General features: G+C 39.9%; 1 protein-coding gene and 1 long non-coding RNA gene across 9 annotated transcripts; one reads left to right on the top strand and one right to left on the bottom strand.

Annotated features, from left to right (window-relative positions):
• Positions 1-33,044: 33,044 nt before the first annotated feature.
• On the bottom strand, positions 33,045-254,818 carry cadm2a (cell adhesion molecule 2a). 7 transcript variants are annotated; one of them, XM_020639821.3, is made up of 11 exons: positions 254,297-254,817; positions 100,225-100,251; positions 88,648-88,797; positions 75,264-75,416; positions 70,878-71,015; positions 59,167-59,328; positions 58,375-58,465; positions 58,081-58,259; positions 54,337-54,450; positions 40,767-40,889; positions 33,045-39,741 (listed from the first exon to the last, which is right to left on the bottom strand). In XM_020639821.3, exons 1-11 carry the CDS (start codon positions 254,355-254,357, stop codon positions 39,623-39,625), a joined length of 1,317 nt encoding a protein of 438 aa, XP_020495477.1. In that variant the 5' UTR covers positions 254,358-254,817; the 3' UTR covers positions 33,045-39,622. The 7 variants fall into 7 exon arrangements, with proteins under 7 accessions (XP_020495477.1, XP_020495479.1, XP_020495478.1 ...); XM_020639823.3 differs by lacking the exon at positions 54,337-54,450 and having other exon boundaries at positions 254,297-254,816; XM_020639822.3 differs by lacking the exon at positions 100,225-100,251 and having other exon boundaries at positions 254,297-254,815.
• On the top strand, positions 70,933-86,570 carry LOC136182387 (uncharacterized). 2 transcript variants are annotated; one of them, XR_010668640.1, is made up of 4 exons: positions 70,933-71,070; positions 77,938-80,255; positions 80,574-85,757; positions 86,272-86,570. It is a non-coding gene; the product is annotated as an uncharacterized lncRNA (long non-coding RNA). The 2 variants fall into 2 exon arrangements; XR_010668639.1 differs by lacking the exon at positions 86,272-86,570 and having other exon boundaries at positions 80,574-86,218.
• Positions 254,819-270,334: the final 15,516 nt, after the last annotated feature.

Raw genomic sequence — 270,334 nt, 5'->3', positions numbered from 1 at the left:
ATGCATATTTAAATCTTGCATACAAACCTTTACTCTTTGATCATTTAGCTACTGGTGTATTGTTATGCTCAAGACCAAGTAGATTCCTTTGCTAAAGCTGTCCTCTTATTATGACGATCACTTTCTGGACTATTGCAGGTTACTGCGTTTAAGAACAAGATCTAATCTAATAATGACTTTCTGATCTGAAGATGCTCAAAGCTGTAAGAGAATTAAGACGAAACATGTGGTTAGAGATTTAATTCCAACTGTGACCAGCTCCCCCGCTCTTCTTAAAATGAACAAGTTGCACAGGTATATAGGTCATTAAGTGTGACATTTATGATCTGCCCTCACAAACTGTATTCAAAGTCAGCTAATGAAGCCCAATTGCCTCTGTGAACTGTGATGTTAGCCTGAGCCTCAAATTACAGTTTGAAGGTATTTCCATATCACTGTTACTGTAAGTTAACCTGTGCTGGTTTCCAAGAAAAGACTGTAATTAGCCTCAGCCTGTGACCGCTGGCACCAGCCCCCCACGCTCATTTATCTCAGGTCCACCTCCTCCTGATGTTGAATAATTTATCTGTTTAATGGAGGCTCGCTCTCATCACACTTGTTCCTATGGAATTCATTATGACAGATTAAGCATGATCAATGAATGAATCCCTATCATTTGGTCTGTCGTGTGTATGCATTTGTAATTCATTACTGCGGTCAGAATTGATCAATACATACAGCCAGTATCCATCATCATCTGCCCTTGACCTTTTTAATAGCCATTGATCTGTTTGCCAGGCATAAATATTTATATTGAAATCCCCGTCTCTCACAGGTTTTGACACACAAACACTCACACGGACAGCACCGAATCTTATTGCTCATTATCTGCTTGATTAAGCAGTGGGGCAAACGTTATGAACTACAGTAGAGTCGACTCTCTTTTCAAAATAAAGGTCACCCGTCACCAGAAGATGGCAGCATGAGCTCAAGACACAGGACGCAGGACTACAAGATGTGAATGAATCTGACAGAAAGGAGGATCTGGACTGTTTTTGGGAGATTAAATTACCTGCAAAAAGCAAACTTGTACTGCTACACTTTCTGCCGTGTGTTGTAGATCAGACAAATAACTTTCATAATTAATGGGTAACTTTAAAAATGGAATTAATGAAGGCTCTCACAGGGATTATTAATGTGCCATCTTTAATTACTCTAATGAATTTGATGAATAAATTCTCTCACAGTGCTGGAACCTATCTGACATGACAGACGGAGACCCCGGTTGAATGTTGCTAAACAACTTCAGTATGAGGATATAAATAGTTTTCTGGGGACGGGTGCCAGTCGAGGTGAAAAACAAATACTTCAATCATTCTAAAAAGCACCTGAAAAAATGAATTAATATCAAACATGTTATATGATCTTTGGAATTTAGCGACTGAAACTTTCTTTGAACAGGCTCTTTTGCTTTTAAGAGACTTTTAGGGTTGTTAACAAAAGAAATGTAAAACAGATGTCAAATACCGATTTATTTTGAGTAACTGGCGGGGGTCATAGGTTCAGTTTCTACAAGTTCTCGAGATACAATCGATCAATAGGCCATTCTTCACTGACCCGTATGCATTACACTGCTGTATTGCACTATATAATTGGCAGCCAGTCTGTCAACAACCAGTCCTTTCTCGACTTCAGATCTGATTGGTAGATGCTTGGTTAACTCATAATTAGCCCGGCCTGCATAGCTCTCATTTAACTCTCCCTGACCCATTTGTGAGCCGATTAGCATTCTCCTCCATTTGTAGGAGGCTGGTCCCATCTCTGAAAGCAACTGCTCGGCTCTGGGAGCGGCTTCCAGTTAGTCTGTGTGTATTTGCATAATACATGTGTTTTGGGCGTGTGCATATCAGTATGACTCTGCCGATATTAGCGCTTTTGAATTGTATTTCACGGAGTTCTTTTATTTGCTTCTGTGTAGCATTAGTCTCCCTATCTCCCTCTCTGTGCCTCTCTGCTGTGTTCCCCATCATAAAGCAGACTGTATCAAATCACAGTCAGCATACAGTCGATTTCTGAGTGTGTTTGATGTAATCCCAGGGATTTATCAGTGACATTATCACTTAACTAAAGCAGGGAACTTTACATTTCCATCTCAGGGATTTCCCTCAACCACACTCAAAGGGAAATGATCAATTTATGAACATTTTCCATTTTCACATAATGAATGCAGTAAACAATGATTATTGACCCCAATCTATAGGCTCCAAGACATGCATTTGTCCTAGTCATTATGTCTGGGAGAGGCTGCCTGCTCTGCCACAGTTTAAATCTACTGTTATTACTCTGTCATCAGGCACAGGCCTTTTATGGTTTTCTATTACCGCTGCCATGTTATAGCAGCAGTGGAGGACACCGAAGAGCAGGTGGCTGAGTGTGCTCTTTTTTAAAGGACTGTGAGGCAGAACCGAAGCGACAAGATTTAGAGAAAATTTTATATTTTGAGACCACAGAAATATAAAACCACAAGGTTATAAAGAACATGCATGCAATATCGATTTCTTGCTGAATTTGTGGCAATAGATAAAGAATTGCAAGTTCTTGTCTACTTTCAACTCAGAGGAGAAATAGAGTCACAATTCATGTGAGATATTGTGATAAAGTAAACAGGCTTATTATTTTCTATTATGAAACATTTCATCATGGAGGCAAGAATCCACCCACAACCTTTGCATCCCTACCAAACACTTTCAAAAGTGCATTTTAAGCCCAATTGACCTAACTACTTCCCACTGATGAAACTTATCAGCCCAAGGGGCAATGCATAGCAGAGGACTACTTAAGTATTCTACAGCTCTGCCTTAGTTCACAGTCAAGCACCAGAAGCACAAGTCTGCCTACAAATAACACTGCCTGTGTTCTTTTTCGCCCTACAAAAAAATACTTCAGTGTATATAGCTTCAGTGAGCCAACCCCAAAGCCGGGGCCTTAGTCTACATGGAAATAACAGCACACACGAAGAGTAAAAATGAATTTGAGCACGACCAAATCCCTTTTAAATGCAACTAGGACAAACACGTGAGTGGTACTTCCTGAATATTTTAGGTTATATGTGTGTTAGCTCCTGCACATGAGTTAAATAAGGGAAAGGAAATTGGCACAGTAAGTGTTCACCTCCTGTGATAGCTGCCCCTGAGTTCATTCTGCAGTGCTATTGTTGTATAAAGTAGCAGTGCTGGATATACAGCTCCCGTTATGACTCACAGTGCAGAGGTAGCAATTAGGTACCTCAGGAGTTCACATTAGACAGACCTCCATCACGCGCCATTCCCTAAATTTAGAGAAACCCTCAGGCATGTCCATACATTGTACAAATGCTCTTTAAATTTACGATTCAGGCTACGAAAATGGACTTCTGTACCCGGTGGCAAAATGTGATTTACTGTCCTATTTAAATGGCCACACTGTTTCTGAGAGGTTGGTGTTTCCATAGCTAACCCTGAGGCTGTTTAGACACATCATGCTGTAAAGTAAGCAGACATTTAACATCGACCATAGAAAGCTCGCTGTGGAGAGGAAAACAATGCACTTAGGTTCCAAGAATTGTCATTTGCATTGAAACACATGATCTTGTTTCTGTTTTGATAGTTTTCTTTAAATTCGAAAATTAAGAAAAACCTCTACCAGCTATAATTCTAGCCATGTAGCTCTAGGGAGAAATGCCAGTTTGTCAGTCCACCACTTTGGTGTACATTTTATGAAGCAGATTCACGTTTGGCATTATTAGCCTTAACTGTCTGTGCTAATTAGCAATGTTCACAAGGTACCATGCTAAGCTAAGACGGAAGTCAATTATCTGTGATATAGGTTAGGTTTTTGACATTGCCATTATAGTGTAACAGTGTTGATGATTTTTCACTTGTCATCACTTGCAATATTTTGCTCTCTTGTCATGATCTGCCAATCTCAATTGTGTGAATGCTATTTATATTGTATTCTTTTGAAAAAGTACTTTTTTAAATAAGTTTGATAAGGATTTAGACGTACTCTGTTAGCATCATTATTGATCTCTGTGGTCTTGCTTGCAAACAGTTACTGCTACATTATCTGTTTCTGTGTTTTAGTAAATGCCTGATGACCAAAACGATGAGAACGAGATAAAACACAACATATAGACGTAAAGGAGAAAGTAAGCCTTCGTTTAAAAATCTACATTTTCTTCTGAATTATGATAAATTAGTGAAAAGATACAGTCTCCAATCGATTTGGCCTTAAGTTGTAAACTTTCAGGGGAAAAAAAATCCACTTATGAGGTTTTGAATACCACAACAGAGTAGCTTTCATATGGATTTCATATGGAAAACTGTACAAATATCTCCATTTAAAGTTTTAATAAGGAAATAAATGAAGTGTCCTGCCCTTCCTGTTGCTCTTACTTTAAGTTGCAGAGTTTTAAATATTTAAAAAATGTCAGTTCAATCATGAGAATGCATCGGATGAAAAACAAGTATTTATTGTTATTTCACTCAAACTGACAAAAACTATTTGAGCAGGAATCAAGTTTTACACAATTAGGTTAATCTTAATTGGCAATTACTTTGATTTGTAATCCTAAAGTTATTTAATGAGCTCATTTAATGGTGCCATGGAGCATGATAGAATATGGTAATTGGTTTTCATAAGAAGCGTAAAAATCAAGGTGTGCATGTGAGGTGGGTGGTGCCACATAGTCACCAACCCATTATGGGGCATTAAGAAAAAGTTTTCCGCAAATAATCAAGTCCAGGACAGAATGCTTAAAGCCAAGCTATATTCCTTTGGATGAAAATAGATACACATGGAGTTGTGAAGTGAGAAGTTTTGGCGCTGGCAGCTCCTTACTTAATGATCATCCTCTGATGATGATGTGTTTATGTACATCCATCTTCAAGGGTAAAACTAAATGGTAAAAAAGAGGTGCCCTTGCAGCTTTCACTGCTGTGGAAAGTGGACGTCTCACTTTGGTTCTAACAAGGTCGGAGCTGACAGGATCTAATACACTCAGGCCAGAAGGAAGAGCAATCCCTCATACACACAGCAGACGGGGGAAGAGAGAGAGAGAGAGAGAGAGAGAGAGAGAGAGAGGGGAGGGGAGGAAGAGTTTGAGAAAAAGAATGGAGATGGGTGAGCAGGAGGGGAGACAGGGAGATTAAGACGAGCCAGACAGAAGAAACAGAGAGGAGAGGCGAGGAGATAATGGAGAAGTGGAGCACAGATGTGGGGACAAAGAGCGGAGAGGAAGAAAGAACGAAAAGATGGCTGCCCTTCCCTTTAGCGGTGTTGATATGAAAGTTGACGGAGGCCAAATCTGAGGCCAACTCATCGCACTGATAAATGCCTCAGGCGCCACAAACTTTCACACTGAGGGAGGCACGCACACTGTTTCCGTCTCTCTCTCTAACTTCTCACATCAGTTCTAGATACATTAGAACAGTGCTGTGATTATATATTCCATACAAAAGGACATTATTATAAGCTGATTGGAACCATAATTCATTCCCATGCTGTGTTTGTCTTTATCTCGTGTCATTAGCGCTTTGCTAGCACGACTCAGCAGCACTTATGTGCGTTCACGTGCCCTGCTTATCATCTTTTTGTTGGATTGGATGTATTCAGCTAATGGCTAATAAATAAACCTAATTAAGCGTATGATAATGGAGTGATAACTCGACATCACTCACTCACCGCACAAATAGGACACTTTGCTGTTTCACTGAGTCAGAAGCCCAAAGAGGGGGCAGGAAGAGAGGAAGAGAGATACCTGAAACAACTGCTGCCACATGGCTAATACTCACATTATGTCTACATTATCTCACTGTGCAATGAAGCCATATCAAGGCTAGCTAAATAACAAGGTAATCAATTAAGTTAACCATGCAATTAAGTTAATTAATTGCTTGTATGCCAGGTAGTTTCCTGGGGCTCGTGCTGTGGACCACATTACAACACTGTCCAGTGATTAGATTACAGCGTTAGTTATGCCGTTTGAAGCTCAAGTGTGTGAGTCGCAAAGTGGAGTCCCACTGGTTGATATCTTCAAATGAAGAGTATAATGCAGCCCACCGCATCAGCAGCATACACAAGGAAGCTGTTTGTAGGGATACACGTTCCAGAGGATTGGGATATTTCTGTAAGCCAATCTATTATAGAGCTTAATCTATTTTGATAGATTTTGTTATTCAAACAAAGATTGCATCACTGCAGTGGTTTATGTTTCTTTGTTGAGGGTGTGGAAAATCCAAAATTGCTTCGGCGTCTTGCAAACAGATGTTCAAGTAGATAAAAAAAAGCTAGTGGAAATAACACAGCAGACTTTCAAAAATCATACAGGCACATGAAGAAATGTCAGTGTTGAGCTGTCAACACTGACCATTAAAGGTAATGGTCACAATCTCTTAACAATCAGAATCATAATTGTATAGTTACAAATCACAAGAACACTGACCCCCAAGGTGAAGAAAATGCACAATGTAGAATGAGTCAAAACTGTGTACTTTAAAATGTTGCATTGCAGACACTAGAAAGGTAGGAAAAAACTAAATGCATTCATCACTTAGGGAGTCACCTTACACCAGATTTTGTCTCCATTTATAAATTTGGTTTCAGAAAACATCTGTTGGGAGATGACACAATTGTCTGTGAAGAAACTTGAATAAGTGAATCAGTCTACAATCCTTTTTCAATCGCTTTAGTTGATATTTCTGAACTAGTATCTCCATGCCAGCTCACCATCAATGTGCGTCATATCCTTTATCCAACTCCATTCTCGCTTCTGAAGTTGCTTGTTGGACTTGGTAGTAGTAGAGAGGAAGTCATTGCCATTCTTAACCGCTCCATACCTGAAACCCCAGAAGAATCACTTCTATTCCAAAAGTCACCTTCAAACCCATGAACTATCATTGTCATACATTACTCAGCCAAACTTCTACTTTTGCTACTAGTCCATGTTTTAACAAAGATGGATGTTGCGGCATTTGGACCAAAATGTCTAGTGCCATATATAACAGCTATGACACCCTCTAAAGCAACATCATTCAAAAATATGTGTTCCCTCTTGTTGTTATGAAGTAAATTCTCTGCCACTTTGATTTATTTAGAGGTGTGGAAAATACAAGACAAGAACAAGTGACATTAAAACGGCTTAGCTCCCAAACTGATTTAATAGAAAAAGAAACATTAATCTTTTGCCATTTTTTAAAACATTGAGTTGATTTATCAAAACATTGGATATCTAAAAAGCACGACATGTATTGAAGTTTTAAATGAAAAAAAAGGCTTTGGTGACAAGCAGCAGACTCTTTCACATTGCTAAGTTGGGCCCTAAGTAACTTTCAATTCACTGCAAATCCTTTTGTCTGCACATTTACCAGAGTATATTTTCCCTCGCAGCATTCAAATGTTTGAAATCAAGGCGTACAAAACACAAACACACAATGACACGTAGTCATTCACATCACATTTGCTTCAACACCGTACATCTGGGTCGGATTTTAACAGAACAGAACATGTCCTTCTCTCTCCTCCGTTCTCTCTTGTATCATAATGAACACGCTGACAGACAAATTAGCACGGTGTCACTGTGGTAGCATGCTTCAGTGACATGACTGCACATCTGTCCAACTGTGATAGCACTGCACGCACTGTTTAAGGAGCATAGTACAGCCAGAGAAACATGTGCCATGTTGTGTCGTGTCGATAACTGAATGTACCTGTATTTGGACGCTGTTGTTCCTTTTATAACATTGAATTCAGTTTTTAAGACTCTTTTTGAGAGCTTCTTGTCAATAGAAGAGTTAAGCATTTCAGCCATCTTTATATGTTTTCATAGCCTAAGGAACACTTAATATGCCTTGTACAGGCTTTACAGGAATATCCAAAGGGATGATATTTGAAATGACCATACAGGATTGAAAGGGTCTGTTTCAATGCAGGCAACACCATGTTATGCAATATGGCTTATCAATGACGCATTTCCTACACAGGAATTCAAGTTATTTGCACAGTAGACGGAGTCCAGTCCCTTCCCTGGGTATTACGCACACACGCACACACACACACACACACACACGCACACCTTGTACTTCAGGTGAGGGGAGTAAAAAAAACAAACTACTTTAAATGGAGTCTCCCGACTAAGCTGCCGAAGCTCACCCATAACTTTAACACATGGCTCCTAATTTTAAACACACACACACTGAAGAGACCTTCTATTTAATAGGCTCCCCCGGGTTATATTGTTGTTGTTGATTTCTCTGCAGAAGACACAAAGATGTACATAATCAAATTCACATGTGAGCATGCATACTGACACACTCTGCACACATGCATGAATGCATGAGCACTGACAGAAGCACAAAAACATCCTCCCTGCGCCTTCACTCAGGCATACACGCATGCATACTTAAACTCATTGTTGGTTTTGTGAAATTATTTCTGTAAACATGGATATAAACAATCCACTTTCATTGTGTTTGTGTGAATTTTATTGTACGAGGTAAGTCTGTCTATAAAAAGGAAAAGAAGTAAACATTTACTGTGTTAATCTCTTTCGTTTAATCAGTTAATAAAGTGCTTTAATGTAAACAGTCTTTTTTTCTGCACTCTATCTCGTCCAATCAGCACACACTTAGTGAGGCAATAAAAGGCAGGTTTATGTTTATTGTCGTCTTTCTCCCCATTGAGTTATTGGGAGACACATTTTTAGAGGAACATCGCAGCTGTGCTTGTTCAAAGTTAAATAAATTAGGTTTATGGGTTAAATATCATAAACGTACCTTTAGTAATATTCTAAATCTTCAGCATTTCAGTGGTATTGTGCATAAATGCACTTTACCTTTTTTTTTTGTAATGCCTTGTGGTTGACATTATGTCAATCACAAAAAGTCCATAATGATGACTGAGAGCATTCCTGACAATATTGTCCTAAAAGCAAAGCCTACAAATACATGTCTGCATATCACAAAATGTCAGGAGGACCAACTTTGATCATTTTTGAAACCGGGATTGCTATTTCAAAATAAAGAAGTTCAATGAGAAGCTACATTGTTGCTTGATCAAGAATAACCCAAATAATCTGTTCAAGAAATCTAGAAGAGAAACAAAAATACTCAAATGCCAAAATACATTCAGTTTTGTGCTTATGTTCTGGGTCCCATGAACAGGAGCACAGCAACAAAAATGAATCCTGCCAAATACAGGAAAAGTGCTGCAGCAAGAGCATTCGGTTTGCATTCCAGGTTGCATCTGAGGTGTGGGCGGAAGTGTTCCCCTGAAACAACCCTGAACAACTGCTCTGTTGCTGACAGTACATACGTGTGTAATGAAACTAAATTTCATAATGATCATTAATGTCCATAGGCTTGTATTAGTAGCTAAAACATACCATTGTACCAATTAAATCCAAAATCAACACAAAAGTGGTCACACATTTCTGGGTGTGCAACACCCTCACAATGCAAAGGTTTATAACCATTAGTACCAGTTAATGCCTCGAAACACATTTTAGGCCTACCAAGCACTAGTGACCAATTTTTGCCTAAACAAAAATTTTAAAAAATTTGCACATCAAATATATTATATGTTTACATTAATGTAAACATATAACACGTGCATCAGACCAGGAATACATGTCATGACTCAGCCTCAAATCACAGAAAGTAAGAGCATGAATGGCGGACTACAGTTGGATCAATGTGCACTTCAACTGGATCAAATGCTTAGTCGGCTCATTCTGCTGTAATACATCCCATTGATCAAAGTCACAAAGTCCCTCTTGAAAAGAGGTGTGTTTTGTGTCACTGATTTTATCACAAATATTGGAAAGACAGTGAAGTATGATCACAGACTTGAGAGCAGCAGGAGTTTTATTTGTTATTCTGACTCTTTTATTAGTTTGTTGTGAAACGTTTTCATTGTCATTGCTTACCCTCGCTTTGAAAGCACTTTCTACAACACTTTATTCAGTCTGTTTTTCTCTTTTAAAATCAGTCTGGGGTATTTTAAAAGGCACTTCTTAAAAGAAATGATGCTTTTATATTTTTTAAGGTATAGAGAAACGATACTTTTGTACTCATTTTATGTACAAGACGCACCTTCCATCATGCAGTATTCAAAATACATTTTAGTGTTTTATTATCTTTCAGCTTCAACTCAAATCTCCTCCATTATGCTCACAGATTAGTGATTAGTGTGTTTACAAACAGTGAAAGAACCCAAACAAAAACCCGACCAGCAACAGAGCCCAAACATCATGAGAATTTAGGCAACATAATAACTCCTAATAACTCAGGCCAAGGATGTAAGAGGGATTGAAACAATAAAAAAGTGGCTCGCAGCTATAAAAAGAGACCTGAGAAATATTGAAGAAGATAAAAAATTAGATACAAATGAGAAGAGGGGGGTATAAGCTATAAATTCAAATTAACAATAACATATCTAATGCATTCAATAGATTTTAGTCAGTGAAAACACCAAAGCAATAGAAGCAATTAAAAAGAACTGGACTCAATAAAAAAAGATTAAAGCAGTAAATTGAGAAAGGCAACAACACAAATAAAAACAATCAAAATGAATAGAACAATGAAATGAATTGAGGAATTTGGGGAAAATAAAGAAACGCATAGAATAAAAGTAATAAGATGGGTTAGACGACATCAAGTAAAAGCAAGTCTTTTAAAAGAAGTTACTGATTCTGCTCGCCTCATCTCCTCGGGCGTGGTCACTTTTAGATTCAAGTCTCGACTTTTGGAACGATGGCTATAGATCATTGATGGACAACACTTAGAGAAGAATGTTGATCAGAGTCGACAAAAAGTGTTTACTGTGTGACAACATTTGTTAACAAATATGTGTGTACTCTGTTCCAGTGTCTTAATATAGGTAAGTGAACCATTAGGCCTTTTTGGTGGATGTTATTTCCTCTATAACAACGGGTTAACACACATTTAAAAGCCTTTAAAGTACAGACTAAAGCATGACTCATCCCTGTGTTGGGTTTGATCCTGCACTATGCTTTTCGCAGACAATTAGCTGTAGATACTTTTATAGACATGCAGAGGCCAATTTCCTTTTCTTCATTATTGTACAATATCTTTGAACCCCCCCCCCCCCCCCCCCCCCCCCCCCCCCCCCCCAACCTGCGACCTTGCCACGACCTTTTCTGATTTGCATGTCCCTCAGACAGATGGGGTAATCATTTTTCTCCTCAGCTTCTTTTACAGGCATAGGGAGGGCTATAAAACACGTCTTAGACTTTAGTGCAGACCTGTCATTAGTATTCATCCAGCTGAAAGATTAAAACAAGTTTGGATCGAACAATAAAACTACCTCAAAGACATTTTGAAGAGACAGTGTCTGGAGAAAAGGAGACCACTACTTGGTCTGGAGCGTGACACATGACACTGCATACATTTATGGCAATTCTTTAATCTCATAGTTGTAATGAAAAGTCTAAAATAGGGACAATTTGATGTTGAAGATTTATCAGAAAGCATGTTTTTCCACATAGGGTGCTTATATGCTTGAACTTTATATTATGACATTTTGAACACGGTTGCTTCTTGTCCTCTGGAGCTGTTTAAAGAAGAATTTAAAGAATAGGGTAGAAACACATTGACTCTGTATACAAAGGATTTGTGGGGGAAAAAGCAACAGAAGTGACTATATATGTTGTTTTAATGTCCATAGTTATTACAATTACCAATTGTTTTATATTGTTTCATATCACTGGTCGCTTGTTTCTTAATGAGAGTAAAGAAGAACATGTTGTACCATTTCCCCTCTTTAATGCCAGACCATGTGGGTAAACTGTGTTGTCAACAAATCAGTGCTGCTGATGTTATTCTCTCCAAATCTGACTAAAAGTAGCCGATGTGATGTTTGGATAATAACTTCAAGCTCACTTCGATAGATTTATTCTGGGGCTTTTTTTTATTTAATAAAACAGTGAATAGAGTAGGAAGACAGTAGAGAGAGAGAGAGAGAGAGAGAGAGAGAGAGAGAGAGGGAGATGAAATGCTGACTCAAACCCAAGCCGACCCTTGGAGGACTACATGCTCTGTACATGTGGCATAACCTAACCACCAGGCCACTCGGCCCCTTTGATTTGATTTTACCCATTCATTGACCCAATGCCAGATTTCCAGCAGTGTGCCAAACATCCTATTTCAACCATAATGGCAGTTGGAAAACTCGTGCACCACAAATGTACATTTCAGTAAGTTCAAGTTGCACAGCGGATAGGATATGGCAACACTACTTTGCATGCACATCTGAACCTCACCCTTGCTTACTTGAACTGAAACATATTTGATGATTTGCACTTTTGATCTCTATTGATTTTAAGTGGTGCTCTATGCTTTCTGATTTGCATTAAGCTTTAAATCTGGTTGCACTGACACATTTTGATATATTCCCTGCACTTTGAATAAATATGCTTATTGATGGGAGGATTACTGAAAATAATATATATGGTACTTTGACATGCTTGAACTATCCTGCAAAAAGAGTTGAAAGTTTACTGTCCATGAAGCTGCTGTAGCTTTTACTACTTCACGTCTCCTCCTCTTTAGAGTGAACATGACATCATTACTTCCAAAAGTAAACAGTTTTTAAAGAAGTCTATACAAGCTAATCAGAGCAAATATGACCTTAGGCAGATAGGCTACAAACACACTTACACAAGTGCACAGACAAAGGTGCACTGGTGCACTGAAACACACAGGCTTCACTTTGGCAGTTGATCCTAAGTGGGCCAGGCAAGGCCTCGGAGGAAGAGGGAAGGAAGCAGGACAGAACGTACAGACGCCAAATGGAGAGGTGGAGCGACCAGAGGGCTGATGTGACCTGAGGAAAGGTGAGAAAGAGAAGGAAGGGAGGAGTAATGAGAAGGAAAGACAGGAAAGGGCTATGTTTTTCAAGCCCTTAAAAAGACAATAACCATAAAGGTGTCTTCCTCACCTCACTTCCTTTAAAAACATTTTCCTGTAAAATCCATCTATGACATAGTCAACCAGTATTTAATTTAAAAGTTAGGATTCTCTTAAAGTTATTATTTAAAAGGCGTCAGTGATAAAGTCACATGGGACTTATTCTTGTTACTCTCAGCTTCCTGTTATGATCGTTATGTTTTTCCTGGTAACGCTTGGGGATTCGACTATACTTGAAAAAATAAATCATTATCATATCTTAAGTTTCCAAGGAGAAGAAAACATAATTCCCTACTCCAGTAGATAGAACTGATCAAAGCTGACATGGTCGTTCTGACTCAGGAAATGAGCTTTGAATGAGTAGGCTGGCAAGATTCAATGTCAATAACATTGCCTTAAAGTTGCATAAAGTAAATATCTTAATATGGTACCAAATGAAACTACCTAGCTAACTATCCAAACTAAGACTTGTGTAAATCAGTGTAGTGATACAACAGAAAACTCAAAGTACTTGGTCTTTTTCGATTCTCTGATTTTTTTTTTGTTGTTGTCAATTTTGTTTAGTCAAAATTCCCTCACAGATCTTAACAATGACATCATCAAAAGTTGAACTCAAACCATGTCAGCCCTGTGTGAGGGCGCCTCAGTGAAGGCTGAGGAACTACACTGTGCCAGACCCCCCCGGCCTGTTCAATGGCCACGTCTGGCCCATGTATTTGAAACACAAGAACAAATCTGGTTTTGTTCCCAAACCAGATTTCAGATTAAAGGCTCAAATTGATGCGTCATGTTTAATGTTGGCTGCCTTCTTTCTGTTTATTTTTTATATTTCTAGGTGTCCAGGAATTGATTGACACACTTGCAGCCAATGAGAATGAAGCATTCACCCAGACCATTGTATATATCAAAATATGTATCCCGTTCACATTTCCAAAACCATAATTAATTTTCCAAACAAGTTTTCACCTTTATTCTCCAACCACTTGTTTAACCTTTAAATCGCACATCGTTTTGTCTTCTCACATGTCTTTGAGTTTGAAATGTAGACACAGGCATGACTGCACATAAAGCTGACCAGCTGTACTAATGTCCCTCTGCCTTCTGATGCCAGAGCATGTCTGCTCTCTAACAGAGCCTCCATTTTGGATTCAAAACTAGCAGTGTATTACAGAAGTCAAACAAAAGGTGTTTGCTTAGGGTCCAGTGCTGGGTCCTTTCTGGACTATCTTAATGGCACATCTTGAATAAATATTTATAGGGGGCTCTGGGGGATATTATAAAAACATGACATGCTAAGATGGCTTTATTCCCATGAAGATAGAGATCTGTGTAAAGGAAGGAGAGGAAGAAAGGTGGAAGGATGAAGGTGAGGTGGTCATTTGTTTGGTGGTGCAGATGACTTTGGCAAGGACGGGTTTGATAGACGTGGGTTGCAAAGTCTGTGTAGTCAATGACTGCAACCACAGTAAGGGAAGTACAAGAGCTTATGGAAGAGTATTGTAAAGGACAAAGTGTAAGAATGTTTGCTTTTAATACAGACCTATATATTTTTTCCACATGTATGCATTCGTAAAAGTTTTGGTTGATAGTTCTTAAACATCAGGAGTCAGAGTCACATAGACAATACTCCAATTTATAGAAAGATGTGCTCAAATATTTTCTGAGTCATGCTGTGGAGAAAAAATGAAATACCTCATTGTTCAAATTTTAAAGCAAGAAAAATACAGTCAACACCTCTTGATACAGCAAGCGTTAGGGGTCAGTCCATCTCTACTGAAATGTCTCTCAAAGGACTTAAACATGAAGATCTGACAAAGACAAAGGTTACATTTTGCAGTGCGGAGATTCAAAATGTAGCAGAACAAATCTCGTCTTCATATGGAGTCCACAAAAATTCTATCAGAGCCCTTTACATACAGAAAGTCTGAGATGTACGATCAATAGCTCCAGTTATAATAGAAAACAAGAAAATAGCAAATACATTATTGAGTTTATTGATAACTTGGAAAGATGAATTTCATTTAATCACTGAGGGAAAGAGCATGAATTTTCATACCACCCTTGTTTTCGTCTTTTGAGAATTGAAAGTGAAAATCGAAGTAAAAAAAAAAAAAAAAAGTTGTCTTCAAGATTCAGCACTTCGAGTTACATTTCAATCATGTTAACAGTTGTTACATTTGAGCATGGCAGCAATAACAAAGATTTACATGAATAAAAGGTGTTGAGCTGAAGCTTTTATTCACAATATCTTACAATTAGTGCATCAACATGGCTGTTACCTAAAATGGCAAAAATCCTGACATCAATGTCTTCCTATGAGCTGACTGCCTCAAGTAGTTTAATAAGTGAAGAAGAAGAACAGTAGGTGATGAAGAAGGATTTTTAAAATCGGGTCTGAAAAACTGACAAAAACTCAAGATACAGTTACTCTTCATTTGTGATTACGTCAATATTTTTTATTCTTTACAATCAATAATCACAGTTCAGTCTCTCAACGTCAGGTCAGGGTCGAGTTCATTTGGTGCAGGTAGCAAAAACAATCCTTGGCATGATTATTCCCACCATCAACTGTTGGATTGAGTCATTGTAATATCACTCTCTCTCCATGTGCACACTGCTACTCCCATATCTCAAACATGGATGTGTCAGTAAATAGGATTTGAGTGAAATGTTGGTATTACCTTACCACCAAACCATCTTCTCCGATGAGAGTTATTGAAGAAACGCCTATCTGTTCTTTGACCTAACCACAACACAGCCTTTCTTTGCCATGACTTTTGATAATGGACATTTTGATTGATTTATTTTACAGATGAAGGAGGGAGGAAGTTGTGTTTTTACTTCTCTGGGAACTCAGTTTATACAAATGATCAAGTTTCTCGGGAATCGTTTAAGAGTTTCATGCACTTCCCCCCTGTAGAAACCTTTTAAAGCTCTGATGATTATCGACATCTCACTTTGCTTAGAAAAACACTTTCACTTAGTTCTTACATCATGTTTCCCACAATCACAATGCTACTTAGTAAACCATAATCAGCTGAGGACATGGTTACTTTATTTTTTTAATGGAGAAATGTTGAGATACTTCACTAAGCATCTGTATATAGAGCACCATCGTGTGAAACAGAATTTACAACTTAAGGATATCTTGTATTTTATGAAATAGCAAATTAAGTTGGTCAATGCTATTTGCTAAATTTTAAATAAACCTCTAAAAAGACAGTAAAACATCATCTGTCAGTTATATTCCTGTTTATCACTAGCAAACACATGAATCATACTGAACAACAAATAAAATGATGATTGATTTTGTTTTAAATTCATGATTAAATCTGCAAATGGTAAGGAGTATGCTCCATTTATTTGCTGTAACAGCTCATCAGTATGTCCTTCATTCCAGTGTGTGCATGCATGTACGCATGTGTGTTTGTGTCCGCGTGCTCATGTTTTCTTTGTGGGGACAAATATAATTTCAAAACTTATCGGTACTCTTCTCTGTTTTCGATGTGGTAACTCTCAAACTTTAGCCTCAAGAATTGCTTTGAGGCTAATATTCATGGTTAGGCATTTTGTGTATGTCAATGCAAGGTCCTCCTAAATGATAGTAAGTGCTTATGGTGTATCCACCCTGGAGAGACAAGGAGAGGACAAAAACAGTGAACTGTACACCCTTTAAAATGTTCCAGTTGTCAGGAATAGTTTGGGTTTTTAATTTGAAAGCAGCCGAGGGACATGGTGTTTGTGCTGACGATGGTATGGACTTCAGCGTCAGACTTCCACAAACAAACAAAATGTGTCGATGCAGCAGCTTTCCCAAGAACATGATCATAACTGCAGTTACACGCCAAACCTGATGTCAAATCACACCTTTAATGAGACACTTAACGTGCAGAGCAGAGCAGAGTGTAACTTTAATGATGTTTTGGTCCTTTGCCATCCGCCTACCGTAGACAACCTTGACTCAAGACCCACAGTTGTATTGTGCGCTTTATTTTCTGCTCTTTGCACAAATGTCATCTCTGCATGAGCTAGAAATAAACTAACATTGGGCTGTTATTAATTTATTTCATAATAATGCAAAACCTTGAACTTTTGCACATTCTGCAAAAAAACGTGCAGCTCTTTCATTTGAAACAGTCGTATTCCTTAAATGTCATTTTCTCTTTCTTCGTCTTTTCTTTTTTTATTTCCTGGCTTGCAGAACTTGATGTAATTAATTTTTTTTTTTTACATTTATTTAACATATTTTAAGTTATGCACAAATTGACAAACTCCATGAGAATTCTGAATTTAGACAAATATTGCACACTTTCAGTAGATGTCTAAAAACATTTTCATTTACAGAAAATAATTGTAATTTACTTTTACTAAAGAATAAAGGGCATGCAGAAAATATAGTTTGGGTAAATTCCTACACATTTGAATGTTTCTGCAGGAGAGGGTACATTTTATTCTTGAGTATTACAACATTTGTACAGATCCATCAAATTGTCTGGATCCCTGGTAAGAACGGGTCCAGTAGGAGGGATTCTGACCTGCTGATTTGTTGAAATAAAGTGTCTGATCCCCTGCTGTATCTTACCCTTCAAAACAACCCCCCCTCCCAATACCCATTTGGTTTATGCACTCCATATTGTCACAATAATCGGAGCCAGCTACTGGAATGGTTTTCAGACTTTGTGACGCCGTGTGGTATTTAATGGCACTTATAATGACCCTGCAGGATTCATTAAAATTAAGATGCAACTCTGATTATGTTTAACATCTGCTTCATATTAAAAAATGCGCTCCCAGGTCACAAAACCCAGGAGATATTCTCTCCCTTGAAGCTTAGAAGACATTTGACCATTAGATATGGATTAATTAAGGTCTTTGCTCCACAACATCCAGGTTTAAATAAAATCTAATTTTCATAATTAAGGATTTTAATATCCTGTCTGCTGTTCAGTGCTGACAGGTGAAGTCCCTAGGCTCCCCCCCTAGAGTTCTATTATATCTCCTCTACTATTTTCCTTTTCTCTGGGGCCTATTTTTTTATGTAGCATGTGTCTGCGGGTGAACAGCCAATCACAATTTACGATACTTTTCTCCCATTTCGTCTCTCTTTATGCTGATGATACTTTGATTTTTATCACTAAAAACATATTGCATACTCTCCATTAGGAGCTATACTGAGTCTAGTATGCAGTATGTTTGTAGTACAGCAGGCATGAATTGACTCAATATGCTTTGTCTTGCGGCCCCCTCAGACCCTTGGTATATGAGGGTACTGATTGACAGAAGCAGCCGTTTAGTATTTGATCTCAGGTCTTCTGAGGAGAATTTCCCTCCCCGATAGATTCCCTCTTGTAGTGGCCGTCTCGACTTGGCCATTAATCAAGTCATATCAGTGAAATGTCTCAAACGTTTGCTGAAGCTAAATGCAACTCATCCATCACATTGCTGAAAGGCTTCATATGTAAGTGATGTAGACATTTTTCTTCTCTTTCCGTTGTCAGTGAGGGATATGATCTATATGCAAAGTCAGGTTCTCCACATACTTGATTAGTTTGTGAGGTCCTCCAGGAAGATAGCAGAGGGTGAAAGACACAGGGTAGAAAAAACATTGAAAGGTACAACTGAAATAAAGAGCAGAGGTAGGTAGAGAAGCAGAGACGAGGGAAGGGTGAATATAGGAAGGGAGAGAGACAGAAGGGAAGACAGATGGAAGGGTAAGGGAGCGATTGGGTTACTTGCAGATAACATCGCTGTGTGATAGATTCTTGTGGTGACTAAATTGGGCTCCTGGGCTGAGAGGGAATCAGTCTAAGTCCTGAGTGACAGGCAAAGAGAACGTTTATCAATGACTAGCAAGGGGAAATTGGACACCTCCTGAATGGCCTCATGATAAAGCTGCTCATTTGTGTGCATTTCTTGAATGGTACACAGCCAAGTAATCGATATTTCTTTAACATCAATTCAAAATGCACCATTTCATTCTTTTGTCTAATCCGTAGTTAGGCTGACATAGATATTAGTCTGACCATTATAGCTGCACTTACAAAAATGAACAGCCCCACACAGACACATGGAGCCTAAGGGTATAATGCCTTGTCTTGTCTTGAAGATGAGCTCAAGAAACTTAGCCCAACATCACATAACTTGGACTACCGACTTAATTCTGTCATAGGGGGTGTTTAAACCCAAATGTAGCACACGGGAGACACAACGTTCAGTGATAATAATTTTTACTGATAACTTCTGCAGGTTCAGGCAAGAGGTGACAACAGAGTTCAGGTTAATATATGCAAGAGCTGTTAAAGCCTTTCAATTGAGTCGGGAATAGCAGAAGGTAGGTTGGGAAAGCAGCAGGTACAATCCGGAGACCCACACAGTGTCAAACAGCAAGAGTCTTTGAGTAACAGAAATCCGCAGATAAAGACAGGAGAACTCACACTGAAGCAGCTGATGCAGGGGAAAGCCAAACAGCCCAGGGGGAGAGGCAGACAAGAACCAGGAGGGCAGAGACAGAACTCGTGGTCGAGGATGGAAGGCTGAGGATTATTACAAAGGCTGGCTAGTCATATGCAAACAGGGTTGGTAACGGGTAATCAATCAAAGTGAAAGTGTTGGAAAGTCTTGCACCAAGATAAGAACGATCTGGCGATGTGTGGGTGAAAAGGAGAAGCCTTTATACATGTGGCTTGATCACAGATGAGGAGCAGCTGTGTGCACAGGTGAGCAGAGTTGAACTTGATGATGTGGGAGTGGCTGGCAAGCAGAGTGGGAAGAGGCAGGGGGTGCGTTCGAATTGTCCCTCCTATCTCCTTTCACTATCCACTTTACCTTAACCTCGCGAAAACGTCATGAGGTCAAGGAAAGATGTTAGGAGAATTCATAAAGGACTTAGGGAAAGGCGATCGCGTTGCTCTGACAATCCGACCACATTTTCCACTAGGCGATGTCATTAAATGCGACGGGCCGGCGGAGGTTAATGACGTGGGTCTGCCGTGTTGAAACTACAATGTTCCGACCATGGACTACAAAAAACGCATCTAAAAAACTTTCCCCTGTGCCTTCTTACCGGTGAAATAATCCTAATTACCACAAGGTTGGGATTGAAATAAAAGCAATATAGACTACCAGGCTACAAGTAACAAAAGTGAAATCATCAGCTTCCTGTCCACTCAGAAATCAACATCAAACTAAGTATGATTGTATGAAATTAATTGTTAAATTTCTGCAAGATATAGCCTACACATAATGTTTTAAGCATACAAATGTACAACTGCACAGCATTCTTAAGTGAATGAAATATGTTGAATAAAACATCATCTGATAAAAACGTCTCTTATCTTTTATCCCTTACATGATCTGTGTCACTTTACGGTCATCGTTAATGTTCGTGAACGGTCGGATGCACGACTCGCTTTAAATGTTGCGGCCGCAAGGAATTGTGGGGCGGCATATCTCATCTCCTTTCGTAAAGGATGGTCCAGTGTATCCTATGCTAAAGGAGGTTATAAAGGAAGCATTGACCCACCTTTCCTTAACTTTTAGAGAATTCGAATGGCTCTTATCATGGCCGCCACTTAAATGCTTCCGGGGTTAAGGTAAAGTGGATAGTGAAAGGAGATAGGAGGGACAATTCGAACGCACCCAGGGAGATTGGTAAAAGTACCGAGTGCTAGCAGTTACCTATAGCAGTAAGAAAGACTTCATCGACATACACATGCAACCAAAAATGGGTACAAATTATTTATGATGTTTGAGTGTATAATGAACATCCACACTACCAGTTTACTAAGCAACATGTAAGAGATTTCAGAAAGTAACAGCGTTAAACAAACAATATATCAGACTTTAAGCTCTATGTGCTAAAAGACACTTTTGAAACTTTTAATTTGGACATCTTGTTAGCTGTTTCCTCTGTTCCAGTCTTTGTGCAGAGTGAAGCTACTGATGGCTCCAGCAATAAACCAACATGAGAAAGGCGTCTTGTTTCTTATTCAACTCTCGGAAGAAAAAGCAAACAAACATAGCCTTGATATCTTAATGGGTAACCATTTGCAGTTTGATGGCTCAGTGCAGCACCGTGGCCGTGGTCCTGTTTCAAATCCTAGCTCATTAAACCCACCAGCTAGCATTTTTTATGTTTATGCTACTGCGTGTTGGGGCACTTCCTGAAGGCCACAGATGTATAGGCGTATAGGCTAGACCACTTTGTCGTAGACATCGCCAACTGGTTTTGTGAATTTCTGTTTTGAAGCCTTAAATTTGGCATTACAGCCATTGCTATCTTTTTTTTTTGGAGAGCTAGAGGTTACCATATGTGGCTGAGTTGGGTTTTCTTTTTTGTTCCCTTTAAAGAGCATATATGATGCTGAACAAGCAACTGTGACCTTACCCCAAGTGTCTTCATCAAATCATCTAAATCGTGTTTTGGTTTTTTTGTAGACAGAAATGGCCATATATGGATAATAGAGCGGAGAATTAGAGAGAGAGATTGGTGATCAGTGGCTGTATGATATGCAGTTTTGAATGTAATGCTTCTGCTCAAGAGTTCTTCCTTTGGGTTTCATACTATTGAAGTCCATATTGCAATCTGTGGAGCCGCCCCCTACAGGCCGTAAGACGTAACACATGTTTCAGGTACATCTGCTTTAACTATTAAGATTTATTTTGGGGCTTTTTGCCTTCATCATAGGCACAGTGGATGGAGTCAGAAACTTAGGCGAGAGAGTGGGGAATGACATGTGGGAAAGGAGCCACAGGTCTGACTTGAACCTGGGCTGTCCGCTTAAAGGACTACAGCCCTTGTACATAAGGGTGCGACTTAACCGCTAAGCCATCTGCGCCTATAACTCATTTTCTAACTCTGAGTAGCTAGTCTACTTTTCTATAGTCTTTGGCCAAAGCTGTGGAACAGACCCGAGTGTTTGTCAAATTTCCCTTCAGAGATTCATAAGGAACCTTCAAAAGGTGTTCTGATGTTAATGACAAGGTGGCCAGAAAGTCATGATTCTTCTTCTTTGTCTCTGTTCAGTTAAAAGCACTTGTCCCCATTTTCACCTTGCTCCTCCTCTCTGTCTCTTTCTGTCTGAGCTCACTGTCCTACTAAACTGGCTTTAAGAGCTCCCACCAGATGGCTCAAGAAAATGAATGGCTCTGCCGGTGTATATGTGTTTGAAGAAGTGTGTGTGCGCTCGTGGTGACACATTCAGGGTTAAGAGGGACATTAGCGAAAAGTGATTTTGACAACCCATCAGGGAAAGAAATTTCTTAGTCCTTCACCTCGTTCATTCATCTCGATCTCTATGTCTCTCCTTCACTTATTCAATCTTGCCTTTGCTCTCTATATTTTGCATGAGCATCTATTTAGTCCTCAAACAGGGTTATTTTAAAATGCTGTCTGGCATGTCTTAGTGCTGTTAAGTAAAATCAGCACTGGGGAGAGGATAAAGGACATAAACACCTTCTTTGAAAGACTGAAAGGAGGAGAAATGTGCCGCATTCATTTGGAGTAAATGCGTTGTGCGTGGAGTTATTTAAATCAATTGAAACAAAATGTGATTGTATAGATCCTCCCCGTAGCTAAATATGCTCTCATTCTCCAATCTTCAAAGAAACTTACTGAGTGTTTGCGACCCTGGCTCAGGGGAAGAAACATAAAGGGGTCAAACACATAGGATCAGCAAAAAAATCATCTTTAACAAGATTAAACAAAAATTCAGAGGAAGGGAGAAATGGTGGCTGAGGCCATGCTTCTGGTCCTGGCTGCAGATTGAGAGAGAGAGGGGGAGGAGCTTGACTCTGGGTTTTGTAGTCAGCCCGCAGGAGCAGCAGATCAGGAGTTAAGGAATGTATGGCGGTCAGGTGGTGCCTCTAAAGAAACCAAACAATGTTGAACATGCACATAACATTGCACATTTTAAATATCTTACATGCACACCATCTTTGTCCTCAATTGTTATTAAATGGACCCTTCAAACTGTATCACATATCAAACTGCATTTGGAAAAATCATTATGAAGGTCTTCTTTAAAACCTGTAGGTATACCAGTTTATGTTTTCAGCAGCATTAATGTGGATATCCATGCATAGTTTTATACAAAGGAGGACTAGAAGCCCTAATGGGCATTGATTTATTATGTTGTACAAATATATAGCACAGATAAATGATAAAGAGGATGCATAGTGCATATTTTTCCAGAGGGAATTCACTTCACTTCTATGACACAGACTTATTAATCACCTCCAGGAGGAAGAGTGACAGAATGATGGTTTCATGGATTAATAAAGCTCTTGCTATACAACAAAGCCTTCCGGTTAATCCAAATAAGGTCATAACTCAGTTGCATTTCTTTGCGAGGAGTCACCAGCTCTACACACTACACATACACACACACATATAGAGACACACAAACAGAGAGGAATCTACTACGTCTCCATCGCCGCGTTTCCAGAGAGGGGATGCACAGAGTTAATACTTATTATTCAGAAACAGTGGGGTGGTGTCTAGCTCAGCAGTCTGCCCATTTTTTAATAAACAGCACACTGCTGAGCTAAATCATATCATAGGGACTGAGTGTGTGTGTGTGTGTGTGTGTCTATCAGAGCTGTGTGTTGGTATGAAAGAAGCACACCAAACGCAGGAAAACGCAGCAAAGTGAGAACAATAAGAATCTGTGTTTTTATAATTAGACGTAAAACAATTAAATTGCCATGATTGGATTCACGTCCTGTCTTGTAGTGGATTGAAAAACAAAACCATTAACATGAGTTTAGTTTTAAACTGTGAACACTGTGAACTTTTGAGTGCAGAGTTGTTTTTTTTTTGGTTACATGGGAAGAAAAAGCAAGAACCCAATAATGATGAAATTCTTCATTTGCAATAGTTCCCACAGACAGAAACATTGAGATGCACGCTGCAAGGGGAGGGAGCGTGAAATTCTCAACCAGTTCAACCGCAGACTTAAAAGTGTACTTTGAAAGGACAAGGCCACATTTGGACAACTATCATTACTTTCTCATCAAGTGTTTTCAGTGGAATTTGTGAGTGTGTGAAAGTCAATGCTGAACCATGATTAAACAACAACAAACTAATCAATCAAGAACTTACAATGATTTTGTGAACATGTTTATGGGTCAACATGGTGACTTTTTCTGCCTGGGTTGGTGGAACTTGGCCACTGACCTCTGCAACGGTGGTTTTGTGATCTCGACCAATCATATCTACTAAAAAGTGCTGAAAAAGAAGACGTTTGTCCAAAGTCACAATGTGAAACACTTACAAAAGGACATTTTCCACATTGAAATGACAGAAAGCTACTAGCAGCCAGTTAACACACAGCCCAAATAGTTGATGTAAATTTAAGTCTTGACTCTGACAAGGCAAATAGCTATCCATAGGTCAGGGGTTTTGATGTCGCAACTGGGGTGGCCAATCAGAATTTCTGGGTTGGCTCTGGCCTCCCCTGGCCATCCTCTTGCTCTGCCCCTGCATTCAATGTGTTCATGCTGAGATAACTCGATCAAGTCAAAACATATTTAGATGTCTTGTTCATTCTACTGTTATTTCCAACTCCTACAAGCTGTTTTAACAAAATAACTTCTAAAATAGACAAACCAATGACTTTAAAGTCCTCCATCTATGCAGTTTCCCAAAATTCTTATTTAATGAAAGACCTGTGTCCCAGGAGACAGAATTCCTATGATTTATTCAGTGTTTGGTATTAACAAGGAGATAAGGACACCTGCACATCTGCCCCATCATTCTGTGTAGAAACTACTGATTTGCTTGTAAATATCAACAGGAATTCAAGGCACATCCTCCTATGGTGGGAGGCAAACACATTAGTGTAAGGCTTTCATAAGGTCAGACACGCAGGGTCTTAAGTTATGGATGAAAAGTCAAAATGTGGAGATGTTTGTCGTTTTTTAACGAGTACGTCGCGATGTTTCCAAACATGACGTGCGGGAGGGTTTTCCAGTTCTTCAGTGAAAGACACAATTATGTTGCCTTGGCAGATAAATAGGTCATCAGTGTGTCACTATTTTTAAAGCTTATAATTACTGTTTCTTTACTTAATAACTTTCTTCCGGATAAATGCATCTTTTCAGACAGGATTTTAATGATAAGGTTATATGGTATCAGCCGTCAGCATTCACATTCAAGCCTGTACAGTAACTGCTCATTTATATTGAATATGATAAGCGATACATGTGATGGGGAAAATGTTCGCATTAATTGACTGCAGTACATCATTGAAGAGGCACACTGCTGTTCTGTTTTCACTGGGGACACTTTACATCAATTTAAGAAGATGCCAATCGTCCAATTTAACCAAGATTACAGTGATTCTATAGTTTGACACTGGAGTTTAACATCCACTGTTATGCCTCCATTGAAGCAGTGAAATGTACGAGTGAGAAAGCACTTCAGTCGCAGCTTAATGAGCAGACATTTGCAAAAATATTATCTGCTGGAAAGAGCAAGCCCCTCTAAATAACAGATTAATACATACGATTATGTGCATGAGTTTGTTATTACCCTTACAGCAAACTGAGTTGGTACTTGTGTTTTTGGGTTAAAGTTCTTTTTTCTCTTAGGATTAATAAAAGATGGTCGGTAGCGAAATGACAGCAGAAGTTCCAGAAAGCTCTTTTCAGGGTCCCATGTGGCTCCTCACAATATGAAACATTAGCAATGATTTCTTAGCAACACTACAGCAACAGCATAAAAGCTGGACCCCTGCTATCTTCCTCCCAGGCAGGGGGTCTCCTGACAGAGATGGCAGCATTTAGTCAGCTCAAAGAAGATGTGACACGCTAATCCCCGCTGGTTTGCAGCATCTGCTCAATACTGACCCGTGTCCCGACGCACGGCGGTGGCCTCTGCCATAACATCTGTTTAAAGGTGACCCTGACCCCTGTGCGGTACCTCAGTGTAAATTCCTACACTTCTCTCGACATAGATCATTACCTCTGGCTGAGCCGCGGGGGGGCCAGTGTGTGTGAGTTGAGAAACATGTGGAGTCAGAGCTCAGTGAAAAACATCTGGTTCATCGTGACCCTTTTGCCCCCGACCTCTGTTAGACATACAACTTTTTCATTCTTACAGCTGGATGGTGTCTGCCCGTGAGGAGCAATTTATACACAATATATGATAGCAAAGTTAGTCAGCAATATGTTGTGTTGTTGCTTGTAAAAAAAAAAGAAAATCTCTGAATGAGATACTAAATGAATGAAAAAAAAATTTGACCTACAAAAAGTAAAGAGAAGAAAAAAACTTGAAGGAGCACAAAATATAAAAACCTCAGTTTGGCACAAATCAATCATATGAATAAAGAAAAAAACAGATGGTCTAAGTTTACATTGTTCTGCATTAAGACATGTTGTTGTATAGAATGTCCCATAATGCATCACAATTTCAGGGATTTGTGTCAGTTGTGTGATTTACAGTGGGACAGTGAACAAAAAAAAGGAGGGATTGTTTCAAGAGCAGAACAGGGATGAAATGTCTTGAGTCGTTGAACACAAGGTAAAGTTTTTGTAAAGTTTGAAGAAAGAAAGGTATACTTGTCAGAACATTTGGAAGGAAAACAAACAGAGAATGTAGTTTTTGGAGAATGCAGGACGTGAAAGTTAGCTCCTAACTCTGGTTAAACAATGAACCTCTAAAGTAGAAACTTTTTTTTTACAGCACACCGTTACTTGAATGTAACATTACTTAGATCAAACCACAACAATAGGGAGTAACTGATAATAAAGTTATTTGTTCAGCAGCAGCATACCAAATTTAAATACAGTGAGTAAGGATGTCTCATGTTTGTCCGACAAAAGAGTTGTTTTGTCTGTACAGCAATTACTCAACACAAGCTGTCAGCTCTAATAGCAACGTATGTGTGTTTCTATGTGAACAGTACATTTGAACATGAAATAAAGACAAAAATACAAAGAGAGTGTTATCTGTTCTGATAAACCATCAAAACTCTTCAGCTATTTAATGAGGCGGCGCCATTCAGACCGAAAAGACCACACACATCCTAACTGGCACCAAACTCTCATTTAACACTGCAGCTTCCTCATCATTTGGAGCAGAGCCCTAAAAGGCAGCGTCTGGAATGGACAAACCTCAGGCCTTTTATATCCTCCATTAGTTGTGCAGCAGATATAAATTAGCAGGATCGCGACCACGGCAGCATCCATGCCAAAGGCCGACTAATGCTTTGTGAGCCTCCGTGAAGCTCACATTGCAGCATGATACACTCCTGCTAAACTGGTGTCTCACATAAAATGAGCTTCAGACACACTGGGACAGACATACAGTGATCTTTTGGCTCTGTGTTGTTATTACTTTAGATGTGAAACAGCACAGCTGCTATTAGTTTCATGTCCACACGGTCAGCTTTAATGGATGTGTTCTCCCACATGAAATGAGCGGTGCAAACTTCTGCCACATTTTGTCAACTTTGTACCCAGTGCCAACAGACCAAACACTGTGCAGATTATAATGATTAAATACTCAAATGACAGGATAATAATATTACACAGTGTTACGCCTGGAGAACAATTGGTTTGCTTTAATCTCTTGTAATTTTTCTAATATCTATTTCTGAAGACTTTAAAAGGTTGTTTGCCTTTATATGATAGCAGAACCATGTAGAGATCTATAGAGGAAGAACGGAAACACAATTAGAGTTGGGGTGATGTCACGTATCAGGCTTTCCAGGCTGCAGTGCAAGTACAGACATAACTGTTACACAAACCAATAACCACCAGAATGTCATTTGCTAAGACTCAGATCTTTGACATTTTTCCGGGTAAAAGAAACAAAATTGAAGAAAATTAAACTAAAGACACAAGTAAATAGAGAGATGACTAGATCGATGTACTTGTATTCAACATGTATTTTAACACATTATTTTGTTTAACTATTCATTTATTGTTTAATTCACTTCCTTTATTCATGTTCAGGATCTGTCTCAATGGAATCTTGCCCCAACAAGCTGTCTTTAACTACTACAATCTCATTTGTTGGCCATTGAGGAGTCCAAACCCCCTCTGCTGTGTAGTGAGGAACTTACTTAGTTACACAAAGTACATTAACTGGAAAACAAAACAAAAAAAACACTTAAAGTTGTACCATTTTTCCTCACAGATATGGACTCATAGTCATTAATCTTCCTCTTTTTCTTGTTTTCATCACATTTCATCTGAGGGTTGGACTATAGGGCAGGGCCATTCACCCAGATCGTTATTGCGATTTAAGCGTTTGAGATCGGCACATCACCAAAGTCTAAATTTATCGCGATAAGTAATTTTTATGTGAACAAACAATGCTTTCTCCCTCATACATTTACTGCTTCAATGGATGCCCGTCTATCGTGGCCAGTGGCTTCACACCATTCTGATGCAGTCAGATAAAGCTCGTCCGTCACCAACAGGGAAAAAGGAGCCAATTCGGTCGTGAATAAAGCTGCTTTTTGAGTAAGCTTTGGATTCAGGAGAAACAGGTATTTTGTCAATACACATATAATACACATATCGTTATCAAATAACCCAAAGTACACCTGACAGGTATTTTATGATGTTCAGGCTTCACTTTCTCATGTTGCCATCTCTTGCATTAGTTGCTGATGTGCCCTAAATGCATCAAAGCTATTTTACGGGACGATACTGGTTTGAATGAATTAGACTCCAAAACTTGAGACATCTATATATCTTGGTGTTCTTTCATTTTGTTCAAATGTGTCTGCACGTTGGTCTGACATTGGGGTGACCATGTCTGTTAAACATCTTAACAGTAGGTCACCTGTTAGCTCACCTCTAGTCTTTAGACTTTTGAAGAGTCAAAGAGGTGTTGCTTGGGGGATCTCTGTGTGTTCACGGACTCATGTAGGGACAATTCCTTTAAAGGAAAAGTTCAGAGACATCAAAGCCTCGTTTTCTGCTCAAATTCTCCCTGATGGCATCTCGAAGCGCAGCAAACAGGGTTACACACACCGGTGTGTGTCTGTGGCTAAGAGGTCAGCACAATTACCAGACATCAAAAGCTACTAACATCTCGGCTGTCCTGCCACGATCCCTCCAAAAGTGAGTCACCCGGCAAAGTAATCTGAAATCTCGCTACACAGGATGCTGCAGAGAAGGAGGGGTGAAGAAGAAAGAGGAAGATGACTCAAGGGGGCCGTGTCGAGGGCAGGTGAAATGGAGGAGGAAAGCGATTAAGGGGAAGCTTGGGATTGATAGGAGGATGGAACGAAGTCGCTTCGACTGAAGGCCTGAAAGGAAGCGACCAGAGATGGTGAACATAAAGAAGAAGAAGAAGAAGAGGAGCAGAGTATTTGCATATGGAGCGGATGATACCTTCGAGACAGCTCCGGCTCTCACAGCTGGCAGACTGACAGCACTGGGCAGGTGTGAGACTCGGCACCGTGGCACATTCAGATAGTGGCACTTCACGGGTGTGTGGGTGTGTGTGTCAGTGCGTATGCATGTGTGTGTGTGTGTGTGGAGGGGGCTCCATTCATCTTAAACAGCCCTTTGTGCAGCAGCCTTCAAAAATAGAGACATACTGTATCAGCTCTCTCTTTCCCCCCCTACACATCCATCTGTGTCTTTCTAATTGCGGCTCCCTTCTCTACGTTTCTCTTCTTCCTCTCTGAAATTGAACTCTGGAGGCAGGAGAGTACTTTATCGACTGAAAAATAAACATTCATGCTTTACATTATAGAAAAAGCACAAGTATGTGTCTGTAGTAGGTTGAAAACGCAACATATAAAGTTTTTGTTTTTTTGCAATATTTTATGAGCTAGTTTCATCAGAAGAGGCGTTGCCATCTGTGAGGAGGTCAGCAAGAGCAATGAAAGGCAATAAAGGCTGTGAGTGTTGAAGAGTTCCGTTTTTGTCTGTTCATGATTTCTTTTTCTTGTTGAAAGGCCGACTTTTTTTGCGCTGTAGGCGTTGAGCGACTGTGGACAGAGTCAGGCTCCTTAAAGATTCTGCACTTCATTTATTCAATAGAGATTCATTTAGTATCTCCTCCAGAGATTTGAGGCTTCATGCCTTACATTGCATGTGAATGCTCACTGCTGACTATGGCAATGAAAACAAATTGTTGTATCTCACCAATCATTGACCAATTGAAACAAATTATTCTCTTATGATACGCTCTTATAAGTCTTTAATATCTGTTCTTATTAAAGTTGCTTTCAGTCTCGTTCATTTTTTCTCAACCCAACTGGTCAAGGCAGACGGCTGTCCACCATGAGTATGACCTTCTTCCTGATAAAAGGAACATTTTTCTTACCACTGTTAACCTGTAAGTGGTTGCTGATTGTTGGATTGATGTTGGGTTTCTGGAAATAATGTAAAAGATTATGTTCTAGTCCTGCTCTCTGTTTTAAACTGTTATAACAACTTTTGTTGTGATATATATCCTAGGATTGGGGCTAGCAACATGTCTATGTTCTGAACATTTATTTTCACCATGACTCTTGGGAAGCTTATTTTGACTCTAAACTTTGAGTTAATCTGTTTTTTTCCCCATCTCAAGCCAAATTTCCAGACACTTTCACTTGCTCTGTGGCCAAGAGGTGGACTATTCTTCATTCTGAAACACTCTTGCACTGACAAACCTAAATGAATGCATCAATCAATATTCCCCCTCTTTGCTTTCCACGCTGCTTTATTCCCTTGTCATTTCACTCTTGGCGACAAGCAGCAAATCTTAAACAGGCAGCACAAACTGGCAAGTTAAAGGAAGTATATTTTTCCTCAATTGAATACAATACTTCTGTGTCCTTATTTGCCACGGGGCTTTGTGAACATCTGTGAAATCTGTCTTGTTAGCAAATCAATTTGTAGGCAGACAAACCGGAGGTCATTCACGAGTGTTGCAAACAAAACAAATCATCATTTTTGTTCCTTTCCTGAAGAGAATACAGAACAATATGCCTTTGGATGAAAGCTTTCAGAGAAACAACATTGTCCACTATTCACAGAGAACTGTATTGACAAATTAAGTTATTTATTCCAGCTTGTAGCTTGTATTTTCATTCAAACTCTAGCTGTAAGGCTCCTGGATGATAAATTTGAAGTACTTAATTGATGATGCGTTCATGATAAGAACATATACGCTTTCACAGTTGCAGAAGACTTCTGAAAAACTCCAGATATTTGCAGGAGGAGCTGTATGTATGAACGCAAACAGCCACATTTTTCACTCTGACTTCACTTGCAGTTTCTCCTGCCAGTCCCCTGGTATTTTTTTGCAGCAATTCCGAAAGAGCTAATGTAAGAACGTAGCAGGTTATAATGCAGAGAGTAAGAGAGGGTGGTGATGTTTATATACTGTATTACTGCTGCATGGTGCATAGACTGTATGCTAGCTACGATCCCCGTGCATGTAATTAAACGGCTGCATTATATTTTCTGTTCATCAGTGTGTTCTCCATTCTTTTATTTATAGTGGTATTCTATTGGACTACATGTTGCATTGATATAAAGGTAAATATTCTCAATAATAGCGTCGTATGGCGGACTCTGTGAAAACATCTACTGTGTAATATATCTGTGAAATTTCACTTTAACATTACATTTGGTGTGTGATTGGCCGTGAAGTAGAATGTTGACAGGGTGTTGAATTGAGGCGTTGAAAAAAAAAAAAAAAAAAAAAAAGCATAGCTGGTTTGTGTTTTGTGACAGATCAGTGGACTATGATGAATTATTTTCATTCATTATAAGGCTTCAAATCCATTGTTGCCTATCATCACACCTGTCTCTCCCATCTGTCCTGTCCTGTTTTTTTCCCCCGTCACGTCTAACACAAACTGGAGTATTTTAACAAAAAGAAAAAAAACTTTTAGCAAATTTGTGTTCAATTGTTCCAGGGAATAATGACGCTGGACACATTTAAGGCTGCAAAGTCTGCTTGAGAATAAAGAAAGATGAGAGAAAACATCAGTTTATGAAAAATTTTTGGCATGAGAAGCTTTATTTTTCAAGGTTTTTCCTCAACCCACTCTGATTGATTGAGTTGTAATTGAGTCTTTCACTGACCCTCACTTTGGATCAGGTAAAGCATCACACCTGAGCTGCAGAAACACAACTCTGCTCTGGCAGCTTTTACTCCTGACAGGTGGGCTTATTGCAGTTGCTTTCTTCACTCTAACATGACATTTTATTGCCGTTACTTAATTCCCCCCTCAGTCATCATCCTCTGACTAACGGAAAACAGGCGGATACCTCTCCCGCCCGTCCGTCAGGCTCAGTCACAGCCGCACTTTTCTGACTCTCTTCCCTGTTAAGGCTCTTACATCCCTTTTTATGCGCTCCATCTTTCTGTACATTTATGCAAAGTTTTTACTCTCCTGATGCTGCTGAGGCAGAAATGGTCAAGATTTAAAGGATTTTCACTTTACCACCTCTACATCCTGAGCCAATACCCTAAATCTGAAGTACTTTAACAAGAGGATACATACAGATCTTTCACACTTATTGGACTATAACACGACGCATGCTCAAGAGTGTCAGTTTAAGGGAAACATTTCAGAAATATAAAGCTGTAAGAAAACTTGTAGAAACTACACTCATTATAGAGCTCTATTATTTTGGCATATATTAACCTTAACGTTGTCATTGGTTTGAGTAGGTCACTGTGGATATTAGTGGGCTTTCATTCATGAAGTGACCTTGCAGAGAAACCATAGTTTTGTCTCTCTTAGTGTCTCCACAGTCTCTCCACAAAGACATGGACTGTAATCTTCAAAATAAATCACTTTTTTTTCTCGTTCTTCTCCATTTCTTTTCCCATTCACAGGGACTCCTTTCTACTTCTTTTGAGGAGTATTAAAGCTTTTTGTAAACTGTCAGTTCACTCAAAAAAAAAAGCCCCGACAACTGACAGAAGAAATTCATGAACATGTGTCTACAAGTGTTTTTTCATCAGGTTTGTGTGTGTGCATAGATCGTTGAGTGAATACATTCAGCTTTTTCCAAAGCAGGAGTATTAATAGTGTATCATCAGTGCTTATCTCTCAGCTCAGATACCCTGACAGGCCTCCAGAAGGAGAGCCATGATTGTAAGGAGAGAAGAAAAGACTGAATCAGACTTGTACAGATGTTTTGGCAACTATTTATTCAACAGTTTAAATTTCATACTGTACATGAGAACGGACCTCTTAAATCAAAAATAAGAAATCCCAAAGACAATGGGAGAACTACACCTCAGTGACGGTGCTAAATATGTGGAATCAAGCTCCCAGTACAGCTCGATTTGAAACTCATTTTACAAAAGTACATCAGAAGCTGAACTAGAGTGTGACTAGCTTTGAATCTTTACCTTACTGTGGATATTTCGTGTTTGGTGGGCGATCCCTTCATTTTAAGTCTGATACATGAAGATGTTTGTTGCTACCATAGACTGTAAAAAAAAAAAAAGAAAAGATGGACGGCACAACCGCTCCTCGAAAGTGAAGCCAAAATATTTGGAGCTCCCCCCTGCTGAATGGCTGCAGTATAGGTCACAAGCTCCGCCTCCTCCATGTTAACAGACAGGTCATAGGTCAAACTATAAAATTAAAATACAAATCATATTCATTTTTTCTCACACACGGTCTCTGTCGCCATAGTTAGTTCTTATCATGCGTATCTATGTCCAAGTGTAGGCGTTTAGTTTTAATGAGTCATTTCACGCTAAAATGAGCAGATGTAACATCATGTTGAGGAACGCAGCTGCAGCAGCGTTCCTTATACCAGAATAGCAGAGTACAGGAGGAATTGTGAGAGGGGTAGGATACAGAGACTCACACAAGAGTCACTGAGATTTCCATAACTGTAAATGTGTGTGCTCAAACTGACACAATAATCTTTAATGTTAAGGACGGGCTCTTCTCTGTTTTATCTGTTAGTTAAACGTGTATTTTGTTTAACCAAAGAGGCTGTAAGTAAATTCTGTGTCTAAACCAAATCAGATCCCTTCTGCACATATCTTGGCTCTGAATGTCGTCGCCAGCTCATTATGACAGGACCCTTCACATGGTGGTACTTTGGCTTCATTTTTGTACAAGGGAGGAGATGGAGACGTGTTGTCCATCTTGTCAATGGTTGCTACAATGGTGACATAATGGTCAAAAACACTGAACTGCTCACACACCATAAGCTTAAATTATAACAGCGTGTATAAACACAACTTCTATCACTCTTGAAACTGTTGGTTATTTGCAGCATATTTCTAAATTGCAGTATTTCAGTCAGTAGCAATTCTGATATATATCAAAGACAGCAAGATGACAGAATTACTGAAGAATCACTGAATAATTTTTATTAACATTGTGATAATCTGAAACTCAACAAAATACATGGTGTCAGCATTCAGGGACAAAGCAGAGTGAGAGGTGCTCACATGTCCCTGCTTCAAGACAGAAAACAAACAAGAAAATCACACACAAAAAAAAAAAATCTCGAGATGAAACATATTCCTGAGATGCAAAACAAAAGATATCAAGAAAGAAATATCAGCACTAAGTGTGATTGGGTCACATGTAGCTGTCATCGTCGGGACAATGTGGAGATTGGGCTGTTTGATTCTGGTGTCAATATTGCAGAGGGGGGGGGGTCAGAGGAGGCCTGATAGGACTGAACCGAGCCATGTCATGCTATCATCACTGCAGTGGGGAACGAAAGCCAGTACATGTAAAAAAAAGAAAAAAAGGAAATAAACACTGTTAAACAAAGAAGATATTTCTAGTTGATCGGGGCCTCTAATTTCCTGATAATGGAGGCCATCACCATGAGTTTGGGGCCAAACGCATACGCTTCTGTATGCCAAACTTTCTATATAGTACAGTGCGCTGTGGTGAATAAGGTTGTAGCTGTAGCAGTTTGGAAAATCTTCTATAATCACCAATCTAATCCTCTTAACCCCTTTCAAAAAGAAGCCGACTGTATGGAGGAGGGAAGGAGCAAACAGGAGCTGCAGAGTCACAAGGCACAAATGAAAAGCTTCAAAATATTTATTCCCATACGTTCTGATATGCCTTTTTTTTAAATCAGAATTGTCCCTTCCAGATAACTCTTTAGTCATGTGACATGATGTCGTTTTAGAAGAATGGATATGGGATCACTTAGCCTGCTGTTGTGATAAGTATGATTTCTGCTGCTGATGTCTGCAGATTTGGTTAACTCAATCACTAAGCAGTTCATTAAAAGTTGAATTTGATATGCGAAATAAAGTAATCGACCAGTGTTGGAAAAAGGAAAAAGTATGGAAGCTGAGAATGGCCATACTTTGAACATTTTTTAATGCTGTTTTTTTCAATATCCCAAGTTTATGATGGTATATCAAGACAATAAAGATAGAGAGAAAACAAATTTACTGAGATAACAACTTCATGAAGACAAAAAAATGACCTCAGAACAGAATTTATTCATTTAGAGTGAGTCAAGGCATGCATTTGTGTTTTTGTTGTTGAAGTTACTTCACTGGAGAAATTCATCTGACATCTATCTCTTACGCTTAGCAAAGTAAATGAGCCTTTTTGAATAGGCTGTCTATTCTGATAGACATTGAAATTAAAAAGGGGAGAAAAATTGTTTTGTCGTTGTTTTGTGATGATTACAGCTGGATTAGCTTCAGATAACAAAGGATGATTTCTCAAGATGACAATGTGATTAACGTTGATCTCCAGACCACTGTCTCTTCCTTTAGTATAAAACCTAAAAATACATCGCTATTTGTGTGGATTTTGTAAAGGGCCTTTGTGTGCCAACATCAATTTGAAATAATTAACAAATCTGAGCGTAGTAACTTGCTAAAATCACTGCCTCATCTGTCTTTGTTTAACTTCAGCTGCACCTTCAAAGTGGGTTTGTTCAGACTGAAAAGACATCAGACTAAAAAAAAGTGGACTCCTGATACTCCATCCACGTCAGAGCTAATGTACTGTTTTTCAACCATGATGAAATTAGAGGCCTGTGATGTTATGGAAATCAACCAAACAGATGCGTGTTGGTGAGCAAAGAGGCAACAAGTTTAAAGCTTAGTTTCAACCATCGAAAAACAAAACGTACAAGAACGACTGATAATAACTGACCCCAAGCTGTCACAGAGCCACAGACTATCATTGTCAAATAGTGCATGATGGTATGAGCCAGGCTGTTAGAACAAGAAATAAAATAAAAAAGGTTCAGGTTTGGTCTAACAATCATACAAAGCCATTTGCAGCAAATTAGCTCATTACTGTTATGTCAGAACAGATATTTACATGTGGTTTTTAGAAAGATTAAAAAAAAAGAAGACATTTCACCATTTAATAAGGAATATCCATCAAATTAATCAGAGTGCATAATTCAGTAAATGGCACGTGTTTCATTTCTAACATGAACCCCGACTCATCAGCGCAACCTGGTTATTAATGAGTGTTCATCTGATGCCAAACAGAAAACAGCCCACTTCTCTGACTTCAGAATCAACAATGGGATTGGACCAATTGCCTTTTTTTTCTAAGATGGATACATACAAACAAACAAACAAACAAATAAAATAGATACCTTCGCTGAGTTAAGACACAATGAAAAGAACTAGATAGAAAAGTAAAAAGACATTACAACATTTTCATTTATGCATCTATACACACGTGTGATACAGAAGGTTTCAAAAGACCAGAGCCAGACTAGAACCCTTTAGTCTGGATCTACTGAAGGTTTGCAGTGAGAATTAAACCAGTTAATAGTGCCCTAATGATTGAAGCGCACTAGAATGGTTAAAAATGGAAACTGTGGCAAAGCGTCTGAATTTTAAAGCAAATAACTTCCTATGTGAACTGTGATACACAACAACCTAAAGTCTACATCAGAGGTGACAGGTCTAAACTGACGCGATCGATTTTATGATTCCCAAACTCACTCAGGCAGTCATTGAGTTACGACGCAGAGAGAGACCTTACTCGCTGACCTTATTTGCATAATGTTGTAAATTGGCCGTCGAATTGGAGACAGCTGGGCCCACTATTTTATTGCCCTTGGTAATAATTTGCTCCCTCTTAGCAGATTAGTGCCTTGCTTTAAGTCTTTAGTTCCAGAGGCCACAGTGTTCATCGCTCGTTCACCGGAGAGGAAATCAAACACATTTCAGCAAAATGATAGAGGACGAACAGCGGGGGAAACATGAAAAGAAACAGAAATTCTAAATGTGGATATGTTTTGTGTTCTTTAGTGTGTATTCATATTTCATTTCATTACTTGTTTAAATGTGTTTTATTTCCAATTTGTATTTTAAGAATTAGGTGACACGAGATTCTTCATTTTCTTTTATGTTTTGTCTCTTTTTTTCTTAGATATATAAATATTCTACAACCGAAATCCTTCTGATCTGTAGCACCAAACAGCACGCCAAAAACACAATATTCCTCCCAAATAAGTTCCAAATAGACTTCCTTTGTGGCCTCTTAAGAGTTCTTCAATTCCAATAAATTAAACATGAAAAAGAACCAAACAAAACATGCTAATGTGTATTTCCAAAGTTTAGTTTTCACTCATTATATACATGCCTTGTGCCAAAACAAAATACATTGGTTTAAAAGTTTCCTAATAAGAATGATGCAATGAAAAATGATTTAAAAAAAACAACAACTAAATAGAAATTGGCTAATATACAAATTTGAAGAGATCCAGAATTGAACAGCAAATTGTCACAATCAACCACATTTTAGCAGACACAAAATACAGCAGGGAGCTTAGAACCATTAAAACCAAAAATATTAGAAACATTTCTTTTTTATATAAAAACATGATTTAACTTACATTTTCATGGAGATGCGCTCTATTTTTCTTTTATCTAGAAGTGAATAAAAGACTTGTCGTCTTGTCCTTGTCGTCTCCTCCACTACCAGTGTGAATAAAAATAACCTTCTCAAGGCGATCTGGTTGTTGGCAAAGGAGCACAGATACTCAATCCGACATGTTTGTGCTTCTCTTTTTTTTGTCATCAGTTTGAAGTTGTTTTTGGGAAAGGAGACCCCTGCAGATCTATGACCCAGAACTAACACCTTATTTCCCTTGTTTGTTTTGGATTTGCTAAGAACCCCATGAAATGGAAATCAGAGTCCAGTTCATGGAGATTGGAAAAATGGAGAAAAACAATGAGCAGTTACTGTATGTAGATTCCAAGATGGGACTTAACCTCATGTTGGCCGCATCAACAGTTTAAATAAACTACAAGATTCTGGTTGAATTGGAGGTGGCAATAACAACAGAAAATGTGATTTAAGGTCACACTGATTTGTATTACTGTTTCCATTAAGTAATATTATGATTGGATGCAAATGTATAGGCCAGGGAATGAACAGAAATGTGGTCATAAACTGCTGTAGAAAGCTGCCTGGACCTCAAACATACAAGAGGTTTCAATCAAACGTACATTATTGAAATAATTAAAATTAATTTAACAGCAAATTTCCAATACATACTGAGTACCTTTTGTATCCCGTTTTTACTCCTTACTGTACATGTTGTTGGGTCCTTAAGCCTTAAAATGATCCCAATGTGATATAAACAAAAGCAAAATGATCCAAAGTGAAAAGCTAAACTCATTTCAATACAATTTGTACAACTTTAAGAGCGAGGAGAGCGACTCTTCCTGTACACCTGAACCCTTGATGTGAATCACAACCTAGTGTTCGCTGAAGGTGGTGGTGTTTTGCTAAACTGCAGCCTGGACAGTGCAGGAATATACAGACAAAAGTACATCATGACAGCAGGTTTAGCAAATGGTTTTTATACTTGATTGAGTTTATTTGATGGATCTAAGCATCTGTGTGTGTGTATATGTGTGTGTGTGTGTGTGTGTGTGTTCTCTGCTCTAAACAATACCACACAACCCTTAATTACCTCTACCCTAAAAGTAAGAAAAAAAAAATCATATTATACACTTATCTGACAAACCTTGCTACAGTGTTACACAAAACCTTCTCCTTATCTTACAAGGGTCATTAATTACAAGTCTATTTAGAGAGGGGCCGGGGGGAAGTGAAGCATCTAAAAGTACCGTATTCAGTGTGATAGACATGTATAAGGCGTAAACAGCAAAGATTCTCATTCAAATAAAAAAAGACGTAATCAAAAGCCGTGAGCTAAGCGATGAGACGATGGTTCGGTTAACCATCTTAGAAGAAGCATTTACATTGCAACCATACATGAAGGCATTGACAGGAGTTCAAAACTGTGTTTTTTAGGCACCGTGTTGATGTGAGATATGATATGTGTTTGTGGTCGTGTGTGAACAAAGGGGGGTTTTGTACGTGTCTGGGTGTCGGAAAGAGGGTCTCATGTAAGAAGCAGACAGGGTAGATTTACAGACTTCCAGGCATTCACGTCGAAGATGAAGGAAAAAATATAAGGAAGTGTGGGGGGGGGGGGGATTTCAAGCTGCCTGTGATCACCGGCTGCCAAGAAAACACAAAAGAAATAAAGATGTAAACGATAGAAATGGGCGAAACAAAAACAAAAAAAAAAAGAGGTAAAACCAGGAAAAACACTCGGGGACCCTCTCCATCTGTGGACTGCCTGCAGATCCCTCGTTGACCAGCGGGGGCAGTGTCGAGAGGTGTAGAGAAAAACAGGGGGAGACGGAGAGAGAAAAATAGATACAGAGATTGAAAGAAGGGGAGGAGAGAGCTGGGCAGCACTCCCCCTGCAGTCTAAATGAAGTATTCTTTCTTTTCCTCTGCGTGTGCGTGGTTGCCCTCGGCGTTGATGATGGCTGTGTCGGCGTCGGGTGCATCGTCCGCTCCTTTGGCCTCGTTTGTCAAGTATGTTCCTGAGGAAGCAAGAAGAAAAAAAAAAACTTGCATCAAGGAAAACAAATACGGAGCAGCACTGCATGGTGTTCTTAGCCTGCGGCGTAAAACACGTCTGAAGACAACATCAGTAATGCTGCATAATTCATATATAGAGTGATGAGGAGCGAGGATGGTGCGGGATATGTAAATACAGCAGAGAGTAGATGTGTAAAACTCTCAACAAACAGATTTATTGTTCTCAACAGTGTCAGACAAGGCTTTGAGTTGCGCTTCCAAATAACGCAATGCAGCCCTGAATTTTAACTCTTTTTTTTCTCGCGTTCGTGTCGGAAAACGACTATTAACTTTGAACCCCAGGAGATACTTTTTGACGTTTCTCTTTTCTTTGGTCCCTCTCCTCTTTCTCTCTCCCGCCTTGTATTACCGATATCGAGGCATGACATATTTAAAAAGAGGGTTGCACAAACATGGAATCCTGCTGGATGCAAGCCATACTATTAATGCCGTAGGACAGTTTCTCTGCAATAACATGTGGAATAGTAAACAGGAGGTTAAAGCAGCCATTTACTCAGTAAGCTGAAACTTTTCTAGCCTGAGATGTGTTAGCCATCTGGCAAATGGCATTTTCATAAGCATGTCCATGGCAGAAACTAATCAATATGACAATTGTAGAAACCCATTTAATCTTTTATTAAGTTTTTGGATATCTCCACATTGTACATAAAAAGGTCATGTTTGTTTCCTACATACAGTTTCACACATCAAGGCTCTCTCTCTCTAAATCAAATATTGATTTCAAAATACAATATTTCATTCTTACATTTAAAAAAGAAAATAAACTAAAAACCCTTTTACACATTTTGTTTGTATACCATATGTGCAGGACTTGAGCCAATATTTGTTTCCTCCACTGCAGGTATGTTGTACTGTACTGTAACTTGGGAATTATGGAGGAGCTGTTAGGTCTAACTGTACAAGAAGGACATGCTCCACTCGTTCCAAAAGCATTGAAAGACTCAGGTCTGGTCCTCTGTGGTTTTACCTTTATGCCTGGCCAGGTATCTTCCCAAGACGATGATTAAACACAAGGTGACAAAGACCACTACAGCCACCACTCCTCCGATCAAGGCATGGTCAGTACCGTGCTGCCCCACAGCATTTGGATCTGTGGAAAGAGAGACAGACAGAGCGAGAGACAAAGAGAGCAGATGAAAGTGCCGTTTGGTGAGGTGAGGGAGCGAGGGCAGAGGGACAGCAAAAGAACGGACAAAAAAATAAACACAAAACAGAGCATGGAGGAAAAAGCAGATTATTTCCAGCTCGTTCCTGCTCTAATGAGCTGCTGTCATTCCTCCCTCTTTTCACATCGTGCAGTTAGAGCATAGCTGCCTCGCTCTCTGAGAATAATAAAATGCAGAGAGAGAGAGAGAAAGAGAAAGAGTAAAGGACATCACATTGACACAAAGAGTGGCCAAAGGCAGACACACATAGGGCCTGCAAAATGAGGTATAAAGAGAATGAAAGTGGGGGAAAAAAGTGAATAATTCAGGATCACCCCTGTGGTGCTCCAGGAGTCCCAAAAATGCAAACCAGGGAGACAGAGGAAGAGAAGTGCACAGTAAAAAAAAAACTTATAGAAAATAAAAAGAACAGATCCATGTTTTTCTTTTTCTTTTTTGATAGGAATCATTGTTGTCAGGAAAAAACAAACAAATTGGGTGTAAGAGAGATGCTACAGGTTTCCTGGCTGTTCCTAGCAGTCAGAGTGATAGGGGAGTCATGAAAGAGTGAAGAATCTGCATAATGAGGCCGTTCACGCTTCATGCAAAGACCCATCAAAGGTTTCCTCTGACTTCAACAATAGCTTATATCCTTTATTCACCCATATTTCTCCTTTTCATAAAGTCTGGCTTGCAGGCTATTCAAGGTAAGAGTGGAGACCTGACACAAACCGAGCCCAATGGGATGGATAGAAAAAAAGTGCAGCGGTAGATGGGTAACAGAATAGTGTCTATTATTCATATCAGTCCCTGACACCTGAGAAATTAGCGCTCATGTCATTATCCTCCTCCAAGTGTCATATACAACCCTGCCTGTGTGTGTGTGTGTGTGTGTGTAAGTATATGTGTGTCTAACATTAATCCTACACATTTGACTCTTTACATGACAATAGCAATCATCATCAGGATTTTCTATCAGTGCTCACTGAACCATGTCTTAGAATTTCAAACACCATAATCCTGTACAAATAATAATACATCATTCTATGTTTACTACCATACACCAGAAATACCTAGACAAATTCTTTGTATGTGTTAGCCAATGACTGTATATAAAAGATGGACAACGCGTCTCCTCTTCTCCTTGTTGTACTAAGTGAAGCCTAAATTGCTGGGCTGGTGTTACCATTTGGAGCCAGAGTCTGGACATTAGAGATATGCTGGTTTAGCTGTAGTATTGAAGACTTGCCTCCACAGACTCTAAAGCAGAACTTCTTGTTTTCACCCACAGCAGGCAATCATTGTTATTGAAAGTTTAGAAACTTTGAAATTGGCTATGTCACCTGTTGCCGTTTCTGCTCTACTATGTTGTTCCTGTACAGAACAATGCATTTGTTTACATAGCTGTAAATCATGAAGTTATAACCTCTTTTTATACCATCAAGTAACTCATTAGAACCATTAAGGAAAATCTACACACAGACACAAATCATCATGATAAGGAAATACTATAATAAGATTAATGTATTAGACCTGTATTTTGATTTTATAGGTTGGCCGATGTTACATCTGGGAACATGGAGGAGACAGAGCTTGTGACCTATACTGCAGCCGGTCACTAGGGGGCAATCAAGCTGTATTGGCTTCACTTTTGGGGAGCTGTCATGTGGTCCTTCTATTTATACTGTCTGTAGTAGAAACCCTGATTCTTACTTTAAATCTAAAGTGGCCTCATGATACTTCAAATATGGCAAAGTCAGAGCAGGGTTAGCATTGATAAAAGGCAGGTTTAGACATGCAGCACACATCGTATTTCGACTCTGTTTCTCTTCAGCTTTCTTCTTTTTCTTTCTGCGTCCGCCCATGTGGCCAAATTGAACAGCTGGCCTGCTCTCGCTCCATAACTCTCCATGGTCTGAGTGACCGGGCCGTCACACTCCACTGCCTCCCGGTGGACAGACACACACTCATACAGACACACATGCTCATACACAGAGACGTTTGAGCATGGTTTTACTGTGCTGCAGTTCTGCTTGGTCAGTGGAGCAGAGAGTAGAGGAATGTTCCCTCGGCACAGCCCAGCAGGGCGAGGACTCGGGCGTTTAGTTACACACATGGCTGTGTCTCTTCACCTCTATCTGTCAGGACAGGGAGTGTTTTCTACCATCATACACACTCTCTGTCCTGCTACTACTGCACTTCAGTCTGGCTGCTACAGCCCAGTGCAGGCACAAACAAGCCATGACCAGAAAGTCGCATGTCTTTCTATAGAGCATGACACGCTTTGGCTGTGCAATATGCTGGTGTCATGTTGAAATCGTTGGGCTACAACTCAGACCTCTTTCACACTCTCAGAAAATGTCTGCTGCTACGGCATCACTTCCTCAGAAATAGATACCCCAAAATCTGACTTCTGTAGGGAAATGAAAAGCTGCTTTTACTAATAGAGGGTAATTTGTGCTAAAGAAAGTTGTTGAAAAATAATTTGTTGGAAGCTAAACTGAGGCTGATACATTAACTGCTAAGGTCTTGTCACAGCTTTGCATGGTGATTTCACAAAGTAGCAATTCTTTGCCACGTACTACACATATCCATCTGGGTAAGTTGAGGATTTTCTAAGGACTTCTAATGCTTGTTTTTGTTTTTTTACATGACTCTACACAACAATGTTTTAGCTACTTATAGGCTAACAACAAGTATTACTGCGCTAGCTAAACATTTTACTGGAAACTTGATTAATTGGACGTTTGAAGAGGGTTATATGTGAGAAAGTCGAAAAAAGGGTACATAGAGTTACAAAGTCTGATAAATTGTCGAGCAGGAAGTCCCTTGAGTCAGTGTCGGTAAAAATAAAATAAAATAAATAAATAAATAGGCTAGCAACTTGAGGCTACATTCGCTGCTCCTAGCATCTGACAGCCATGTTGGTGGTTGAGCTGCATTGTTGGTAATTTAGGCCAGATTTTGACAAGGAACATTAATGTGTGGATTATGAAGATGGAGCTATGGGTCTGAAATAAAGTATAAAGTTAAGTAAAGACATCTTGTCACTAAATCTTTTTTTGATTGTTTCAATCTCTCCATCGTCATGAGTCTGTTACGTGATACAATTGCAATGCTAAATCAGATCAGTAGCACTCATTTAAGTCTTCTAAAATCGGTTGAGGTTTTGATAACCAAGATCAGACATTCAGAAGTGGCTTCCACTAACTCATGAAGTCACTAACGGCATGTGAATACTTTTCATGGGGGCACTTTAAAAACATGGTCAATCTTCTGTGTTCTTTTGTATTCTGTTCTAGTTCGCTGCTGCTCACGGAGGGAGAAAAATACAGCAGGGGCGTCAGAAGAAACACTGACAAAGGAAATGAAAACATAGAGATTGATGGACAGGAAAAAAAAAGGTGAAATTTCAGTTGGAGCGAAACAGGGGGGTAAAGACGACAAGGAGGAGAGGGATCTAGAGAAGAGGGTAATACATTTTTATAGGTCCAAAACAGATTATCTTTTAATAAGGGCACATACATTCTTCTCTGTGTGATTTAATATGAGAGCGTGGCAGAGCAAACTCCTCTTTTAATATTTATAACACTCTTCTTGTCGCCTGGCCTGGTGAGTTGGGCTTCTTTAATAAATTAAAGGGGTTCAGGGTTTCTGTGAGCCTCTTCTTCGCTGGACTGAAGTAAAAGTGTTGCTCTTGAACTGGCCCACTAACTCCTCATCTGATCTGTTTCACTGAAGCTGGTCCCATATGGACTAATGTGGAAAGGACATGTTAAAGGGACATCTCAGAAGGATGTGTTCAGGCTGGAAATGAAAAAAAAAAATTAATGTCCTATCTTATCTGTTCAGATTAAATGACATGACTCATTATGTCCCATTTCTCAAAAGAATGAGAATCCGAATAACCTTCAAAATAAAAGCACCTGTTTTTTGTAAGTAAAGCTTTGAGAACGCTTGAGTCTTCAAGATGAAAATGTGACTAAACTTAACCATCTGCTCATTGGTTCTAAAAGAATAAAAAGCAGATTTGAAGAGGAGCTATATAATAGTCCAAGTGAAAGCTCAAATATTCCATCAAGGGCTAAGCTGGAGGCAAATGATGAGCCGACAAGAAAAGTCTGCCCCAGGCTTCAATCGGGTCATCACCTCCGCTTTAAAGCGGCCTGATCCGAATGTAACGTCGGCAAAATTGTACATTAACACTGAACTCTGGTTTCATCATCTCTGCATAAAAAAGTGAAAGAGAAATCTATTAAATATCTAAGAGGGGTTGCTAACTGGAGTGCCAGAGCAGTCTGAAGACCACGGGTGTTGAAATAGCTGGTTTGGTAAATTAAAGATTAGTGGAACTACAAAGAAAAAAGGAGAAGATGTTTCTGATGGGAAATTAATTCAATATAAAGAAAGTTGCTCTTATAGTGTGAGAATTTATAACTTGCAGCTCTGACATCTGCTCCACTAAGAGTCTGTTTAAACTCATTACTAATGCACATTTTCCAGATTGTTTTAAGCTGCAGTAAGCAAATATTGAAAAAGTCTTCACTCTTCCTCCATGGCAAATAAAAATATATTTTTGGGCTAGTCAGAACTGCATGACTCTAAACTGATGGCATAAAACACATTCTCATTCAATATCTTCTGTATTATGATCTGCCTATTTATTGCTAAAGGATCTCAAGTTAGTGCAAAACTATTTATTTACAGTCATTGCACACAGCTGGCAGGATATATATGCAGTTCTAAGATAGTTTACACCTTCCTGAGAGAGTGCTTCAAATTGTTTGCTCAATCCACAGATAACAAACAGAAAATAGTTCTTCATTTAAGATGCCTATGGTGAATCACTTTGTCACTGAGTGTTTGTTTAACAGGTCATTTACTAAATGTCTCCATGTAACATGTCTTGATCTCACTCTACCATGTAGTTTATTGTCACAACATCTTACAGGCCGGGCCTTTAACATTTTCTGCACTGTATTCTAAGTCATCTTCTCAATAAACAATCTTAAAAAGAATCATTTGCAGTTTCCTTCACTTCATTATATTAGGATGCAACTCAAAGCTTTCCATAGATTTACTCATCTCCATTTCTCCTTCTTCCCCTTGGTATTAGATTTATACATCTTAAAATTCATTCCCTACATGCATCTTTTTATTCTCTTGGATTAGACTTTCCCCTTCCTCTATTTTAGATATAGCTCTGTGACGCAATGGTTTCAGTTGCTCAGATCAATAAGGCAGCTGCTTGCTTAAGCATTGGCTTACAGAGCTGCAGTGTCCTTGTGTCTGTGCTGTGGGTCATGGACTCTTTGTGTGTAGGAGTGTGAGCACATCAATGGCTGAAACAGATAATATAAGTTTGTGTTAAAAGGAAAATTGGAAGCCCTAGTATGGTTCTATATATATATATATATATATATATATATATATATATATATATATATATATTTTAGACACAAGATACAGCCTGGGACAACCTGTTACAGAAAATAAGAAACCAAATAAACGATAAAGCATTCACCTTGCAGGTAGTTGTTTCCCTAGTATTTGAAAAAACCCTGCACATATCATCCTTAAATGGGAAACATAAGGGGACACATTACTCTGCATTTATTCTGCTGCAGTGAAAGTTAGAGACATAAAGCAGAGATCGACTGCAAACAGAGAGAAAGTAAAGAAGATAAAGTGGTGAAAAGTGCCTGCAGACTTTACTCGTTCAATGACTCAATTATGTCCAACTTTTTTGGCTTAGACTGGAAATTCAACCAATCTGCATCTAATGCTCACACTACTGCCAAGATGAAAGAGTCCCTGGAGGCTGCAGCCGAGGACCTGCACACACATTTGTGCGCACTTTCAAATGCATGCACCCATGCATGTGAAAGAGTTTGAAAGAAAGACAGAAAAGTGGAGAAGTGACTGAGAAACATGCACATGTGTGTGTGTTTTTGTGTGTGTGTGGATGTCCTTGCACATTATTGCTTGCTGGGTCAGAATAGATTAATGAGATTCTGAAAACAAATTACTTCTGCTAATCATTCAATAAAGACCACACATGGACTTGGACACTATTTTGCATATTCAACAAGCTTTTTCTCTCTTTGCGAGATGAAAAGAAATTGTGGTCAGCAGGGTAACAGCATGAAGTTATAAGCAAAGGAAATCAATCAATCACGAATTCATTAAGTGGCTTGTATGAATCGATCTATCAAAGCTGCTCAATGCTCTGCCAAATCCATAATGTCTTCAAAACAGCAATATAATACAACAAAGGTGGCTCACACTGACGTCAAACCTTTGGCTACTGCAGCCTCTATGTTGCTGCTGCTTTTTCTTTCATGAAATGTACTGTGCAGCTTTTATTGGAAGAGTTGCATTATGGGAGCAGAAACAGAAGCCCACACAGAAATGAATGATCTCAATGGAAGCAAGTTGCTCTAACAAGCCTTACAATCCCCCAAAGGAGACCGAGAAAAATGAATGAAGGACCGAATGGAACTCAATGTCAACAAATGAAAATTAGACTGCCTCAACAGTGATCGTTTGTGTGTGTGTGTGTGTGTGTGTGTGTGTGTGTGTGTGTGTGTATGCCTCTTCAAGATTGCTGAAAGTGTCCCCTGCCATTGAGATTTAATGAATAGAAGGGCTATTACACGTAATTCATAACACTAGCCCCAGGATCTAATGATTTCTCTTTTTTTTCCTGTTCTACACTTTATTCCAAATTGTCACAATAATTCTTCGCCAATGCGAGCTAATGTGACAGGTCATCAATAATAATTGCCTCGCAATAAGTGGAAAGACCTTTGCATTATGTTTTAATTCCTCCCATGCTCCTCAGCGTTATGTTGGAGAGTGGGAAAGAAAATGAGGAGAAGATGGTCAGTTCTGTCCGTCCCCCCCCACCCTCCCCTCCCCTGCAGGGATGCTTCAACCCAAACTTAAACACAGCAACCAATCAGGTGCCCTGGACACTTGCCCTCGAGAAAATATGTCTTTTCTGCAGCCTAACCTGTGCCCCTCACTTGGAAACAAGATCGATAGCAATGGAATAAAGCAGTTACGAGTCCCTCCGAGGAATGAAAATCATCCCTTTCATTATTGAGTTTTCACAAAAGGTTCGTCCTCGCTCTAAAGCAGCTTGAACAGGTGAATGTAAGTTTAAGGGCTTTGTTGCATGTCATGCCCACTCTCCCCTCCCCATGTTGTCTTTCTCTCCTGACCTTTCGTATTAATTAAAGAAATGCTGAAAAAAATATTCATTTAAAAGAACCAAAAAAAAAACCAAATAGTTTTCATTTTCTCTCAATTTCATGTGGTGATTTGCCTGCAGACTTTAAACAGAGAGATAAACAAATACACACTGTAATGTATGCTACATTTCTCTAAGTATTGGTTCAACTGTTTGAAGTGGTTTGTCATTTAAGCGTGTAAATTAGCATTTGAATCACAAATACTACAAAAAGGAACATAATAATACATTTTATTCATAACGCGCTTCACATTTAAAACACATAAAAGGACTAAGCGACATATCTAAGCTATATGGCATTATTTTAAACCGTTTCTTTTTCAACTCGCACCTCTGTCAGAACCTAACCCTGGCAAATGCGTATCCTAAATCGATAATCTTTACTTAAATGATGGATTATTCATGTTCCAATGTGTTCTAATTCTATCTAATTCAGAGGAAAACCCCAAGTCAATTTACATGTTTTTTTTTCACAGCAGAAATATGATTTCAGACCCTCAGAAGGAAACCCTCTGGCAATGTTATTACAGTTTTAGTTATTTAAGACTGATAGATTCATAGTAGATCAGATGACTAAATTCTTATAAGCCATAAAGGGTAAGACTGGTCTTATTTAAAGGTATCACATGTGCAGCCTTTTGGCCAAAACTCAGTGGAATAGGGGGAAGGCTCAGACTAATCCCAACTCTTGAACCCTGACCAATCCCTTCCCTCTGCTCCTGAAGTCTCCTCCGACACTGCTATCACCTTCAAGAGGAGAGTAAAGATTCGTTGTGTTTTGCTTTAGAGTCCTGACCATAAAATCCATGACGGCTGTGGATTACCATGGCAACCTCTACTGGTCCCCACTGAGGGTCAAAACCTCAGGGAAGCATCCGCCTTATTTAAGCATTTTAGCATTATCTTCGCAGATGTGATGTACACGGTGGATACAAGTCTCAAGGTTGTTGGTGCCTTTTCTTTTTCACATATTATTCTGCTCATCTCTGGGGAACAACTCGCAGACAAAAGTGAAGAGAACTTTTATTCTGCAAGAAGCGAGATGGGTATTATTTTAAGGTTTTCCGTCTTCACCACAAGCTGAGACTCGAGGCATGAATAATTGCCGTCCTCTCAGCAGTGGGCTCGTTTTTCTGCGGCACTATCAGGCCAGAGGCTTGGGTTGGCCACACGAATGCTGATTATGAAAATAGTAAATATTTTAAACGCCAAAGAAAACCTGTGTGCTGTATTCAACCTTTCAGCCTTGCAAGGTCAAAGCTAATTTGCAAGCCATGAAAGAAGCATTTGGCAAATTTGAGAGAACTCAGTGGCGGTGGTTTAGTGGGGGGCTCATGTGTGTGTGTTTGGGAAAGGGGGGTCTGATGACATTGCATAGACCTCTGATACTTAGTGAAAGAGTTATTATAGCCATTAAGGCTGGCTGGGCTATTGAAGCAGTGTGGGTGTTCTGCATACCTGCCAGCACTTCATTAATAAAGTGAATCACAGACTGCAAGTATGCATTAGTCTCATCATTCCACACTATGAATAAAAAAATAAAGGATTCAGATTTTTATTTTGCACACCTTTGCACCAGCTACACTCCAAAGGTCAACAACAGTTAGAATTAAAGGCATGGGTTACTTTGAAATTTACATTCCCTCAAACATTCGCTGACTCTACAATATGAAATATTCAGTCAGTAATAACCATAGACTCTCTGCCTCGAGTAAAAGCTCCCATTAAATGGAACATTATTGTATCGGCTGCTAATACTTTCTGTCACTGTGTCAGCAAAAGACAACATAAAGTAAGAGATGAGAGCAGCTTATTGCTATGTGCATAGAGAAAGATGGGTGCTGGGTTTTTTTTCCAACTCTGTGGCCAATTTACACCGGTCATGCAAATGCTGTTTCTCTTTCACTCTTGGACCGTGAGGGAAGATTTCTTGTGGGTGAATTAAAGTCTAGTTTGTCGCATCTAAAAATCACAAAAATACCACACCTATCTGGAACAAAACGTTCAACTAAAACATGTTTCAGAAAGAACATTTTACAGCTGTTTTAAGATTACCAGTAGTGCACTAACAATTTCTGATGTCCAGTATGGGGCTTAATATGGCTGGAGTCATCATTAACCATTTTACAATGAGAAATAAAGATTATGTTATAATGATACACCTGGGTTTCTTCCCAAACTAATTGTAAGGTTATTTTAGTCAGACAACTCACGTTTGTATCGTATAAAATATTTACTGCAGCAGAACGTAGTTTGTGCTTGGTGTGGTGGGGTGATGGTGATGGGACGATATCTGGAACCCTCCAGTCGGAGCTTACAGATGGATGCTGGGGTGGTGGTGGCCTGAGCATGAGTAGTAGTGGCAGTACTGGTACAGGTCAGGGTTGGCAATGAAAGAGCCCGGGGATCTTGCTGCTTAAATAGACCACTAATTGGAAGGAGGTGTTGTCAGGTGATTGATGAGAATCAGGCATGTCAAGTGTGAAATCAGTGCAGCTCCGGTTGACTGCCTGAACTAGCTTGCAAGTGTCGCCTCAAATTATACCATACGACTTACTCTAAAAGTCAAAGTAGACCCATCATATCGCATCGTTTCATATCGTATCACAGAATAAACTAACAAATAATTGATATCAAATGCCACTTATATACAAACATGTGATTTTCTTGATTTACTAATCGCTTAAATGACTTTATGCACTGATGTCAAAAATAACAACAATTAAGGCATTTTTGTTATATCAAAATTTATTCAAAAGCGTTATTTTAATGGCATCAACACATTAATTTCCACACAGATGTATAAAAGCATTCTCTAAAATCATTGCTCTATTATAATTATTTGCCATTATTAACGTTGTATAATACTATACATAAAGACGACTTTATTAAAAAGGCGAAACATCATAGGGCTGGTTCAGCTCCACAGTTGTTTGCTTTTATCCACAGTCTGTGAAAAGACCTGGTAATAAATCAAGCAGACACATGAAAGCAGATAGTGTAGTATCCTGTGACTGGGGACGCAGTGAAGGAGTCTGATATTTAGATTCCATGAAGATACACCGAGAGGCCTCGCTCCTCTTGTGTCTCTACACTACACAAACAGACATCAGAGAAGAATTGAGACACACTGATGAGGAATATGCAACAACGTGTGGAAGCCCGTTATCTAAAAGGGTCTTCAGAGGGATGTGAGGGGAGAAGAGAACGAGCGGGTGACGGGAAATTGAAACAAAAGCTTTGACGGCAGCAGAGGAGAGGTAGAAGGAAAGTCAAGACTCCTGAAGGACTTAAAAGATGGTAATTTCGAGAAAGTAGCTGTGATGAGAGGACATTATTCTGAATGAATGGGATTGTGAAGCAGCATGAAGCTGAGGGGAATGGAGAGAGGAAATAAAAAGCAGAGACAGAGTGTAAGCTGTGTATACCAACTGAATAGACACAAATGGAAAAAAAAGGAAAAAATCTGCTGAAAATTGGAGGGATTATTCAAAGATTTTAGGATAAAGAGAAGAGAATAAAGAGAAGAGACTTGAATCTTTCATATTAAAATCACTTTTTGTCTAGTTTTTTTTAATGACTGGACAGTTTTAATGAGTCTAACTTGAGTAAAAAATATACAAGAAACTGTTGTCTTGAAAAGGTTTAATTTATATACGTATTACAACTTTGAGAAACTATGATAACAATGATATATGAGTGAGAAAAACTATTTTGCATATACAGCATATCACAGCACAATAGTTTTAAATTGGCATGCCACTCAAAAACTTTGATTGACATATCGCTTTACTGTAGCAGACATTGAGTTATGTCGGCAATATTGTTTAAGTGTCAGCATGCCAGAAGGGGGTATCACTAGAGAAACTTCAACCCAACTAAAGAATGGTAGTTTTGGCTAAATCGATTTTAACTTTTTTTTTGCTAACTAATCAAGTCTTTGTGTGGAATGTTTGCATCCCTCTTCAAGGCTTTAAAAAAGTACATTTTACAGATATCCTTTGGATACATATAGGCTAGGTGGGCCCCCTTTTCAGGTGAAATGCATTAAATCTATCTGTTTTACTTTCCCTTATCTGGGTCAAAGTGAAGCTAAAAGATCCTTTCCCCAAGTTGTTTCCTTCTTAATGATCCTATGGCTCTAAAAAGTCAGGTGGGGTATGGCATCCCTCTAGCGTGTTGATGTGCCAAAGAGCCTCCATAGAGAGGCTACCAGTAGGCATCTTGGTCAGATTCCTAACACAACTCAGCAGGCTTCTTTAAATATGGAGCCAGCTCAGTTGGACATCTTGGAACACTTGTCTTAGGAAGGATTCCTCTAAGAAGCTAAATGCATTCCTTTTGATGCAACATAGACTCCACAAATGATGATCAAATCTGCCAATTAAGGAGATGGAAATGGTGACCATTGAGGATAGTTTGAGGAAATCAGATCAGTAAATGGAATGCAATGTTTTACTTAGAACAACAGATCTATAGAATTGGTTACCAAACCTGACACTGCAATTATTCAAAAAGAACTGGTGACAAACATTTGCACAAACAAGTTCACATTGATAGTGTGCTAAAAATAGTAAAGACAACAGTGACAACTTTCAATTCAACTATAAAAGACTGGATTACTAAAAACGATGACATACCCACTCATGGTAACACCCAAACAGAATTAGACGCTGACTGCTCTTAGACTTTTCAAACACAAAAATGTCCATGCATGGCTGGATGTTTGTTATTCTAAGAACTCTTCCTTTTTAAGGTAAGAAAACAATAAAAGCTGCATTGGTCCTCTTGGTTAATTTAAGTTTTGTAGAGTCTTCTGTTCAGGACACTGGCGCAAGTTCTACTGGGTATCTTATCAATACCCTCATAAAAAGTTGGAAATAGCACATTGGGGCAACAGTGGCTCAGTCAGTAGGGACTTGGGTTGGGAACTTATGATTGCCTGTAAAGTCCTGGTGTGGACCAAGTCTGGAAATTGGCCTGGTATCTGGTGTGGTGACACCAAAAATGATCTACAACAGAAGTAAGGGCAAGGCTTCTCTTTCATTTAAGTCTTCTGCCTCTACTGTGTTGGCAGGATTCACAAATTCCTCAGAGTGTTCATTTTATCACCCAGCAATACCCTCATTAAAGTCAGCAGTACCTCTACCCTTTTGAGAACATCTTTCTTGGGACAAACAGTAGGTTCTTGGGTTGCTGCCATGACAGGCACCAGTGACCTTCTGGGTACAACTACCTGAAGGAATGGCCCAAATGTTAAAATACCAACCCTGAGGAATGGCATGTCAAAATGTCATTTTTTTTGCAGGGAAAATTAACATTACTGTTAGGCAGGTAGTACCCAGACAAATAGCATTGAGTGGCTGGCATTAGCCTTGGACGCCCAAATGAGACTGATTATAAAATAGAAATTCTTGGCTGTAGTTCTTCTCATGCTGTAAGCCTCTGTGGAAATGTGAGAAAATCTAAGCATTTTATGCCTCCATAACTTTTATTTTATCAAACGGTAGATGACACAGTATTCATATTTAATATCATAATGCTATAAAGGATTATATCAACGGTAGTCATACTCCTCAGAAATAGGTCCTCTAAGAACACCAAAAATGCTATGTTAACCCTCTAAAAAGGAGCTTTTCAAGTCAGAATTCTCTAAGATTTCATGCAGCATTAGGAGTCATGATGGTACGTCTCCAGTGGCCAGACATTTTCAGTTGGACATGACATTTGCTTCTTTGAGGTTTCAAGGCACAGAAGTACTGAAGTCTTTGAAATGCCAAGGGTACAGTGGACGGAGTATTTGAACAGCAAGGCTCGTTTTGAATAAAATAACCAAGATTGTCTTAGAGGCTCTGGAAATCTGAGTTACGTCCTTCATGGAAATATAATGGCATAGTCCATTGGAAAGTGAAAACAGTTTATGTTTAGAGTCCTGAAAGAGTAGGAAGAAATTAAAAGATAGATCAAGGAAAGTATCAGAAAAAATGAAGAATTTTGTCAGAGGAACAAGAGACACGAATCCTGAAGCTTGAGACAGTGAAATAGCTGAGAGGGAAGTAATAGGACAGAGGGAAGTAAGAGGGAATATACAGTAGCCTGCTGAGGGGGCTGTGGAGATGTGTGGGTTGGTACTGTACCTCTGTTGCCAGTGACTGTGGGGTCTGAGTCGTGGGTGCCTAATAGAGCGGTAGGTTCTGGAGGGATGGGATGTAAGTGGGGAGTGGTGGATGGAGGTAGGGTTGTGGGGACGTCTGGTGGAAGGGACAGACAAACAGACACATATGCACAAAAAAATACAACAACACAATGGTCAAAACATGATAAAGTGATGTTAAAAGAAAAAAAGGAATATTATGACATGGATGAAACCATTAACACAAAATTGTCAATGGTGTTCTACAATGAAATTATGAATTGCTGTTAATGCAAAATAATGCATATTGTGTAATATGCATTAATTCAAGCACTGCTAAACCTTTTTCTGGGTCACTAGTGCAATAATTATAATTTAAAGGATAAGGACCTTTGTCCACTAATGGTGCTTTTTGTGCTGGCAGCACCCACAACCTCAGTTTCAGAGTGCTTCTCATCGGCAATTATTGTTGCTAGGGTACAAAAGTTGTCTTCTGCTTCCCTCAGTAGTGTCCATTAGGTTTGTTTAAAATATCTCCATGTTCTTAATATTTATTATTATTTTATTAAACATAAAACAAGGTAATGGAATCCTGTCCAGACCTGTAAACTGTACCCTGAAAAAGAACTTCCAGATGAGTTTCTCCACCGCCATTGTTGTTGACAAAGTTGTTATCAGAAGTCACGCTCCTTTAACCTTTTTATTTTGATTTGTTGGTGAATGAGAGGTGACATTGACGGGTGCGGCAGTGTTTCAGAAGTCTTAACTATTTTCAACAGTGAACACTTGGACAAAAACTGGCCTGTTTCTCCTTTCCTGCATTTGATCCCCCACTCTCTCACCTGGTTTCCTACTCTGTCTGCTGTCCTATCCAATAAAGGTAAGAAGACCACAAATAAATCTTGAAGAAAGCTGATGGTGAGGGAATTTTTGGGCTAAGGAGGCTGAGCCCTGAAAATGCTGGACAACTTTGGTTTTGTATGAAAAATGGGACTAGCCGTCAATGGACACTCCTAACTCATACATATTCAGTTTTTTTTTTTATTGTAAAGTAAATGTTTGAATTAATTTACTTTGAAATCATCAACTCTAATTGGTGTTCATCATTTTTAATTGTGTAGCTGCGTAGTTATGGTCTCGCATATGACTGACTTAACTGATTCTCTTTGGGTCATTTTTCAGAGGAATCATGGGAAGAGACACAATTTTTACTAAGCTAAATTTGTAACACATCTTCTGTATTAAACCCTTAAGCATTGATTCCTAAGAACAATAGAGCTCCATTTCAATAATAAGTTCATTAGGGAAAATAAAGAATTAGATGTTGACTATTTTTCACATGGGTGAGAGTAGCCAGCAGCTATATCTTGAGCAAAGTAAATTTGTTCTTTTATGTGTTAAAATTGTAAGAGTGAAAAAGTGGACTTCCTTACATTGAAACAAGAGTCTTATTGCTCTGTATTTCCCTTAACATTATGATTTAAGATGTTCTGCTTCTGAATGTGAGAATCATTATTGTAGTAAGAGAAGATGGTTAACCTCAGTTATTACTGGTCGATGTCTGCAAAGAGTTCTTGCACAATAGGAACCTTTTAACCCCCCAAAAAATTGTGAAAAAAAAGTTGGATCAAAAAAAAAGAATTAGGACAAATTATGTGTTCTAATTATTCATGTTAGCTAGGTCTGTCCTAAACTTCTGAAAGGCTACGTTTCTGACTGTCACATGTTAGAGGCACAGAAAAATGGGAATGAAACATTGTGTGACAAAGTTAATGAGGTTACACAACCACCTCCGCTGTAATGTTCAGTCACGCTGGTTTTTACAGTGAGCTAGAGGCTTTTAATTGGCCGTGGTACTCCTTCTCAGGGCCGGTCGTCTTGGTGACATTTCAGCCTCTGCGTGAATTACTAAGCAGCTAAGTACATGTCTTCAGGAAAGAGGAGAGGGGAAAATGTCTCGCCGTCTGTGGAGAGCCATTTAAAAGGTATTTTACGGCCGCAATTGTATAAAGGTAAAAGGTGTGCTAATCACTAATGAAGGGTGGGAACAGACTGAGTGCCATTTCAAAAGAACAAGTAATGAATCTGGATGGGGTTCTTTGACCCTCAAATACCCAATTGCCATTTTGTGGCAAAGAATTTGTCAGTTTAATAACATCACCCTCATTTAGATCATTGGTTATTCTTGTGGGAACATTCAGCTGGCATTTGAAGGAATTTTTGGTGCACACACTGCAGCATCGGGGGAAAGTTAAGCGAGGTGATGATAACAATAAAAATAGCTCTATTTATGTAACCCTTTTCAAAAACAAGATACAGAGTGCTCTACGGTGTAGACCAGGTAAAACTAAAAGCAAGTGTTTTATCTGGAGTGTCTAGATGTGAGCAAGGCACCCATATCTCATTAAATAATCAAATATTACTTCCTGTAGGCTTTCCTTCCACTAATGGTAAATGCATTTCCTCCGATAGCATTCGTAGCATGTCCTTCACTCTAGAGTTTTCCATGTGCTGGCCTGGACTTCGATAAGCAGAAAGCACTTCATGAACTATTGATAGTAACCTTGGTCGCATCCTTCATCAGCTCCACATCTGGTTATTACTGTAGACCCACCAAGGACAGTCAAGAACATACTAGAAATCACTCCAGCTCTGCTAAACCAAAGCCATCGGCACCTGAGAGCTTTATTCTCTAATGTTTTTCAACCGCTGTTTAAAACGGGACCCCTCAGGTGCATGTAGTAATAATAATGTCATATTCTATTGATCCACTTAGGGGAATTTTCCTTTGCCTTCAGTCGTATGGCCTCTCCAGCCAAAAAAAAAACTACCTTCCTTTTCATCCCTCATCACATGCTAACTTAGTTCCTAGAATAGAGGGGGAAGGAGACGTGTCACTGCTCATTTTTTAAAGCTCTATTACTTAATGCCAAAAGACAAATGACATTGGAGACACTATCTGTTTTCCTTCACACTGAGTCCCTTTATGCTCCACCTCCTCTGGCGTTGCTAGGAATTACTTATCCTTCCTGGTGATACTCCTGACAACGCAGCACTAAATTCTGCCTCCCTCACACATTTCTTCTCTGCAGTGTGCTTGTGTGTGCGTTTGTGTTCATGTGTGTAGGAACTGGGACGCAGGTTTATTTAAGGAAAGGCGTTGGTGGCATTTGTGTCACCTGAGGCTCTTATTCTCTCTGTGATAGACGCTACCACTAATCACTCTAAGCATTGATGCACTATGCAGATCTGGAGGTATTGTAATCCTTGTTTGGGCTGAGGAATGAAGAATAATACTCTGTGTATTTGTGTAGCATTATTTGAGACATCGTATTACAGCTTAGTTTTCCTGCTACAGGTCCTCTATTCAGGTGCTTGTCCAGGGTTTGGCATGGGCTTGCATTGGCCCCCCTCCATATGATTGGCCAATCCAGTTGTCAACCCATTAACTTAATCTCTAATAGTATTACTGCCCGGGCAGAGGCGGTACCTAAATTCAGATTAACATACTGGTCTGTGTTGAAATATCCAGCCAGTAGCTTTTTTGTTTTTTCAGGGTAGCACATTTAATTTGAGTTGTATACTGTGACTTTCGGAGATACAACCTCTTTTTGAGAAATTCAAAATCAAGCCTAAAAGATGTACAGTATATATTTTCCACTCAGCGTGCTGCCCTTATCTTTAGCCATTATCACAAGACACATGAAACATGTAATTAACTTTACATCAGCCTGTCCTCTGAACTCACCATAGACGTAGAGTACATATTCAGCACTGCTGGTCCCTAGGTGGTTGCCGGCTTCACAGCGGTAGGTGCCATTGTCTGTCTTGTTGAGTGAAGTAAAGGTGAGCTCCCTCCCCTCTACAATCATCCTGTCCAGGTCAGGAAGTTCAGCCCCGTCCTTTGTCCACTTCACAGGATCCGGCCTGGCAGGACAAAGGATTTGAAAGAGAAACAAGTTATACAACATGCTTCTGTCTGAAGCGTTATAAAAAAAAAAAATAGGCTGACATGTACTGATAGAGAATTAGAGTGACTTACGAAGGGTTTCCTTTGGAGACACACTCCAGCTTTAAGTACTGACCCTCCTGAGGGACAGCAAGAGAGTTGACGATCTCCACACGAGGAGCATCTAGGACAGATAAAAGGACATGGAGTACTTCATACTGAATACGTTTACATGAGTAGAATCCCATGAGGACCTTGAGCCAGTATTCACAATCAAATTGTTCAATAGACACAAGACATGAATGTGTTCATCATATTGAATGTTCCTTGACCTATTTATATTTTAGAAAATGTAAAGAAAGGAACACTTCCTTGACTCATGAAAGATTTAATTTGACCTGCCTTTTGGATAGGAATACATCTAGACATCAGATTACACACAAAAAACACTTTTTAAATGGTTTGTTGACAAGTCATGGTCATGAAAGACCTTAAAACAAACTGAGCAGTTTCAGCACTTAGTCGAGGAGTTTTTGCTAGACTCCTTTAGCTTCATGCTTAAATACATCCGTTTGTGCTTTTTTAGATCAGAGTCATACTGTACGTCAGAGAGATCCTTGGTGTTTTTTGAGATATAATTCAAGTCTCAGTGTATTAAAAAACTGTCAAATATGGAGTAATGGAGACTCTAGAATAGAATAAAGGTCTTATTAAGCTGATTAGCTGATATGTTGATTCTGAAGCCATACTTTAAAAAGCTCATACAGGAACTTCCTATATGTATACATCCTTCCCCCTCATGTCCACGTGTAAAATCCACGTGTACATGTCTGAGAGTGTGCATTTCTTTGTGTGTGTGTGTGTGTGTGTGTGTGTGACACTCACAGTGGACCTCCAGTACTTCAGTGGCCTGCTGCGGTGTCTGTGTGAGAGCCACATGGTCCACTTTGCAGGTGTAGGCCACTCCATCATCATTTCTGTCCACGTGCAGCTGCAGAGAGCTCCGTACCGTGAATGTCTTCCCACTTGCATTCACCTCTTTGGCACCTTTGGAGAGAGTTGCATACTGTCACGGATAAGGCACAGTCATCTTGCAAGGTGGGCTGGCTATACACCAATGTGTAACATTTCAGGTAAGCCCTGCTTTACAGCTACAGCCAGACTCAGTCAGGGTATTGCACCCGTATAGACAAGGGTTATAATGCAATGCATAAAGCACTGGAATGGAAATTTCACTGTATCTTTACACTGGTAAAATCTTCATTATAAGGTCTTGGACATTTTGGAGACATTTAACAAACAATCGTCCTTGCATGACTCCTGGACTGAAAAAGGGTTTGTTAAAAGAGAAACAAATTAATGATCAAATGGGCTCCGATCATGCATCTCCCTGGACACTCCTTTGGCATTTCAACGAAAAAACACACCTGTCTGCACTATATAGTCTTTTAATGTAATGTGTATATTTACACCACAGATCATTTTAACTACTTCTGGCCACATCTCCCACCTCTGCTGATCTCACCTTTATTGCATTTCACTTTCAGCTCTTCTAACTGATAGCAATTTCCAGCCTCATTGGGACAAAAAACCAACGTTTGGCAACAACTTCAATCAGCCTTGTTGCAAAGTATGATTATGCACAGTTCTCTCCATCTGTACAACCTGTTCTCAGAGCTCTCCCTGCAACACCTGCCTTGTATTACCAAGAAAACAGCTGAACCACCTCTCTTTTCACATCGACATCCTGATCAGTGCCAACGTATCGGACGACACTGCTTCTGCAAATTATCTTCATGATGTCCTGAAATCTGGCCCACTCCTTGATCACACCATTTTGCTTTTTGCATCACTTGCTTCCCTAGTGATACAGGCAAAGTGTGCTTGATTTCAGTTTCATGGCCAGCCCTCAGGACACCAAGCTTTAACCACAAAAAAGTGCTGTTAAAATAGTATGGGTTTGTAGCAAGTCATCAAACCTGAAATTATTGACACAGGATAAACATACCCTGCTAAATAGAGCTGTTCTGATACAATATCGGTATCAGTATTGGCCTCTGATGCCCAAAATGGTATATAGTGGATTTCTTTGAGTCAGATCTTAAACATTGACCAATTATACCCCACACCCCCAAAATATCCAGTCGCTTGAGGTTCATTACTTTAAAGGCTTACTCAGATCAAAACAATGCCCTCTAAAGTCCCTGACACACCAAAGAGATCGTCTGTCCTAGTTGGACCATCGGTGAGCGGTCGTCGCCCTAGTTTTTCGCTACCCATCGGCCTTTTTTTGGCCGATTCCACATGTTGTAGCGAAATTTGCTGTTTGCTTGGTGTGTCAGGGCCTTGGGACACACCTCCTTCAACCCCCCCCCCCCCTCCTTTCTCCACACAATCAATCACCCCCTCTCCTCCCATCCTGTTCACTTGCAGGGTTCTCTAAGGCAAAGACAGCAGCAGACACGGGCTAAGAAACACCTAAAAACAAGATTCTGCAATCCATTTCAAGTAAAGATCTGCTTCCCAAAGTTTGACCTGGTTTTGGAAAGTCTGTCGGTTTTCCTTGCGATCAGTTAAACTCCTGCAATGACAATCCGTTACAGTGCATCTAAAAACAACTTCCTGAGTGGGCGGGGCCACTGGTTTCTAACCAAAAGGCCAGAAAGTTGACTTCCTGAAGACTAATTTCCTCTAGCTCTTTGAAACTGAGTCACAAGAGCTGGACACACTGTTCCTGGTCTTTGAACTGTCCTAATGACCAGTTTCAACTACAAGCAGAATGGCAGAACAAGTGCTACTCTTTGCATATCTTAGAACAGCTTATTCTTACAGTTCAACTCACTCCTGCTTGTTTTAAGCCGCCTGCTAATCATAAAAGTCACAGAAAACTTGAGCTACCTCTTCGTCCTCCTGAGCAAAAAAATCACACTGAATTATTCAGGAACAGAGAGCAGATGAGATTTTGATAATATCTGCCAACTTATGAAAAGAAAACCTAGCCTACGCATTTGACATGAATGTTCTCCCATATTTAGTCGCTGCAAATTATGCATTATGAAATAGAAACTGCCCATCCTCTCCAAGACTCCAAGACAACACAATTGAATTTGAGCCGGCAGTCACAATGCACCACTGCTTTTAACTGCATGCTGTTTCATAATGTAACTGCTTATATCTATCCATCATCAAGCACGCTTCTTTCACATCTGTTCAACACATCTTTTGGTGTTGGTTTGTCTGCTTACATTACGCCAGCAACCACTGTCCTGTTCTGTACAATCGTGTCCCTTTTTATTTTCTGAACTGAATATTCAGGAAAACATCAGTCCATGCACAGCCTCTCTCTCTCTCTCTCTCTCTCTCTCTCATGCAGGCGGTCTTTGTTTGTTCCTCCTAAAGAGACTGTTTACGCTCCATATCCTCCTCTGCTCTGCGCTCATCTGCTCCACTTTCCAAGTATTCCACCCCACTGTCTCCTCTCCCTCTCCATCCTGCCAATCAACTATTCCGCTCAGTGACTTCCCCCAAACCGCTGCAATGAGCCCGCCTCCCCTAGAGATGAATGACTGACAGGTCTGCAGCGTTAGCAACATCCATCCTGACAACAGGAGAAAGGGAAAATGGCTGGGTTTTCTACACAAGAAAGAAATTGCAGGGGACAAAAGGAAGGGGAAAAAAGGAGCAGAGGGCTGGAGAGGATATTGAATATCTAATATCATGACATGCTTTAGGAGTCCCAATTTTTTATTAGTTATTCCACGTCCTCATAGACTGCTTCTTTCTGCATCAGTTTAACTTGTCTCTCTCCTGCATGGCACCCCTCTCTCTCCTTGTACCTGTTCCCTCTATTTTCAGTTTAATATTTTTGATGTTTTAGAATACATTACATAGATTCAGTCCAGCTGATACTTTGAGATGAAACTCGTTTCACTGATTGTCTCCTGTCTTTGTCCTTACTGTCTTCTAGTAATGTTTACTACACTGACCCTACATCATTAACTGTTGTTTAGGTCAGTGGTTCTCAACTGGTTGAGCCTCAGGACCCACAAACACTCAGGTGCAGAGGACCGTCACACATTCATAAGATTATGAGGGTGTTAAACTGAAGTCTTGAATGACACTAGCAGGGTCTGAATCAGCCGTTTCTTGATTTGAGGATGGATTTTTAAACTTTTTAAATTTTATTTCAAACATTCTTCACCTGCTTCTAGGTTGATATGTGGCAAACACATTTTTAAAAACATTTTTTCAATCAATCTGATTCATTTAAAGACAAAATTGTTCAATTTGGACCTCAGACGGTACAAAGAGTGAAAGCAAAAACAAAGAAACTGAATGAAACAAACTTGTTTAAAAAAGCACTTCATAGACTCTTTGACAGCATTTTTCTTCCAGACACACATTTGCAACCCAATTTGAGGTCCCAAACCACCTGTTGAGAACCACTGGTTAAGTTTATTTTTCATATAGTCCCTTGTACATTTCTTATTGAGCTTTATGTGTGTTACAAGTCCATCTAGGGAAAGTCAATGCTAATAAGCTTAGTCTATGAATGTTATTGTGTATAGCATTGGTTTTTGTGCTATATGCACTTAGCAATTAACAAATATTTTTAAAAAGCTTTGAAAAGAGGAACATCATTTCCAGTTTTTCAAATATTGCAACTTCTTGAACCAAAAAACTGAATGAATCATCCCCCAATTGTGAGCGTTTGATTGCTCTTGTGTGTTGGGTGTTCAAGATTTGAATCAAAGTACTTCAATCAATGTGAAATGCACTCAGCAATGGCAGCTAACTGAATGTTCTGCCTGTACTTAAGCTCCTTTATTTGTTATTGTAGGTTGGCTCACAAGATTTCTTCCCTTGGTAAATTCATAATATATATTTAAGAGGTTCTTGATTGTTAATATGCTCTGCAGTGAAACAAAGTAGATTGAGAAAGTCATTTTATACTTCCACGTCCTGTTAGACTGGATTGATTCTGATTGCCTCTGTGTGATGCAGGACAAAAGTACTACAGACACTTGTATGCTTGCTCATAGTTTAAGTCCATTAACTTCATCACTTGGTCCAAACTGTCCTAAGATCTACTTTAAGAACATAATAACACTTGTCTTACTGAAAGTTATACCTCATCCTAAAAGTGAGTCAGTCTGCATCCGCTCTGATGGCTTCTGCACCTACATGTGTGCAAAAGTGTGGGTGTGAGAAGGTATAATTGGTCTATAAATATCTTATCACATTTTAAGTGCAGCTTAAAGTAGCAGCTGAAATCGAGCGGCCATTAAACTCAGGCTTGTCAATTAAGATACTCATCTAGCTGGGCTCATAACACACAAACACTTCCTTATTTTAGGGATCGATCAAAATGATGGGGAACCTTATGTCTTATATATCTGCTACTGAGTGATTGTAAGCTGCAACTGGCAACTTCTGGTTGCTTTCATTGTTGAGCTGAGATTGATGTTTCTGGCAAAACCCGGATCCAGGATCCAGCCTATGTTGGGGAATCATTCCATTAGTTTGGTACATACAGCAGAAATAACATATCCAAGTTTAGATTCTCTTTCATTTATTTTCATTTCAACTGGCAAGCAAACTTAAGATAAATCTTCTGGGGGATCATGAGCTTATTATTATGAATACAGCAGCTCGCAGCAACCCCGGTGTTTTGTCCAAAACTGCCCTCTCACATTTTCTCTTGGCTCTCTTACACAGATCTTTCTAAGTCTAATAATAGAATGCCCAAAGACAGAAACAAATACCCTGTCATCCATCGTCTAAGCCTGATCTCAACTATTTCTGCTCCTGTGTTTGACTCTAAAAAGCTGAAAAAAAGGGCTTGTAAGCTTAATCTTTCTTAGTGAGGGAAAAGAGTTAGGCCAGTATCATTTCTTTATAAGTTTAGTTTGTTAGTTGGTAGGATTGGAAACTCACTTAGAAAACATGGATGCATTTAGTCATATTTTGAATACTGCCTAGTGGAGTGCTTGCTTGGCCAGAATGTGTATTATAGCAAACACTAATTGAAATGAGCTTTAAGTATATTCTTTCATTCATACACACAGTGGATACATGATATCCACTATTCAAAGGAAATTGGGTTCTTTAATGAAAATTACTTTTATTTTTTTAGGGTAAACAGTGCAGCTTTTTATTTGGAATTATTTAATTTGAGTGGTAGTCAGCTAAAAAATTATAAGAGCAGGACATTTAATGGATGCAAGATTTTTTCTGCATTGCAAATGTTGGTCTTTACTCCTATTGGATGTTCAACTATTGCACTTTTCTATTACTAACTCAAATCTGGTCAAAGAGCTTATTTAATTAAAATGCCCAAACATTTAAAAACGGACAGTTATGCAAAAAAATACACAACTGATGTACACTGAAAATAGGTTTTAATTCAATACATTTGATACGTCACATTAAACTGTGGGTGGACGCTTGGAGCGCTGCATCACTGGTGAGAGCCAACAGTGAGCCTTGAAGGATAAGAATGGGAGAAAAGACCCTTTTATGCCATTTCAAAAGAAAAAGGGACAACAGAAAAAGAAAGAACGATGAAGGGACAGAGGAGGAAGACTGGCGAGAACTGTATAGGTGGGGGAAGCGACAGAGCTGATTAATCCTGGCAGTGAAGGTCTGAGGGATGACTCAACATAACCTGAACTGTGTCCCATATGAGATCTAAAACAATTTTCTTAGGCAAGGACAAGGGAATATCCACTGTGGGTGAGGGTGACGGTAATCTAAATTTGTTATCAGATAGGAGGGGCAGACTTCTACCACTGGGTCCCAGCCACCAACCTCTTCTGAGGCCCACTGAGTCTATTTCTGCTTAAGGTTTCCGCCTGCTTAAAGGCCGTTTTGCTGCCAATACTTACGCCTCATTGGTTGATAAATGTTGAGTTTCCGTACAAAATATTGCAAAGAGTAAGCTCTAGACACTCTATGTCAAGTGTCATGAGGTACTCTTTGTTGTGATTTGGCGCTGTTAAAATAAAAAATTGAACGCTTGAGAGAGTTTACTCGTTTGGCTCCATTGATCGCCCGTCCAATCAGCTGCATGACAATAAGTTAGAACAAGAGCACTGATACACAGCCAGCTCCAGCTCCACTGAGGTGCACAGATGATATATAGTCCCCTCAACCATCTTCTCACTTAGTCTGGCAACTGTTCAGAGTCCACAGTCCAGGGAGGTGTTGGGATCTGTTGGCAGCCTGTAAGCATCCTCTCACCTGTCTCACCAGTGTGCTACCAGGGAGCATTGTTAAATGATCGGAGAGTTTCTATCAGTTGCATAATGTCTTTTTCTCACATGAAACTCCCCCAGCTTTCACATCTAAGAGGTGTCCGCAGTGAGTCCATAAAGACCTTTTTTTTTTTCTTAACCTGACCTCAAAAGAAGAGCTCTGGCCTTGGCTTTTAAAACCGGACAGCTGCTCCACCTCTACGATGTTGCTGTAAATGGCTGTAGACAGTGGGTGTAGCAATCTGATCTCCTCGACTTTCGCCACAAGTCAAAGTCTGTTAACCTGATCAAAAACTCATATAATGCCAGAGACAGAGGCTAAGTGAAGTTCACTGCGACTTAGGCATATTTAATCAAAGTGAAACAGGTTTAAAGACAAAAAGGCAGTGTATGAAACATCATGAATTTTCTGCTTTTAAGCTATTTTTTTTTTGAGTAGATTCCCAAAAAAGAAAGACGAAGGTGCTACAAGAAAAAAAAGATAATCTAACAGATAATACAAATCTTACAGATTCGACACATCTCATGTTGGACGTGAGCTTGTATAAAATGTGTGCTTGAGCAGAAGTGGGCTTCACATACCCAAAGAATAGAGAGGGCTTATATGCATTTTCTGTGTGTGACTGAGGCATCTTTTATTCATGGCAATGTGACTTGCAGGAGCCATCTTGAAATTACATTTTTAATGGCCATTGATCCACTGCACTCCTGGGAGCTTGATCATATAAATGTAGTCCCAACACAGACTTCTGAAGTAGCATTCAGGGCTGTCTAACGCGGCTGGAAATTTACTTTCTTGTAGCGAGAAAAACTTCTTGGAATTCCTGAAGTTAATTCTTATTTTACTTTCACAATGCCAGTCGCAGTCTCGACCATTTCAGCTATTCAAAATGAGCTCCAGGAGCTATTCACTATATTCACTTTACCTCAAAAGCACTTTCCAGAGAAAACCTCGGAATAATGACGGACGCCTTATTCTGTTCTCACTCACAGTCGTCAAGGACAATTACCCACAAATGAAGAAATAGGCGACACTATTTCGAAAGGTTGTTCAGTCACTCTTGGAACCGGCAGACTTGAGTGATAGCGCGCGGAAAAGTCAGCAGACAGCGACCTACCTAAAACAGTGGCAGGAAGATCTGCAGTAATAGTTCCTTGTCCTTGACTAACAAGTTTGACAACAGAATAGGGGCCTGCGACTGCCAGTGAATTTGAATCAAATCTCTGTGTTTTTCCCCCTTAAGCCCCCTTGGAATAGAGTTATCGCGTAACATGATGAAGCAATAACCTCCGCAGTTTAGGTCAGAGAGTGTGATAATACCAGCCCGATAGCGAACATCCCCACCCCTCATTCGAAATAAATATTCATTTCATCTCTGCCTTTGCTCGGTCCGCACACAGCTCCCCCTGGTTCAGTGGTGTGTAAACAAGTGCTACATGTGGTGATATTGGCAAAGGTCTCCCTGGGTTACGGTGTGTAACTGAGATAGAAATATATCATTACTGGGTGGGGACTGAGGGGATCTGAGGGACAAAGAGACTGAGAAATATGAATATTGGATTCCGCGTCACACACACACACATAAACACACACACACACACACACACACACACACAGACATAAAAGCGTATGTCCTTACATGCAGGCTGTCTGCTCCATCTGTCTGTTTTGCTCACACACAAATACGCACTCGCACACACTTAGCATAGGTTGTCCGTTAAATGCATGCGAACGGGTGATGGACTGCTCCAGTGGCTCTGCCGGTAATATAATCTTCTCTATTCCCCCAGATCCCAAACCAATATGTCACAATTGTCATTTATTCCCAGCATGGTCGCCCACAATCACATGGCTTTTTAAAAAAAATTTTTTTTACATTGAACACACCCTGATCCTGTCAGGATGATGAACACTTCAAGTGCACTCCTGCACAGCTACACTCACGTGAATACATTAGTATAAACATGTGTTGCCCTTTGCGTTCATGTTTATTTATTTTAGTTTGTTTTAAATATGGACATAAAATCAGACCTCCAGGGAGTTGTTTTTCCCACTTTCTTTTCTTTTCACAGTTCAATTACACACAAATAACCTCTCACATATGACAAGTCACACTGCCTGTGTCTAGTTTATATTGCCCACCTTTTTATTACTATGAGAAAGCCAAACAATTAGTGGCATAAAAACATCAGGAAGAAGAATAAATGTGCAAAAGTTTCATCATAATCTCAAGAATTTACTTTCTCTTTTTACTTAAACATTTTCCTGAATTAAATGAACTGCTAATTAAAAACAGACACCTACTTTTCAGGATATACAGGTGTTAAACAAGCAAGCAATGTTTGGAAACCCACATGAGTTTCAGCATGTATAAATGACAGAGAGAGAGCTAAAAAAGTTCTTAGATTTTGTTTGATTAGATGTAACCTTTTGTGGTGTTAAAGAAAAACCTGTCCCCACGTCTCTATCACATAAAGGGATGTTCTTCTAAAGGAAGTGTGAATAAACCTGACTGACATATAGATCCAATATCATCTCCACACTGCAGTTAATCAAATGCAAACGTCCTGTGATATCTGCTTAAAAACTGTGAGGGGAGGATACCAGCATCGATAGGGACTTATCTGACTTGCTTATCTGGACCCTGGGAAACCCTGATGCCAGATAGCAGTCTGAGCTGTCTGAGCTCGGGTAGAATTAGAGTGGCGCAGCAGACACAGAGGGTTTTTTCCTCTCGCTTGTTAATTTGTTCAGGGCCAAAACATCACCGTTGATCGAAATTATTGTGCAGTCCAAAAAGCAGATCTGACAAGAATCTTTTTAATCTGACATTTGTACAAAATCTCAAGGATCTGCTTTCTGTTCTGGGACAATGTGACCAGGCTTTATAAAAGAGACAGGAATGACCACACATGTTCTTCTCCTTTCTCTACGTCAATCATTCCTTTTAAAACGGCCCTCTTTGAGTTACAAGAGGAAGGGGAATTCATTTCTACGTGCAGAAGTGCAACCACTTTCCACAGTGAATAACATGCTGATATGAAATTACACAAGGCTCAAATTGTAGACAGTTGGTGCCATATTGAAGAGAGAATTATAGGCTCTGACCTGAGTGAGAAAGCATATTTTCCCCTGAGGTCTAGATTGCTCTACCTGTTAACTGTCTATGGTAAATTAAAAGAACATTTTGTCCTGGGAGAGCTTTCCTCTGTAGTGGGCCATGGGGAGAAGAAATAATCACCAGTACAGACACTTTAAGCCTGAAAGGAGGACAACAAAAAAAAACACCTCTCTGCGCTAATTAGTGAATATTCTCTTTCTATACGGTTCATGTTCCTCTGAAGAGCTTCAAGAGGAAGTGTAAAGAAAAGCGAAACAATAGTATCATGCACTGCAAAAGAACATGATGGTTAGCTAGATAAAAACAAAAACCCGTTAGCATTCATCTTGGGGATTGCTAAGTAAATTGAGCATGTAATACATGAGCAAATGCAAAGATTGTTGTTTGTGGTGAAAGTAATCAACCTTACCATTTTTGTAAGGTGTTTTTTTTCCCTCCTCCTCCTTTCTTCCTCTCCTACTACCGCGTAATGGTCATGTTGTTATATCATAGTTGTTACTGTTATAATTATCATAGTTGCTTATCTTTATTATTATTATTATCACTTTGGTATTTTTATTTCATTTGTTCTAGTTAATATTTTCTTTGCCCTTTTACTCTCATCGAAACTGAACTCGACAACTCAAGGACACGTATCACCCCTTCCGAAGAACACTTATTTAGTTAGCATTGTAATTACTTATTCCTCCCTCTAGTATTTTTCATTACCTTTCTTTTCTTTAATCTTCCCAAAATCTCTGCTCCTAGATCAAATCTCTGAGAGTCTCCACATCTAGATAAATCCTTTCGCATCTACTACTCATTGTATCATCGTGACCTTTGAGTCTTAGTGCATGTTGTTTCCTTGTAATGTCACTTTTTTCTCTTGTCATGTTGTATCATCAAAATTCCAATTAATTTAGAGTAATATTTTCCAATTAAAAGAGTGAGATTGGTACAAAGAGCATCCGGGTTAAGAGGGACATGCTAACCGCTAATATTTGGCACTTAATCATGTTGGTTCAGGACTGGAACCAGTTGATTTTGTAAGTGTTTTAATTGTGTTGGAATGACCATTGTAGGATTTGAACATTAAAAAAAATCATTGAACACATTTTACATTAATTGGAAAAGAAGAATAAATGTGTCCATGAAGATGGACCTCGTTAATGCTGTGAGTGATAACAGAGAAGTCAAGAAAAAGAAGCTGACAGCCGAAAGAGAAAGCATTAATATGCATGAGTTAATAAGCAAAAATCATGCATGCTTTGGCAGAAATTATTTTTGTGCTTTATTAATCCTTTGTATGTGCAGGGAAATGAGCATTGTGAAATGTCTGTGTGCTTTGCATCCAAATTGTGCCTTTTACTTTAAATTCTAGGATATTTAATTGCACATTTACGGTGTGCAACAATTGCCTGCTTAATATTCTAAAAACCGATCTGTAAGAGTTTTACATGTGCTTCTTATTTTCTTCAAGTTGTAAAGAACTGTGGTTCTCAATCTTATCTATCTTGTCTCTATTTGCAGTCACTGAAATTAGAAGAACATTTGATTTGTGTTTTGTTCTCTGCCTTTAATCTGCTGTGAAATAACACAAAACTATTAATAAAGTTCTGCAACTGTGTTATTGATCTGTGACAGTCAGTGGCCCTGATTTCTACATTTCATCTGATACAGAAGCATTTCATTTTCTCTGTTTCTCAAAAACCTCATTTCCTCATTTCAAGTCCCTCGCTCACTTCCCCCCCCCCAGTATTCGCACAGCCTCTCTCTCCCTCTCTCTCTCTCTTTCTCTCTGCGGCTCTCCTGTTCAAACAGTTACAAAACGGATGGTTCATCAAGTAGAACAGAGCAGGAGCAGGTTGGAAATGAGGTGTGTAGTCCAGCCAGTGTGATTTAGAACAGCCCTCTGATAACAAGGGAGGTTAATGTACCGGTCTCATGCCAGAGGACACGTGCTGAGTCCGCTCTATTAGAAACAACTTGTTCTGTACAGAAAATACACTGTTAACACATCCAAGAAGAAGACTTTCTCCCCTTATATTGAATAGTTTAAAAAAAGGTTTGTTTTGTCCAATCTTCTCACAATTTTCCACTGATATATGTTTTCAGTTCTGGCCCCATTATCCAGTAACCCATACTGTCTGTATGAAATAACAGCACTACCCTTCCTTTCTCAGTCTGTGCAGCCGTTGCAGTAAAACAGATGTAGATTGAGTAAACATGCGCTGTGTACCTTTGATCTCTTTCTCGTTCCTGAACCAGCGCAGGTCGGCAGCGGGCTTGCTGCCCTGAGTCATGCAGGTCAGAGTGATGTGGTCTCCCTCCATGGCGGGCTTCGTCAGGCCGTCGATCTCTGGCTTCTCTGGCACACCTGAAGGATGGAACGAAAAAGAAACCACAGGGATGGAATCAATTCACGCACAGCGGTATGACATTATGCAACAATAATATTATCATGCCTTATTGTAAATTCTCCTCCAGCTCGCCCTCCTGCAGGGAGATTAGAGCGAGAGAGAGAGAGAGAGAGAGAGAGAGAGAGAGAGAGAGAGAGAGAGAGAGAGAGAGAGAGAAGGAATACACAGCAGCAGCCCTGAGCAGTGTCCTTCTCTAGAACTCATCAGGGAGGATTCTTGCTGCCTCTCTAACCACTGGGCCATTCCTTTCTTTAAGGTTCAGTTCAACAAAATTTCAAAGAAACATTTCTTCACAAGTTGATTTGCCTGAACTCTTTTAAACTGAACTGTTCCTTCTAGACATCAATCTGATACCTAGGCCTTATGATGGTCAATACCGAGCACCCCTCTGATATAAGTGCATTCTAATCTACATAATACTGGTAGAATACAATGATGGCTGACATTGTGCTAGCTCTGACCTACTTTACGCTCTCTCATTGCACCATGCTGTTGTTGTTGATAATTTACCACAAACCAGTTGATTTCTTTTGGGTTTATTGGTTATGGTATCTGAGGGGTACATTTACTGACATACTTGTCGATAACAAATACTGCATTTCACGCAGCACAAAATGCCGATAATGAAACAGCAATCGGTTTCTGCATTGGTACCTGTTTTGTTACCGGTATAGGTATTAGTATTGAACCTGTACTGATACAATACCTCTATTGGCATTTGTACCTGTTATGATATAGATACAGGTTTTGGTATCCACATTGGTACCAGTTACCGATACAGACAGGTATCTGTATTTGCATTGGTTCCTGTATTGCTATAACGAAAAAAACAGAATTGTTTTTTTTTTTAAGGTTTGCCATGGTGAGCAGCTTTCTGTGGGGGAAAAAAAAATCGTACAAATGTTTTTGATGTACGTTGCCTTGGACAAACGCATCTCTGCTAAATACATTGCAGAATTGTAGAAAAAATTGATAAGAATATAAAAAAAAAACACTTCTTGGCATCTGTAAACACTACAAAGTATAAGTGGAAAACATGCAGAATGTTTTGTGTGTGTGTGTGTGTGTGTGTGTGTGTGTGTGTGTGTACATGTGGGTTAACAGACAAGGTCAAGAGGCTGTACTGAAAATGTTCATTACTGGCCTTTCCTGTAATCAGTGTGTTAAATGTGTGGAGTCTGGCCTTCTAATGTCGATGAGCAATAAGTCTACCTAAGGCTGAGTGACTGAAAGGTCTGTCAGTCAATGCCATTGACTGACTCTGGCCTTGTCCGTCTCACCATCTCCCGTAAGGTTTATTACAAGGCTTTAAGGTCTTTTCCTTTTCCTGTGTACCGTCCTTAAGAGGGAACTAACAGCAAACACAATCCGAAACAATAGATATCATAGCTTGATTTATTTTTTTTAACGTGCATTTTCTCCTGTTAAAGGTGTGGTTTTGAAGCTAGTAAAGAGCAAGTGTCACTATGTTGAAGTACTGTGCATGTGTTGCTGTGTGAATGACTAAGTGTGGCTTGACTCAGAGAAGTGTTAGATGATTTTTCTTCCAGACTGAACGAGAGCAGATCAAATACAATGTTCATCTTATTCAGTCACGTTCCGTTTGGGTGGCTGGAGGCTGCAGAGCTTTAATCTTTCTCTGCGTTTGTGTGTGTGTGTGTGTGTGTGTGTGTGTGTGTGTGTGTGCACGTGGACCAGAGCAGAGGATTGTGTGTGGTGTGTGTGTGTTTCACTGCTCAGCTGTGCGTCATGGATTTGTCTGCGCTGTGGTGTGTTGATGTGTGTATGCACGACTGGCGTAACCAAAAAACGTTTTCAAGACATGAAAAAGAAATGAGAGCTCGATTTTTCTGATGCATGGTGGAAAAAGAAGAATAATGGATTTCACAGATAATTCCTTTTGTCAGTGTGATCAAACCCCTTTCTGCTAATGTACACATTTATTCAATATGAATTTGATTATGAAGTTATTTTGAACAAAAATCAAAGTCAGTCATTCTCTGGAACCTTTATGTTTATTTGCCATTTAACTCACTTAACTGAATGCTTACCATCTCACAGCTGAAGACCCCAAACTGTGGTCCACACTACAGTATGTATTTGAAGGATTAACTTGTGGTTTTAACAGGTATTCCTGATCCCTATTGGACAAAAAAAATCCCCTGACATTTTGTGTGTCACCATTTGTGGTTTTAAGAAAAATATCTCAGCAACTTATATTGTGTGTCATATCATAATCCACACATTCATACATCAGATTCAAGTGCATTAACTGAAGTATTGAAAAAAATATTTGTCCACTTCTTTGTGAAAAAAAAATAAAAATACACTACTGCCATACGAAGGCAAAAGACCTTTACTCACCAGAGTGAAGAACTGAGAACAATGACTTTAAAGTAGTTTTGTTGTCCAGCCAAATGAGTTGCAATTCTTGGTCTCTTTAATGAGGTTATTCATCTACATAAAAATCTTGAGCTCAAACTTGACCTTTGACCCTTATTTGGAAGCTAAGGTACTCTGCCTTTGCATTGCCTGTACAATAATAAGAGGTCATTCCAAGGCAAAAGGCATTAACTTCCATTTGATAGAGCACTTGGTTGCTGATCACTATATAACATCAGTATAAGATAATAATGATAACAGATACATGAAATCTAGTGATCATGGCACAATTACGCTTAACAAAATTACAAAAATGACAATAACTCATTTTCAAAAAGAATGAAGTTAACACCTTTTGGGTTTGTAGGGCAGACTACACAAACTAAATTAAAGAAAGAGATTCTTAAAAAGGTACACTTAGTGTTCCTTAAAGTCGGATTTTGTAGAGGTGTTTCCTGAATGGATTGCCATTGCTTGATGTCTCCTGTCTTAGATCGATGAAAATCAAGGAGACACTACTATTTTAGTTAGTAAAATGATTCAAATAAACATTTGTTGTCGTATGTAACTAGAATAGAGTAGAGCAGTGAACTTAGAAAACAAACCTTGTTTTTATACGGCGCCAATTGGCAAACATTAGTGGCTATTATTAATAAAATGGTAAACCTAGCTTACATTAAACCTTCTAAAAACACCATGTCATCCTCAGCAAGTGAGCATACTGTCATTAGCTCTTACTTTAAACCAACACTGTGTCCACATATATCCTAATGAAGTAGCCCAGAATGTTACCCTAATAGTTAGACAAGAACATTTACCGAAACCACATTTGTAAATTCCTAAAAATAGACTGTCTTAATAAGCAAGCTTGTGTTTGTATTTATTCACATGAATATTTGGAGATGTGTTGACTGTGTGGCTCATTTATTTAACAGTTGACTATTTTGTCTGACCATTTGTCATCCTTGTTCTCATTCCCAGCACACATTGTTCTGGATCTGTGGCAGATAAACAGGCCATTCCCAGGCCACGCTGCATGTTGATTAAATCTCCCTCTCTCTTTCCTGGCAAGCTCCATTAACTATTGTTCAATATTGCAAAATAATTTTCTACATATCCTTATTGAGCAATAGCTTTTAATGTCTCTAATTCACTGAATGCTTGTTAACGCAGAAAGCTAGTTAATGGTCCTGGAGTGCACTAGCACATCCATTAACATTAGTAAAAGGTAATTGGCGGGATAATAAGCCTAGTGGCAGGAAATGAGACAATGTTTGTGTGTAGTGGGGGGGGGGGGGGGGGGGGGGGTGATCATAACACACATATTACCAGAAGGCACAACAGGATGTTTTTATTCTATACTGATATAGAAACACAGGCAATTTGTTTATTCATATTTGTCTTATAAGAAAAAACTCCAATAACCTATCATTTGAACACACGTAGTTATAGAATAAACACACTTATCTCACAATGTTAAATGATTGTTTTCTGAACCTTCGAACAAAGATGGACACAGATATTTGCTCGCTTTACAACATGTTCTCCCTAACTTAAAGCAAAAAAGACTTACAAAACCTTTATGGACACAATTGCAAGTCTGATAGGACATTTAGTGTGTTTAATCTTTGATACGATATAACACAACAGGACAGGATTGGATGGGATGGGAAATGTACGATAAGATACCATACAATAGGATAGGATCGAAAGGATAGGATGGGATAGGATAAGATAGATAGGATATATAGTAATCCTGCTTAAGGAAAGACAAAATATTCCTTTCAATTGACATTACGTTTATTCTCAGAGCCTGTACTTACCCAGAACTGTCAGGTAGGCTTTGGCTGTTCTCACTGGCATGGTGAAGAGGGAACACGTGTACATGCCTTCATCAGACAGCATGACATCACTGATACTGATGGTCAGCTCCGACGACGACGCACGCACCAGCTCGATCCTGTTGTCTCTTAAAGCTGCACAAAGAGACAGAGAGAAAGATAAACAGAGAGTTAGAGCGTCAACACACGCCATGACATCATGCATACAGTCATTTGATTTGATACAGTTTATTATTTAGAAATAAATCACTTGGGTTGCCAGTGGCCTAGTGGCTAGTTTGAATGCCCCATGTGCTATACTGTAGTGACTCAAGCGGACGTCCCAGGTTCAAATCCGGCCTGTGGTTCCTGCAGGTCATTCCCCACTCTCTCTCTCAGGTGAACAATGTATGTACTAATAGATTTAAATAAAAAAAACTACATTGATCAAGAGTTGTCCCAAAGTTTGGCTGTAAAACAGAACTTTCTGAATGAATCCATCAGTTCACCTCTTCAGTAACCGCACTCATGCAGACTCCTCTGGTGAAAACCTTGCAGACATTTAACTTATATGAAAATGTAATCTTCCAAAAGACATAACGGGGATGGAAATCAATACAGCAATAAGAGGATTTGAGTGAGATGCCTAATGAGAATTTGGCAAGATGTGAGGTTTTGAAATAGATCTGCTGAAAATGCAAGGCTTGTTGAAAGATACTTCATTGTCTTTAAAGTGGACTATACTTCATATCTGTGATACAGTGCAGACAGGCAATCACATCTCAGATTGGGACCTTGGGATTGGCTGGATTCTAAGGGGTTATTTTTGTAAATTTCAAGAAGACGATGCAGATTGTTGATGTGCAAATATATTTCTGTCAGTTTGGGTGGCCTTTGCTGCTCAATAATTTCATACAGCCTTTCCTTTAGTAAAAACAACTGCTTTCTACAAACCTTATCAAATAAGAACAGTCAAGGAAACTTTGCTTTCACTCTCCATCAAAATGACTCAGAGCACACCTTGTTCAAAGTGCAGTGCCCGCTCGTGTGTGTGTGTGTGTGTGTGTGTGTGTGTGTGTGTGTGTGTGTGTGTGTGTGTGTCTTTGTGTATGGAGTGGAAAAAAAGCATCATTATAGGTGTGCAGGTGTTTATATTTTCTTTCATGTAAGGCCACATGAAAGAATACTCCAACCTTATCAGTAAGAAATCATATATATAAAGAAGAGCAGCCTGCTTTTGTAACCTCTCTGCAGAGATCTGACGAGTGAAGGCCATTAGACAGTCTGTTTGTAGAGCACTTTAAAGAGTGACCGGCTGAACACTGAGAAACTCTACCTGAGGTATGCTTCATACTGAAACTGTGTTTTAACATCCTAAAGTCTTTTCCCTTTTTTTAATGATTCATCTTCCCCACCCAAGAATTCATCTAGTTCTTCTGAAACTTTAAGAAAAGATATTCTTACTCTAAATAAAAAAAAATAATCAAAAGTTAAGTATGACAAATCTTAAATCTGCTTCTTTAACATGGACATAAATTATGGAAACAGACAATTAGCCTATTGAAAGATTTTTTTTGTGTACATGTTCGGAGAAAATACCCTTTATAGGGCGAGGAACTATATTTGGTAACTTCAAAACACCAACAACTCCCGCTTCCCTGTGCCTCTCAGTGAGGTCTAAAAGCCTGGTTTTACCCAGCCAATCAGCGAAGATCCCTCTACGTCACTGTACGTGCCATCATTGCATTTGACCGCATTTGATTGCATTGATTTCCAATTTCCTATTTCTCCAACATCGGAAAAAGATGCTCTTGCGGCTCGGCCCATAATTATGGTGGTAACATCAAAACTAACCATGATAAGTTGACGAAACACACACATTTTATGGTTGAATAGTCGTGAAAAGTGATGAAATATGTGTTATTTGGGGAGGACTTTGTGAAATGAGTGAAATTACGGCATGAAAAATTAAGGCACCATATTTGATCATACCCCTGTTCACTAGAATTATATGGTATGTCTATTTTTAGACATCTGCCCAATGCGTCTAGTAAGCCATACTTAGCGCACAATCTTTACAAATAAGACAACAATTGAATAACATTTGCAGTCTCAAAAGCTTCATTTTCTCTAATGATGTTAATATGTGATGAAATGAAAAGAATCATTAATTCAAGTTTTCAAGTATTAAAACTTTTGAAACTTTTAAAGAGTTGAAATCTGTTACCTGTTTTAACATTTTATAGATGATAGAAAGGCGTTTATTTTATTTTAATTTATTTTATTCATGTCTAATTGTTTTGTAAAAAACAATCGAGATGATCTTAATCAGTCATCTGAGATCAATTGCTCATGTCTTTACCCACATACAGCTCCTGAAAAAAATCAAGAGATCACTGAAACCTTCTCAAATAAAGTTTCTCATTTAGGTCTTTTATTTTCAGAAAATGTCGTCTGGTGAAGAAATAAAAAAGATGCAGTAATTTTCATAAGTTGGATGCTAAAAAAATCACTTCTACGTTAACTTAGGAAGAGTTCAGAAACCAGTGTGGGAATCATTTTGAAGCGGTCTCTTAAGAAATTAGGAGCCCACTCCAAATTGTCCTTAAATCAGCATCTCTACATACACAGAAGGCATTCTTTTCTAATTCATAAATTCTTTTCAATTTCATCGAAGGTACAACTCCCTCTACTGGATGAGGAACGGATTTCATTTGATCTCCTGACAAGCCATCGAACAAAGCCGAGCTGCTGGATGTTTTTTCATCAAGAGCGGCACAATGCCACCCATCAGAAGTGGCGGTGGAGGGCATGCCAAGACACAGGAAGGCTGTAGTTTAGCCTCACAGTTTTTGCTACGTCCGTGTTCGGACACAGCCCCAAGGTGCCCTGTAAAGCCCACCCAGGGGTGCTTGAGTGGTGAAATCCAACCACAGTCATTACAGTTCAATTTTAGAGTAATTTGATAAGATAAGTTAAGAATTAAGTCTGAGAGAGATTCAATGAATATTGTTGTAGCTGGAAAAAGGGTGTGTCACGTCTGCTCTCAGATTTCATGTCTGAGTGTTTATGTTTAAATTGTTAAATATATATTTAAAAAAACACACATAATCTCATTTTCCTTTTTTCCAAACTCGTATATGATGAATTCACTTCTGCATTATCCGCTGTGTTTTACCCGCTTTCTGCTTTAATGTGTCAGTGACTGGTAAATGTCTAGCCCTTTAGGTTTCGGTGAAAAGAGGTGTTAGGCACATGAGCTGCATTATGTTCACACCTTCTGTTCATGCATTGCTGTAATGATATCACATAGCTGACAAACGTATAGAAATATCAGCAAGTGCTCCCACTATCTCATGTCACCGCATGTGCCAGAAGAAGGATAGCTTTGCTTTGCAGCTTTTCAGCCTCAACACCTACAGTCATGTGTAGCACGGTTGTAATCAGTATTGGCTAAACGACAGCCGCTCTCTCTCTCTCTCTCTTTCTATCTCTCTCTCTCTCTCATACGTATTATTGCATTTGTTCTGTGCCTTCCCCATCCCTAGGAACACTGGTTATCTCCACATGCTGTGTACGGCGCGTGAGCAGGCGTGACACGTTGATATGCGCACATGACATATCTTTAGACTGAGCTCCAGTGACAGAACATTCCTGTTCCTGGGTGAAAAGCAAGACCACCGAATTAGATTCACGCACTGCCAGTTCAGTTGATGGTTGGACCTGTCCTGCAGAGATAGTTCTTGCAGTGCGTGTACACAAAAAATCTGTACACATTGTCTCATCAAAGAATGAAGCGAGACAAAGAATAGATTTATTTGCTTTGATTGGAGGCAAAGAATCGGTTCTATTTGCCTCTGCATATCGTCCTGTCTTTCTTCCTGTCAGTCTCTCAGTTTTTCACCGTCCTCCTACCTCCACAGACCTCAATCTGTCGACTCAGGCAGCTCCAATAACCAGCACATGTGCACAAGTTTAAAACATCTCTCTTTTCTACTGGTGACTTATTTGCTTTGGGCAGGGGAGTAGGAGAAGACAAATGTCAGAAAATAAATGTAGTGTTGCAGGTTCTCTTGCAGTGGAAATGAAAGTTCTTTAAAAGGTAAATCATATATTCAGAATTTTTGGACAACTAAAGCGAGGTAAAGAATAAAAGAAACTTAAAATGCTGTGATATTTTTGCATTTATAATGAGTGTCTCATGACTGGGCTGAAATAATTTGCATAAATAACTGGTGATATGAAAACATCCTGTCAATAAATCACCTGCATGACACAGCAGACTTGCAGGACTTCAATGGATTTAGATTATTTTTGTCTGTGAAGATCTTTTCGATTATAATCTAGTAATCCAATCATGCTTAAAGTGTTATTCTGCATTCTTTCGGTGGTTACAGGCGGGGATCAAGAGAGTTTAGGTCTAGATGCCAGAAAGCAGGATCATCCTGATCCCCCTGGAGGGCTGGATTTAAAAACATGAAAGGTGTCGTATAAAAACCATGAAATCATGATATAACTGGTCGGGATACTTTATTTTTTATAGCTAATTTGTCTCACTTTGTTTAAGTTGGACATGTGAATTTCAATAAACATGAATTTATTTATAACAAAAAAAAAAGAGATCTTTTTCAATTAACACATTTGAGACATTTAGCAAGTATGGAAGTTTAAGCTGCGTGATGTTGGAGAGCCTTAAGACCCTCAGTGCTCAATAATAAAGGTGTGAACACGAGCACATCATAGCCTGTAAGGAGCCCATCTGGCACATTTTTCAAGCATTAAGTACCAAATCTTTCATCTTTTTTCTAAGCTTTTTCATCTTTTAACTTGTGTGTCTCATTCTCGGCTCAGTGAAAAAGGTTGGACGTCCACAGAGGTAACAGAGAAGAGGAATGTAACCTTTGCTGCAGCTGCTATCATCCATTAGAGACCATTAGTGCCAACAGTCCTGAATCAAGTCCTGCAGGACGGCGTTGTTGACAACATCAAAGAGAGGTACATTTTCATGCCACAATAAATGTACAACCTTCATTTTTTCACATTTAGCCTAATTCTGCATCTCCTCAGACGTGTAGAAAGAGAGACAGAAATCAAAGCTGCCCTCAGCGTTATGCTCTTTTATTTATTCAAAAAATCACCTCTTTATACAAATGTTTATGTCTGCTTTGTAAATACACAGAGCTTATTGTACACTTGTGTGTTTACTGACTTCATCTCAGAAGAACTAGCATAGAGATACCACCAGACTGACAATCTAAGTTTGTTAAAGCAGATGTGGTTTAATATTTAGAAAGATTCCTCGTCTGATTACAGGTACTGATGACTGGGGGCTCAGAGGACACGTTTCCCCGATTGCATACATGACCACTCAGGTAACCGAGCGTAATCGGACACAGAGACTCTTTGTTCCAAAACTGTAAACTCAGTACTAGGGGAAAAAAAGCAGGAAATGTTAGGGATTTTTATTTCAAAGGATGAGAGGAAATGTGCGTCTTTGAAAATGAGTTCTTAGACTAAGAGAGACAGCGCTCAGAGAGAGAAGGTCAAATGTGTCTTATTTCCATTTTTATACTAAGAAAAGACATTCAGTCATACTTCCTTCAATCTGATAAAACATTGAATTATATTCTTGGAACTGTTAAGTTAATAGCAGGTTAATAAAAACTAATCATACATGGCAATTTCCATCATTCGACTTTCTTTCACTTTTTCTTTCCTCTCAACACAGTTTTTTTCACTCACTTTTTTCCTCTTGGCATGAGGATATATTTTTTCCCATTTTAATTCAGTGTTGAAAAACTAAACTAATGTGGGAATGCAAAAGAGACTGCAGTTCCCCAAGTGTCCACTTGAGGTGGGCTCAAGTAGCCATGAAACCCCATTCCCCAATAAAGCCTGTATTAAAATTGTTTTCATCAGACACACAAAAAAACCGTTTTGTTCTCTATCTTATTTCTTTATTCATAGTTATTGAAAGAGATATATATTTTTTCTTTATAGCTAACCTGTTTGGAAAAGACTACTCCTGAGGGTGGTTATGTATCAATCTGCATTAATCGGGGCAGTTCTGAACAGACTGACAGTCCGGCACATTGTTGCTGTTTGTATATCTAATTGCCACACTAACGTTTCGAGCATAACGCCCTTCTTCAGCGTGAAGCAGGCAATTTTTTCTATTTACAATTTTGGAGAGCTGTCCTAATCGTTTTTTCTTGTTTAACATTTTTCGGGATTCAGTTGTTTCACGTTGAAAGGGAGTTGAGCGTGTTTTTGTCTATAATTTCTGCTGCGTTGTTGCTGTTTGCCGGGAGGCTTAAGACGCTCCTCAGCTCCACCTCTTTGACTGTTTCTAGACTGACAGAAAGTTTGTCGTAGTCTGCATTAACAATATGGAGTCCATGATCGTTGGATTTCATAACGCTGACTCAAAACTACAGCTACTGTCCTTTACATTGAAAGAAGTAGGTAAGAAAACACACGTGTGTGTATAAGAGGTAATCATATTTGTACACTGAGAATACATTTATTGTAAAGGCATACAGAGTGCATGAATAAGCAAACAGCCTTGACTCTAAATGCATTCTCTTTCAGCCCACATCATGTTTGCACCTGTCAATTCAATCCTTTATTTCCTTTTTCTATTTCCCCCTCCTGGCTTTTGCTCTCCCATCCCCCAGCCTCTCCTCCTCCCTGTCCCTTCATCTACCTGGAGACAGTGTGTATGAGTACAGAACCTTGGCAGGTGTTTGCTCATTCAGGTGACACAGTTTTATAATGAGAAAAGTGCAAATTTCAGAATATACATTCAGCTGCCTGTGTCCGGATGTGACTGTTCTCTTTTTCTTGTCAACAACCCATCAGGGGACTCCAGTTTGTCTGCGTGCTTGTGTGTGTGTCTTCGTGTGTGTGTGTGTGTGTGTGTGTGTGTGTGTGTGTGTGTGTGTGTGTGAGTGAGTGAGTGTTGGAGACCGATAGAGAGAGAGAGAGAGAGCAACAGAATGCAATGTTTACTGAACAGCTAAATGTATATTCTGTATCTCCGCCATCCCTCAACCTCCATTACCTGTTCTACGTATCCGAGGCAACAGTGGCCTTTTAAAATGTAAAATGTGCCACACTCCATACAGTAATTGGGTTGTGGAGATTTTTCCTTGTGACAGAAACGATTTCCTTTCATCGGTTTCTAGCTGCCATGCCGAGTTCAGTGGGACACCTCCGTCGGCCCTACTTCATTAAGTCCTTGTGAGAAGCAGGTCAGCGAGGAGAAAGCTCTCGCCTCCACACCCTATTGTATTTTGCATAGGGATACTTTTACACACCCCCCCCCCCCCTCCAGCTCAGGAGGAGAAGAACAGGTGCCGGGGTCTATAAGGAGTCTCATGTTTTTCTAGGGTATCCTTCAAAACGACTTTGAAAGCTTTTTGAAAAGAAAGTGTACAAAGTTTAAAGGGGCTGAATATCTGAATATTTCTTGTTTTATGATAATCTGAAGACGAAAAAAACTCAAAATTCTTCATCTTCACTCCTCTAAAAAAAAAAATTCTCTCCTTCAAAACGTCCTCCCAGAAAAAGAAAAGAATAAGGCTGCCACTAAGTGAGAGCTAATTATTCCCCTTTGCCTCGGGTATTTCTCTCTACACCTCACATATGATAAGTGGCCCTGCTAATAATGGCAGTAATAACTAGATCTATTGCTTCATTAGACACTGAAGTTTCTTTCTAACACAGAAACTTGTTTGCAGCTGCACCACATAAAGAAACAAAGCAGGATTTTGCCTGACATTGTTTGCTCTGATCCAGAGGCAACACATGCCAACAAAAACAGACATATGTCTTTAACTATTTTACCTGACAGGAAAGAAGAATTCTCAAGGTCAAAGAAAAGTTTGCCCGTGTCTTTCAGAGGTGATAACCGCATCCAAAAGCGCTCATAAAATGCCTCCTTAATTCCTCTCCTTTATCCCACCAAGGCCTACTTTTCCCGTCTCCCTTTTCCGCTTTTTTCTTCTCTTCATGTTTTATGGTCCTTGTCTCAGAGAGAGGGGACTTGTTAGGGATCTTTGGAGATTTACAGTCAAGTTTTTTCTATCAGAGAGAACACCGTACCAATCTTCAGACCGATATGAAGGGATGTTTCATAGAGGCACTCTTCCAAGAAATACAAAAAAAAAAAAAAAGACAGCTGTCTCAAAAGTTAAACTTTCTTGCTAAGATTAAGTTTGGAGAGAAAGTTCTGTTATCTGTTAAATAAAAAGTCTGTCAGGCATTTCTTATTTTGTTATTTACTTTGGAAAACTTTTAAAAGCCTATCCCCTAAATTGCTCAGGCACAGATATTCTGGATGCATCAAAGCTTTCATAGTTGTATACTGGGGAGTTGGAATGCTTGACATTCCTCATGCACACACGTATATGTGCACTTACAAACGCGCGCACACACACACACACACACACTTACACAGCCAGCAAATTGATTCCGACAGCTGAATATTTGACATCTGAGGACCCGAATAGATTCATATTCAGCAGCTCTGAGGCCTAAAAAATGAGCAGTTGGCCCTCAGCTGTTCACCCAGAACACTAATCTTAATGTTTAAACACATTCAATCAATCTGCAGATGGTACAGCATAGGCAGAGATGTTCACAGGTACAGTATGCACATTGGCAATTTAGCAAACAACATCAACATATTAGAGCTTGAATTCCAGAATTCTGCAAATGCTCTATTTATTGGTTTCCCATGACTATAACCCAATACCAACCTCCATCCAACCATTACCTATACGACCCCCATTCGGGGTTGTGAACGGGACAGGAACAGGCCTGGAGTCGATCCCAGCTTTCATTGGACAAGATGCAGGAACACCGTGGACTGGTTGTGTTTCAATCACAGAGCTGACACACAGAAACAGACAAACATTCATGCTCACACTCACACCTAGAAGCTAGGTAATCTAGATTTTAGGCTGATATCCAATTAACCTTACTATGGACTGTTGGTAGACTGGACCTGGAGAGAACCCAAGCATGAATGTGGAGACTTACCAAAAACAGCGGCTGCTCAACGAGACCTGAACCAGGAACCTTCTTGCTGCGAGGCAACAGCGCTTACCACTGCACCACCATGCAGCCCAGATAACAGATACATGAAAATGGCCTCAAAACTTTAATATATCTTCCAACATCCAAACTGTCTATCATGCGTCTTATCAGAAGTTGTGAAAAAAGGGCATAACTTCAATTATATTCATTGCTTTTGGATAATTTCAATATCAGATTTTCAAAATCAGGAGTATAGAAAGAAGTGTCATCAGCGTAACAGCTTGTTATTGGTGGAAAAACCTTGTTTCAAATGATTATGATTATGCACATTATTTAGAGTCTTGTAGGATAAATGTTAGTTAAAGATTACATTTGGAGATTGAAGAATTTAATGAAAAAGCTATAAGCACATACTAAAAATATCAAATCAAAAGAAAAATTATATTAGCAAATGAAAACAAAAGGTACAATTACAGGGTCAAAACAATTATTTAATGTTGTATATGTTGATGAAACAGAAGTAATTATTCACAACTTCTGAAATAATGCCAAAATAAACCCTGCTTATTAAAATATGACCTCTAAAAGAAAAGTATTTCACTACCATGAAGAAAGCATTAGCTGTTTTATCCTGCCCAGCACCCAGATGAGATTTGCCTTGCTATTAAAAAAGGACTGCTGGTTAAGTCATATTTAACACCTTTGCCAATTTCATATAACAGCATCTTTAGCTTCCATACATTTCCAAATGTATAATCAAGCTTGAATGTATTCAGGTCTACCAAATGTGTTCTGTAAAATTCTTCATGATCCTTTGAAGGCCAGGTAAATACAATCCTGGCAAACTCCAAGGCAAGGCGGACAGATAATTCCAGGCAAGCACAAGGGATCAAGTAAGGACTTTAGAGATGAAAATACAGGTGTGGGTGTTGGAAAAGAAATGGGATGAAAAGAGGTTGGCAAATTACAGTAACCATGTTGAATAAATTATCTAAATGTCATACTTTAGCCAGTGCTCACACATGACGATTCCACTTAATAGGGCTGGAAATCTCACCAGGAAAGTAATTACACATGGGTTCTTTCTAGTACAAAAATAACTAAGAAATTGTCATTATGCCTCATTGCAAATTTTCTCCATTCAGGAAATAACATTACTATCAAGTCTTGAATTACACGAAACCAAAAGAGCAATTTGTAAGACGATATTAGCCTCTTTTGAATCATATAAAAGGGAGAATCCCTCTTGCCCAGTGCTCATCTCTCTCTCTCTCTCTCTCTCTCTGTTGAATCACAGCTTAACTCCCTCAGTGAAAGTGATGGAAAGGATGAAATTGGCTACATTCGGGGACAAAAACTTATTCGAAATTCAGACAACTCTTCAAAGCCATTGGAGCGCCTTTGAGAGGACGGAAGACAAGAGGAGTCTCTTTCATCCGACTAAACGTCTTCGAGGTGAGCCTCAGATCCGACATTAAACAACAACAGCCGCAGAACTGGCACCATTCAGAGGGCTTTAATGGAGTCCGCCGCTGCATTTGTCTTTGAGAAACCAATATGTTTATGCTAATGCTCTGTGGCTGACTTTAATAGAGGATTCAAGTGAAACGGACAGACAGATATAGCTGCCTTCATAGATAGAATTCTGTATTATAAATCTGCTCTGTAAGAGTATATATATATATATATATATATACACTCTTATATATATGTTTCTTATTAGAGTGGAATCTATAAGTTAAATTAACCAATTATTCCCTACATTAACATACTTTTTAATCAGCTAAAACTTTTTCTTCCCTTGCCGACTCAACCTGCGAACTGAAAAAAAAAAGTTAGATTTGAAAAAGTTCTTCTATGATGGAATAAAGAAAAATACTATGCTTTTCAACTGATTGCAATAGTATAAAAAAAAGTTGGTTAGTTTGAGGTTTGTTTGCCCTAATCCCCATCTTCTTCTTCCCAACAGGCAGCAAGGAAAATTAATCTGAAACCTACTGTGCTCAAAGGCGTTTGCAGCTGAGACATCTCTCCTTTCTCTCACTGCCAGTGGCACTTTGGAAACACTCACCATCTCAGTGCTCCCATCTGCATGTGTGTCTGAATCTGCCACGTTCAGCAAGACAACTCCCAATGCACACACACACACACACACACACACACACACACACACACACACACACACACACACACACACACACACACACACACACACACACACACACACACACACACACACACACACACACACACACACACACACACACACAGACACAAACCTACCGAAAACAGCACTGCAATACTGAGGCCGAAGTAGTATCCCTTTGCTTTTTCTGATAATAAAAGAGTCCTTGGCTGCTTTTTCATTTCCAATCTTGGTGCTCTGCAGTGAAAATGCCATGAAATAGACCCCCAAGTCCGACCCCTGGTGTGATATGGAATAACCTGCAGAGAACATCAACTGCTGAATTTGATGTTCAATGCAGCTTTTTACTGCCTCTCTTCCAGGAAAAAGGGGGTAGGTAAGTGAAAATGTGAATGGTTGCATATTGAGACGCTTGGCACATTCATGCCTTCAAAAATGTGTGTTTGCAAAAATACATGCAAACACACACACGCACACACGTTCATACATGAACACACACACTGTGTTCGGAAGAAGTCTGTGTAAATCCCATATGTGCTTAATCCAGACACTTACAAGAGAGCGTGATTCATCCTCTATTACACTCGACTAATACAGCTGAGAGATGCATAGGGTGCAATCATTTCAGCAGGCGGGAAGCAACAAAATAACACCCATGAATCCTCTTTATGGGGGACTTCACTGAAGAGGGTGTGAAAGGTCAGGAATAAGCGCTTTGTACTTATTAGCCATTAAAACTTGGTGTCCTTTTGCAGTATCCACAATTTGTGTGCTTGTAATTGTTGTGGGTTTCTTTATGAGTGTGCATTACTGTGTCTGTGAATGTGTGCAAAGATAACAGAGGTTTGCATCCGGTTTATGGGAAACATTTCACTGTGGGTTCTTACAGGTCTCAGGCTTATAAACTGTTTATTATGCAGAGCTTACAGTCTTTTCTGCAGATCACATTAGTCTCAGGCTAGTTTCTTTCAGATAGTGGGGCTTGAGGGCGATGATAGTTGAAAGTCCTGTTTTAAAAATCTTCATTCTTAAAGGTATATTGCCTAGAGAAATGTATCCCACTGGTTATCGCTGCAGGATTCAATTTCAAAAAGAATTCCAAGTGGAGTCAGTATCGATGCCCTGTTAGGGTCTTGTTTTGTGTGTGTGTATTTCTTTAACCATACTATATTCAACACTTACCATTGATGCCATTTTCACTGTTTCTGTTACCAAAATGTGCTGGTGTGCTACATTACTATGCATTTCCCTCATTTTGATTTGTAAACCTACCATAATGAACATTTTCACCAATGAAAAGGTAATTAGGTGCAAAGCAAGGTGCAGTCTGTTGCCAATTACTGTGAAAAGTGCTTCTCTGATTTGTAGGTACAAACTTTATGTTGGGTGCGATTATGCTGTACTACTCAAGGCTCATATAATCAGGTGTGTTTTCTAACAGCTGAAATTACTGTACTGTATGAGCTGGAGGCAGTTAGCTAAGAACCACAGCAAGGTTATTTGCACGGCAGGAGGTGGAGGGGTGACTTTCAAAGTATGATTATATGAAACACCAGCTTCTAACAATGAAGTATAACAAATCTAATCAAATCCACCACTCCATGTCTAGGGGATGCAGTAAAACATATTCAAGGTTTGCACCGACCGCTTTGAGATTACGAGAGATCAACTACAACAAAAATGAAATTTACTACATACAAACAGAGTAGCATACTCCTCCTGAAATGTAGGCTGATTTTTGAAGCTGTTTCTACTTTCAACTACTTCTACTTTGTGTGTGTGTGTGTGTGTGTGTGTGTGTGTGTGCGTGTTGAGGGGTGAGGTACATAGTAATTAACAATAGGAGCCATATACTATTCATCCAAAGCCTTAAAAGTGTGTATCATCCTCTGTGTACTGTGAATGCACTTGCTGTAAAAACACACACACACACACACACACACATAGAAAGTGGGAAAGGTGCGCTGACATCACAAAGACAGCAGCTTATTCAAGTGACAAACACAGGGGAGTAAGGAGGGAGCTTTCAGGTTGCTCTCCAAACTAAAATATACAAAAATAAAAACCTTCCCATCTTTGTGTGTTTTGTGCATTTCGTCAAGCCCACTGCAAACCTAAAACAGGGAATACTTTGTAAGACTGCATCTGTTGTGTGGCTTCTGCTGTCTGTCAGTCAGTCAGTCTGTCTGTCTGTCTTACCTTTCTTGTCCCCAAAAAAGAGGGTCTGCTGTGCTGGGTTTGACCACTGGAGGGAGGTGTTGTCATTGTACGCTACACGGCAGGTCATGTTCGCCGTCCCACCCTCTGTCACCGTCATATTCTGAACCAGGGGGTACTGACCGCTGACACCTGCAACGTGACACACACAGGAAATACATGTTAGAGGAGATGAGGCTGTATCGGGAGGTGGGGAAGAGAGAGAAGGATAGCAGAGAAAGCGAGGGAGACAGATGGCACTTTTTGGATTGCTTGATTTGTTAATTAAATTCACTTTATTAATTTTAAAATCCAGTAAAAAAAAAAAAAAGGATGGTTTAAAACTATAACTATGAAGGCGGGCTACAGAAATGATATTTTCTGCCGGCTGGTTATAACGTATGTGACATATAGGCTATAATTTAAAGGCTCAAATCAGCACTTCACCACAAAAATATCACATTTTCATCTCTGTACAAAATGTAACATCTCAATTAAAAACTAATGTTCAGGAAGGATGTATAGCCATAACTCCATGCTAAATTATTCCCCAATAAAGACCACACAGGGGGGGACTTAGCTGACAGTTCTCTGAACCTCAGTGACAAAGGGAAGACCAATTAAAACACATTCATCCCCAATGGACTGTGCATGTGTGGATGAATGTACGTGTCATGCCTTCATCCGCTGAGAGAAACAAGAAAAAGACAAAGTTATATTATTCCGTGTTGTCCAGCAGAGCTAGTTTTCAGCACCACGGACAGCTCCTCAGTAGCTGCCAGCCTGTTTTCAGTACCCTGGACAGCTCTAACTGTTATGGTTTTATGTGTGTTTGCTTTAATGTGTGTGAGAGAAGCTGTAAGCAAGTAAAAAAATAATAACCATAAATCTATCTCTGTCCTCATCCCCAGAGGAAAGGTTTTAAAGACTGTGTAAATAAAGGCTTAGGTAAGAAAGATTATTCATCCACAGCTAACTCTCTCATCTTAAACCACCACCACCCCCCTCAGGACAGGATCATAAACTGAAAAAAAAGAAAGAAAGAGAGAAAGCAAATAAAGAAAAGAAGGAATATTTAGAAATAAGGAGTCCATAAATTCTGTGTGATTCATTTGACACCTTCACGCTAATGCGTTTGATCATATTCAGTAGGCAATTTGGTGTTTTCCTTTCCCCCAGTTAATGACTGCACAGGTAAGATAAACAAACGCTCAAACAGCAGCTTGTCTGCAGGGTGAGCAGGTGAGGCAAGCCACATCACTCACAGCGCCGCGGTGAAGGACGTGTTGAGAGGAGAGAGGATGAGGTGAAGGAGGGGAAGGAGAGGTGCAGAGAGGTAAGTCAAGGAGCACGGGTCATTTCCAGTGTTGATTAAGGCCTCCCGAGGTTAATCATGCGTGCGAGAGATAGAGAGGGAAAGAGGAGGGAAACAGAAGAAAAAATGGATCCCAGCAACGGGAGGCTTGGAATATGTTTTATTCATGAGAGTTTTGCATGAGGCATGATCTGCCAACGATTTACCGTTCTCCTGTGCCCGCCCTCCCTTGCTTTATCACTTCCTCTCTTTAAATCACTTACATTTTCTCATTTTTCCTGCTCACGCAGTCGGGTGACACGCAACCACACTGTGATACATTTCACTTTTTGTGGGCGGCCACAAAGAGAAGTTAATGGTTAACTGCCAAGCCGAAACAGTGGCGATGATTTTTTTTGTGAGTGAAGTTCTGCACAGAGTGACGATATGAGAGTATAATTTCAGTTCATTACTGCAGTAAGATGTGTCACTCTCGAGGGAAATGCTCACTTGTTGTCAGTTCTAAACTCATCCCTGGCAACATAATCTGCTAGTTTGTTCTCCAAATGATATGCTTCTGACGAATGAGAAAACATGACATTTGTGATGGGCAACGTGTCCCTTTGGGGAACATGGATGCTTCTACAATGCATAACCCATCCTGATTTTCACTCAGGGCTATGATACATGAACACAAGACAATGCAATCACATTTAAGTTATAGCACATAAATAAAAAATTTAGTACAAATGTATTTTGAGAAATGTTTCTTATAGTTCTACAATGTCTAAGATTTAAGAAATGAATTGGTGCTATGCAGCAAATCAGGCAGAGCCGATACGAACGCTGATCCAGATCCAGATTCTCTCCAGTACTGTTTCCTCCAATATTACTGTAAATGATGGTACAAATTGGATGATCTGAACTCTGTTCTTCTGTGCAACTCCAACACAGCAAGCAGCTGTAGTGCTAGCAATACCTGTAATGTTACTCATAGCTTCCGTTAAGCAGTTTCATCTTGTTTGTTTTAGGTCGTATTCTCCTTTTAGAATAGCATTCTTCTCTTCTGTTTGTCATTACTGAGTTTTGAAACAGGAGACAATTAGGAGGTTCCCCTACTCTCAAAATCAAACTGACCCATTTTTTTTTACACTGGTAATAAATCACGGAATGAAGCAGCTTTTCTTTGAAATCTGTGTCTTTCCAACGCTCTTAAGCATACACAAAGTGAGAGACGTGTGGAAAATATTTTCCTTAAGGAATTTCTATTTATTTCTAGATCTGTTTATATTAATAAAATTCAGGAGTTGTGTCAGAATGTCTTTAAAATCAACAATTTCACTGTTAAAAGTTTATCACAAAGCACATCTGGGGGGGGACTTTTCATGAATTTGCTTTAAAGTTTACGAAACAGTACACAGACGCTTCACGATATCAAAGCTTCATTTTGCCTTTCTTTTCTCCTCTCTCCAGCGGAATTAGCGCCTACACAGAGTTACAATAGTCCGGGGATCCCTCTTCTTGAACCCTGCGTCAGTGGCTGCTGCTACAAGTCCAGGGGGACTGATAGGGCCGAAGGGGCCACAATGATGGTTCTATTAGAACAGTGCAGAGCTCTGTGCGCCTAATTGGCCGGTAGAGTAGGTTCTCCCCTCTGGCCACCCAGACCTGATTTTAATGTATCTCTTGAGGGAAGGAGGCAGCTGTTCTCTTCTGATTTCCATGTCTATATTTAGGTTCCTTCCCTCACTTCAACTCCTACTTTCTTGCTCCAGCTTTTCCAGTTCACATCCAATCCACTCAATCCCCCACCCCCCTCTCTCCTTCCGTCATATTTCCTCCTCGGGTTGATCCCTGAAGGGTGGCATTTCTACTCTCTTTGTCTCTCATTTTCATATTCTCTCTGTGCTTCTCACTCTTTATCTTGATCCTACCTCCTCTATTGCGCTCAATTGTGCTCTATATCTCATGGAGAGCCGGGTCACTTTAATTGCCCTCTACTTTGACTGACAAGCCAAGGCTAAGCCAGGTCAACAACATCCTCATCTGCACGCCATTACGATATAATGACATAATGAAATTAGCTTTGCTTGATTTAGCCTGAATTGGATAATATATATGTCACCGTAAATGGCTTATTCTATAGGGACTTGATTCATTCGGGATGGTGCAATGTGGTTTACAGCTGCGTCTAAACAAATAGCAAATCATTATTTCCTCTAGAGACACTGAACCAGAGCACATTCTCATACTCTCCTCTCTGCACAGCTGTCTCCCTAGATGAGCTGAATCTTAAGTTTTAATGGGACCACTCCACAGCCTCCCTCCACCAGTGTATGCATCAGCTAATAATCAAGCTGGCTGCAAAGGTTCCCTACAATTATTTGGACTTGTGCCTGTGAACACACAATGTGCTGCATCCAATTAAAAGGAAAAAAAAACAAAACCTAAATATTACATGAAATATGAAGAAATGCGTGCCAGAGTGGACAGTAGAGATATTCAAAATAACACCTTCAAACACACAGTACCAGTTTCCAGAGCTAACTACCACACAAATAACGCAGATAAGACCATCCTGGATGCTCTGTGTCTGCTCTCCGACATGACCTTTCAAGAAAGAGCAGCTGAGTCTACTAACCTTTCTTATTTAGGCATTCAAGGAGCGGAGAAAAAGAGGGAGATGCAGGCAGACAGACGGACAGCCTGGAGCTACTGACCTTTACACCAGGACTGGAGCTCTACTGAGCTCAAGAGCTGTGATGTATGGTCAGGAATACAAGATTACAAAAACAGATAGAGGGAGGCCACAACTCTGATTAGCCGATTCACCTTTTAAGCCAGGTGGGCATTCTTTATGAATGCAGACTGGGGATTTCATTACCATTCATTAAATTTATAGATTTGTTTTCACACTGCAATAATTTCTATGAGTTATGAAATCACCAAAGGAAGAGTGTGCTAAAACAGCTAACCTAAAAGACAGTGTAATGTTGGTAATTATGTACCATTGCTAGTAGGTTTGTGCTTTTTTTCTCTGTTTTATCTCTGTTTATTTCTCCCTATCTTAACTGGTTTCCTTTCAAAAGCCTCCTGTGGACAGGTGTTGAGAACTAGCATGCTTGCTAAAACACTTAAACAATACAGCTGGTTCGTCTAATGTATCTGTGATGTCCATGCCAAATAAAGTCTATTATTATTTAACTTAGGCAAGTAGATGATTTCAATATTAAAACAAAAAGAACGAACACAGACTGATGTGACAAATTGACATCATACTCTAGTTAGCCTTCATTTTGTCTAACAAATAAATTAGGCTAACCTCCTTTGTTTAGCAGTAGCAGTGCTACAGTAAAAGTAGCAGAGCAGTCCATGTAAATACTTGCTGTTGAGTTTATACAAGTGTCAGTAAAAAAACAATCCTAAGCACTAGCACCCTCAAAGACCCTGACACAGAATACAGCAGGAGCTCATGAGGAGGTGTAGAAGATTACATAGGAAGTGACAGCTTTGCCATGACCAGTTAGTGTCTGCTAGGTTACCCAGGTGGATACACAGTTAGACACACAAGCTCCTCATACTGAGTGATTCTTAGTGATTGTCAAGCAGCAAGGAGAGACCGCACAAGGTCAAGAGTTCGATCATCTCAATCACAACTCATCAAGTTGCCATCAATGAACTCTGGCAGAGGGTCCTTGGGCAAAACAAATGTACCAGTTTAAGAGCCCACGCACAAGGTTAAAACTGCCAATGAAAATAGTCAGAGCTACTGTTACTTTCAGGCAGGGATGATTATATTCTTCTGGGTAACAACCCACTTTAGCAGATCATATGGATCACAAAATGTTGTGTTAGCAGCGTTTTGGAGCAGAAGCTACCAAATAAGACGAGTGCATCATTGCTGCACTGCTCTCTCTGAGACTCTCCCTCCCACTGTTACAATTTTCACACAGATTACTCTCTGTTTTTTTCCCCCAGATCATGACAGATATGTCTTCTGCAAGTCAGAGTATTTTGTACTAAAGAAAAAAATGGCATGCATTTTGGAGTTATTGCAGTTGGAATAGGGAGAATATTTTATTCATGTTGCCGACTGTAAAATAAGGGAATATACTGAGAGTTGATTTACCATGTCCTGAGGAAAGATACATATCTAACAAGCTTTGTAGGGGCACTTTTTTTAACTTAAATCTGTTATTTGGGTCAATCTGTACCATGTTTCTTCTTTTCTGTTTTTAAACCTAAAAATTTCACATTTCTACATTTCAAAGATTTTTGTCTTTCTTTTCTTTTCGGATAACATTTCTCCACTCCAAATTGCATTTTGAAACCGACGGATACAAACAGGCATTTATGTAGACTTGCATGTGTTATATATTTCATTTATTGATAGTACTACTCTGCTGGCAGAATAGTTAATAATGCTCGCTTTAATATTTATTTAGTGACCTTTTCAAAGCCAAACTCCATGAGTTAGAATGAAATATATAAATCACATTATTATAATACAAATAGCACAGTGATGGAGATTTCTACATTTCTGCTTCATTCTGTTTGTTTCTCTGAGTGAACTCAATGTTAATTTATGTGTGTGTGTGTGTGTGTGTGTGTGTGTGTGTGTGTGTGTGTGTGTGTGTGTGTGTGTGTGTGTGCGTGCGTGCGTGCATGCGTGCACATTTCCAATCTAAACTTCCCCTTTTGACAGTGATAAGATTCCCGCTGTGAGCAAATTGAATACAACCCCTGCAGAGGGTGGAGCTACCTTTGTATTCAGCTCTGGTGTACAAGCACCTCAGGACAGACATTTCTGATCTGCAGATATGAAATTAATTACCCAGCACCAGAGAGGCTTGCTATGGCAGTGCTGTTGTCATTTACATACAGTAATTAGACTGGGCAGCTGTTGGTGCTGCCATCCCAAACTTGACGCCCAACTTGACCCTTGGAGTCGGATCAACACACCATCACCTCCGTCTACGAGGTGTTGTTTAAGCGTGGAGTGGAGTGACAGAGGGAGGACAAATCATGAGACCCTCAGAGGGAAAAGCGGAAGCATCTTTTTCTCTTGCCGCATCTGGAGGTGTGAACCTTGTCAAAGTAGTGAAAAAACAACCGGGAGAGTTTCTCCTCTGATAGCACCGTCTTTCATGTACAAAGTGTTACAAGACACAAACATGCCAGAGCACACAGCAGTTTCTCCTTCTCAGTTTTGTAGCCGAGGAAAAGCAGCGCAGTAACGGATGAACTTTTTTCTAACGAAGAGCAACTTCTATATAACATCATTTCTAAAGACCCACACACTGACTTCAAATTGGGGACCCAGACAGTGATATCGTTTGCCCAGTATTCCTGCCCTTGATTCAGCCACATCAGTCTAAAGGGCAAAGATGTAAACCTCTGCCCGGTCTCTGTGTGTAAGCTGCCCAAGATCAGACACGCTTGGTCCAGAATGTTCAGCCATCTCGTTTTCCTTTCTGAGCCAAGGGCAGGCAGCTCACGGTTTTTATGTTAGAGGTAAAGCCGGCTTCATAAATACATCATACATCTCTTTCTTCCAGCTGGCAAAAAGCAAGCAGAAGGAGCCGAGAGAAGGGCTGAGTTTTGTACAAATAGGAGTACATATTTTGACACATAAGTGAAAGAAAGAAATAAGGGTGAGAAAACACAACTTGAGCAAGCACAGAAAAAAAAGTGTGTACAGTCAAAGACATTTCCTTTTCTCATTGATTTTCTGAGCAGGCATCATTTAAATAATGCTGCCCTGATTTTTGCATCAAAATTGAGCTAAGTGCATTTCTCTGTGTTCTTCTTTGTGTGTTTTTTTTCCGTGCAGGTGTTGATTGTGGATAGCGCACTGCTTGAGAATGAGCATTGCGATATGCACTTAATGTCATTTTCAGTTAACCCTTTTTAGAATTAGTAAAAACTGAGTGTCGTCTGTTCCAGTTTCAGCTCTACAAGGACACAGAAGGCAAAGCTTTGGCTACGTATCCAGCAGCCCCAAAATATTCCACTCTATTCCCTCTTTCAATATAAGGCCAAGCAATAGCAAAGCAATATTAGAAGTCAGTCACGCTGGCTGGCTTAGTAGGTTTTGTAAATTAAATGTCATAAAAAGCACAAGGTCAGGGAATTCAAAGTTGATGCTATTCAAATTCCAACATTTTCTCAAGCAGAAACGTGCTTAATTTCTCCTTTTTATCCTGCTGCTTTCATCTGCAGTTCATTTCTAATGCTTTCATACAGGGCGAGGGCAGGATGATCCCAGGCAAGGGTGTCATCCATTGGAGAAATCAGACTAATCACAGCTGCCACCAAAAACTCCCTCGCTCCCCGAACCAACATGCCACAGTGTGATTTTTCTAATCTGTGGTGATGTGTTGTCGTATACTTCTCAGTAAAGAGTGAGCTGGGGAAACGCCTCACGCCCCAGGGAGCAGCGGAAAGATTCACTAAGCAAAAATAAAAAAAGAGCTGGTTTTTAAAAAACAGCGCTTAACATTTGGCTTCAGTGTCAGACTTGCCCTTCTTCAAGGATCTTCTACCACAAGTCCCAATCAGGATCCCACAGTGGCAGGACTGACACTAAAGATCTCATCTCAAAGAAACACTAATACTGGTCTAACTCAGCGTGTGAGCATTTTAGGACATTTTTTTAGGAATCTAGATATCTCTTTCTTCCATTTTTATGAGAAGTTTGTTTGTTTTATAACGTGCTCTTTGCAAAAAAAGTGAACAATATTTGCTAAATAAATACATTAATAGATACATTGTGTCTTTCACAATCTTAAACTGCTTATTTACCTTCCCTGAGGCATAGTGGGAACTGTTGATGTACATGGTACTCATTTTCCAAAATGTGAAGTATTATTATCATAAAAAAGTTAAGTCCCTACTATATCAAAGAAAGCTTACACTTCTTTTTTAACCTCCCCCCAAAGCATTATGGGAACAGTAGTTAAAAAAATCACCGAGCAATATAAGACCAGTAATCAAAACAAAACCAACAGGTGTTACTGCGATGGAAGCGGGCATGTGAACTGGTTCAGATATAACTGATTCCAATTTTTCTAATAAACTCCACGACCAGAAACGTGGTAAAGAATACGATACATTTTGAAAAAAGGAGCAGAAAAAAAATCATGAAAAAAAAAATTATGGATAAAAACTGGAAATTCATATTAGTTCAAAGGGCACAGGTTACAGGTGACTTCATACCGTGTGTTCTGCATACACAAACATGTTGTTCAGGTACCGTCTCTTGTGTTTAATGAGGTCTTTTAATCATTTATTTTCAGTTTATTTGTCAGGGAAGATATATGTAGGCATTGTTACATCTAATTAAGTGCAATGGACGTATATAGGACTACTAGCCAAGAATAATTTGCAGCCCTTGTCTCTTTTTGATGCTGATTTGCATTCCACATATGACGGCATAATGTTGTGACATTATCTAATAATAGCTCACACATTGAATCATCCATCAATGTAAAAAAAAAAAAAACAGTAGACGGGAAATTCACCTTTGCTGTTGTTTCCCCCAAAAGAATTATACAAAAAGAGCCCTTAAACAGACACTCAGTACATCAGTCAAAGACATGTTTTTCCCCCTTTTATTTGCACTCACGCTGGTTAGCCGGTGCTTTGAGGTGAACCGAGCCTTTATCTGCCCACTGATCAGCATGAATCTTATCTGGCTTGTTATGTTTTCCTACCAATCGCCTCATTATAACGCTAAGAGGCAGAGGGGAGACATGTGCTTGACTCTGATCTCCACATCCTCTGCTCCAGCCATTAATGTTGGGATGGATTTTCTATACTGTCACAGGGAGATAGAAAAGGATGATAGTCAGGTTGTGACTGCCTTTCAAGCGAGGAGGGGGTCAAGAGTGGATGAGTGGAGATCTAACAATCAAACAAAAGCAGCTGGATGGATGTTGGCCGTGCGGCGTGGCGTTTTAATTGAAATATCACATTCAGACTCAGTAGGAAAAACATCATGAGGTGCAGGGAGGAGAAACATGTGATGTTGATGCTATGACTCCTGCTGAGGAGGAATAGAATAAGAAAGAGAAGGAGGCAGAAAGGGATTTGAAGTATTTAAAGAGGTAGGAACGTTTTGACATGAGCATTATACCCAATCACTCCAAAACAAGCAGCTTTGAAAATGATGAAATTGGCTTCAAGCGCTTGGAATACACTATGGTTGGTGTGCTGCTTAATGTCCAAGCAGCAGTTTTCTCAGAGCAGACCACTGCATTTTCTGCCAGGCAGACAATGATGACAAAAATCACTGAGAAAAGAGTCTCATTTTAAAATCCAGGGCCCTTAAAGAAAGGATAGCCCAGATTCAAAAGTGCTCTTGAACATACAAACAAAAGAAAGAAAGAAATGAAAATGTAAGAGAGTGAGGTGCATATTCCTTGACTTCACTTGGATCAGCTTGTTCAGAGAAACTATAGATTTTCTGGAAACAGAAAGGAAATGAAAAGAGCATTTTCACCTGTTTCATCAGTTGATTAGATTTGTTCTTCTTTGTCTGGATAAGCCGATCTAATGCAATCAAGTCCGTCATAAAGAGTTTTGATTTACGTCTGGGATTAATGGTGAAATATTTAGTCTGCATGTAAAACAGAGGGAAGTACATTTTCATGTCGGTCCTTTCTGCCAGTTGATAAAAGCAGCTTTTAGTTTCTCTCGTTTTGGGCCTGACAAAGCTGTGCATGTTTTCTCTTTGAGTTTTTGTTGAATTTTTCTAAAAAGAAATATGTTACATATGGCTATTTTGGTGTGCATGCTAAAATTGGAATTCCAATGGATTTCAAAGAACAAATCTAGATATTGGTAATTATCTAAGGCCACAGATTATCTTGCTTGTCACAGAGTGTGTCTACATGGACTTGAGTATTCAGGTTAGGAGCCTTATCCTGGTTTTGATCACAATATTCAGGATATGGCGTTTACATGTGCTCAGACAAACCCGGTTATTCATATTCCTGTATATATAATACTAGTACCAAGGTTTCTAATAGCTGCATCTTATTACATTTTACACAAACCATGCCAATTTTGAAATGGGAGAAAAATTAGACTTTATCTTATTGCGGGCATAGCACTATTCAATGCAGCTGTCACAAACCGACGTAAGGCGTATACATTCCATAGTATCTGGTTACCTTTCGGAGTTCTCCAGGTAGTAAAATGGGGGTTTCCCAAAATTGGGATATAATGATTACACACAAAAACAGGATACCTAAAAACCCTGGTCAAAACCGGAATAACCAAGTCCATGTAAACACACTCATAGAGACATCAGTATTAAATGAAGGCTGTTTTATATCCAATAGAAGATCTTGATAGCCTTTATAAATACCTTTTATAACAAAAACTAATAAAGACTTTAAAGCTATCGTTAGACCAATGTTGCATTTTAACAATAACAGAATTCAATATGTGTAAATGCAAATGTTGTCTTCAATCTTATGTCCACCCTTTTTTGACTTATCACATCTGTTCAGGATGTGACTGCATATTGAAAATCTGTGCTTTTGCAATAAGAGATGGTAAACAGAATGAGATTACAGTCGTTGTTGACAAGATTCTTGATTTTGAGCACGTGGCTGAAAGAAAATCATGTTATCTCCTCTCAGAAAAGCACTCTGCCTCTTCTTTCAAAACTCTCTCTGATCTCAAATCTGTCCTCTCTTCCATCCTGCAGACAGAGAATGACGGGGAAGATTTCTATCATTGTAATTTACTGCCACCTTTGCGGAGTCTGGCAGTGGTAAAGGGCAATATAACACAATCAAATCCTTCATTATTAATCTTACGACCTCGGACCGTCCTCTTCAGTGTTTATGACCTGGAATAATTCACTAGCAAAAAAAAAAAAAAAAAAAAAAAAAAATGGCACTAAGATGAGCTTTATGCTGCAGCATTCTCATTTGATAACACAAAGACATTCTGATTGCAAGCAAACCATATTGTCTGTATTGACAAACGAAGCATAATGTGTTTGCTAAAACACACTGAAAAATCTATCAAATCAAAAAAAGAATATCTGAAAAGACGGGATGACGTTGGAAATTGCCGCATGACAAAACCTTTAAAAAACTACTGCACAACAAGGACTATTTAGAACTAAGCCAAGCACAACAAAACAAAACTAAGAGAATAAAAGCAAACAAACTGAAACATCAGTTTTCTTTTTCTTCTAATAAAAAATCTGTTGTTTCAGATGTTAGCTTTTGTCAGGCTGAGCTAAAGGCACAGCAGCCATGACTCACCTCGTGCTTTGCCTTTTGACGCCATCACTGGAGTCCACAAGAAGACAAGAGGGGTGGGATGGACAGCAAGAGAGGCAGAAGCCAGAAAAAAAGAGAGAGAAAAGAACAAAGACAAAAGACAGAGCAACTGATTAGATAACTATAGGAAGACAACCGTATGCCCGGATCTGCGTCAATGCAGAAACGGCAGGGTCTTTATCTTGGACGTCAATCACGAGTGCTGAAACCTGGCAGCGTACGTTCGGGCCTGAAAGAGAATGTCCTGATTTAGCTCATCAGCAGATTGAGACTTTACAACGTAGCATCTTTTAATTAGCCACGTCACATCATCTGGATGATGTGAGGAGGCATGTTGCTTTCTAATGAGCCTACAAGATCCATCAGGACATGGGCCTACTGTACAGATCAAGTTATTGGGCAGGAAATAGCTACAACTATTATTATTATACATTATGATCATCATTATTTGTTATTGCTATTATAAGTTATATCTAATATTATTATTGGTAATGCTTCTATAAGTCTGTAATATCTGTTTTTACTGTGTGTCTGTCTGTCTGTGTGTGTGTGTGTGTGTGTGTGTGTGTGTTTGACAGTCTTTCTTAATCCCTGACTGTCACCATGTCTGTCTGTCTCAGACTCTGACTGGCTGTATCCCCCCCCTCGGTGTCTTTATTCTGTCTGTCTGTCTGTCTGTCTGTCTATGTCTGTCTCTCTTTCATCCTCCATGTCTTTTTCACTGTCATTCTGTTTCTCCCTGACATTGACTTTTTGAATGTCTCCCTCCCTCTGCCAGAGCGAGCATCCCATGGCAAAGGCAAGAGGCCCTTACTCTGTATGTGTGTCTGCAATCCCTTCCTTTCTGTCTGTCTGTCTGTCTGTCTGTATGTTTCCCTGTCTGCCTGTCTGTCTGTCTGCCTCCATCTCCCATACTTTGTCTGTCCGTCCACCTGTCTGATTGTTTTGTCTTCAATACTGTACTTTTTCTTTTTTCTCTGGCTCACCTTGATTTAACTTCTCTGCACATTTGCTTTTGGCAGATGGCTGTCCACAATGAGTTTGGTTCTGCTCAGGGTTTCTGTTTCTCTAATTATTCCAAAGAGAAAGGTCCAGACATTCTCTCAAAGTAACATATCATAAGGTTACTTATAATATGATTCTGCAAAAAAATTAAAAATAAATAAAATATTGATTACTTGTTGGAATAGTGTGCTATTTTTTGACTTCTAGTGGAAATTAAAGATTTTAAAAACAGCTTAAGATTATTAAAAGTTTTTTTTAGGTTGTACATATTCAGCTTTGTTGTTGTTGTTGTTGTCGTCAGTGTCTTTAGGTTGTGTATGTTTAGGACAGACTGCTGTCATGAGTACGCGCATGAATGCATGCGAGCATCATATTAGCCTTTGACTGACAGCACTGTAATCAACGAGGAGGAGCACAGACAGGACTGTTTTCTGTCAGAGTTGTATACCATGATATGTGAAGGTTCAGTGCACAGCTCGGTGAAATCTATACAGGCCTTACTGTATGTATCCTGGTCTGAAAACAAAGGGAGACACAATACAGAGACGCAAACAACAAGAGCATCACCTCTGAGACATCCTGCCAGTTAAAATCAGCACAGAGCCAAATAAACAACATAGATTCTCTATTATCAAGCATGTGTGTCTATGTGTTTGCACGTGTATCCCCAGGGAATGACTCTTATGCTTCACACATACTGCTTTGCCAAATTGATGGATCTATTGGAATGCCTCCAGTGAGCCTGAAAACCTGAACAGCTCTAGAGACAAAGCCTGAAAAATGAACGAGAGGGAAAGAACAAAGAGAATGTAACCGCAGGTGCCGCGTCCGCAACTTATGAAGATTATTGTGCTATCTTTTCGATTATGGATTAATAATTCACTCCCATCCCTGTACACAAGGAATGTAGAATATGAAAACAGATTCATTGCGAGTGCTGCGAGAGATGCACGCCAGCTGCTGATGAGTCCAGCCAAACTTCCAGCTCTCACAAACAGATTTGTTTATTTTATATCCGAGTGTCATCAAATCCTGATAGCCAATTTTCACCGGCTGATAGAGACGATTATGTTTTGTTACCACAATTCACAGCTTGTTCAAAGGTGCAAGATATATACAGTGTGGAAGAGTGAAAGGGAAGAAAGGAAACTGATTATTTTCTTGCATGTTTTTGTGAATTTCCGACTTCATTTTCTACCACCCCGTATGCGCTGAATGAGGAACAAAAAGCAGGAACAGTAAAAAGTATGATTCTCATGAACACAAAGCAACACTATTCGTCACTGTAACACATACAGCAGGTGAAAACTTCGCACCGTGCTGCTGTGTAACTGGTCAGGAGGGAGATGGACCGACAGAGGAACAGGGCAGCGAGTGTCACGTCTCCTCCGACGCTTCTTTCTACATGAGACTGATGGCTTTGTGAAAGATTCCCCCAGCCAAGTCTGACCTCACCCTACAGTATACTCCTGCCTTTCATCCCACTTGTCAAGGTACCAGTTTCCTGTCACAACTGTGGCTCTGTGATCTTTCTCAGCCAGTGTGAAAAAATAAAATAAAAGGAGGAACCTGGAGACGAAAGATGGAAAAACAGTCTATATTTCAACAGCAGGAGTCGTATGCAGCTACAGAGATAAAGAGAAAAAGAAAGGAAAGAGAAAAATGGTGGGAGACATATTCACTATACTCTCTCCCTCTGCACTTGTATTTCTGTATTACAGTTACCAGGCAACCAACACAACAGTTTTCTAAGTCCTGGCAAGCATAAATTGAATAAAACGCTTTTCATACCACTCTCTCATTCCCCCATTTTACCGTGCCATGAGCAGAGTATTCCCAATCCATGACACAATGGCCACCTCTCACATGCTCTCAGAACTCCTGATTGAACTGAATACAGTAAAGAACCCAAAAAAACAGGAGCCTGAATGGGATCCAATTGGCCTATTTCTCCCTTACAAAGGGCTAGCTTGACCTAATTTGCTCCTATTTGATTTCTCTTTTTCTTCCATTGTGTCAAATCTGGTAGATTTTAAAATTTAAAAAAAGAACATATTTGAAAATAAGCAATGTAAGCTTAACGATAATCTCCTGTGAGCAAGCAATGTGTTTTTTTAAAGTGAAATATATGGCATAAACTGGAAGGCATTTTACACATCTGATGATGATGTTGGTGGTGTAACTCTTGTTGTTCTTTTCTCTAGTATAGATATTATAAATCTTAAAAATAATTCTATCACTCTAGTTAAGAACACTTACTGTACCCTTACTTTCATTTTTGGTTATATAAGAGTTAAAGTAATATCGAGAATCTTTCACAATGAAGTGAGTTGAGAAGATTTTACCTTAAAGGAAGAATGTGCTACATTTTACACGCAAATATAGCAGCAATCAAGTGACATCGGAGAACTCAGGTTCAGCTAAATAGCATTATGTCTATACATGTACCAATCAAGATATATATTTCCAACAGACTATGACACATACCAGGTGATACCTTACTTTTTAAATAATTTGTAAATGTTTTGTTTCAAATTTCAAGTACAGAAATTGCTGTAATCCAAACATGAAGCATCTTATTTCATAACCTTAGCCTGACGACTGGGGCTATTGGTCTAAGGAGAACTGTGTGTATGCAAACACAGTGTATCTGAGAGAATGAAATGTGACTGAGTGAATGGTGGTGGAAGTGACGAGCTCAGAGTTGTAAGAAGCTTGTTCTTTCTTTCTGTGACTTTCAGCGGGGAGCCATCATAAATAAACTGTGTGATAGTTCATACAGACACCACCTACCGTGACACAAACACACACGCACACACACATAGCAGTGATCATGGTATTCCCTTAGGCTATAAGTCTCCTGGGAAGACGTGTACAATTGCAACATCCTTCCTGTTTTCCTCTTTTTTCCCCCCCCTTCCCTCTTATCCTCCCTTCAAGTTCTCCTCATTCAGGTGTCTCATCCGCCTTTTTTTAAAATTCATTCTGCATCCTCATTAACCCTTTCCTTACCCGCACAGCTCCTCTTCTTTTTTCCCTTCCCCCCCTCGGGCTACCTTTTTCACAGTGCCAGATTTATTCAGAGTCTGACATCCACTGAAAAGCCTATGGAGATGGATGTGTGTAGCGCGGCTCTCACTGCTGTCACATAGCATGATGGAGAGTTTAGCTTATCTTTCGTACGGCAGCAGCTGTTTTGCCGTATGTTTGATGTACTCCAGGCCCTTGGAATGCAACCAACACGCCACCGGTGAGCAGATTGCTGTAAAACCTTTACACACTCTTTGTCACCTTATGACTTGGCCGTACATGGAGCCATCAATCCAAGAGAGCATGCACAAGAGCATCAAAAAAAATCAAAAAAATCAAGGAAAAATAGACACAAACAAAGAGCGAGCTCTGCAGACATTTGTGTGAATTTTGATTTCAAGAGGATTATTGGCATAAAAAAGAACTCTGCATGAACGCAAACACATGTATTTAAGTCTTGTTTGATTAAGCTGTAGATGTATTTTAATGTTGTTTGATTTCACACAGCTTTCTCTTAAGGCTCTTAATTCATCTTAAGGTAATGACGGTGTGGTTAAAAGTGTTAATGGATGAAATCAAGCCTACATAACTCAGCTTATTGCAACCATACCGCCTGCTTTATTAGATCTGTCTACCTCGTCCTTGTTTTCTCTCATTACACAGAGACACACACATCTGTTTATTTTGTCATTGAATCAGCCATATTTGATTTCCCCGTCTTAACTCGATTACACAAGCATACCCTGTCCACCGCAAAGTCACACCGATAAAACACACACAGAAGACACACGTGCACATTTAAAGAGGCACACGTGTCCATGACACACACTGTACACAAAATCAATAACATTTTGCCTCATTCTTACTAAACATGGCGTGACGCAGTTTGTAGTTGTTATTGCGAATGCCTTCCAGTTTCACTTTCTGTTTCATTCTGAGAATAACTCTATCTGGTGAGTCACCATAAGCACAGCTTGTGTGAATGACATGAGGCAATCTAGACCCCGAGCCTCTTTTTTGGCTTTATGTAAAATACAGTTATCAACTCTTGTAGTGAAAACTAGATTCTATATAAGTATCTGAAAGAAGTGAAACACTGTTTACACTGTGCCAGCTTCCAAAGATAGATGCACTTAAAATAGTTACGTAATAGAGACTCTGAGTGGTTGCTTTACTTCGAAAGAGGTCCAGAACTTCAGAATACTTCATGGAATCAGGAGAATATGGGATCAGCTCTGGTAATGTTTGAGAAAATGAGGTTTAAAACGATGAAGGATGATGTCTTTCGTCTTCTGTGTTGTGTTGGTGACAATGTGGGCTTCCTCTGATGGCATTACACAAATATAATGACTAGTCGGGTTGACAGTTTTTTTGTTCATCGTCAAAGGCCTGCAGCTTCAAACAGTAAATATGTAGAGGGCATCACACCTCATGGAGTGCTAACTCTTTGAGCCTTGTTGCAAAGTTGGCGATCATGCAATTTTTGTCATTTTATGCAACATTTTGTGAAGTGATAACAGGAACGGGATTTAGGGAAGTGTAACAAGTTAAAGTTGACTAAGTCTGATTTCCATTTTAAAACTCATCTGTAATGTTACAATGCTGGATGGCCACACTAAAAGTGGGCAAAGCTTTAGATCCTGAAGTAAACATATGTTGGAGTAATCCCAGGATAAGTCTGGAGGAATGCACTGAACGGCTTGTCCCGCTAAACACACGAGAGTTCCCCGGTAAGAAACTGAGACTTTCACTCGTACACTGGTGGAGCCGTTTACATTGGCTGTTCTGCCAGCACATGAGAGCAGTCCTCCCCTGGCAGCGCTGCAGCGTTCTGCCCAACCGGAAGGCTTCTAGAGAGCTGGCCAATCAGAACAAAGTGGGCACGTACTGTAGGGAGTGGAACGAACCATTTCGAGTATTTTGAGCTGCAAATCATGCAAAGCTCCTCTATAGGTTTCACAGACTGACAACAAGAAAGGTGAAAATGAGTATGATATCGGATGTTGATGTGGTGATCCTATCTTTAGATGGTAATGTGTATTGGATAAATATAAACACATAGGAAAGTAAAGAAGCAACTTACAAAGAGTCAGACATAAATAGCCAAAAGTCATGAAATATTTCTCCACTAACACATCTGCTTCGTGCCCTGCTGCAATCAAGTACCCCCCCTGACTAAAGCAGGGTTATATCCATGTCAGTGCAACACCATATGCTATGTTATACAAGAGGAGGGATGGGACGCGAGGGCAGTCACACATGCAGTAGCTCTTCATTTGTTGCCTTATGTCTCTCTTCTTTGCTTTCCTGTGTTCCCTTTCAGGTCACAAATCAAGATCATCTGTTCATATCCTTTGTATATAGAGCTGCATAAACAACATGGACTTCTAACAAATGTATACCTCACAGGTTTTATTCTCAGAGTGCACACCCACACTGCCCTTTTGTCACGTTCCCCAGCAGCAGACCCTTATCTGAAAATCCTGCTCTGGTTTTATCCTCATGGTTAGAGTATAGCTGCATATATCATGTTAATTAACTGGGACTCTAATAGACCAAAGGTGGGCTTGGAAATATCAGATTTCATCTGCATAGATCACATCTGAGGTATTAAACATCAAAGACATGACAGCACTGAGGGCAAAAAAAAGAGGTAAATAGCATACGCCCAAAATAGGGCTTTAAAAAACATTCCAAACCATCAGCTGTAATATACCTGTGATGCCAGTCAATAATGTTTAATCATTGTAGCTCTTAGACTTTAAAAAGGAGGGAGCTATGATTTGTGCTGGACTTTATGTAATGTTGCGGCTCCAAAACTATTGAACAATATACCTCAGCACGTTACACAGGCCTCTTCTCTGCCTGTTTTTAAATCTCTTCTTAACACCCATGTCTTTTCCCTGGCCTTTGACACACAGTAAAGACGTCGACTTATTTATTTATTCGATCTTTTGGTTTTATTTATTTATTTCATTTTACTTATGTTTAATGTCTTTTAAATTGATTCTGTATTTCACATGTAGTTTTCTTTTATCTCATGTGAGCTGTTACGTATTTTATTTATTTTCTGTACAGCACTCTGGTCAACTGTGGTTGTTTTAAAGTGCTTAACAAATAAAGTTGGATTGGATTGGATTGGATTGTCAGAAACATGTGATTTGGTATCTTAAGCTATTTTAGACCGTAATTAAGACGAATACAAGCAAAGTCTCCTTCTGTATGTGTCTTTAAGCTTTCCCTAAAATGTAAATATACATATAATAATACATTACATCTGCCACACTTGAATATAGATTTATTTCTAACCACAAAGCAGGCCACCTGCCCACCCCTCAGATTTATAAAGTAGGGCTGATGGCATTAACGGGTTAATCAGGATTAATTAAGGTTAAAAATTATTGCAAAACGAATGTAAATCTTTTATATCATTAACACATCTACGCTTATAATTTAAGCTTGGCTGTATAACTACTTAAGCTACATCTGTCTACTGGCACAGGCGTCAGAAGCATAAAAAAGTGGGTGGGACAACTAGAAGGGGGGTCTGGGAGCCCTCCTCCATTTAACAATAACATTTAGTTAAATGTCAAGCCTGTGGTGACAGTATGTGACCCAACAAAACTCTTTGCTCTGTGTGTTACTGCTCTCTGACCAACCCCACACACAGGCTACTGACTGATTGGAATGGGCATGGTAGCAGTGAAAACATAACATGGAATTTAGGCATTCTCCCAATGAGAAAGTGTAATGATTACAGGGTAGCAGTACAAACGTGGTTGTTGATTTAAGCATCCTACCAATGAAGAGTGGATTGGATTTGACTGAAAACACTCTGAAAAAGTTGCAGGCTGGGAAGACAGATGTGCTGAGTTTGTGACGTGGTAAACGTGAGGTAGTCCAAATGAATGATTTAAAAAATAGGTTGGACTTGTTCCGCCCGTAGAGTTTGACACTGACAGGTATATCTGCAGTATACGTGCCTGAAGTATAAGTAAAGATGCATCCACCTTTTCCTTTGGAAAACCATACCTAGACTTAGGTAGTGGAAATAATTCAGTATACCTCCAAAACTAAAAGAGCAAATAGCTGTCATACAACAGCTGTAGAATTAGTCTATATAGAAGTGTTGTCTTTTGAATGGCCTCCCTCAGTATGATGAAGGAATCCTAACTTAACCCAATGCACATGCAAACAAGCTAAGCTAATGTTAGCGCCTGCTTAACTGAGCCATGTTCTCTGTTTGCCGGGATATGTGATTGGAGAACACTTCTTTCAGGAATTTATGTAACTCTCAGCTGCACACTGTCCTTTTGCCATGAAACATGATTGCTTTGTAGACCATTGTGGGGGAAGAATAAAAAAGCTGATTCATTGGGGGGGTTCAAAAGTCATGGTATCGAATTCTTGCACTGGCCTAATCACCAATTAGCTAGCATTGGTCTCTAGAAACACACATATGGGTTAGTCTGGTGTTGAAAGCAAAAGCCTGACAAACAACCAAACTCTTCCCACACAGAATAACTAAAAAGTGGAGTCAACATGAATTAGGACCCATAGGACCATTCAGAATTCTGTTTATTTTTGCGTAAGAGTCCAAACTTCTCAGTTTATTAATTAAGTTCTTTCCATTTGGCAGCCGATGAATTCCTGATGAGTGTGTTCTAGTCTAAAAATCTGACAAGACAGGAGCATCAAACAGATCTCAGACACCCTCTGGACTGTAACTATGGCAGCGGCCCAGTCACAGAAATCTTTGCTTCTCTCCTATCCTGTTACTGTGGGTGATATAGTATGCAGGATTATGATTCATCATAGTGCAGATGACAGTGAAAAGAGAGTTTGGGTAAAAACTGCCCTTTGACCGCTAAAAGCAAATACAAGCAAGCACATGCGTGCACACACACACACAGCCTATACAATTTTGCCATTTAAAGCCTTTAAGAGATTCCTCGGGGCTTGGGAAGCACATTTCAATTTCAACAAAACACCCGAGGGATATCGAAATCATGAATCTCCCCAACAAGAAAAGTCAAACAGGAATTGCTGTTGGATGATGGACACACCCAAATACATGGACTATACCCCCCCCCCCCCACACACACACACACACACACACACACACACACACACACACACACACACACATACATTGCAGATTGTCAAACAGGTACTGCTGTGGGATGATGGACAGTCCAGGTCCAGCCTATAACTCAATGGTTGCTTTTTGTTTCCACTGCTTCTCCAAATGAATAGTTTAGAAGGTGAAGTTATATTGTGATAGATGCCTTCAGGGTAACAAATGGCTTCCTGCAGACAAAGCTTTGAAGTGGATGTGTACGCCCGGGCATCGACCTGTAATCTTCAGCCATTCGTCACCCGGTGAAGGGAGATCACAATTCCGAGGAAAACTTCTAGATAATACAAGTGTCATTTTTTTCCACACCCCGTGCAGAGGTCACATACCTACATGATAAGCAGCAATATGATTGTGATACTTTATTCAGCTGCAGGTGACTGCTTAAATTCAAACATATGAATTGTCTTATATTTCAGAGGGATTTTCTATTTTGTGGCGTTATCCTGGCTTTTAGTCAGGGATCGTGTCGAGGAGGGAAAGCTTTTTATCCTCGCTGGAGAGAAAACACGGAGCGTCTGAAAAAAATGCCTCCTCCCCTTGATAGTGAGACTTTGATCAAAAATGTGTCATAGCATTTTGCTCGCGCTGAATTATTCAAAGGTCAGCGAACAAAGGCATGTTTGTGCTGTGTTGCATTACAAAGGGCTTAGAATGATGGTAAATTGGCAAAGTGTTCGCCGGGTCTCTGTAGGGAGCTGACCGGTGAGCGTCCCCCTCCAGGGACCGCTCGGCATCAAACGGGGTGAACGCCCTGTGATTGTTACTGCTTCAGTCATAGCCCGGCTGTTACCTGGTATTTTCAAACCATCACCTTTATATCCTATTCTATTTGGGGCATTGTGTTTGTGCGACTTTAGCAGACTGAGAAGAGAATAGACTTCTGAGAGGAGGGACTGAAAGCTTGGGGCCTGTGGGGCTGTGCACACCTGATGAATCTTGCATGCCTGTGCACGTGTGTGAGGATGTTTTTGAGACTTCTGCAATAGAAAAGTTGCACATTCACACGGCAGTTTGTGCATGTGTGTGCATCAAGTACTGCAGTGCAAGAGGTCTTTTGTAATGATGGTAAATGGGCAAACTCCGGGGCATCAGGACCGCAGCCTGTATCAATGGGCTCACTGGAGGATAAAGGAAGGAAGAAAGGTCTCTAGATACATGTGGACTAATAGGCCTTTTATATCAATGACTATAGCACCTCTCTTTTGTCCTACCTACAACCACAGCTCCATACTTTAATGGTTTCTTTAGCGTTTTCTCTTCAAGAAAACAATCAACAATTCACCACATGCTGATCCATCCCTGCACAGGCCGGTGGGGAGGAGCAAGTAGAAAAGTTGAGGAAGGCAGGAGAGCAGAGGAAGAAAAACCTTGTGTGTGTGTGTGTGTGTGTGTGTGTGTCAGAGCATTCATTCCACTTCAATAGCCTGCATTATTCATAGTGTTTCCCAACACACAAAAAAAAGTCAAAGCAAGTGTGTGTGTGTGTGGGTAATCTGGATTCACACATAAATAAAATACATAAGCAAAATACACAAAGACAAAAACACACCTGAGAGAGAGGGAAGCGCCGGAGAGTTTTCTAATGAAGCGTCCTGCTGTAGTGAGGGGAGCAGTGAATGCAACACACAGGTTTCCCATGAGACTTAAAGCAGCTCAGGCTAACCAGGTCAGCCAGACCTCCTGCAAAGATCCTCTGTTCTGAGGTCTCCTGCAGCTCAGTTTATCCTCTCCATACACTAAGGTTCATGGTAACTTAAAACAATCCCAGCAATTGCCAACCTCGATTTTCCTTCTCGTATATAACCTCTCAAAAGAGGTTTTATTTTTACCCACCTATTAATCTATTATTGTAAGGTAAAATGTACTTCTTTTCCCCCCCAAGGACAGCCTATACAACTACATTTAGAGCATACAATGTGTAATTCTGCTGCAAATGTTGATACTTGCACTATTTTTTTATTGTATATTAGCAGCTGTTTACCAAAATGTCACTGTTCACCTAAGTCATTTAAGTGAGTTTTTGTTGATGTTTGAAACCCCTTCTTAGTGGTCTTTGTTGATCTAGTACATGTATACGTACTACTTTTTGTAAGTTGTCCTGCTATATTTTTATCAGTAAAATGTATCACTAACCCCAAATCTTTGCTGTGGAAAATGTAAAGATGTTTTTGTTTTTTTTTGGAAGTGTGCTGTTAATCCCTTTGTCTGACACCTACCCTGTAACAGCAGGCATACAAAATGTCTTCATAGAAAGCCAGTCATAATGGTAATTGTCTTGTTTGCATTTATAGCTCATAAAAAGGCATCACTATTCATTTCAGTCTGTTTCATAAATGTCAAAACAACCCTCACAGGAGCTTTAAGTTAAGCCCTCCACTGCTTTATGAAGAAACATCATAGATATAGATTTATAACACATTTAAAAACGCTCTTGCGTCAGAAACTAAAAACTCAATGTATTTTTAGGCTGACTAAACAAAGAAAAGTATATATACAGACACTGAGTCACCCATTACCCTTCACCCAAGGCAGGGATGCAGGCAGACGTGAATAAATTCCATTTCATGCCTCGGCTTATATTTACAGAAGAACAAAAGGAAAAACTGTGTTCAATTACCAAAGACAAATTTGAACTCATCTGGGTCATTTTGAGCAAATTGAACTGGAACTAATTCCTTCCGAGTGTTACAGTTGAACTAAATAAATAAATAGAATGGGGACTTGTTTGCTTTTTCCCCACATCAAATTAAAGTTGACCTCAACATGCTCCTATTAAAGCTATCAACAGGAGCGAGCCCATGGGAGCAGCGTAAGTACAGGGACGGAGGGGGATGGGAGGAAGTGGACACAGCGGTGCCTCACAGTGATTAAGCTTTTGGAGAAAAATGCACAATCCAGTTTCCTATTATAAAAAAAACAGGTTATATTCCTGTCATTGTTACACCCCTCTCCTGCTGTGTTTCCTGTCTGTCATAGCTTTCATTTAAACCATCTCTCTCTCTCACTTTCCTCTCTCCCTGTCTTCTCTGGCCCATTACAAAGGTGTAAATTGGACACAGATAATTGAACATTACTATCTGGGGAGGTAGCTAACACCATCTGTTAAATGTCCGCCCCCAACATCACAGCGCACCACACAATGCATCCAAACATCCCAGTGCACTGTGCAGCACATTTATGTGGACATGCTCGTGTTGGCTGTGTTTGACTTCCCGTTTTCCTTCAATTCCCCCTGTCCCTGACAAAACATCGAGAGCAGGTGCTGCGTTCAGGGTCAGATGTTGTGGATAATCTTTGTGGCTTTGGAGGAATAGAACTTGTTCATAAGGAGGTCACGTATTATTACATGGAGATGATTTTTAGGATCATTAATAGAAGAATATAACAATAAATTACCTCATTAAACAATTAAAGGCCCGAACGTCCTACACACAAACAGCTGCCATGGCAACAAAGGCGTTGTACACACTCTTTGATCTTAAAAATTGTACTTTTATAATATATTTATCTTATAAGAAGATATACTTTATTGACCCCGAAAGGGGAAATTTGATTTTTTTACACTCTAGTATTGAGACATGCTCCACACACATGGGCTGAAATAAACATGCACATGCACAAACAGGATCCTACGGACATGCACCAATGTAGGGATGTCACAGTGACAGGGCTGCCCACGGCGGGTGCTCCTGGGTTGGGGGGGGGGGGGGGGGGGGGGGGTTGCCTTGGCAGTGCTTAGGAAGTGATCTAGCACCTCTCCTGCTACCAGACCAATTACCAGATTTTATTGGCACCAGGACTTGAACCGACGACCCTCCGGTTTCCCACCCAATTCCTTACAGACTGAGCTACTCCCGGCCCCTTGCAATGGGTTAACCTTGTAAGGAAATGTTGGTGATAAAAAGATATACAGTGGAGTTGACTGGAGATGAGGTAGGATAAATGAATGTGATGGTATTTTGTTGTATGGGTTCTCTTGCTGTTGGTTTCCTAAGTTGTTCTGGTTATTTTGTTTTTGGGTAGGTTCTTTCGATCTCTTCTTATCTATGTTGTTCTTCCTGTTTGTCAAAGCACTTTGTAAACCCTTTTTTTTTTTAAGGGTCTATATAAATAATAATAATAATATATAAAGTCATTAGTATTATTATTAGAGGGTTAGAAAAGACAAGCATCATGTTAAACTGTATATTATATTTAGATACTTAATTCATACCTACTCTCTTTGTAGTTACACTTTTGGGTGGCACTTATTCCTTAAAGACTACTATTGTTGTTATGTACATAAATATGGAGCTTACTCTGAATTCCAGAAGATTCCCAACAATAACCCAATAATTGGTTGGAGCTGGATTATGAAAGGTTATCCACACAAATAATGAGGGAGATTGCGTATGAGGGTTTCTGAAGAGCCTCAATCGTATCGTCCCCCCTCTCATTCTCTCTCTCTCTCTCTCTCTCTCTCTCTCTCTCTCTCTCTCTCTCTCTCTCTCTCTCTGCGTTACACACATGGCTGATTAGCAGTTGGCATTTCGTCTTGGCTATGTGCTAAATGAGAGCAGCAACATTACCATCTCAAAGATGCTTTCCCTGCTCAGTTAATGGTCAGGACACAATGGCTGCTTAAACACTTGACGGATCATTGAGGGATTACACTATTTGGCTTCATGCCTTTACGCTCACTTCATGTGTGTGTGTGTGTGTGTGTGTGTGTGTGTGTGTGTGTGTGTATTTGAAATGCAGAGACAGAGACATCCTGTATCCTGTAGGTGTGGACTCTTACGAACCTCTCAATGGGAGCAATAATGTCAAGGAGCTGCAATGTCATATCCATCAGAGCTGACTTGCTGTCAGGGCCAGACAAAGGTGTTGACACTTGAACACCACACAGTGAGTGAGGAGGCCATTCAAATGTCAGTTTGCTGACACATAGCCATGCTCTCATAGATGGGTGCTAACCAGTGATTGTCAGCTGGTAACTCAAGGAAAAGGCCACTGCATATATAAAGCTCAAGAGGAGCCATCCGGAGAGATTTAATGAATGAATGTGTTTTCATCCTATGAGGCAAGTATCCATTGTTGGTTCAATCACACCTGTCAGCTCTGGCAAATCTGCACTTATGGGATCAAGGCGGCTATAGCCAAGGCGCCGCGGTCATCGAGGGACACATTCATAGCTCCCAGTCGAGTGTGAGACTGTCAAACCTCTGACAGTGTTTGCAAATTATCATTTAAGTTACACTTCAGGAAGAGTAACCTGTGAAGATTTACACCCTAAATGGGAAAAAAAAAAAGTTACACAGCATCCACAAACTCTGTGACAGTATTAAAAAAGACCAGTTCTGTAACTTTAATAAAGGGGAGCACTTTGGAAATCTGCAGTGATAAATGGAAACTCAAAATGTGATCAATCCAATATCCACCTTATGATGAATAATGGCTAAATGCAAACAAAATGAATAATCAGATTTTGGCCCCTTCACGACCCCCGATTAGGTTTTGAAATAAAGTTTTTCATAATACTTTTTGATACCACGTGTTTCAAAATGATACAATGTCTGTTATCTAGTGATCGGTATTATCAAACACAACCAGAGCTTTAAATATAACTACACTTTTCTGAGACAGGTACAAGAGGAATGAATCCATCATAAAGTGGAAGCAAACACCTGCACACTGTCTAAAATACACAAAAACATTGGCAACATTTCAGTGCGGAAACATTGCCAACCCTATTTTAAACAATTACTTTTTTGTTTGTTTTTTCCCCATGGGAGTGTTATACGACACTGGCAGCAGGTATGACTGATTGCCAGCAGTAAAGGTTTGGTATCTGGAAATCTCTGGAAGCCTTCAATTACGTAAAGACAAATAAACTGTTTTGTTGTGGCCAAGCTGGCCGGTACATCGGAGACGGCAGACAAGATGACCTCGGAAAATCACTTATCTTGAAAAAGAAAAAAGATAAGGGCTCTTTACAGTGTCGCTCCTGTCTTCTGGGAACTTCAAAGATGTGCTGGGAAGGGAAAATTTACAGTAATTACCACGGGATATTTGAAAAACGTTCAGTCTACGGACCTGGCTTGCTCTCCTCACAACCAAATATTTTTAAACCTTCCAATCACATATGCATTGACCTTGATTAATACAGTTTCCTTATCCTGGTTAAAACCCTTACTACTTCTTGAAAAATCAATATGTTAGATAAAAATTAATCTTGTGGGGCGCCAACGGTGTAGCTGGTGCGCACGCCCGAAGTACAGAGGCTTTGGTCCTCCGAGTGAGCAGCCCGGGTTCGAATCTGACCTGTCTCTAAACAAAAGCAGGAGAAGCCAAAATATAAACCTTAAAAAAAAAAAAAGATATTGCAGTAATAGAATAACAGACACAGGCATAATTAAATACTACCCCAAAGCAGACAATTTCTTCACAACCACAAATTGTGAAACCACAAAAGAAGTGCAAAATAGACTTCTTCATTTCCCCTGAAAAAGAAACTTTTTCAACTTGCTTATGCAACACCACTAAATCTTCCATTGTCTGACACTTAGGTTGATGCTTGGACTCACCAACAGACATCTGGCCTTCATCTCAAGTTAAACCTTAGGAGGACTGAGCTGCACTTTTTCCACAGGCACAAACAATCCAGTCTATACGAGGATATAAGAGTGACTCTAAACCAAACTTCCACAAATCCTGTAGACTGCACTGTCACACTCACACAATGGGGACACTGACTGCCCGGCTCTTGTTATTTGTCATTCACCTAATATTGCAGCTACCTTCATTCCGGGCTCTTGAAGTAATGTCTTCAGCTCCAACAATGCCTCCAAGGCAATCCCTGTCTTTCATCGTAAAAATAAAATGAATGTCTCCAAGAAATATGTTTTTCGGCCCCCCGCTTGAATCACGCTGTCCGATATTTTATTTCTCTAGCTTCTCAGATTCCCTGGTTTACTTTGGCCTGAAAAGTTTCTGCATGTGTCATATCCTACTTATATGGTCTCTTTTTTTAATCTTACATTATGACAGTTACTGTAAGTAAGTAGTTATAAGGTTTGCCAGTGTTTTTTTAATGAATCAACAAATACATATTAAAAAAAATAGATGTCAAGCTCTGAACAAATCATACATCTGTTGTATAACTTAAAGATATATAGATATGCGTACTATATCTAGGCTATTTTTATGGTCATCCAATGTCTTGACTGGTATGATCATGACTTGGCATTTTGTGATTTCTCTGTTAACACAAGAAACACAATCTTACTCCAGTTTCTTCATCTTCCATTTACTTTGTTCCTGTTTTATATTACTTTTTTAAGTTCCCATCATTTCATGCCAATAACAATGATTACTCTATTTTCAGGTGTTTCTCTGACTCAGGGGACCTTAAGGCTTCTCTGTTTACCCTGACATTATCAAACAGTAATGCCTTTTTTCTGCTCAAGGCAAGTAATCAGCCTCGAAGAAAATGCTGCCAAATAACACAAAAGATGGAAGCACACAATATTTGTTCTCTTATGACGTCTTCAGTACAGCTTTAAATCTCTCCTTTAAACCTCTTTACAGCAGCAGGTGCAGAAGTCGTCTGAGCATGTGTTGGAACACAAAGGTGCTACATGTGTAGACATGTAGATAATGCAGATTAGCTCTGACAACTTCTGATGCCGGTGATGATATGTAATAAAGGGTGATTGTGAGCTGTAAATTGAAAATTCAATTTACAGCTATTCATAATGGAAGTCTGTTTCAATTATAAGTGATGTATCTGATGAAGACAGGTGTGCATGTATGTCGATACACAAACTAATGAGCTCACGTTACATCCCTTTTTGTTCGTCATTCACACATTTATAAAAAAAGGAATATTAAATCACACTTTTCCATGTGTTGTGTCATAATGTGTTAAGCATAATGTGTTAAACGTTAAGCAGATATGAAGTAAGAATGATTCACTGTATTGCAGTTTTCAAGGAAATAAAGAAGCTGGGCTTAAAAACGTCAACAATGGTTGTTTTTTTATTGTGGCAAATGTCTATTCTTGTTCATATGAGCGAGTACTTTGCAGTTTGTTCCTAAGTTATGTTATTGTAGATTTGCTTCAGCACCGTTTTATTTAATAGTGTGAAAAGTCCAAAAAAGATTTAGTTCCATTTGACACAAGGGTCTTTAAGGTAGATTGTAAGATCTGCCTCGGATGATTGAAAGCGGTGGTGTAGTGGTGCCTGAAGAAGTGACAATGAGTACTAGTCAATTAGAGACAGAGTTGGGCAGGCGATCCCTGAGCCATCCTAGTAAAAAAAAAGTAGCTGCATACTGAATAATGTGGATCAGAGGGGATTCAGAAGTGGGTATACCCTATGGAGACTGAAAAATAAGTGGGTGATACTCTGTGTACCTTCATATACCCTGCACTACACCACTGATTGTAGAACACTGTGACGTAACACCTATTGATACAATTTGGAGACAAACAGTATGTAAATCACTTAAATTATTCCTATCATCCAAACTGTTGTATCCAACATCAGAATCACTGGTGACTTCTGCTCTGGTTTTATCAGCAAAACATCTGACAAATGAGAATTCAATACGTAATATAAGAGGACCCTCAATGCTATTAGCGATCTGTTATTGAATTCAGTTACATTCTGCCTGCAGTCTGCAATTTGATTAAAGCAGAAACTGATAAGGTAATATTTCCCCTCTAAGAATACAACTTCAAAGAAATCAATTACACAAAGGTCATGTCTTTGTTACAGTCTCGATCTTCTTAATTTAAAGCCTGTACTCTCAAGGAAGGGTAGAAGACTGTCAATCGTACAATGAGTAGGTAAATACCTAAGTTAGCAACTACTTTTTTTATATTGTTTCCTCAAAATACATCTAAAAAGAATTTAAAGGCTTAATATGCGATTTTTCACACTTAAATATAATAGAAATCAAGTACATCCTCTGAAAATAACTCTGTGAGTCATGACTGTCTACAATGGGTGTAACACCCGAGTCCCGCTGTCTGTGATGCTTTCCGAGTTTTCCGAGTCCCATCTTCAGTTTGTTTACATCGCCGGGACGGCCGGTCAGCTCACCCCATCGGTTATAAAAGTTGTTTAATTGAGGGACTAGAGAAAAGAAGAATAAACATACTGTACTCACTGCTTAATTGAACGTCACGTAAGCGTTTCTAGATCACAGTCATTAAGGGTAAGTTTACATGCAGTGTGAAGATACGAGCATAATAAAGATCGCTAGCATTAGCATGCTAACACAACAATGCAGCCCGAGTTGTTTTGGTTTCATGCTGGAGCTCAAGGGCGATATCTGCTGGATCAAAAAATCGCATATAAAGCCTTTAACATTAAATGCTACTTATAGTAAATATTTTGTCTGGATTTACACAATAGAAAGTTTACAAAGTCCATGTTGTGTTCTTAAAAAAAAAACAGGTTAGACCTACAGTAAATTCAAGCCCTCTTCTCTCCTTTTTTTTCAGAATATGTCATGTTCCCTTGTTTGCCTCTTCAGCTTAATCATTTGCCATTTGAATTCCACTTGCATGACTCAAAAAATATTTTTCATGACGTAGAAAAAAACCCCTCTTATTTGGGAGCAACAATAAAAAAAAGAAAAATCATCATTACAGGAAGAATTTTTTGAAAACATTTTTTCAGCGGAGTATAATTGCTGCAGACCTTGTGGTACCCCACTTTCTATGGGAGAACAGACGTCATCAAATCTTCATCACAAAACAGACGAAAAGGCTACCTGAGAGAGGCAAACACTGGCTTTCTGCTCTGACGTCCGTGTGCTGTTGTGCCGGAAGAAGGACAACTGGAGGCCGCGATCAAATCTATTTCCTGTTTTAATGGGATGTAGTAAGCTCTTACATCAGCACTCTTTCACTTAGAGCCGCCTGTTAGTCTCAGCTGGCTGCTCTTTTCTCCCCTGGGAGATACTCCGCAAAAAGCAAAGCATTTATTTTTATGGAATACACAGACACACATGCATGCCAAATGTACACACATGTAGACACATGTAGACAGGTTTTAGTACCTGGAGAGACATTGTCCTAAACCAAGGACTGATTTAGTGAAAAGATTAGCCATATGTATGATGTGCAGTGACACTTAAAAGGTTGACATATTTAAACCATCAGAAAAAACCAAAGGGGCAACTATGGGTGGCTTTGGGCCTTCCTCAAATCAAATAAGCTTCATCTGGTGCCATAACATAATCGTACATTATAATTGGCTATCTACCTGTTCAGAGGCGTGGCCTATTACTCACGTCCGACTCGTACAAGTACAACTCCAGGTTGTTGGAGTCCTTAAGGTTGTGTCTGAGCTGTTTGTAGATAAGCTTATAGGTCTTTTGCCACATACTGTGTGCGCGCCGCGGTCGGTCAGCGCCACGGTTTTGCTTCGTCAGGAAGGACTGACCCCGCCCTAACAGCCACGAGCAGCATGGCGGTTCATACCATTGTGAGTCCTTATATTGTGTTTTAATTGGAAATTGACCGGACGTTCCATGCTTTATCTTTGTCTGACTTCCTGTCTGGGTCGTTATATTCCGTCCAGCTTGCAGCAGGCTCCATCAGGACTGGACTCGCAAGATTTTTGAAACGCAGAATGAAATGGACCACGGTGCTCACTGTGGAAAAAGGAGCATTGACTAAAGTGGCAAGCAAACGGCGGCGTAGTGTGCCGCGCTGGCGGACACGGGGCATGTGAAAATTTTGAGTCAAGTTATATTGAGCAGTGCAAGCTGTCTTGGTGATACATTTTGTATTGTATTGATGCATGACTATCTTCTTCAACGATTTACTTTTTCAGATTAGAGGAGCAGTTTCAATGACTATAAATGTTTCCATCTGTGTAGTTATTTCACTACATCGAAAATCGTGTTGCTGGCTGTTGCTCAAAAAGGGCGATATTGACGTTTGACAGTAGCTGTTAGGAAGGGAGCTGATTTAGCTTAGTTGGTAGAGCAGGCCTCACATACAGAGGATAATAATGTCTAGACACACCCCTGCCATCGGTGCATCTTTCAATTTATGATTGTGAAACCAGTGGAACTAACAGTTTTTATTGTATCCGTTGCACCACACATTTTGTGCAGGCACATCTTGAGTATGCATTGTAAATGCAGAGGAAAATCCTGCCTCGGAGTCATATTGATTCGACTCCTCCGGCCCTCTGTGTGTACGGGAATGCACCAGAGTGCGATTGTGTGGAAATGTGTTTGTTTATATTGTCGTGCGTATGGGTGTGTGTGCCCTCTTCATCGATCCCCCACTTTGTTCAAATTATCAGTGCAGGGATGGGACCTAATACTGCTATTCACACAGGCATTAGAGCAACAGAGGCAACCACTGCTGAGAATAGAGGCTTTAGGGAGAGCAGGAGGAAGAGAGAGAGGCAGAAGATGCAGGGAGAGGGTGTAGAGGAAAGGGAGAGGATGCAATAAATGAATAAATATTTCCAAGCTATTTTCATACACCTTTATTAAAACTGTAGGACTGATCACAGGGCAACTTCTACACTTAAAATCTCCCCACCTTACTTTATTGGGAGTAAGTCAGTCAAGAGGAAACAGGAGCTCACCATGTGTTTGAATCCAAAATAACTGTCTTCACTAACATACGTTGAAACATGGTGGCATTTCTTTGAGGAGTTTTTCAGTGGTAATGAAACAGAATAAAAAATAATAATGATGCCTATATACACTGTACAGTATGACCTACAGAAGCAAAGTAGACCATTAGGAAGAAGATTTATTATTTCAACACTGTAACATGTGCAGCCTGTAGACACTGCCATGGGGTAGGTGTTATTACAGCACACATACAGCGGGTGCCTTTGCTTACATTTCACACAGTGAGGGATAAGTGTGATTTTTTAAAAGAACACTTAAGCATGTTGTGACAGGATCAGGAGAGACGTCAGACATACTGTCTTGGTGATGTGTCGCTCGCAACAGGTTCACTCTATGTGCCTGGTGTTTTGAATGAACTGTGGGAGCTGGCTGCCGTTTGAGAGCTGGTTTCCTTTTTTTGTTATTTACTGATAAAGGATAGAGGGAGGATCTCTTCTCCACACTACTTGGCCATATAAAACACCAAGTGCTCGGTGGTATAACGTTAACGTTTTATACCAAACATTCTGTAAAATAGTGTATTTAGGGAATTATACATTTAAGTATGATTACAATTAAAAATGTAAGTGAAATTCATAAACACAAATCAATCATAGGTCAGAACATTGCTGGGGCGGCTCAGTGGTAGAGTCTGTCCTCTATCAACAGGAAAGTCGGGGGTTCGATCACCAGCTCCTGCAGCAACATGTATGATGTGTCCTCGGGTAAGAGATTTAACCCTAAGTTGCTCCCGCTGCTTTATCGGCATATAAATGTGTGTAAATGGGATTAGTTTATACTGATGGCCGTTTTGCATAGCAGCCTGTGGCATCACTGTGTGGATGTCTGTGAATGGGTAGGTGCGACCTGCAGTGTAAAAGCGCTTTGAGTATTCAAAAGACTAGAAAAGCGCTATACAAGCTCAAGTCCATTTACCATTTAAAGATGGCTGATTTCATAAGAGCCAAATGGTAAATGGACTTGAGCTTATACAGCACTTTTCTAGTCTTACGACTACTCAAAGCGCTTTTTACACTGCATGTCACACCCACCCAGTCACAGACTGATGGTAGTGTACGCTATGTAGTATCATCCATCAGAAGTAACTAATCCCATTCATACTCTGCCACCGATTCAGCGGGAGCAATTCAGGGTTAAGTGTCTTGCCCAAGGACATATCGGACATGTTGCCCAGCTGGGAATCGAACCCTCGCCCCTCCACAGCTGCTCTTATCAAGTACTGGAATTCCCATCACTACTTTGCCCATAATGGTAACCAAGATCAGCACAATATGACAGCGCCTTTAGTAAAATTCAATGAATGAATGAATGAATGAATGAATGAATGAATCAATCAATCAATGAATCAATCTTTAGTTGTATAGTGCCAGTACATAATACATAAGCAGCAAGGAGAAACTTCCTTTAAGAGGCAGAAACCTTGAGCAGAACCAGACTCATGTTGAACAGCCGTCTTTCAAAGCTTTGTTGAGTTTGTAAAGTGGGACAGTGGTAAAAAAAGAACCTCTGGTGGCATATCTGTGATATATTGAAAGACAAAACTTCTCTATTGTCTGACTTTACTTTATCATTCCCAGTTCATGGCTAAATCAACATTATATGGCATAAATGACAGGTTGGGTTGGTTATTACATCATGTTGCCATGTGTTAGCACAGTCAGATTTAAGGCATTGGCGGTTCTTCTCTCAAAGCACTGTATTTTTTAAATTACTGAAAGGGAGGGATAAATATTGAAGGAAAAACTGTCTGCTTTCAATTTTGAGGATGTCTGAAATTATTTATAATGTGATGCAACAGATTTTCTTAGAGCCCCTCTTTATTCATGCCACCAGACATTCATTTTTAATGCTTATACAAACGCTGACTGGCCTTTTCTCTGGGTTGCTGATGGACACCCACAGTGCGGATTAAAAGATTTGTTGTCAGTGCACATTGATTTTCCTATTCTCCTTCTACACACACTCCTGCCTGAAATGTATGTTTGTGTGTGAGTGTGTTTAGTGTTCACTGGCACGGTGCAACTCCTCAGTAATCAATTGTAACCCATAAACTGTGGGTTAGAGGTCATGGTCGCTGACACATGGAGCTGATATTGATCGACTTGTCTGTTATCTTAACAACATAGAACAACATGAATAGATATGGAGACTATGAGAATCTTCATTTGACTCATTAATGCAGGCTATGGCCAATAGTGGCTAATATTAAGCACTGTGCGGCCTATCAAAGAAGAGCGAAGGAAGAAAATGAAAAACATAGAGAAACCCAATGCTAGGCAAGATAAAATGAGATGCATTTGTGTCAATTTGTGTGTGTGTGTGTGTGTGTGTGTGTGTGTGTTTGCTGGTGTGGATGAAAAACCCTCTTGTGGTTTGAGCTGCATTGTTTGATTCCACTGATTCCACAGTAAGAGTCGCCGGGGGCTTGTTGCCAAGGTTCAGCCAATTGAATTAGGGATTTGCCGTTCCCTCCTCAGTCCAACCCTCCTGACCATTTCCTGTTTCTAGCGATCCCCAAGGACCCTTCCCCTCCATTCAACTGTGGACTGTAATTGTATTTAGGATGCCTGTGTAGAACCCGGTGGAATACACCGAGAGAGGAGAGAGGGAGACAAAGAGAGAGACAGAGGATAGAAAGGATGACTAAACATTGAGGGGGGGAAATAAAAAAAGAGGAAAAGAGAATTAAGGAGGAAGAAAGGAGGAGAATCTTAAAGATGGATGTCCGCAGAGAGAGGGGTTGGTGGCGGAGGGTTGGGGGAGAGGAAGACAGACTATTCACCCGTCCAAATGGAACACAAGGTCATTGTTCTCATTAGGTTTCCAAGCCCGAGTAACCTCTGCTGGTTGGAGACAGTTTGGTGTAAGTACTGCAGTACCCGTGCTATAAAGCAGGAATCTAATAGGCTATTATATCCAAAGACATTAGGGTGCGAGCAAAATGATTTTCCTTCACCCTCCACCCAATTTAGAATCAGCCATGGTGTTATATCTCAGGGTAACTATTATATTTCAAGTCTAGAGCATTAAAAATAGCCCTGAGTAGGCCATTAGGAAACATGCATTTATAGATATGTGTATTATTTTACAATCAAAACAGCCATTTTAACATCAACAGACCCATTTAGAAAACAAAGATCCTTTTTGCCTGGAAGAAAAGTTTGCAAAAAAGGTTTCTAGTTAATACATACAAGCGTTAATTACTATAAAACACGGCTGGAATTGTCAATATAGATTTAAATGACAATGCATGGCTAACATCGACATAACAGCAGGTGGAAAACATTCAGGGCCCTGTGACAAAAGCTTCCTTTACATTAATGCAACCTGTTTAGTGAAATTTAACCTCTGCAGTCCTCAAGACCTTTAGCTAGTGAAACCCCCTGAAGACTTTTCCCCCATAACCCCCCACTGGTGGCACTTCTGTGTAAAGAACCTGGATACAATATCATGAAAAACCCCTGCATTATTGAATGAATTGTATTATAATAGAGCCTAAAGTACCTTTGTCAATTGTATTCTATTGTGAGGGGTTCACACTATTTGTAATGCATTATAATGCCATCCACATAATACCATGTCTATTTTCTGTTTCAGGAATAAGATTTATTTTTGCTTTCACTGAAAGAAAAAGTGAACATCAGATAAAAGTGTCAAAGCAATGATGGCGTACTGTTTGCATACTGTGAATTGACCGTTGTCAACTTTTATTCGAAAACTGTTTTATAAGATCTTCAGATTCTTCTTGTGGGATAACCTTCAGTTATAATCCTTACTTACAATACAAACAGGATGAAAAAATTAAACAAAGAAAAAAGGACAGCCTATACACAAAAGTAGAACTTTTAAAGGGCCTTTACTGAATGTTCTGAATGTGACTTTCGATCCAGTTGATATCGGACTTCAGAAAAGGTCTCTCAGGCCAAAACAAAACTCCCTTAGCGCACCACCTCACCTCCTACCCCTCAGTGTTCAGACCAAATGCATTTTTGAACTACCAAAGCTTTTTCTTCAGTTTGGAAAGTTTGTTGGTTCTCCTGCAATTGTACTCTGCAACAACCCTCCGCCATTATGCCGCTACATACAGCCCCCGCTGAGTGGTCTGAGCCATCTCTGTTCCCCATCCAAGTGGTACCAGGACAAAAGGTTGGAGAAGAAGGGGTTCATGCAAAGAAGCTGAAGCTCCGTCCAGGGAACATAGTTCTGACTTCACTCTCCTTTTTAAGAAAGTCATTACTCAACAATAAATTCACAACGAAGAGAGGATATATTTTATATCTGCCATAGTGATGTTTTAAATGTTGCATCTTATATATTTAATACATGTTTTGGTAGTGGTAGTCAGGCAATGCACTTTTGGATAGTAGAAATAGTATAAGAAGTCTACTGCTGCAACGTTGAAACATATAAAAGTCAAGTTCACTCTGTTGTTGTACATCAGATAATTGTTAAGGCTTAGCGATGTAATGCTGCTGTCTGCCCTTGCTTGAGTGACATATCTGGCAGACAATGAGGCCGAGTGCATTCTGATTGGAGCACAGTGTTCGGCTCTGACTCAGACTGTCACCTTCCAGCTACAGCTGCAGAGGAGATCCATCCTGACAGGCTGAGAGACAGAAGCTCTCAGACGCAGAGATGATTTATACAAAGCTTAGAGGGCTACCAAAACAATTCTGCATTGTAGTACCATCACACATTTCATCACAGCATAGAATTTGTGGCACTTTAAATCCATTAATTTCAGCTGGTTTTCTGCCAATGGGCCCATTTCTCTTTAGGACCATATGGATTCCCCCCCCCCCCCCCCCCCCCCCCCCCGTGGACTGTATAAAACAACACAGTGTCAATGACGTCACCCATTGGTTTCTGAAGGCACCATATTGGAAAAGCGTACTCCAATCATCTTCTGACCAATCAAAAAGCAAGTGGAGTGTGGAGGTTGAATGAGTATCTTTGTTATTGAAACATGCACATCTAGCTCGTCATCCAGCTAACATATTCTAAATGATTCTCAAACAAAGCCAACACTTTAAGATCAGAAATGTGATTTAGCTAAAGCAAAGCTTAATCAAATAGAGACTAAGCGCCAACCTGTCAGTCAAATTAGCCACGCCCCTCATTATGCCTTAACTGCAATCCTCAATATCATAAAAACAGTTGAGTAATAAAAAATAAATCACCTCTGTACCAACACATAAAGAAATGAGCAACAGAGAACAAATCACTTTTTTTGAAACCAGACTGTCAACACCTTTATTTCTGCTTTGAAAATGGTCACTTTCATATAGGCTCTAAGAGGTATTTCCTGTTTTTTTTTTTTTTGGAGCGAGCCTCAAGTGGACACTTGATGAACCACAGCTTTTTACACATCGGTGTTGGCTTTATTTTTCAACATCTGAGGCTGCTGACTGACTGCACCCCTGGCCCACTTCCGATGGGACCATAAAAGCTGTCTATGGCGATGCCCAACAGTTTTGTCTGACATGTGTTGGTCAGGGTCTGTCCTTCTGTTGCACGGTTTGGATCAAAGGGGGAGGCTGCTCCACCCATCTGTGTCACATTTAATTTATCGCAGGCACGACAGGCCCCTTTGCTTGCCTTGATGGCGAGGGCGTGACACGGATTCACATGTCTGCCCACAGACTAACACACACACACACACACACACACACACACACACACACACACACACACACACACACACACACACACACACACACACACACACACACACACACACACACACACACACACACACACACACACACAGACACCCAGCAGAGTGCAAGAAGATGTAATATGGCAGGAGATGATAGACAGCTGATTCAGGTAGATTGAAGATTAATGAGGGATAGAATCAGGCATCACCGTCGGTGAAAGCATAGAGCATGTGTTCTCTTCTTCTTCTTTCTCTATTCGTTTAATTCTTTCTTTCTCCACTCAAGATGAGAGCCCTCCTTCGTCTTGCTTTGATGACCAGGTGCTGGGCAGGTGGTGTGGAGTGACAGGAGGTAACTCTGCATGCATGTGTGTGTGTGTGTGTGTGTGTGTGTGTGTGTGTGTGTGTGTGTGTGTGTGTGTGTGTGTCGCGCGTGTGTATATGTATGTGTATGTGTGTGTTCATGCCATGGAGGAAAATCCATCCCCACAGTAATGAGAGAGGTGCCAACTGCTCTTCCATCTGGCATTGAGAAAACTTTCTCTCTCTTTCTCTCCCCTCTTTCCTTCTTTCACCCCCTACACTTCTCATCATCTGTTCATTTGCCTCTACTTCAGTATCATCATCCGTTTTGACATTTTCGAATGATGTAAACACTCAGCTGCCCACACACACGCTCTCCATCCTGGCCCGACACATTAGACCTGAGAAATTCAAGTTACACCTCCCACTGAATTTCAAATCGGTACACCGGCTACTTACAGACAGAGCCAATTGGCAGAAACATCTGGTTATGAAAGATCTGCGGAGTAAATGTACTGGACGCTTGTTGTGCTTTAGCTTTGCATGTGTCTGTAATGACAATTCCTGAAAACGAACATTTGCTTTTCTGTTTTTGTATGCAAACTTCCTCTCACACATAATTAAATTAAATTTAAACTGCTTTTGGTATGCAAACACATTCACATTATAACCTAATGCAATTGCGGAAATGTCAGAATTCTGATGGTAATGTAAAGGCCTTATTTATTTCCAGCACAAATATCAAGATTAACATACAGGACAATACAAAGAATGCCAAAGAGGGTAATAGATAATGCTAAGATATAGCTATACCTAAAATGTTTGCAGGCATCTTTTTCTTTCAGAGCACTGACTCATAACGGAAGCCTTGTTCATCAGCAGCAACTCATTCCACAAAATTACTGCACTAAAGCAAAGTGTCATTATGCATGCTGATACACTGGGATTACAGTGCATTTGCTAAAAATCTTGCACAAACAAAACTAAGCCAAAATACACGCGCAAATGTTGTGCCAAATCACTCTTGTTGGGTGGAATTTAGGATTCTGCCAATTTAAACAATACAAAACCATAGGGAGAGCAGCAGCCTCGGACAGACACAGCTAACACAGTTCCAAGATAGAAGTAATACAAAGCACGGAGACCTTAGAAACACAATCAAACTGGTTTAGATGCTGCAATTTCAGGTGCAATTTGAAGCAATGCAACCAAGAGTGTCAAGCTGTCCTTAATAAGACTATCTGACTGGAATCTTGATAAACAGGCTACAATCCGATTCCATTAAAACATAGAACGATTGGGTCTGATTACTTTCCATCTGATGCAAATTGATCACAAATCATTCTTTACCTTTATGGAACTGAAAAAAAGGGGTAGACAAATCATCATATTTAATTTTAAGGTGGTTACCAACCAATCGTACCCCTGAATGCAACACAAACATTTTCTTAGTATGTTTGACTTCAGAAGATTTTTTTTTTTCTTTTCCTGGAAATTGTGGTCATCTTTGCTCACTCAGATTCCATGACAGATGCAGCGACTGGTGCAAACTTGGCTTGGACAAGAAACGCTTGAAGAATATATGAAATCATAATCCACTTCACCCTTACTTACAACATTGTGGCCTACAAGAAAATAACTGTAATACAGATTGTGCTTGAATACGTTGGTGTCCTTGTGTGAATAATGCAGCACTTCGCATTGGTCAGAGTCCACAGTGTTTATTCAGGAAACGGCCCATGGACAGGATCCTTCAACTATGATACTGAATGCACACATTCAACCAGACACTACCACTCGTCTTATACCTGTCCTCTTGCTGTGTCTTCTTTTCTCTCTCTCTGAGACACACACATGACCCAACACAAACACAAACACACATTAACGCTAGCAGACAGACATGCCTGCATACAACACAATAATCTACTTTCCAGCTTCTTCCCAGGCATTTTGAGTGACAGAGGGCGTCAGGGGAGATGGGTAATGATGAGGCAGCTGGCAAATGGGCTGATGGGTAACGAGGGACCTGAAGCTGGCAGCTGATGGTTTAGAGGCTGAATTAAACAGTGTGAGCTAACCATGCTATGTACATCCAATATGCTATCCTCTAAAAGTGCAGTTGTTGATGTAGAGGTAACCTGAAACATCTAACAAACATCTGGCTCTTGTCATGTTGTCGTGTAAGACTGAGTGGTCATTGGATGCTAACATGAAACAATATGTCCGGTTAATCATCAACATTGTATTGTAACAGTAATCTTTTTTAAACTGCTTATCTTTTGCTGTACTTTGCTAAATTGTATTCAAAACTGTGCTTGTATGAATGCTCCAACACTATTACTCTGGACGCCTGGCTTTGCCCCTCTTCCCAAATTGTTGAATTAAAAAAAAAAAAAATGATGATCAGTAATGTCATGATCGTGCCATTTCTGTTGACTCCTTGTTAAGTTAACAGTTTGGGCTCCACTTCTGCAGTTTGAGAGCAGCACTTGTTTTTTTTCCATCTGTTTCTTTATCTTCTAAGTCTAACCACTGTTATCTTTCACCAAGTCTTCATGATTTATTCCATTTCAATAATTTTAAGATTCCAACAGCAAAATCATCGTCCTGAAGAAACAATTATTTATCTTTCTTTCAGCGTAACAACGCACACATCTTCCACTAATAAGAATCTTTCCAGTTTCCTTCATGGCTTTTGCAGTTTAAACTTAACCAAATACTGTTCAGTTCACTTATGTTATATCTATATGTATATTTTTCTCTAGCGCACCTTTAGTGATGACATAGGTGTTTGCGAGGGTGGCAGAATATCGCTACATGAAGCCTTTAAAGCTCAAACATCTCTCCTGTGTATTTTGGTATGTGGGATTCTCTTTCAGCTGACTGCTACTGTAGATGGTCTGGTCATTATCCTCCATGGGACACTGGAACGCAGAGAAGTCGAGCACAAAGAACATTACCATTTGGCAGCGTGTGCAACGAGTGGGATTTTAGTGCTGCCTTGGCGCAGTACAAACCATATACGAGAAGACAGTGGATATAAACATAACCGACTGTGGACCTATTCTTTGCAGTACGGCAAATTGTTCTCTGATACAGTGCCGGTGTGTCAGTGCATTCTGAGTGTGTGTGCACTGTGCATGCATCTGGGTGTGAACTTAAATCAACACAATACTGCGCAGTCTCTCAGAGTGAACACTGTTCAGGTTGTTATTATCTTAGGTCAACACGCATAATTAATATTTCTGTATTACTCGCATTATTTATGCTGAGTTTAATTATATTGCAAGTCATATAGGGGGTATACTCTGATAAATGAAAACAAGGTTAAGGATATAGAATAAAGGCTTGAATTGGTAGGATAAGTGCAGGTGGATAAGGGCTCAAGAGCAGAACAAAAATTTACAGCTTACCTCTTTAAACTCTGGTCCCATCCAACACTAAAGCAAGCCAGTTAAACTGGCAACACAGGACTAATATTGGACTTTTTCAGTGGCTGGATTTTATTGTGGTGCCTGGTAAGATCTTACGAGCTACCAAAAGGTGTATTTCTCCGGGCCTCCGGGTAGTTAAAGAGATAAAGGGCTGGTGGCTGTTCTTGCCCTGGGTGCTTAGAGACAGTGGCAGACATTGTCCATTTGGGATGCAGTTAGAGTGATGAAGCACCAGGATTTCTGCTGACAATAGCAGGGACCTTATATGTTCTCTGTTTATTATCAGCCATTACAGATATTTACTGCAGCCACCATCAGTGGCCTGACCCCTGAAAGCTTTCTACTAACCTTTTTACTCCTAACAAACCAAGGCGCCATCTCCACCTGAGATTACTCAGATGTTATACAGATGCTCGGGTTAGCCCTACTGGGAGCTTTTCTTTTCTCTAGAAAAGTTGCAGCACTTAAAGAATGACGATTTTTGCTTGGAAGTGTCCTGATTTTAGTCGCTTATTTTCTACCCTGCATTAACAGGGCTTTGTATCTTTGCTCAGTTTCATTCCTGTGGAGGCAACCTATTGGCACTCATAGCTTAACAAATGAATATAGGGGAAATATAATGAGCAAACAGCTTTGTGTTTATGTATATTCAGTACTATGGGATTAAAGGGAGTGTTTTCATCATTATTTCTTAATAGAGAATACAACAATATAGGCATGCTTAATAAAAATGTCATGTTGGTTCTGTTTTGTTTCTGTCTTTTAGAATTTGCTCCTCAAAAACAACAAGGTACATCTCGAGGGATTTACTTTAATAGATAATACATCAGAGTGATTTAAGTTCGTCTAATAAAAATTAACAGAGTTCTATCTCATCTTGTTTCTTAATTTCACCTTCAGTGAGCTTTCCTGTTTGTTATTTAAATTAGGTTGTGTCAGAGACTATCCCTGCCAACACAAACACACACGATGCTCTGGGGAAAAGTCAAGTAGTCCTAATATCATTTGCTATACAGACTTGCCTGTTCAACAGGCAATGCAGAAGTTTGGCATCTCATTACTCTGCCACTGGAATAAGATTTTGTCTATGTTCAATGTCAGTATTATGACATTTAGTAATATGCAGCTGGGCTCTGGAGAACGCATTAGATGACATCATGTCCCGGAAACAATCCAGTTGATAGGAAATGAGGAATTAGTGACAACAACGATTTTTCCTTTTCGAGAGAATTAGTCCAAAAAATAGGAGCAGTTTGTTCCAATTTATTGGGGAACAGGCAGATACCTGTGAGATGCAATCTACAACCGTTTAGTAATTCTTATTGTCAAAGAAGGCAGGGCTGCAAAGATTGACTGACCCTTAACTCCTTTTTCTCAGTACAGAGAAAATGTTGTAAAAAGAGACAGATCCAGTCACTGAATAGACTGAGGCAGAGAACGATATTTACATAAAAGTGTCACAAAACTTCGGATTAAAAGTGAAATGTGACTTCACTTTCACAAAACCAATTTCTTTGATATTGAGCGATCTTTTTTACTTCTGAGGACTGGATATAATATTAGTAGTATTACCTGTCAGGAGGGGAAAAAGCTTTGATCAAGTGAGGGACAAATGAAGGGTGTTCAAGGGGAGTGGGACCAAGAACAGATAAGAGAGATGTTTTTTTTAGAGGTTGAGGAAATTGTGAGCTTACCTGTTGATGAGACAACAGCGGTCAGGTAAGGGTCAAGTCAGCCGGGAGAGGATATGAAAGATAAAATGAGAAAAAGAAAGAATTAGCCTGGAATATAATACACACAACCTGCCAAGAGTAATGAAATTGTATGACTTTTAGAATTAAAAACAGGAAAGCACAGGGACACCAAATGGCAGTCGAGACCCCCAAGCCATGATTGGCCTCTTTAACTGAGTGGAGTGTGTAATAAGCTGCCAACAGCTGCTGCGTTTAAGTCCATTAGTTTTTTTTGGGGGGGGAATATTACATCTTAAATGAATGATGTTGTGTAAATGACTCGCTGATCTCCCCCGGATTCAAGAGGAGAGGGGAGATAATCCACTCCGCCTCTCCCTTTCTTCACTCGCTCTCCCTTTGTTTACACTAAGCTGTGCCTCCAGAGGACGGATAAGAGGGTTTAGTGAGGGGTTGCTGTGTGTGATGTCACAAACACACGCACGGGCAGACCGCATACACGCACACAAACACACACACACACACATGCTCACACACAATCATTGAAGAGAATGAATGATTATGCTACTATGATTAAAGAATAAAAGGAAACAAATGGGTTTATTGAAAAGATGGGTTTTGCTGGCAACTTCACTGCAGGTGATGCCAATTAACAAACAAATCTTTATGTATACAAATTGTTAACAACAATGACAAAAAAAACCCATGTCATTCTATCTGTGCTGATTACTCTGAAGGATTGCCATCAACAACCTTTCACTCTATTTCCTCTGCGGAGAAATAGTCCCTTTTAACAGATAATGTCATTTCCTCGTATCTCAAGGGGCGACTGAAAGGCAGAGTGTTCACAACTTATTTTTAGGATGGATCACAATGTTCCTCGCTGGCTTTTAGACCAGCAGGGCTCACTCCCACCACTGAAGTTAGAGGTGGTACATTTGTGAAAGTGTGAAGCATGTGCAGGTGGCAGGAAGAGTCAGTCAATACACCAGTTGTCAGGACCAGCTGACAGGAAAGAGGACCTATTGACTATCGACAAGGCCGGACCAATCGAAGACAGCCGGACATTACCTCGACAACAACATAAGCTCAAAAGGGCCACTGCACACAAAACTTTTGATTGGAACACCTCCTGACTGTGTGCTCATAAAGTCTGTGGATGTCTGACTCTCTGTTGGCCCAAAGGTGAAAAAAAGGAAAAACCCAGCTCTCATCATGGACCCTCTGCAGGGCACAGCTCAGGGGCAGGGACGTGACTGAAGCAACACGACTTTGAACCTGACGCAGGCTTAATATCAAAACTTGTGAATCCTCATTCAACTTCAAGAACAAGCTCACGCAGCAGGTCAGAACCTACACCAGATCATACACGCCTGTAAAAAGAAAAAAAAAAACGATCGGAAGATGACCGTCAGAGTCATCTTTTTGGACTTATCATGTACAGATTAAACAAAAAATGTTTTTCTTTTTCCTGAAGAACATGATTCACTAAGAAAGCTAGCTTACAAACAACTTTGGCAAACTTAAAAAAAAAAAAAAAAAAATGTCTGCTTTCCCAAAACAGAGAGATAGAGATAGAAGATAGAAGACAGATAGAGGGAGAGGGAGAGAGTGGGGATGACGATGCTGGAAAGGAGTCACAGGTCACTCGAGGTTGCTGATTTCGAGGAAACCAGCCTCTGTTTGGTACACAAACTAACCGCTAGGCTAACCGTTAACCTGACTTTTTACATAATACACAAAAATATCAATTGCAAAAATTAACGAGTCAATTCTTATTGCAGCACTAAAAGCAACTGTAACTAATTTCACTTTATCATAAAGCATATTTTGTGCATCACATGCAACTTTTGCTGTTTAAAACAAAAAATTAAAACTAGACTTAATTTCTTTTTTTTTTTACAAAGTTACAAAACCTGTTGGTTTGAAACTGCAATATTGTTCTCATGTAGTGGTGGCGCCTGCAGCTCATTAATGGTGGAGGGACTTGTTGTTTTTGGAATAGGGTAATAAAAGTAAACGAAAATATGGCGTCATTAAATAATGAATCTCATATTGTTGTTGGGAAACATCTGCTGTGTTGTGCTGCTCAGGCCTAAAGTGGAGGTTTGGTATTGAGTGTAATCAATAGTTTCTAATTAGAAATCAACCCGGGGACAGCTGTTAGTCACTTAAAGGCAAATACAATATAACCAGCAGATGCTTTATTGTTCGTGCGCGCGTGTTTGTGTGTGTGTGTGTGTGTGTGTGTGTGTGTGTGTGTGTGTGTGTGTGTGTGTGTGTGTTTGCAAAGATCTGTGTGTACATAAGAATCCATGCAATTTTTCCGTTTTGTTTGTTGTTAGGTTATTTTGATATCGCACAAGCAATTGAACCGATGTCTAAACTACAAGTAGAACTTATCACTGGCAATAAACAGGCTGTGCTTCCTCAGGCAAACACTATCCAAGGCTCATTGCTTTCCGAGTTCTGTTGTTTAGCAGGTGAGAAAATAAAAAATGTTTGAAGTAAGGTCAATATTAGCATATTAGTTATATTTCTGCACACTTGTCCAGTGTGCTCAGTTTGGACATGACCATGAAGGAATGAGCAGAGAAGAAGAAGAAATAATCTAATGATGTGCTTTGTATTGATCTGAATCACTGAGTCACTTCAGGCAGTCAATCACAGTCATACTCACAAGTCACAAATCTCGAGAACATGTTGCCAACAACATGTAAGGCTGGACTGAGTCAGAGGTTGGTCTGAGTCAGAGATAAGAGGGAATATCATCAACTTTGACCTCTCTATTGCTACAGTTTTCTTAAACCATGATAAAAACAGCAACAAGAGTAAGAAGATCATATTATCTATACCATCAACCAATCTAAAGTTTGTATTAAGAGCATGGAAAGTCATTGTTGTACTCTGTTTTTATGATAAATACTCATCTCTCACGTCTGGATAAACGACAGTGTGTGGGCTGCTTCATGGGTGATCAAAATGTGCACCAACAAAGATTTCATGAGCACTTTTTTTCATTTTTGGACTTGGAGTGTGCTGTTACAGATGGCCTGCCTGCTGGATTTGTCATTCATACTTGCAGCGACTTTCTGGGTAGAAATCTGCCAAAAAATGTGAGCACAGCTAAAGAGAATCAATTAAATTGAGGATTTGTTGTTCTACATTTAGAATGTGCTAAGTCAAACGGTGCATCATTTATCCCAGTTTTCTCAAAAGGAAGTCTGTGTGGACTGACGAACTGACAAACACACGCAGCAGTTTTAAAGATCTCAAAGATGACAGAATCGGTTTCAACTTTGACAGTGATTTCCTTTTGTGCAGCCCCGTGCATGGATCCCTTGATTCACCTCCCTTAACTACTCCTAATGGGTAGTGGCTTAAAAGAGTCCATTAATCCTCTGATTCATGTCCTTCTGTCTGGCAGCATCAAATCTAGCATCATTACCTCCAATTACAGCCACTGCTGACAGTAGTAGCTGCTATACAGCGGCCATCTAATCACATTAAGAGTTCATGTAATTACTGCCCTAAAAGAGTGCACACTGTAACTTTCAAAGTCATCCATGGAATACACAGTGAATGTAATACATGTTAACATGTAATGCCTGGTGCTTTGTGCACATGTATTATAGGACATTTCATCTTTTACGTGCTGCTCATCATCCCACTCAGCCAACACTAAATCAAAGCACGAGAAGAAAAGTACAACACAGCAGTTTTTGCCACAGGCTGCAGGTTCAGTGAGGCCTGACTGCTTTATACTTTGTTATTGGACCGTGTGAGGAAAAACTGCAAAAAATCAATTTAACCGGCCATCAAGTCACATTGTTTTACTTCGAAAAGATTTCTCATTATCGATTTCCCACTGTAAGAATGTTTGAATGCCGCTCAAAATGTGTTCTCCTTTACTTCTGATTTCATCCCTCTTACTTTTTTTTTTTTTTTAAGATTAAATTTGCAGGCTTTTAGTGCCTTTATTAAAGAGACAGGACCGTGAACAGAGTTGGAAATGTTGGAGGAAGAGAGTGAGGAATGATATTGCAGGAAAGGAGCCACAGGTCGGAGTTGAACCGGGGTCGCCCGCTAAAAGGACAAGAGCACATGGGGCGTGCACGCTTACCACTGGGCCACCAGCGCCCATCACCCCTCTTTCTAGACCTCCTTTATCCACTTTTACTTAACATGAGTTGTATTTTATTTTTTTGTATCTAAAAACACTACATTTTGTTCTTGTTTTTCGTAATGTGGAGTTTTTAAGTGGACAATGAAGTACATGTAAACAAAAAACAACTAAATGTAACTCAATGAAACAGAGTGTCGATCATATGGAAACTTTTTTTTGACCAAGTTTAAAATGTTTAATACATATGCAATGTTGTCATATGTAAATGGATATAATGCTGAGATAAAACAGATTATTTCTGTTTATTTGCAACCAAATGGTTTACTTTCTTGTCTTTTATTTAAAAAATTGGAACCATTCAAAGCTGTAACAGTGGTTAATGGAAAGAAACAACAAGTAAACATTTATATGTTTTATAATATGTAATGGCCTGCTTATTTCACTTCGATCTGGAATCTAGAAGAATCCATCCTACCTACAAACACAAACAGGTCCACCTGTAGGCTGAAAGCAGCTACACTGCAGTGTCCATTTTCCCACTGTCTGACCAGTGTTTATCTCAGCAGGTACACCGTCCTCAGATGCACTTTCTCCTGAGGAGAGAAGTGAACAGACATCCTCCCTACACACAAGAAACACACATGCACACACATACACATGAAGGCCACTATTATTCGTTCTTTTTTCACCCCCTTTCTGACCCATTGTTTCTGCACAGAATCCTGACTGACAACTTAAAAGTGCCTCAAACGCGGAGTGAGGAAATGTTTTAACATATTCATTTACGCCACACAAATGCCAATCAAAATAATGGAGGCGTTTGATTTAAGGTTTGTTATAGGTGCTTTGTGATTCATAGCTGAAAAGTAGTAATTAGTGTCTGTGCCGCTGTCGTGCTATACAGGAAGGGGTTGGCAAAATTACATATCTAGGCCCAGCAGGGGATCTCCCCACATCACATTTTCTCTCTTTCATGAAGTAAATAACATCTTTTGACTTTGTTTGTGTTGGTGAGCATGGAGCAGGTTTATTTCCATTTCAGGCTTGCAGCTGTTGATGTAGCTAACGGTGCAATTCTATGATGCAGTAGTTTTGCTGGTTTTAAAAAGTTTGAAATAGCAGTGAAAGTATGAACATGTTGACACTTGACATAAAGATTGAATCTAGACGGTAAATTATTCACAGATATGAAACATGAATCCTCCAACTAGCAAGCACCTGGCAATATAAAGTTTCAGTGACGTCACCGATTTGGTTGCTTAAAAGGTTTTATCAGGCCAATTATGGCGATTGCTGGGGACTTTGGAAGCCGCCAGTGATGGTCGCCATGCTGGAAATGCTGTCTCACCCTAACCTTCAGTCAACCTAACGACAGCTAAAGAGCTGGAGCTGAAGCGGGTTTTAAGCGTCATGACAAACTGTTACATCCACCTGCCCGTCAATCAGGTCAGACAGGTGCCTAGAATATGCATAATAACTAATTTATCACAAAAAAAAAGTATTTTTTTGTATAGGCTGTAATCATGTTAATTTATGCTGTAAAAATGGGCATTTTTGAATTGGGTATGTATGTGACTTCCAGGAGTCTTGGAGTCAGCCTCAAGTGGACACTCAAGGAACTGCAGTTTTATGCACTTGGCCGCTTGCAATCACCATATTTGAAATTCACAGAAAATCACAGAAAACAAGGCTTCCTTTTTTTTTTCTTCTTTTTTTTCAGCTTTTCTAGTTCTTTTTTTGTCATTTGTAACCAAGCCCAGAAAAGTGCAACACTGTCCAGAAGAAATCAAAGCAGGCCATTAGGATTTTTAAGAAATCTGGCAAAACCTGTAGTGTACCTTGGATCACAACAACCATGTTTTTTTATGGACATGAAATATGTGATAAAACAAGCAAGCAGCTTTATTGTCCCAGTGTTAACAGCATGTAAACCAGCTTCTTATTCTTTGCTTGTGCATATGTGGAAGAGGGGAAGAGAGAAGTTCTGTGTTTTGTTGCTGCTGCAGCCTCCCAGCAGGCATGTGGTAGAGTTGATGTGACAATGGGTCTTGAGATAGTGTGAGGCTGTGTGCAGCTTCTGCAAAGTGACTCAGCAAGAGCTTAATGAAGGAACAAAAAAGAGACCAATAGGCTCATACATCTCCAGCTGTAAAGTCACTGTGGCCAGCATTCACCTCTGTTTTTGTGTGTGCACAGTTTATGTAGGAACAAAGAGAGAAGGCTAGAAGTGAAAAAGAAACAGGAAGATGGAGCAGCACTGCCTGCAGTCCATTATCAGTTTCCATTTCCTCCCCATCATTCTTGTCTTTTAGTACCATTTCTTCCATCTGGATTCTCCGTGGCAATGTGCTTTCACCCGTATAGTCACTGTTTCACCTTAACCATAGTGCTTTTTCTTTTCCATTTTCTGCATCCTCTGCCCCCTCCGGCCTCTCTACACCCCCTACCCCAACTCCACGTCAGACAGGACAAGCATCTCAGTGCCTCGTCTGTTCAATATTTCACCACTGGTGGAGGATGTTTTATTTACCCTGCCTGGGACACCTGCAGTGACTCACTCACAACAGAGAGGAAGCGCACAATACAGTAGCTGGAGAGCGGCGGTCACAGGGTTACAGCACGGGAGATCCAAAGGAAGAAAAGACTACCGCTGGGATGCCGGGGGCTCTACAGTATGTGTGTGTGTGTGTGTGTGTGTGTGTGTGTGTGTGTGTGTGTGTGTGTGTGTGTTGGTGTGTGAGTGGGTGTGTTGGTGTGTGTGTGTGCATGAATCACAGTGAGGTCAAAGCAAACAAAATCGCAATCAGTTGAACAGGAAAGGCTTTTAAGTCACATGGGAGCATCGGATATGAAAGACAAGGCTACTGATGTGTGCATAAGCTTAGACAACCCATTCAGGTTGGGTTTTATTCTAAACCCAACCCAACAGAAAAAAAAACACAAGCTTCCAATAGTGTTTAGCACTATACTGTGCTCTATCTGTAAAATAAAATCCAGTGTGGCTGAATATCAGTTGATTGTGTGAGCACAAATGTAGAGCTGCACTTAGTGTGAGCTGGGAATCATGCTGAGGCGTTTAGGGTCAGTCAGACGCAGAGATTTTTAGTAATTGGCAGCATTTACAGTAAATGACCCCTTTCTGACAATGGAGACGACTTTAACCTGTTGTGTAAAATCACCACATTTGTTGCTATAGTTACAGCAGCACATGAGCACCAGCCCGGAGGCTGTGAGAAAGTGGCTGATTAGTATCTGGCAGAGACGGCTACAGAGACAAAGTTTATCAAAACAATACAAGAGGCAGCAAATCAAATGTGATAGATCACATTTATTTTCATAGTGAGAATAAAGGCAGAAAAAGCAATCAGAGCTCTGCTGTTGGGCTTAAGGAGAAAAACCCATCTAACTAAACAGACTGCTCTAAAACGGTCCAGAAATGATTAAAAGCAGTATATGAGAGACATCCGTATTTTCATTTTTATTTGTCAATTTTATTTCATTAAAAAAAAAAAAAAAAAGTTAAGAAAAACAAACAAACATAAAATCTCAATTTTTGAATGAAAAGGAGCAGAAAGAAGATTAATCTTATAATATCTGCCCCGCTGTAGCAGGAGCGACTGAAAGAGTCGGGTTAACCTTGGCTTTTGAAGAATGATTTGGACTGTTTCTGTTAACCTTAAATTGTTAAGTTGATGGACTATAGTCCACAATTTAAACCACATAGGTAACCCACCATTAATGCTACACAGTGAGGATTTACTTCCCTCAGAATTCTTTTTTTTTTTAGAGGGCTTTCACCTGAAAGTCCATCCAATACCTTTGTTTTCTGATGTAAAATGACTTGTGTTCAGTTTTGTTTGTGAGCATGAAGTAAAAAATAAAAAAAGGGATTGATTTATTACACTTACATACAAGATAACCCTAAGACACCGTGACTTTATTAGTTTATATCAGCTATAATGGTAGATTTCTTCATTCATTTTGCCATCATATAATTTGAACTGACCTCAGATTCAAACAGTCTCCTTCTGGCGAATAAATGAATAACAAAACAAGCTCACCAGCCAGTTTTTTAAAGAGAAATCTTGACATGAGCAGAGTTCACTCAGTTTGTGACTTTGCTGCCAGGAAGTCATAAATATCTGCCCCCTTTTAGGCATTTATTCAAAAGAGCAGCGAAGTGAAAACAATTCAAATTGTGATCTTTATTTGTTCTAAAAGCCAGCCTACAGGAATCCGTTTTCACCATTTATGGTCCAAGATCCAAGATATTTCAGGTTTAAACAAGGCTTTACGCAATAAATTATTTTACACAAATGTTTAACATTTATGAAAAATACATATATAAAAAATAACGGTTTTCTTCTTCTTTAGAATGAAAGATTGTCATTAGTAACAATGCATGATAACAATTAGTCATATTTTCATTTTTAAAAAGCTATTGAAAAACATTACAAACTCTAAATCGTCTTTTTTCCCATATCCCATTCTGAACTGACAGCTGGAAATGAACAGAGAATGTCCAGACAATGATATTTAATAAACCTGTTGGGGTCAGGAGACCCTCTTTCTTTCCTTTAGATACAAGCCTTATGGGGAAATCACATAAACTATATTATTGGATGATCAGGGCAATGCCCCTGAGATAAAGCTGTTGTAGGACCCCTAGCCCATTCCGGGGCGATGACATCATTAAGTGTAAAGAGCAAAATAAGGAAATACTTTTCATGGTCACGTCTCAGTATCAAAGGCTCTGTGCTCTTCTCCTGCCCAGACACACTCAGGCTAATTACAAAGCCTATTGAGCTGAGCGAGAGGGAAGAACAAAACCTGTCTCGTCTGGCTAAAGACATTTATAAGCCACCGACGCGCCACACACTGACGATAATATGTGGGCAAAAATTACAAAGCAGGTTCGTAGCTCTGCGCTGATTAGAAAAGTTTGCAAAGTGCAGAGTGCTTTTCAGAACACTTGTTGAAGACGCATTAAAGTGATTTAATAATCAAGAATTCAACCTGTGATCTTTAAATGGAGCATGTTTGCCCTTTGTTATGACATGAGGGTCATGGTGGGAATAGAGTGTACGTACAGTGAGTCGACTTTAAACAGTGAAGGTCCACCTGTTGATTCAACCACCTGTATGTAAGCAGCGGTGTTTCAGAGTGGAGTCAGTATTAGAGCTGTGGGAAACTGATTCTGCATTGGGGAACTTTGCAAGTTACGCTTCATGAATATAATTGCAACAAAATAGGCTCATCTCAGACGTGACTTTTTTTACTTTAGCTAAAGAAAGTTGCAAAAAAAACATACTTCTGTGTAACTTTGTGCTGCTGCAGAATCTCATGCTTCCTGCAGTTGTTTCGAAAAAACAAAAGCCTCCCATGCAGGAAAAGGATTGTGGATGCTGAATAAATGTTTTAATTTGAAACAGCTAGAAAAAGTGTTGAGTTTGGCTTAAAGCAAACTGCTAAAACATTCACAAAGTTCACATTAAAAATGTTGGACATCACAAAGTTATGCATTTTTTCATGTCTTGATGATGAAAGGATTCAATTTTTCAAATCTGTGGAGGAATTCTTGTGAATTCTTCTGCTTGTATAACCTTTTATATGTCTTTCTGTTGTGGTATCAAAATAAGCCATTTAAAGGCTTCTGCAACCTCCACTCCGATGCTTTTATATTTTATTCATCCAGATTTTTGTGTGAAACAAAACTGTCACGACCATTTAAGGGAATGTACATGCCTATAACAAGGACACATATCAACGGCCAACAGAATCACAGGGAGTAAATAGTATCTTAGCAGCCTCTCCTCCTTTCTAGACCTGATAAACAGGGAGTCCGGCTCCACCGTGCAGCCACAAGTGAAGTGGAACAAAGGCTTCTAATGAGATCATAGTGGAGAGCTGTTTCCTCCCAGCTTGATTCATTCATGACAACCAACAGCCTATGTGTGATATCGTTTCAAAGAGCTACCCACATGTCACAAATTAGCTAGTGACATGCCTCAAATTAGCCTTTGTTCAGCATTGAACCACACTGAGTCGGAGTAATTGGGAGACTATGATGCAGGACGAGGGAAGTGATGAGTGCGTGAGAGGCGCAGAGTGTGTGAGAGAGAGAGAGAGAGAGAGAGAGAGGAGGGGTGGAGGGTGAGATCCACATTCTTGGTCTTAATCACCATTAGAAAAAAAAAAAGGTTTTGGAGAGACAAGCTAGGCCTAAAATAACACATTAAAAACTAATTAAGCTAATAATTAACACAACGGAAGCATTTGTTTAAATCACTCTTAAAAATGCAATTAGTTCTTCCTTCACCTTAATATGAGATAAACGGGGGAAAAGGGCAGAGATGGAGAAAAGGAGCGCGAAGCAGGAGGCAATTATTAAGCATCATGTTCACGGATATGAAAGTAGAGGTACATCTAAAAGTATTTTTTCGAATGCAGCTTTTATAACAGAATGAAAAAATACAGTATGGCATATATGGAAACTAGAATATGTCAGTCAGATTTTTTCCCCTGCCCCACTGCTATATCGTAGCATTCTTTTTAAATAGAGAGTTAGTTCACAAACTGGAGGTTCTAACTCAAAACTACAGGTTACTAATAATCCTGAATTATAATGATGACATGAAGTACGACAAGCTGTGTGAATATGACTCCTGAACTACATGTGAATCAATCAGCTTGAAAAATCATGATTTTTTTTTTCCATCATTGTTTTTTCACTCCAATAGACTCAAATGCTCAAGCTATAGTGTGCTCTCAAAAGGAGAGCATAGATGGCAGAGGTGGACACAAAAAAATCGAAGAAAAGTATATATATAAAAAAAAAAAAAGGAGTCAGATTTGAATCTGCATTGTTAAGATCCTCCAAAATATGACAGATCTGCCCATGTATCCTCGGAGTGGTTCATGTAATCCCCCGGCTGAAGCAAAGAAAAAAATACATGCTTTAACATTAATGCAGCCTTCACTGAAACTCTTTTCAGTTTTATTCCACAAATCAAAGCAGCGTCTCGATTCTTCTCTGCTGGATTTTGCGAGTGTGTTTTCCCCACTGGCATTCTCTTCAGTAAGGCTGCTTCTCTGTTGTGTTCCTACTATAAACACAACATCGGAAGGCAGAGCACAAACCTCTAAAATGACTTTGAAGTTTCAAGAAGTAACACTGCACATTCCAACCAAACATGAACTATTCTCAGATAAAGACAAGACAGCAGACCAATCTGCGGGGGATATATTCACTGTTGTTTGTCCTAAATAGTGCAAAATGAGCTCTAATGGCATCCTGTTCTGAAGTTAAATGTTGCAGCGCACAATTTACAGATATCACTTCTACTTTTTCTAAGACTTGACCTCTGTAAGGTTGTCGGCTACTTCATATCCTTCGGATAATAAATGTGACTAAGCGGTTTACAAACTGCCAAGGTTAAGATGTTTCCAGGAAAAAGGATACAAGAGGTGGCCCTGCTTCTTTGAGTTAAAGTTCCTTGAGTTTAATCCAAGCATCTGTCTCTATGCATGATGCTAAAAGCCGTGTATGTGGATCCATGGGTTGTGCAAACTACTGAGTCTCATCCCGAGGGGCTCGCACTTCTGTCCTGCATCATGCATTTCAGGGCTTTTTACAGAAATAAATGTAGAAGTCAGTTCTCTTCTGACAACACTGAACGAAATAGACAGGTTTACTCCATTCATTCTCTGATATGAGGTTATTCCATCATATCACGTATGGTCTCAGCATGCCTTTATATCACATCAAAAAGAGAGGAGAGGTGGAACAACAAACTGACCTTTCTAAACTCTGCAGTTGCTCTAAGAGAACAAGACAAACCTGACACCAGACTGTACAGGAAACCTACAAATACAAACGAGTGCAACCTTTCTCGCCCGCACTATCCACTGGAACAAACACTGGGAGTAATCCGGCACTCACACCACCAGGCGGACAGTGTGTGTACAAAAAGGGTCTAACGACAGGGAACACAGTCACATCAAACAGGATTTGGATTCCTGCTGTTACCCTGGCTGGGCTTTTATCAAAACAACAACAATACCCAAAAGAACAGCAGACCAACAGAGAAAATGGATCACCACATGACACGCGGCTATTTTTTCATCCTGCATAACAGGAAAGTTACAGTGACTGTTGCCATGAATGGTACTCCACTGTAAAAAGGAGACATTATCAGGTAGATGGGTTATAGTTTTCTTTGCCTTTTACAATAATGTAAAATTTAGGATTATTTACAGTTTTTACAGTATTCACAGTTGTGTGCTTTATCATAAAACAAAACCCATTAGAGGAAATTAAAGCCTTTTATTAAGGTTATTTTTGGTAATCAACACTTGATACCTTTATTATTTGCATGAACTCAGCAACATATGCAATACTTTAAAGGTGCACTATGTCGTTTTGGAAGAAAAATGTGAAAGTTAGAGAAGTGTACAGATTATGTTCATAACTCGATATACAAACTGTCCTCAGAGGAAAATTTGGTCCCTGTAACACTGTTAAAATGCTACGCGAGAAGTTATCTAGTGGGCCCGCAACAGTGAAACCGTAACTCTCCTGGTAGCTTTTTAGCTCCAAACAGTGTTCCAGGGACCTTTTTTTTTCTTTGAGTAAAGTTTGTGTATTTAGTTTGTAAAATATAGCGTAGAATTGTTTCACTTCTCCAACTTTCAAATTTCACTACCAAAGCTCCATAGTGCACCTTTAATGTACCTTTTGACATTGTTGTACATTTTTAACAGAAACAACAAAAAACTGAGGTTTTAATGCCAACTCTACCATTTTGCTGAAAAAACTATGGCCTCCTGCTATTCCTGCACAATCAGCTTAAATATTGCTTTGTCAATCCTGGTAAAAGAAAACTCTGAGACCTAGTCAAAGCTACAGTGAGGGCAATGAAACCAAGATCTGGAGAGTAATGAGAGTCATTTTCAACTTAAAAAAATGATGCTTTGTTTAAAGATGCAATCCAGCTGAGATTTCAGAGCGGTTTGCTTGACTTTCAGAGACGTTGCAAAGTCAGGAGGAAGAAATAACACAATTATCCTCTTTAGGCTCCGGTGGGAAGGTTTTTTTTAAGCAGGCTGTGAAACGGACTGAAACAAATGATGGCTGCCTCTGTGACCTAACAATGAAAACAAGACCATTAATTTTGAAATTGAAATTTTCTACATCTGTATTTTTTATGCCTGTTAGCACTGCCACTGGGTCTGTGTCAAACGAAGCGAAGCTGCCGAAACAGCCTTCATTTAAATCTCCCATGCATAAGGTTCCTGTCTAAGGAAGTATTTCCTAAGTGGCAACCTCTGCTGTTAAAAAATAAAATCAATGTAGAAGTGCAAAAAAAACTGCAATTTCTCGAGTGTCCACTTGAGGCTGGCTCCAAAAAACCATAAAGACTCCCCTTTAGAGGCCATATTAAAGGGCCTGTTTTTACAGAAGAGATAAACATGTTTACAGGTTTTGGTCTCTAGAGCTCATTGAATGGGATGAATTATTTATAACTCATCTGTTTTTCATTATTTTACGACCGGTTGTGCAAAATCAGACATATTAAGGGACCTGGCTGATGTGACTGACAGGCAGATGTCATGTAGCTCTTTGCCAGGAGGCTTACTCTAACTAAATCCTGTCACTAACTTTAAACTGTCAGATATGTTCATGTTGTTGTCATCATTTGGAATATCCTACCTGTAAGACCAGCTACACAACAAGATGGCAATGTTACAGCCCACCTCAACTCCACCTCTTTGCCTGCCTACCAAAGTTAGTTAGTTAGCCTGAAGCTGGTTGGAGTCAGCGTTTTCATTATGACCACAGACATTGTTTGGCTTCATAATGCCGACACTGAAACTATGTCCATGTTATATACAGTCAATGGACAAAATCAGCTTAATAGTAGAAGGTGCTGTTTTGTGCACAGGTTTAGCCAATAGCCACACAAAATGAAAGTGTCTCACTGTAGCTTTAGAAAAACAAACAAATCACAATTATTATTATATAAATTGAACTCATGGCAGATTCACTACAGTCAGGGTTTTTGCTGCTTTGGTCTGAATCGCTCCAGTACTTTAGGTTCACTATGCTACAATATAATAAGCATATTTTAACTGGATGTGACTGACATGATTGAGATTTTTCAAAATGTTTAACTGTCATTTCTGCTTCATTTACAGCACATTTGAGAATGAATCCCTCTGAGTATGAATGCCATGTGTGACCGCAGTAGCTGCCATTTTGCACTCAGTCACTTCAAGCAAAATAACTGCACACGCTTATTCAATCCCTTAACTCAGTATTGGGCTGATAACTGTGTTTATCCGCTGAAAATATCCACTGAAATGAACCTTGACATTTATTCATCTTAATTTGATGAGCTTCTGTGATTGCTATCTTTCAGTCCATTCCTGCTGAAGTCATACCAAATGACATCAAACAAAAAAACACACGATTTCCTGCCAGCCCCTCTGTTCACTGTCAGCAGCAGATTGGCTCACTTGTGCTGCATTTGCTAACTTGAACCGAGCCATTGAGAGGAAATTTCCGACTAAATGCGCACTCATTCATTCGTGACTGCATTCCATGGCTGCGACAGAGGTGGAGTGAGCCGGGGTCGCTGGTTCTGAGAGGGATTTGAGCAGGGCTGCAGTGCAGGAGAGAGATGCTGTGAGAGGACTGATGGGGGCACAGAGCCCCTAATGCACTTCCTTTTAAATATGAAGCTGCACATTAAGCTTTCATAGGCTTCCCACCGCTCCTCTTATCTGGCAAACTAGAGAGCCAAGCTGCACGCACACACTCGTGAGTAAAGACAAATATGTTTCCACTCACGTACACACCCAAACAGCGGATATAGGCTCAAGAGAGTACCAGTGAACAGTCTAGACAGAGCAGGGTACAAGATTCAATAAGGTAAATGCACTTGCAGTTAGAACCTACAAATAGAACATGTTTTTAAAAGGCTACTATATCTTATTTTGGGAACATTTTCAACTGTGCAGAAAAAAAAGAAATCATAAATAATTAAGTGTGGTTTTGGCATATACCAAGTATTTACTTAAAATAAAAAAAACTTAAACTACCTTAAATTCTCTACAAAGTCAATTTATGTTGAACTTTTCCCATCAGTCGTCCCCTCAGAATAGCTTCCACTTTCCTTCCAAATAGTGAGCATTACTTATTTGGAAGGTACTACCAGACTGAGAACTTTCAAGAGAATCAAATATGCCAAAAGCACTGAAGGACTTCACAGTTTGTTTGTTTTCTGACGTTCCACGCTCCATTTGTTTACAGAGACTGAAATAACACAGTGACCGCCTTAATTCATTTCTATTCTGTGGGCGATTTTCGGGGTCAGAGGTTCAGTCAGCTGAGTCTTCAGAATTCATAACTGCTTCACTAGCAGGGCAAAGAAACCCAGGAGATTAGGAGGTATTGATTTGGAGAGCAGCAAAGAGAGCGAGAAGGGAGACACGCACGCACGCACACACGCAGACACAGACAAACACACACACACAGAGACACACAGAAACAGGGTTTCAGCCTACTACTGATGTCAATATTTTGAAGATGGGATGGCAGGGCATTGAGTTTCAGATATATCTACCGCTAGATAATCTGAAGCTATTTACAGGAAAATTCATGAGCTTTCTCTTGAACATGTATTTTGAATAAATTATTATAAAAAAAACTCAAAAGTACAAAACAAAAAAGATGATAAGAAGGTAATGTGGCTACTTGATTTTGACATATATCGAATGATTTAAAGATTGAGTCAGTAGCTTTTTCCTATAAAAATAAAAATACAGACTTATACAAAAGTAATGCAGCTAAATCATCACTTAAGGGCATCCATACATGTGTGGTGCTGACTGTGCCTGCAGAGACCCGGTCCTCTGCCTGGATTTTCATGTTTTGCTTTGTTTCGGGTTGACGCGGGACGTTTGTTGGCGGGGAGCTGGTGTTTTTCTCCCAGCCAATGACAGCACGCAAGTGGGTTTAGGAGTAGGTACAATTCAGCGATTGGACGTGATTCAAATCGGCCAATTTGACAGACTTAAAAGTAGCTGCAAAGAAGAGAAAATATAATCATACTGAAGCGAAATGCAGCTCGTTCCAAAACCTGTGTGAACGTGGAGTTGGCCTGCAGGTGTCGATCACCAGCGGTTAGCTTGTGCTTGCGTGCGGTAGCTTGCAGTGTAGATCCAAGCAGTAAACATACACACCACGTCCTGAAGTGGGCGTGCACTTCTGTGGGGCGATGAGCCCAGGAGGAGGGGCTACTGACTCTACCTTTAAATAGCCTCATCACATTGTCTATTTCACCATTTTAAAGTAATCAACATAGCTAGTGCACATAACACATCATTTCTTATGAAGTACTTTTTCATTTGCGCTCTGTGGGAGTGCTTTATGAGACTTGGATAGTTTGTTGTGTAGCAGGTGTGTGTGCACATGGCTGCCAACACTTCTGTGTGTTTGCACAGACAGGTTAGCTGAAAGGGTGTGTATTCTCAGTGCAGGCGGCGTCCAAGCTACTGTAATCCTGTAAGTCCAGACACGGGGATTGTGGCACGAACACACTGCCGCTGCTGCAGAGAGATCTGCCAGCACACCCCCTGTCTCTCACTGCTGCTCGCTAAGTCTCTGCACTCCTGTTTTATTCATGCTCCTTCTGGGAAGGAGAAACACAAGATCAGGTGTCTGTGTGTGCACATGTGTGTATATTTGTGAGCCTATGTGCACATTTGGTATGGCTACGTTTGCTTTCACACTCTTGGGCCTTTTGGAGAGAGAGAAAAAAAAAAAAAAACACCGGAGGAATGCATCCTGCTTTTGAAAATGTACTGAATAATCGATGGTCAAAAGCTTTGAAGGAAAAAAAAAATTATTCTGCTGAAGGTAACTTATGCAAACCTGCCTCACATCTCCACTGCTGCACACATACAACCTCACACAGCTCAACCAGACCGCAACAAATGACATTGTTTTAAGTAACACCTGTTTTAAGCAGAACCTCCAGCAGCACTTTTTCCCATGGTGATAGATGATTGCTCTGCTGTTACACCAAAGTGTTGCTACATCAGTTGGAAGGAGGAGAACAGAACGGCTGCAGAGCCACGGACACAATGGCATTAAGTCAGGGAGACAGAAAGACAGGTAAAGAAAATAAATGAGAAGAAAAAGGGATGCAGAAAAAAGAATGTAGGAGTCCGAGGGAGGTAGAGGCGGAGAGAGAGAGAGAGAGCGAGAGAGAGAGAGAGAGAGAGAGAGAGAGAATGAGCAAGCGAAGGAGCAGGGGAAGGGAGAGAGAGAGGTCCCCACTGAGCAGGGGCTGTTGAGTGAATTTATTTGAGCTGTGGCCTCTCAAGTGAATCCCCTGAATGGAAGTAAATAGACAGCAGGCACTACAAGGCGGCCTTGCCTCACATCAGCTGGTGAATGCAAGAGAGGAGGAGGATGGTAACAACAATACCGGGGTGCTAACAGGTTCTCAAGCAGTCGAGATCTAACAACACAAGACATAAAAACAATATGGCAGCACAACAGATACAAAACCAAAAAAAGAGTTATTTTGTCAAGATTTAAGCAACACAAAAACAACATTTAGAGTGGGAAGCCGTGGATACATATTAAAAAGAAAGTATGTATGTCTGACAGTGGTTGATTTTTAGTACCTTTAAAGATGGAACACATTAATAATGCACATCTATTAATATATATCATCATAACCTCTCTCAGTCAATGTGAAATGATACTCAGCTTTGCATTATTGCACACCACTAAGTCAGGTAGGCTCCTTTCTAAATATGAACCCGAGTTCCAAAGTAATAATGATGTGCATGTCTCAATCAGACAACAATGACTGAGCTCATGACATAGAAAGCAGTGGTGAGCTTTGGTATTATCTACACTAATGGACCCTAATGGCAGCTTAATGGCGACCGCAACACAAGGCCCAAAGAAGCGGCATATGAAGTCATCTTCTAACTCAGAGGGAAGACGGCTTTGCTGTTGTCAAAAAGTAAAGTTAAAGTTCACCAAAGAGTTTTCACATTGCATAAACTTGTAATTTGGCAACATAACAATACTTGTTTTAATCTCTGACAACCTATAATCACTATAGGAATTTATAGAAACTAAACACAATAGTACCCACATGGATCAGAGTGGCAACCAACCAGAACACCCTGGCAACCCCTTGGAAACATCCTAGCAACAATTGGTAGCACCAATCCAGGCTCACCCTGCCCAACAACCACAATTTTTCAAACCTTTGTTTGTTGGCTTTACGCACCATTTGCATCATAAAAAAATACTGGCAGTCCATCAACTTAGTTATAACTTGAAAAAAGGTTGTTTGAGATTAAACCCTGAATGGATTAATGGTGTTAAAGGTGAACGTTTTCCATCAGAGGACATTACAGGTATTTATAAGACATCCACAAAGAGTATGTACTACATTAGTAGACATGCACCCATTATGAAACACAGGGATGATACAATATCAATCTTAGAAGAACAGCATTAGGAAAAGCCCAGGCTTTCAAAAAGTCGATTCTATGGACTGATGAACCCCATTTCTTTTTCGAGCAGAAAAATGTTCCAAGATTGTTTTTTCCAGTTTATTCTGATACAAAGGTTTTTTTTTCCTAACCCACTGTCACCCGGCCTCTTCCACCTTTGCCATGCCACCCTGTCCTTGTCTCCTCTCTGTATATAAACTCAGCCTGTACAAGGTGGCCGTCTACGCCTCTGAGACTAAGTGACTGGCAGTGACAAGCGACAGCTCCTTTCACTTTCGGTGTTTGTGTGTGAGTGTGCGTGAGTGTTTGAGCTCTCCTGGCCTCAGACTCACTTTGGCTCACTCTGTCTCCATTTGCTGCCTCCTTTGATACGTCTACCTGTCGAGCAACATTCAAACATCCTTTCCAAACAACATAAAAAATAAATAAAACTAAATCAAATAAAATAACCCTGAAGCTGAAATGTTGGAGACAGTTAAGATACGCCCACAAGTCCTCATTCTTTCACTCTTCATAACGGCAACAAAATAACAAACATCATCTGCAAGTGTGCATGTGTGTGTGTGTGTGTGTGTGTGTGTGTGTGTCTGTGTTAAGTGTAACTAACTGTCTGAGTAATGACCGCTGGGTGACACTGAAGTTAAGAAAGAAGAGAAAGCCAGTGAATATGTTATCTGTCAGGAAATACAGCATGTGCTGCGAGGCTAGCTGAGTGTACTGTGTATGTGTGTATGTGTGCGCGCTTGGGTAAACACAGTGTTTATGTCAACGAGGGTCTGGTCCTGTGTCAGCTGGCGCAGACAAGCATGGCATTAGGATTTTCAGATTAAGCTAATCTCAGAGCAGCCATTCTTTCTAGCTGCCAGTTCAGCACTACAGCGACACAGTGCAGCTGCAGAGCTACCTGCTGGGATGCACTTGCAGTTTGGTGAATGTACAGAGACAGAGGCAAAAAGAGAGAGGGGCATAATGGGTGTGTATGTTTTTTTTTTTCTTGCTCCAGGGCAGGATGTAACCCAGCTAGTGGACAGTTCTTTATGTAGCCATTGCATCCATCTTCGTCAGAGTCATCGTCTCGGACAGCTGTTTCACAGCCCGACACCCACAGAGGACTCTGCTCACCCACCTGCTCTCCACACACACACACACACACACACACATACTCACCTATATTACCAACTGAGGACTACAATTCAACACCAACCAAGCAAGGACTATTTCTTGTTTAGAAAAACAAAAATATAATGAAAATACATGTTTAATATGAGATATTTGTCTATTTTCCATTTTTTTTGTCTTTACCAGACAGGAAAGCCAAAGAGAGACAGGACAAGCTGAGGGGAGAGAGAGGGGGATGACGCGCAGCAAATAGCCGGGGTCAGATTCAAAGCAATGGCCGCTGCGAAGAGGACTGCAGCCTCCATACATGAGGGGGCGTAACATAAGTGCGATGCTATCCGGCACCCCATCGGGACTTCCTTGCTTAAGTTATTTGTACCGAGAGGGGACCTCCTTACTATGCCTGGAACTGCCTCAACACTTTCACCTAATGAATTATGTTTTCACACTCCCATGCATGCAAGCATGCACAAACACACACACAAACACGCAAATACACACACACACAGTTTTCTTGACGTCATCCTCACTCTCCCAATGTGCAAGCATCAGTGTGTTGCATCGCGTTGATGCCACTGAACAAAGTGGATGTTTATTTCTTATCTTTACAATTACAAAGATGTTTGCATGCCTGAGAAAGAAGGCATTTCTTATTTTATTCAATAAACACATACATCAAGGACCCTTCATAACTGTATCCCTTAAGACAGTAATCATGTCTCAGGTTTTTCTCTAATGTATTAGGCTGCAGAATTTGAGTAAATCACTGTAAGAAAAAAAAAAACAATTTGGAGGGAGTAAAAAGAGGTAAATGTTTGCATGTGTGCCTGTGAGAGGAAAGTGAACGAGAGTCAGAGAGCAGGCACGGTGTGTAACATTTGTTGGATAAAGATTAGTCTGGGTTTCTAAGTGTTGAATAAAGAGATTGAATAGAGAATAAAGAGAGTCAGTGGATTAAGGCCCAGCTGGCAGACAGGCAAACTGAGATTAGCCCACACTTAAAGGTCGCACTGCATTACAGGAAAGAGGGACAATTCCGAGGAGGGAAGAAGAACCAGAGACTGAGAATATAAACTATGACATTTTTCCTGAATATGAATATCATTTTGAAAACATATTTCACATTACACTTTTAAAATCAAGCCCCAGTGAGGCAGTCCAGAATAATTGCATATCCAGCCCTGGCTCTTAGGTTATGTTTTATTTTGTCTTGTTTTATGTGTTTTCTGCATGTTTGGTTGTCTGCCCTGCCCCTGATTGTCTCCAGATGTGTTTCATTGTCTTTCCCTCACTTTAGTATTTAGTCTGTGTCTCAGAGTCAAGCGTTCCACTTCCAGCCTTAGTTTCTCGTGTTTAGATTTTTGGGTATTTTCTCTGCTGTTCCTGCAGGGTTCACACTACAAGATAATATGGCCAATTTGGGGCCTGATATCCCCTTCTGACCCAAGTCAGCAAGATTATCTGATCGTTCAAAAACAGATTCTCCTGTGGTTTGAGGTGTGCTTAGAGTGATCTTAACCTCCCTGATCTGCTCGGCAGATGATTGGGGCAGCCCCGATTTCAACTCGTCAATATTACACATGTTCAATATTTACGGTCAGAAATTCTGTAGCGTGGAGAGAACACAGAGGATGGCCGAGCACGGACTCTGTGAACTGACAAGTGGAACAGAACACTAGACAATAAGAATTGGCAAGCTGACTAAAGCAGGAAACACAACAAACATAACCATGGCAACGGCAGCAGCAAACACAAAGCATAAAGTTAGATGGATGTCATAAATGGAGACCAACTTGTTGATTTGGTAAAGATATACAAAATGAATTAAAGTAGGTGAACTAAATATATAAGTTAGTGACAGCTCTTCTGTATATAGTTTTGTGAGTGCAGACTAAAACACACTAATGTGCCTATACACTGGTGGATTTCTCCCTAACGTTAGTAGATCCAGCTTGCTTTAAAAACTAATGACCGGCTTTACAAGATAAACTATCTGATTTGCTAATACAGACAGCTCAGTCTGTCATTTTGTAATGCTGGCCATTTATTTTTCAAATAAATCTCTGCAGCATGTGACTTCAGTTTGCTCATTATCTAGGATTTTCCTCCATGGGCTGTTTTTTTTTTCTTTATATATAAATAACTGAGCCTGCATTTAACCATCCCCGACAGCTGCCGACAAATTTCTTCCGTGTCTGGCTGCTTAAATTCATTTTCCCATCATCATTCCAATTTGGGATTTCTCAAAGAAGAATCCCTCCAACCCACTAATTGACATGCTCTAGTCATGTATCAGATTCTGTTGAATCAGATATGAGATCAAAATATGATAAATTACAAATATGTTGGCCCTTCTTCATCCGTAGCTTTAGACATTTATATCACAACATTTCTCAGGAAATTTTATCTTTTAAGAAACTAACAGCGAGGTAAAAAAAAACAAAAAACGAATGTAATAAAAATCTGTTCATTATTAAAGAGGCATACTGCCGTGGTCTCTCAAGCTCATTAAAAATGAATGATGTGTTGAAAAGGAAAAGTTATTTGAGTTCTTTGCTTGATGGAACACTTTAGCGTTTACCCACAATGTAGCACACCTGTCTCCCTGCAGGTAAAAAGAAGATTTCAATAGAATCCCATACAGATTTAAGTGTATAACACTTTAATGAAAGTGGTTTGTTTGATATTAGGTAGACAACCACTGCGTTGTGCATTTTCAAAGGTAAATCACTCCAATGACACACAAATGGAGTGCCTTTTTAAACCTTACAAATGCTGCAATGAATATAAAATATACTGTATGAATCGAAATGTTTTCTTTGAAGTGATTTCATATGGACTCCGCTTGGTGGGAAAATAATGAATAGAGCAACTTCCCGAGACAAAGAGAAAGGACATCTAACGGGGGTTGAGAGTATTGTTCACAAATGCATCTGCTCAAGGGTGTTTGAGCGCTGATAACAAGCCTCAGATAGCGCTTCAAATGACACTCTGTCCACTGAATAAGAGCGCTTCTCATCGAAAATGTTGAATTGATGTATGGGACCCTCATGTTGCAAACAAATCTTTAATGCCTTTTGTTGGGTGATGTCCTTCACAAAGAACAGATACGACTGCTAAGGTAATCGGTGTCATTCATTCTTCAAGCGTCTATTTATTGTGTGTGTATTTGTGTAAGTTTATGCTGGGTCTACGGCAGCTACTGCGTATGTATATTGGAGAAAATCATCCGATTATACTGTATGAGTGATTATTTGACTGTTAAGGTGACCTCATGCAGCAGCTTATGATTGTCGGTGTTCAGTGAGTGTTTCTTGAAGCAGCATGATATCATAAATGATAATGACAGAAAAAAAGGACCCTTAGAAAACATGAAAACCTGACGTTTGATAATATTCTATTTATTTAACTAGACAGGCCGAACCATTGCTCTGTTTCACCAAAGCACTTGCAACTTCTTGGCACTCATTCCCTTAACATGGCCAGAAAGACGTTTACACCCCCTCCCCTGGAATCAGCTTAGCAAAAGGCTGTGACATTGGGTCGTGATCCCATTCACGGTCGGATAAGAGCCTTCCTGACATCACAACAACCAGCACAACAAAACATACCTCTAAATGCCTCTGAGAAGCAGACGGGGGGAAACACTCTGTGGAAAAAGGAAATGTTGTTCCCAGATAAACACAATACCTGTAAGGGAGACACTTCCGTTTTTGGGGAAGGCACAATCCAAGAATGGCCAGCAAATAAGCAGCCAAGGAGCAGCAGACCAAATTCTCTGCAGGTAAAAGTGTAGGTTTAACAATCAGAACAAGTGATTCTCAGCTAGAACGCACTGTTTACCTTTGGTTCATGGGTAAAAGCGACAGATTACCCAAACAATGCGAAGACATGGATCTAAGGCAAACGCTAGATGAATGATAACAACATGGGCCCTCTGTCTTCGCTACCGCTTTACAAAAAAACCTAAATCGAGTAAAATCCTCCCGCCTCTAAGTGACATCCAACAGCAGCTCCGGATGCTGCTGGATGCTCCGTTCGCATCACCCAATTTCCCATACAGCACAGTATTAGGAGAGCCCTGTTTGAAGGCAAGATAAGCAAATCATGATGAGTAAAGTAGACACATTCTCTTTTTTTCTCTTATTGTTCGTCTTCCTATAATTCCAACCTTATTAGACAACTCTATTTATCATCCCCCTTTTTCATCTTGCATTCTTCTCCTCTGTTCAAAGTTTTATTTTTTTGCTGTAGAAGCTTGCTCAATAAAACACTAATTCAGTCCATTTAAACCTTTTTGATTTATCTCCTGGTATGGTAACCTTTCAGTGCACAACAAAAATCATCCATCTATCTAGTATTGTTCAAACAGCCAGTAAAATAATTGGCACTCAGCAGCTTTCTTTGCCAGATATCTGGAATTGACAAATTGTAAAGTCAATCCAATCTTGGCCAGCTCTGACTATCCTCTCTGGGAGGAATTTGTTCCCCTCAGGTCGGAGGTACAGGCTGCCCAGGGCCAAGAGCAACACACTAAAACTTTATTTTATTCCTAGTGCAATTAATGCTCCTATTAACATTTAAATCAAGACTGCACTTTCAACCATCATTATAGCAATTTCTTTTATATATAGCAACTATACCATTCCACTGTAATTTTTAACAAACAGTGAAAGTATTCCATCAGGTTGTTTTGCACTGGCCTATGTCTTCTTATCTATTGTGTTTTTGTTTACTGTTGTAAATCAAATTTCCCTTCCAGGAACAACAAAAGTCTGAACTAAACTGATACTCTCATGTTTTTTTTTACAGGACTGGTAAGCAACCTCAAAGTTTTACTAGTAAGTAATCTTGAAGCACAGTTAGCCTTAATGGCTAGTTTTAATGTGCTGAAGTGTTTAATGTAGCTATATATGATATGGGCTACAAAGTTTTAACTAAGGCAAAAAAAAAGAAAAGAAAACCAGTTTCATTCCAGCAATGCTGAATTCTAAGACATTACTATTTTCTATGTTCCTATTCATTCTAGCATCTCTATTAGGACATCATTGAAATGGTAAAAACAGTGGTGCATAGCTGTTTGAGTGTGAAATGTATAGCTCTATTGTCCACAGGGAGTTCCATTTTTAGATAACTTAACCTCCATCCGATCAGTTACTCACAAATTTTAATGTCACACTGCTTAATTCTGTCATTATGTCAAGTCTCATAAAGTCAGTCAAATCACTGCATATCATGTTTGACAGGCAGACGAACACCAGGTCGTATTCTTCCAAAAGGTCAAAGCTGAAGACGCATATACTTTATCGGCAATCATGTGACACAACTGATCTGTAAACTGTTGATCATGATTCCTCAGATAACAGTTTGAGCAAAGCAAAAACATTTACTTTTAAATCAATTTCCGTGATATATTCAGGTAGAACGCACTAACAGAGCAATTACTGTCAGTCTGACAACAAGTAAACAAACTACTATAGATCAAAAATGACTTTTTAAGTCACTTATGCATTATATGTTTATACACATTCATGTTTAGTTCAGTTCCTACACTGCAGCTGCAATACCAAAGTTAAGAGGGATTTGCTTAACGCACATCACAGGTGGTGCAAGAAAACTGTGTAGTTAGCAGAGAGAGTGGGAGACAGTGGGATACTGAGAGCGAGAAAGGACGAATTATGCCACATGTGAGATGAGAGGAGCACACTTTGTGCCCCAAGGACAGATGGCAAAGAGGATAGAGAAGAATAAGACTGAAAATCGGTTGAAGTGAAGCACTTTGAGGAGTGCTGAGCATAGATAATTGTAAATTATGTATGCTAATGTAAAGAGTATTGAGTATGTACTTAGATGGCTGTCGAAGAGTGTGAGAAAAAGGACATAGAAAGCTTACATGTTGGATGGAGAGTGAGAGAGCCATTCATGTGAAGAGCTCATTTTCCACACATGGAAGGGGGAAAAAAAACATGAATCCCCTGTTGCAATAGCACTTTGTAAGGCGTTGCAAATAGTGGATGCTACATATAGCTTTGATCGACATCCTTTGCCTGTGACAAAAGTGTTCTTTTTCCCACTTTGCGTGAGAACAGATTGTTGCAATCACACACATTATACAAACACACACATGTGCATGTAAGGGTACGAACACAGAGTCACACACAGTGAGAAGCCTCCATGGTGGATCTAATTGAAGAGATTAGATGTTATCCTGTTAGATCCCAGCCAATTTCAGCCCATATCCAAAAGTAATGCCTGAGAATTCAGGGGTTACAGCAACCTCCACACGCAGCATCGCTGTTCCCTTGGAAACAACAGCAAGAAAGTCTATAACAACTGCCTGATGAACTCTCTTCCCCCTCTCCCTCTTAACTCACTCTCTTGTTTTTTTTAAACCTTTTTTTTTCTTCCATCTGTCAATTTCTTATGTCTGTCTAACTGTTTTTCACTTTCCCATTTCATGCTGTTATACCTTTATCTGTCTGCAGACTGACAAAAAAAAACTTTCTTCCTTAATACACTGCTTCTAGATATACGCCAACCAAAAAGGCAGGATCCATATCTAAAGGCAGTAGAGAAAATGCTTTTTAAGTTCGAATTTGACTCCCGGTGGACACATATTGTTTCAGCGCTTTAGAAATATTTCTGGCCTATCTATACAGAGCTTTCCAAACACCTTAGTAAGTATTTGACAAATGTGAAGCAGGGACGCAGGAGTCTAAAAATGAGAGCAGAACAGTCACGTATCTGACATATTGAGAGGAGTGTGACATGATGTGCTCTTTCGGCAGGACCAGCTTTTAATTAGAGTCTAATATATGTCCACTCGTAATGATTACCTCATGTTTATCACTAATGACTCCACTAAGGCAATCATGGTGTATGTGGGTGTTTGTGCATGACAAGCAGAGCCTGGCACTCTTTGTATATACTTTATGCTTAATAAAAAGATGGACGACATGACAGCTGCCCGAATGTGAAGCTAAAGCACTTAGAGCTCCTAGTGACTGGCTGCAGTATAGGTCATAAGATCGCCTCCTCCATGTTTAATGTGCTGATTTGTGTCCAAGTGTACATTATCTCTGAGAGGATTAGTTTGAATCTGTTATCTGATGCAAAATAAAGAAGGGGGGGGAGGGTTATAACATGGTCTGAGGAGAAATGCTGCTTCTGCCGCACTGTGTGCACTGGATTCACGTAAAGGAGGAGTAACGGCTTAAAAAAAGTTGTTTGTCTTTTAATAACCATGAGAGTTTGTCCGACACAAAAATCTGTTCTGCTCTGGACTTAGCCAACCTGAAGGATCTTTGCCGTTTTATCAATAAGTGATATGTGTGTTTTGGTTAGCGGAGGAGTTGTTAAAAACTGTGACTGATGCTGCACAACTTTGGCTCCAAATTATGTCACCAGAATAATATGTCAGCAACAAGCAGTAACCTCCTGTGTAATAAAATTCAGCTGATGCGGAAGTATAAAATGGTATACAAACGCCATTCAAATTTTTTTTTTTTTTTTTTACAGCTGAAGTTAACTTGCTTACAGCCTGGTTCAAAAAATAAAAAGTGTCTGATTAGCCCATTACTCGATCGGCACACACTGTACGGGGGAGATTACTCATCCGTTTAAATTTCATAAAAGATAAGCGCTATATTCACAATGGGCTATTTTGTCTTCACTTTGTATAACAGGAGGAGGTGTAGACACACTGTCCATCTTTATTTACAATCCCATGACCTGTGCACAAAGAGACAGACATTATCATGTAAAGCAGGGGGGAGTTACAGAAATGGCACTGGTTGGTTAATCCCATAAAGTGTGTGAGGGATTCTAAAATCAAATATGAGACTTATAATTAATCACATGTGTTTACAGAAGAGTAAGCTCCATATGTGAAGGCACGTGCACTCTCACTCAGTGCAGGATGAGCTAAGCATGGTCCCAAGTGGCTTGTAGCAGATTCTATTTAATCTGTGCCCATAACCTGAGAAAAAAAAGCAACCAAATGACCAATTAGGGTAATGTTTGCAATCTAATGCTCTTATTTGCACGCTGCGATAACAAAGGTTACAATACCCTTGATACCGCACACTCGCAGCAACACTCACACAGAACTTTTGTGCTGCAGGTTGTGTTTGTTTACCCAACAGTTTAAGCTTAACCTCCAGACATCCTCTGCACTCTGCTGTGAACTGGTAGAGTCCTCCTTCCTGCACATTCTCCCTCGCCACGTCAATCTTTATCATGCGTCTAATTCCTGTAATAATCCTGGACTAATAAAGAGCCAATTAATTGAGCAATGATAAAGATAGACAATGAAAATGCTATAACAGCTTTGAAATACATTCTCTTGCTGGGTAAAACTGTAACGCATTTATGTTTTACCCAGAAGGTTGCCTCCGAGTGACTTCTTTTTTATCAGCTGCATATTCTTTTTTTTTTTTTTTTGAGCTTATTGTGTTAAAGGTGTCTGGAAATTAAATTGGTAGCTTTTCTTTATTCATATAAAGACTGTCATGCTTCAAAAGAAAAAACGACCTTTCTTCCTTTACAATTTAATAGGGTGGCTGGTAAGGTTTCGTTGGCATTCAATGGAGGGAGGAAATAAAGTTAGAAAAAAAATCTTCTTTCACGGTGTCAGTAAGAAATAAAATTAACTGCTGGGTTGTATTTTTTTAAGGTTAAGATGTTCATCCGAATGGCTTCCTTTGGCCCAATGAACCTCTTCAGCATTTATCTTATAGGGAAAGTTTGTTTTATAACCTACTGTATATAAATGACAAATCAAACTGTGCTTCTAAAAGATGGTTTACTTCAGGCAAACTGCAACAGCATGCACTGTAATTCCAGTCCAACGTAGGCACTGTAGGAGTGTGGAAAATACTGACTTTATTTTATTTTTGCCAAAAGAGCTTCAGAGGGAAGAAAGGGCCTGTTGACTGTGAAACTGCCCACTCAGTTTAAATGAATTTAACTCTTCATTTGGAGCTGAGGGGAAATTAATGTGTTTGAAAAGTAAGGACACACAAACAGCAATGCACTATACATGGGAAAAAAAGTAATGAATAAATAACGACGAAAGAAGAACTAAATTATTGTAAAGTTCAAGAGTCCAGTTCGTGAAATAATAAGCAAACACAGTGTTTTAAGTAATTCACATTGAAGGAAGCTGAACCTGAAACTTCATTGACTTAATGGGAGAATAATTTCCAAGTTCATAAAAATGGATTTGGTGAGTTATACAGCGAGCTGCCTGGCCAAAATGTAAGATTTATAATAACACAGACTGGGAAAATGGAAAATATTATTTGAGCAAATATACCATTTAGTAGCTATGGTTAAATAGTATACCATTATATAAACATATCAGTAAATATACTAATGTAACTATTTCTGAGTTTTGCTTTAGGTAAATATGAGTTCAGCTGAGCTATCACACTGGCCTGTAATGAGGGCAAAAAGGCATAAAAATCCATCAGCGTCGTGGCAAATTCCATGATTACTATTGATGCAGCTCATCAGGGATCTCATTGCCTCACTGAGAATGATTGGTTCTGTCTGGCTGGGAGAACCATGTATGTGGCCGGAGTCTCCTGTTAAATAAGGACGTGTGTGTGTGTGTGTGGAAGGGGGATGGGACTGGTTGGTGAGCTTGTCTTGTGATTAATACTGCCTCCTCAGCCCTTTCTCGGTCCAAGGTTAGTTGGAAATATCTCGTGTGTATCTGGAATAATTGGGAACCATAACAATTGAAAGCACAAGACTAAAATACTGATGAATCTTTACATTAGATTTAGAGTTAGTTGAAATGTAAAGCAATTGGACAGTCTAATTGTGTCTTAAAACCACCACTAGATACCGTAGTATCAGTGTGTGAATTTTCATACTGCAAAAAGTAACACAAATAAATGTGTCTTACTTACGTTGTGGTTTTCGTCTTTCTGGTGTGAAGTTTCTTGAAACATGATTTTTTGTTCTTAAATGTCCCTTTCACACAACCATGACATCAACACCATTCGCAGTTAAACTAACAGTTTAACTCGTGCTGTCATGTACACTAGACTCAAGGGTAATTGTTATAGCATGTGTCAGTTTCATTTCCCGTAATCTGCAGCTTACTAAATGCAGGAAGCGGAGATAAGATCCAATATCTGTTTTAGTCATGAGTACGTATGTGACAATAGTGGGGATTTAGTTTGACATGGTGTTTGACACAAGTGTTAATAAGTGTCAAAACTGTCCATTTGTATCTTTGACAGGGAAGTATAGAGAAGTAGAGGTGCGAGGGTCACTCGCTTCTTCAATATCTGTACACTCAAATGTGTCTCAGCAGTCCACCATCTGAGAATAAAAAAAATAAAGCAGCTCCTTCTTTTGCCCAAATATAATAGAATATTGACTTTGTTGCAATGTCCAATTTTTCCTACTCGCTAGAAAACAATAGGCTGCTTTGCTTTGTCTTTCTTTTTTCCTCTGATCACTTTGCCAAAACTCATCCTCTAGTATTTCACCTGGAAGGTTTCATACCACTTCTAATAGAGCTTTAATCTTTTTAGAGTTTGGTGTGTGAAAATATATTTACAATGTGCCAGATATAGTGTTCCTAAATTCATTTTTTTATACTTGTTAAGAACTTCATTGCTATTAAAATACTCGGAAAAACATGTGCACAGACATGCAGAAGGTGTAGTGTGATGTGGAGAATGAGGATTTTACATCTGGTCAATGACACTTCTATGGAGTGAATGGCTTCCAACCTTCCGCACGGTATTCATCCTAATCTTTACATCCATTACCTGTACACACTCCAGTTAAGAGAACTAATAAAAGTTGAAACTAATGTACATATGTGCTCCTTTAAAATACAGTTCTTTGGCATTTGAGGTTTATTTTCAAGGAAATGTTGTCATCATGTCTTTGGGAAAGTTGTCTGTTGAACATTAGCCACTCTTCCTCCTGTTTTACTGCGGCACACTCAGACTGATGGCTTTTTCAGAATTTCTCGGGAGTTTTAAAAAAAAAAAAAAAACCCAGAGGCTTCAGATTACAGTAAGCTTCGTGAAATGAGCAAGAGCCTGCTAATGACCGACACAGTACAAGCATTAACACACTGTTCACACTCACATGGTTGTCACTGCAGTTCACGTAAACTGTTCAGAGGAGCCTGAACAAACCCCTCAAAAAATCTAAATATGAACCTAAACACAAATTAATCGACTGGAGTTTAATCCGGGGTTCAATCTTGGTTATAGACTTATAAAATCTAACCCACAAAATCCCACAAAATGCTGCCGCTTGCATTAATTACCCCGGAAATTAAGTTGCCTATCATCATCCGTCATCTGTCACTCTGGGTTGTACCGGTATCTTTTTTTTTTCTTCCCCCCCGCCACATTATCATGTAAATTAAAGAGTCTTCAATCAATTAACACACTGATCCTTCTCAGTTAGTGCTTTAGATAATCAGCGATAATAGGAATAATTAGAAAGGACGATGCACAACTGCTATCTTTGACAGCAGGGACATTTAAACGTTCTCTCCAAAACTGGATTTCAAGCTTTGACAATCTCAACGTGTCTTTAAACTGTCTGTGCTCTTGCAATCATTATGTGCAAACATCCTTTAAACTTATCCTCAGACAGTCTTAATGAGTGCTTCCCCCTAAACACTAAACTCATGCACGATCATTCTCAGTTGCTGTGTGCAAAGCAAATTGAAGAGAAGTAGATTATTTTTTTTTCCCCCTGAGGTTTCAACTATGTCTGTCTCTCAATTTCACTCTCGCTTCCTACCCCTCTTCCCCACATCTCTCCTATCGCTTTATTTCTGACTGATGAGAACTTGATTATGCGGAAACTGCAGGAAAGAGGAGAGGTTGAGATAAATTGATATTAATAACTGTGATTTGGCTGGAAGCATCTTGCCCGGCTATTTTCCCATTTTGTTTATATTTGTGGCATTATTCCGAAAAATGAGCACTTGGCGCCTCGAAGAGAGAAGGGGACTCAAGGGTAAAATTGCACTTGTGCATGATAATCAGGGCTAATTTCCGCAGCAATTCACATATGAACAATGACTTAAATGAATATGCACCCAGAGGGGATAGAGTCAGAATGGATTCTCTGACACGCCACACATTCAGAAAGGTGTACAAACTGAGCTCATTGAAGGAGGCCTTGACTCTTGATCCCTATTAAAACGGACAATTACACGGCCAGTGTCCTTCAGTTTACCGTAATCTGAAGCAGAAGAATGAACTGGCTGAGGGGTCACGGTGTGTGGATCAGAGGGGCAGAAAAATGAGGCAACATACAAATGATGACAGAGATCACAGAGGGTATAAAAAGAGTGGCGACATGAGAGCTCTCCAAAAGTGAAAATGCCCCCCTGTTGACTTCCTGCAGTGTAGATCATAGAGACCATCTCCCTGTTAACATGTTCAAAATGTTTAATCAAAACGTGGTTTCTGTCTGTAAAGCTAGCACTTATCATGTTGATTTATGTTTGTGAGAAGTTTATTCTAAAATATGTATTTGATATCACATCATGATTGACAGCTCAGTTGAAAAATGCCGCTCCTGCTACACCAGTGGGCCCGATTCAAAAAAGACTGGATAGTGGCCACAAATAGATCCAAAAATGTGCACATCATTTGTTCGCACTATCTGCTCTGTTTCAAGAGTCTAATTGACAAAAGCTGACAGTGATATTGTTTGCTGTCTGAACGTGGAGAAAAGCAGTCTGCAGCTTTACAAGGAGACAAGCTCTCAAGCTGACCGAGCACAGTTTTGGCCACATAGAGATGAAGAGCAATGAGTGGACTCTTCAGATCGAATGGAGTTTGGCAAATCATTTCACCTGACCTAAAACAATGACCTAAATTAAACTGCCTGCTAACATCTCACTGTTGTTGTTTGTTATGGTCACAAGGTAATTCATCTGAAACCTGTGGATGGGTCTGATTGTTTGATTGGATTAGTGAAATAACTGGCATATCCAATAGCTGATTTCCACTTCCAGATTCTCAATAGCCCATTTAGGCTGAAAACTGATACTGGTATCACTATCAGAACAATTTGAACCAAAACAGCTTCAACCAAAAAATAAAATGTCACACAATGGGGAGCTAAAGCCTTAAAAAACCAGTAAGACATATTTGACACATGAAGCTGTATGAAATAGTAAGTCTAATAATAAAACATGGAGTCATACAAACAAAAGCCCTGAAACAAAGCCTCAGCAGGCAGGGCTTTAACATCGAGGCAAACAGGAGCCTTCCACGCTGCAGGTAATTAAGAAAACAAATGAGACTAACAGCATGCTCCATTTTCCAGGCATTTCACTTCATCTTTGAAACACACACCAGAAATCTGAAGTGGGAATAACAAATCCACAGAAAAAAATAACAGAGAAGTTACCGCTGTGGCCGCAGCGCACACACACATACAGTAGACGTGCAGCAGAATGTAAATGAGCAGATACAATGATAAATACTGGGAGGACGGAGGCGTCATTAATCTTTGAGGAGATGAGGTGTAGTAATTAAGGTTGCTGACACATGGCAGACTCCCATAGGGAGGCGGTGACAGAAGCAGACAGGGGAACAGCGAGCCTCTCTCGCCGTGCCCAACACCCTCTTAGTGGGGTGCTAAGGTGAACCTTCACTGTCTGGCAGCACGGGTGAAGCATCGCCTTCTTCACCTTCTCATCTTCATAATGGGGTTCTCAATTCCTCTACCAGCTTTTCATAACCTATTTTACCACCTGCCTTTACTCCTGTACTAGTCCCTGTCCTTAAGAAACAACAATAGCTGAGCAGAGAAATGGAAATCTTACATATAAGGCTAATAAAACATGCAGTGACACATGATGGACAACAGAGTATAGGTACATAAACATGTTTCCGATTGTCTTACATTCAGCAACTGGACACTAAAACATTTTAATATTATGATACACAGGAACTGTTCATCCACATGGAAGATAGGTTTGTAGAAGTCTATCTTCGCTTAATGCGAGGCCAAATTGAAATAACTGTCGATCTGTGGCAAGATCTTTACTTTAGCCTTCCACTTTCTTCTTCTATGAATTCTGATAGGATAAGGATTCCATTACAGAGAGCAAAAAATGATGGGTAGAGTCGGCACGCGGCGTCTTTTTGCATGCATTTGCCCAGACATAAAAGAAATGTTGTATGAAGAAACTTTGGTTGAGATTAATTTGTATGACTTTGCATTATTAAAAAAAAAAAAATGTTTTGTTCTCACATAACAGCACTGCACTGCACTGATTTTCATTTTAAAGGACACTTCTTTGTTCCCCAGTTTACAAGAATGATCAGTATACAAAGTGAAGGAAAACTTAAGCTGGTTTCTGCTGTGCTGGATTACTACAAGTCCTTTATTTAGACCACTTTAAAAAGTCCCTCCAGGGTTCATGGTCAAGCAGAACATCAAGCTCATGTTTAGTCTTCAGTCAAGACATACATGACTTTTGGTCCATCTCAAAAGTCCAGAGTCATTGTTTGGCTGCCAATTATAATTGATGTACAAACAATTAGTGTTGGTTTCCAACTTGATTATCAAGGTAAAAGTGAACTTAACTCTGTCCAAAATGTAGTGCATGAGAGGCTGAGATGTCATGTGAAACATTTATATGATAAAGAAAATACACAATAAATAAGAATATCAATATTTCTTGAATTAATTGAAACATAACACGTATCAAGAATCCTCTTAGTGCAGTTATATATTAGATTTCACATTATTATGTAATCTCCAAAACGAGGCACAGCAGAAGCACTGCATAGAGAGGACAGAATGACATTTTTGAAGTCAGAATGGAACAATTTCAGAGAAAGGAAATGTCTTAAAGTGTCATAATTATTTTATAACAAAAACATATTTCAATCCAACAGGCCAATTAAAGTGATTTTGGGCAAATACTGACAAATAGTTCACACACCGCGGTGCAAATTAACACCGGCTGTTAAATAGCTCTGAGAGCTGAACATTGCTTCCACTGGGCGCTTGTGACTGACATATGAGATTTGATTTGCATCCTTCTAAAACTAAACAAGTGTGACTTGGTTGTTATTCACTTGATAAATGCACACAGTGCCAACACAGCATCAGAAATTCCTGCTGGAGTCCACTCAAACAGAGGAAAATAATCTGCATGTTTTTACTGGCACTACTGTGTGTTGATTGGCAAATGCTTTGCTTGAGTTATTCACTGATGTTTGCTTGTCAGCACAGGAAATGTTGCAGTTTTTTTCATTTTTGTTGTATCATTAAACCCCACACAACCAGAAAACAGACTGGCATTGTGGAGGTGCACTGCTGCAGAAAAAAAAATCCCCCACACAGCTCAGAATGTGCTTCCACGCTCCTATAGAGGTTTATGAATTCATCATAATTATACATTCGGGGTCTAAGTGTGATCAAATATTCAGTTCTGGTTCTAGCCAGGGCCTCATTTTATTGGTTATTGCCATACAGCTGATTCATTGCATTTATTATTGCCTTGTAATATGGAGAAAGCTATTAAACGAATACATTACTCTTGGAGACCACTGTAACTCCTTATTATGTATGTTGGTATCCGTCATTCTTGCTGCTGTCTCACTTAAGACCATATAATGTTGGCTTCTATTATTGAATATGTATTAGATTTTTATCATGGAATATTATAGTTTCAAAGGCACTTATTAAGATGCCCTCATTTAGGAAAAGCTATAACATGTTCCACCAGCATTGTGTTACACATGTTGCATTGTTTAACAAGTTTTTCTGTTTTGGGCTTTGCATCATTTGTCTCTTTCCAACACATTAAACATAGTTGCAACTCATTCCCATAATTTTCATTTTTTGGACCCTTGTATGTGTTGTTTTTGGATTGGCATCATTTCTAAAGTTCCTTTCTAAATTATGTGGTTATGGAACTCTTTTGGACCTTTGCAACACATTCACCCTTGTTGGCCAATGTTACCCCTAAATTCCACCAGATGTCTGTTCGGTCTGTCTCTGCACCCAACGGCAGCTGATTTGGTTGATTTTGGATCTGTTTTTTTTTTTTTTTACTTTATTCAATGTGTGTGCTTCCACTGGCTGCGCTGCGTATCAGCTCTGTCTCAGCTCCTGCAGTACGATGCTCTCTGCAGCAGATACGCAAGGCTTCTATTTTAGCCGGATGCCGAAGCACGGCACATACATTTACCACAGAGCAGGTCAAGCAGGACAGGAAGTCAGACACCAAAACAATATTAAAACACCCGGTTTATTTTCAGAATAAAACATTCCGTTTAACTTTTGACGGTTCAGAACAACACGTGTTTGTTCATGTGTTTATAAGGGTTTTATACAGGTTTATACCACATACATCGTATTATCGCGTGCTGTGATAGAGTGAAATCTATAATTACTGCAGGAACTCCTTTGTCTCGGCACTCCAACTGTCTGGATGTGCTGCTCCATGCATGCGCACTGAGAATGCAGCCTAGGGGTTTTAAAGGATGAGGGTGCAGGCAGCTGTACCCGAGCAGAGCGGACACGCAATGCACACATATCTGATCGGATATTCTGGGTTAGCCTCTACTCCTGATCTCTTTTCTGACCTATACAGCTTCTTGTTGCTCCTTCAGTCTTAACCATTAAGGGGGATCACATTTTATCATATGGTGTCACTTAGACTGAAGAACAGCCTCTCTCTAAACAGACTGAGCCCACAATAGAAACCTTAAGAGCACCTCCAAAACGACTTTAACATTACAGCTTTAAGGGCTGAACAGTAACCTTTTCTGTTTGCATCTATGACTTCAGCTCCAGCTCCCTGTGGGTGCTGCATTCTAAAACACATCCAGCCAAGAGGTTTTTCAGAACACATCCTGTCGGGGGAACCAACACCTACACAACAGTCAAATATACTCGCACCTGTTTTTTATTTTTTTATTTGATCCACATCTTCTCCAGCACGAGTTTTAGTAATCTGCAGGCCTCTGCAGGCTGCGGACATGTATGAAAAAACATGTAATGACTTTCATTATTACAGTAAGGCTGGCTGTAATAAGACAGAAAGGTGCTCTCTAAATAGAGTCGATGATTATAGAAAACTGTAACCATGTTTTTTTAAACCTCCTCAACCTGAATTTGTAGCATAAAGTTGAAAGAAAAAAAAAGATTGCAAAACTCTTCATCAAGTTTCCGTGTTTTGAAAGCAATACAACGTCAATTTCAATCTTCTGTAATAGTCAAGGTTTAAGGTTTCTCTGAAATCACAGGTACATGTGGATGTATTACCATGTTGAAAAGAAGCACTTATAAAAGAAGCACTTATAAAAGAAGCACTTATTTCCTAATTTTCCTCCCTTTATCTAATTGGAAATAGCTCTTAGTAACCATGGCATTACACCATTATCCAGGTCCTCCATCTGCATACATCAATCCCTCAAGTTAGTGGAACATTAGTGGAACAATGAACACCTTAGTGGAACAATGAACACCTTAGTGGAACAATGAACACCTTTTCCAGGTAGTACAGCATCTACATCTCAATAAAGGCTGCAATAAAAAATGTATAAATAAGCCATAAGAATGCATGGGACAGAGGATTGAATCGGATTAGTGCTCCGCTACAGTAACAAAAGGGATGTGTGAAGACGCAAAAGACGGGGAATGACAACGTCAAGAGAAGGGTTTGAAACTCACAAACAAAACACTAAATCATTTACAGAATGAAAACGCTTTAGGATTTTTAAAGTGGAAGCAGCCGAGAGTAGACAAAGAATCTTCCTGAATTTAATGTTTTGCCTCGTCACTTTCAGGTCACTGTTTTTGTCCCTGCATGCGATCGGTAGACGGACTGGTGTTTTTGTCCACATTGGTCCAGCACTAATGATCCAACTTTGTGAGAACATGTTGAACCTCAGATATGATGGCAACAACTAATTCTGGAACACCGTCTAATGAGAAACAGTCCCCGCTAAGCATGTCACAGTTGTCCCGTACCCCCACGTCACTGGTTTTCATGCCCAGAGAAATCCAATCCATCATAATTACATGGATGTCTGCCTATATTGATCACATGTTAGTCAGGCAAGACTGACAGTGAGCAGCAGAATTAAAATAGATGTGCGAGTACCAGGCATGAGCTCAGGGACTTCTACTCCACTTTGGCTGAGCAGCACACGACTCGACAAGCCTTTAAGTGTCATTTTGATAGATCTCTTTCCCCCCTCTCTCTCTCTCTCACGCTCTCTCATGCACACTCATACTGATTCATCAGGATATGTAACCTGACGTATAGTACAGCTGTAGTGCATTGCAGATGATTAACAAATCTGATTTTCTTAGATTTCGTGCATTGAGGGGAGTTGCAACTGTGCAAGAAAACAAAAAAACAGAGAAAAGAAGAGAATGAAAGAGCAGCCAAGTGTTTGACAGACATAAATTACGTGTTACAACATGCACACTCAGATGCGTATAGTGTGAGGAGGTACTCTACCCTCCAACAAACACACGCACGCACGCACGCACGCACGCACACACACACACACACACACACACACACACACACACACACACACACACACACACACACAGTATCAGTAAGAGTATCACTATCCGAGTGTATACCTCAGTCTTATTTTGCCTGGCCCACAACCAAGATGAGCAATATCACAAGCAACTTGCGTCGTCATAAATCCTCAAAATGCCACTCTGTGTTGATCCTTTTCTTAATCATCCAATTCATCATCATCATCTTCATCTGTGATCTTTGTGCATCGTGCATCACATGTATCTTTTACACTTGATATTAACACTACAAAAATAAAGATGTGATTTTTTTCTTTTTTTTATTGTGACCAGCTTTAAGTTTTTTTTTTTACAAGTGTTGCAGATGTACATCATCCAGTTACTTCAGTCAGTTACATTACATACAGCAATACCACATTATGTCTATAGAGGAATACTTAATACTTAAAAATAAATGGGATCAATACTCCTTGATCCCTTTATTTTCAAAGTTGTTATGCTGTTCTTCCGATACATACGTATCATTGCTCTTTTAACACTAATTGTAGTGTCATATAGCCTATGAGTGTGTATATCAGTCAAATCAGATAGCAAAATGAATGAGCATCCCAAAAACAGCTGCTTTCAAGTAAATTAACTTGTGTGACAGGGGTGTGTCTAGACTTTTTGGACTGGGGTGGCCCAACTGGGTCACTGACTTATGCAGGGGAGGCATTACAGTAGGTACCTGTACACACACACAAATAAACAGCATGATTTACCTTTTCTGTCTCCACAAATCAGAACTACTTTAACTAACATTAAGGAATCATACAAATGAAAGCTACCAGCAGCCCGTTAGAACATAGCCTTAATAGTTGTTATCAAAAGTGATTGCATAAAGATGGCAGTCATTTCTCCATCTCCTCCCAATGTATAAGAATGAAGCCAAAATACCCTCATCATGGGCGCTGACAGATCGAGATGCTTTTGGTTCTTTTGTCTGAAGCAGACAGTCACGGTTATGCTGTCAATAATGGCTCTTTACCTCTCCGAATAGCATCAACCAAACTTAATGTATATAAAAAAAAAAATAGATTTAAAGACAGAAAGGTTGTTTGAGAAATTGAATACAAAGTGTCTTTTTGATTTTCTTGATTGACACATGTCCCATCTGTTAACAAGTAAGAGGCGGAGGTTATGAGCTACAATGCAGCCAGTCAATAGGTTTCGACAGAAGCTCCACTTCTGACAAACAAAAAAAAAAAAAAAAGCCCATCATAGTTACATTATTTTGGTTGGCCTATAAGATCACATGAGGGGCCCATGCCATGCGACCATGTAAAAAAACAGTGTACTGCTATGCCGCTAGCAGAGATTATGTGATTCAAAGCTGTCTACAACTGGTGTTTTTCTGCCAATATTATTAGATTTTTTTATAGACAAGGATTGGACAGGTATTCGGTATTGGCCGAATTTAATTTTGTGAAGGTAAAAATGGTAATCTCTAGTTTTCATCTCCCGTCCATCATGGCAGGCTCCTTCCTCATTTCTCTTCTGAAGGTGTCAGAATGACTCAATTTTCGTCAGAGGAACAGCTGAAACCTTAATGGTCGCTAATCAGAGGCTCAAGCGAAATGAGTGAGGGGAAGGTTGTACAGAGACGGAGAGAATGAAGAGAGAAGGACAAACTAATGGAGGGGGTTGCAAAGGAAGAAGGGGTGAGAAAACAGATCGAAGAGAAAGAACGGCTAGAAAGAATGCGTTGATGGGATTTAGGTGAATGTGAAGTAGGTGATGGGGTAGAGGTAAGGGAGGGTAGTTTAATTGGTTCAGCGAATACAAACAGAAAGAGACCGGGTTGATTGAGAGGGGCTGATATTGTAGATACCAATAAACAAGACTTCTACAATCTGTTTAAATGAGCCATAAAAAAGTCCAAAGGCTGTAAAAATTGAGCTTCTAACAGGTGAGATATAGCCATTTTTAGCTACGCAGCCCTCCACAATAGCAGGCAGGAGAGAGGACCCTTTGACGTCAATGTTGTTCTCCTAGTGTTAATGTGTTACCATCCAAACACACAGACAGGCAACAGCCAGCTGGACAGCCATCACACCCAGCTTTCACCTCGGAAGCACATTGACGGCTGAGCGGGACAAACAAAGTGTAAATGCAGCCAGGTGTATGCGTGATCACACGTCGCATGCTGGCCAAAGCATGCAGACACGTTTCAGTGCAACCTGCACACGCACATGCTCACACACACACACAGATGGGGGCAAAACACGGTCAAAATTAACAAATTTGTGTTTTCAAGATCTATCAGATTATAGCTCAGTGGGGAAGACAGCAGGAGAGACAGTAGAGGAACAGAAAAACAGACGGGAGACGGAGGGAGAGAGACGGGTGGCTTGTTTTTGTCCATCTTTTATCTCCCCGCTAGCAGTGGACGGAGGCTAATTTAGTATGGGAGACACACACACACACACACACACACACACACACACACACACACACACACACACACACACACTGTAAGGGAGGGAACGGGTAGAAAGAATAAGGGCCTATTTTTTTTTTTAAATTGCTACTTGGAAGGGGTAAGTGCTCTGCAGCAGTGTAGTAAAACCACAGACGATTTTGGAACTAGGTATGATGGGGGCAAAAAAGAAGGGGTTTAAAAATGAGAAAAATAAAGAGGCCCGGAGCGGCGGACTCGACAAAGTTAAAGAATGAGGAGTGAATAAAAAAGAGGCTCAGCGCTCAGTGTTTTCTCTCCAGATAAAGCTGACATGATCTGGGTCGATAGAAGGTCATTTGAATACAGAATGGGTTTGTTCAAAAAAGGTCCGAACACATAAACCCACACGCTCTGACAGAGGCAGAATAGCGAAAAATGTTTTTTAGATGATGTAAAAACTCGCCAGATTAGTCACACGCCCTTAGACACAGAGAGAGAGAGAGAGAGAGAGAGAGAGAGAGAGAGAGAGAGAGAGAGGTGAAAAAAAAAGGGCCTCTGACAAATTCAATTTGCGAAGGCTAGAGTCGGTGCATGCAGACAGGCCTATATTAGTATTACTCGTATGATAGAGCAGCCCATCCATCACACACACATCCAGAGAATGTTGGAGGAGAGGAAGGAGTGGAAGGTAGACATAATGGAGGTGAGAACAATGCAGCTAAATTGGCAACTTTATTTTTGTTTAAGTAGTTTTCTATAATCTGAGAGTCTCATCCAAACATCTGTGCGTTATAGGGGAAATATGGGAGCTTGTGCCGGCGTTACAGAGTGTAGTCATTACCATCGACCTCAGGGGGTAAGTGAGATTATTAGAGCCATTGTTTTGTGAAGGACAAAGCCGAAGGTCGCCATCCAGCCCGTCCCCACCTTCCTATGCCTTCTGGGGAAGACAGTGACGCAACGAGCAGAGACTGAAATACATTTCACTGTATATTGCCATTTAGGTCTCTATTCCCCCGACAAGCCTGACTTTCTGTTTCTCCTTCTCTCCTTCACGCAATATGTCTCCTTCATAGCCCAGGATACAAAAGAGGGGAATGTATGGAAAATATGCTCTCTCGCTCTCACACCTGAAACTGAACACCCAGAAAGTGGATGTTGGGGAATTGTCAAAGGCCAGCAAACATTGTAGCTGACTTTGCAAAGATGAAATAAATATTTCATTCGGAAGGAGGGAAAGGCGAAGATAGATATTTGAACTTTTGGTCTTGTTCTGGTTGACCTTTCGGAGCAGGTTTGCAAACATGGAGAAGTTCACCTGTGCGCTGTACAGTACAAACAGAAACAAAAGAGGGACATTTCTTGGATTTTGGCCCCAGTAAAAGGCAGTTCTGTGAAGGTTTTTCAACCATTGACCGATGAAAGTATGAACAACACGCCGCTACCTCCTTCGGTTCAAGAGTGAAGCCAATATAATCTCTTAAAGACTAGATGGACATGTGCACTGGTGATCATGTTGACACCAAAACATGCATTTCACTTCCTGATTAAAAGCCAAAGATCTCTCAGGTTGTCCACAGCATAAAACATTCTATTATATTAGTTAAGTTGATCTCGCTGTTCCACCTCTACAGGAACTGCATTTGTCAACAGAGCTGTCAATCATAGCATTTTGCCCTTTTTTGAAGCACCTATAGCTAAATCAAACTTTTTCTTGTTTGAATAAACACTAATCAGCATCATGAGAAATTACTACTACTTCTGGTTTGACCCATGTACCATCTGATAATATGGAGGAGGCCGAGTATATGACCTATACTGCTACCAGCCACTAGGGGGGCACTCCTCATGTTTTGTCCTCACATTTGGGGGTAGGGGCATCATGTAATCCATGTTTTTATGACATCTGTGGTCTCACCCTTTAAATGGGTACCTAAATATCATTAAAAGCTGGAGTTGGAAAATTGTGAACCTCTTCTTTAAATCTCACCAGTAGAGGTTATATTCTAACTGTAATGTGGAAATGTTATATCCTGTGACAGTACAAAAATTCAAACATCAGCCAATCAGAAAATAGAGATATGTCTACTTAAGATATGATAAAATCAAAGAAATATCTGGAATAAACCTCGAGACATTTAATGAATTAAATCAAGGTCTGACTCTCCCAGCAGCCTCTGAGGTAAATAACTGTAGAATTCATGGTTGTTTTTTTCTATTTTCCTTCAAATCTCTCCCATGATGATGTATGCTATCGTCATGGCTACCTACGCTCTACTTCACAGTAAGTGCCGAGCAAAAAAAAGAAAAAAAAGCTTGTTGTGTGTGCGGCCCGAGGGGTTTGCATGCGTACATTTGCGCGTGTGTGCATTCATGTGTGTCTCTATGCGTGTATGAGTGAATATTTTCTCAACTCCTGTCCTAGTTTTTTTTTTTTTTATCTAGCTCTCCCCTTCTTGCGTCCTTAAACTTCTCCCTCCGTCTGGATATTTTTATCATCTGTCTGCCGGATTTTATCTTTAAAAAAAAGTTGTTTATTTTAATTCCCAAAATCTGTCACACCATTTGCTTTAGCGCATAATTAATTTATGAAAGTGAGATCATGGAGAAAGAGAGAAAAAAAACAAAAAGAAGTAGTTCTTTTGGAGCTTTCTTGTATTCTTGTATTATACTGTAGCCAACGCACACACACACACACACACACACACACACACACACACACACACACACACACACACACACACAGGCACACACTCATCCCAATGGAAAAGATTACTCGGACACTCAAATGTCAAGGTCACCTTCAGAGTTCAAAAACCATCACTTTGTTTCTAAACCCGTCTTCGAATGAATCCTGATAGAAGTCACTAATGCAATCAACCTTTTTCGCCTCAATCCCAAACCTCTTTTCTCAACGGGGGCCGATGTGGTCTCTGATGGGCCAAAGGACAGTAACACAACCCCCCAAACCCAATGATGCACGGTACCACACAAAGATAAAAATCAATAGAGAAACCCATGTACCAGCTCCTGCACCCTTTAGCTGTTATAGTTGAGGACAATTGTTTGACTTTTTTCGATCATTTTTCCCAGCCGTAACACTTTCCGTAACCTCGCCCATTACTTTACATCAAAGCCCGCTAAACGGTGCTCACAAGTGCCAATTTCTGGGTTCTCTGATCTTGAACTGTCAGAGGATACTTTGGACCCAGCGAGATGGAGCTCATGCAGCAAAGGGCCCCGACTACACAAATACACACACAAGATCGCACACACCAGTATCAGTCTGTTCAGTGTCATCGCCCCGTTTGAATGGAGTGTTTATTGGCTCAAACTCGGTCCGCTGTAAATCCTCCCAAGAGAGTCCCTACCCCCTCCAGGTCAAACTCATATCAGCGCTGTGTTTGATCTCAGGTCTGTACAAAAGAAACAGGGAAACAGCTCTGCGAGTGGGGTGATATTAATGGCAGAAAACACTTCACAGATATATTTTTTTAAAATCCAAGCGAACATTCACAAGGCGGGTAAATGTGTGGCAGAGGAGGTAATTAAAACCGAATTTGAGTGGCTGAGTGTGAGTTTTACGGGACATCAGAGCATCAGGGGGCTCATAGAAGGGACAGACTCTGAATTAAGACTGTGAAACCACATCAAAACATCGAGTGAAGCCAGATGTTACTGGATCTACGCCTTTAAAGCAACAACACTCGGCCAATACTCTTTATTTTATCGTTAGATACAGTTTCAAAGAGTTTTAAAGGGTCTATTCATGTGTGACCAAGAAAAAAAAGGAAAATATTCTACAAAATTCGTTGTGTCTGCGTGTGAATGTGCACTTGTGTTAATATGTGTTTCTCATTAATGTGTTTTTGAACCAGTGGGCCCCGTAATAATCTCACAGAGAGGCTGGGTTCCCGTCTTGTGGTGTTTCTAAAGCCTATATTTAACTGCAACAAAAGCCAAGACCCAAGACCCCCACAAACCACAGTTCCCTCCTCCTCAGTCCGACTCCACTTTTACATCCACCAAAAAAAGGCTCCACTTTTATCTCTAGCAATTCATCTGGGACACATATGAGGACCTATGTGGAAAAATAAACAAGTGGAGAAAAAGTCTCCAGACCCCTAGTTCATGATGATTTTATATCCAAAGATAATAAATCTGAAATATTTCATATTCCAAAAATATGAAGCCAAGCTCTTTTTTCATAAAACCCCGCAGAATTAAAATAGAAGCTTAAACCACACTGCCTTATGCTTTGCTTTAAACTATGCTGGAATTCACTGTAAGAAATAGAACTAATCTTGCAGATCATTCTATACTTCAGCACAGCTCTTGTGTTTGATTAAATTCTTATCTAACATCTCACCAGAAATTCTGCATTAGGGTAAAAAAGCAGTAAGTTCACCATGCTGTTTTATTTTCTCTTATATGTTTTCATGTCGACATTATTTGTGTCAAGTTTAAGTTTGATAAAATCGACCTAAAAAGATAATTGCATCAATAGAGAAAGGTGTAGTCGGTAAAATAAAAGTGAATAGAGATGCAAAGTGTCTGTGTCAGTGTGTGATTGAAAGGATTGCAGTCAAATGTCATCAGTTTGTACATCAACCCTTAGAGATTCATGACATTGTTTTCATGTGCTTTCTTTATGACGAAAATATAAAGTGAATGTATGGTGGCTGACGAGTGACAACATGGTGAAACAGTCAAAAAAAGACTTATTTGAAGAGAAACAAGCAGTAAATCTAGAAACTAGGCAAATTTAAAGACATGTGCAAAAGATCAAAACAAATGCAACAATGGAAACATGCTGCAAAAGGCCTTAACAAACACATAGAGAGCAGACGTGATGCAAATACCTGTACATGTAGTATGCAGAGTCAAAACCTTACAAATCAGGAGAACAAATACTGCAGAAAAATGTTTCACATCCAGTCATTATAGCGAAACTACTCCAGGCCTGTAGGGGGGGGGCTAATTGTGAGCTTTGCAATTGTTTTTTTTGAAATTGCAGAACATGCCTTGAGATGCAAATCTCTCAGATTAATGCCAACAGTTTGCACATGTTAGCCAATGTAAAATTCTATACAGTAAATGTTGCTGGGATGCTCTAGGTGTTACAGGTTTGTGAAGCCACTGTGTAAAGCTAAGGTGACCTGAATTGAATTGGAACTGGTAGGGTGCATGGCTTGGTGAGTGGGCAGGGAGCGACAGTGTATGTATGTCTCAAATCTGTGACCTTTCAGAAACAGGACAGCTGCTCTTACTGCTCTGCTGGCCTGCCACGTATCATGACTCAAACCAGTGCCCTGTGATGCTCCCAGAAAGCAATAAGGTCCACATTTGTGTTGGCTGCAAACGCTGCTCAGTGGCTTTCTGAGCTCTGTAGTTGCTGGCTCTGTAATGTTGCTTGAGGTTAACCTCATATATACAGTAACAGAAATAGAGCCACAGTCACACACAGTTTCTCATCTTCTCCCTGTATGCCTGTATGCCATTCAATTTCTCATCTCTTAAGGTCCGTCTCCTTTTGATTTCAACATGCACAGCCTCCCTATCCAATCACACCTCGCAGAGAACACGGTAACATCAGCGACCGATACCTCTCCAAGCCAAAAAAGAAAAAAGAAAAAAGGCATTCAGGTTGTGTGTACACGCTTGCATCTGAGCAGAGAAGAATGAGACTGCACCATTTGTGCTCATAAATCGTGTGAAAGTATCACAATTCCTCCTGATTAACATACTGATTCAATGCAGCCCACTACACTTAATGAGCTGATTTTAATTTGCACATTGACATATGAGCTTACTCAACTATTAAGTCAAATTTACATTTCATTAAAAACGCAGTTAATTTGAGTCACTTTCAAGTTTGGACCGCAGATGACATGAATTTATTGCTTTTTCCTAACAGTTCTGACACAGTAAAGGCCAAATAACCACGTCTATTTTAAGGCTGATTATTTTTTTACAGTGCAACTGGCGCCTTGGTGTTTGCCTATCCCGTCACAGATTTGGCTCTATTTGATGTGTTCCTCTGTGCTTTTTGGTAGATCCTCCAACTGCTCCATTGGCTTAGCTTTTTCCAATAACCTGAGGGTTGTGCTGGGTTTGTGAAGTGTTTGCCTGCATGTGTGTGTTTGTGTTGCTGATCTAATGTGGCGTCTAAAGGGATGTGACAGCTCCTGGGGGGGGGCTGCAAACGGAGCCTGGTCTAGTCCTCCTGAGCCAGTTTGGAGGTTGTTTACACCCCCCGAAATGTGACACAACCCGCAATAAAGAAAGAAAAGGAGGGAAGGAGATCTGGCGCAGAAGCTGATGAGATTCGACAGCTTCCAAGTGTTTTCTTTTGTTTGAGTGATTATATTTTGTGGTCGTGAAAAAGAAAAAGAAAAATTATGAGTTTGTTGTTGAGTTGTTGGTTGACTTTTATTTTGTTGTTGACTTTACACTTTTATAGTCACTGGTTTGTGTAGATTAGGTTAGCCTCGGTAATCTTTGAGTTCAACAAGCAGAGCCAACACTATAAAAGCTGCTCTGTCATTGGTCAGAATTCATCGTCAGAGGAGAAAGACGGCGTACAGTGTTAAAGACGTGCCCCACACACATGTATGGATAAACACGAGCTTACTCAAGTCAAGCATTCAAATCAAATCATACGACCATTAAGCAAGAACAATAGGCTGTAAATAGCACCTCATAAAAGCTCTTTGTATTTCCTTAAATACAAAATATTTGTCATGACAATTTAAACTCCAACGTGTTCTTTTATTGCATTGCTGACAATAATTCCTTATTTTCCCCTCGTTCAATCTGCGCTTCTTTGTTCTTTTATGATGAGCCAAACCAGTAGTCCATAAATAAAGAAGGGCGGTCTCCATCGCAGGGGCAGACATGAATCCCAGATGAGTAGCAGTGCTAATGCAGACCAGATGCATTTGTATAGCTTCAGCATGGGTTCACTTCAGCCCAGCCTTTCTTTTTCTTGTGTGTGTGGAGGATGGGTTTGCCTGTTGTGTGATCCAATCAAATCATGCCGAGATGGGACCACAGTTTCACTTCTGCTGAGGGTTAATTTGTTACTATTTCTGTAGTCAGGCTGACTCTGCAATGATCAAAAGTCTGGATGCTTAATGTTTTACCAGAGACAGCTGGGAGGTAGTCTGTGCATGAGTCTCGTGCGTGTGCTTGTGTGTGTGTGTGTGTGTGTGTGTGTGTGTGTGTGTGTGTGTGTGTGTGTGTGTGTGTGTGTGTGTGTGTGTGTGTGTGTGTGTGTGTGTGCGCGTGTGTGTGTGTGTGTGTGTGTGTGTGTGTGTTGGTGTACGCAAGCTAACTTTTCCAAAGTTGTGAGATTGCTTGTGTGTCTATGTGTCTGTATGAAAAGCAGACAGAGAGGATTTTGGAAGGTTCTGATTTGTTTTTGTCCTGGTGGAGGACTGACGGGTAGAATGGGGTTTTTGGAGGGGGGTTACTTGAGTTCAGTAAAGTGCCTTTAAGACATTGGGTTCTGGGTAGGAAAGGGAAGGATGGTGAGAAGGCTGAAACAAAGTGCAAATAAAACTGCAACAAGAGTGGCATATATATAGTATATGATGTATATGTCAGTATGTCTTTTCATTTGGGTGTGTAGAGGAATCAATGGGTGAATTAACACAAAGAGAAGGGTCAGAATAAGATTGTCTTCATGTCAAGAGGACGTTTGAGACCTTATCTCACACTCTGAGGGGTTAAGTTATGCTTTTACTTTTACTTTCTTTAGAAAGAAATTCCTTTTTTGACTTCAATTATTCACCTTCTAAATTTGAGTGATTTTGATTAAATCAAGAAAACACTTTGTTGATGTAGAATCGGATGTTACTTAGCATTAGCATGCTTAAAAAACACCAAATCAGATAGATGACTCATCAGTAGACACAATACAGCTTTTAAAATATTAAATTCAGTTTATAATAAGGATAATAACATATACATATTGAAGTTATCGGGGTGTAATAATAGCTTAGAGCTTCTCGTGATGCAGAAAATATCCACAGAAAGTGAATAAACAAGAGGTACTGTGAGCTCAGAGGGCCAGAGAGTCAGTGCTGGTGGACAAAGAGGACAGCAGGCTGCGTTGGAGATTTGCTTTCTTCACACCTCAATAATGTCGGACAACAGCCAGGGCCTTATTGTGTCCTACTGACCAAAGCAAACTAATAAGAGTGTGATGTTGAGAGTAAAACTCCCCTATGAAGCCGCTGCAAAGTGAACAAAGATAAAACAAAGGAACAGATTTGTTTTGATGCCACCAAGTTATAAACATGGACAGTAATAAGTGAAATAGTGCAAGTGCTGATGATAGGCCTAGAGTTTAAGATATAATGAGTTAAAGGCACTGCCTATGAGTAAAGCATTTGTTGGAGAGAAGAGATTTGAAGGATGAGAAGAAGAAAGAAAAATCCTATTAAGGGATTGTAATGTTTCAGTGAAAATGTCTTCACTGTCCAGGTTATTGTAGGCTAACGGGTCAGATTACATTCATCTTGGTTTGGATGAGTTAGTAGTAGTAGGTGCTTGTGTCAATGCCTATTGTCATGATGTTATTGTTTTGGACTAATTATTTTAGATCCTCAGTGATGAAGCTTCCTGGCCATGTGCAATTAGATTGGACACAATTTTTGAAAGGGAATTGAAAAACTTAAATGAAGTAATTTAATGTTTAGGTACAAAGCTCAAGCAGCCAAGAGCCACCTATACAAATCTAACGATTATTTTTTGGGGGATTCCTTTTGTAATTAGTCTAAGGATAGACGCCATTAATGGGCTGAGTTCAGAGAAGTGAGACCAGGAGTCCAACCAGAGAAGCAGGTGTAGTGTGATCTGCATAGGATAAACTCATTAAAAAGTAGCAGTAGGCCAGATACAAAAGTGGAAATGCAAAAACTCTACCTAGCAATGACAAATGAAGCCAGGAGAGAGCAGAGCTGACAGATCCCCTAAAAAGAGGAAACATTTTAAGATATATTGCTTTCTTTACTACAGGATGTAAATGATTCCTTCTGTGTTCCGACTTAATAGGTAGGAATTGATGTGGTTTAGCACCTCATTAATAAAGAATGTTTATGTTCACAAAGCCAGATGCAGTTTTCCAAGTTAAATACCTTCTTCACAAAAACCGTCAAAGCAACGGACAGAAAATGAGAGAAGGTTAAACTGGGATTCTCATATGAACCAGCCACCACCTCACAAGCAAAACAAGCCAATGACTCATAATTAATTAAGATAATAACTATTAAAATTGTTTACAGATTATTAAAACATATTTTCCAGTGGTTTTTCTTACACATCAGAGTACCAAGATCTAATTAAATGTAAAAAACAATCTGAAGTGACATCTGTGTGCTGAGGTTATCTGACTGCACTCTTCACAAATGTTCCTGACTCCATGAGTTTGTGTGTCTGATTACATCATTGTCCTGATTCAAAGTTTAATGAGTTTTGACACGTCGCCTCCAGCTAAAACTGAATAGAGCTAAAGAAGAGGAAGTGCTAATGGCAGAAAATAGATTGCAGAGATGTGTCTTGGAGTAGAGCACGTTCTAAAGTCGTAAACCAACGCCTGAAGGAAACCTACTGTTTGCCACTCAAGTGCTACCATCAGTAAGGGATCACAGGCTTTAAAGGCCTACATTAGTAGTCCGCACCGCAAAGAAAGTTATGTTGCAGACGTTTTACTTCTTTCTTCGGATAGCCAGAATCCTGACAAACGTTTGGATGTAAAATCTTTAGAAACAAAAAAAGTCATCGGATATAATCTGTTGATGTTTTTCTCAACTTCCAAGAGCTAAACTGGATGACATGAACAACTGGAAAGGCCAGCAATGCTCAAACGCTAGCATAGTAGCTTGTGCCAACTTTTGGGTAACACTGTATCAAATGAATCAATAATTATAGTCAAAAAATAAAAATAGCTGCAGGTTGTAGTAATTACAAAACCCTGAACATCTGTCACATCTGGAGCTGCTGGATCTGAAAGTCTATGGTTTACACCTCCATGTCAAGAGCTGAGAGTAGAAGTTTAGCTCTTGAGCAGGCCAATGGGTTATTGGAAACACAAGAAAGAGGAAGAAAATAGTGCACTGAGTTTTTTCTTGCTCCTGGCCAGATAACATTGGCAGTAGGAGAAATGCAGGAGGAGCCTCTCAGGGCTTACTGGGGTTTATTTGCGGCCGAGATGTCAAACTGTGTGCTGTCAAATATTGCTTGGTGATCTCCCCTGGTTAACCCGTGTTCAAAGGAGTGAAATGGACTCCCTCACTTCTACTGAAAATGGATCTGTGATGGCTCATGGTAAGAAAACCTGCCAGAACTGTGGGCCCTTTAAACTCCCTAGCATGGATTGGAATGAGTTGTTTTTTTTTTGTTTTAAACTTGGAGCTATGAGAAGGATAAACCGCTGCTTCACATTTTTTCCCAGCACAAATAAGTTTGATACACTTGGAAAAAAAAAATGTGTGGTTGAAAAGCTGCCAAAACAAGTTCAAAGTGGACTTTCCAGTAATGGAAAAATTAACTATGTGTGTTTTCATAACTCACAAAATCCATAGCACCTCAGAGGAGAAGGTTTCAGCACAGGTATTGACTCACCTAGAGAGACAGAGAGAGAAGAGAACATTAAAGGAAACAGTTTATAATACAACGATCAAATCCAAGATCATTTCATACAAAGAATTACCTCATTTTTTTCTTACAAACATAAAGATTGTACAACTGAAACACAAGGCAAACATTTCAAATCACTGCGTGTGAAGCACTCATAATCACACATTCATAATGGAGAGTAAACAGTGAAGGAGGATCAGAAGTGACTCTGAGTGACTGGTGGAGATTATAGAGGGGGTGGAGAGTGTTTATTAGGGAAGAAAAGGCTTCTCATATGTATATTTCTGTATTTGTGTTTCAAATGATGTAAGCGAGAGCACAAGTGGGCGGATGAGATCCTGGCTCATCTGCAATGCTGAGAGATTCAGTGTCAGCCATCACTGACAGCTCGAAATTACGAAGGAGGCTCTTTCTGTTTCTTTTTTAAGCATTCTTTGTATTTGCAACTAGCAGATTGTGCAGTGTATAGATGACAAGCCTAATAGATCCATAAATGTCATTTCTTGAAAGGCTGGTGCCATTTGTATGTGTATGTGTGTGTGTGTGTGTGTGTGTGTGTGAGCCAAAAAAAGAGGTAGGACAAAAAGGTAAGCATGGACATAGAGTAAAAGCAGAGGGGTAATGAGCCCTGGACTTTAGTCGAAAGCAAAGTAGAGGCTCATCTCCTCCAATCAGACGATAGCAAAACTAATGAGGCACAAAAAGGGAACCTTAAGAAACCTTGGAATAGCTTCTTTTTTTTTTGCCAGGCAGGAACTCACACATTATTCCGGGTCATTGACAAAAACCTAACATTAGACAGCCAAACTCACCTCAATGAACAAAGTGATCTTTAGCAAGTGGAAAATAGTGACTTTTCCTCAGTAAACACATTAATGCCTCTGTCAATTGACTTTACATCATCGTGAACAAACACTTGGCCACTGCTGGTCCTGCTGCTGTGCAACAAGCTCTGGTCTACCTGCAGCTCCAAAAGCTAAGTAGTGTATATGTGTGTGTTAGTGTGTGTGTAGTGGGTTGAGGTGTGCAGCTGCACTGACATGGATTATAGCCACACTAATGTGTTAATGGATGCTTTACCCATCAAGTTGCATCTGGAGCGAGTGCCGACAGGGTGAAAGTGAGTGAATGTCTGCGAGTGTGCGTGGGTGGGAAATGTGCGTTTAAGAGCTCTAATGTTTCTCCACATGTGCATTTCACATGTGAGGCTGCTGCAGTCACAGCGGCCTACGAGTGATATTCTGTGCTACTGGAACGACACAATGCACTAGCTTAAATTTGTTAGCATTTGTTGTTTTTCTTTGTTTTGTTTTTTTGCTGTGTGTCTCCCTGTATATAAAGAAGGACAATGTGTCTCCACCTCCTCCTAGACAAAAGTGATGCCAAAGTAGCTCTGGCTACGGACGCTGATATTTTGGGCCAGGTGATGTCACCTAGAGCCAGAGACAGCGCTGTAGAGATCGTCTGGTTGAGTCAAAGATTGACATCCCGTTCCTTCTTCAACCAAACAACACATCTCACTGACACATAGAAAGGGACAGATCCACTGAGGCCCCATGTTTGAATCCGCCCTCGGCCTTTTGCCACAATTTCCAGTTTCTATTCCGCTATCAAATCTAATTAAGACAAAAGTTTTGTAGCATCAAATAACTAAATAATCAAAATCTCTCAGCAAGATAAACTTGGACATAAATAAGCATGCTTAACGTTTAACTTTATAGACATAAATAATGTTTGAAAAGAAATATTTGACATGATTTTTGATGTTCTAGTATGACCCATGTGCCATCTGTTAACATGGATGAGGCAGGGATTATGGCCTATAGTGCAGCTAGTCAGCAGGGGGAGCTCACTTTGTATTGTTGTCCTTTGGTCAGCCAATGGTTTGTCTCAGTCTATCTCTTTCCCTCTATCCCACTGTCTCTGCGTATCTGGTGGCTGTACCTAACATATTAAGTGTTCTTGGAAAGCTTTTTGTTTTTATTTAAATCAATTTGTGATTGATTGTTGGATAGCCTGGCCTTACTCCATCAGCTATCATTTCTATGATAACAATTCAAGACCCTTCTCCAATCAAAGTAAATAACACATGAATGCTGTGTAGTATATTCCATGCACAAAATGACGCTAAAAACAAAATGCATATATTTGCTGTACAGCTCTAAATCACTTGCCTTGTGTGTGTTCCCTGTGATGCTACCTCTGTCACTAATTATACAACCTCAGAGCGCAATGTCTCCCCCTTGTTTCTGTGAGCTCTTGACGAAGAAATTTTTGGACAGGACAGAGAACTCAGACAACCGAGTACATTGCTGCTGTCAAACACGCTCACTGTCTCGTACGTACATGGGAGACCAAAATATCTGAAGTCATGTTTTCGTCTGAGCACAACCTCAGAGCAGCCTTGTGACTGCTTGTAAATCCCCCAGATGATTATGGCCCCATGCCTAGAAGCAGAGGAAGAGAAAAGTGTGTGTTTGTGTGTGATAAATGAGACGAAGAAAGACAAACTGCTGCCAAATTCTCTCTTTTTTTTTTCATTGTTATTTTAACAGCTCATATATTATCACCAGGAGATTGCACCTGTTAATTGTGACTCTTTTGTTGAATCTTCAGAACACTTGGATGTCTATAAATGAACAACAATTGCTCACACATTTAGCATGGTCTTGTTTACCTTCGCCAAATAAAGCCCCCCCCAAAAAAGAAGATGTAAAGACCAATGACAGAACAGAAACTGGTCCAGTCAAGTGTATGTAAACCTCATGACAGCTTACGACTGAAGGGGAGAACTGTCAGTCCTCTACTGTCAGCCTGCTTCAACACCGACTACTTCAAATCCATCATAACAGATGACAATGAAGTTGTGAAATTACTGGCAGGCTCTGCCAAGTCATTTTTTCTCACCCTTGTCCTCCCACGTGTAGCTGTTACACATACAGTGAAAAGGAAAAAAAAGTGCTAAAGAGATAAGGTCCAAGGGATGCAGCACCCTGCAACACAACTTGTAAGAAGAATCAAACTTTTTCGGAGGAATTTTTGGAGGCCAATGACGCTGTTTATGTCCACTGAATTGGGTCTCGGTGTATTCATCATCTACCCATGATTTACCAGCAATTTGCTCAGGGTCAGTGTTAGAATCTGATTTTAAAAGCTTTCTTCACATAGAAAAATCACAGACTGAGTTCCTTCTCTTCAGGCAAACAAATATTGTGTTCTCCTGCATCTCTATTCTATTCAAAGTCGCAATGCAACCTGAAGGTCCACAGAAGTGACCTGAGGTAATTATACCATTCATTAAAAGGCATCTTTTTCAAAGCTACATTTAAAGCAATAACTACTTCTTTTTAGTGAAGTACTTGAGTCTAGACTGGTAATATCTGAAACGGTCAAACCACTGCGTGAGGAAACAGAATCAGGGGCAATAAAGTTCTAAATAGATGGCTGTCTAATAAAGTGGTTTGTTTGGGGACTAGTTCAGAATACATTTCAGACTTATTGTTGAAGTATTATCAACTCTGCCAAAAGTGGAATTTACTGTTGAGCAGCTAGCATAGAAAGGGGGGTTCATATGAAATGTATGGAAAATGTTTGAGTGACACATGAACAAGCTGAAAGAAGCGCCATCCAGTCAGGGTTAACACTGAGCTGAGAACAAACACAGAAGGAGTTTGACTTCACTCCTTTTTCAGAAAGTTATTCCACAACAATATATTAAGTTAACATATATTTGATGTCTGATATATTACTGCTGCATATAATATCTTTCAAATGTTTTTGGCCATTGGTAATTATTCAATGATCAATAGAGTACAAAGTTGTTAAAGTTAGTAAACTAGTAAAGTTGAAACATACAATGTTTACGTTTATTTGTTTGTTCTCATTTTTTTTTTCTAATCATAATATCTGTTTGCTGAAGCTTGAGTTCAAAGAAGCAGCATGTTACAATTACCTATGTTTTCACATTTTTAAATAGAACCAAAAAATGAAGATGTTTATTTTTTTAAGTTTACCTTCTGCAATGTGGAATTTAGATTTCGATGCTGCAGTGTGTCTGATGTCTTGCAGGATTTAGATCTCACTGTCTGTGGAATCAGACTGAAAATCCTCGGCTCTTCTCCAATTAACGCCGTCAGCAGCCCAAGATTAACTCTGTAATTTCCCACACTTTTTACTTCACTGACTGTTTCTCTGCTCCTCAACATGAAAGACACGCAAACACTGCAAAATCCCTGAAAACGTGTTTCAAGTCAAAATAAAAAACATGGATGTCAAAGCAAATGTTTTACTTATTTCTTTTCAACTTTCAACAAATGTTCTGCTAATAATGTAAAGTTGTAAATATCCTTATTCAACCTATACAATACATTTAAACACTGTGAGAAGCCACAGTACGAGCTGTACAAAGACACTTTGGAAAATAGATGTGCATAACGTTTTCTTTGCTTCCTTCTTTATTTCTGTTAGTTTCCCTAAAATGCTTTATTTATACTTCAACCCAGCGTTTTATACCAGGCTGGAGGGTATAATGGAAAAAAAAAAAATAGGGTAAAAGGAAAAAATGTTTAAATAGTAAACATATTTATACATTTCTGCTCTCCATCGGGGCTGGATTTATTTATTGGCTTCGGGTGTGTGGTTTGAGTTAGAGGTTTTCAACAAATGCCTTTGGGAATTGTATCTTATTATTGTCTTGTACTGTGCAAAGAAAAACAGGAAGTTACACATAAACAGGAAGGGATTATGATACCATGCTGAGCAGAGGGCGACCTAATAACGCAATGAGAATTGGGTTGAATTAAGGCAAAACTATCCAAACAACATTTACTACTGCATGCCTCTTTGAAATGGCCTTTCTAATGAATTTAAGTTATCATTTGTGTTGTTCACTTTGTTTAGGAGTAGGGTGGGGCAACACATTGATACACCAATATATCGTCATCCTCATGATATGATCATCAAATCCCTGGTGCCTAATATTGATATTTAACTTACATAACAGATGTGTGTGACCACTTCAGAACTCCTGGCTCTTACATGAAGGAGGGTTATGTGAACAGAAGTTAAACGCAGGGTTGGCAATTTTAGAAAACTAGCATGATTTTGAAAGTGGCATTCCCTCAGTGCTCCATGGTCAACGCCCAACCCCTCCCCTCTGTGCTCCCTCAAAAGCCACGCCCCTCACTTACATGCACGAGTGCCGTTGCTCCTGAAGCGGACCTCAACTCATCGCTCGCATTGTGTAGAAACTACGTCGTCTCATGTCTCATTCAGCGGTAAGTAAACACTTAACTTCATCATAATACATGAAACAACAAACACAACTGCGCTTTAAGTGTGGGCTCGTGCAAGAGGTAGAGAACGAGCAGGGAGACAGGGAGGCGTGATTGGTTCATCAAATTAGTACCACATGGCAGACATTGGTCAAAGTTTTTTTTACATGCTCACAACTGCTACAGATGACAGATTTCATTCGTTCCTTTTCAGGACCTTTTCAGGACCTGAAGACAATTTCAACCAAAATCTTAAAAAGTGTATCTGGAGGAAAACTACCAACCCTGCCTTTAATTTGCCTAAGAAGAAGTGGACAGTGGGATAAACGTAGAAGACAGCAGGATAATGTTAGACAGCAGTGAAAGGATGAAGTAGGATAAGAGTCGAACGTCACACCTGCTACCATCTGCTAAGAATAAATACATTCAGCCTTCACTTTGTATCCGCAAGTTAATTGGATATCTTGAATTACCATTAGAGGTGGGCGATATGGGAAAAATATCATATCACGATTTTTTTTGGCAAAATCACAATCACGATTTTATCACGATGTTTTTCATACTGTTCTTTAGACAAATTTGTAAGTTACTGACCAGTTCAACCAAACTTATTTCCCTGTAAAATGTTTAAAAATAAACATTAAAAAAAGTTACATGCACAAATGCATGTCTTTCCCTCAATTTGATCAATATTTATGCACAATTTGAAGGTTTTCCTCACCGCTTTGAAATTATGATTTATATGTTTTTATGTTCATCAGGAACATTTTCACGCACTGATGCATTCATTTAAAAACATGTAGACTTTGAGTTCTTGTGTTTCTGTTCTATTTAGCCCTGCAGAGTTCCTACAGCTGTAGCTTCATACAGGCTCTGCAGCCTTTGTTGTTGTTTTTTTTATGACATCATTGGACTAAGTTTAGTTTAGTTTATATATAATCAAACATAATACAGAATGTGTTCATTCTGTGACACATGATCAAAGTAAGTTTTACTGACAGAAGAGTTTAATTTATAGAGGGGGCGGGACATTGTTGATTGACAGACAGACAGTCACCAACCCCTCCGGCGATTTCCAGTAGGAGCTGTATGTGTGAACGCAACAGCCACATTTTTTACTCCAATATTACCCGGAGTTTATCCTGCCAGACCCCTAGTATTTTTTCCGCAGATAATCCAGAGGATCTGATGTCTGAATGCAGCCGTATATACTCCGGAGATTTTCAATTTGAGCCAATAGGAAGAGAATGACGTTTATATATAGTGACCGGCTAAAGTGTCTGCACCACTACAATCTCCGTGCACGTAATTAAACGGCTGCATTATGTTTTCTGTAGTATGTTGTTCTCCTCTCTTTTGTGGATGTTGTCATTCCATTGGATTACACATAGCATTGATATAAAGGCAAATATTCTCATTATAACGTCGTGTAGCGGACTCTGTTGCTTCGGCCGCTACTTCCGCGTTGTTTATTCACGTCACGTCTTACGTTGGGAAATCCCCCGCGGCCCCTCCCCTCTGACAGGGAAAGTCCCCCGCTGTGAGGAGCATATGTGAACGACTAGTTCAGGAGAATCTCTGGAGAAGTCCTCCTGTAAATATCTAGATATTATCCGGAGTGCATATGTGAAAACGGCTACCATGGTTACTCATGCTCACCTGGGGGGGAACGCGTCTGTGTCGGAGCATAAACTGCAGCATGATAGAATAAACACATTGGCCCGGTTCTACGATCTCTCTGCTTTAGCAGATCGTCATGCAAGTTAAAATCCTTCACGATCTAATATCGTTATATCGCCAACCACTAATTATCATAATATGATTGTCTTAGAATAAAGACATTTTTGCAGAATCGCTGTATCATGATACTGTCATTAAGGTGTACTTATTGTGTATTGTATTGTATCATGTGTTACCTTGCAATTCCCAACCCAATTTAGAAACAAATAAACAAAATATTTCACCTGCTTACAGACAGACTCGGAGGTATCTAGAATTAGCATGTGATACAGCCTCTGTGTCTCTGGGGAACCAAAACTTCATCTGATCTGTGAGGAAATGGTGAGTCTGGAGGGCAAAGATATTCTTGAAAATGCACATATGAAGCTGAAGTGGTCAGTTCCCCTTCTTCAGAAGAGCTCCAGAAGAGATGAATCATCTCTACGTTTTACTTTTTATTGCAGCAGCGAAAAGTCTGTAAAAGAGTATTTTCTCCTCTGACCTCTCTAAATATATCCTGGATGGCCGGAGAATGAGCTCATCTAGAAGCAATTCGGATTCTTGCTGCCCATGCATTACCACACACAAACACAGTGCAGATAATCCTTCAATAAACTGTGTTACCCCCCAACTGCCCACTGCAATCTGAAAATCCGGAGGCTGCTATATCAACATATTGTGAGACCAAATGTACAGTACTGCAGGATCACAAGATATATTTATTTACTGTTCCTGCTGAAGTGTTCAGGAAATGAAACATGTTGAAATGTTTTATAGGTCATAACAAAAACACTTCAGACAATGTAGAAAGATCCCTCAAAGACATATCAGTACTATTTTCCTTTCATCAGTATTTTGAGCTGTAATGACACACACATGAGAAAAACATCATGCATCACTGGGTGACTCAGGAAAGTTTTAGGACACTTGTAAAAACCTCAACACACAGACTACACACAGACTACACACACACACACACACACACACACACACACACACACACACACACACACACACACACACACACACACACACACACACACACACACACACACACACACACACACACACACACACACACACACACACACACACACACACACCTCTGCCTGAGAGGCACTTCATACCAAAAATAAATCAGAAAAATCAACGCATTCACTTTCTGCTGTGCTGAATTAACTCCGCTCCAATTACAGCACCTCACACATGCAACACACACATTAAAAACACTCACACTCTCGCTTTTTCTTTCACACACACACACACACCACACGCAGCCGTAGACTTTTTACACAGGGTGTGTTTGGTTACTGATAACACCTCTAATATATTTCTAATGAGGCACCTGCCAGGCTGTGGAGCTGCTAATTCACTAGTAGGTTCAGCTGAACAGCGAGACTCTCCGAGGCTCTGCAGGGGGGCGCAGACGCACACACACAGCGAGGGAGGAAGAGAGGAATATTTTGTAATTTTTAACCTGTCAGATAGCAATACCGCTAATGATACAATTAGGTTGTATAAATAAAAGAATACATGAGCTGTACTAAGTTGAAACCGAGCAACATGAACTACATGTCCTACCACAGAGCGCTGCAGGAGGCAAACAACATATTCAAACGCGATCTGAATGCTGATTTCCTACACAGATGACCGAAAAATTCCATGACATTCTTTGCTTCAACACACACATTTTTATAATACTCTTTTTAAGATGTCATTTTTCTTGTGAAGTAAAGCAAAGCAAAAGGAGCAGGTGGGGACGCAGCACTGTCAATAAAAAAACATATAGCAGGTGCAGCCTGTGTTTGCTTTTCAGCTGAAATGAGAGAAAAACACAATCTTTGTGGGCTGTTTCCTACGGTGCACCAGACAACACGACAGCAGGTTGGCTTTCGCTGTGAGTGAATCAACCTTTACAGCTGCACAGAGACCTCTTTACCATGCATGAAGGTGTGACGACCCTCTGTGCACCCCCGCCCCCGTCAGCAGGAGGCTTGTGGGCGGAGTCACGTCGTTAAGAAGATTCAGCTCCCCTGATCCGGCTGCTCAGATGACTCTATAAGCTGTTGGCACTCAGCCAGATTGAATCTCTGTCTTCCCATAGTTTCTACTGTTTACTTAGCAGATAGTTTGTCTTTACATTGAGCTCCTCTTGGTTAACAAAAAGAACCACCTGTATGTTTTGTCAGAACTTTTGTGGACTACTGGAACAGGAGCTTTGATAATTGTTGCATTTCAATCTTAAGAGATTTAGTGTTCGTTGATTGATATTAGGTTTTGATATTTTGTAGCCATGATTTATTGTCCTGTTTTTTTTAATTGTAAGTGAAAGAAAATTAGCCCTCACACTAACTCAATGCCACATAACCCACTGGTCCCGTTCAGGTGATAGTGCCAAACTACGATTAAATAAAACGTTTTAATGTGATTAAATAAAAACGTTTTGCGGCCTTGAGTGTGCAGGCTTATATCCTTTTCCTCACTGCTGTTTTTGAAATGCTCTGCCCTTCCATGACGTGCATACAATTCTTCAGTGTCCTTTCTTTGTTTCTTTGTCAATAAATCCTAGTTTCTTTTTAATTGTTTTTAAGGTGTTCTCTGAGGTACATGTCTGTTGGAGGTTTTTTTTTTTTTTTTGTAAATCCTTTAGGGCTGCCCTAAAAGTAGGGCTCAAGTGAAACACTAAAGACAAGTCAAATGATCAAAGCAAAGCTTCATGTGTGTAAGTGTTTTAACTCCCCAAGGAAGACACATAAACACACTGTGCACACTGAATTTACATCTAGAGGTCACATGTCCAGCCTGAATAATAGCCATCTGCATTCAGAGGTGATCCGGCAACCCTGCTCACATTTACATTACAGTGCATGTTGTGTGTATTTACAGTATACCTTGCATTAGTGTGCATTTCTCCTGACCCAGGACATCAAACTAAAGATCACATTACCGAGAGTAAACCTTACACTAAGACATTTAAGCCCTCTGGTTTATTTAGTAACAGTAAGCAAAGTTTAATTCAAGGGACGTGATGTTTTTATGTACTGTATGTATGATGTTAACGCCATCTCAATAAAAGACAGTCGAATAACTTGTTCCTCCTTTGTTGATGTGCAAGTATCAAAAATGAATTCTTAATCATTTAAATTATTTACAGCATCAGTAATAGCTGGAACTGTACACTTTGATATGTATACACATCTGCCCAGTAAAAAAGCACCTGTCCTTTGTTCTTATCAAAAGAAACCACATTTTATCACAGTGAGTTTAATGTTGTGAAAAGCACCATGTCATTCTATCACATGTAGCACAGGGCCACACAAAAGCATGCTGCTACATAACACAAGAGTAACTTTGAACAACCCACACAAGCTCACCTGCTAAAAGTTGCGCTCGTATCTAAGTTGCAAGCATGAACACATGTTTTGTCTTGTCCCTTGGCCTGCAGAACAAAAAAAAAAGAAAAAAAAAGACATACCCTGGAGGAATAAGCACTGCTAATATCAGCTAGCCAGTTAGCTAGCAGTTCAGCAGCAGTAGCTTAAATTATACAAAATGTAAGTGGGTTGTCAATATGACCACCTTGGACTACTGATTTTGTTTGCAATACACTTACACCACTGGTATGTACAACATTTGAATCAAACATGAACACAGACAGAGCATTTTTATATCTCTTATAAAAACTTTTTTCCCCATTTTTTAAAATAAGACATCTCGGCTTTTTAACTACAAAAACAGGATGGACAAATAGGACTAAAGTTAAACGCAGTTGCTGTTAGCTGGTCTATACGTAACATATGTTTGTTTTACAGTTGTCATCTGATTCTTTTGTGCACGGCCTTTTCAAAAACATCCAGAGTGCCACAGGTGGGAACAATTCTCACTTTTCCTTTTTTGGCTCTCAGTCACTTTACTATGATGAGTGTGAGACGGGTAGTACAAATGCAACAAGAGCAAGGGTATAGTAGATACACTGCTTCACCCCGAAGAGCGAGGTGACAGCAGGTTGCTAAAGAATTGATGAGCAAAGAGGGGACATGTTTCACCTAAGACATTTCCTGCTGTGATACATGTCCTGCATGATAACTTGTTGTCATCAATATCATTACATCCTGCTGAGGTGAGTTCACAAAGGTATCTGGTCTGTATCAGCACAACCTTGTACTCTGCCAAGACTCAGTGTGCATGGATCTGCGAGATTGGGAGTGTGTGTCGGCGTGTTTGTGAAGGGCATGAAAGGATTTTATGGGGATGCTGCAGTGAATTATTTATTTCAAGATGTGCTTCTCCTTGCTTATAATCCGATTGTAAATGCCTTGCTTGTATCTCGGCTTGACTCTCCTGTTGTTTATGCTATTAACTGAGAGTCCATAAGTCCACAGTTGTTGTAAAACCTGCCCATAAACAGGATTAAGTTTAGACTACTTTATAAATACATCCACCTTCACTATTGAGAAATTCAAGTCTTCATCGTAAAAAGAGACAAAACAAATAATGTCAATGTTAATTTTGAAGTGACCCCAAGAAAGGATAAACATTAGATTTGTATATTAACTTAAAAATAACTTGAATTTGAGATGAAAGAGAATAATCAGTAAAAATCTTAAAAACAAGTGAAAATATCAGCGAACATTGTGATAAAACAAGACAAATTCCATGCTATTAAATGTCACATATTATGCAAAATACACTTCACAATGGTTTTCTAACACCAATATGTGTCCCCTATAGCCTGTCTATAAAACCCTCAATTATGAGAAAAGTCCATCTTCTCTGTCTTTTGCATGCTCCACTTTTCAGAAAATGTGTGCTCAACAGGCCGTTTGACGATTTTCACTTTGTGACATCACAAAGAGCAGTGGCCCCTCCCCCAGGTGGGTGACACTCACACAGCAAGGTGGTTTTTTTTTAGCCCTCTGAGTCTGTGTTCTCACTGTAAGCAATTGGGTATGGTGCCCTAGACACCTAAGCCCTTCCAGAGAGGAGCATGGTCGAACACAGCTCATTTGCATTTAAAGCTACAAAAGCAGAAACGGCCTCTTTATAGGGGTTTATAGGCATGATCAAATACAGGATCAGAGTGGATTTTTTGTTAACAAGAAACTTCACAGACATGTTTTAGTGGTAGCTCTGAGACTTATTTAACTTGGTGAAAAGGAGGATCATATTCAACCTAATAATATGTCTGAAGATTCAAAAAGTTGACTGTTAAAACAAAATTTTGTCAATTAAGAGTATACATTACAACACACAGATGACTAACTTAAGTAGAATAAACAACACTAAAGTATTAAGTGACACAGAACAAGTAAGGACAATAAAAAAGCATTGCATGCAATAATTGCAGGTGGTATGCTCCTTGGTCACCCCTTGGGATTAACCAACTGTTGTATAAAACCTCCCAACAATCTGTCAAAACATCATTTCAGCCGCTGCTCTGTGATGTAGCAAATCATATTTCATGTGGTTGCTTGAAGGAGAGCTATTCCAATATCACACTGCTGTCCTGTCAAACCACACGATGCTTGCCAATAACAAGACGTTTCTGGCTGAACACCAATGAATCAAGCTCAAATCTAATAGTTCAGAAACAAACTCAATCACAACTCAAGAAAGGAGCCTATTAAGGATCCTCAGTGGCTAGCATGTGTGAAGAGTTGATAATCTGACAGAGGTTCAGGCACAGAGACTCACATCTGGTAAGAACAACAACTGTGGGAAGTTACATGTTTTTTGTTGTTTCACGGTTAATATTTGTACGTACCACTGTGAAGACAGCTAAAGGTATTCAGCAGGTATAACACCAACCACTCTACACGCAAATTAAAGTGCTTGTAATTGTATCTGTATGGCATGGCATGACATGGTCTGGCAGGGCATGGCCTAGCATGGCCTGGCCTGCCAGTGAAATGCTGGATTTTAGGTTCATAATCTAGAAGTTTTTCTTTTTTTTATCCATTTACCTAAAATTGGTAATGTTCCACTGCAAGGTCTATGTTCTCCTTTTCCTATAGCAGTATATCATATGGTTAAATATGCATAATAAACCCACAGAGACGTTATGCCTTTTGATGTAGCAACAATAATAGACAGCCTATTCAATTGCAAATGGTATCTATAGTTTGTACTTGTTGCTGCTCTGCCAGCTTGTGAATGCCCTGTAAACACAAAGTGGCCACACTAATCTGATGTACTGCTACAGTGCTTGTCGAAGAAACCTTTTAAGTATTACACAAAACAAGCGGGCTGAATAAAAAGCAGTAGAAAGTGCAAAGGAGAACCGCAGTAAAAAGCTGACCTGACTGTGTTCTTGCTGTGAAACTGGGAAAAAAAAAACATTTGAAACGTCTCCCGGTGTGCACCCTTAAGATCATTTCAACAAAGGACAATCCAGTTAAGGATTTTAAGCCTGGCACTCCAAACTGGTGAGTCCAAATAGTGGAGACACTCAAGAGTGTATATTCAACTTTTACCTGCTTCTTAAAGTCTTTGGTAACCATGGAAACAGAGTTTTCAGAGAAGAAAGGTGGGTGAAGGAGGAAGACTGAACTCTTGTACAGTCCGGAGGGAAAGACAGACGGTGAATTGAGTTATGATACAAAACTCACACAGGATGGTTTTAACAAAAGCACTTGCATCACATTGGAAGCCTTAAAGTCATCACTCAGTAAATGGTCATGAGTCAAATGTCTGATAAGGGTGATGCAGCTACAGTAGGAACTCGAAAATGTCAACGACTGATAGTGCTTCACTTCAGAGTTAATTCAGAGCAGATAAACAGCTTAAAAGATAAAATAATAATACAAAGATTTGACAGCCGCAGGCTTGCCGCTTGGCCTTTTAAATGCCAACTCTCAAAGCATTACCTGTGCTCTCTATTTAGAGGAAAGTTACCAGTTATCAGCGTGTCAGGTTTCTAAGAAGCAGGTCAGACATGCACCAAACTTTGAATAAGAGGTTTTATATGCAAACATCAGCAAACAATTTGTTCGCTGAACGCCTTCATGCTCTCAAAGCTCATGCCTCTATCATTTTTATTTATTTTTCCTTTTTGTACTTTTGGTCTGGAAGGTTAGGAGAGCTCATCAGAAATGTGTATTTCTAATAATCCAAGTTATTCACCCTTACAGTGTTTCAAATATTTGTTGTTTTTGTTCTTCGGATGCAAGAATGACTCCATTTACATTCCCGTTATTATGCCGGTGTTCTCTTCCAAAGCAATTAAAACAAGTGCAGTGGTATTTACCAGTAAACAGGATGTAATGTGACAGTCTTTTGTGCCATAACCTGTTTCAAGCTTCCAATCAGAAACCTCATTTAGAAGTTGAAAACAATGATGTTCCATCATACATATAATTACAATAGGAACAAAAAGCCACACATGGACAGGACCCAGCTACCTGAACTAAATGTTAATAGTGTCAATGTTTGTGACACAACAGAAGAGGGTTTCTCGTTTATTTTCTGAGTTCTCTATACACATTTTTCTATGTGTTTCTCCATTTTCTCTTGTGTTCTCTTTGCCATTCTTATTCATGCATATTGTTGGCACCAGGAATTATTGCATTTAGGATTTGGGGGCCACAAGGGGCCATGCGATATGGTAGTTAGTATCAGTGTTGTCACTACCTGGAGCTTGCATATATGGAGTGTGGGCCTGTTGAAGGTTGCAATGCTGGCCAACAGGGCCTCGGCCTGGTGCTGGGCCTTGGGTCTTTTCAAACCAGGCTGCAAACACCCAGTCTGAAGCAAGAGGATGGATGTAATTTCCATATATGTACTGCTTTGTGTTTTTTTGTTTATTTCCAAGATATAGCCAACCTTTTTATTGGAAGAGAAACTATCTTAATTTATAGCTAAAATAAACAATATGTTTATCATATTTATTAAAGTAAAAGCTGAAATATGACTTTGCACTATGCACATGCAGCTCAAGTAGGGTGAGCGGTCACATTCAGATAGTAAGCCAGTGAAGAAAAAACATGACTAAACAGACAACATCAAGTTTTTTTTTTCTTTTACTGGGGCTTCTGAAAAAGAGCTCACCGACAGTGAGGACACTCTCCACGTATTCAGCTCTGACTGCTACCAAAACAAGCAGCAGAATGAATGTCAGAAAAAACGCTGCGCCTGTCACTCACACACATAACGTCACACTATGACCACCTTGTCTCAGGATCACAGGCTCAGGGCCAAAAATGTATCAGTAGGGCATAATTGAGATGTGGAGTTTCTTCAGTGAGTGCCTATCGTTTCATCAGGGCAGAAGCATCTTGCCTCATTTCAAATTCAAGGAGATTTTTATGAGGGTCTGATCATTCAAAAAATACAGGAATCCACCAAGTCGCCCCACTGCCCAGAATCAACGTCTCTTCGCTTAAAACAGTCAAATAATCTGATGCAGTGGTTTTCAATCTTGGCAACACATGACGCATACATAAGAAGAAAGGCTAACAATGCATGTGCTGGGAAAACATTTTGAAAGCTGAAAAATGATCTCACAACTGGGAACATTCATTTTGTGATCCCATCTCTCACAGATCATTACATGGGTACTGATACAGGTATTGATTGAATATCCTCCTCCGCAGTCCACAAGCAACATCAGTTATCTTCACTCAGTTATGCATGGCATTCCCACTGCTGCCATGCTAATTCTATGTCAATAATAAAAGGCTAAAAAAAAAAAAGCCCATTAGCAAAAGACTCAAGGTAGTAGCTGTAATTATTAACAAATCAAGGTTATGGGGCCAGTGTTTCCTGCTCTAAATCATCCATTACTGTATGGATTTTTTTTACTTTCCCACAAGCCAAAGTCAGTGGTTTGCAAAATGTCTGCATAGTTTGAATACTTAATATGACACATGCAGAAGCTTTAATTTTGCTATCATGTAATTTAGGAATTAATCATAAGTGTGCTTGTAAAAGCATGGGGGCGCTGTTTGACGTCCCCGTCTCTCTAACGTGTCTGCAACACTTGCTGGCCCTTCTGTATCACCATCATATAACTCAAGGTCTTTTGCTTTGGAAAGAGATATAAAGAACATGCTGGTACATTGAAAAAAGGTCAATGACTGGAGGATTATAATGCAGAAAGCCTTGAATCCTGGAGGGGGCTTTAGTATTTCATCATAGTCTTGAGACTTTTGAAAGCCTATGTTTTCCATGATAATACGAAGGCTCCAAGCTTTTAACAGGACGTCTCCTCAAAATTCAACATGATATAATGAGCTGCCACGTGTACAATAATGAATGATCTAATGAATAATTTGCAAATTCAAATGGCTTGAAAAGACAGTACAGTGAATTAAGTTTCTCAGTGGGGGAGCGTATGTAGCACAGAAATGCTCCGGAATAAGAAACTGACAGACAATTGACCTGGAAAACAGATAGGAATATATCAGCTCTCTGCTTTAACCCTGCAACCTACTTCTCCATGACAGGAATATACTATCTGTGTGCGTGTGCGTGTTGGTGTGTGTGTGTGTGTGTGTGTGTGTGTGTGTGTGTGTGTGTGTGTGTGTGTGTGTGGCTGCATGTGTGTATGAGAAGAGGCCAAATTTCATTCTAGAGTTTTGCCTTCCAAATGGTTTGCTGATTAAGGCATTTAGAGGAAATTAGCTTCACGGCTTCTATAAATCTCCCAGCTTTTTGTTAATGAATGCAGAAAATCTCAAGTTTAATTTCACATTTGCATATGAAAAGCATCACCTTCACTTCTACTATCTCTGCATTGCACATGCTGAATTGCAATTCCATAAACCAGGAAGAGGAAAAAAAAAAAAAAAAAAACATTTACGTGGTAATGTGTGGCACAGTTTTGTGTCAACATCTGCATTTGAATTCGGACCCAAAGCTCTAAAGTGGACCTGCTTATTCGAACCTTGATGAAACGTCCCTCTGATTACGAAGTTATTATGCATCAGGAGACCAAAGCAGGTGATGACACTTTATCATATCGGATGATCTCTATGAACTTCCACCGTTCATCACTTCGGTGGCTAACAGAATGTGATGCTAAATGGGAGTAGGAAAGCATTATCAACTGAAGACAGCACAGTCGCTGTTTCAGTTTGATGAATATTTGGCTATTTGGGAGTAAACAATCATGCCTCAGATGGCTGCTGAGGCAGGAAGGGGAGGAAAAGAGCAACTTCTGTATGGCATTCACAAAGTCCCCAACTTAATGGAAGTTTGAATTACCATTTAAATAGGATTTCTTTTGGGGGGAAGGGGAGGCGTCATAGAAAAAGATAAATTACATTGTAAACAATGTCAAAACAGTTTAATGACACATATGAAATGAAAGTACACACCCCGCGCTTTCTTAGCCACTGAGTGATATAAAGAGTGCATTGAATAAATAACGAGGCAGCCCGGGGAGGAAAAAAAAGCCACTGTGCAGACTTGTTTTGTCTCTGGCTAGGCCAGCACTTTTAATTGACTTGAATAAAAAACTCAATTACAGCATTCTGGCCACCGGAGGGAGAGCGAGCGAGTGACACAGAGAGAGCAAGAGGAGGATAAGAGGGAGGGAAGGAAGCAGAGAGAGGAGTGAATGAAGCATGAGAGAGGAATGGAGGAGTTATTGGGTCAGAATTGCACCTCAGGGGGGGAATCAGGACAGCAGACAAGCTTTTATACAGGCCAGCCTGTCTATGGGAATTACACCTCAGTGAGAGGTATAAGAAAAGAGACCGGAAAAAGAAAAAAAAAAGTGGGGGGGGGAAGTGCTTTGTCCGTCTCTTCTAAGGCATTTATTGTCATCTTTCTTGTGTTATTCCACAGAGGCTCACTGAGATACTGATTGAAGGCGAGGGGCATCAAATCAAGTGAAATCAGTAAGCAGTCCCACTCAACTGAGGCGCTGATTTAGCTCGCACAGAAGTTGACAGGCCTCGTACAAGGAGAGTATTAAAGTGGAGCGTGAATAGATAAGAAGGAATCAGCACAAACGGTGGGCGTGATGCAAGAAGAAAGAAACTAACGGCCCTTTGTAAAGAGAAGCATCCTCAGCGCAACCAATGGATACAGTCAGGCTGATAAAGCATGCATGATTGTGGCGTTATTGGCAAAATGTTGAGTGGCGTGCATAATAAGATTTTTTATATGAAGGTGTGGTGCAGCAGAGGGCGTGGGAGTTACAGTAGTGGTGGGGGCTGCCGGGGAAGTGTGATCCTTCCAGATATCCTCAAATAAGAAAACAACAGATTCTTTGTCAGCCTACAGCAGTCAATGCAATGTTTGCGGACAGTGAGCCAATATTTCCGCCTTGTGTGTGTGTGTGTGTGTGTGTGTGGGGTGTGTGTGGGGTGTGTGTGGGGTGTGTATGTGTGTGCGGACAGAAAGCTGTTGTTCCCATGGTTGTGTGTTATTGATTAGTCATCTCTGTGGGCAATAGGAGCTGTTATCAGGCCTGACATGGAGACAGACGGGGGTGGATGATGCATGGGACGGGAAAACTGTTCAGACGCAAAGATAATGGAGCTACACACACATGCCACACACACACACACACACACACACACACACACACACACACACACACACACACACACACACACACACACACACACACACACACACACACACACACACACACACTACAAAGATGGACGGGTACACACTGACACATGCTCCCACAGATTCGTGTGCACACAATGGACCTGTTACACAAATGTATTGGCAGCGATAGATTTGTTTTCAGCACCACGGACAGCGCTGTAAATCTTGAGCAATGCCAGTAACACAGTGCATATGGCTAATGATTATCTATTGTAGCGCCCACAACTTTAATCAGCCATTACTCAAGGAAGTTAAGTGCAGATGCCCTTAAGAATCAAAATAAATCTTCCTTGTGAGTGTGAGAAGTGGAGGCGAGCGTGAATGTTGAGGTGAGTGGGTACTGTGACGGCCAACCAAGAGCTCCTCGCTACCATGACATACGGCACAGGGTTCTGGAACTCACCTGTAAGAGAAAGAGAAAAGAAGAGAAACAGAGAGGGAGGTTAGAGTCAAAGAAAGGAGCTGCGCAAAACAGGCTAGTAATTCCTCCAATTAAAAAATCTGTCAATTTTGCTTGAAAAGCAAAAATGTGTACATTACATCAGAGTGTAATTAAGAACCCATATGAGGGTAAAAAGGTTAATAGATATAAAAACATAGCTACAGATAAAACATATTTTAACCATTCCTTAAGGGTTGTAGGCGTGGCTGTTTACATCTGATTGACACCCGACTGGATCAGCATGTAACAAAAGCTCATATGACAATTAGACAATATGTTTGACTGCAAGTGGAGATTTCTGAGTCAGAATCAGAGGAGGAATAAGAAGCCTAGAATTACTCCCTTCTTATGTTCCTTGAACACTAAGTGATTTGCCATACATAGAAGTTATCTAAAAGTAGCAGTTACCATACAGATTAAATGTTAGCTGGAGCCTCTTTATGTTATGTTAACTCGAGCTTAACTATTACATAACTTAGCTCCATCTGGCAATGATCAAGAGAAACTGTATCATCCTTTGTCCAAGGACTAAGATAACGCTAGGCGTAAACAGTTGAGTCACTGTGGTACTTTTTCTTCCATTGAATTAAACGTGTCATTTTGAAAAATAAACATACAAACATGTTTGGAAGCAAATATCATGACACTTAAAAAAAACTTAAATGAGAGCATTGTTTATTTGGATTTGAACTTATAACTCTACAATACACTTAATCAAATAGAGGGCTCTTGTGTATTTGGGTTTCCAGTAGGAATGCAACAATTCTCGATGTATTATTGAAGCGTACAGCATCCACGGTTCATGAGTGTTTGTGAATTGTGGTTTTTCAGTTTTGCAAACAACTAGCTTCCATGCATTGCATTTCTCTCCAACCTTCAGTGAGGTGATCTGATACTACTACCACCCTACGTCTCTGACGCCCAGCCACTACCATCGGACTGTGTCGTCCCAACCACCGCCTGACAACCAGCCACTACCATCAGACTGTGTTGTCCCCACAACCATCGCAGTCCTCATTCATGCACGGCCTGCTCCGACCTCAACCTCAGCAGCAAGTAAGTGTGGACATCAGGAGTGCGAGGAACACAGATGAGAAATACTGATTATTATCCCATATGCTCTTTTGTAAAGCGTCTCGAGATAACACTTATTAACACATGATGATTGATTGATTGATTGATAAGTAAAATAAAGAAATAGTTTTGAAATAAAAAAGAAAACCGTGGGTTAACTGTGTTGTTTCATCCAAGTGGGTCAACAATTCTGGGGAGGATGTCACAAAGTACGCAGCAAGAACAGACTCCCTATTGATTTGGCAGCTTGATCCACAACAGGGTTATGTAATAACTTTGCTCCATCTTCCTCACCATTAGCACTAATCATTCTCCACATTTAACCATCCACACACTCTGGTATGTGTTTGCATGCACACATGGACGTGCTTATGTAATCAAATGAACTGACACACTGCCAGATATATTTGTTATTGGAGACAGAAACTGTTATCTATTTCAATTATGTTTCCGTTGAGCAAAAATTAAAACTAGTCGCTTACGTAATCGTCCGTCTCGTTGTTTTTTAGAACAATAATGCATTTTCTGTTGCCCTCTTATTGTATTCTCTCTTTCTGATTCTGGTGTTTTTGTTTGTTCTGGTTGATAATCAGAGGAGACAGTGAGGTCGTTTCAGTGTCACATTTTCGAGCAGTAGCCATTTAAGTAAATGCTTGGACCCAAGCAGAAGCAGCCTCATCATCTTTGTTTCCCTTTCCGCTCCGTCTGCCTCTCTTACTGTGTGTGCATGTGTACCGTCTCTGTGTCGCGGGGACAGACACAGCACATATGCACACACTGGATGACTGTCTAATCTGCTAAAAAAAGAAAGGTTGCAGCACTGACACTTTCCAGCCTTCTCCCCTAATTGGCATTTGTAGCAAGACACAGATATAAAGAGAAGCAAAATGGACAGCAGATCACGTCAGCTCCTGTTGATCATATACTGCACTAGCAGAAATGATATTTAATGAGGTTAAGACGTATATTTCTCATAACAAGGTAGTGATAATAAAACGTTTAAATAACTGCCTTTTTGCCATCTTTTTGTAGGCTTCTTCTTTCCTTCCTTCATACTTTTAATGATCTCACAGTGTTCAATGCATTTCAAGTTCTTGAATGGTTTATTTGCACACTGCTGAGAAGGTGCTGCTAATTGATTTAAACTTGATGGTTTTAAAGCTGAGCAAAGGAAGTCATCTGTGTGCTGATGATCCATCCTGCACTAAGCCAGTCGCAAATCAGACAGACACGATTTCCAGTTTAAACAAGGACACAAAAGAAGAGAATATTCTTTTCTTTTAAGAAATGGGAGTGGTAATGTTTTGACTGCAGGCTATAGATCCCAGTGACAGGGAGTGGAGGTGAGAGACATCAGACTGAAACTCCAAAACAATCCCTCAACATCCCACAAGAATTTAGAAGAGGTTAGAAATGTAAATCGAGTGAAACATAAAGAGTATTTCTGCATTTGTGCCACACCTGCAGTCAAATAAGGCGAGCTCTCAATTAACGTTTGAAATTGGATTTCCGTATAGTGCGGACATGCCTCACTATAATGTCTGTGCAGAAAGACAGCAATGTGTGTCATTAGCCAGTTCGAGGAAAATGCAGAGCTCTACAGGTGTGCTGTACATGTCACAGGAAGTTGCCAACAGGCTGACAACTTGACCTGTAGACACTGCTTCTGGAATATAATTATGTTACTTCATTAAAACAGTACTGAAGAAAGCCTACATGCTCTCACACAAGAAAATAGAAGAAAAAAGAGAAGTTAATCATTTGCATACGTGTTTTGCCAACAAGATATAATCATAGATTCTTAAGATATCCAGCAGCTGTCAACTGAAATTAATTTGACAGTATATAGGAAAAATGCTTTTCTCCTCACAACAGTTGTGTAAGGTGCCACATAATTAGGATTTTATCATTTTTTTCAGGCATATGTAAAATAAAACAACTATCACACCAAAGAAGAAGTCATTTGTTTATGTTTTGTTTACTATTAAATGGGGTAAAACATACGTTAACTCAACCTGTCCATAGGGATGCAATTTGTCAGACGCTCCCTCATATCTGGACATTTGTGCCAGCCAAAAGGATATATGCAGCTCCTCAGTTCAAACAGGGCTTTAGTTATTTATATGTTGCTTTTAATTAGACATAGACAACAGGGAGTTGGGGCTCCTAGCAGCTAGTTTGTGCGCCCCATGTACAGAGGCTGTAGTCCTCAAAGGTAACGGGTTTGGGTTCAACCTGTGGCTCCTTTCCAGCAAGTCATTCCCCACTCTCATCTCCCTGATTTACAACTCTATCCACTGTCCTGTCTCTCAAATAAAGTCATAAAAAGTCCAAAAAAAGTCCTGGATGGATGGGGGGCTGGATCCCAGCTGTGATTTGGCGAGAGGCGGGGTACACCCTGGACTGTTCGCCAGTCAATCACAGAGCTGACATATTGAAACAGATAACCAGAGGTCCAAAAACAAATCTTTAAAAAAGAGAACAGGCAGTTTTTGTGTTGCTAAGGTAAGCCACAATGGCGTCTGGTTTATTTGAAGTTCAACCATGTTTTATGAGGTGTCCTTTGAGCACTGACCTTCCTGAGCCATTATAATGAAAACTGTGAATACCAATAAGGCTAATAATTCACAGTAATGATGGTGATGACCTTCTCCATATTATTAATATAAATCTATTAAATTGACGTGTATTTTGGTCGAGAACGACATGTTTTCTTTTTTTAAATCTGTTCTCAAAAGCAATGAGTGAATGAAAAGTATATTAGCCTCCACCACTTAACATTGTTTTTTTGAGTCTTTACAGAATGTCAACACCTAGCCCTTGCCATGTTTTCACCACTTTGTTCTAAAAGTCATGATAGGAAATTCCTTTTTATGGATCACTTTCTCTCCGCCTTCTCTGTGGCCTTACCTCACCCTGTCCATCTCATCAGAGAGAGTGGAAGACATGGGGGGGGGGGGGGATCTTGACCTCTGTGTCTTTTCATGGTTGACTGGCAAAAACCTGAGTCTACCTGTCCCTGTGGAGAAGGAGAGGATTGTAGAGTGCAGGCCATGACAATCTATTCCCTGTGTGCTCATGGTTGGCCTCTCGCAGACGGCCGGCTCCACAGCTGACATTTACACACAACTCACTCAGCTCACAGAGAGTGGAGAAGACCTGGAAGGGTGATCAGGTTTTTGGAGAAAAGATGTAAGACTTGCATTAACTGAAGTCTTCAGTTCAGGACACAAATTGCCAGTCTGTCACCCAGAGTACTTGAAGTGTTTTCACTTCATAGCTTCACATCAGAATGATCCTGATATGTACGGCTGTTCAGGCGCTTGTGCCGACTGTTGGGGCTGAAGTGGCCTTACTCTGACATTGACTTATGCAGGGATGGCTTGAAGTATGTATGAGCTTGAAGTATGTATGAGCACACACATACATCTGGATATCAATATTCAACTGTTCTGTCTCCACAAATAATATCTACTTTAACGGCAACTGTATAGTTGTACAAGTCAAAGAAACAGTTCTTTGATGTTTTTTTTTATTATAGAGAGAATATATCTTTATTGCCATTGCTATAAAACAATAAAAAACAGTTTAGAAGCTTGTCAGTGGCAGCACATACAGACGGACAGATATTATTAAAGAAATGACACAACTGGGAGGTAAAACTTAAGTCCCCAAATCCTCTCTATCACTAAAAGTCACAGTATAGAGTACCGACAAAAGCCAATGCACGACATTGCAACTCAAGAACTCCATTGAAACAATAAGGTGATTCAAATGACTGGGAGAGAGCCAATCAGATTTCAGAGGAACATATATCATATATATATATACCTGTGACGGTTTAAGATTACTTCAAGCAAGTCTACATGGCAGATTCAGCTCCACTTGGGAAATTGACAGAAATGTTATGTGGCTCTTAAAATAAAAATAAAAAAATGTGTACAGCGCAAAATTCATGATCTCAAGACCCGTCACAAAAAGACCAGGTCTAGACACTCTTAATATTATTTGTATTGATAACACAGTTTTAACTGAACCTAGACACACAATTTTAGCTAAAACCAGATCATACCTTATCTTGATTTGTGTATGCTTGGGTTAAGTGCTTCATAATTGATAATCTGGATGGATACACGTGTTAATAAGTCTACCTTTGTGTGTCAGTCTGTGATGACATGAAGGGATACTGCGGAGCTGAGTTGACAGGGAAACACCTGGTCCTGATATTCCCTCTGTGAGATGACTCTTGTTTTGCCATCTTTCATCACAGATTTTATCCTTTGAACTCATCCCTAACAAGGCATGTAGCACACAATGAGGCGTGTTGAAAGAAGTTTGACTGACAGCTAATGTCAGATGAGCAAAATGCCAAAGATAGATTCCGAGGGGGGAGAAGGACCCAGATTGCAGCAGGTTAACAGGTCGTGAGCCCGAGTCACCTCCATGGACAGTAAACACGATGCCTATTCAGACGGCGTAGCGGTAACCCTGAACCCTGACCGCTACAGCATACGGTGGCGGCCCTTGTGGCCTCCGACAGCATGGATGCTAATGGGACAGACTGTGCTAGTCAAAACACATTAGCAAGGGGCATCAAGGTTAAAAAGCCTATGGGTTAAAGAAGTAGTTTTTTGTCTTTTCTCCCTCACACCCAGGTGTTCAGAGACACTTTAAAGTGAAGTGCTGCTGTTATTGTGCTGAGGTGGCTGCTTTGAAAGTAGGACACATCCATAAAACACACACCTTATTGTATGTTTGCCCACATGTCTGTGCATCTGAGTATATTGATTTTCTTTCCCACAGGTTTTTCTCATCTGTACTATGCCAGCATACCTGTATTTTTCTATTTATTAGTGGACATTTTCTCAGAGTTCACCCTGATGGAAAATACAATCTTGTCCCATCCCTTTTCTTTCTTATTTTTCTGGCTCTTTTTTTTTGTTTGTTTTGTTCCTGGACTAATGGAAATTCTGTTAGTTTGTTTGTATGGGATGAGCGATGAAAATGATTTTGTGGATAGGAAGAAAGATGGCGATGGAAGAGGAGGGAATGGGCGATAAAAAAATATGACATAGGAAGGAAAATCGATGGGAGATGAAATATATCAGAACTCCTGGAGCAAGGTCAAGAGGATATGATCTCTCACGACACACAGTTGTACCTCACTGAGCCGGAGGGAGCCAGGGAGATGGGAGGAGGGGGGGGGGGGGGGGGGGATGAGATTGAAGGAGAGGAAGGAAAGACAAAAAATACCCGAGATGGACATAAAACTTTTCTTGGAAGAAGTCACAAAAAAAAAGAAAAAAAAAAGCATCCTACTCATAGCTTTTGTTTGTCTATATGAGCAGTGTAACCACAAGCAATTTGCTGATGTGGCACAATAAGGTCGGGTACAAAATGTGGAAATTAATCTTCCTTCAGTCAGCTTTTCTTCCCACGCTAACAAATTCAAAAGCTAAGGAGCTAAAGGGGCCAGATCAGCAGGCTGCGTCTCCACCCCCTGGGTCCAAGTCCTGGTTCTATATGCACAGACCATTAAGAGCCCCACTCTCCCCTCCTACAGAGAGCAGGCCCAGAGAACATCTGTCTACAGCTCCCTCCCTGCTAACACTCAACCAATTAAAGAGCCATTAGCACTCAGGCTTGGTAGGTGGCGTGCGGGTCAGTGTGCCTGTTTGTGTATCGCTTGTTCTCTAGGTTTGTGTCTTCTTTTACTTTTTATTCTTAATGGTGCATGAACTGCAGTGTGTGCATTCCCCACATAATAACAGCATACAAACTGAAAATAAGTACACATTTATATCCATGTAACCTTTGTTTTCCTCTCCACCCACTTGGCCCCTACCCTCCCCCCCACCCCACCCCCATTCCATGTATCATTCATTAGCCGCCCCAGTCTTCGTCATACAATTTTAATTCGTAATAGGGACAGAAGTAGGTCATCCGACATACATGTCACATCTGCTCCAATCAAGGCTGCACCTCCTCTGAAGCATCAATGTTTCATTCCCGCTTAGCACGAGAAGGTAGGCCCGAGGTAGCATCGGGGTGTAGAAACACACCTGATGAAAAAAAAAAAAAGGGTGCTGTTGCTTGCGATGACACGCCAACGGCATCTCGCAGGTTCAAGCCGGCTGCGATTACTATTAATACAGACAGAACGGTTTTTCACTCCAGGGCCTGTTTGAAGACGTGAAACATATAGCTGCAGCTAAAAAGATCCAATGTGAATAATCCCAAGATGCTTTCGGTTCTCAGGGATGATATCACACTACAGAAATAAGATGATCACAAACAGAAGACCCCAATTGTCAAACACAATGTAGGAGATAGACGCCTGTATGGTTCTGTTGGCTGGGAAAGGTTTCTGTGTACTTTTGTATGTTACAATGCATAGCCGCCCTTACTTCCTTGAGCTTGTCAAAAAACATTTCCTGTGGATATTCCTACCTGATTTCTTTTGCTATTTCCCATAATTTGCAAATGTAACCTTGGACAACTTTGCATTTACAGACAGAGGGACAGAGCCTTCTCCATAGCTGCCCCCCTCCCTCTGGAACTCAACTCCCCACACACATTAAACACTGCACCGACCCTCCTACTTTCAAATCACTTATCAAAACTCACCTCTTTAAACAAGCTTTTAATGTATGATTGTGATGTATTTTCTGTTTTCTGTAGTTTACCTTTATGTTGTTATCTTTATTGTTGTTATCTTTATGATTTGTTTGTAATACTGCAATGTCCGTTAGTCTGTCCTTCTGTGCTATTCTTTATGTTTTAACCATTGTAAAGTGTCTTTAAAAGCGCTTATAAATAAAATGCATTATTATTACTATTATTATTATTATTCAAAATCTCAAAAGTGAAAGCTATGTGCAGAACTGCCATTTATAACATGCCTAAAGAGGATGTTAGAAAGTGAAACAAAGAGGGCAGATGAGGTGCAGACTCTCCCAGAGTACCCCAGGTGTCAGCTGGCCCCCTGCAGCGTCCTCTGTCCCTCATCAGTGACCCGGGGGAGGCAGAGTGTCTGCTGTCCGCACGGCGCCACGCACACCAGTCTGCTGCCCTGCACAGCAGTCCGTCTGTCTATCTGTCTGTACACCAACTGGCACAGCTAATACTCAAGACGAGCACAATCACACTAATCACAGTTTAGCTGCAGGTCAGTGTTGTTTATAGGGGCGGAAAAAAATACAGATATGACAATATATTGTTGTCCTGACTTGTGTGATACAAATATCCAATCACTGATGCCGAATATCAATGTTTAAATTCATTTTTCCCCTTAACAGATTTCCCTGCCAATATGATTGACTGCATTACTACTTCATGACCGAATTATTTGGCAGCAAGATAAAAGAAGAAGAAAAAGACAGCAGGAGAGTGTCAGAGAGCGGTGAAAAGGAGTTTAAAATGAAGTATGATAGGTGAAACTGACACCAAATTGTAGAGAACCAATACAGTAATCCTGCACTTCATCTTTTTCAGAATCAGAAACACTTTATTAATCCCAGAAGGAAATTTGATCGTTACAGTTGCTCCAAAATATAAAAAATATAGCTAATATATATACAAAATATATAATATATTTTAGGGGCCTGGTTATTCTTCGGGCCTGCTCGAATATGGCAAAAATCATGATCACGATTATTTTGATTGATACTGATACTGAGATCCAGATTTTCAAAACATGATGAGTCATTGTATAACATCTGCAGCACATGCATTTATCTAACATTATGAACACTTGGAAAAATAAATCAACCATGTTTTCGAGGAAGTAGTGATGAACTCTTATGGCCAAAATATAACAAAACACTTTGAGGCATTTTCCTCACAGGACAAAATCCTTTTGCACAGTAATCGTTTCATCTGGATTATCCTCGTTTTTGTTGTATCTGTCTGTATCACAGAATGATGTGATATTGGCATTGTATCGTATCGTATCCTTGTTACCCTGCAGTTCCCACTCCTACTGTATGTTGGCAATATAATTGCACACAGCTCTTAATCATTTGCAGAAATTGACATAAAAGATCCTTTTTAAAGACATTTTACTTTGAAAAACTTTTTTGTGCTGTGTTAATGCAATACATTTTTATGTGACATCAAACACCCTCTGTGTATGGAGATCTAAAAAGTAATCATTAATATATGTAGAATGTAGTACAGCAGAGTGGATTGTGTTTATTTTACTGTGCAATTACTTTTTTTTACTCAAGGATATTTAGTAGTGTGTGTCTGATGTTTTTTCCCCAGAGTTCCCTGTGGAGAGATAAAGCCTGAAGCCACTGAGCTTTGAACACATCCACCACTGGAGACAACACGCTGGCTTTCAAATCCCCATGTCCAACACGACTCTCTCGCTCCGCTTCCACACTGCTTACAGCCTGTAATTTGTAGCTGCAGCCGAACGCGCCACATCGACATCAGCATGGGTATATGCACTGAGTTTTGAATTGTCAAATGAATTATCAATGCCTGCGTGTTTGCTTCACAACATGGAATTTGTGAAATGGGCAATGAAACTGTCACCAACACTGGAAGCTGACAACCAGCAGAGCAAGAATTGCTGCGACTGAATATTCTAGCATGAGTGTGCAGAGTTAATAGGCTCACACACAAGACACACTAGGTTTAATAATGACCAACGCTGCAAAAAGAAGTAAGAGACAGTAAAAGAGCAAATTATTGCGAAAGTAAGCAAGAGCAAACTGCATTAAATGTCCATTTAAAAGTGGAAAGGAAGAAAAAACGCAGGGACATCCAGTCCAATTATGGCATATCTGCTATGCATCCTCATTCTGCGCTGCTAGTTTGTGAGCAGACAGTTATTGCCGAAACAAAGGGAAATAGCTTTTTCCCTGCAGACTCTGAACATCACTTCTGCAAACTACAGAGGATCTTGATCCAGACTGAGGAAAAGAGTGAAAAAAAGAAGAGAGGAGAAGAGGTACGTTCAGACAACCTCTGTCTCTTCCACTTAATGTTACAAGTAGAATATTTATCCATGCCTCGGTGCCTGACAAGAAAACATTGGAAGTCATTCCCTCTCTCTCTCTCTGTCTCCCCTACTCTGTCACTCTCTCTAGTGAGCGAGTTATGTAAAAAAAAGAAAAAAAAAAAGAGGGCTGCCCACTTTAGTCAAACAAAGTAAACAGCACACTGCCCCTTGCGTGCCACATCTTTTTTTTCACATGTTCCTCTTTGATGTTGAGTGCATGCCTGTGTTAATTGTGAAGTAAGTGATTGTGCAAGAGGCACTATTAAGTTTCCTGCCTCATCGAATCTTCCTTATCAACAGCCGAGAAAGTAAAAAACAAAACAATTAGTCCTTTGCTTGATGACAGCCACCAGGATTATGAGTGCTAATGAGCCCAATCAGCGAGCACTTGAAGCTTCTGCATGAGTTTGTGCACGTGGACACTTCTACAGGCGGGTGTGTTCGCAGCTCTGTTGTGTTTCTGCAGCCAATAGTTTGCCTGCAGAGCTGCAACACAGTTGTAATTATTGCCATTTATCTGTTCCTTATTGCCGTTACTCAAGAACTACTTGGTCTGACAAAAAGCGAAAAATAGCAACTGCTTTATCGATATGATTAGATATACTCTAATCTACTCTTGCCTTGGGCTAAAGTGCAGTAGAGACATATAGCTCAGTACAACATAAAAACCATTCAAACACAAGCACAGCACATAAGACAGGCAGCCATATACTATATCAAGTAGAGCATTAACAAATGAATGAATAAATAGATTCTCAAGATCCACATTTACAATACAATAACAAATACTAACTGCATAAAACTGCTAAAACATGAAAAGTGACATTGCTAGCTTAGTTTGTTTAGCAGCATGGCTGATGTTGAAAGCATAGATCATTTAAAATTGGTCACTCTTTTGAACTCTTGGTCATTCCCAGTCTTACCAGTTCCCTTTAAAGATAGCTTCTCCTTTAAGAAGCTAAAATGTGTTTTTTTTTTTGTGTTAAAGCTCCTATGGCGGACATTCAGTTTGTGTCAGTCCAAAGATCATAATTAAATAAAATCATGTCCTGTTATCTTTTAACAATCCAACATCAATAAATGTGAAGTCATGCAAAGGTAAAAAAAAAAAAAAAAAAAAAAAAAGGCTGTTTGGTCACCTCGTCCGACACCTACCCTGCTACACCTGCAGTGTTAACAACTTCATAGAGACAGTTCATCTTCTTCCTGATGATCTCTTCTGCTTTTGTGGCTCAAATAGAGGCGTCGCTTTTTATTACAGGCGGTTTCATAACCAGTTCAAAACTCCTTACAGGAGCTTTAATAAATGACGTAAAGCTTTAGACGTATCAGCTTTATTGGCCAGTTGTGCTCTCTCTCTCACACACACACACAATGAATTTGATGTTGTTGAAAAAAAAAAAAAAAAGGTAGAACATTAAATTTAAACAATAAACTAAAAATGAGCAAAAACAAATATGTACAAGGCTTAATAAGAGTATAGTGTAGTGGTGAGGAGTACAAAAATGAGATAAACATGAAAATAAAAATATTTAATTATGTAACACAGGTTAATTTAAATGAGGTGGAGAATGTTTGCAGTATTTACATTAAAGGTGTGCACAGATTGGTATCACATGAGGAGGTTACTAATAATAATACAGTCTTTAGCTTAAAGACTCACCAATATATCCCCATAAATGTTTCATCGTCAGTGAGTATTATTAGCCACATTGAAGCAAAATGAGAATGGACTCAGTTGGCCATTCATGTGTTGTTTACTCCCGGTTTATGTATATGAGATATATGCTGTCCATCATATTATGTTATGGTCCTGTCAGCTGTTTCCTCACTGTGTTGTCAAACACCATTACATGTCAGATTCAGTTGACAGGGACAAAGTGTTGATGCAGTTGCCTGAATTAGCAATCATGCCTGTCTGCTAGCAGGGACGCGAAGCAGTGCAATCACTAATGCAGGATATTTCCCACTCACATTAGCAACTAAGAATATTCAGGAGCTTGAATATCCAGAGGGAAAGAAACATAGCACAAGTGTAAGTTTTGATGAGCAAACCGGTTTCCTGCACACCTTTAGCGTACAGCCATGTTCAAGATGTAACAGAACAAGCTGTTAAAAAAAAAAAAAAAATGTCAGCATCATACCAACAACACATTTCCCCTCCAAACAAGAACAATCAAATCCCTATGCTGCTCTCGCCTTTGTTCCCCTTTTAGTAGTGACAAGCCCAGACGGCGCAGGGAGGTGTATAGGGAGAGGAAGGGGAGCTGCTTGCCTGCCTGTGTCCTATTTGTAGCGGTTGCCAGACTCTATAAAATCCCCCTCTAGTTGTGGAGAATATGTCGCCCACCCACTGACAGCCTCCTCAGCTTGACACACTCTGCATTGCCAGTGGGAGATAGTGGGAAGAGATATGCAACTCAGCTGGGTTAATCCTGTTACACAGCCATGCACAGACCAGAATCTCACCTAGAGAACACATACATGCATAAATCAGACAGCAACACATTAAACACTGGAGCAGGTTTCCTTTTCTTTTAAAGCCAAGATTAGTTTATCTACCTGCAAACTGCTAGTCTCTAAATCGAACAATTGGTACTACTTTTGTTTTCCACACATGATATTTACTGTGAAGCCATTTTTCTCCCTCTTCACTAAGACAAGTTGCCTCGTTAGCTTATTCATTAAAAACAGGCTGTACTACCAAATACACATTTATCACAGACGCTGTCCAACACTGCCACACATGCATCAATATTGAAAAATTTATATCAGCCTCATTATTAAAAACAGCAATTAAATTTCAGGAGCATGTCCTTCGCTAAACCTGTGATGTATTCACCCTGGTAAAACTGGCTGTGGGTTAGACATTAATATTCTTCAAGCACAGGTTTGGGTTTTTTTTCATATGGAAAAAGAATTAAGTCTATTTAGAAAAGCAAGCGAGTTGGAAACAAAAATTAATGGGGAGAAAGTGACCGTACACATACAATGAATTTCAATTACCTTCTCTTTGCTGCCTGAGCTCAGACACGAGCTTCAAACAATGAAGACACACAGGCTGGGTGTGAAAACAAAGACAAAAAGCCTATTTACGTGGAGCTTTAAATAATATATATGCAGGTCAGAGGGTATATTTTCTGCATACTTGAAGAAAAAGAGACATTTTCCTCACAATCTATTGTTTTTTTACGATATGTGACAACGCCTTCTAATTTGATTATTTTCTCTTCTCTTCGTCGTTTTTCAGACAAAACATGTACAGGATACTTTAATGAAACACCTACTCTTAAGGAACATATTGAAGCACTTCTGCGCAGAGAAGCCAAGGCCAGCTTCATTATGCCTGTCATTATACTCTAAAACACTTGATGCTTCCTGCTTCTTCTTGACAGCACACTATGTACGGCACGGCACCGACTTCCAGCCTTGTTAACGTTCCATGCTTGTTCCCTGATTCCCTGTTGCTGTGTGTGACCCAGTACAAAGAAGCTTCCACTCACTGTTTACTACAGAAACAAACCAATGTGCTGCTGCTGCTGCTGCTCGCTCCCAACAGGTCCAAGAGCTTAGCATGTGATCACAGCTCTCGGAAAAAGAAAAAAAAAGAAAAATGAACAGTCAAACTTTTAGCAAGCAAAAGGGAAGTGCACTTCAAACATGTTTCCATTAGTCACATAGCAACAGCAGCCGCCATCGCCACGGTTGCACACACACACAAAAAAAATGTTGCATAAAGGAAAACAATCACTGCCCTGAGTCGCTGTTATTTTTAGTTTCCACTTGATGTTTTCATTTTATTCGGCAAAAGTTGTAGCATCAAGATGTAAAATAATGTTGTTTTTTTTTTACCTAATGGAGGCTGTGTTAAAGTGTCCACTAGCGCAATAATGCATCCATTGCATCACATTATTTTTATTTATAATAACTGTTGTCAAATCTGTATTCATTTGAGATCTAAATCCATATTTGGGCTCTTATAAATTGTTTATTGTTTTCAGTAAGTTGGGATCTGTTATGTACAAGCTGCTTACAGACATTAATAATGAGTTTGAATTAAATGTATTAGTCTGCAGATATATATGTGTCTGTTATATAACGTAAGTATATCATGAGTGCTTCTTTAACTCTTTTTTCCTGAGAAATAAAAAAGGTTTTTCATCGTATTATCTGACCATGTTAACGAAAACAAAAAGGATTATTCAGTCACCTTAATTGGCTTAAAACAAGCAACGCCGAAAGTAAGAAGAGACTTCAAAGCAGAGCTCCCTCGCTATCTAATCTAAGTCCTTTTTTACTGGCAGTAAAGGTGCACAGTGTCAGCGCCTTGTCACTCTGTCAGCAACCCTAGTGTCCCGGTCCATGTTAACATGCAAGTCCCTATCCAGAGCGTTTTAACATGCAGGGCCAGCAGCCGCTAGGTGGGCCTAAGCAGAGCCCAAGGCAGGTGGCAGATAGTCAATGTGCATGCTTCTAAAACATTCATGTGTCCGGGTGGAGGGGATTGTGTTTGTGTGTGTACGCATGTGTGTGCGTAAAAAGGTAGGCTTTGTGGGTTTACACAATTCATTTGTATATTCCATATGAAACCCCCCAGATTGAGTTATAGAATAGAAAAAAAAGGAAAAATGGAGGAGAAAGAAAAGGAGGAGAGGAAAGGGAGTGTGTGTGGGGGGGGGGGGAGAGATGGGATTGGAAAGATGAGAGGCAAAGAAGGGAAGGTGAAACTGACATTCTCGAGAAGGGGGCAGGCCATGCACGAGGGCGCGGTTTTGTTAATGAATTAGTATGCATGCCTGGTAGCGCACAATGACCTCGAGCGAGGAGTTGACACGCCACAGACACTAGACTGAAACTAACTCTAACACCACAAATTATTACCTTTTCATTATGGAAATTAGCCCTTCCTTCTCATTCCTCCCACTCTGTCTCTGTCGCACTTCTTTCACCCTCTTTCTCTTTTTATTCCTCACAACCACCACCCCCCCCCCTTCTCCTCCGCTTGCTGTGGTATATTGGAGGAAGAATGGTGTTGACTCTGAAAAGCAATTACCTGTCATTTACCTGTCTCTCTCTCGCTCTGATAATGAATTCCAAGTGAAAGGTGAAATAATTATCTTTTCTCCAACAAAATCAAAGCTCTGGGTGGGGACAGCCACTGTCACAATATGTGGCAAGCCATATGGGATTAAAGGATGCTCGGTAACACATGCACCCACGTAAGGTGCACACTCAAACACACACGTACAGTACAAAGTTGTTCTTTGAACTGCATTTGCATGAATGGCTCAGCCTTAGTCGAGATCCTGACAGAAAGTCATCTTTGTGCTTCCTGATGGTCTGTGTGATCTTAAAGTTTAGCTTCAGAATTGGCAGTAAATCTCCCCTTAGTAGAACAGTAGCTGTGTACAGTAATACTGCTTTGTGCTTTACTAAACATAGGAGACAGCATGATGACCATGTTAATCTGTTGTCAGGACAACGGCTCAGTTTAAACACAGCAAGATAACCGTTTCTTAGATTTAAAAAAAAAAGTTTGCAACAGAACCTAAATACAGCAAGTACTTGAGTGCACCAAAAAAGATATACTGAAGCTGACATAATATAGAGCCACAGGCAGACAAGCTTACTGGACATAATTACTGATCTAATTATAGAAGCCCTCCAAATATAGAACAAGACAAATTAAAGAAAAGCTTCTCTTAAATCACCGAAGCGCTGCTAAATGTTTCAAAACGTGGCTTTATTTGCACAAAAACGACAGCAATAGAGGGAGAAAGGAAGAAGAGAAATAAGAGACGGAGTGTATTTCAGACAACAAGCATCCAGTTCTGTGTATGACGGTGAAAAACAGAGGTTTTAAGGGAAATCAATGGGGAGGCTTTGAGGTTCTGTGAGGGAAATCTGAGCAACCCAAAAATAAAAAACAGAAATCACATTTACAAGACAAGGAAAATTTGAGAAAAAAATCCAACTGAAATGATGTCAAGTATTGAACGGGCAGTAGATTAAAAACACTAAATGATACAGTAGTTTTAAAGCTCCTATTTTGATTTTTCTCTGACTATGAGGCAGACTGAAATTAATACTGACGTCTCTTTATTACCTATAAATGCAAGTAAGACAATCAGTCACAAGTTTCATTATTTCTATATTGTTATTTTCAATGCTTGGAAATGCTTGGGCATGCTGCCAGAACAGCCTTTACCTACAATATTCATTTTCCATTAAACGTTTACATTTGCCTTTTAAAATTAATCAGGATAAGATATTTTGTGGGAAAAAAAAAACCTTACTGATACTGTACGGCAAAACCTATAAAGAAAAAAGATCTACAGCTTTGTCCACAGGGGGCACCAAAACCAACACAAACTGAATGTTCCTCACGGGAGCTTTAACTGATGAAAACAACAGGGAACCGACACTGTCTCCCCATAACATCTGTAATTTACAACATTAATAAAACCATGCTAAGCCCTTGAGGAAGCATGCTAGTTTCAAGTTTATGCAAAGAATATACAGAGATTTCCAGTGGTGTAGTGGTGCCTGAAGAAGTGGGTATACTTGTTTTTTTCCCCAAATGATTTTTTTTGAAGTGTGAATGAAGTGTCCCGTCCAGTGGAGGATAAACAACCTCTGTTATTAACAGTGACATAAGACTCCTCTTGCATATTTAGTTAGTGCGTGTGCTAGCCAATTAGAGACATAGTAGAGAGGGCCATCCCTTCACCATCCAAATTGCAACATCCTACTGAAGGTCAATAAATTATTGGTGTGAATCAGAAGAGATTTAGAAGTGGGTATACCCTATGGAGAGCAAAAAATAAGTGGGTATACCTGTGTATACCTTGCTCTACACCAGTGGAGATTAACTTATTCTGTTGTCTGTTCAAGTGTTTGATTTCTTTCCAGCAAAAAAATCTTACTTAAAGTGAGGTTACAGACAGTCAAGGTAGAGTGTAAAAATAGACGGAGCCATATGGAAGCAAAGTACATAAAAAACGTTCTCAGGAGAAATTACCCGACTTCCTGAACAAGCTGATCGTTTGTTTCCAGCTAATCAAATATCTGGCTTGGTGTCGAGTGACGCCACAGAACAATGAAAAAAAAATGTAAACATCAGGACTGCCAGATGCATCACACAGAACAACTGCTCAATAAACTTTGTTTGGCTGCTCTGATGTTGGTTCAAAACACAATTATGGTTTGTGCAAGGTAAAAAAAAGTAGTTCCATCCCTCTCTCTTCACAGCCTCCTAAGTGTGGGCATGCATTAGTGTGTGTGTGTGTGTGTGTGTGTTTTTCAGTGTGTGTGTGTGTGTGTGTGTGTGTGTGTGTGTGTGTGTGTGTGTGTGTGTGTGTGTGTGTGTGTGTGTGAGTGCGTGTGCCTGTAGCAGGGGATGTTGCATAAGCTTTCACAGCAGGCACTAGCTCAACATGAAAATAAAAAAAGATAGTACAGAGATAGGGAGGAGAGCAGAAAAGATATGAGATGGCACAGCTGAGGAGAAGGAGAAGAAGCAGCAGGGCGACAATGAAGTGGGAGGTGGGTGGTTAGGCGTGTGTGTATGTTTGTGTGTGTGTGTGTGTGTGTGTGTGTGTGTGTGTGTGTGTGTGTGTGTGTGTGTGTGTGTGTGTGTGAAAAAGGGAGGGTGGTGCAAGGAGAAAGATTGTCGCAGGTTCCTCCCTGCAGCACCTTCAGGGGAGCAGCTTTTGGCAGCAGGGGCCAAAAAAAGGGCCTTAAAAATGATAACTGTTGTATATGGACAATCACTGCAATCACTGGCTCCTGCAGTTACAAAAATTGTAAAAAATAAATACACGAGAGTGAATGTGCAAGTGAAGGAGGAAAGGGGAATAGAGGGAAAGTAGGGACAGCAAAGTTGGAGAAAAATAAATATCAATATATACATTTCCTTCAGATTTTAAGGATATTGGAATTTGTATCAGTCTGACCTTATCCCTTCTTTTCTAGCTCGCCCTGACACCCAATGATCCTTAAGATATCTTTGCAGTCTATTTACTGTGTGTGTGTGTGTGTGTGTGTGTGTGTGTGTGTGTGTGTGTGTGTGTGTGCATGTGTGTTCATATGTGCACATGAATGTGTGAATGATCTACTTATGGCCCAGAGCATGATGCCTCTGTCGATATCCAATCACTGTGAAAAACTACACTGTGAGAACTAAAAGTGAACCCCAGGGAGCATCAGACATTTATCTGTGCCTAATAGGCTTCCCAGAGATGGCTGGGACACACACACACACACACACACACACACACACACACACACACACACACACACACACACACACACACACACGCTACAGCTACACATACACGGGAGAACATATATGTTTAAAATTTAGAATTAGGACAAACCTTGTAAAAGCCAGATAGATTTTGAAATAATTGAATTTCTGCCATTTCCGTATCTATAGCTCCTTATCCTGCATGAGACTTTTTTTTTAAACTAGTATATGCGGCACTGTGCTATGATTAAAATATAATTTCTACAAAATAATGTTTTCGGAAAATTCCTATTTTTGTCTTTAACTCTGAATAGCAACTCATGCATGAAGAAATAAAGAAGAACTAATGAGCACCAGTAGAAAATAAACTTTGTTTATCTCCCATTATTGTTTTTTTTTTCCTGCTTTCAGCTGACTGTCCATTATTCCCCACACAGCCGAGGAGACAAAAACAGGGTGCCACCGCTGCTGCTGCTGCTATAGAACAACGTAAACAGGGAAAATTGATGGAGCCACAGAGACAGAGAGGGTGCAATCTACAGATAAGGAGAGAGAGGTGCATGCTGGAATCTCAACACCTGATCCACGAGCGAGCTAGTTAGAGGGAGGCTCTTTGATCTCTTGAGAATGGCTCGCTTTGTGGAAAAGCTGATTGGAATCAAATCTGTGTGTACACGCAATAACACACGTGAAGCAAATACTTTGCAATGTTATTTTCTCTTTCGACAATAATTTCGCACGAGTTGCTGACACAGAAAACATCCAGTGTTCTGCTAATTGTTTGCACATCATGTCAGTCAAGGGCGTAGTTAGCATGTAGCAACATGAGCACATTTTTTAGAACCGTCTCTTTTGTTTGAACAACTGTTTATCTGACAACGCAATTACAGCGGAAAAAAAAGGCAAATTATACGTTTTCATCAAGATTCTTTCTTTTTTTTTCTTTTTGTTTAAGATTCTCTTTCAAACCTGAATGCCATGTTTCTTATTCTCTGTTTTCTCTCTCTCTCATATCCTCCTCTCTCAGCTGCAAAAGTTGGTATTGTGCAAATTCGGTCTGATGCTACGGTTTGAGGCTGCCACGGGCCTCATTTGCATACGGCTGCACACTCAGTCAGAGAAACACAAGAGTGACATGCTGACCGTTGTCAGGTTGCTAGGGGAACGACCCCCTCATGCCCCCACCCACTCAAAAAGAGAAAACACATCTACACTGCAGCACACACGTTTTCACCCTGACTTCAACAATGCTGGTCAGTTCTGAAGCACTGCACTAATTCCCAATTAAGAGAGCACAACTTCATGGTGAAGCACGTGAAGTTTGACCCTAGACTACATGGACGTCCCCATGGAGAACACAGTCCTGTGATCTAAAAAGAAACTCAATGACAGTGGTAATGGGCCGCTTTTGTGTCCATCACAGCCACTTAGCTCTGCTTTCTGAAATGGAAATAGTTGGATTACTGACAACAATAGGCTCAGTCTTCATTTGGATATCTTTTTTTTTAACAATAGAATGACGAAAAAAACGATGTAAAGCTTCTTTTCCTCTAGCCACCATCTAAATAAAGATGTATTTCCATTGGTAGGGATATGTAGAGACACACAAATACAGATTTTTAGCACTGACAGCGCGTCAAACAAAGACACATGAAAGCAGTGATGTTTCTAAGTATGTGTCATACTCTCAGGCAAACACAAAAACACACACATGGAGACACACTATCCGTTTTCCTGGACAGAACAATGGCTGACTGGGAAAGATGTTCTGGATTCCAGCTGCTTAAGGATTACGTGAATGGGTCTTCTCAGCGCACGATAAGCCAATAAGACCTTTTCTTGGACAGCGGAATTTGAGGCTGCCAGGAAGAGACTTTCTGGAATCCTCTTCCAGTCACAGCATCAACGCATGTATGAAAAGTGACACTAGGAAAGGCAAGAAGTGATGACCAAATGTGCGTATGTAATTTACTGTCAGGCTGGTTGCCGACATCATCTATGACTGTTCCCATTCAGAAGTCACAACAGCAGGTTCTACAGCCTCTATCTGTTTATCTGTTTATCCAGAAACATAAAACGGCAGCCAGACATTTTTCACAAAAGCCTGACATCTCTCTATGGAATGATATTTTCTCCCCTGCATTATTTGAACCTGTGTCAGGCATTCCCACAATCTTTCCCTATCTTTCACTCTCACATCCTTTCTGTTTCTTTTCCATTTCGGGCACAATCTCTCACTCCATTATATTTCTCTTAAAGGGGAAATTCTATTCAGTGATCAAGACAACACTGACAGAGATTTGACCTGACTTGACTCAGACAGACTATCAGTAGAAAGATAGAGCTAATAACAATGTCGGGAATGTTTTGTTCTTATCACCTTTAGAACCATATTTGCACAAAGTTTGCTTGATGACATTTTGCATTTGACATTTTGCTCTGCATTTATATTGAAACCACCGGGTGAAAACTCAAAGAGATGGTTACTGATATATTCTGGCTTGAAGCTTGATACTCTTAAAGTGGAATTAAACTTGTTACAATGCTTGCACAACTTCAAGCAGGACCAGGTCATGGATCTGCCACATATAACTGTTTATAAATGTAATTTTAATTCTATAAGTGTCGGGCCCATTCCGAGATTATTATGATAATGTGTACTTTTCGAGAAATGCAATTTGATGCATATACTGTATATTATGTGAAATTGTTTATTTTTTTATTTTTTTTATTTTGTTTGGGGGGAGTTGACTGTTTTGGATATTGCAAGATGTTAATGTGTTTATTTTCTTTAATTCTTTGAAAAACCAATAAAGATAATTGAATAGTAATATAAATGTAATGTTGGTGGTATTGGTAATGATGTAATATATATTTTCTCTCCTAAATATATCATCATTGAGGGGACCAGGGGGCTGAAGTTATTTTCTACAAAAATACAAGTCAATGACGAGGAATTTTTTGTTTTTGTTATTTTGTATGGACCTGAGGAAGGATAGATGTTACCACTGTCATAAAAAATGGGGATCCATATGTAAATACATAGATGAATAAAATAACCAAGCTTTGGATTTTTCTCTGCTTTTGGATGTAAATGGTCGGGACATCTGGTTACAGAAGCTCTGAGGCTTTTCTGCATAATGTCTGTAGGGTTCTATCCAGTTACGTTGATCTTGACTTTGGGATTATCATAGAAAGGAATCCACAATAAAAAAGCGAAATTGAGAAAGTTGTTTACACTGGATAAGAATTTGATGAAGAGCAGCTCCTTTTTTTCCCACATGGTAAAGAAAGAACAGTGAGCTTCATGGTCTAGCAGATGTTACTGGGGTTGACATTGAAAGACATCATGCCGGTCTCCTAGTATAACTAAGAAAATGTCTTCAAAAATTTTAAAAACACTGCAGGAAGAGAGAATATGAAAGATCTTAAGAAAAGCAGAGTAATGCAAACTTTGTAAGAACAACAATAAAATGTATTCCACCCAAGGTAATACAATGTATGTGAAATCTTTAAATGCCAGGATGTTAGCCTGTAACATTTGTCAGAGAAGTTGTATAGAACCTGACCTAAACATAATTTGAAACACAAGTAACTTAAGAGGGTTTATTATGTGGAGGTTTTGGTGGATATGAATACAGTTGGATTGGCTTTAGATTGGTCATTTCTCTGCTCAATAATTCATCCTGGATCAAGAGCCAGAACATCCGTACTCCAGAACAATTTACAAAGAGCAAAACAGCAGGCTTTAGCTTTAATCCCTGCATCACTACAAGCAACTGGGCCCAGAGCTTAGAGAGACAGCAGCACAGAGTCTCGAAGGAAAGAAACCAAGAGCAGAGAAGTGACAATAAGTGAAAATATCAAAAACACAAAAGAGCAAAATTACAACCGAGGTTCTGGACATCAGTATTAATATTAGTCCTATATATGGTGCAATGTGTTACAGTTGTAAAGGCCCCCGATATAGAAGACAATGCGATGTCTATAACAAATATTATGTTAATGAGCATATTCTTCCCACATAAAAGACAATAATCTGCACTCTGCTATCGTGTATTGAAAATAAGAAGCAGAATAACGATGGGAAATGTATTGGACATGAAATTAATGAAGTTAAATCCGGTGTGGAACAAGATTTATGTCAAGTAAATGGTATATTTTTCCACATTATCAGCTACTATTTGGTCACAAGTTATTAACAAAGATTGACTGTCAGTCTCTCTATTCTCATATTAAGCATAATACCTAAAGGTCATGCTAAGTTGGTGTTTTTTTCTCCCTAAATCATGCTTCTGATCCATGAGAAACAACCAAACTTTAACAGGAGTCTCCTTTTAACTGGGAGTTACAAACAGGGAAACACCCAGCCGGCTACCTGTGTATTCCATACACACATGATCACAGACACATACACATTCACACACACCCTTTGTTTGAAAGTGGGTGAGCAGCATTTACCCTGAGGCAGTCTTTTAGCAGTACTCTCATGTAACACCTGCTCACACCCTTAGTAGTAAGCTGGACTAAAGCCTTGTGCTTCTGCATTTCATTGTGGCATTTTAAGATGAAAAATACATGTAAAAAATGATTTATAATTTGTGAGATTGATGGTTGATATTTCAATTTTAACATGCAGAAACAGTGATTCATGTTTAGTAAATGGAGGTGAAGTGCTGAGATTTAAGAGGTGCAGCCCGTTGGCCTTACTTGATCTTCATCATTGGGGAGGCCCCGTAAAGTCATCCTCCTACGCCCCATGTAAATGGATTTCGCAGATTCATTAGACCCGGTGACCAAGGTTAATCAGCTCATCATTTGGAAAAAGAAACATCTCAGAGAACATCCTGTGATGAGGGACTTCAGCTCCACTTCCATCCTTAAATGCTTGGTGGGGAGCCGAGGAAATATTGCAGAGGTTTAACTTTCAAACAGACATTAAAAACATTTTGGAAACAGTTTCCTGAGCCCCTAAATCTGGACGGCAAAATCTTGATGGCTGCTTTAATTTAGTTATCTTAATAGGCTCTGGGGAAGGCACTAAATTACAATTATAGAGGGGATGGCTGGAGGCGGTGGGTATGACTTTGTTTTGCCACACACTCAGGGTTTCTGTGCCGGATGGAGCATCCATTTATTTGTCGCACGTCTAATTCTGCAGACTGCAGCATGTGCACTTTTTCCATTCTTTCACTCCTATTTCTTGTTTATGAGTTTTCTTTCATTAGAGTGGCTTTTTAATTACTGCTCCCTCTCTCTTTATGGCCTTGTTTTTTCTTCTCCTTTTTTTTTTTTTTTTTTTTTATCAAAGTACTTCTTTGATAGTTTTATAAGTTGCACCAGTGCCGGTGCAGTAAGCAGATTAATAGGAGAGTAATGTCATTAAAATGGTAATGTGTAGACTTGGGCGAGATGCTGAAAACAATAATACTCCACTTGATTAATGACACTCTAAAGCATGGGCATGCACGATAAATGTGGCAACACACATTAACACACACTTCGATAGGGATTTGACTCTGATTGAACAGGGATTCTCATTTGAACATTTCAATGAGTTTAGGTGCTTGAAGTTTGGTACATTATCTTTTTGTAAACACAATGAAAAACACTGTGATGGTATTCCAACGTTTTGTTTAATACTCCCTTTTTATATATTGTATTATAGACAATTTTATAAAGGCTTGCCCTTTTTAAGTGGCATATACTTGGCCTTTCATTCACACAGACACACATTCTCTAAGGTGCCTAACATGAGGACAGAGGCAGTCAGGGATCAAACCCCCAACCATATAATAAGCGGAGGACTCACTAGACCAGTTGGGGCACATGATGTAGAAGACACTGTTTTTGAATTTGAATTAATTTATCCAATTGGGACAATGCAGTGTAACATAGTTTCAATAAAAAGCATGAATCTTATGTGCTGCACAGAGAGATTAAAGCTGTTGATAATTTCTAACTACTGTCCCTAGTTAGGCTTTAAAGTGAAAATGTACGACATTCGACCACATAAAACCACATACCAATTTATGAGGATACATTCATATACATATACAACAATTAGAGCCTGACCGATTCATTGGCTAGCCGATAATATCAGCCGATGTTACGAGATTTATTCTCCAGTCAAATAGCGTTTCTTTGAGTATCATTATACTACACTAGCCTATCTCTTTCAGGCTGTCACCAGCAGAGGGTTGCTATATGGATTACAACAAGCATTATCACTCTCTAGAGTGTCAAGCGGTGATCCGCGTACATGCGCAGTTACTTTCCAGTTGAGTGACCATCTTTTCTTCATTATATATCTTTTCCATAACTGCACTTGAGGGATGAAGGAAAAATATGTAAATATCTTAATCTATCTATATCTACAGATCGAAGATAGATATTAGAAGGATATTGGCAGATACATATCGGAATCAGATTTATTCTCTTCCTAATATCGATATTAGTATCGGCCCCAAAAAGTCCCATATCAGTCGGACTCTAACAACAATATGACAAAACAAAATTCTATCAACCAATTCAAATCACAGATTTAAGATGGAATTTAAAAGTGGTTATAGCTCTAGTTTACTTTCAGCCAACATTTCACCTTTTAGTAAAAGATTTTAAATCTGAGATTTATTTAGTTTTTGGATGGAGAAAGCTGATTGTCTAAATGTAGATCTACATTGTTGCATGTTACTGTGAATGACGTTGTATGAAACTGTATTCAAAATGAGTAAATGTAGAAGAAGATGTATTCAAAATGTGCGAATGTTGAGTATAATTAAAATCCAGAATTACTTTTGAAAAGTAAGTAAACACATTATTAGAAAAAACTTAATCAATGCAGAGAAAAAGAGGGAGCTGCATGAATACAAACACACAGACAATGCTACAAAGCCACACAATGGGCCTGGAGATGGCATTATGCAGTGTTGTTGTGGATGTTTCTTTCTTTTTTTTTTTTTTTTAAATGAAATCTGGAGCTGTCTGTCAGCCTGCCATATGCAACTCATGCTTTCCAACCACAAAGACACGGAGTGGGTGCAAACAAAATGAAACAAAGGCAGAAAAGGAGGAGAGAAAGAGGAGTTAGGAGAGGTTTTGATGAATAAATAAAAGGAAAATTACTGACTTATGGCGTCTATTGGTTTCCCGCACCATGACACACATCATAGAAACTGCAGTTTGGAATAACAAATCCAGCAGGGTAGCCACAATAGAGTAAAAACATCACGTAAGTCATGTGTGACAAAGCTTAAAACAGAAAAAAAACACTGATAAATCGGCTGAGGACTGAATGAGGTGTTTTTTTAATCAAAAGATCCTGATCCTTCCAAAAAAGGAAAAAAATAAACTTTTAAAGGTGTGACAGTGCTTTTGCTTGATGCAAATCTGGGTGCAAAGTCTTCCTGGTTTTCTGGTGTGATCTCCGAAAATCACATTTCTCATAGAAACACTTGGCTAATTCTAAAGAAGTAACTGCTAATCCTACAGAAGCCGTACGCAGACGTGCATCCGTACATTTTGTTTAAGTTTTCTTGTGATAACGAGTAGCGCTTGTTTGTTTTCTCAAGCTCTCAACTTATTTATTTTGTTGTAATCTCAAGCTACTGAGATGAACAACTCGAGAAAACCTCCCACAAATGAACAAATTGTAACACAGACAATTGTAAATAACATTTATAAAGCCATGTCGGTTAAGAATTTAGAAAGAATCCTCTTCTCTATCTCATAACAAATACACACCAGCAGCAGTCTGTGTGAGTGTGTGTGTGTGTGTGTGTGTGTGTGTGTGTGTGTGTGTGTGTGTGTGTGTGTGTGTGTGTGTGTGTGTGTGTGCGCCTTATGTTTCACTGTGACTGTGGATATACAGTATTTTTTCATAGCTGCTGTTCTGATACAGCAGAACATATGGTCAAATAATGGCCAGTGACTAAAAGGAGCATTTGAGGGTCTGAAATCATTTCTTGTCAGTCTCACAGCATGTCAACAAGTGGGCACAGCCATGTCCGCGTAAAACAAAGTCTCAGTAGGGATAAAAGTAGCTCATAGGCTTCACTAGATACAGCACAACATCCTGTAGGTTGAGCTCACACACACTGCTCTGCCTGCTTCTCTTTAACCAACACTTAGAATGCATGCATGTTGGTGCTTTGTATCGTTTCATCCACTGAAGTATCAAAATGTATTAAGGTCTCCACGCAAGACGGGCGACTGTAAATTAAGTCAAACATGCCCATGCATACATTTTTCATGCGTGCATGCACACAAACACAAACCACTGGGCCTGCCTCCAGCAGGGAGTTGTGGCCTCTCAGCCAGAGCGGCGTCAGGGGGATCGTACTCTCTGATCGTTTAATAGGCCTGGACCAATGACAGACAGCGCTCGCTTCGACAGTCTGTCAGGGGGCCAAAACTGACCCCGTACAGCCCTTTTGGCTCTGGTGTGGCTGCGTGCTGTGGAAAAAAAAAGAAGAAGCAAAATCTAGAGCCACTAAGCTTCTGTTTCTGTCACTAATGGTCATTATTTAACCATTCACTGGCAGTTTCCACATCATCCAGAGACATTAGCACACACTCGTGCACAAACTCAAAAGTCACACAGATATAAAGAGCAGAAAATATGCACACAGTAGATTTCTGCCTCTTCTGAATCATTTCTTTACACGTCTCGTCAACCAGTGGCTTTTCCGCTGATTGGAGACACAGACAAACATAAACATAAACAAAGACACAAGACAAATCCCATGCGCTGGCATTCTTGTTACTCTGCACTATACAGTGCCCTAGGCTAGAAGTCATGCTGCATTTGAGGCATAACAAAAATAGAATGTGACTAAAAGAAAAGCCAAACAATGCCAACCTCCAACCACAACTGTGCCTGTCGCGAAGGGAAAATGACAGCATGTCTGAACACTTACATGTGCGCAACACCCCCGCACCAAACAAACCATGAGAACAGCAAGGCGACAAGATGGGTGTGTGTGTGTGTGTGTGTGTGTGTGTGGGAGGGGTGGAGTTGGAAGCATCATCAGCAAATACACCTCAGCATGTAGAATGAGTAACACGACCTTGGTTAAAGGTGTGGGACTCTGTTTGAATAAAAGAGCGATCTGATCTGACCTGCATGTGACTGAGATCAGGGATACACCAGTAGCACATAGTGCGTGTGTGTGTGTGTGTGTGTGTGTGTGTGTGTGTGTGTGTGTGTGTGTGTGTCTGTGTGTCTGTGTGTCTGTGTGTGTTTCTGTGTGTGTGTTGATTGATTTGCTATCATGGAACTGTATTCATCTTCTTTTACGTACGCACTTACTTCTGACAGGATACTGTAAGCAGCAGTCAGCAAAGCAAACTAAACAAAGCCAGGTCATCTTTGAAGCAACCATAATGTGCATGTGTCGAGATGCACAGCCTCTATTTCTGTCAAAGTAATCACTTGTGATGTCAAAGCAAGTCCATAACATGTTATTGCTGGCAAGAAGAAGAGAGAAGTAAAGGAAAAGATGGGACAAAGGCCTTTATGATGTCGCAGTAGAATAATGAAAATGCTATGCTCTGATCATTTATTCTCATTAGCCCGAGTCATGCCAGTTTAAGTTGGGATATGTATGCCACAGTGATATCTTGCCTTTAATGTTAATGTCAAAGAGGCACATTCACGCAACTTGAATCCACAGACTAGGACACCAATATTAAGACATGGCAGAATCAATATGAAAGTACAGAGATGTAATGAAGGCCCAGCTACTTAATGTTAAGGCGCTGTTACAGAATTGGAATCTAAAAAGGCTACTGATACTGATTCCAATTGTCGTTTTTAATTCTGGCAGAATCCAAGTCCCACCTTTGCAACTACAGCTATAGAAAACATATGCATATTGTTATTAAACAAATGTAGGCTATATAAGTAATCCTCTATGGGATGATGTCTAACACTGATATATGGCCTGGCTCAGTACACCAAATCCTAACCTGAAAACAAGCTAAGCACTTGGAAACAACCTGAGCTAATATTAGTGTTCTCCTGACATCCTGTTTCTGCCACAGCGTGTTAGAGAAACCCTGTCTGTAACATGAAAGTACATTTTTTATTATCAGCTTTTTTTTTTTTTTTAAACTATCTTTACTTCAAAGGAAAACTCCTGCACACTATCTCACTTACAAAGAAACATTTATGAGACCTTCATCGGGCAAAAACTGTGTTAAAATGGGCAGGACATTTTAAAAAGAAAGCGGCAACAAGCCTGCAATCGATGACTGGTTGCGGACCTGCAGCCACTTTGTGGGAGTGTACCTTAAAGTTTTTAATGGACACATTGCTCTCCTACGCACCTGTCTTATGAAAAGGATGTGCAATGATTTCGATGTTTTCTTCTATTTCTTGCTTTACATTTCTGAAAATGTCGTTTTTAAATGTGCGACAGGGAGCCACTGGTTGCTTATAAATGACTAGCTTTTACTAAGATTTCACTCTCTGATAGCAGTGCAATGTTCTTTGCTGCACAAAATAGCCTATTTTAGGCAATACTGGAAGTATTGCAGGTACTGTCACAGAGCGACTCTTACAGTAGGAGTGATTTCCCATGCAGCACAACATTTTTAGGGTCTTAAGGTCATTTTTAAGTCTGCAACATGATTAAAAGTTTCAAATGCACATCCTGCAGCTTTGGCTTGACACGTTTCCTAAAACTGATGATCTGATAAAAGATCAAAGTGTAATTGTAAAAGACAGTCCTGTTTTTTAAATATACCTGCAGCTTTTAGTGGGCTTCTCACCTGCAAAAATAGTTACCATTCCTGGCTCCTGCAGAGAGCATTTGAAAATGCCATTAAACAAACAGAGACATTGATTCCGACATACCTATCTCTATGGCTGAATCAGGTATTTGCAGTGCATGTTTCTGTCGATGTCAGTTTTCTACACTGGCAGGAGCGATATATTGAAAAGCAAATACGGTGCAGCTTTTGAAAGCTCTGCCAACACACACTGGACCAAAGCAGACGTGATAAAAACCCCCAAACCAATCCAAATGACAATCTGACATACGGGCTGTTCATCTCCTGCTTTGCTAGATCAACACAGATTGGACTAATGTATCACCATAATCCTCACAACACTGAATCCGAACTGTCTCCTCGTCCAACAGCAAAATGATCTCTCGTCTGCGTGCGGAAAATCATCACGCTTTGATTTCCACCAACAGAGTCAGGTTTGTCTTGGCTCGGCTCCGTTTGTCCACAGTGAAAGTCGCTCACGGCAACCTGTTCCCATATGAAATCACACTCAATGAGTTTTACTGTTAATGCCGCGCTGCCACAGATGGATTATGTTTGGAAAGGCGCAAGGGGGTAGGTGAGGAAAATGTAGGAGTGTTCATTACAGCGAGCTGCAGAAGCAAGTTTCTAATGAATGCTGAGGTGTGTGCTTTTTTTTTTTCTTATGCGAGTGTGTATGTGCAGAACTAGCAGAGAGCCACTTAGGGCAAATGCATTATAACTAGGTTTCTATTGGGCAAAAAAAACTAGAAAAAAAACGAACACACAGATTCAGAGGGGCCCCTCGTTACTCATGCATGACTGGTCCATAATACACTTCTGCTCTTTCACTCACCGTTGGCAGGACAACAGAATTACTGAGTAAAGGATTTGGGAAGGCAGGATTTGCCAAGACTGTGGGAACAGCCAGATTCTGTCTTAAACCACAAAAGATGGAGGGAGAGCAGCTCTATTCTCCCTATTTCACTAATACATACATCCAGAGTAGTGAAAGTATTATACATGATCGTATCATCATTATTTTCAGTCGGATGCAGCAGCAATGAAAGCATTTTCCACTTTAAATGCATGTAAAACAAGAAATGCTCAGAAAAAAAAGAATGTCTGAAATTTTCAGAAACGGCACAGAGAAAATGATGCAAAATTATTGCACCTGTAACTCATATATTTTGAGCAGGGTATAAATGGACGTGTGAAAGGCGGTGCGTGAGTACGCACCCAAATATCCAACTCTGGCAGAGCATTGATCGGTCTGGCTCCCTACAAAGAAGATGTGAGCAGACAGCTAATGGAAGAGCTAGCCTCAATTAGCCCACTGACTGATGGGAAATGTGATTTCATTAAGTTGTCGGTACAAAAACTGTAAACAAGTCGTGTTTCCTATCCTGGAGACAGAGCAAAAGACAGACACACACACACAAACGTAGAGAGAGAAAGTGAGAAGTGTGTGTCTTTGCAGCAGCTCAGTAGCTTTCAATATGAACATCATTGTCTGCCCTGAAAGTTTCATGCATTCTCGTTATGTTAAATGTGTCCAACACCTGTGGCACTGATTCCAATGAGGCACTCTCGCTCACCGAGAGTTAAATTGATGGCATTGTTTCCGACCTAAAACAACTGGAGGTGGAATACAGAAGGACCTTTTTTTTTTTGTCGGACTCACACTTTTTTATTCTTCCTCGAACATTCTGCAAATGTAATTAACAGCAGCAGAGAGAAAAGAAAACCACAGAACCTGCCTGACCAAGCCTTCTTAACATTTAGATTAGCATGGCTGTTAAGGTCTGAGTCACTTTGTCTTCTGTTCAGCGGCCATACCTGTAATACTGTATGTGTTTTTTGGCCATTAAGTGGTCTTCAAAGTTATTTCACATTTCCTTCAACAACCCAAAATTGAAGACTTTTGGTAAACATACCTAAACAATTAAATTGTAGTCCTCATTTAGGCTTATAACCATAAGCCTAAAAGCCTAAAACTACAGAAAATGCCACTGAAGAAAAAAAGGAAGTAAAAACAACAAACCAGTCTTGGAGAAAACTTTTCCAAGAAGTGGAAGTTGGATTTTCCTTGATAAGTGTTGTAAATATAAAAGAAAGAAACACAAAAAGTACTTAAACCCTAGTAAGTACTTCAGAATTAAGGAACAGCCTGCTAGTTAGCTAGCTAGTTCTTGTCTCATTTGTAGTCCGGTAAACACTATAATTTTCATATGATTCCATGCATACAACTTTCTGTACTTTTAAACGTTATATTGACAGTTCTTTTATACGCTTATTTAAGTAAAATCTGAATGAACTTTGTAGTATCTGTTAGCAACCTGTAACCTCTTCCACAGATTCAACCCCAAGCCCATTTATGATTTTTCTTCATGTGCGTGAGAAGCATTTCATTTTTTACGTTCATTAGTATTTTATTAAAACAAAACAAAAAACACTGCTGTGCCATGGTTTAAACATTCAATGATTGGATAAACATTCCTCAGTCATCTAAATTCTATTTGTGGGATAATTACGTAAAGTGATTTTTTTTTTTTTTTTTTTTTTAAATCATACAGCTTAAGTGATTATTTATGTATGGACAGATTTTCATTATGAAACAAATGGAGGTTAGCAAAAGTTCAATCACAAAGACTGTATAAATGGATTTTCCACTATGTCAGCTGCCTTTTGATGTTCCAACTGCTTATTCTCAACCAATTAGATTTAACCTCATCTGCTCCTTACCAGCCAGTCACATTGCATGTAGCATCTTCTGCACTCCACAATAGGCAGCCCTCAGAATAGGAAACAGCTCCAGGTCATGTTTAACATGCCTCTCAGGAAATCCTCCTCCAAATCAAATCCATTAACCCCTTCAAACGACAATTCACAAGAGGAGGATAAGTCACATCCACATCTTCCACTAGCACCAATATCTTTACTCCATTAGAGGAATTCTCTATGCTATGCACTTAACATTAAACAGGACAAGACGCAGACATGCTTAGGTCAGAAATGATCCAAGCCCTCTGACAGACGCTGCATATTAACTGCCATTTGGATGCACATAACCTTTACGCAGCTGAATTGCTTTAGTACTGATAAAAAGCTGGAGTCTCAGTTCATCCAGAGACCGACAGAGAGAGAGAGAGAGAGTGGAAAGGACTGAGAGAATGAAACAAAAAAAACGAAGTCTGCTAGTGTAACAGTTTCATCAGCACAGCCTGGCTGCATTCTGATGGAAACAGAGCACTGTAAGAATCGCTGTGAAGAGAGGAAATTATATGTCATGGTCTATAAAGCAGGCACTTTATATATTTTCAGAGACACTATCCTTGTGGCTTAGATCATTGTTCGGCGGCTGTTGAACAATCAGTTATGATGTCATCAGCGCCTTTAGAGCCGTTTAGTCTCTCTGCTGTAGCTGACTGCAGAAGATCAACAGACTTTAAAGATGGAGTTTTGAAAATGCCTCTCATACACTTGACCAATGCAGAGAGCCAGAGAAGAACTGGAGCAACATAATGATATGACAGACCTTTAACACTCAACAAGTGCCATTTGTTTCTCACCAAAGCCTACTGAATATGGACCAGACTGGGGGAAGTGTTGCAGTATGGACTGCTCAACAATGATCCATTGCTGACTCATCAATCTGAGTGTGGTTCTGTTTGAGGTGTTAAAAGACAGTTTTTTCTTTGCCACTATAACTTTGCTAAACATTACTTAGTGCTGTGCCCTTGATGGATTAATTTTGGGTCTTTGTAAATAACATAACAACAAAGAGTAAAGTCCTATACCTGCTATTTTGTAAAGTGTCTTGAGATAAAAAAAAAAAAATCATGAATTGGTGCTATACAATTAAAGATTATTTGATTGATGCTTTTGTCAAGGCTTAATGAGATAATAATTGTCAGTATGCAATGATGATATGAATGGGAAAGTAGTACATGCCCAACACATATTTATAATCTTTTTTTTTTTCATATGTATGTAAATAGGCCTTTGTTATTGGCTCAACACAGATCAATTAACTTACAGAGAAGAACAATACAACGTTAACTACTTCCTTGGAATCACTCCTTATTGTATGGAAGAAAACCTGAGAGCCCCTTGGACCCACACAAAAAAGGGGTACATTAGTGTCATAAATGTACAAACATTTCACATGTTTTATCAATTAAATCCCCACAGAAGAGGCCTTAACACACGTGTTACCATAAGACCATCATGGTTTGACTTAATACGTGCACATCTTATTTTGATAACCTCAGAGCAGACAATGCCTGGCTGGCGCCCCCCTGAGATCTGTGGACCGATGTCTTAGAGCATCAAAAATATTCTCTTATTTACAGTTTTGTTATATTCAATGTGAAATATACTTGGAATCTGGAACAGAATGTACATGATCATGTACACTTAATACAGGAGCTGCTCGATGATTCAGAGGTTTACATTGTCCCTTTACAATGAGAAGTTTCTGGATGTGAACCACTGCCAGGCAGCTGGCATTCTTGTGAGGAAAATGATGTATTCCCAGGCGTTTTCTCTGGCGTATTTGACATCCTAGCACAGTCTAATGAAATGCAATTAAGGCTACTTGGCAACTCTGAATAGCCCGTGGAAATAAATGTGAAGGTTAAGTTTTGACTTTATGTCAGCCCTGTGATTGACCTGTCCAGGGTTCACCCTGCCCTTTGTCCGAAGTCAGCTCACCTTAACTGTAACCCCCACCTATAACCCCTAATGATACGTAGTATTAATAATGAATGGGTGGATCAACGGATTCTCCCACATTTTGTATTTGGTTTGAACAAAATGTTAGACATTTGCAATATTTCATGTGCTCTTTTAATTATGAAAGGCTTGACACTTATGTGTCCCAAGACCAACAACCACACCACCATCTATAACCTCTTCAGAATCTATGTATTTGCCAATAAGCCATTTAAAAATGACATCCCAGCACTCTTAATTTTGATAACATCTTTTTCCTTGTTGCTAAGCAGACATCTACATCTAACAGCTGTTCATCTGATGCATACATGGCTACTTTGACTTTCTCTCTTTATCTGGACTACTTCCAGAACAAAGTTCCAAAGGAGAAATTAAATCAGCATAAACAGTGATACACCTGATTATACAGTAGTGCCTTTGTATCTGAATACCAAATGGAAGTTATTGTTAAAACCGCTGAGATTAAGTGGATATATATCTTACCAGATTTAATGCACGCAAATCAAATTCAGAAAATATGATACAGTATCTGGTTCAATAACTTCATTGCTGCTTTTTTAAGTCCAAATTCTCCACGGGTATCAGCAAAAGCAAACTTTTCACCACCTTGGGGCCGCTGCTGTGAAACTTTTATGTCTGACAAGGACATCAACATAACTGTCTCCAAACTTCTCTAAGTCTTTAATTTGGTCACAGGATCTGCATCGCCCATTGGTATGCAGTTTCTGCTGCACTGCTAAACGCAGCAGAGCTTGTTAAAACACTTTTCATATCTATGCAAGTGCAATGAATGGTGTCTGACAAGGGCGCTTGTCTGCCAATTGCAGTATTCTCATAAAGGAAGCACCCTGCCAAGATGAAAGCCCCGGGTGACGCTGGAGAGTGAGGTGTTGAGGGTAAGAGAGAAGTAAAACATTCAGATAGGACAGAGAAAAAGTGGAGTAAAGGAAGGAGCGAGCTTAAGAGAAAGTATTGCAAATCAAAACCATATGAATCAAAGATTTTTATTGCAATAATTAATCAAATTCACTGGAGGTGACCCCATACTTGAATACTCGACCATTTGTTGGTCAGAGCCTCAGTCCACTAGCCATTCCAGCTTTATGGGGGAGTTGAATTTGTAATTTTACATAGATTTGTCTGTTTTCTTTTAATACTTAATGGCTCATAATCTATCTTGGTATAAATATCACCTTATTCATATTTTAAATGCAATACTGAAAACCCTTTAGACAATCTCCTTAGTGTGTGTGTGAAGAAAGAAGCAGCATATGCATGTTACGACGATTTCATTAACTACGAATGTCAGTCATCGGCGCAGTCGCGTGTAATTGGCTGTCAGGACAGGGGGCAGCACCTCCTTTCAACAAAGGCTCTCATTGGCTGTTATGAAGTGTCATCATAACATCAGTGAAATCGTTTTTTTTTTTATCAGTTTTGTGTATCGTTATGGACGTTATGTTTTAGGATTACTAAATCTTTTACTGGATTGAATTGTGGGGGAACATTGTTGTTGGATTATTATGATCAAGAGAGTTCAGTAAATCTTCAAATGGTAAGATGAAAGATTTGTTTGTCGTGGGTCTGGCCCGCATACGTTGGGCTGTCAATGTTTGTGCCTGCTGTATTAGACGTGCAATAACGTTATAAGGTCGCCTTAATGCAGACTTAATGAGTGAGAAAATGGATAGATCAACTCCTATCAGAGAATAAATTGTTATTCCAATTCTAGAAGACAACAGTTTTATGATTATGTTAAACTCAAATGAGAATACAGGTCAATGAGCCCAACAAAACAACAGTAAAACTTTCAACTATAAGTTGTGGCAGCTATTCTCCTTTTAGGTCACACCAGGGCGGAAGAGTGAAATGCTTTAAAGAGATTGCCAAGTGAAGTTGGGAGGAAAATAAGGTTGTAGGTCAAATTGAATCATCGGGTTTGATAGCCCACTAACAGCTCTTAGACAAATGCTAATGTTAGCATTCAATGGCTTCCTGGCTAATGATAGCTTGTAACTTCTTATGGTCTTAATTAGTGTTTGCTCTGAGTTCACACCTTTCCTATTTTAGATTAAACACTACATAACTCTGGTATTAGCCCTTTGACACTTCTGGTGATAAGAGAGATGAATGCTAAAGTTAGCTGTTTCCTGGTGGTAGCTAATGGGGTTATCATGTTCTAAATGGAAATATAGTTAGATTGCCCTCAGAAGTTTCTATCTTCATTGTGTTTTCAGTTGCTGATCAATCTTTAAGAAGTGACATGGTAATGATAAGTGAGATAATCTCCATTTATTCCACTAGAAACCTTGATAAAAGCAGTACACCAACTGACTCCAACCCTGGGTCTGATGTCAAAGGAAAAAAACGGCCGCCATGTGTGTACTTGTAAACTCAATTCACATGCTTCACCAGGAACACATGGCCCTTATATAATACCACCTTCCCTTGCTACTGTTGTATCTCTGTGCCTATGTGTTGAAATGGGCTTTTGTCTTATTATGTTTTTAGAGTTTGTTAGTTTAGGTGGTTGAGCACAAGACTGACGCTGTGTTAAGGCTCATTTCCTGCATATCTCGTACATGGCTGCATTTCACCAATATATGGTGCAAAATTATCTTTGTTCCCCCCTTAAAACGTGCCAGGTTAATCTGCCCCTGCTCCTAATTCCTGTCTGTGACAGAGGAGCAGATGTGGTGTAGGAATTCCTCTCCTCTCCCCCCACATCCATCCACCCTGTTACCCCCACATAATTCTTTCATCCCCCACCTCCTACACCCTCAACCCATTTATGACACACAAACACAATGCTTCGCTGTAACCCTGATCTCTGTCTCATTTCATCTTATCACAGCGGGGCTTTCATAGAGCACTGGCACAGCAGTGGCCGGTGACATGTCAATCAGGATCCCAGCCGAGCCACAGGCACAACAAACACTCACGCATAACATCTGAAAACAAGCCATCACCTTCCCCTGCTTCATTTTCTGTTCTCTTTTTTTTTCCATCTGAGCCTTTTTTTTAAAGTCATTCTACCTATTCATTCTACCTTCCTTTCTTTCTCTTCTGTTATCTCTCCTCTCAAAGAGGATCTCCTTTATACGACAAGTACCCGCTGTAGACTTCAGGGATCATGCTATTCATTTTGAAATCAAGCTGGAACAAGGATGCAAGCATTGCAAGCAGTTCACGCAATATTCCTTTTTTGGTATAGACCTATTAAAGACCTATTAAAATACAGATAAGCAAATAAATTTCTACTTAGATGTTTCACAAGAGCATTCAGCAGGCATCTCCGGCCTTTGCTTGCTTTATTCACTTTCTGTGCACAGACATAATGCACCATATTGTCAGCGAGTTCAGCATTTAGCTTAATTCAAAGTGAAAAACCGCAATTTATATGTCACATTTCTGTCTACTGAAGTGGCAGACTTACTTTATATATGCAGCTATATCTTTTTTTAGACATAATGAACCCCAAGTGTGACGAGAAACACTCGCTGGAATCAGCACATTCTACCATGGAGTGAAAGAGCGTGACAGAACCGTGTAGTTATATGAGAGGACAGAGTGAGCTGCAATTCATCAATTCAAGAAAAATATCAATTATAAATGTTTTGTTTTTTTGTTTTTTTTAAATGAAAAGAACAGCTACATTATGATGCACATGAAGAGGATATCAAGGCGAGCATGGGCCTTGGTGTCAAGATTCAAACTACAGCTTTTATTAAAGATTGCAGATAACAAAAACGGCTGCCATGTGTAAATCTGCATGCAGCTGTCAGAAAATAATTTATTATTTCATATCACATTCAAGTTTTTTTTTCTTTCATTGCTGTTATGTGCAAAGTGAAATTAAGTCCTGATATAGCATTGCCTTGCAACATCGACGTACATATCCGACGGAAAATCTCTAATGCAGCCAATTCTGCAGATCTTGGATTCGCTCTGTACTTCAGAGCTTCATTTTCGTAATGTTATCAGATTCATCAAAAGAAAAGTTAAAATGTGCCTCTGAACTGGTGTCAGCTCTGTGATTATAATGCCTATGGGGGTAAAAGGTGGCTCCAGGATTATGTCACGTGAAGGTCACCTCCCCTCCGACAGGCTCGACTGGGACCAGCTGAATGGAGGATTCACCACAGTTAAAAAATATTGCTCCTTTTTTTTTTTTTTTTGGTTTTGAGGCTCACTTTTAGTGAGGTCAGGATTATGGTGACCAGTGCATTAAGAAGAGGGCTTAGGATCAGTGCTCAGTCCTGGAGAGTAGGATGCCATTTACCAGCTCAGTGCAACTGTGGTTAACACGGTCTCATTATTACTGCAGTGCCTGGAGATTTTGGGACTATCTCGCCAGTAATAGCTCATGTCTGCAGCTTTGCGTGTGTTTCTGTGTGTGTGTGTGTGTGTGTGTGTGTGTGTGTGTGTGTGTGTGTGTGTGTGTGTGTGTGTGTGCTTGCAGGAGCGGGCATTGGAAGGTGACCACTGGTGTGAGGATTTGTGCGTGTCAGCTGTTATGATTTAATATTTGCTATGCTGATATCTCCATTCACCATTGTGCTGTCGCCTCTCTGCTCCACTATCCTACTCAGCGACAGAGTAGCATGATAATGTTGCTCTGAGGGTGCGTCTTAGAGGATTAGCAGAGATTAGCATTAGCTGGTCCGTTTGAACTGGATTCACATAGGCCTACAGCACCATCAGCATGTTGGCAAGCTAGTGTGGGAATGTAGCCATAGCATAAATTTGCAATGTGTGGTATGGAAACAAGACGGGAGGGAAACAAATCTCATAATTGGAGTTATATGTTTCTTCTGTATAAATATGTTTGAAAGGAATGCAAAATAAATGATTTGAGGCACCCATGTCTTATGATTCAAATTAATTGATTGACCTCGAGTTCCACATTTCGTGTTGGTTTTCTTTTTGGAAATACAAGAGCCTATACTCCTCCTACGTGGATGTGAAATGGTCAGATGATACAAGCAGTTGAAAGAATGCTACCAGGAGCACTAACAATTTTCTAAAACAATTATGAAGACAAATCCCCCCCGTCTAAAATGCTGTTTTTACTCAAATGCCATACAATCAAGAAAGAAATTAGTGCTGCTGACGCCAGAAAACACAGCCAAGGTTACATTTGAAATCCACTCCATCCAAGCTAATCCAGCTGTGTTAGGTTCACTTCCCACGTGGGCCATAGACTGACATTTAAAAGTTATTAAATGCCACAGTAGGACGCCTCTGACTAGCTGTATTAAGTGCACGAAAGCTTAATGTTAAACACATAAATGCACAATTTTGGCATCACAATCTACTCACTAATGAGTCTTAGTGGATTCTAACTACTCAAAGCTTTTGACTCACTTCAGCCTGTGGAAGCTTTTGACTTGTGGGTATAGGGGAGTGATGGACTGAGTAATTGAGTGCACTGTGAGACAAACACTAATGAGGAAGATAAAGGAGGAATTGAGTAAACTGTGTTTCCTGTTTTCTAATGATAAGAGATGAAGACAGCCAGAGAGGGAGTGCGAAGAAAGACAGACTATTTCTGCCGTCCAACAAGAACAGCGGCTGCATGTCTACCTTCTCTCATTGGTTGTTTTTGCAAAGCAAAATGTGTTTTCTTCCAACTGGAGCAAAGTGAGAGAAAAGCAAATAGCTTTAAGATAGGCAGTGGAATTACTCGTAATTGGAGACCATTTAAAAACATAATAACTTCTTTGTTTCCCCAGCAGGAGGTTCAGGGCCGCGGAAGCTTTTTTGATTAGAACTGGAGATGAGTTTGCCATAAAACTACTCAGCCAAACCTTCATGCAGTGTGCAAGTGTATGTGTCAAATCAGTCTGCCAAAACACAAATATTATTTCTGAGGAAACAGGATTATTAAAGTCCAGTGGCCAGTGGTAAATATCTTATCACACAAGTGCATGAAGCTGCAGGAACAAGCAAACAGGCTTGTAAAATCTCGATGCTAAACACCAACTCACAAAAAATGCAAATGGAGCATGAAAATGTGTATTAAATCCAGCTGGAAACATGCCACAGCATCTTTAACAAAGACGTGCATGTGGTAGCAAATTGTCGTCGTTCCACTGAGTGGGATAGTGGGAGAAAGCTCAGGGGTGTGTGCCACTTAGGATGGGGGGAATAATGTTGTGTAGCATTTAATGGATTTGCAATGTGGCAAACAGAGACAGATGGTGGAGGGGGCTGTGTGTTTCTGTGTGCTATGTGTTCGCTAGCCTGGACTCACACAACATACACACACTGAGCAGCACAATGAGTGTGGAGAAGGAATCCCTAAGGCGCATTATGTATGCTGCCGCTCGCTCAACCAAGCCAAGGGTCTCAGTTCATTTGGTTTTTAACTGTTATAAATTGTCTCACTTGACTCCATCTTCCCTCCTCTCTACAACAGGCCTGCAGCGATCTCAACACAGGTAGCGGCCACACTCCAAGCCTAGGACCAATGTCAGGATTTTGGAATACTCCGAGAGACAGGATCGATGGAAATAATAACAGAAAGATATAAGCAGCAGTGTGAGAGCAGAGTCATTGAGAAACAGCAACATTTAAAGGACTGAGGGGCATCACAACTATCATGTCGGTGCAGAGATGTTAAGATTACATTTCTTTTCCTTGTAGACACTGACTCAGACATTACACTTGAGCATAGACCAGTACAAAGTAACCTTTCAATGCCAATGGGATGAATAGAATATTAACAAAGAATGATTTTTCAACAGCTGTAGGCTAAAATAATTACCCAGTGAAGATTGGGTATATAAATGTTGTTCAGCTTAGCTCATAAACAAATCATAACCTATAATGTTAGCTGTAGCCCAGAGAACCTGTGTCCTATAGACTCGAGCATTGGTTCCCAAACTGGGGCCCAGGCCCCCCTAGGATTGGCGCCTGAGAGGGGGAGGTTGGGGGGTGTGGCTGTCTGCTCTGAGGTTGTCCAAAGAAAAAAAGGTTTTAAACCACTGCTCTAGAAAGTGTCAGAGGAACATAGATTTGATTTTTTTTTTTTTAATTCAAACAGCTTTGTTTTGAGCTATGACAGGTTCTAATCATCCTTTACTTAAAAAAAAAAAAAAAAAAAAAACATCCTTAAGATGTGCAATTGGAAAGCATTTACTGCAAACAATTTGCTAGCTATGACTAACCCTCCGCTCTGCACCTGCAGTGGACTGCTCTTTACAGCGGCTGTAGAACAGTAGTTAAAGCAGTCACAACTATGATTGAGCTGTCCACACCACTGTTTTTGGAACAAATCTATGAATCATGATTTATTCTGACGACCGAATGTACTTAAATGTCTGGATATTAACACACAGTATTAAAATGTTTTATTGTGAGTGTTTTAAAGCCTCTGTGTATGTGCGGGTCCCTGTGTATGTGCGGGTCCCTGTGTATGTCAATACTGGTATGGGTGTGAAACCTTTTCAATAAGGATGAAATACAATACACTACTGCAGTTCTCAAAAGTAATCAGGTAATTGCAGGCTTTTATATGGGACCTCTCTAGTTTCACATGAGAACACACACAGAAACCTGTACACACAGACACACACCAGTGTGCGTCCCATTGTTCAGCACTTTACCACTCGCCTGAGATATAAGAACTGAAAGAAAACAGAGGACAAAAAACCTGCTTTGATTTACGACGAGAAGGAACAACCACAATGGAAAGGACAAGCTCAGTTCTATCACTCTAACTGAATCATTTGACTACATTAGACGTGTATACAAATGGGGAATATGTTAAAACAGACTAATAACTTTCAAACAACAAATTAAGACGTTGGGGGGGGGGGGGGGGGGGGGGGTGGTGGGGGGGGCCTTGAGCGATGATTCGACAAGGGACCAGAAAGTGACTTCTGGCATACTATAAATACAAAAACATACACACTTAAGAGCGCACATACACACACAGATACACACACAGAAAGTCAATTAACACGAACAAGTGCCTCTGGGGAATTATATTTCAATTAGCTTTAGCTACTTCTAGGCTTCCTTTGAGACCACAAAGCTAAAACAAGTGTACAGATGTGTATTTGTGGAAATAGAAAATCCCGCTTTTCAATTAGAATCATGACATAACTCCATATTGCTATTGTACAAGTACAAGTAAAGCAATTAAGTAGCCTAATAAATCAATGTTTTGCACGATATTAAAGAACCATATCATTAGCGGCAGCTGCGTTTTGAAGCTGATTAAAAACAATATTACGGCAAACGAGAAATGAACGAGTCAGAGTTTCCATTTGCTTTCCAAATGTCTCACAGACATCAGAAGGAAATGAGCACTGTCATTAAAGATGGGTTGCAACTTTTTATGAGGGATCACTTTATGGAATAGTAGTGGTGACTCTGAAAAATGTGAATCGATCTGTGGGATTTTCTGTGGTTCATTTCCTGTTTGTGAAGTGAATGGACTCTGCCTTTAATGGACCTTTAGCTATAAAGACAATGAAAGTTCCTGCAGAGTGAGAAGAGAACTGAAGAGAAACATCTTTCTTTACTTTCCTATTCTTCTTTTCCTCTATAGTTGGATTACATTTTTCATCATTTTTCATCAAAATTCTTCCTGTCAACCCTAATTTGTCTGAAAATTAATTGTGCCTGTGTGTGCTAGGGATGGGGGTAATTATTGAGAACTCAAGCACTCCTTGTACTTGTGTCCAGGACAAGTGAAGTCACATGTATAATTTTTGAGGGTTCGATTACTCATTCATAGGTTAGTGAGAGTTCTCAAGTATAAAAAATATTGAAATTGCACTTTCCTAATGGGGACAGTCAAAAAGAGTCAAACAATGCCTTTATTTTCAGCTTCATTTGAATCCTGAAAATGCAGTCACTAAAACAAGCAAACAGTCTGCTGTTTTCTCACTGCTGTGTCTTTAGCCCTCTGGGGTTTTCTGTGCATAAGTTTGCATGTTGTGTGTGTGTGTGTGTGTGTGTGTGTGTGTGTGTGTGTGTGTGTGTGTGTGTGTGTGTGTGTGTGTGTGTGCGTGTGTGTGTGTGTGTGTGTGTGTGTGTTTGCAGGAGTGTGTATTGTTTTTGGTGTACACATACAATATGGCCTGGTGCGTGCGAATGTTTCTGTACACAATATGGGCTGACTTTGCTTTGGCTGAATTCATTTCTGTCAAGAACACAGACACAGAGTCCCCGAACAATATCAGAGTCTGAACAGGAGAGCTGTGGGGAGACGGCGGAGTCACGGCTGTCCATATCTTTATCTCTGTTGAAGAAAATGATTACTGTAACATGTACTTCAGAGTCTCCAGAAGCCGGCCCAGAGGGAGCTGTATGAAAAGGAGCTGTCAGATGAAAGGGCACATGACATAAAAAGAACATTATCTTTGACTAAGAGTAGTTAAGAGGGGGGCGATACATGAACTTGAAAAGCATGTTTGGTTCAACTGGAAGAGCATGTCAAAGCAACCCACAGCCTCTTTGCATGCCCATTTGCAAACATGCATGCTGTGGGCAGAAAATAATGTCATTATATTGTGTTTCCCCTCTAATTTCTCTTCTTAAAAGTTCTTCTTCCACATTTTCCTTCTTTGAGTGAAAGATTACAGCACCCTCTGCATGGAGGGTTTTAATCCAAAAGGTGATTGTGTTTGTGTCTCTTTGTTCCAGAGTGTTTGAGATTAGTGACACATGGCTTGTCAAAGACTGGAGCTTCAGATTAGCCCCTCGCTAATCCTTTGGAATTCAATGCTAATGCAGACATCACATATGCATACAGGCGTACACACCTACCAGCACTCAACACTGTCTATGTTTCTCTAGGTATGTGCTGGTGTTAAATGTGTATGGGTAGATGATATCTAATCACTGAAGTCTGACTGAAACAAAGAAAGCGAAATTTGTTTTTTTTTTATTTATATGAACAAGCGAAGTTTTACAAACCTTTTAACCCTGATAATCCAGCCAGTGGTCAGATAATAACAAATCTCCTACTGATAAATGCTACTATTTTCACATTATGACTCTAGATGAGAATACACACAAGAGGGTGTGCTTTTATACTGAAAATCAACACGGCTGTAATTGTGTGATGGATAAAAACAGGCTGAGTTCAAAATATAATCACAGCTGTGCAAATATTCAGTATAATAGCACAACCTTCAGTGTGATATTTCTTTTATGCAACAGGTACAGGTTGCAGAAAACTGTAGCGTTACAGCTAGTATGTAACAGTTTTAGGGCCTGTGTCTATTGATGCCAATTTTGCACTGGCAGCGCCCATCTGCTGTGTCCTCAGTTGAAAATAGTTCAACTTTTGGAACTACGCTGTTCTGATCAAAGTCACTTCTTCCTTACCGACCATTCAGAACCAAGACAGGGCGGGACATCTGATATCAGCTTTGTAAACAACAATGGCAGATGAGAAACCAATCTGACTTCTTGAGGGAACAATTTCCAGGTCGAAAGCAACTGCCAAATCCAGGACATGATTCTTTTACATTATTTTGAAGTAGTTCTTGGTGACAGTGTTAGTGGTTGTAGGCAGTGATGAAGAGGTGAGTTTTGAGGGATTTCTTGAAGGAGGTGAGTGTGGGGGAGTCTCGGATGTTTTTTGGGAGTGAGTTCCAGAGGGTGGGAGCAGCAATGGAGAAAGCCCTGTCCCGGAGGAGGTTTGCATCCGCAGACCTGAGAGTGCGGGTGGGAGTATGCCGGAGGAGGAGCTCAGACAGGTAGGGGGGAGCCAGGTTGTGAAGGGCTTTGTAAGTGAGGGTGAGGAGCTTTAAGTTGATACGCTGGGGGCTGGGGAGCCAGTGGAGGTCATGAGGACTGGAACTTGACGTTGGAACTCATAGACATTTCCAAGCTCTCTTTGTACTTTGTGTAGATGAATCATTTGGTAATTCAAACATTAATCTGTATGCTTACTTTTCAATAAAAATCACTCTGAATCAACTCTGAATAAAGCCCCTTCAGCTGATATCTTAGCTGAGCTCCCTACTGGGAGGTTTATTTAGGGTGCTAACTCGCTGTCTGCTTCGACTGTTGTAGCAGCCAAATCCACCTGTGGGCTCTGATTCTCAATGTTCTACATGTGAGGCTGCATTTGATCTCTCCCTTTTCTCGATTTGGGCTGGCTTTAAATTACCATCCACAGAAGGGATATGAAACACAGGGTGGATGCCAAAATAAAAATAAATAAAAAAAACCCTACATTTATTCTGCATTGATTCTGTACCAAAGCGTTTTATCTGTGGATTAGAAACGAGGTTGACTCATGCTCTGTACTTGGAACCAGGAAGCTATTAGCACACATCCTCACTAGCATATGATTCTATTAGATAATGCCTATCACTTAAGCTCAAATAATGCGCTATTGATCTGAATTAAACTGCTATCTTATAAATGTGACATGTTCTTGAATTTAAGCCTGATAACATAATTAGGGATGCTTTTTTTTTTTTTTAAGTGTTGGCTTAAAATGTGCAGTTATTACCACAACCACCCGTGATGGTGCGTCATCATCATCATCATCATCATCATCATGCAGCCAATTACTTAGTCTTTATTTTATTTTCAGGAGATTTCTTGCCAGGATCTGTAAAGCCAACTTGAATGGTTGAATGCTTTGAAGCTCTGGGGACGTGCTTGTGCTGGAAAACCTGCAAAATATGTATGAAATGGGTATTTTACAGTAAGAACATATTCTCATAGGACACAGTCTTCGTGTCATTGTGTTCTGAAATACAGGCAGCATGAACCTCTCCTCCAACTGCTTGTGCAGAAGTCTCTCTGCGGCGTGTCTCAAAAAACCTCTCTGACATGCTTGTGACATGTGAGAAGTCTGGGACCCCGAGGACAACTGGGGCTGGTTTACTGGCAGTCCCAAGAGTAAGAACAAAACAGGATGAAGCAGAATTTTATCATACAGCTCAGACCTGGAATAATCTTTCAGCCGATGTAAAACCAGCTCAGACTCTGACCACTGTTAAGTCCACACTAAAAGCTATTTTTTTCCAGTGCCTTCTCTCCCATCGTATGACTGCAAATCTATCTTTAAGCGCTGTTTTAATTTTAACTATCCACTTTTGTCTTTTTAATGATGTTGTGTACAGAGCAATAAATGATGAGTTGAACCACAAGATACAGTTTTGGGTCTTTTTTTTTAAATATTTTTGGGGACTTTTGGACTTTATTAGAGTGGACAGCTGAAGAACAGAGACAAGGAATGAAGTTTTGGGAGAAGAGAGTGGGGGATGACATGCAGCGAATGGCCAAGGTTGGATTAGAAGCCACGACCCACTGACTGAGATATAGTTTGAATGTCTTTTACTGTTCAAGTGTGGATTCCATCACAAAGGTATCACTCTGCTAAGAAACACATCACTAATCATTACGGTACACCGACACTTGTATCATTAACAGAAGGTAGTTCCACTTGACTGTATCAAATATGGGCATTATTTCTGAATATAAACACAATGTATTATTTATCCAAATACATAACAAATGAATTTAAGTACACTGTGAATCTTTTTCTCATATGCTTTTGAATTTGAAATCAGTGTCTTTTATTATGTTTCATTACTCTGTATGGCGGAATTGCATCAGTGTATAAAATGTGCTCTCCCAAAAAAAAAAAAAAAACCTACCTTGCCTTGTCTGAATGTTTTTGCACTTCCGGGAATTTAAACACGGGCTCAGATTTGGGAGATGATTTCTAAGCTTCCCACAATGAGAATGAAATAGAGGGCCTTTAATATTAGAATACTGGTGCTTGACAAATTGTTCAATTGATTTCTGTTTTCAATTTTAGGGAAGCAATTTTGAGGGCATGGATTTGCAAGCTACCTATTACTTGACGAGACGACACTGAACTGCAGAGAAGCTACAGGAGAGAGAGAGAGAGAGAGAGAGATCTAGATAAGTGAACTGAAGTCACATTTGTGCCTTTTTCTTCTTAGAAATACATAATCTGGACGAATCTAATGTCTGGGCTTATCTTCACAGAATGAAAGGCCAAAGGGGGTACAAGAAAGAAGCCATAGTAACATGTAAATTATAAAGAAAGTCCTTCCTGAACCCATAAAGTTTTTCTAACATTTTTATATACACAAAAAATGATGACGAAATTAAATACACAACTTGAATCAATCACTGATAACTACTACCTAGCTAGTGCACACTATAGTTCAACCTAGTGTTGTAGTACTCGAAACTGGTCTTAGTGTCAGGACCACTTTATGAAGGTCTCGGTCTCGTCTGAGAATCGAAAGCATTTTTGTCTCAAGACCATTCAAGACTACCACTGATATTATTTTTCCATGTAATTACTTTGATTAGAAGGAAAACGCCCCTTTCTAAAAAAAACAACTAATAACTTCAAAACATTCATTAATTTGATTTTTGTCCCCCGGTTATGACCGCAACCTTCCTGGTGTTACAGTCTACGTGAATGACACGCCTGCTAAACACATGATGATGATGTTTCATTGATATTTATGGTCCCGGTCTTGGTCTCATCTCGGTCTTGGAGCACTCTGGTCTCGGGTACGTCTTGGTCTCGGTCGGTGTGGTCTTGACTACAACACTAGTTCAACCACAAATTGAACACTTATACTTGGAAACCCACCAACACTTAATCCAAAAAAAATGTTGGTATGCTTGGGAAAATTCTAGATCAAATGATTCATTCTCAGTAACGGAGGTTAAATTAAATACCACAGCAAATGATGAGCTCTTCTATTCATAAATCTTTTTACCCCTCCATTCTTCAAGCTCACCCTCTCTCTCTGTATGACACATGGGAACAAAATGAAAAAGAGCAAAAATAAATATTGATTTCAAGAATTATTTTTTAACCCTTCTAATCCGACGCTATGAAAAAGATTTTCTGACAAAACGCTGTCTTATCTGTCTGGCATTGCCGTCTGTGTTGTGTCACTGAATAAATCTTAATTTACACGCTCATAGGAGATTTCCACCGGCTCACTGGGAAACAAAGGAAGACATTTGCATGACGCTTAAAACTTTTTAACCCCTCCATGTTTTCTTGCTTGGTTTAAGTTTTTTTTTGCCACCTGTGATTCACCGCCATCTGTGATTACACGTGTACTAAGCTCAGCATGGACTGACCTTCTGCCTCCTTCTGTCTAAATGTATCTGTATGTATAAGCCCACCATATGAGCATTTGTATTAAGCGTGTCTTGCTTTATTTCACATTTCCAAGCTACATGTTCAGCAGTTAACTGATTGGATACAGGATTTGGAAGCAGGTGGTAGGTTCACCGTACAGTAACCGTTCCTGGAGCAGTTCTGCCATAAAGAGCTTGTAAGCTCCGAATACTTGCCATGTACTTAAAGCCTCCTCCTCCTCTCTGTTCAAACTTTATTTTTAACACCTGGACTAACAAAAGACTGGCTTTGATCATGGGAAATCCCCTGGCAGTGCAGCAATGAATCCACAGTGGAGTTCCATGTGTGTGTGTGCGTGTGTGTGATGTGTAAGTGTGTGTGTCAGCATGGCATTGGTTTGAGGTACGTAGATCCTCACATGTTCTACCTGTCAAAGCATGGTAATGTCAATAGAACACTCTCTCTCACACAGAAGCAGGAGGCAGAGAGCAGAGGACCAGGAAAGAGAGAGAACATCTTGTTTTCTCCTGTGTAATCAGTGTCTCTTCAAACACCACACACACTTTTACAACACACACACACACACACACACACACACACACACACACACACACACACAAGGCTGCTTGTTATCAGAAGCTTTCCCACGCTGCTGTGCTACAAAGCTTCCACACCAGGATGGGAGGATGAAGCGAGGGAGGAATGGACGGAAGTACAGAGGGATGGAGGGTCAGCCTCCAGAGGGCTTAGACTCACTGCGGGGATAAACACATCCCTCAGCAGGGGTTTGTATTTAGGCAAGCAAGATCAGAGTTCAAAACAGGCGGACTAGCGGGCGGGCCGAGTGACAGGACGCAGAGGACACAGAGAGAGAGCAGCGGCGATAAACAGGCATGGGCACATTGTGCACACTTTAGCTAAGGAGATTGCACATTCCTCCTCCACACCTCTCCACCCACATTTACTCTTACATCAACTCCTCTTTTCTAGAACATCTCCCTCTCCCTCTCTTTCTCTCTCTCTCTCTCTCTGTCTCTGTCTCTCTCTCTCTCTGCCTGCATCTCCCCTCCTCGCCTACCGCTCAGCCCCGAGCTTTTACGTAAGAGGGGACATTTGCATAACAGGCTGTTTTCTCCGGCTCCGGCACGAGCACATGAGACACACCGGATAATATGTTAACAACTCGGGCTGTTTGGTAAACAACAACCTCCATCACAACACTTCCCATTCACACTATATAGCGCGGGCAGGTCTAGTTGGTGACAGAGATTCAGTGTCTCTGGATGTCTTGATGCCAGCTGGCGGCGGGCCAGAGGGGCTGAAACAGCTGTCATTTACAGAGCGCGAGGATACGGCTTCAGCGAGGTAGACTTCATTCAGGAGGAGGCTGACCTGCCTGCTGTGTGGAACCTATACAATAATAGGTCTTGCACCGAGAGATGACTGTTCAAATCAAGCAGCCTAGCATTATCCTCTTCAGTGCGAGGGAGAGAGAGGAAGAGACTGATGTGTGCGTATGGTGTGTGTGTGTGTGTGTGTGTGTGTGTGTGTAGAAGGAAACCACACATCAAACCAGCCCCGAAGTGTGCTCTGCTGTTATGTCTTTGCTGAGGCCTCTTCAAACGTAAGCTCTACGAACAGGTCACACATTTGCAGGGATATATGCAAACACACATACGCACACACGCACACGCCCTCATATAAGGAGTGTGCCGCCCTTAGGAGGATACAGAGGAAGAGGCAGGCTCTGGAACGTCAATAAATGCTGCAGTGCTTGCTATATAGGATGTATCAGACACCCTGAGATACCTCATTACATAGCAATTCATTATGATAAGAATAGCCTTAATCATGTCTGGTTATTAAGAAATGGCTGCTCTCTAACACACATGCACGCGCACGCGCACACACACACACACACACATCTCTAATAGAAAAAAAAAAAAAGAATGCTGGAGAGATTCAAGTGGTCCCTCATCTGGGATTTCTCATCGTACATTCTCGTGTGGAAAACGGCTGTCAAAGCCAAGTTTTCATGTGGATAAATTTGCAGTGCGTTGCTTGATATGATTCAAGGGTGGGAGGAATTGGACTTTATATCGCAAAACTGATGCTCAGCGTGGCATATGTGGCCCTGCTGTTAGGCAGACAGTTGTTTCAGAGTGAATCCATCACCCTCCTGCTATTGTGACACAGCATGGGTGAAGGCAACTCAAGAAGATGTGCCCCCCCTTCACAACTTTTAACATAAATCTGTATTGTGCTACATTTTTCTTGGATCCATTATAGGACTTGGACGCTATCCATTACTTCCTAATGTTTTATACACTGTGTTCAGTTTACAGAGAATGAAATACAACCAAAAAAATACCACTGGGTTGTGCTCATGCCACTTTCTATCAGATTCGTTAAAGTGCAGCGATTCTGGAAGAGAAATTAATGCATTCCACTTTAGAACAAAGCTGCAAAGTTTCTGCTCGAGGAATTCATTCCCATTATAAGAATATTCTACAGCAATGCACAAGATGCTTTTATATTACAAAAGCTATTACTTTGTTATGTATCTATCCTATCTCTACACTAATGCATCACTATAAAAACACTCCGAAGCTTCCTATTATATATATCCACTGTGACCTTGACCCCCAATGTCACCTTAATCTCCTGTTTACAGTCAGGTCCTCGACGTGGCCTGAACGCACCTTCGCTTTCTGCTGTGTGATCTTCCATAAAAGAAGGATTTTTGCATTCAGACTTGATCAGCTGTCACCGAATTCAGTTTCATTTTTGCGAACTCGAGCCCAGGCACAAGAATCATCAAGCTGAAGATATTTGTAAAGTGAAGCTTTACCTGAGAGGAGGACAGATCTGAATATATCAGCAGGAATTTTTCAATTAAATGATCCTTTCTTTGATTCAAATCAGGCCTGTACATCTGTTACAACTTATTCATGTCCATAGCCCTTACTTGACGCCCTAAGCTGGCACACCTGGGCAGACTGTGCGATTCACAAGCGCCGCACCTCAACAGAGGAGAGATATATTACACAAGAAAAATAAAAAATATAAATTTTTGTGTCTGTGTGATTCGGTGTTCTGTCTTACTCAAAAAGCATCAATCAGCTCAGTGCGTAAACGCTGCCAGTCTCTCTGTGACTCATCCAAGTGCTGCGAGTCAAAAACAACCGCGGGGTTGGTTATTTGACGTTGAGGTGTGTCTTCCTAGCGGGCTCTTTTTTTTTTCACTACCTCCTCGTGCATGGGAGTCAAATTGAGATGTGTAAACACAGGGGGGGGGGGGGGGGGGGGGGGGGGAGAGAGAGACGCCAGCCTGTGTGGCTTTAGGTCGTGTCCTGAGCATGCAATTATAAAAAAAAAATAGGGTCCCCTTCATTCCTGGACATTCACATCCAAGAGGTCCCGAGTATAACAGGACAAAACCCTCTCTCTCGCCTCATGGTATCACGCACGTTTGCATGCGCACGTAGATTCAGCGCACGTACACACACACACACACACACACACACACACACACACACGCGCGCAGGCACAGACGCACATCTACATGAGAATGGGAGACTCAAACAGGAAGAAAGAATGAGAGAGAGGGGGGGGAGGGGGGGAGAGAGAGAGAGAGAGAGAGAGAGAGAGAGAGAGAGAGAGAGAGCTCCGCATCCTCCAGCCAGGACCCGCGTGGACCTGAACCTGCTGTTGGCCTGTATACACAAACACATATACAAAGCACCAACACAAACACGCGTAAAGCACAAGTACAAGCCCGGGCTCACCTTTAAGTAGAATCCCGTAAATAGTGTAGAGGGTGAAAATCAAATTGCTCTTGAGATTCATCCTGCCTCCTCTCGCTCTTTCTTCCTCTTTCCTTCTGCGCTAACTTCTCCTCTCCGTCTCTCCCCTCTGGACCTCGAGCCGGACCGGACCGCTTCCTCAGCTATCCAGGTGGACTTGGGAGTGCGAGCGTCTTTTGTGCGTCTCTTGGAAAGGGGGGATAACACAACCGACTTCACGGTCCGACTTTGCAGCTTTAAAACGCGGAAATAATATCGCTCCTTGAGCCAAACAATAGTCTGGGTAATTTCAGAGATGCACCGGCGCAAAGGTGCACTGCGCTGTTCTGTTGGGTTTTTTTTTTTTTTTTTTTTGAGTCTGCAAACAACTGCAGTAAACCTCAGGGAGTGGGTAGAGTAGTCCTCCGGTATCACACAATATGCTGCTGCTGCCGTTACTGCTACTGTCTGCCCCGGTCCCGGTCTGCTGTGGCGCACAATCCACAGAGCAGCGAACACGAGTGGACTGTTTGAGTCCCGCCCACGCAGCTTTGACGGACACAGAAGGTGGGCCAATCACGAGGACGCGAGTCTAAGCGAAATGGGGGGGAAAGAGGCGAGGAGGGGGGGGTCAGCGTGTGAGACACACTGCAAGAAATATCAAAATCATCATTTTTTTTTTACTTTTAGTGACTGTAAAAATACTTAAAGTAATACAAATGTCAATGCTATATGATTATCCCTCTTAGCATTTAACTTTTTGTAGTTTAGAAATAAAGAACTTGCTTTTGAATTTCGCTTTATGCCATTTTTGCAAAACAAATGAAACCAAATGTAATATAAATAAAGGTATAACTCTCTAATAAACACATTTACAAACTGCACATTTAAACACAAAAATAACAAACCGTGGAGAGGTGGGAAGATGAGAGGAAATGTGAAAATATCTATTCTGTAAATTAAAGTAAACAGAATTATTTACGCTCATTTCTTAAAAGCAGAGTTCATTGTTAAAGCAGAATTCTCAGCAAGCAGTGCAGAGGCTTCTCAAGCAGCAACCAGAGAAGAAGATCACTGACATAGATCTGAATCATCTGCTAAAAATGTGAAATTATTCAATTTGACTGTGATTTCTTTCAATTTTAGTGCATATAAATACAGCGTGAGAAGCATAGCCTCCAGGAGTTGGCCCTTTCCTCAACATTCTCTATCAATGTAAGCCAGATCAGGGTAAAAAAAGAGGAACCCTTATGATCATTTTTTGCAGTGGACGTGTTGATGCGCTCAGAATTCAAAACAGAGAAAGAGCATGCACACGTGCTTCTGGGTGTGAGCTGTCCCCCCCCCCCCCCCCACATGAACTTAAAGGCTTCATGTCCCTTTTCGCTCTGTTGCTTGTGACGATCCAGGTTAGAGGGCTGTGAAGTATTAAAGTTGACAACTGACAGAGCTTTGAAGATTGTCCTGCAGAGGGACAATCAAAGGGGTGGAGAGGTGAGGTGGGATGAGATGGGGGACAAGGCATGTGTATGGGAGCAGGGGGACAAGAGGAGGGAAGGGCCTGTACAGTTGGTTCAGGAAAAGCTGTTAGGACTGAAATAGAGGGACAAAGAGCGGGTTTACTTGGGTCGATGAGACAGAAGTGTGCAGGCAGAGAGGTGTGCAGTCTATGGCTGAGGTATTCAATGTTTGTCTCGGTTATTGGGCGGTGTTTCTGGATGTAGCAGCTCTGAGTGTTCAAGAAGTGACACACAGGATGGGCTGAGGAACAGAGCTGAGATATAGATAGCAGTGCATTGTGACATTCAAAATAATCACCCGTGGCTATCAATCAGACATAATTCATTATTTTTTTAAAGATAATTTCATATGAAAATAGTTTGATCAACATCTAGAATGTTTGATTTAATTTATTTGGCAGAGACAGATGTAGTATACATGGAGAACTGAACAACAATGTCCCAAAGCAATTTCCAATGCCTGTCCCTGAATAGGCCTTTAAATCATGTTTGAGATTCCGGAGAAAGGACAGGAAGGATGCTTTGTTATGCAACATAAACATTAAAGATGATTATGAGCAAGTCTAAAATTGAAAAAGAAGAACTAAAAGGATTGCATACTGTAAGTCATTGGAAAAAATGCTTTGGACTACAACCTCCATGGAATCACTTTGGAGAGTAGAACTAGTGAAAAGCATATTTCAAAATAAATATATATTTGGTGATCCCAAGCTGTACCACAGTTTGTCTTCATGTAAGGCATGAGGTCTCTGCATTAAGAATGCATCTTTACCTTCATTACACCACAGCTTCAAAACAAAACAACCCATGCATTATTTATTAAATTAGCTTTGCTTATTTTATGTTATGAGCCTATGCTAATAACAACACGCTATGTCAATCACACAATAAAAGGTGCTCAGCTGGGAACGTCCCCAGCAGACAAACGCAAAGAAAAATAGACTAAAATACGCAAAACCAAAATAAAGTACTTAAGTTGAAAAATATTGTGTCTTACTTCTCCAGTTAGTTTAAAGATCATGATGACGTGGTTCATTTTTTTCAGAAGTCATTCAAATCTGTCCTGCTATGGCACGTGATCTGTTCTCTCATATAAACACAATGCAAATGAGTGTAAACACACACACACACACACACAAACACCACATAACAGGGTCCCGTGTGTCACCCAAAATAGTTGATCCTGTTTAGTATCCTGTTTAGTATTTGAGGCTACACTATAAATAAACTCGACTTGATCTGGCCTACCAATCTCAGTTTGGGTCAGTCCACTTTAAAAGGTAAGGGGGATGTGGTGAAAGAGGGGGACTGCACACCTTGTAATGGCTCATTTCACACTCTCAAAATTGGTGTGTGCCATCACTAGAGGCGTAGCGAGGAACCACTGTGGCTCTTCTCTGAAAAGCGTTTTGGATCCAGGAGAGAGGCCGCTCAGTGAACTGATAGAAAACAGCACATTCAAGTTTCCGCCTCACCTGGGATTGTCCCAGCGCTCCAGATGGCAGATAGACGGGTCTCTCTCTCTTTCTCTCTCTCTCTGTCAAACACAAACACACACACACACACACACACACACACACACACACACACACACACTAATGCAAAGCCTCCTCTCAGAGTTTGAAGTAAGCACCACCTGCTCCTGGCTGAGACCATTGTTCACTGGTCCACCTAATGTGGGCTGACACATGTTGCCAGGCTGAGGGCCGAGCACTTTGGCTTGGATGGAACAAGGCGGGGCACGACATAAATCACCTCAGCTTTTATATTGAAATTTTCTTTCATTCTTCTGTGTGTGTGTGTGTGTGTGTGTGTATGTGTGTGTGTGTGTGTGTGTGTGTGTGTGTGTCCGATTGAATTACCTCTGCTTTGTCAGTTATTTAAAAAAGCCCTTCAAACAAAAGGAAATGTAAGATTGATGAATAAATAATGAAAAGATAAAACAGAAATGACAGCCATAAAGAGAGATACACAGGCCTGTCACACGAGTTCATATTTGCTCCATAGAATCAAAATGATGTATATTTTTGGTATTTGGGAAGACATTTAGCAAACATTCTAGAGTGCATATTAAATTTTGTGATGATCTTGAAATGCCAACCATTTAAATTGGTGCATACTGTATATACAGTATATGACTAAGAAAATCCAGGATGGAATTTTAATCAAGAACGCCAACAGCAAATTGAAGATCTGTTGAATATGGAGATGAACTTTAGCAGAGAAAATGTTTTGATTACACATTTGATAGCTCCACACTCCTCTTAACATCTTTTCATAACATTTGTGGTGTGAAATGGGGAATGGTGTGAGTGCTGTTGCCAGGATTTTTGTAGACCATAGAGCCCTCCTCTTTTTCTCAGCAGTCTTCTCCTGCGATCAATTTTTCATTTTCCTGTCTCCTGCTTATGACTATGCACTTTTTGGAAGTTGTTGTCGGGTAGACAAGTTAACAGTAATCTGGAACAGCTCATAAGTATGAAATGAGGAAAGGAATTTAAAACCACAGCTTATTGAGGACTGCCGAAACGCATCACATTATGTGTGATAACTTGTTTTTAGTTATCCACAGTGCAGAATGCCTGTCAACGCACATAACATGTAGTCACTCGCTCCTGCATGCCAAAACCGGAAAATTAGTTAGGTCCAGTCCAGACAGAAAAGGGAGGAAGCACATTGCTATGTTGTGCTCCTGCACAGATGGGAAGCTTTGAGAGAAGAAACAGCCCTGAATGGATGTATAACTTCAGGATTATACAGGCAGTTTCTCCTGCAGACACCTGAGTGTTTTCCACCCACTCTGCCCGCAGTATAAATGACCTTTCCCTCAGAATTTTGGCGACCATGCAGTGCTACTGAGACCAGAGCCATTGCAGGATGCCACACCACAAGGGGAGACCGTCTGCCAAATACAACCAGATCCAACGCTCAGCAGCAGAGCCGAGATTAGAGTGGCACACCGATTGTTTCAGTACCACTCACTGGAAAAGTGCTCCTAGACCAAACTCTGAATACAAAGTCGGTGGGGACCGCTCTTTTGTAAATGCGGATGGCAGCATTCCATTTCCATTCACAAGTGTAGAAGAATGCAGACGCACCTTCTGAATAACATTTGTTCTCACAAATGGACTTTTAAAATAAAATGGACGAGCATGTACTGGTAGGGTTCAAGTTTTTGTGAATGTCACTTTCTGATTTGTGTTAGATTTCAGGCACTGGGACAGGAAATAAAGAATGTGTTGGTTGTGTTGCTTAGTAACTAAGGTCAAGTTCATATCCGGGCATATTCAGAAACAGACCAGTTAGTGTTGGTGGCTCCAAAGCTGTGTGTTATTTGGCTGATTGCTTTCAAAGATCATTACATGGTTTTGTATTCTTAAGTCAGTTATTGTGGATACTTGACCCTGTGTCCACAGCAGTATTGTCTCAATCTGTGCTCCTTGGCTATTCTTTTTTTTTTCTGTAACTAAAAGTGGTATGTTACTTCATAACAGATGTGAATTACAGAGGCACCATGCTAACCAAGGTACCACAATTATCAGCACTTTGTGTTTTTTTTTTTCTCTTGTAGGCTCAGAATAATGTAACTTGTGGATCATAAATCATGTGTGTGTGTGTGTGTGTGTGTGTGTGTGTGTGCGTGTGTGTGTGTGTGTGTGTGTGTGTGTGTGTGTGTGTTTGTGTGTGTGTGCGGTTATCAATTGGAAATTGGAAATTCAAAAGGTCAGAATCCTCTTCCTGCATGTTTTGTTGCCTGTGAAATGTCACATTATGTCTCGCTGGTTGTGCAACATAGCTTGTGTGCCACAGTCATTTCAGAGACAACACCTGAACCTGCAGGATTTCTTTTTTTTTAACCCAATCTTTGTATATTTGGCAGTGACAGAGGTAGTATGAATCCTCATTGCAGGTGATAACAAATGCGAACCTGACACAAATTATTCAGTTAATCAAAGTGTTCAACAAGTACAGAAAAAAAATATATTATCGAGCTTTTTTTTTTCATCTTATCACTACTGATCATCCTAAACCTCTGAGACCTTTTGTACCATCTGTGTTTTCTTGCAGCAAGACTGAGTTTTATTGGTTTACACATTATGAGTGACAAAGTCTGTCATGACCATTAGACAAAGCTGCAGCGTCTAGCCTGTATCTTTGTATTTGCTTCTGCCTCTGTCTTTTTTAGGTCTCATCTTTCAGCCTGCCTGTAAGTCTATCTATGAGCTTGGACACAATACAACATTTCATTCAATCAGATCCAGCACTGGTCTTGAGGGAAGTAGCCCGAGCTGAATCCACCAACTGTTCCCTGGCAGCGGGAGAAAAATTATTAGCCAGTCCATTTAAGTTACATTTCCGTGTTTGATTGCCATATTCAGCTAAGTAGCGCTGGTGATGCCAAAATCAGTGGGAGGAAAGCTAAGATCAAGTGCTAAAAAGAGGCTCCTGATGCTTAAATTTTCCAACCACACTCTGTGATGGTGGCAGAAATTGTGTCTATCAAAGCAGCTTTATGGGACATTCTGAATGTGGTATGACATACATATAGTGTATGTATATAATAGAAATAGCCCATTAAAGCGTTCACTATGGACAAAAGAAAAGATTCACACAGTAGACAGGTTAGGGATTAATGAGTAATTACGGCGTCTCATTTAAAAATGAACAGACATGCCAGCTATTTGGGTTCTTGAACCAAATTCAATCACTTTATGGATTTCTATGGAAACCGCCTTCACACTGTTCACAATTTTAAATATTTTTTAAGACTTAGAGAATATTATGGTGTTACAATATGTGCAAATGTATTTAGAATAGTATGAGTTATTCAGCTCTTTGAGGCTTATGTTTTTACGTCATAGAACACACAAAACACACTCTCTCTCTCTCACGCACACACAGAGTTATATGCTGCATCATTTGTCATTTGTTTGTAATAGGAGTGTGACTGTCCACAGCTGAGGTAACTAGTTGGGCCAAAGACTTCTCACTCATGCAGAACCACACAAATGCCATGTGAACGCTCACACACATGTAAGCACCGCACACACATGAGCATACACAGAGACCGAGTGGGGACTGTAACCCAGCAGAGCAGAACTTGCACAGATTTTGGGATGATTCACTGCAAAAGGTTGGCCTTCAGCTCACACAAACACACTTACACACACTCACGCACACACACACTTTTCCTCACTCACCAGTTCTAGCCTGTAGGTAAGGGAAGGCTCACGGAATTGAGTTCACGGTGGTCGCTTAGCGATGTTGAGCAGAGGGGGTGTGCTATCAGGCCAAATTGTTCCGGTTCCTCTTGGCTCCCCTCAATTCCGTTTGAGTGTTCAGGGGTGGAACGACGGCACAGTGATCAGGCGGCGCTGACATTTAGGAAGGAGGAAGGGGATAATAAAAGGCAGAAAGTGAGAATTTATCAGCTTCTTCACATAAAAAAACCTGTCGCATGGACAAACAGACATACAGATTGTTTGTCTGTAAAGGAAAATTAATTGGAATTAGTTTTATCTGACAAAAATAATCAATGTCTTATTGAAAACCTTCATATGAATTCACTTGATCTGATATTTTCTATCTGTTTCTATCAAAATGTATACAGTAAATCCTTCGTACTGCAGCAGGAAAAACAGTCCTTTACTGCTTATCTTATCATGTGCAACATTACTTTCCAAAAGTGGGACAAGTGCAATGTTGCTTTTAAGCACTGAGGGTATATTATGTACACCATCATGTGCAATATTACTTTTTCACCTGCTATACGTTATGTACATTGCCATGTGCAGTAAATCTTGTTAATGTGCTCTATGTTACATTTGCTATCATGTGCAATGTTACCGTCCAAATACTGGGCCATATCGTGTCTTGTGAGTTATTACCTATCAATACCGAGCCCATCCGGATCAGTAACTGGTTAAAGATACAGACCGGTTTGCTGAGCCCTGCATTGGAAAAAATGTAGCACAAACTGAGGCCCAATCATCACGTTAGAAACCAGCTCAGACAACCAGTTTAGGCTTTGCTGCTTGTTCTGAATACTATGCATTTTCAATCATTAAGACTATTACGTTGACCTTTGACCTTTTTACAAGAGCAAGAATTGACTTCAGAGTTAAATCAAGTTCTTTATTTTTATTCCAACACAGGAAAACAAAGATGAAGAACAAACTAATCTTATGATGTGTCTTCAGTGTAAGAAAAAAAGTCAAACTGGGTCACAAATGAATGCATATTTGCAAAGAAACACTCACACAGTTTTTAAGCCAAAGGGTGTATGTAGCTAATTAGCAGATACCATTTTCTGCACCTCACTTTCAGCACTTTTCTACCATTTTCTCTGTTTTAATTCATTTGATCTTACTGCGACAGAGGTAAGTGTAGGAAAATGGCTAATTGGGCTGCTCATTTAGTCCTTCTTCATCTCATAGATTGATTTATTTTTTCAGCTTGTGGGGGAAAAGCTCAGTATACATCTGTTCAATTCTTGGCTAAATGTACAGTCGTGTCTAAATTACCGTTTTCTCCCAAATTTCACCTTTGCAAAATCTGCCAAAAGGAAGTTCTATGTGAAGAGCAATTCAATTTGTAGCTCACACAGGTACACACACAGATGTGCGTGTGTGTTTTTATTACCGCTAGAGGCGGTGAGAAAACTTGGCTCCAACCGATCCAGATGTCTCACTCCTCTTATGCTTATTCGACTGCATCCCTTGACGGGGAATACTTTGTCCAAACAACCATGTAGTACAACACAGACAAGCTTCCAATACTATTTCATTTATTGCCAAGTTCAATGTGAAAAAACAACTGGATGTTTTGCTTACTTGAACTGTGTGTTCACATCTCAAAATCCATCTAAAAAAAACTTCCTCAGAGACTGACTTTAACCATCTTTACCAACTTTTTGCAGCCTCACAATAAGTTTTATGAAACAATGTCCAGACTTTGAAAACACATTTCTCTCTCTGTATTGGCCCTCTACTCAAGGGTAAGCTAGCATTTTGACCACAATTTGAGCTTTTCGATATTGATAGATGGCTACAATGAACATGCACTCTTGCAGTTCAATGTTGATGGGGAACATTTAATGCTGCTATATCTGTCTGCATTTCACAAACACGGCCAAGAGACTGCTCTTAGCAACAAAGCAAAGACGGCAACTTTCTGTCCCGACCTCATTTAATCTGATGCAACCTCATCTGTGATCACTTACACTTAGTAACCTGGCAACGCTCATTGGTGCGGGCTGTGAGTAATGCATCTAAGCTTGCAATAAATGACAATATTTAGCCACTGAAAAGCAATAAGCTCTGGCTGGCAGCAGCAATACTCTTATAAAAAAACATGAAGGTGAAGGCAGGGTGAGAGGGGTTTTTAACTTGCAAGGCATGACACCACTGGCTCCTGATAAGAGTTAGCATCAGCAACAACATACATTTATAGCAGCAACAGTTGCAATAACATAGGGCAGGTTCTTTAAAACAGTAATGTCCTATTGTGTATGTAGTTGTGGATTGGTGCTGTAGGGACATCAACCGTCAGTACTTTTGAAATCTATCCACCATTTTTAAATGGCACCTACAAAAATACAGACATTACTTAATTTCAGTTAATGTTTGTTGGCTGGTTTGTCTCTTCTTCTCAAGCCAATATAGAGCAGATGGTGAGTGTGTTTACATGCTTATTTGAAGTTCTGAGATTGATCCTACTCTTGATCTTATTGTGTATAAGATGTTATTTATATTCCGGCTCAGTATGTAGGTTTCTGATCATTTGTGTGAGTTCTCATGAGCTTGGTCATGGTGTTTTGTTCTTACAAGAAAATATTAGTCATTTTATATGCTACACATTCTATTGGAGTACTCAGATAAGAATGTCCTACACACATAACACATAAAAGAGAAAAATAACAAGGATACCGGTGTGCAATAGAATCAGCCCATGACTAGCTGTGCTGATACACTCTGGGTTAGATCATAGTCATGACTATTTTATTTGCAGCATGCAGAATATAGCAATTCAATTCTTAAATGTACATTTTTTCCATTTTGCTTTAACAACAACTACAGGAACTGATTTTTTAAAATACAATTGATGTTTGTAATTCAGAGACCTGGGGTTAAATGTGTGTGTGTGTGAAGGCCTATTAAGACCTCAATACAGCAGCTGTATCAAGACTAATGATATTTAGGAAATTTGTTGAATTAGCAATAGCAACTCAATATGGTGCAGTCTTCAGATAAAGCACATGTTTCAGATTGTCCATCAACTGTAGAGTACTCACATGGACATCCACATGTCTAGAAATAGCTCGGTTTCTGTCTCTGATAAGAGACAGGCTTGGTCCTGGGAGGTTGACAGTTAACTGAAGAATGGGGGGCTGAGTTAGAAAATAGATCATAAACATGTGAGCATTCTTAATATATTGACTGAGATAAAGTATAGAACATTAACACTTATGTCGCACGTTTTAAATAAAGCCAATACTTTAAATTCTAGGGATCTCCTGTATAGAGTTTAAATTGAAAAGACAATGAGATTGCAGTGGACACGGTCAGAATTCTAAAATGAAACTTTAAGACACAGTTTGAAATGCACTATTGTATGTCATGAAGATATCTGATTGGTTGGCGTTATGTGAAAAAAGCAGCTCATTGTCTATATTTATATGGCCTTTTATCCCATTTTGTTCTAGATTCAAGGGCATAGCTGTCATCAGTTGGACAGCGATCATTTGCTGTGACAGAATTATGGTTCATTCATCTCTGGATCAATCAGGATTTAGACTTCTAAAGGCTGCCAGATTTCCTCACAGTTATTCTTCCTCCCTGGTTTGTTTATACCAAGCGATACACCTGGTTATGCCAAAATACCTGTCATTGCTAGCCACTATTTTTAATTCAGCCGTCTCTTGTTGTGGATTTAAAAGAGAACCAGTCTCACTACATACGTGTGAACTCCAGCCAATTGGTCCAAACCAATCCTGCCTCCTACACAGACTGCTGAAGGAGCCAGGTCTACCCAAAACTGATCCCGTGACCTTTCTTTAGACCAGAAAGCGCTAAAACAGACAGCATGAGCGTTCTTTTAAAGATGCCAGTGTTTTTCCTGCGTGGGCGTCTTCACCCCATTAGAGTGAACACACTGCTGATCTATGCCCTGCTGTGCTCTGGAGCTCACCGTCTTTAACAAAAGCAGCATTAATAACACTGTTTGATAACAGTGAAGTGATTGCTTAGATAAATTCCAGGCTCCCAGCAGTTCAGAATCAAGTACAACCTTGACGCTAGGCTGCTTTTTTGGTTGATCGTTACCACGGAAGATTGTGGTTTTGGAGCATTATCGAGTACACTAAATAATTCATTGCTGCTTATTGAGTGTTCAGAAACTTTTATTATTCCGGTTTTTCAATGTATTGGTGCATGTTTACACAGATAATTAATAGCAGAATGAACTGTTTTATTAAATTCAGGACATAATCTCATTTAAATTAAACACCCCTGTGTGCACTTTTTGTCAGGATGTTCCTTCTGTCTTTTCCACAATAAGGAACCATCCATTAACCTAGTAGGATTATTCAACTGGTTATGAGATAGCATCAATTTAATACAGATTCTTCATTATTGCCACAAAACACACACCAAACACTTAGCTTTCATATTGACCTTATCTACAGTATATCATTATTTTTAATGCCTGACTCCGTTGTCACCTGGTCAGACTGCCAAGAAGCCATTGACAGCATGCAGATGGACAGAGCATTGGTTTTCATTTATATTACATTTTACCTTTAGCTATAACAGAGTATTGGGAGATCTTTCTGAGGAGAATATAATTTTTTTTTACACTTATTACACAGGAACAAGATGTAAGATACTGAATTAATTTGTAAACTGACCTTACGATATCATCAGACATTAAGGAATGCGGAATGGTTTGTTTTTGTATTGATCAGAGAAGGGAGGCAGTTTTAGGCATCCCCACTATTCTGTTTTGGACGCCCCTCTGTTTGTCAGGCAAACAGCAAACCAACATGTGTTGCAGCGATGGAAGAGGGGAAATGAACTGGTTCAGATATAACTGAGTCTACCTGACCTAAGCCTCTGCATTTTTCTGATAAGCTCCACGGCCAGGTAAAACTAGAAGATATTTTTGAAAAATAGAGACAGGTAGAGCAGATATGTTTCTTGACCGATGCGGAGCTGGTTGAACATCAGTGTCCGCAACATGGCTACTTGCATGAGAATCGTCTCTAGGGAGGCGGGGGCAGCTCTCTGTAATGTTTGAATTTGGACTGCAGTATCCATTTTAAACGCTACATGTCAGCGCTACATATTGCTCCTCATTTCAGTCTGTTCAAAATACATCATTGATCAGTGAGTCAAGTCTAGTGAAGAATCCTCTCTTCTACTTATTCTCACTGCAGGTAGAGAAAGGTACAGATGAAAATCTTAAGCTTTGCTAAGCTAAGCAAGTTGGCCTCGATGGCCATGAGTGCTGGGGCCATAAATTCTTACTAAGCAAGCTAAAGTCAGCACTCTGGTGTTATTCCAGTACTTAAGGCAAGGCTCGAGTCAATTCTGCAATCAATCCAACTCAGGATTGTGAATCCAGAGAACAGAAACAGAAGAGGTTAAAGTCTGTGGGCTAAACTCTCAAAAAGAAGCAAAGGATTTTCAACAAAAAACTTCTTGTGTCCCAGAGGATCTACAACATGTTTTATTTGAGTCAGAAGTCAGTTCAGCTGGAAAGTGTTGCTCAGTTTGGACTTTTCTGAAAACATTTTATACAGTTCTACAACTCCACTTACACTGAGGAGCGTATGAAGTCAAGGCTGTTTTGGTCAGTTTTGTTAAGGTCAAATGTTCTTTCTCTGCAGGCTACTGGACTTAAAATATCACTGTATCTGCACTTCCTTCTCAGATACAGTGAAACAGCTGGGTAATAGATTCTTCTGTAGATCTCTTTTAACTGTAACTATACTTGTACAATTGATCCTTTACTATTATTCTTGAGTGACAAAAAATGTGCTATCAATATTTGTTCCTTAACAAACCTTGGAGAATTATCAATGAATCCTGATTCTGCACGGATTGGAGTGCAATGTATTATTCAATGGCTGGGAATCTTTGGGTGTCTCTCTTTGGGTCATGATTCGACTCAGAATCTATTTTCGATTCAAAACGATTCTGGATTCATGGATTCATGGATCAATGGATCCAAAGTCTATTTTTGAATCAGTAAACTTCAGGATCTCCTCCAGTCATCTGTGAGACTGGCTGAATTTCTTGCTGGTCTGTTTGGCTTTCCACTGAATTAAAGAGCTAGCCTTTACACTTAGCAGGGAGTGACTGATAGCCCAAGAAAATCGAAGTTTGGAAGCTATTTAAAACCTCGGAAGGTAAGAATTGTGATTTTTACATAAATACATTTTCTCCACCTCTAATTATTCTTTTCAGTCAATATATGGCTGATGCACCCTATTGTTTGGATACTGTGATTTACAGGTTTAACATGGTATAGTATCTTATGAGTGAATGTACTATATTAGTTGCAGGTTGTGTTATTTTCCCAAAAAGGACCATCAGACCATTCTTATAATGCTGATATATTATTAAAAAAGGTAGAATTTTTCATGTTTTTAGCATAGTATTAAACATTGTGAGAAGATTTCAGTGACAGTTTTTTTTAACAACCAGGTTTCCAGATGGCACCTATTGTAATGCATTCAACATATTATTCCTGCTGAAACATTATCAACCCACACACACATTCTTTATATTCTAAATCCTTTTCTCTTTGCTTTCCTTTGCTCTGCCTCATATGTAATGCGACTGCTGCCTTTGATGTATTGTTGTTCTTGTTATTTTGTTTGTAATTCTCTCGTTATGCTTTCAAAATGTGTACGTGTCCTTGTCTTCTGATAAAGCCGATCAGCCTTGAATGTTTAAAAAAACTTTGGAATCCTTTCAGGGAGTTTTTTTTTTTTGTTCATTAGTAAGAGTTTGTTTTCTGGACAAATACAATTTCTCAATACACAAAATAACACTTATAACTGTATTTCTTCAAGATTTCCATGTTTCCACTTTGACATCCTGGAAATACATGCTTACACACTCAAAGTCATACCAGCCACTTACCCCAATGCAACCTATTGTGCTATGTTTGAACTCCTCACCACCATAGAGTCAATATATTTGAATAGAAGCGTCACACTCGTGAGCTCTTTGTTTAACAATGTGGACAGACTGGTTTGAGGTGGGGGGAGGGGGAGGGACTCAACCTCAATAAGCCACTTATTAATTTACCATATTATAAGTGTTTAGAATGGACTTTACATGGTAATAAGGAGGGTAGAGACAATGATGACTTTCAATGACAGAATAGTTACTTCTGATATAAACATGCACAGAGGCAATGATGTTGAGTTCATTTCATTTGTGACAATTTAAGTTAAGGATATCTCGTCCTGCTAACCCCAACAACCCTCCCCTCTTCCGATCACCACCCTTGGTGACTCTGCAGACCACTAATCTGAACCATGTTAACCCATTGCCGAGATTTATTTGCAGTTTTTGCAGCAGTCATATTGAAAAGAAAAGAAAAAATCACAACACTACTACTACCGCATCACCAATTTATTAGGAAAAAATCACTTAAGTTTTGGTCCCTCTGGACCTTTGTCAAATGTGTTCTAGTTCAAGTTTTTGCAGCAGAAAACTTTTGCTCTGTTCTGCAGCAAAATCGGCATCTGAACACGTCTTTGAATCTCTCTCCTTGCAGCACAAAATTAAAATTCAAAGCACTTGATTTATTGGCTTATGAGCTTTATCTTATGCCAAGAAATACAAGAATTTTCATCAATCCTACTTTCATTTCATAGAAGTCCACTTAATTGGTTTTCAACATCTGGACAGAGGACAGCAGTTAAAAAATGAGCCGGCTGGCAAATATTGGTCCATTAACAACATTTTATTGATCATTGTCCTTTTTAATGAATAAAATAAACAAGTGCATTTAGTGTTCTTGTTAGATGTACTTTACCTCGTATGAAGATTTTGATACACTTTCCAAAAAGGGGTATTCTCTAAAACCATGTATGCCATAGTTTCATGCACACATTTGCTGTTTTTGTTGATGTTAAAGAGCATATGGAAAGCTGAGTAATATGTATAAGGAACAATATCTTACAGTATATCACTTAAATATGAGGGGATTGACTCATGCACAGATGCATTTCAGCTCAAAAGAAGATGTAAGTAAGAAGCCAAAGCTAATTTATAAGCTGCTGGAACAAGGGACAGCAGTGACAGTTATCGTTGATTGAACATTGGAAGAGGTGGGCTGGCTAGTGAAGGCCTAGAGAGTCCTGAATGAGACAAAAATGCAGAGGCAGGCAGGGGAACTCAGGGGATGGCTCCGTGCTCAGGCTTGCCTGCTGAGACCCATCACACTGTCAGCACCTTTTTCAGTCACTGTGCCGTCAGCTCACCATATTAAATTGGGAATTTGAGCCACAAAGACATGGGGAAGAGGGAAGAAAGACTACTACAGGACAAGATACATCCAAACTCTAAACTCAGAGGTTACATGCCCCTGTAAAAAAAAACAACCCATCACCCTTAACCACAGCCACCATATCTGTATGTCTTGCTTCATTTGGAGATGTTCCATTTAAACATTAGGGCAGCTCAAGGAGAGTTTGCACTATATAAGACCCAAGAAAATTGGATTTCTTGCTCAAAATCTCCCATAAATCTTTTTGCTAAGACTTCGAGATCCTCTGGACTACATCACCTTAAAACAATGTCATCTCTTTCGTCCCTCAACTTCTTACAACTCATGTTTAAATCCTATTCAAATGCTTCTTCTTTTATACTTTCCCTCGTGTTTCTCTCATAATGCCTTTAATGTCTTATGTAAAGCACTTAAGGAATTGCTGTGTTGTTGAAAGGTGCTTTATAAATAGACGTGCTTTGCCTGGCAGGAACTTGCATTAGTGGGTGGGTTAGTGGCTTCACTGGGGCTGTGGGCAAAACAACGTTCATCATATTCTTCTTCTTCATAAGCCTGTCAATGCAATTTCATTAATTTTAGCAGATCATTTTAATTGTGCATATAACATTATTATTGCTCTATAAGGTTTAAGGACATTGGATTATTTTGTTATCAATGGAGGAATCACTAAAGTAAAATTCCCAATCCCAACCTTTTCGTCCCCTCATCCCCTTTTCTTAAAGTCTTTTAGTCCCTTTAGAAGCGCTTCCTTTTTTTCCTCCTCTGGATACATGTGTTGACATGAACTCTAGGTGTGTGTAACTGAAGAGAAAATGAAATGAGGGGGAATATGTCTCAACTTGAATGTGAGGAGGTGAAGGGCAGGAAGTGTTAAAACTTATTCTCCTCTCTTGGGTCTCCGGTGGGAAGCCAAAATGAAATTACCTCTTTCCTGCAATATCACGTATCTGACTCAGCACCAACTTATTGTTCTTTTTTTCCTTCATTCCTACTG

This window comes from Labrus bergylta, chromosome 14 (assembly GCF_963930695.1).
Source record: "Labrus bergylta chromosome 14, fLabBer1.1, whole genome shotgun sequence".
NCBI classification, from domain to species: Eukaryota; Metazoa; Chordata; class Actinopteri; order Labriformes; family Labridae; genus Labrus; species Labrus bergylta.
The sequence above is the reverse complement of the archived record's forward strand: the minus strand, read 5'-3'. Positions and strand labels throughout refer to the sequence as shown.

Excerpts from the sequence above, each read along its gene's own strand:
- cadm2a (XM_020639821.3), bottom strand. The coding sequence starts at position 254,357 with ATGAATCTCAAGAGCAATTTGATTTTCACCCTCTACACTATTTACGGG. Across the intron at positions 88,798-100,224 it reads GTCAAAAGGCAAAGCACGAG|GTGTCAGCGGTCAGTACCCC; the intron begins GTGAGTCATGGC and ends GTCACGTTGCAG. Across the intron at positions 75,417-88,647 it reads CTTTTTTGGGGACAAGAAAG|CTTTAAGAGACAACAGGATC; the intron begins GTAAGACAGACA and ends CTCTTTGTGCAG.